Source organism: Suncus etruscus, chromosome 5 (assembly GCF_024139225.1).
Source record: "Suncus etruscus isolate mSunEtr1 chromosome 5, mSunEtr1.pri.cur, whole genome shotgun sequence".
In the NCBI taxonomy this organism is placed as follows: Eukaryota; Metazoa; Chordata; class Mammalia; order Eulipotyphla; family Soricidae; genus Suncus; species Suncus etruscus.
Genome location: NC_064852.1, coordinates 18076425 through 18334213, shown reverse-complemented (window position 1 = coordinate 18334213; position 257789 = coordinate 18076425). Strand labels below are relative to the sequence as shown.

The 257789-nt window shown below is 52.4% G+C and overlaps 5 protein-coding genes and 1 pseudogene across 12 annotated transcripts; 1 reads left to right on the top strand and 5 right to left on the bottom strand.

The window, feature by feature from the left end:
- Window positions 1-22105: 22105 nt before the first annotated feature.
- On the top strand, window positions 22106-46182 carry FIBCD1 (fibrinogen C domain containing 1). Its single transcript, XM_049774051.1, has 7 exons — window positions 22106-22177; window positions 26954-27430; window positions 30274-30433; window positions 30719-30855; window positions 40301-40397; window positions 45282-45461; window positions 45923-46182. The coding sequence occupies exons 1-7, from the start codon at window positions 22106-22108 to the stop codon at window positions 46180-46182; spliced, it is 1383 nt and encodes a 460-aa protein (XP_049630008.1).
- Window positions 46183-53401: 7219 nt separating this feature from the next.
- Window positions 53402-146232, bottom strand: ABL1 (ABL proto-oncogene 1, non-receptor tyrosine kinase). Of its 3 annotated transcripts, none has more exons than XM_049773988.1 (11): window positions 145936-146232; window positions 75033-75206; window positions 74253-74548; window positions 66795-67067; window positions 62073-62157; window positions 61474-61651; window positions 59651-59835; window positions 58150-58302; window positions 56426-56515; window positions 56155-56316; window positions 53402-55413 (listed from the first exon to the last, which is right to left on the bottom strand). In XM_049773988.1, the coding sequence occupies exons 1-11, from the start codon at window positions 146069-146071 to the stop codon at window positions 53726-53728; spliced, it is 3420 nt and encodes a 1139-aa protein (XP_049629945.1). In that variant the 5' UTR covers window positions 146072-146232; the 3' UTR covers window positions 53402-53725. The 3 variants fall into 3 exon arrangements, with proteins under 3 accessions (XP_049629945.1, XP_049629946.1, XP_049629947.1); XM_049773989.1 differs by lacking the exon at window positions 145936-146232 and adding an exon at window positions 90928-91086; XM_049773990.1 differs by lacking the exon at window positions 145936-146232 and adding an exon at window positions 90928-91086 and having other exon boundaries at window positions 75033-75203.
- Window positions 146233-153624: 7392 nt separating this feature from the next.
- On the bottom strand, window positions 153625-163507 carry EXOSC2 (exosome component 2). Its single transcript, XM_049774112.1, is given in 10 exon segments — window positions 153625-153981; window positions 154747-154835; window positions 154838-154873; window positions 155132-155321; window positions 157181-157249; window positions 157762-157827; window positions 158621-158710; window positions 158879-158924; window positions 160107-160208; window positions 163386-163507. Coding segments are annotated over 10 exon segments (891 nt in total). The 3' UTR covers window positions 153625-153900.
- A 7780-nt stretch (window positions 163508-171287) lies between these two features.
- On the bottom strand, window positions 171288-187929 carry PRDM12 (PR/SET domain 12). Its single transcript, XM_049774063.1, has 5 exons — window positions 187707-187929; window positions 185171-185361; window positions 182930-183085; window positions 172854-172965; window positions 171288-171715 (listed from the first exon to the last, which is right to left on the bottom strand). The coding sequence occupies exons 1-5, from the start codon at window positions 187927-187929 to the stop codon at window positions 171288-171290; spliced, it is 1110 nt and encodes a 369-aa protein (XP_049630020.1).
- Window positions 187930-210055: 22126 nt separating this feature from the next.
- Window positions 210056-257434, bottom strand: FUBP3 (far upstream element binding protein 3). 6 transcript variants are annotated; one of them, XM_049774025.1, is made up of 19 exons: window positions 257325-257428; window positions 240756-240861; window positions 232377-232410; window positions 230125-230174; window positions 229584-229655; window positions 227772-227829; window positions 225562-225724; window positions 224867-224965; window positions 223488-223592; window positions 220695-220797; window positions 219420-219520; window positions 217428-217569; window positions 214545-214705; window positions 213852-213922; window positions 213668-213748; window positions 213492-213568; window positions 212490-212561; window positions 212052-212179; window positions 210056-211430 (listed from the first exon to the last, which is right to left on the bottom strand). In XM_049774025.1, the coding sequence occupies exons 1-19, from the start codon at window positions 257406-257408 to the stop codon at window positions 211422-211424; spliced, it is 1716 nt and encodes a 571-aa protein (XP_049629982.1). In that variant the 5' UTR covers window positions 257409-257428; the 3' UTR covers window positions 210056-211421. The 6 variants fall into 6 exon arrangements, with proteins under 6 accessions (XP_049629982.1, XP_049629980.1, XP_049629981.1 ...); XM_049774023.1 differs by lacking the exon at window positions 210056-211430 and adding an exon at window positions 254929-255743 and having other exon boundaries at window positions 211441-212179; window positions 257325-257434; XM_049774024.1 differs by lacking the exon at window positions 210056-211430 and adding an exon at window positions 254929-255511 and having other exon boundaries at window positions 211441-212179; window positions 257325-257419.
- On the bottom strand, window positions 246830-246962 carry LOC126010402 (uncharacterized; annotated as a pseudogene).
- Window positions 257435-257789: the final 355 nt, after the last annotated feature.

Sequence of the window (257789 nt, the reverse complement as noted above, 5' to 3'; positions counted from 1 at the left end):
GAGGAAAGAGAGAGGGGGAGGGAAGAGAAAGAGAGAAAGGAAGAGGAAGAGTGTGCCCTTTTTTTGGGAGGGGGGCCACACCCAGTGATGCTCAGGGGTTATTCCTGGCTACGTGCTCATAAATCGCTCCTGGCTTGGGTTACCATATGGGACTCTGAGGAATTGAATCACGGTCTGTCCTAGGTTAGTGCTTGCAAGGCAGAAGCCTTACCACTAGTGCCACCACTCAGACCCCAAGTGTGTCTTTGCCTTGCCTTGCCTTGCCTTGCCTTGCCTTGCCTTGCCTTGCCTTCCCTTTTCTTCCCTTCCCTTTTCTTCCCTTCCCTTTTCTTCCCTTCTCTTTTCTTCCCTTCCCTTTTCTTCCCTTCTCTTTTCTTCCCTTCCCTTTTCTTCCCTTCTCTTTTCTTCCCTTCCCTTTTCTTCCCTTCTCTTTTCTTCCCTTCCCTTTTCTTCCCTTTTTTTCCCTTCCTTTCCCTTCCCTTCTCTTCCTTTCCCTTCCCTTCCCTTCCCTTCCCTTCCCTTCCCTTCTCTTCCCTCCCTCTTTTGTGCCACACTCAGCAGTGCTCAGGATTTACTCCTGGTTCTACTCTCATAGTCACTCAGGGGACCAGATAGAATGCCAGGATCAGGGGCCCAGAGAGATAGCACAGCGGCGTTTGCCTTGCAAGCAGCCGATCCAGGACCAAAGGTGGTTGGTTCGAATCCCGGTGTCCCATATGGTCCCCGGTTCCTGCCAAGAGCTATTTCTGAGCAGACAGCCAGGAGTAACCCCTGAGCATCGCTGGGTGTGGGCCCCCCCCCAAAAAAAAAAAAGAATGCCAGGATCAGACCCAGGCAAGTGCCCACTGTACTGTTCAATCGCTCTGGACCCACCTACCTGCACATATCCTGCTCCACATGGAGAGAGAGAGAGAGAGAGAGAGAGAGAGAGAGAGAGAGAGAGAGAGAGAGAGAGAGAGAGAGAGAGAGAGAGAGAGAGAGAGAGAGAGAGAGAGAGAGATGAAAAATGTCTGACACAGAAGTAGGCATGGAAATGGGCAGGTGTGGGGTGGGGTGAGGGGAGGAGGGAAACTGGGGACATTAGTGGCCGGGAATACGCACTGGTGAAGTGTGTTGGACATTAAATGTCTGAAACTCAATCATGACCAACTTTGTAACTGTTATCTCAAGGTGATTCAATTAAAATTATTCATTAAAAAATTAACAAAAAAGGAAGTGTAGAAGCACTGGAGCAGCTCCAGGCAAGGAGGGCTCGGGGAGGGGCCAGGATTGGTGACCTTGTCTGTGCTGGGTCCTGAGTCCTGCCCACTCAGCCCTGAACTGAGGGCTCTCCTTGGCCCCCAGAGTGGTCACAATGTCCCCCATTTCTTCCAGTCCTGCCCCCACCTGCCCTCTCCCCAAACAGATACTGGATTCTGACCAGCAATGCTCCTGTTGATCTTGACCACTTGGCTGCTTCCCAGCTGTGCCCCTCCCCACTGGCAAGCAGTCCCTGCAGGGGCCCCAGAATAGAGGTTGGAGGGCGAGCGTGCCTGAGACAGTACCAGAAGTTTCCTCCTTCCCTAAACCCCTCAGGGACCCTCATCAAGTCTGGAGGTCCAGGCGGGCACCCTGGCTGCTGATTTCAAACTCTCCTGACAGCACATCACCATTCAGCCTTTCAAAGGCTGTAAAAAATACAGGGACCAAAAAAAATATTTTTTTGGTTTTGGGATCACACCCAGTAGTGCTCAGGGGTTACTCCTGGATCTATGCTCAGAAATCGCTCCTGGCAGGCATGGGGGGCTATATGGAATGCCGGGATTCGAGCCACCATCCTTCTGCATGCAAGGCAAACGCCCTACCTCCATGCTATCTCTCCAGCCCCCAGGGACCAAATTTTACCCTTGATTTCCATTTGCCCCATTTCTCGCCCTTCGTTGCTGCCGATGTCCCAGACACACACGCACACGCGCGCGCGCACACACACACACACACACACATTCTGAGCTCTGAGGTCACAGGCTCCCATGTTGCCAGGCAAAGTCAGGGGGTCATGCTTGGCATGTGGGCAGCACTTTGAAGCAAACTCAGCTCCTATGCCACCCCAGAGTAGTCCCGATGTCTCTTCTTCACTGTCCTTTTTGTAGTGCCACATATGGTACCCAGGTCTTTCATCACTGAGCCATGTCCCCTGCTGTGTTTTGTTTGTTGGTTTTTTGTTTTTTGGTTTTTTTTTTTTTTGGCCATACCCTCCTGGCTCTGCTCAGAAATCACTCCTGGCAGACACTGGGGACTATATAGGGTGCCGAGATCTGAACCCAGGTCTGTCCTGGGTCTGCCACATACAAGCAAATGCCCTACCACTGTACTATCACTCTGCCCCACCCCCTGCTGTGTTCTAATTCTTTTAGTTTCATTTTTTTAAGAATAATATTGGGAAAGAGCTCAATTTTTCATCCATGGATATCCCATTTTTGCCACTCCATCTGCTGAAAACAAAATCTATCCTTTCCCCCATTCAATACCCTTGACAGGACTTGTGGTGAAAATAATTATTGGCCTATATTTGGGCTAGAGTGATAGCACAGTGAGGAGGGTGTTTGCCTTGCATTCGGCTGACCTGGGTTCGATTCCTGCTCTCCCATATGGTCCTCAGAGCCCTGCAGGAGTAATTTCTGAGCACAGAACCAGGAGTAGGTGCCGGTAGGTGTGGCTCAGAAACAAACAAATCATTGGGACATACTTGCAGGAATTTATTTCTGTGTTCCAGCTTTGTGCCATGCTGTTTGGATTACTGTATTTTTGCAGTATTTTTTTATTTTATTTTATTTTATTTTATTTTTGGTTTTTGAGTCACACCTGATAGCGCTCAGGGGTTACTCCTGGCTCTACACTCAGAAATCGCTCTTGGCAGGCTCGGGGGACCATATGGGATGCCGAGATTTGAACCACCCACCTTCTGCATGCAAGGCAAATGCCTTACCTCCATGCTATCTCTCCAGCCCCTGCAGTAAATTTTAAAATCAGGGAATGTGGGAGAGAGATAGGACAGGGATTAAGTTGCTTTTCTTGCACAGATGACCTGGGTTTGATCTCTGGCACTGCATAGGGTCCCCTGAGCACTGCCAGGAGTGAACCATGAGCAAAGAACTAGGAGGAAGCCCTGAGCACTTCATGGTGAGGCTCAAACCCCTTTATATCCCCACAGAGGGAGGAACTAGGTGGTATTTTCATTTTACTTTCATTCTAAGATTGTCTTAAGCAACAGCCAGCAAACTGCTGGGCCCCACGTGGGTAAGGGGACAGGGGATTGGTCCTGATGTTCTTCAGAATGGTCAGTGGCAACTCCCACCCCACCTCCTGTCCCAGGACCAGATGGGATTATAAAAAGCCCATTATTTTTTATTTTGATGTAGAAATTCTAATTTCTCCCAAAGACACATTTGGGGGGTTGTTTGTTCTGATTTTGGGGGCCACATCTGGCAATACTCAGGGATTACTCCCGGCTCTGGGCTCAAGAATCATTTCTGGGGGCCAGACAGATAGCATGAAGGCAGGGCATTTACCTTCCATGCAGAAGGATGGTGGTTCAAATTCCAGCATCCCATATGGTCCCCTGAGTGTGCCAGGGGCGATTTCTGAGCGTAGAGCCAGGAGGAACCCCTGAGCGCTGCTGGGTGTGACCCAACCCCACCACCGCCAAAGAATCACTTCTGGCAGACTCTGGGGATGATATAGGATGCTGGAGTTCGAACCCAAGTCAGCCACATGCAAGGCAAAGTGAATAGGGACCCACTGTACTATATTGCTTTGGCCCCATCACAGCCACTATTTTTGACATATTTTCTATATTACAGAGCTACATGAAATTGAAGAAAAAAATGTTAACACTTGAGTTTTCTTATCTGTTTAGAGGTTGTGTTTTTGCAGAATTTGGTGTTAATAATTTTTTTAAATACACACACACACACACACACACACACAAATCCTAAAGTAGGGAATGTCTTCCAACCTCGAGATTCTATATAACTCTTACAGTGTAATTTTCTGTTTCTGAAAAACATTGTTGGGAGTGGTGGTGTATAACGGCAGTCTGTACACTATTTGTAGTTGAGTTGTTATTGTATCACGGTCAAGATGCCCCATCTTACCAGTTCAACCTCTCCTCTATCTTCTGAGTCCCAGGCTCTCTTCAGAGCAGAGAAAGTGTGGGAAAAGGCAGGCTAGATAAACCAGGCGATCTGATTGGTCATTTTAAATCTCACCTACAAGCAGAGGGACCAATCAGGGGCAGTAACAGCTGAAGAAGGGGATAAGTACTATATAAACCTGGGACACTGCTCAGGCTGCCTTTGGTCTGACAGATGGAGGACATTCTGCAAGAACCAAAGTCACAGACAAAGGGACCCAGCGAAAACCGAGAAAGGGCTTGGCAAGAGAAGGGCCATGGGGCTGCTGTCACAGAGAGGGAGGTTCTCTGTTTCTGGGCTGTAGAGATCCCCCACATGAGCTGTGAAATAAAAGTCTGTGCAGTGAAAGACTTTTGAGACTTAGAAGTCAACCCGCATTCAGCTTGCTGATCTGACACATCACCGACATGGGTCCAGTTAGTCAATTCTGCAGTGACATCTTCCGGTGATGTGGGGAGCAGCTGAGCTGGGAGGGTACCCAGCGGAGGGGTGCTCCAACTCCCCATGTACCACAGACAGCAGCTCCTGTCCTAGGATGGAACCAGAGGGCACAGCTCGATGTCCATCCAGCCTGCAGCTAAGGATGCTGCCCAAATGCTTCCCTGGTTAGAAGAAAGAAAGCCTCAAGCCTGGCCTCTTCTTCTGAGGGGACCTGAGGGTGTGGGTGGTCCTGGATGGAGAACCAGGCCCTGGTGCCACTTATCAGCTCTCCACAGCCCCACCTACCGTCCCCCATCCCAGGAGGAGGTGACAAATGTGGCACTGCAAAGTGGGACATTAAAGTTTAAAAGGGGTGATGCATATTTCATGGGCTTAACAAAGCATCCTTGAAGGCATCCCAGACAGTCCCCCTGGGTCGGTGGGGGGGCTGCAGAGGAGCTGCCTGCCACCACACTCGCACACCCCGCCCCTGTCCCCCCGCAGCCCGCCTCGTTCCCTCATCTCCCTCATCTGTCTGCTGTGGCATCCCCACCACAACTTGGCATTCCAAGCTCCTGCTGGTGCCAAGTGCGGCCCGCGGCCCCCGGGGGGGACTGTCCCTTCATTATTAATATTATCGGGACTGCTGATGAATGAGCGGCGATGGCATATGCTGGAGCGTGGCCCAGGCTGCAAGGAGCATGAGAGACACTCTGGGAGAGGAGGCGGGGCTACTCCTGCCCCCATCTGCTAAGCTGCCACTCTCGCCAGGGGTCATGGTGGGACGCAGAAGGTCGCAGAGACACTGGGGTTCAGCCCCCCCTTCGCTGCCTCCTTGGGGTCCCTGTTTGTGCCCACTCCCACCCACATAACTTCAGGGCTGCAGACCTCCCCCAGAGGCACTTCGATATTTCTGAGAGTTTTGAGAGGTCTCAGCAGCCCCCCCCAGCTTTCTAGGGGTCAAATCTGTGGTTTCTGAGACTCAGTTTCTCTTTGTGTATATTTGAGGGTGCCCCATCCTGGCTCACGATGCCCATTATGGGACTTCAGGTCTCCATACCTGTGCTGGTACATGTCACCAGACCCTGGGGCAACCCTGGCTAACTTCCACCTACCTACAGTCTGAGGCCCTGTCTTCCCTTAAATCTCACCCACACTGTCCCCAGCCTGGTCCCAGGGATCCTGAGAACATCCTGGTCAGCTCCAGTCCCTAGCCACCAGCCCATTCGTTAACCAGTGCCTTGGATGCCTGTCACCTGTGCCTGTCACCTGTCAAGAATTCTTTTTTTTTGTTGTTTTGTTTTTGGGCCACACCCAGCAGAGCTCAGGGGTTACTCCTGGCTGTCTGCTCAGAAATAGCTCCTGGCAGGCACGGGGGACCATATGGGACACCGGGATTCGAACCAATCACCTTTGGTCCTGGATCGGCTGCTTGCAAGGCAAACGCTGCTGTGCTATCTCTCCGGGCCCTGTCAAGGATTTTTTATAGAGTGCTCAGGGGTACAGAGCCTGTCCTTTTTCCTTCCTTCCCTTTGGTCTGTGTCCACACCTATGATGAGCTCTCTGACTAAACCCCAAGTCCTCCCTGTCCCCCACAATGCTCTTATCTGATCCCACACACTCTCTGCCTCCATGATGCTGACCTGACCCCCCAATCCTCTCTGTCCCCACTATGCTCTGACCAATCCCTCGTATCCACTGTGCTCCCAATCATAGCTGTTCTGGATGGGGGTCCTGGCCCTGCCCAGGCCCTGACTCTCTCCCTTCTGGAGTAGAGTCCCCCTCTCCCAGCCTGCTCCATCCCCCAGGAACTTCCTGCCCAGCAGGGCTCTCCCCTTCAGGATACAAATTACAGGGCCCTTAACAGAGCTTGGCTGCTCCCCACAACCTCTGCCCTTCCCTTCTCCTACACCAGCACTAAAGTGCCCCTGTGTCCCCCTCAGCAGGACCCCTTCCTTGGGCACAGACCCCAACTCTCCAACCTCCCCCTAGCTGGCACCAGCCTTGCTCAGCTGTTGGCAGACACAAAAATGCCCACTGGGCTGGCGGCTTGCCTAACCTGAAGACCCCATCATCTTAGGTTCCAGGGGTCCCCCAAGTGACAGTTTGGTTCCTGGTTCAGAAGCACATCCATGGGGGGCCGGGTTGTCAGGCTTCAAAGCCCTAGGTCAAGGGGAAGTCTGGAGGGATAGAGGCAGGAGGTGCTGAGAGAGGGAATGGGGTGGGGGGAGATCCTCGATTCTCCACTCACCTCTGTTTCCCAACCAAAGCAGTCCCACACGGGGGTCTGTGATGGTCTCTCATGGGACCAATATCCTCATCTGAAGCTGGGGGACGTGTGTGCTCATTCATGCATGTTTGTGTATGGGGTGGGGGGGGCAGTTCAGGGAACCAGGGAACGAAAGCTGAGGGGGGGAGGGGGCGGGACATCTGGAGTCAGTCTGGGCCCCACCCCAGAAGCAGAGGGTCCCCATCCTGCCCCCTCCAGCACCGCCCACCACCCAGGCGGCTCTGAATTCTCAGCCATTTGTTCTCTGTCTTTAGGGGGAAAGTAAAACCCTCCCTGGAGGCCTTGAATTTACCAATTCCGAGAGTCTTTACCTTCAGCTCTGCTTCTGGAAGATTCTAGAAGCCTGATCTGACATTGGTGGCTGAACGAAGCCCTCTCTTTGCTCTCTCTGCTCTGTGGGTCTGGCAGCCAGTTCTGAGAGCTGGTGGAAGGTTCCAGAGCAGCAGCAGCTCCGCCTCCTGGAGGCCAGGGAGTGTTGGACCTTGGGCTTAGGGGAGACCTGGGGGTGCAGCCACTGTCAGAACAGCAGCCCCTCCCGGTCTTTCTCCTGGGCAAGGCCAGGCCCAGATGAGGACAAAGCCATGTTCTCAGGTCTGACTCGGGCTACAACGAGAATAGTTGTTTTGGGGCATGGACCCTGGATAGACATGGGTCAGTCCAGTCTCCTCTTGCCAGCTGTGGTGTGAGCATTGTAGACCCGCCCAGTTCAGGGATGGTCGAATCCTCCACAAGATCTTCTGGGCCAATGTCAGTAACAACCACTGGAACCAACATCTGCTTCTGGAGGGAAAAGCACTGGGGTCTCGGCAGTGTCCACCAGGCCCCACTGCACCCCCTTTCCATATCCCCAGAGGGTCCAGAAGACACCCAAGGGGTGGAACCTTGAGATAACACAGTTGACCTCACTGAGCACTTTTGGGATTCCCTCAGCCCTGATGTGGGCCTCGTGAGCAAAAGGGGCAGAAGAGGTGGCCTTAGGGCTTCCTTAGGAGACTGTGGCTGTGACATCAGAGACCACAGAAGTAGCCAAATCAATAGGTGACCCCCAGCATAGACCCATACACACACACACACATGATGTTGGCTGAGCAGGGCCCGAGTGCAGTCTGGAGAGTGGGAAACAATTGTATATTTTTAGTGGTGATGTTTTGGTGATAGTGGTGGCGGTGCAGGTGATGGGGGGGCACTATGGCAGTGGGAGAACTATTTATGGAGCTGGGGGTGATGTTGACTGTCCTGAGAGAATTGGGGGGCGATGGGGATGGTGGTGGTGAAGATGGCTTTGATGGTGGTAGTGAGGATGGCTTTGATAATTATGGTAGTGGATGTGGTGTTGATGGTGGTAGTGTGTGCTGTGGTGCGATGCTACTGCTGGCTGCAGTGATCAGAGCAGCCTGACCTTTGACCCTGCTCTGAGGCACTAAGCTGACCTCAGTGCACTGTCCCTCCACCATTGAGGCTGGTTTCTGCTCTGTGACTGACTTTATCCTACTCAGGCGGGGACATCATGGCTGAAAGAAAGACAAGACAGAACCACACCTCTGTCCTGCGTCTGTTCGACAAGCTCTGGCTCAGTCCCTCCTTCTAGGTCCTGTAGCTTGAAGCAGCCAATCAGGCACAAGAGGAAGCAGGCCTGTCCCCTCTTGGGGGGGCCCCCACAGATGCAGTTTTGTCAGCAGGAGCCTGTCACACCTCCCATGACCTGTGCTCTCTGGCCCTGGGGTGGCCTGGGAGGTGAGCTGACCAAAAAGGGGAAAAGAGACCAGAGAGGGGGTATGGCTTGGCAGGGGTCACAGAGCAGGACTGGGGATGTGATGTGAAGGCCAAGGGTGCAGGGTGCATGTGACTCAGCTCTGGGTCTCCCCAGCTTCCTCTGAGACCACAGTGGGTCCCCAAATGGGGTGACTGAGAGGGCCCTGCCTGCTGTACTACCTTAGGTGAGTGTCTCTGCCTCTCTAAACTGAAGTCAGAGCTCAGCATAGGCTGTGGACTATGAGGAAGGGGGGACCCTGGGGGTATAGAGAGAGCCCTCATTAGGCGTGAGCAAGCCAGGCTAGAATCTGAGAGTCCATGCAGGAGGGTGCCCCAGGATCAACCCTCTGGGAGACCCAGAGTGCCCATTGGGTTAAGTCTCACCTGAGCTGGGGAGCCCCAGCACCTGGTAGAAACTGGACCCATGAGATCTTGTTGGCTGGAGGGGAAGAGGACCCTCAAGGCTCTGGGCTCCGGCCCCCGCCTTAAAGCCCAAGCTGTTGATAAGGAGAAACTGGGAATAATAATTAAAAAAAAAAAAAAAAAAAAAACCTCCAAAACCCAACAGAACCAGATGCTTCTTGGAACATTTCTGGCTCCAGTTTCATCCCAAACACAGTTAACTTCCTCCCCTGCTGCTTGTCTTCCTCCGCCCCAGCCCCCTGGAACTTGCAGAGAGAGGAGGGGGCTCCTCTGCAGCCCAATTATGTAGCCCCACCCTCTGCTCTTGTAGCCCCTTTTCTCCCCACTCCAGCCCTCCCTGCTCTCACTCCATCTCCATCTTTGTGATTGCCTTCCCACCTCTGTTTCCCCTGGGAATTGGGACTCCCCAGCAAAGGTCCCCTCTCTGCCCTCCTTAACTGAAGAGAGATCATGCCCTTTGCTAGTGTAGGGAGAAATTCCTGCCAGGGAAATAAGTCCCCATGCTGTGTTCTGTACAGGGTTGACTCATGCCCGAGGAGTGGGGGGCTCAGCAGAGAAAGAGCTAGGACAGGGCTCGGCACTTAGGGAGGGGGTTAGGCCCACTGGCAGAGGAGCACAGACCCCTAATGCCTAACACTAGTACTGGGGGCTGGGACAGAACTGGCCAGTGGGTGGGTGGGTTTGGGGTGCTGCTGGCATGTGTGGGTGGGTGGTTTTCTATCTGGACCTCGAGGTGGCTTAAGCTGAACAAGAACCACGCCGGCTGCAGACTCTGACCCCGCAGGCTTCTAGAACAGTCCCCCGGTGCCTCTGTCACGGAGGGAAATAAAAAGGCAAAAATCTACACCCACCTCATCTAATCCTTTCCTGGCTTAGGACACGCAGCTCACTCTCCGGCTGCTCCTCTGGGGGCTGATGGAAATGTGCATTTAAATAGAGTTAGTGGAAAGCATATTACACAGCGCTGTCCCAGCAGGGAGAAGCCTAGCGAGCGAGCCTGAGCGAGCACCGAGGCTGGGCAGGAGCGGACTGAACCTTCGGACAATCAGGCGCCTGATTAGCATCCCTCCCTCCCTCCCTCCTCCTGCCCCTTCTCAGAAGCCTCCTTCCCAGCTCACTGCTTCCTTTCTGGGCGCTGGGGACCAGTGGGGTGTGTGTAATCCCCCAGAGGCGCAGGCTGCCACCTGCAACTAACAGGTCTCCAAACCGAGCAGGATTTTAAACCAAGCAGAGCTGAGCTGTGGTTCCATGATGGAGTTGCAAGTGGATGTAAGCTGGTGCCAAAAGCTGGGGGGCACTCAGGGCTCCTCAGGCTCTCCCCAGAACTGCATATCCCAGAGTTGCCCCACACACAGCCTTCCAGCTCTCCTCTCCCACTATCTGACACTCTTGAGGACCGTCTGCCCCTGCCCAGCTGGGGTGCTGGACTCAGAGAGGTCAGCTGTGAGGGAAGCAGGACATGCTTCAAAGCTGAACACTGAGAATCCCCAAACTCCAGCCTTAGGTTGAGAGGAGCTGGATAAAACCAAGGGGAGATTAGGAGCCCAGGGTTCAGTTGCAGGTTAGTTTTGGGGGTCCTTGTGTAGGTGAGGTCATCTCTGAGCCCTTTCCCCACCAGAGCAGGGTCAATTATATTTTTGCTTTGTTTTGTTTTGGGGCCCCAACCTGAGGTTTTCAGGGGTCGCTCCTGGTTCTGTGCTCAGAAATCACTCCCACCAGGACCCTATAGGATACTCGATGGAACCTGGATAGGCCAAGTGCAAGGCATATGCCCTCCCTGCTGTGCTATTTCTTTGGACCCAGATCCAGAGATTTAAGAAGGGTGGGGCAGCACCCCAAAGCAGAATGAGACCCCCCTCATTCAGATGTCCTGGGTGGGTTCATGGTCTAGAGGCTTGGAAAGGTCTGTTTTGGGGTTACTTCCAGGAGCTGCTTTGTCCCCTGCTGTTGGGAGTTCTTAGGAGGGTTCAAGGGATACATGAAGGGTTCCCTAGCTGGTAGCCCCATCCCGAGCGTAGGTGCCCCAGGGCTTGGCTTTACCCACAAACCCCTGTGCTGCTGTTGGCCACAAACCCACCATAGGGCTCCTGGCTACTGAGTTCTTGACCCTGACCCTCACGATGACTGACTCTGCTCCCCTGCTGTGCCTCAGACACCCCCCAACATCTCCCACCTGCCACAGGAGGCCCAGTGCTGTTCTCCAGAGTTGGTCCAAGCATAGTGTGGACAGTGAGCAGGCTGCTGTGTCTGTCCTGGAGTACCCGGAGCTGCACTTTGGCTGTGCAAGGCACACAGGGCTACACCAGCTGGGGCTGGGTGCTGGATGCTGGGTATCAGTTCTCAGGCAGAGTGCTGGGTGCTGATTGAGTGATTTACTAAGTCAGTGCTGAGTACTAGGTGATTGTATTAAGTCTGTGCTGGATGCCCGGTGCCTGTTCTCAGGCAGATTCAAAGGCAGGGTGCTTTTGGGTTCCAAGAATCCACCAGTCTGGGCTTCAGTGAGACGGCCTGGGGGGACAGGACCAAGTGGAACTCTCCAAGGCCCTGAGACCTGGTGTCCCTCCTGCCCTCAGGTGCCTGGGAGAGCCACTACTCCTTGAGGACCATCAGGCACTCCCAGGAGCTGTGAGGAGAGAAGCATGGGACCCCCAGAGAAGCAATGCCCCCAGACCTGCACCAGGACAAGCACTGGTCAGCACATGAGTGAGGAAGGTGGGGCTCCAGCTAGGTCTAGGAATGATTTGTCTGGAACCCTTTGTGGGCAGGTGCATAGCTGCTGCATCCCCACTGCTGGGCCTTCATTCATTCATTCATTCATTCATTCATTCATTTCTGTTCTCAGGAGCACCACAGCACCTCCCAGAGATGCCCCCACCCCACCCTTCTACCTAGAAACTTGACCTCTCTACCTCAGACCTGCAGTGGGATATGGGAGTCCAAGGTGGTGGGCTGGAGGCCAGGGGCAGACAGGACAGGAGGAGCCGAGCAGAGTGGTCCAAGGCCAGATGCTTCTCTGCTAGGCTCAGTGGGAAAGACTGGGGCGCTGCAGGGAGGAAGGTGAGGAAGGTAAGGGCAGCTGGGCTGTGGAGTCTTACAGACCTTAGACCTCACGAATCCCCACCAGGGAAGCGAACCTCTCATTAGTGAACTCCATGGCAAGGGAGGGCAGGGCTGTGTGCCGCTACCAAAGTGGAAGTCAGTGTCTCCAGCATGGGGGGCACACACACCCCACATTCCTGCACCTCGGTGCCAGAGCCAGTCCTGTGCAAGCTCTGTGCCTCAGTTTCCCTCAGTTTTTTCTTCTGTCTCCAGGTTTGTGTCAGGATTTAGCATTCATCATATGCCAGCCAAGACCTACACCCAGAATAGCTATTACATCATTAAGTGAAATAAACTTTGGGACCAAAACTTTAGCTCAGCAGGAAGGGCACTTGTCTTGCATGCAACTGACCTAGGTTCTATTCCCAGCATCCCAGAGGGTCCCCTAGTTGCCCCTCCCCAGACGAATTCTGAGCACAGTCAGGAGTGAGCCCGGCATAGCTCCAAAACAAAAACAAATTGATGGGGAGGCTAGAGCAATAGCACAGCGGGGAAGGCATTTACCTTGCACACAGCTGACGCTTTTGGGCCACACCCGGCGTTGCTCAGGGGTTACTCCTGGCTGTCTGCTCAGAAATAGCTCCTGGCAGGCACGGGGGACCATATGGGACACCGGGATCCGAACCAGCCACCTTTGGTCCTGGATCAGCTGCTTGCAAGGCAAATGCCGCTGTGCTATCTCTCCGGGCCCAGCTGACCCTTTTTTTGAGGGGTCATACTCAGAGATGTTCTGGGGTTACTCCTGGCTTTGCACTCAGAAACTACTCCTGGCAGGCTCGGGGGTCCCCATGGGATGCCATTTGATGTCCGGCATCTCATAGGCGCCCCCGAGCCTGCCAGGAGTGATTTCTAAGCACAGAGCCAGGAGTAACCCCTGAGCACTGTGGGGTGTGCCCCCCAAAATGATTAAACTAGAGGGTCCAGAAATATTCTCACAGTTGGGGATGGATGGAAGGAACCTCAGCATGGGGTCCCTCAGCCAGACACTCTTGGCTCAGCTCGGCCCAAGCCTCTTTTCTGGGGGGGAGGCCCTGCCCTGCAGACCCTGTCAGGGCCGGTGGGCAGTATGTAGGTGGGCACGGGTCTGAGCAGCAGGGAGTAGCACGTGAAACTGGCAGCCTGGCGCTGGCCCCGTTCAGAACAGCGAGGTAAACACAAGCCGGGAAACGCGTGGGGGGCGGAGGGACAGCAGCCAGCACCCTGGAGAAGCTGTATCAGCTGGCACAGGTGGGCGCCCACTCAGGGCTCCAAGCCCCGGGGAAGTCTGGGCGGTGGTGGTGTAGACGGGCGCTGTCTCCCCGCTGCCTGCCAGCTCCAATCCTTAGGGTAGGGCGCAGCCCCTTTCTGGGCAGTGGGCACCCAGGGCCCATCTGGGCTGGCAGCCAGTGGCGCCCGCGGGCTGTGCTGCACCGGGGAGAGACTTGAAATAGACACCGCTGGTATTTTCGAGCCCCAAACTTGGGGGCTGCTCACAAGGCCCCCCCCCTACCAACCTCCAAATCCCCTCCCTCCCCGTTCCCTGTTGCCAATTGGTACATATGGCCAGACTCTTCACCACAATTCTGCTGCCAAGCTTCCAGAAGTTCCATTTTTTTGGAAAGACCAGAAGGAAGTGCCCCTCAATGAGCCCCGAGATTATGGATGGCTTTTCTCTCTGGGGGAGGAGGAGAGAGGATGGGGCAGAACAGGAGAGGTGCAGAACGTAGAGAGCTGGCTTGGACACGGTTTTGTGAGCCTGTTAGTAACGCCAAGGGCTGTGTGCATTGGAGAGAGGGGAGGGAAGGCTGGTCCTAAGCTCAGCCAGCCCCCACCAGAGCTGGAGCCCCCCTGCCCATTTGTGGGCTGCAGCTGCAACAATCCTATGTTCTGACCCCCCCACACACATATACACAAGTCTATGCACCCAACACTCTTATCTCCCGCAACTGCCTGGAGCTCTGCAGGCCAGTTCTGACCCTGTGTGCAAGCTCAGGCTTAGGGCACTGCTTCTGAAGCCCCATCAGCAGCCAAGAAGAGGTCATTGTGGGTGGGTGGGGGACATCCATCCCCAGAAGGCATGTTGGTGCCGCATTCTCCCAACTAAACAACCAGGGTGGAGAAATTCAGCTGCAGGCAAAGGAAACCAGGAACTGAGGGAATGTTGAGAGGCCAGACCCTCCCACCAACACTGCTCTAGGGAATGTGGGTATGCATGGAAGGTGTCAGGGCCCTTGCTGGGGGTGGGCTCTGGATATGGAAAGGCCTCCACTGGGAAATGGAAAATAATTGAGAAGCCCCCCCCCCCCACCAACTAGATTTCTGAGATTTAACCAAGATGCAGCTTCCTTGGGGACTGGCCACAGCACTCTCTCCAGGATCGCACAAGAGCCACCGGGCTAAGGGGTTGGAAAAGACCAGGGAAACAACCCTACCATGGCACTGCAGAGAGCTCCAAGGCACCCAGCAAGGCTGAGATGAGGGTGGCCTGCAGGTCAGGTTCACTCCAGGTGCATGAAATGTTGGAGAGGAGGTGGGGACAGTGCAGAAAGTGAAGAGTGGTTGTCAGGGCTTCCCATCAGACCCCTTTAGATACAATGAAGAGGGATTTGCTCCTTGTGTCCTAGCAAAGCCTCCTCCCATCCAGGATCCCTGCCATCCCCTCCCAGGCATGCACATGATCACATGGACACGTGTTCATGGGGTCAGCCCTGTCCCAGGTGTCCACAATGTGGCAGCATATATCAAGGCAGAGATGGGGGGTACCCCTGGCCATCATAAGAAACAAGCATCCAAAAAAAATATAAGAAACAAGCATCCACATACATCCTTGTGGACATAGGGGAGCATTTCCTGAGAAATAAAGGCCCCCACATGAGCCCATAAGCAGTTGAGCTCAGCTCTTGTGATTAAAAACTGAGACATCCAGCCCAGAGGGTGCATATATGGAAGGAGAGGGTGTGGGTTGCTGTTGGGGTGACAGGAGTCATGGATGCAGTGTTCAAACTAGAACAGAGACATGATGCTTTCATGATCTGAAAATACACTTGAATTTTTTTTTTTAACCTTAAGAACAATGAGCATGAGAAAAAGGCCTTTTGTGCATCCAATAATATGGCAGACGAGACATGCCATGAAAAAAACCAGAGCTGTAGAAGTTGGCTGTGAAAAGCTAAACAGCCTGAAGAAGGAAGCTGGGAACTCAAAACAGAAGGAAGGAAAGACATGAGCATAGACCAGAAATTAAAAAAAAAAAAAAAAAAAAAAAAAGATGTTGGGAGCTGGCAGGAAAATGGTCCATGTTACAAGGAGGAAAGTCCCAGCCCCTGGGCATCCAAAATCTGTGCCCAGGGGCAGGTGGGGTCTCTGTGGGAAACAGTCCTGGGCAAAGAGACCCTATTTTCTGCAAAAAGTAAAGCATCTCTAGGCAGAGTAATGGTACAAGCAGGGAAGGCATTTGCTTTGCATGCAGCCGCAGCAGACTGGGTTCAATCCCTGGCATCTCATAGGATCCCCTAAACACTTCTAGGAGTGATTCCTGAGCACAGAGCCAGAAGTAAGCCCTGAGCATCACTGAGTGTAGCCCCCCAAATCAGGAAGAAACAAAAACAATTTGTTTTGTTTTGTTTTGTGGCCACACCTGGCAGTGTTCAGGGATCACTCCTGGCATGCTGTGGGACTCTCTAGGGTGCCAGGAATCAAACCCAGGTGAGCCAAGTACAAAGCAAACTCCCTCCCCTCTGTAGTATTACTCAGGTTCCACACGCACACACACACACACACACACACACACACACACACACAAAACTTCTAAAGAGTTTATAGTGCTCCTGAGATGAAGCTTTGGTAAAGGTTGGGCTTAAAGGCCCAAATAACAAACCACCCCCCACTAATGGTGCCTGCTGGATCTAAGAGGAGTCCTTGCTGAGGGATCACTGGCTATAGACACACACAACCGAGTTGTTTTTCTGAACTTTCATTTCTTCTCTCTGACAAAAACCACTTAAGTTTTATTTGATCTCCTTTGACTTAAGGACCACATCAGCAGTGCTCAGGGTTAACTCCTGGGATTCCTCCTGGAGGTGCTTGAGATTGGCATCCTATGAGATGCCAGGGATTAAAGTTCGGTTAGCCCTGTGCAAGACGAGAGCCCTACCCACTGTCCTATCTCTTTGGCCCCCCCAAAGAAATATTGAGAAACCTTGATATGAGTGACTTAGGGGTCCTGATCCTGCAGCGTTGGGTTTGAAGCCCCACAGCAGGGTGGGGAGAATTCCAGGCTGACTGGAGTGAGGGGGCTGATCCAGATGCTGAGTGAACTGAAGTGGGTTCCCTACTGGGAAGGGCATCTCCCAGAATCTTCCCTTTCTCCTCTGGGGGACCCCCACTAGGATGTCTGAGTGGGAGGAGGTTCCTGCCAAATTCTGGATTTCTGATGCACCTCCTTTTTCTCCTGTCGTTAGCCTGGGGTTCACATTGATGGGAGGGGGCTCCTTCATCTCCCTCACACAGCTGAAACACCAGAGACACAGAAACTACCTGGTCTGGCCCGAACAACAGGTGTAGGTCCCTGAATCAGAGCCCTGAACACCCCCTGCATCTCATCACTTACTGCCTCATGATCAGTGTCTCCATGCAGAGAGGTGAGCGATCTCCCCATCTCCCCCCTAGTGCCCCTCTCCCATGCATCCTTTCCTTTCCTTCCTGCACTTGCACCCATCTTTCTTTTGGGGTCTGCCCTCCCTGGCCAGCTTTTTCCACTGAAGCAGCTTTTCCCATCAGGAGGTTGTGCTGAATAAATAAGAGGCTTTGAAAAAGAACAGGATCCCCCCCACCTTCCGTGTTTAAGGAGCCCAGATGTGCATCATAGAGCCCCTGGGACACAGCACAGCAGCGACCACTAGAACCTGGAATTCACTGGACTCCACAAGCCTGCTCTGGCCAGAGCAACCAGCCTTGGGTACTCACTGTCTTGCCTCCATCTGAGAGCCTCAGGTCTGGAGCATCCCAGGACTCCCAGCTGGAGTACCTCCCCCCACATGTACATTTGCCATACAACAGTGTGTATCCCTGACCCCAGATGGACAAACACAGCTTCTGGCCACACCTTCCGTGGGGACCTCTGTCTGTCTTTATTGCTCAGAATTGACAAAGCCAAAAAAGAAAAATGAAAACAAAATCCACCCTGTCTCAGGGGCACCCCCCACCCCGCCTTTGTCTTATGGGTTGATGTCAAGGTATGTTGGATTCTAAATTAAACGTCAGCCTCCTGTACGTTCCTGGCGCTGGCGCTAAGCGGGCGTGGACGTTGGATGCCATCCAGCTGTCAGGCGGCTTATGCCTAACCACGAGAGGTGGCAGACCCATTGAGTCACTGCACATGAACGTTCTGGGCCACGGGAAACCAAGATGCGTTTATTTTTAATGATAAATGCGCTGTCAGAATTAAGTCGAAGAGGCTTCACAGCGGGAGCTGAGACCTCAGGACAGAGGCTGCTTGGCTGAGGGCCTGAGGCTGAGACCCCCCTCTGGCCAGCTCCTCCCAGGTCCCAGGAGAGTTCCCATAACACACCCAAGGGGTGCTCAGGCCCAGCTCTGACAGGCTGAGGGGCTGGAGGTATGTGACCAAGGGAAAGGGGATCCAGGGAAAAAGAGTCCTGGGGTTATAGTCAATTTACATTCATCCACTGCTAGTGGCATTGTTTTTTATTTTTGTTTGTTTTGGGGCCATAGGTAAGGGTATTCAAGCCACACTCTTGGCTCTGCACCCAGAAATTACTCCTGCCAGGCTCTGGGGACCATATGGGATGCCAGGGACTAAACCTGGGTTAGCTGTGTACACGGCAGATGTCCTACCCACTGTGCTATCACTCCGGCCCCTGATGTGCGAGTTTAACCCAGTTAACTTCTCTGGGCTTTTGCTGCCTTGTTTGATGACATGGGGATGTTAGTAGCACCCAGAGGTTTTCGATAAGAATGGCATGAAATGGGCCCGGAGAGATAGCACAGCGGTGTTTGCCTTGCAAGCAGCCGATCCAGGACCTAAGGTTGTTGGTTCGAATCTCGGTGTCCCATATGGTCCCCCGTGCCTGCCAGGAGCTATTTCTGAGCAGACAGCCAGGAGTAACCCCTGAGCACCGCCGGGTGTGGCCCAAAAACCAAAAAAAAAAAAAAAAAAAAAAAAAAAGAATGGCATGAAATATGGGGCAGGAGAGATAGCACAGTGGTAAGGAGTTAGCCTTGCACGCTATGGATCCAGGATGGACGGTGGTTTGAATCCCGGCATCCGATATGGTCCCCTGAGCCTGCCAGAGGTAACCCCTGAGTGCCGTCACCGGGTGTGACCCCAAAACAAAACAAAAAGAATGGCATGAAATAAGTTTCTTGCTAGGGCTGAAGAGATGCTAAGTGTTCAGGAGCAAAGGCTGTGAATGCACAGGGATCCAAGTTCAACCCCTTGGTGCTGTGTGGCCCCTCCAAGAACTGGCAGCAGACATGAAGGTCTGTGAGCACCAGTGGCTGTGGTAACCTCCAAATACGGGGCCCAGCACAGATGGATAGAATTGGGAGTGACCCCCAGGTCTCCTAGACTATGCTAGGGATGGCATCCCATCTCTCACCAAAAAAGATTTATTGCCAATGAATGGGGAAATGCTCAATGAAAGGAACAGCTGTTTACGATCCAATTCTGTCCCTCAGGGGCCGGAGAGATAGCACAGCGGTAGGGCATTTGCCTTGCACGCTGCTGACCCAGGACAGACGCAGGTTCAATCCCATGCATCCCTTATGGTCCCCCAAGCCAGGAGTGATTTCTGAGCGCAGAGCCAGGAGTAACCCTGAGTGCTGCTTGGTGTGACCCCAAAACAAAAACAAAAAACAAACAAAACAAAAAACACCCCAATTCTATCCCTCATTCTGGCCAGTTGCCTGAGGTTAGTTTTCACATCTGTGAAATGGGGTGATGCTCACTCCCACTTATACAGAGGCTGTGGTGTGTCCTGCCCCCCACTGGGACAGGGGTGATGCACAGTGGGTGGGCAGTAGCTGTGACCAGCACCTTAGTGTCCTCATGCCTGTCCTTGGCCCCAGCTTTTCCCCCTCCCAGATCAGCACCCCACAAACCCCCACAAACCAGATGAACGGAGATGGCCACTGTGTGGGGAAGGAGCAGTGGTCCCAGGACCATCTGGGGCTGGACTTCCCAGTTTCATGTGTTAGTCTAGACAGAAAGGGGATGGGGGAGGCTGGAGAGATAGCACAGAGGTAGAGTGTTTGCCTTGCACGTGGCCAACCCAGGACAGACGGTGGTTCGATTCCTGGCATCCCATCCACATCCTTCCCTGAGCTTGCCAGGAGTGATTTCTGAGCTCAGAGCCAGGTGTGACCCCTGAGCGCTGCCGAGTGTGACCCTAACCCCCCCCCAAAATACAAAAATAAAGAGGGGTCCCACTGCTTCCAGGGGGCTGTGGAACTCCACTGGAACAAAGGGAAGTCAGAGGGAAGAGATGTGGTCTGTAGAAGAGATGTGATCTGTAGATTGGGTGTAAATTGCCTTTCTCCAAAGCAGGGTTGGCATTCGCCTGTGGGACCCACAATCCCATCCCACCCCTTCCCCAGTGGTTCCCAAAAAATCAGGCGTGCTTCCGGGGACCCCAGCATTTCAGGTGAATTCCTGAGTCAATGCTCCTGCACAAACTGAAAGTCTGAGCCCTCTTTTTGGTGAGTGTTGTTGGGGATGATGTGCTAAGCAGGACACCCCCCCCCGGATACCCGGCACCCCTTCAGCAGGACGTGGACAGTGCCAGAAGGAACCGCTAGGTGGCAATGTCTCCACTTACCTGTCCAGCCTGGAGGCAGAACCCGGTGCAGGCCTCCCTCCACCCCAATCCTGCGCCCTGAGCTCAGGACTGGACTCTCTTGTCCTAGCTTTGAGGCTATCCTGGCTGTTTCCCAGAACCCAGATTTCTCAGCTTCCTCTGACAGTCCAAAGCACAGACCCTAAAATGTCCCCTGCTGTTAGCACCCCAGCCCCCACCTCCACTATCAGCTCAGGGTCCCCTGGATGAGAGAGGGTGACCTTGAGGCACCCCATTAAGAAGGGGGGTCATTGGGCTGGAGCGATGGCACAAGGGGTAAGGTGTCTGCCTGCCCGAGCTAACCTAGGATGGACTGCGGTTCGATCCCATATGGTCCCCCAAGTCAGGAGTGATTTCTGAGCACATAGCCAGGAGTAACTCCTGAGTGTCACCGGGTGTGTCCCCCCAAAAAGAAGGGGGTCATTGCTGGGGAGATAGGACAGGGGTTAAGGGACTTGCCTGGCACACTACTGAGGACAGGGATGGGCGCTGGGCCCAAGTGATCGTGGGAAAATTCGAATCCTGATGTGGCCACAGGAAAAAAGGGGTGCCCCCTTTTTGGTGCCCCTTAAAAGTCAAAAGCTCAAAGCCAGGCCCAAGAGTCAGAGCCCAAGACTAATGGCCTTTGGGGTCACCATCAACCCCTTTGATGCCCAGGACGTGGGGATATGAGGTGAAGGAGCAGCCAAACACGTGTGGGGGGTCCTATCCACACCTGGTGAGGTAACCCTAGAAGGAAGCACCTGTGAACCCCACTATGAAAGGGAATGCAATCTGACAGACTCAACCCAGGTTGTTGTTCCACCAACAACCCCCTTGCAGCCTGTCACGGTGCAGAAATAATGGGGGGGAGGGAGAGAGACAGACAGACAGACAGACATCTTGGGGCGACAGACTGCCAGCCGGAGAAGAGACAGAGACTGAGCCAAGAAACAGCGTGGCGGGCTAAGGCGCCCCAGGAGCCGGAACACAGCTTTGGGGTGTCGGGTTTGAAGCGGGGAGGGGAGAGCGGGAGCTAAGGGGGAGGCGGGGCGCGCCGGACTCGGGGGCGGCGGGCGGTGTAGACGCCGCGGTCAGAAGCCACCAGAGCAGCTTGTTAGCGGCGCAGATTAAGGACTTTTGTCACAGCCGCCTCCGAAGGCCGCTCGGGGCGGATTAAACGCTCGGGAAAGTGCTGGCGGAGAGAGGGGGCCACTGAGCAGCCAGCCCCCCTACTCGGGGACTCACATTTTCCCTCCCGGGGGCCAAGGAGGAGAAGGCGGCTCGTACCCGAGCTTGGAGACCCAGCGCGCGCGCTGGGCACCCCGGGGCCCCGCGCTGCAGGAAAGCCGTTTTGAGGGGCGCGCTGGACACTCCAGAACCCGAACTTTCACTACCCGGGGCTCCGGCCCACTCCTTGGAACCCTGCAGGGGTCTCGATCCAGCCCCAGCCCCCGCTGTCCAGCGGGATTCCAAGTCCCGAGGGCGCACCAGGGGCGCGCCCCTCTCCTTGGAGACGCCGACGGCGCGCAAAGGGAGCCCTGGAGGGCTGCCTGGAGCCGCACCCCCAGCGCAGGGTGAGTTCTGGACCAGAGCAGGGGGGGAAGTTTGTGCAAGGGGAACTGCTGGGGGGGTCTCCTGGGGGGTGCGGCTGGAAGCCTGCCCAGGTCCGGTTCTACCCCTTTCCTTCCAGGCCTGGTTGGAGATGGAATTTGATTCTCACGGGTTCATGCGCGCGTGCGTGCGTGTGCGTGTGTGTTTTTGTGTGTATGTGTTTGTGCTGTGTGTGTCCGAGGGAGACGTGGGAGCAGCCCCCAAAAGGCAAAAATCCGAGACCCCGAGACGCGGGAGGCGCGGGCGAGGCGCGCGCGGGGAGCGCGGGCGCGGGCGCGGGGAGAAGGGAAGAGAGAGGGAAGGGAAGGAGGTGGTGGTGGCTTTTCGGGGCTCCCGCGCCCGCCCGCTCTGCCCGCACACCCTCACGCACCCGCACCCGCAGTCGCAACCGCTCACGGACCGCTCGGCCTCCGCTACGGCAGAGGCGCGGGGTCTTCCCCGAACCCGCGTCCATCTCCCGCGGCCCCTTTGCGCTCTCCGCAGCCGCGCGCCTCGCCGGGCAGCCCCGCCAGACCTGCGGGAAGATGGTCCAGGAGCGCTGGAAAACCGGGGGTGCCGCTTCCCAACTTGAGGACCGGCCACGCGATAAGCCCCAGGTACGCGCGAGCCCCCGGGGCGCGCGGGGAGCGGGTGGGAAGGACGCGGAGTGGGGGCTGCCGGAGCCAGTCTGGAGTTTGGTGTGGACCCCCCCACCCTCCGATCTCACACACACGCACACCCATCCTGCAGGGAGGGTGGATAGAAGAGCCTCACCCCCAAACCCCAACCCTGTCCGATGATGCTCTCTGCGCCTCCGGGGCAAGCCTTGAACTCTGGGCCGGGCTGGGGCTTTGCCTGCGGTGGTCCCCAGGGAGGGCTGGAGCGGCCGCCTAGCCTCAGGCAAGGACCTCCTTGCATCTCCATAAACCTCAGGATCTAGGGGTTCGGAAGGAGTGAGGGATCCGCAATCACACACCACACACACACACACACACACACACACACACACACACACACACACACACGTGACAGACCCCCCCCCCCCAGCCTTCTGGCCCAAGCCTGCTGCTCCCCTCACTTTATTAGGTCGGTACATGGGTGCTTTATTCTTCCATTGGGAGGGAGAGAGCCGGGATAGTGGGTGCTGGGCTGGGTAGGTGGGGGCGTCCCCCACCTTGATGTTGTGGAGATTCGAACCTGGTCTGCGGGCCCCTGTTGTGCTCACGCTGTTCTTCCCACCAAGGGCAGACTTGGAAGGTGCCCATGGGCGTGTGGGAAAAGGGGCTAAGGGGACAAACAAAGTGCTCAGTGCCAGCCAGAGAGAGAGACAGACCAGGGACTCGGTGGAAGGGCAGACAGACGGGCTGAATGGTTTCAGCCACCCCCGGAGGGAGGGATCCCAGGGCGCCCCGTTTTAAAATTCAAATTTCTCCCAGACAGATGCCATTGGGGAAGGAACAGGCGTGTTTGCAGGACGGGGTTGGCTGGGGCCGGATTCAAGGGGTGCGGTTTGCTGCCTTTTGTCTGAGGGGCGCTGCCCTGGGTGGAGGCGGGGAGCCTTCACCCCCTGATGTTTGCCAAGCTCTTTCTCAGCCCTAGCCCAGCTCAGGTCCAGTGCAGGGGGCAGAGAGGCGGAGGCAGTCCAAACCCAGGCCACAAAGCAAGTGGACGACGAAGAGCAAAGATTCAAAGGCCCTTTGCTAAGCTTCCCACAAGTCCAGCAGCCCTGTTAGGGGATAGTCAGACCTGCCCCAGACAGAGCTGTCCCCCCACTGAGGTTTCAATTCTTCCCTTCCCAGGGACTTTTACCTCCTCGTAAACCAAGGCCAATCCAGATTCTTGCCATTTGCCGACCCTCAACTCTATGCCTCCCACTTCCAAACCTTTGCTGGCTCATCTTGTAGGCTCCACCTAAAGTTCTCCAGCACACAAGTATGTGTAACACACACACACACACACACACACACACACACACACACACACACACACACACACACCACTTTTACTCAGAAAAACCTACAATTACTTCAAAACCTTTACAAATGCCACCTCCTCTAGGAAGCCTTTCCTGAAGGCTATTATGAAGTCTCAGCAGCATTTGTCTGCTCTGTCTTGATCTTGCTGCCTCATCCCTGACCCTTAGGGCCTCCTCCCTTGGGACACCTGCTCTCACCCCTCTCCAGGTCTCACTCTGCACCCTGGAGTGCAGCTCAGGGCTGAGGGCCTGTTCTGTTTGCCGAAGGCACTGCAGGAAGCTTCTGTAAGGGGCAGAGGCACTGTTGGTCAGGCTTCAAGGTGCCCTGCTGGCCTCCTGGGAAGCCAGCCCAACCTTCTGCATCAGCCTTTAGGGCTGGCCCAGTCCTGAGCACTGTCTGCGGTGGGTGAGGACTGCCCCTTGACTCAGCTGCCTTTCTTGGGGTCTCTATCAGAGAGCCTCCCCCTGGGCTTGGCCTTCCCGCCTTCCTGGCTTCTCCTTGCAGCTTGGCCACACCCATTGTTCTGTGATTCTGGGTGCTCGGTCTGCCCTCGTTGAGCCTTGACTTTGCCACCTGTAAAATGGAGCCAATGGTTCTTGTTTTCTCCTCCCAGCACCAGCTTCTGGGGTCCCTGGGAAGTATTGGAATGTTTTGAAGACTAGGGTTTCCATCCTCTCTCTGGCCAGCAGGAAGAGAGATGGGAGCCTCTGGGCCCCATAGGGAGGATCTGGCCCACCTCGATGTGCTTGAAGTCTATTCCTGGCTCTGTGTTTGAGAGTTGCTTCTGGCAGTGATCAGGGGACCATATGAGGTGATGGGAGATTGAACCTGGGTTCGACTATGTGCAGGGCCATCACCCTATCCCCTAGACAGTCTCTCAGGCCTCTAGCTAAGACTGTTCAGGGAGTGATTTATTTCAGGACAGAGGTACCCACCCTCACCAGGGTTGCTGTAAACTTACCAGCACACCTCTTCTTTTTTTGTTTTTTATTTTTTGTTTTTGGACCGCACCTGGCAGCACTCAGAAGTTATTCCTGGCTCTATATTCAGAACTTCCTCCAGGCAGGCTCAGGGACCCTATGAGATCTTGAGGATTGAACCTGGGCCCGCTACATGTGAGGCAAACACCCTCCTCACTATGTTGTCACTTGGCCTCTCCTCTTGTTTCTTAGTACTGACTCAGAGGGTTGCAGGTAGGAAGTGGGGGAGTCAATGAGGGAAGCTTGGCTCACGGGCCCAGCTGGGTTTATACTTCCTGGGGCACAAGCTCCTATAAGCAATTGACTGGTTCTGGGGTCCTCTGAATGAGGACCTCTGAATGAATGAACCAAGTCAAGTCTTGGTTCCTGGGGACCCCTGCAGACTGCCTGCCCTGCAGACTGCCTGCCCTTCAGCCCTGGCCAACTTCAGCCGCCCCTTTGCTGGTGGCCTGGCAAAAGTTGTTGGTTCTATTTGCTTTTCCTTTTCCCCACCTCAAAATTCTCAGATGGGGGCCCCTCTCCCTCAGGCCAGGGGACCATGGTGAACATTTGGCTAAAGTTCTGATGCTCCCACAAAAGGTCTGGAACTGGATGTAATTCTAGGGGTCCTGCATGCGGGCAGGAAGGCTCCTTGGGTCTGTGTCCTCTATTAGGGGGTTAGCTACTGGGAGCCCCTAGGGAGGCCCAGCCCCTGCCAGGAGCCATTTCTGACTGCCTGGGAAACCTGTCTTCACCCGTAACCACTTTTAGATCATTCCAGGACTGGCGACTCATAACGAAAGGCTCCGCTTGCATCCAGGAGCTGCGTGGTTGGGCAACAGCTCAGAGCTGGGCAGCCCCGTGCTCCACAGCCCCCTTGTACCCTCTACAAGCACCACCAGTTAGTTCAGTGGTGGGGCCTTGAAAGCAGAGGAGTCCAGGAACTGGATTTTTCATCAGGAGTCTTCATCTCCTTTGTCCTTGTGACTTCTCTGCCTATTCTGGGGAATCTTTCACCCCCACATTGTCCCCATCAGAGGGAGGAAGATCCCTTTCTCCAGACCAACCTCCTGATACTCTGTGAGAAGAGAAAGAGGAGGTGGCTGGGGGAAGTGACAGGGAAGACGGTGCTCAGGCAGCCTCTCTGTGCCCTGAGGACTGCTGGACTAGTAGGTTGGCACAGTTCTGGAAAGTGGCCCCCTGGAGCAGCCCGCATACCTCAAGCTCTCCTTTTCCTCATCTGCATGATGCATTAGAGCCACTTCAATGTCCGCACTCTGGCCCTGCCTCAGTCAGGCCCTGGCATCCTGCTGGAGGCAAATAGGCAGCAGGTCATTACTACCCTGTTACACAAAAAATTACCAGGAGGCTCAGCCAGACGGGGCTTCTCCCCCAAAGCTCCCACTACTGTCTAGCCACAGGGTCAGTGCCCACTTGGGAGCTAGGGACCAGGATGGGGAGTCTGTGTTGGCAGAGAGCACTAGAGAAGGAGTGCAAAGGTGCTCACTCCTCAACCTCCCTGCCTCCTCACCTATGGCAGCTCTGTCTCCATCAGGGGCCTGTAGTCCATGTATGGTCCCCCACATTTGAAATGGGGGTGCTTGGGCTGTGTTCAAACTCTCCATGGGCAGAGATCCCAACCCAGGACTACCTGAGCAGAGTGGAGACCCACAACTGACCCTGATGCTGTCCCTTCTCTCTCTGATCTGTCCCTGTCCATCCATCTGTCTAACATTCTCTCTATCCATCTGTCTTTCCATCTGTCCGTCTATTTGTCCATCCATCTCTCCCTCCATCTGTCCATCTATGTGTCTATCCATCTGTTCATCCACCTCTCTATTCATCTGTCTATTCATCTCTTCATCTATCTGTCCATCCATTTCTCCATTTATCTGTCCATTGATTTCTCTGTCTGTCCATTTTTCCATTCTTCTGGACCATCTGTCCATCCATCTGTCCATTCATTTTGCTATCATTCACCTTTCTGCCTGTCCATCCTCTCTCCGTTATCTGTCCTTTCATCTTTCCATCCAATTATATCCATCTCTTCCTTCATCTGTCTGTACATCTGTCCATTCATCTGTCTCTTCATCTTTCTGTCCATCTCTCCATCCTTCTCTTTATATCCATCTTTCCATCCATCTGTCTATTGATCTGTCTATTCATCTATTCATCCTTCATCCATCTGTCCATCTCTCCTACCTCTCTGTCTTGCCATCCATCTGTCTGTCTATCATCTCTCCATCTGCCCGTTCATCTGTTTGTCATCTTTTCATTTGTCAATCTATTAACCCATTTATCTGTCGACTTGTTCACCCATCCGTCTGTCCTCCCATCCATCCATCCATCCATCTATTCATCCTTCTGTCATCCATCTTTCCACCCATCCATCCATCCATTTGTTTCTCGGCCCATCCGCCTGTCCATCTGCCCATCGCCATCCATCCATCCTCCCCAGAGGCCTAGCTGCGGCTATGTTCTGTGCACAGTGCTGCTGGCTCTGGCAGTGCTGCTGGCTGTGGCTGTGACGGGTGCTCTGCTCTTCCTCAACCATGCCCACTCAGCTGGCACTGCGCCTCCCCCAGTGGTGAGCACGGGCCCAGCGGGCACCAACAGCGCCCTGGTCACCGTGGAGAGGGCAGACAGCTCGCGCCTCAGTATCCTCATTGACCCGCGGTGCCCGGACCTGGCTGACAGCTTCTCCCGCCTGGAGGGTGCCCAGACATCGATGCTGCGGGTACTCAACGAGAACCAGGCCCGGCCACCCGCAGGACCCCCAGAGCAGCAGCTACTCAGCGCCCTGGCCACGGAGTTGCCCCGGTTGCTGGCACAGGCATCAGAGCTGCAGGCTGAATGCGCGGCACTGCGGAAAGGGCATGGTGCCCTGGGCCAGGGATTGAGTGCCCTGAGGAGTGAGCAAGGTCACCTCATCCAGGTGAGGTGTCAAGGGCCGCACTGGGGGATGGGGGAGATTGTGTCACCTGCTGTTCATGGCCTCGCTGCATCCCCAAGGGACCCAGCCCCGAAGCTCTTGGGGTCCATGTACAAACTCATAAAGGTGGGGCCAGAGCGATGACCCAGTGGGGAGGGCACTTGCCTTGCATGCGGGCCAATCAGGGTTCAAACTCTGTCATCCCATTAGGTCCCCCAAGCCTGCCACAAGTGATTTCTGAGCGCAGAGCCAGGAGTACGTCCTGTGCTTCACTGAGTGTGGCCCCAAAACAAAAACTCTCCAAGACAGTTCAGAGGAATCACAAGGTGGGACGCCCACCCAATTTTTCCTGTGTTGTTCATCTGTATGTCCATTGTGAGAGCCTAAGTCTTTGTACAGAGCCAGTGGAAGTCACCAGGGTGGTCACCGCAGGACTCGAGGGGGCTCCCGGCAATCCCAGAATGTGCATGAAGGTTTCTTGCTTTGACCTACCTTCGATACTCCTGCGAATGCTTCCTACACTCACAGCATCACCCCAGATCCTGTCTACATGGATCCTTGGATTGCCCTTGGCAATAACTGGAAACCTTGCTTTATCCTCTTGTTGGGGATTGAAGCCCGGGTGGGCTTCCCCCTCAGGGAGAGGGTACAGAGCCAGCTTCCTGCTGCCCCCTTGTCTGCAGGGCTGGGAGCTCACTCCGCACAGCTGGTCAGCCCAGCCTTCCATGCAGGTATCAGGTACAGGAGCAGCTTTGGGTCCCAACCCACCGGGTGCAGGAAACTCTTTCACCCCCAGCCCCTGATGTATCCACCCACAACACCATCATACTCAACGCCCCACAGCCCCCAGAGAGCCCCTTGCTCCTTGGTGAGTCAGAGGATCAGCCCAGATTTGAGCTTCTTCGAACGATACTCACTTGCACTCTGGGTAGAGCAACATGGTTTGCTTTTGGGTTTGCTCCTTGCTGGAAACCCGGGGTTCTCTTGGGAGCCTGCGCTGTCCCAGGATGAAGGCCAAGGACCTTACCCATGCATACAGGTGCCCTTGGTAGTCGGGCGCCTGGACAGGAGAGAAGAGCAGGGGTGAGATGCCCTGAATTTAGAACCCAGTACCAGATAAGTTTCCTCAAGCACCATCGGTGGCACTCCTGAGCACTGTAGGGTATGACCCCAACTCTCCCCAATTAGGTTTCTCCTTTTCTTTTTGGATTTGGGGCACATTTGGCAATGCTCAGGGGTTACTACTGGCTCTGTGTTCATTGATGACTCCTGGCTATACTCCTGGGATACCAGAGATGGACTCTGGATCAGCTTCATGCAAGGCAAATGCTCTCCCAACTGTTCTAAAGCCTAGGTTTTTTAGTTCCTCCCTGTCCCCTGCACCTGCCCCCCAATACCCAGACTGATGGTGGAGGTAGATGAGAACTCGGGCCACCACAAGGCCCTTCAGTGATTCAAGGGTAAAGATGGCTGGCTGTTGATGGACATTCCTGGGTCTACGCTCTGCAGGAAGTTGGGCAGGTGCCTGTGCCAGGGAGTAGCAATGGTTCTGAAAAAGCCATCAGAAGCAGCTGCTTTGTTGTCCCTGAATCTGCTGCCCCTCTGGTCTTGGTCCCCCAGGGAAGAACTAAAGGCCCTTTCTGGTGGACTCTCACTGCACATTTTCTGCTCTGTTCCCTTGCTTGCTGTTTCTTTCTCTCTCACTCATTTAAGCAGTGACTGCCCTGCCCAGCAGGGAACTAGCAGTTTTCGTATCAGCAAGGAGCCAAATGGACCTAACCAAGGAACCCCCACTTTCCCAGGAGTCACTTGCAGCCCCCCAAGACTTGTTACTGGCTGCTCCCCATCCCATGCCCCCCCAACCCTCCCTCCAGGCATCCAGTCTGCCCAGTGGAGATGAAATGCCAGTGAGTAAGCCGAGAGAGCTGAGAACGAGTCTGCAAAACCCACAGACCTGATTCTCCCCCACTTGCCAACAGGCTCTTAAGGGACCACGACAATTTAGGGGTGTAAAGGCCAGTGTGGTGCTGCTGCTCCTTGCCAGCACTGCCCCCACCTCCTGCAGCCTTGGGTGAGGTGGGGCATCCGGGCACCCCCAGACACTGCAACCACAGCTGGGAGCCAGGGATTAGGGGCCTCACATGTTAATCTCCAAGTAGGGGCCCACTGGGACAGATCCAGTCCCCCACCCCAGTGCTGGGGAGATGAGGCAGGGGTCATAGGGTGGATCCTTGGTTCAGCATCTTTCTGAGAAAAGCAGCCACTGGGGCTGGAAGCTATGCTGGGCTAGATACACTCCTACCTGGTTACCGGCCCAGTAACTGTCCTGTTACCAGACAGTGGGGGCAATGGAGAATCCCTTCTTTTTTGTTTTGTTTTTCGGTTTTTGGCCTACACATGGCTCTGCACTCATTTATGGGATCATTTCTGACAGGCTCAGGGGACCATAAGGGATGCTGGGAATCAAGCCCAGACCCACCATGTGCAAGACAATCACCCTCCCCACTGTGCTATCACTCTGGCACCCAGAATTTTCTCTTTGGAGGGGAGGGTTTGTGTGGTTTTAGGGAATACTCCTGGCTCAGTGTTGTGCGGTCACTACTGGAGATGCAAGAATGGACTCTAGTCCAAGACCTATAGTCCCATTTTGAGGCTAAGTAACTGGCTCAAGGGGGGATGAGGGGTCAGATCCAGGGACCCCTTCAGCTTGCCCAACTAGGCTCTTGGTCACCATGTGTGTGCCCAGGACTCAGCTGTCAGCTGGGGTCCCCATCTCTTGGCACCCCGGGGAACTGGGACTGACCCTTTGCCTGGTGTGGGGGGCGGGCACTCCGTCTCTCTTGCAGCTTCTCTCTGAGAGCCAAGACCACCTGGCGCACCTGACCAGCTCAGTCAGTGACTTCCTGGACACGCTGCACCGGGACCATGGGCTGGGCCGGCCACGAGCCAAGGCAGATCTGCAGAGAGGTCCAGGCAGGGGCATGCGCCCACGGGGCTGCCCTGGAGGTGAGTCTGGGGACCAGGGGTTTCCCCCATCCTGCAGAGGAGACACTGCCCTGTTCTGGGGGGGACTCACCCTGCCCTCCTTACTGTCCCCACCCATCGAGGTGCTCTGCTGCCTGGCTGGCAAAGGGACAGAGCTTGGAGTAAAAGAGTAGACAGGGCCTGCTGGGGGACCTACATCCATGGTGTGGACAGGCCCTTGGCAGGGTCCCAGGGATGGAGGTGGAGCCTGGGTGAAGACAGGTGCAGGCCCCACCAAGTGGTCAGCTCCCCTGCTTGTCCATCCAGGCTTCAGGCCCCGAGACTGTCTAGATGTGCTTCTGGGTGGCCAACAGGAGGATGGAGTGTATTCTGTGTTCCCAACGCACTATCCCACCGGCTTCCGCGTCTACTGTGATATGCGCACGGATGGCGGCGGCTGGACGGTGAGTGGCCCCGACTTCCTGGCTCTGAGAAGCTTCATTTATTCTTTTTTTTTTTTGAGGGTCACATCCAGGAGTGCTCAGGGACCATATGGGGTACCAGAGATCGAGCCCTGGTTGGCTGAGTGCAAGGCAAGTGCCCTTCCCGCTGTACTTTCTCTCCAGCCTCTATTTTTATTTATTTATACTTATTTATTGGTTTGGGGGCCACAACTGGTGGTGCTTAGGTGTTACTTCTAGCTCTGAACTCAGAACTAGCCCCTGGCAGACTCGGGGGACCATATGGGATGCCAGGGACCAAACCCAGGTCCATATAAGGTCAGCCATGTTCAAGGCAAATGCCTTATCACTGTGCTATCACTCCAGCCTTATTTAATTAATTAATTAATTAATTTTTGGTTTTTGGGCCACACCTGATGGCGCTCGGAGTTACTCCTGGCTTTGCACTCAGAAATGGCTGCTGGCAAGCTTGGGGCCATATGGATGCCAGAATCGAACCTGGATTGGTACAGCATTGGCTGTATGCAAGGCAAATGCCCTGCCACTATGCTATCGCTCTAGCCACCATATTTTATTTTGTTTGGTTAGGCTTGGTTTTAGTTTTGAGCCACACTTGGCAATGCTCAAGGCTTATGGGATCCCATGAATTGAACCCAGGTCGGTCTTGTGCAAAGCCCCATTTTGCATCCTCACCACTGTGCTCTTGCTCTGGCCCCTTAGAGTAACTTATTGTCCAGCCTTGACTCTGGCCTGCCTGGGGGGCCCAGTGTCTCTCAAAATCAAAGATCCCCAACCTCCAGAAAGCTGCAGGTGGCAGGTGGAGAGCAGATACTGACTCTGACGGTCCCGCCTGGAGCAGCCCTCATAGCCTTTTCTGTGAGCGCCTTCTGCTCCCTGAACCCAGACATTCCACTTCGGGCTTAAATCTAAGAAGGGACTAACTGGGTGAGTTTGCCTGGGAGCCTGTGACTGGTGAGAATTCAATGGTGTAAAAGGGGACAATGCCATGGGGCACAGACATCTGCAGGGGTCCTAGCCAGAGGCTGTGACTGTCCTGTCCTACATAGGCCCCTGGTTGTTATGGAAGTTGATAAATGGGAATCTCAGCAAAAGGGAAGGCCTGGGAGGGTATAGAGGGACAAAAAGGGGCAAGCTTCTGGAGGCTTCTTCAGATGAGGTCTGGGGTGACCCTTGCACTAGCCGGGCCACCTGTCATAGTTCTGGGAGAAAACAAGCCATGCACTCCACAACTCCACAGCTATAACCCCAGCCACACCTTGAAAAATGAAATCTGGGCTTCGTAAAGCTTCTGAGCCATCTTTCAGGATTTCCCAGGAATGAGCAAAAATTCTTCCTGTAATTTCTAAAACCAAAATGTGTTGGAAAATGGGACCCACTTGGCCATGTGTGGCCAGACACAGCAGGGAGTGAGTAGGTGGGCCCCGTGGTAGTCCGTAGCCCTGCATGTAGGACTCTGGGTAGCTCTGTCTCATCTTGGGGAACAGAGCCAGAGTGATAGCCTAGTGGTAAGTATAGTGGTAAGACATATGCCTTGCAAACAGGCCTACCCAAAATGGACCTGGGTTTGATTTCCATCATCCCATATGGTCCCCCAAGCCTGCCAGGAGCGACTTCTGAGCACAGAGCCAGGAGTAACCCCTGGATGCCACTGGGTGTGGCCCCAAAACCAACCAACCAAACAAACAAACAAACAAAAAACAACCTGGGAGACAGTGGAACTGTGCTACCTGGGGATGGAGGGCTGCTGCATGGCTGCCCCTGGCCCATGTGCAACTGTGTGAGGATCTCGGCAGGTCTCTCTGCTGTCTTGAGCCTTGAGGGTCTCTTGAGCAGCGAGCAATCTGCCACTGTGCCAAGCTTCCCCAGGGCACTGTCTGGACAAGTTCAGCGGTGTCAATGTTTTATGCGCCCACAGAAGGGAAATGGAAATTTCTAGAAGGCGGGAAGGGAATCTGAGTATAGCCCAGGTCTGTTCTGAAAGAGCTTTGCTTTGCCTGTGTTGGGGAGGGGGGCGTGGAGACAGACAGGGGAGGCCTGAGGGAGAGGCAGGCTGGCTGGAGTGGACAGAGTGAGGACATTCCGAGGGCCTTGTCTGACTTTAAGAGGCTGTTAGGGAGCCGTGGGCCCCCCCCCCCAGATGGAAGTTTCTGGAAAGCACTTTGCAGTCTCCCAATATGCATCTCTACCATGCAGAAGCAGCATCTGGGGGCACAAAGCTCTTAGTCTGCCTGGTTCAGGACAGCTGAGTTATGGGTTTGACTTCAGGAAACCCCCCAAGGCAGGCTCGTGAGCATGAAATCACCAGTCAGAGCCCAGAAATTAGAATTAGGGCCAGGACAGACGCAATGAGAGGGCAAGATGTACACCTCAGCCAGGCATCCTCTGCGGGGGTTTGGGGCAGGCAGGGGATGCTTATAGCAGCCTTGGGGTGGGAATACAATCAAGACTTGGGTCTAGAGCTGAGTAATTCCAGGATGGGGGAGTCAGGGGCAAGGAGAGGGAAGTGGATGGAGGCCCCACAGACTGGCTCTGGGACCCGACAGGAAAGGCTGGTGCAGCCCCAAGCGTTAATTTCCATTTGGGTTTTCACTCCTGATTCCTCTGGACTCAGACACCTGCCGGCTGCCATCAGCATCACACGCCCTGTGCAATCTCTGGGCATCTCTGCCACGGTCAGGTGGAGCAGACCGTCCCCTCTCCGTGCCCTACAACATCCATCCTTGTTAGGTCTGTGCTCAGATGTCCCCCTGGGAGTCTGCCTCCCCCCCCCCCCCCACTGCTGGCATCTGAGCTGAAGCCTGTGTCTCTGCCCTCACATGGTTCTGGCCCTGCCCTGCCAGTCTCTCCTTCGCCCCTTTCACTCTGCCCCTGCCCTGCAAAATTCTGCTCCCTCCAGCTCTGGGTACCAGCAGCACAGGCTCAGAAGAAGGCACACGTGGGCACAGCCTGGGAGCAGGGAGCCCCCATCTCCCGCCAGCCACCGAGGCCCGCTTCTGGCTCACTTGTACATGGAGGGGCCCTCGTATCCCTCAGATGGCCAGGAGTCAGTACAGTAATAGTGACTCAATTCCAAGCCATTGTAGGGGTTATAGCAGCTGCCTTTGGGGACCTGAGGGGACCCTAAGATCACCTGGGTGAGCACAGATGATCTCTGATCAGGTAGGTCCCTGAGGGGACCATATGACTTGTGCCACAGGTAAAGGGACAATTTGGGAGCAGAGGGGTTGGAGTTCTGGAGCTTCCGCTGGGGTGTGAAGCTTCCGGGGTGCGAGTGCAGTCAGAGACTGGTTCCCCCAGAGATGAAGGATCCCCCCAAAGAGGGAAGAGTGTGGGTGTGGGGCTCCTGATCTCAGCCTCAAGAAACCCTGGGCTGCACCTGAGTCACCTTGAGGTCAGGGCCCCTGAGGAACTCCCCAGGGCACAGGGCACAGTGACCCTGTGACCCCAGGCCTAGGTGATGTACTGTCTGGACTCTGGGATGCCTGCAGGCTCTTAGCAGAGGGTGGCTGGGTGCTCCTATAACTGCTCACCCAATGAGCCCCAATATTCAGTGGGGGGTCATGGAGACTTACCTCCTCCTCCTAAGTGCCTTCCAGAGGGGTTAGAAGGGGATGGGACAGTAGAGGGACTGAGGGAAGAGGTGAGAAGGGGAGCAGGGGGCCCCTATTGAGTACTGGGGGTTCTCTATGAGCAGAGGGGTTTGGCCACTCCTCTCTTCCCCATCACTAGCTAAGGTCAGCCACAGCCCCTAAAATTGTCCATTTCTATATTGTGGCCTTGGGAGGGACACTGGCCCCTGCTCATACACACATATATGTGTACATGCATGACGTGCCCAGTGCAAGAAGACACATGCATCCATGCACACATACAATGTGCACCAACACACATCATGCACAGAACACACATGGACTCACATGTGGCCATGCACACACATGCATAAATACACATGCACACACCCTTGTGGGAATCCTACCCAGCTGGCAGTCCCTCCTGCACCTCCCCAACACTCCACCATCATTTTCCAGGGCTCCCTCTGCAGTGGGAGGCACTCCCCTCCCACTGTGGCTCCCATTATTTTCCTCTTTGATGCCCTGGGCAGGGGAAAATCTTTTCTCCACCAGAGAGCTGGAGCACCAGATGAGCCAGAGGTGGGCTCATCACTGCCCCTCAAACAGTAGTTCCCATCTGCACCCCTGAAGTCGGGCAAGAGTACTCTCCCCCTGCCAAGCGTTTGGCAAATGTTACCAGAAGTTCCTGAGCCTGGATCCTAGGCAAGTGCCGGTGCAGGGAGCCATTTCTTGTCAAAATGCAGCCTGGGCCCACAGCAGGGTTGGGAGGATGAGGGATGGGCCACTTGCAGCCCCACCAGCACCCACTGGGTGCCCACCTTGAAGAAAACTGAGGCTCAGGAGGTTCGTGTGGGGCCACACAGCCTAAGACAGTGCAGCTTTACTGGGGGGCCTTTGTGGGTGTATGCCCTCCCACACATGTATGCCCAGAGATGCTCCCCTCCCCTACATACACCAGTTCTTGATTTTGCTTTTTGGGTACTTGAATGGTCACACCCATAGTACTCAGGGTCATGCTGGTGGTGTCTGGGGGACCACATGGAACTACGGATCGAACCCAGGACTCCTGCAAGCAAAACAGCCTTGTAGCTATGTTGAAATGTGTGTGTGTGTGTGTGTGTGTGTGTGTGTGTGTGTGTGTATGTGTATTGGTTTTTGGGTCACATCTGGCAGCGTTGGCAGCGTTCAGGGGTTACTACTGGCTCTACGCTCAGAAATCGCTCCTGGCAAGCTCGGGGAACCATATGGGATGCCGGGATTCAAACCACAGTCTTTTTGCATGCAAGGCAAACGCCTTACCTCCATGCCATCTCTCCGGCCCCTTATGTTGAAATATTTTCATTATTTATCCCTTTTTTTTTTTTTCCTTTTTGTTTTTTTGTCACGTCCGGTGATGCTCAGATTTACTCCCAACTCTATGCTAAGGGCTTACTCCTGGCTCTGCACTCAAGACTCCCGACAGGGCTCAGGGGACTCTGTGGAATCAGAGATCTCACCAGGTCAGCTGCTTGCAAGGCAAGTGCCTTCTCCCATTTACTATTGGTCCAACCTCTGCCCAAGTGCTCTGAAGCAAGAACCCCCAACCCCCTAGCCACAAACCCAGACCCCAGAATTGCCTCTCAGGATGCCTGGGGGGGGCGGGCAAGTGGGCCTGGGCACAGGAACCATCCTGCCTGGGCATCAGCAGTGGAGGAAAAGCACCTTTTCTGGGCACCTGTGGACAGTACTCCCATACTCTGCTTTGCCCCTGCTGGAGGACAGAGTCCTCCTTATCCTGAATATTTTCTGACCAGCTGCCATGACCCCGCTCAAGTTCAGTTCAACAGAGCATCTCCTCCAGGAAGCTTTCAGGACTACTCAAGCACTGCAGTGCCAGCAAATGTCAACACTTGTCCCCATTATCCATTTGAACACTTGCACCAACCCACATGTTTAACCTTCATGGAGGCTGGAGGCTGTGCTAAATCCCCATTTTACACATGAGGGAGGGGGACGGGCTGAGGACTGGTCAGCACTGTCACTCTTGTGTTTACCTCTCTTGGGGCTGGGAGCTTCCCTCTCCTCACTCCCACACACCCCACACTTCAGACTTGGGGCACCACTACCTGACAGCAATCACCCAACTTGGTGATCACAGCCACTCTCTCCTGCACCCCTGACCCCTGTCCCTGCTGCAGTGCTTGGCCAGGGGCTGACCTGAGGCTCGGGCCCCTTTTGGGGGACACAGAGTCCACTTTATACATGCACTGTTTGGCACCTTGGGGGAACCAGGAGCTGGTCAACCTGGGAGTGACCCAAAACTGGCCAGCCAATTGTGCAGCGACAAATTGTGCATGTGCCCTTCCTTTCCCTTCCCTGCCCTACCCTGCACCACCCCCCAGCACCACCCAGGGGACCTTATGGCTGGCTCATCCTGGCCAGAGGCCCCCCCCAAAAAAAAAAAACACTTTACAGTGGCACTTGGAAAACATCAAGCACCTGACCCAGTGGGACTCTGAGAAAGTGCATTATCTATCTCTGTTGGTTTGTTTGTCTATCCAGCCAGCTGGGGTGCTCAGCTCTCTCCAGTAAGGACTTGGTGCATGGACACCCCAGGATTGACCAGAGCTGATCTGAGCCCCGGCATGAAACAAATTGTGGGGTTCCCGCCTCCAGCAGGCCCGCCCACCCCGATAGTGGGGAAGGGGTTGAGACCAGTGTCCTTGGCGCTTGGCTCCGCCTCCCCGTTTCCTGCCTCTGGTGGCTTGCTCACTAATTGAAGGCCTTCCTGCTGGTGGAGACAGCTGTCATCCACCCTTCCTGTGGACAGCTGCTTGTCAGCGGCCTGGAGCCACAGCTGCAGCTTGCGCTGGACTCCGGGTGAGGGTCATAGACCCCAGGAACCCTCTTGTAGGGGAGAAGATATAGACAGTGCTTGCCCTGACACCCACATTTGAGCTAAGGATCCTCCAGTTTGAAACCCAAGAGGGGATAACTTCAATGTAAAGGCTGTGGGGGCTGGAATGACAGCACCACAGGAAGTGTTCTGGCCTTGCAGGCAGCCGAACCAAATTCAATCTCCTGTGCAGCATGAGGCGTAAGCCCTGATCATCACCCGGTGTGGCCCAAAAACTGCTAAAAAAAAAAAAATAGCCTTTTTATTTATAAAATAAAAAATCCTGGGTCCAGAGAGATAGCACAGCGGCATTTGCCTTGCAAGCAGTCGATCCAGGACCAAAGGTGGTTGGTTCGAATCCCGGTGTTCCATATGGTCCCCCCGTGCCTACCAGGAGCTATTTCTGAGCAGACAGCCAGGAGTAACCCCTGAGCATCGCCGGGTGTGGCCCCAAAATAAAAAAAAAAATCCTGGGGGCCACACCCAGCAGCAGTCACGGGTTACTTCTGGTTCTGCGCTCAGAACTTACTCCTAGCAGGCTCAGGGGACCATATGGGATGCCAGGGATAGAACTCAGATTGACCACATGCAAGGCAAAATCTCTCCCTGCTCTGCTATCATTCCAACCTTGACTTGTTGGTTTTATTTGGGTGACACTCTCGACAGTACTGGGTAGGTGGGTGCTGTTTCTGGTGATGGTACTGAAAGACCCTGGGGTGCCAGGCCCAAACCTGCAACTCCCACATACAAAGTCTCCACTCTGCCCCTTTGTGCCTCTTCTGCCCGGTCTGGATGGACCAGGTGCCTTAATCAGATTGTACATGTGATGCTTGCTATTAATCCCAGTTTGATCCCCAGTACCCCATAGGGACCCTGGAGCCCTGCCAGGAGTTACCCCTATGCACAGAGTCAGGAGTCAGCCCTGAGCACACTGGGTATGTCCTCCCAAACAAAACAGCCCAAATGGGGCCGGAGAGATAGCATGGAGGTAAGGCATTTACCTTTCATGCAGAAGGTCATCGGTTCGAATCCCGGCATCCCATATGGTCCCCCGCGCATGCCAGGAGCAATTTCTGAGCCTGGAGCCAGGAAAAACCCCTGAGCACTGCCGGGTGTGACCCAAAAACCACAAAAAAAAAAAAAAAAAAAAAAAAACAGCCCAAATAAACAGAAGTGGCCAAGACTAGACAGGATAGATACAGCATTCCATGGGTTTATTCAGCTGAAAATTGAGGCTTTTATGCTCATCAGCTGGTCCAGTGCATTTCCCGGGGCCTGGCAGGAATTCTGAGTGCCCCTTCAGAAACACCATCTGGACTCTGGATCCCAGGGGGCCAGCCACACTGCCCACCCACTGGTAAAGAGCCTCATCAGGAACTCTCGAGGTGCTGAGCTGGTACCACCCAGACCCTATGAACTTGATCAGCAGCTACCCTATCCTGTACATGCCCACAGCTTCTGGTCTTCCTTCTGGGAGGGCTCCTCAGATCCCATGAACATGAATCCCATTAGGTATCCACACTTGGCTTTCCTTCCTGCACCCCCTTTCACTCTCCTATGCAGTTTCTGGGGCTCATGTCTTGACTTGGGCATGGAGGATTCACTCTGTAAAGAAAAGTCATGGGTGAACCATGGGGGTGATTGTCCTACTCAGTTTCCATGGTTGGCCTGACCCCCCACTTTCCCCCCTCACATCAGCCTCCAGCCAGAGGTGCCTAAGTCTCACAGCCTGACTCGGTTTCCCCAGCTGTATCATGTCTGGGTGGTTCTCAGTAGAGTATTTGGGTCTTTGGAAGAGACACCTCCCCCCCACTCCACTGGACGGGGAAGAAGAGGGGTGCGGGGCCGGGCCCGAGTTTACCCTCCTTGGTGGCTGAGATTTAAGCAGGGTCTAGGATCTCATTACGCAGAGACTCAGAAAGGCAGCTGCAAACCCAGGGCTGCTTTGCCCTGTTCCCAGGAATCCTGCTTCCTGCTCAGATGTGCTGGGCTTCTGCCTGGGTTTCAACCTTGGGTCACAAAACAGCATCCATATCCACCGATGCATCCCCGTTCCTACAGGCAGGCCTGGAATTTTCTTCCCAGAGCCATCAAGAGTGAGGCCAGGACAGTTTTGAGGTGCAGAAGCAGGAGACTGGGCGTGCAGTGGGAAATAACACAGGGGAAAGTGGGAAGGGCACTTGCTTTGTACAGGGCTGACCTGGCTTCCATCTCTGGGCTCTGCAGGAATGATCCTTGAGCACCACTAGGTGTGGCCCCCAAAACCCTACAAGAGAGAGATTGGAGGCACCATTCGCCTCCAGCTTGGCCATCAGGTTTCACACCCCCAACCCCCACTGTGCTAGACACATTCCCCACCCTGCCCAGCAGAGACTCAGCAGCAGCAGTTCTAGGACATAGTTGGGAAGGTGGCAGTTGGAGTTGGGCTGAGCTGATCAGCCAGGGAGGGTGCTGGCTTCGGGAGGGGGTGCTCCTTACAGGGAGTAGGGTTGCTGGCTTGCAGGAGAGAAGGAAGTAGTGCAGGTTTGCAGGGGGGAGGGAAAGACGTGTTACTCAGGAAGGTCCGGAGGGCCCAGGAATGGACCTGTCAGCGGATTGAATCACCAACACCGGGGCAGGCAGAGCCTGACCAGCGCATTGCTGATTTCAAAGCAATTTAACTGTTGGGGTCCCCGACTCCCAAATCGAGAATGTTATTAAAATGAGGCACAGAGGCCAGCCGTGTCCAGCCACACCCCGACTCCTGGGGGAGGCAGCTCCAAGTTCCATTCCTGTGCCTGCTTCTGTGAGGGGTGAGTCTGGAATTCCCCCAGGGTGAGCAGGGGTGTACCTAACCTGGATCCAGGCTCCAGGCAGAACTTGGCTGGATCTGGTTGCACCACAGGGCCTAATGAGGGGTGTGAGGTATGGTATGGGGGGGTTGGGGGTGGAGTGGGGGGCTGAAGCACACAGCCTGACTCACTCCCCATATTCCCCACAGGTGTTCCAGCGCCGGCAGGATGGCTCAGTGAACTTTTTCCGAGGCTGGGAGGCCTATCGGGATGGCTTTGGCAAGCTCACGGGGGAGCACTGGCTCGGTGAGCACCCCAACTTTCCGGGGCAGGGTGGCAGGGTGAGATGGTTGAGTGAGCACAGGGCCAGGGAAGTTGGGGTCCTGGGGGTTCCCAGGGGGGTGGATCTGGGCATGTTGGTGGGCTGCGGGCAGGGGCTGGGCTAAGGTCACCTACACTGCTCTGTTTCTGGAGAATTTGTTTGGGGACCCCTGGGGTACCTTGGGTCTTGCTCAAGAGGGACCAATGGTGCCTCAGGCTCAGGATCCTCCCCTGCCCACATACCTTTGCTTACACTGTATCTTGTCTTTCTCTGGGGTTTGTTTAATTTTTATTTATTTTTTGTTTGTTAAATTTGGGGCCACTCTTAATGATGCTCAAAGGGTCTTCATGGCTCTGCACTCAGGAATTACTCCTGGTAGGTCTCAGGGGACTCTATGAGATGCCAGGGAACAAACCCGGGTTGGCAGAGTGCATGGTTAGAGTCCGACTTGCTGTGCTATCATTTAGCGTCCTGTGTTTTTTGGTTGGTTTTTTTTTTTTTTTGCCCTTTTTGGGGGTGCTGGGGAGACCAAGCCTGAGGTCTCTCTCACACATGAAGGCAAGTATTTGAGTGCTGAGCCACATCCCTATTACCTCTCCTTTTTTTTTTTTTTTTGCCACACCCAGTGATCCTCAGGGGTTACTCTCCTGGCTCTGTGTTCAGAAACTACACCTGTTTTTGTTCAGATGACTATTGGGATGCCAGTGACTAAACCCGGGTTAGCCATATACAAAGCAAACACCTACCCACTACACTATCTCTCCAGTCCCTCTACCCTTTTTTTTGTTTTGTTTTGTTTTGTTTTGTTTTGTTTTTGGGCTACACCCAGCGATGCTCAGGGGTTACTCCTGGCTATCTGCTCAGAAATAGCTCCTGGCAGGCACGGGGGGACCATATGGGACACCGGGATTCGAACCAACCACCTTTGGTCCTGGATCGGCTGCTTGCAAGGCAAACACCGCTGTGCTATCTCTCCGGGCCCTCTACCCCCTATTTTTGAGAGAAAACTCACATACTCTTAAATTTGCCATGTTAGGGCTGGGAACTAAAATGTCTCAGGAGGGCCTGGAGAGATAGCACAGCGGCATTTGCCTTGCAAGCAGCCGATCCAGGACCAAAGGTGGTTGGTTCGAATCCCGGCATCCCATATGGTCCCCTGTGCCTGCCAGGAGCTATTTCTGAGCAGACAGCCAGGAGTAACCCCTGAGCACCGCCGGGTGTGGCCCAAAAACAAAAACAAACAATCAAAAAAAAAGTCTCAGGAATCCTCTGCTTGCCTTGCATGTATAAGGCTCTGGGTTTGATTCCCAGCACTGCTAAAACAGCAGGGCCAGAAAGATAGTACAACAGTTGGGCAGAAGCTCGTCCTGCAGCTGACCCAGGTTCAATCCCCAGCACCTTATATGATCTTCTGAGCCCTGTCAGGAGTGTTGTCCCCAAATCAAACCAAACCAAAGTTTGCATGTGTGTTGGATATGTGCATGTATGAGAAAGTATGTTAGTATGTGTATGTATGTGTAAGCACGTGTGTATACATGTGTGAAAGTGTTGTGTTGCATGTATGTGTGAATGTGTGTGCATATGTGGTTGTGTGTGAGAGTGTGTGTCTGTGTGTGCTCTGCAATATTGGGGATTTTTCAGCCCTGCTGAGCATTGAACTGCATACTGAACTGAATGAATACAAGCCAGTGGCTGGAGGGGGAGATATGGTCTCCCGGGCTCCCCATATGTAAAGAAGGGAGGAGGCAGGGGCTGCTGTCCCACTCCGCCCACCCAGGAGCAGCTGGGTGAGCCCTTTGCATCTTAATTGAAATCTCTCTGCAGCCCATAAGTAGGCGGCCCAGAGCCCTGAGGAGAATGAGAATATTGACTCCTTATTTGGAGCCCACCCAGCCTTCTGCAGGTCCCACGGCCATCTGCAGGCCTCTCACTGAGGCTGTGTCTCTGCTATTGAGTCACAGGAGCTCTTTACATATTAAGGCCACTGCCCTTTTGTCAGAGGGCAGGGCGCATCAATGTCCTGCCTTGTCCCATGCAGACAGTGCTCTGAGGCTCAGATCCAGTCCCTGAAGGTTTTCTAGAGGCAATTGTGCCTTCCCCTGGGTCCTTCTGTGGCTGGGGCCTGGCTTTCCTTCAGTTTGACTTATCAAGTCTACAGAGCCAGGGAGCTGCTTCCCAAGCCTTGTGTGCGGCAACCACAGGTTCTGTTCCCAAACCTGACCCAGTCGGGAGGGGTCCCTGGGGCGTAGCCAGGTATGGCCCAGGGACAGATGAGCCAAGCCTGGGGGTTCTTGGAGTTCTATGCTTTGCACTGGGCAGCCCTTTTATCTGTCTGGGACTTCACTGGAGGGCACTCTGAGGTTTTAGGAGTGTTTGTTCCCAAGCTTGCAACCCCTGGTGTCTACTGCTCTTGGTGGTCTGGACTCGGAGAGGTATGGGACTTGACCAGAGAAATGGGTTTTAGGGGATCTGGTTCACCAGCTCAAAGAGCAGATGAAGTGCAAGCGGGGGCAGAGAGGGGCGCAGACTGGACCCAGAGAGGCTCTGAGGCCACACACCCTCCCTTTGGGTTCCAGGCTGGCACATCCGGGTACTATTACGTAGAAACATAAAGTGATAGCATAGCTGGGAGGGCATTTACCTTTTACATAGCCGACCCAGGTGAGATTCCAGGCATCCTGAGGTCTACTAGGCAGGGCCCAAAAATAAAACACAAAGCCAACCTGTCCAGCTACACCCAGGGAGGCCCCTCCAAAATTGTGACTATTTAGTGGGGAGCAAGAAACACTTCAGCATCCCTTATGGGCTGTCCCTGCTCCCCTTCCCTGATTCCTCCATGAGCTTGTTTGTCCTGGGGGAGCTGGGAAGCGGGGTGAGTGGGGTTCAAGTTCAGGCTCTGTCACCTGAGCTGTGTACCTGACTCAGACCCCAACCTGCATCTCAACTTGGATCCTGGCTTGCCTGCAACCTGTTCTCACCATGCACCCCAACTCAGATGAACAGGTCCAGACTGTTCACACCCCATTCTTTTTTTTTTTCAGTGATATTCAGGGGTTACTCCTGGCACTGCACTCAGAAATTGCTCCTGGTTTGTAGGACCATATGGGATGCCAGGGGATAGGACTACAGTCTGTCCTAGGATAGTACTGGCAATGCAGATACTTTACCGCTCCACGCCATCACTCCTGCTCCTCATACCCCATTCTTGCTATGTACTTTGGCTCGAATCCTGGCCTGCCTGTGTGTACTCTGTCTAGGTGGCACTGTCTTATTGGGCATAGTCCCTGGCCATGGGGTGCTGTAGGTAGATGCTGCTCCGCTAGATGCAAAGGGAAGTACGGGTCTCCAGGTTGTTGTTTTTTTTTTTTTTTTTTTGGTTTTTGGGTCACACCCGGCGGTGCTCAGGGTTACTCCTGGCTGTCTGCTCAGAAATAGCTCCTGGCAGGCACGGGGGACCATATGGGACACCGGGATTCGAACCAACCACCTTTGGTCCTGGATCGGCTGCTTGCAAGGCAAACACTGCTGTGCTATCTCTCCGGGCCCATGGGTCTCCAGGTTTTAGGCTGAATCCCCCAGGTATTCTGGGGCCTGGAGCTAAGAGGCACATATGTGACCCACTTTGTGGGCAGTGGCAGGTATTACCACTGTCTATCCTTTACAGTGTGGTAGGAGCCCCATTGGGCCCAACATGTGTGAAAGTTGGGTCCTACATAGGGAGCAGAACTGCAGACCAGACAGATGCCTGTACTCACTCTCAAGGCCTCGGTCCTCCTGAACACAGACTGGTGGCCCTGAGGCTGGGCTGATTCTCATCCTCAACACCATGTTCCAAGTGCTGGCTCTGCACGGATCCTGGGACTTTCACTGGGAGTGGTTTTGTGCACAGTGCTCAGGGACTCATGGGCATCGCTGATCCAGGCTGGCACCTGGAGGGGAAGCGGGAGAGGCTGCTCTGCTCAGATGGCACTGATGCTAGTGACTTGAGGTTTGATTAAGTGCTCTTGTAATCAGGAGGTGATCAGAATGCTTTATGATGTGTGTGTGTGTGTGTGTGTGTGTGTGTGTGTGAATGTGTGTATGCATGAAAGCATGTCTGTGTGTGAAGGGAAAAGGTCTGGCTGAGCCTATGATAGATCTCAAGAGAACTGAATGGGGGTCTAGGGGAGGAATAAGTGGGTGTGTGTCTGTGTGTAGGCCTGGATGTGCCCGTGTGGATCTGTGCATGCGTATGTATTGGTCTGAGTGTATATATGGGTTTAGTGTTTGTGTGTGTGTGTATGTGTGTGTGTGTGTGTGTGTTGGTGCAAATCCAGATCCTTGGCACAGGCTGTGGGCTTCTCATGCCCACATGAGAAACCAGCATTTATTGAGCACCTACTGTGTACCACGTTCCATCAGTATAACAGGCCAGCCACTACCTTGAAGGGAGACCCTGAGAATGGATGTGCAGGACACCGAAGTTTCACACCGAAGGGTGTGGGGGTCTCCAGGGGATCAAGGGGAACTAGGTGAGGGGCCAAGGACAGAGGGAACAGCCTGGGAGTTTGATGTTAGGGCAGAACCACCAAGCTGGAGTCCAGAGGGGGAGGAGCAAGAGGGCCCTGAGCCCTTTCCCAGCAGTCCTCCCCCACCCCAACAGCTGTCATCCCACCAGCCTCCAACTCACAGCTTCCAGGAAGTATCTCAAGGAAACCAATGGGAGAAGTTGGCAGTCGTCCCACTCCTCCAGAGGCACATAAACACTTGGTGGAGCTGTTGGTGACTGGGTGTTTCAGACTCCCGGGTCGTCTTCCGGGGCCGTTTCTGGGGTCGACAAGCTCCCTAACTTGCCCCCCCAACTTGCCCCCCACCCCCACACTCTGTAGGTCTGCAAAGGATCCACGCGTTGACCACTCAGGCCACCTACGAGCTGCATGTGGACCTGGAGGACTTCGACAACAGCACGGCTTTTGCACATTACGGCAGCTTTGGCGTGGGGCTGTTCTCCGTGGACCCCGAAGAGGACGGGTACCCGCTTACCGTGGCTGACTACTCAGGCACTGCAGGTCAGGCTCTGGGGTGAGGAGAGATCCCCCCTACCCCAGCACCTGGTTCTCCCACCCTAGGCTCATCACGACTTCCATAGTTTCACCTGCCACAATACTAGCCAGGTCTGGGTTATTGTTACTCGCCCATTTTGCAGATGTGAAGAGTGAGCCCAGAGTCAGGAAATTCTGCAGGCCTGCCTGGGAATTCTCAGGGAAAGTAAAGCCAGGCAAGGGAGGGAGAAAGAAAGCTGGGAGGAGCAGTCAGGGCTATGCAGATGGTGGGATCTGGGTGGAATGGAGCAGAGATTTGGAGCAGGGGGTGCTGTGGAGCGCCTGCGCGGCACAGCTGGCCACTGCATGGGGTGCCATGAGGGACCGCACATCTGTGTGTCGTGTGTGTCCCCGTATGTGCACACGTGTGTTTGCATGTGCTTGCATGTGTTTGCACCGTGCGTGTCTGTGTCTGCGTGTCCGCGCAGGGGACTCGCTCCTGAAGCACAGCGGCATGAGGTTCACCACCAAGGACCGCGACAGCGACCACTCGGAGAACAACTGCGCGGCCTTCTACCGCGGAGCCTGGTGGTACCGCAACTGCCACACGTCCAACCTCAACGGGCAGTACCTCCGCGGCGCCCACGCGTCCTACGCTGACGGCATCGAGTGGTCCTCCTGGACCGGCTGGCAGTACTCGCTCAAGTTCTCCGAGATGAAGATAAGGCCGGTGCGGGAGGACCGCTGAGGGCCACGCCCACTAGGGCCACGCCCCTCTAGACCACGCCCCTCTAGACCACGCCCACCCTCCCCGTCCTATCAGCCGCCGGTCCCGCCCACAACCCCTGCCCCACCCTATCGGACACCACGGGCAGGCCCTGCTCTGTTGGACAAGACCCCGCCCATTGCCCCGCCCACTCATCAAGCCCCGCCCCCAGACCACGCCCACCGACCCGGATCCTCTTATTCCCCCCCCAACTCCAAGTCCTGTGCTAATTTCTTTTTTTCTCGAACTTTCCACCCACCACGGTGGGGCCAGTGAGTGGCGAAGAGTGTGTGTGTGTCACCATCGCCTTTGTACATCCCCCAGCTGACCTCTGCTGCAGGGGACAGAGCAAATGGATCACCCCCAAACTCTGTGTCCCCTGTTAACCTTAACTCCGCTGCGGCTGCGTCTAAACTCGGGGTGGGGTGGGTGGGAGGAAGGGGGAAGGAGGGTATCGAGCAGGGAGGAGCAAGCGTCCTCAGAGTCCTCTGAGCAGATGAGGGAGGGAGTGTTCCGAACTTTGGGGGTCAAGGTCAGAGGTTGGCCTCCTGTGTCCCCTGGAGTGTGTCTGGAGTGTGGGGTGCAAGTGGGGAGTTGTGTGAGAATACAGGGGTGAAGGGAAGCTGGGTTGGAGTCAGCAGGGAGGTCACCTGCTGTGAAACCATGCTAAATTGGCCTTCTGGTTGGACCCCTGCGGGCTTGGGGGGGAAGCTGTGGCCATGCCCCCTACATTCCCTTCCAGGGCCCCTTCCCCAATCCAGAACTCTTCCAGGTAGGGACCCCAAGGTCATCTCTCCTCCCAAAGGACACCCGTGGCACCCTGCCCACCCCCTCTGCACTGTAGGCAGGTGCTCATGAATGGTTCCAGGAGAGGCCAGGAGGCGCTGTGAGGGTCTCAGGGGGACACAGATAGCAGCAGGTTGCTACTGGTAGTTTTGTACCAGTGACCCAAGCTGGTGGCTTGGGGTGGGGGGCTCCTATGTCCCCTGGCCAAGTCTCTTCCCTTTACTTGCTCTCCAGTGTGAGTGTAACAAAAGAGGTGGCATTTGGGGGTGTATACTTGCCCTCCAGAGAGACCTGCCTTCAGTGACCCCTAAATTCTGGGTGCATCTCAGAGTTAAACTAAGCAATCCTCCTGTTCGGAACAGAGCATGGCCAGATATGGGGGTTTGTACCCCACTATCTGGGGAGAGAAAGAGCCCTGAGTCTTTCCAGTTCGATACTCACACCCACCTCCAGGTGGAGTGAGAGTACAGGGAGAAAGGCCTTGCCAACTGGGGTTCCATCCCCAACACTCCAAATGATCACTGAGTGTAGAGCCGGGAGTAAACCCTGAGCATCACTGATGTGTTCCAAAAACAAAGGAAAGAAAATAAACAAGCCAAAAGCCTCAAGCCCAAACAGATCGCCAGCACTACCCGCAGGCTTGTGTCCTGGTATCTGCCTCCCCCTGCCCATACTCATGTCCAGCCCCCACCTCGGATTCCAAGGGAGGTGCCCACATTTCGAATGAACACAGCACACACCTCTGGCCCGTGGGGTTCAAATGTCCAGAATTGGGGTGTGATGGGAGGGGACCAGATTGGGCCCTGGCCTGATGCTGCAGGACCAGTGGGCACAAAGTGTGGCTGGGCGCTGGACATCTCTGTCCTGAGCCGGCAGACCAGCAGAGGTCCTGACTTCTCACCTACAGTATCATTGGGTTTTATGGTGACCCCATGGCCCCCCATGACCTTCTGGTGGCCCCAAGTTCCCCCTACAACTATCTCTGTTTAAACCCAGGGAGCTCTGGCTCCAGAAGCAGCATGAGGCCCCATGGGGCTGTGGACTAGACTGGCCCCTGCACTCATCCACACCTGAGGGTCCCCTGCAGGGGACTTTGGGACAGGACACTGGTTCCCTTCTTGAGGACATCTGGTGGCATTTTGTCCCACTTCGGGCCTGTGTGTTCAGCACTGAGGCTGCAGAGTGACCCCTGCAGCAAGCTGGGTTGCAGGATCAGGGCAGCACCAGCAGGGGGCGGGGCTGTACTCCCCACCTGGGCACCCAGCACTGCCCTCCACCCAGCATAGGCGCCTCCTTCCTGGCCCATTTACATCTGATGGCCTCAGTGCTCTGGGTGACCCCCCCCCACGTGTCATCCACAGGAAAGAGGCATCGGGGACCTTTGGGGGGTGTCTGAGCCCCACTGTCACACCCCCGGTCTTTGGGGAGGCCACCCTCAGAATTCAGAAGGTCAGTGACACCTGTTGCAATTCAGCCCCTGGAGAGATTGACTGATGGAGGGATGGAGGATGAGGTCTTTCCCCTCCAGCTCGGAGCGTGCATCTGCCACCCTGTCCAGCCAACGGTTCTGAGGTGAAACGTCGGGTAAACAGCTTGCAGACAGTCAGGCTTGTGGAAATATTAGCTTTATTTGGTGGACAAGACTGAAGTCCAAAGACTCAGCATCAGTTCCAGCAAAAAGCCTCTCGCCTTCCACAGACCCTTGTTTTTATCCCCCAGAATCAGGTACCACCCAATGGTGGGAGCAGAATCAGGTACCACCCTAGGGTGGGGGCAGAATGCCAGGTCATATTCTAGGGTAGGGCACAATCACCGATCAGGGTAGGGTCAGTAACATAATAATCCCCTAAAACATTTACATACACAACACCTCCTCCCAGCGCCCCCAGAACTGGTGCCTGCTGGTCCACGTGAGTGCCATGTCCTTTTGCTTCTGGCCTGGGTGCTCCTCTCGAGCGCCCACTCCGTGTGCGGGTGGGGCCCCCTTTGATCAGCGTGCCCACTTGGTCCCTTCCTTGCCACCGTGGGCGCAATGGAAACCCAGCAGCAGGAATGCGCCGTAGTCAGTGGCCACTATAAAGCTGGGAGCCAAGCCAGCCCTCACCAGCATCGTCGCTCAGTCCTGCAGGGTCCTGCTGCCTCCTGGGGTGTGACCACAGCATGGTGAGTCCAGGTTCCCCTGTCCAAAGCACTGTAGGGGTAGGGATGGGCCTGGAGAGATAGCACAGTGGCGTTTGCTTTGCAAACAGCCGATCAGGACCAAAGGTGGTTGGTTTGCATCCCGGTGTCCCACATGGTCCCCCGTGCCTGCCAGGAGTAATCCCTGAGCACTGCCGGGTGTGACCCAAAAACCAAAAACCAAAAAAAAAAAAAAAGCACTGTAGGGATTGGAAGCCCCTCTCGTTACAATATGTTTTTTTTGTTGTTGTTGTTTGTTTTTTGTCTTGCACATTGAGGAATGGAGCCTCAACTTGGATTAGGACTTTATTTTCAGGGCTGCATCCCTAAGCTCATCTAGAAGGGAAGGAGGACATGTCCTTCTGTGCATTGGTGCCAACAGGAACCTTTGGCTAAAGGACGTGGTGGCTCTGGTTCCGGCCCCGTAGCTGTGGAATGCAGCCTGTAACTTTACCTGTCACAATGCTTTCTCCATCGTTTGCCCAACCAGGAGAGAACTTGGGGGAGTTTCCCAGAGGGTTTTGGATGTGGCAGGAGACTGCCTACGGGCAGTGGACAGACTCCAGAACCACCATTTCTCAACTACGGAGCGGGAACCTTGGTTGAGTCTGTTCAGTTTGGAAATGGAAGATATAGGTGCTCTCAGGTTCTTGTTACGGGAACTCCCAGAGGTGTGTGCCACAGTTGCAGCTCTCTGTGTGGCACAAACAGGCACCTGGCATCTGAAGCCAGGCCATGGTGCTGAAGTGAGAGCTGAGACCCCAGTAAGTAGCTCTGTCCCCCATTCTGGGATAAAGCAACTATCAGTCCCTGATAGGCAAAGCCCAGCACCCGGTTGCATGACATGGCCTTTGGCCAGTCCCACAGCAGCCCTGTGGTCAAGCCCAGGCTGTGGCCAGGAGAGAAGCTCAAAATTCCCCAATACCGTGGGGATTGGGGTCCCCTGGGCTTTGGATGCTTTGTGTGGGGAATCCCTTCAAGCCTGTAACTTCTCTGTCTCTGCACCAGATGATTGGCCTGTGTGCCCTGAGCTTCCTGCTCTTCCTGCCGCTGACCACCTGTTCCCCTTTGCTGGACAGAGAAGAACGTGGGGGCACCCTGGTGGGCCCAATGACCTGGGCTGATGTGGCCAGGGGTCACCGTGTCCCATGGGGCTCTGCCCGGTGGCGGAGAACACCCCCAACGCCAGCCCTGCTGCTCATGGCCAGGGAGCTGTTGAGCCGAGAGCAGGTCAGCTTCAACATCCCTTTGACAAGGCGTGAAGATGGTCAGGGGGCCACCCCCAACATTCTCCCAGCGGATGGTGAGAAGGCGCCTGGCCTGCTGGGGACACTGGCAGAGGAGCTACATGGCTACAGCAGGAAGAAGGGGGGCTTTAGCTTCCGCTTCGGCCGAGGGTGAGGGGCCCTGCTCTGAAGGGCCCCAGCCTCCCTCCCCCTCCGCTGCGCCCCCAGACTCAAGAGACAAAGGGCAGAAGGATTTTACTTGGTCAGGGAGCCGCAGACTTCTAGTTGCGAATTTGGCTGAAGCAAAACAAGGAAGGAGGGTTGGTGGGTTTAGGGAAGAGGGATAGGGGGTAGCGGGGGCTCCCCCAGAATGCATGCATGATGGGCCCCTTCCTGGGTCCTAGTGGATTTGCTGAGTGATTACAGTGGAGCCTGGAGGTCTGAGTCTGCAGACCTTCAGTCTGTGGGGACGGTGCATGGACAGGAAGAAAGAGTGGGGGTCTCCTGCAACTTCACCCTGACTCCTCAGGCAGAAAGGGGTGAGAGGTATATTTGGGGTATGAGGTCTGCCTCCACCGATTGAACCCGCCTTCCCAGAGTGCTGCTGCATCCTGAAATAAATGTTCCAATGATTTTGGACACTCTTGCTGGTCTCTCTCACCACCAGGCCCCAGAAACTCTAGTTGCCCGTATCCCCTAAACAGGCTGTGGGGGGAAATGAGACAGGGTGTGTGTGTGGCCCCTTGAGGCTCTCTTGTTTGAGAATTCTGGAAATGACTTCATCCGAGGGGGGAGCCCGGGGCGCAGGACACAGCCCTTCAAAGGTGCCGGACCCCATCCTGGCTGTGAGCTGCTATTGATGTTGCCATGGAGACGTCTCCCAGCCCCCCTCGGGCCACTGCGGGCCCGGTTCACAACTGAGCAATTTTCCATTGAGCTGTCACCATTAATTGGGGGATTTTTATTAGCCTTTTAGAACCACACTGGGCTGGGCCCAGCTTGGCTTCTTGGAATCTTCCAGTATTTTCCATGTCATTAGGGACAGACGTTCCTGCTTGCAGCTCCCCATCCTCAGCAGCCAGAACCACTTCATCATGGGGTGACAGAACCGAGCCACAAAGTGTTGGCTGGGAGTTAGGGGTACACAGGTGGCCTGGGAGCTGGGGGGCAGCATGGTAGAGGGGTGCTTTTCCCTCATGGATCCTCATGCCACCCCCTAATCTCCACCCAAGGCAGTGACAAGGACCAGATGGGAACAGCAGCCTGGGAGGGTGGGTACGAACAGAGGGGACCCTCATGCTGAGGACTCCAGCGGGGATCACTCGGTTCTCTGGACAGGGGAGCCAGGGAGGTGTGGGGCAGAGCAGACCACCAAGCATATCTTCCTGCTGCTCCTGCCCCCGCTCTACACTCCCCACCATGAAATGGGCCAGGAAGGGGGTGGGGTGCAGGTGTAATCTATGTTTAAAACGGTCCAGAATGCTGCAGTTGTGGCCCCGGGTCGGGGTGGAAGGGTCCTGAACACCCCTGGGCACAAACACAAACCCACAAATCTAGATATGGATGCAGCTGCGAGGACCAAGGGCAACAGCTGATCCTGGCCCAAGCCTAGACCTTGGGGTTCCTTAGCCCTGAACCCCAGAGTGGCCCAGAGGTTCTGTGGTCTCTGAAAAGGCCAGCAGCTGTTGCTGGCTAGGCCTGTGCCTGAGGTTTGGTGGCAGGACTGGGGGAAGGATGAGAGCTATCCCTGGGCAAGTGGCCCTGCTGTGGGTGGCCATGGGGCCCTAAGTGCCCGCCACAGTCCTGTGGCACTGGAACAGCAGCCAACACTGATGTTCTGACCCCAGGCATATGGGCATGTGGTGTTGAAGTGACTCAATCATCTCTGCAGGTCCAGGGAAGCATGGCCTGGGGCTTCTAAGTGTCATTGTAGGGGTGCTCGGAGCTGCCCAGTCCCTCTTTCTGAGCTCTCCATTGGCATACAGTGGGCATGAGCCAGAGACAACTATGCTCACAGGAGCTGGACACCATAGCCTGAAGTCCACTCGAGGGCCACAGCAGGCTGTAGGAAACGTTTTCAAATGAATCGGAAGGGCATCTGGGGCTGGGGAGTACTTCCAAGCAGGAGGGCCCCAGGACGATGCAGGGACTCCAACGGATCAGGGAAGGAAAAGCACTAAAGCATCAGCCCTGGTGAGAATGTTGTAAACATTTATTCAAAAAAAGGCTACGGAGGAGACAAACAAAATGTATTGGACCAAAAGGGAAATAAAAACAACACAAGAAAGGAAAGAGACCCAGAAGTGTCTGGAAGGAATGGAAAATCAGCAAAGGCTGCTGCTGGGAAGAGGTGTGATACCAAGGGACAGACGCGAGCCAGGTGGCCGCCGAGCCTGTGGGCCTGGGCAGGGCAGCAGGCCTGTGTCTGTCTGTCTGCAAGGCCGCTGGTGGTGATGGAACCCCCTTAGTCCAGGTGGGGGCAGGCAGAGGCAGGGTGCTAAGAGCAGAGGCGAGGCGATGGTCTTGGCTGGAGGAGAGGCCAGTTTAGGTCTGTGGTCAGTACAAGGAGGCATCCCTGGGGCTGCAGCAGCCACTCGGGTTTGTGGGGAAGGGGCTGAGTGCAGGCTCACCTGTTTCCTCCATCCCTGACGCCCCCACGACAGTTCATTCAAAGTACAGATATGCTGGTTGTAGAGGGGGGAGGCCAGAGGCCCTCAAAGTCCTGTGCATGTGGACGTGCGTGTGGACGTATGTGTGTGTATTGGCGGTAGCAGCCCAGAGGTCATTCAGAATCCCGAATGCCTATGTGCACGTGTCTATTGGTGGCGTCAGGCTGGGGATCACTTAGAATCCGAACTTTTTGGGGCATGTGCAACGTGGAAGTGAGTTGCTGGCCCAGGCCAGCCTGAATGTCCCTGTGGTTGCCACTTTATCTGTCCAGGGATCTGGACAGAGGCCCTGCCCCCTAAGCAAAGACTCAAGCTTTATTATTCTCCGGGATGGGCAAAGGTGGCACGCAGATGGTGATGAGGGCACCCCACGTCCATGCCAGAGCATGGTTGGGTCTTGGCATCCTGCTGTAGACACCACCCTGTCCTTTACACGAGGGACACTGTTCCCCAGAATGCAACTGTAGGGAGATGGGATGCCCCAGGGCCTGAGGATGCAGTGCCCAGTCAGAGCCCTTGTTTTGGGGGGCTGGGGGTGAGAAAGCGAGAAGGAGGGCTGCTCTCCCACCCAGTGGCCCCTGGTGCTGCAGGAAGCTCCATAGGGGGCTCCACAGACTGAAATAGGGGACGTGGGCAGGGAGGGCGCTGCTGGGGCAGCAGCTCCTGCTACCTCTGCACTATGTCGCTGATCTCGCGCACGGAGCTGAGCAGTTTGCTGAAGTCCTGTGTGGCGGCCGGGCCGCTGGATGCAGTAGCCGGGCAGATCTGCAGCTCCCGGAGGCTGTTCTCCAGCTTGTTGATGGCCTCACGGAAGGCAAACTTGTTCCTCATCTGCTGGATGGAGTCCACATAGCTCACACAGAACGTGTAGAGGTTCTTTCCGGCCTCCAGCACAGCGCTGTGGCTGGCCATCTGCTCAGAGTTCCTGGAAATGGCCAGGCATAGTGCCTCCGTGCCATCCAGGACCACCCCCTTGGTCACGGTGCCGCTGGCCAGGCGCTCCGGGGGTTGCCGCGTCTTCCGGAGGGACACGCGGGTGGATATGAGTGGGATGAAGGCGGTGGAGGACGGTGTGTCTCCAGATAGGCTGCCTGTGACTGGCAGTGGCACGGAGGTGCCCACGGCCCCAGTGGGCCGGGCAGAGGATGATGGTACCTTGGGTGCAGAGGGTGGCATGGCCTTCCTGGGGCCCTCTCCTGGCGGGCCACTCCCAGGGTCCGCTGCTGGAGCTGAGGGGCCCCCTTTCCGGCCTGCGCTTGCCTCTCCTGCAGCTTCCGGGCTGGAAGACAGTTTCACCCCTTTCCCCATGGAGCCACTGGGCGGGGGTGGAGGGGCTGGCTTGAGCTTAGCCTGTTTCCCTTTGTCCTTCCCGGGGGACTCAGTGCGGGGCTTGTGCCGCCTTCCCCGGGACTCCTCGGCTGGGGCCTTGCTGGCTGCTCCGGGTGCTCCTGGACCTGTACGACTAGTGAGGGGTGCGAGTTCGACGGTCCCCAGAGCCCCTGACTTCCCCGTCTCCTCCTTGTGAGAAGGGCCTGAGGCTGAAGCTGCGCCCCCCTGCCGCCGGAGGAGTTTGGGGGTGAGGCTGGGTGGGCTGGAGCCGGGGCTGGACTCGGCTGCGTCCCGGAAGACCTCGTCGGCTGCTTCCTCTGTCTTCTTCAGCAGTCGGGGTGGGGGGGTCACAGTGCCTCGGGGGGCCACTTCGCTTCGGTTTTCACTGGCGCGTTTGCGGGGCAGTGCCGGCTTCTCACTCCGCTGCCCAGAGAAGGTGGCCGCATCCAATTGCCTACCGGTTGATGGCAGATCCCGGGGCAATGTGACTGACCGCCACTCGGTGTCCCTGGCCCCATGTGGCATGCAGGAGGCCGAGCAGGACCGCAAGAAGCGCTTGCTGGCACTGCTGCCCCCCTCATCATCGCCAGCAGCCAGGCGGCTACTGGTCAGGGTGCTGGACTTCTTCCATAGGTGTGGGGAACGGAAGCCAGCGCCCCCGACCTCCCGGAATGCTCCATTGGGGACACCCGCCCCGCAGCCACCAGTAGCCTTTTGGGATTTGGCTGGCTCAGTGGCATTGGCATCTGGGGCTGTAAGGGCCAGTGCCCCATTGCTGAGCTCTCGGCCCAGGGTCTCCTCATCACCTGCCCCGCGGCGCTCAGGCCCGTCCATCTCTCGAAAGGAGCTGCTGCGTTTGGGAGGTGTCGGGGCAGTTTTCTTCTTCTTCTTGATCAGCGCGCTGAACAAGTTGGGCTTCTTATCTTTGGGAAGAAGGCGCTCGTCCTCAGTCACGCCACTGTCCTGGGGGCCACGCTCTTTGCGAGGCAGCAGCGGGGATGCAGCGGGTTCTGGGTCTAGGGCATCTGAAATACATGGAGCAAAGGCTCAGCACTAGGGGGGACTGGTAGGGTATGAATCTCTGGGCCTGCCACCGAGGGACCGAGGGGCACCGGGCTGTGGCAGCTGAGCTCACAGCCCTGCCCAAATTCACCAACGGTGGCACCTCAGTCAATCCTGAGGCCATATCTGCCTGCCTGGAACTCCCTTCTCAACAGGCTACCCTGGAGGTTGGCAGGACTGTGACGGTATAACTTCTCCTGAGGTCTGAGGGTGAGCCCACCCCTTCTTGTACGGGAGGAAGAAGCTGACAAGGCTGAGCTGTGGGGGTGGCCACCCCAGCAGGCAGGAGGGTGCCCTAACAATGGCTATTACATTTGAGAAGCATGACGGGGTGACCTTTTCATCCCTAATGGGCTCCTTGGGCCGGAAGGACACACTGTGTTGTGGCATTTGAGGCCAGAGAATGACAGGGCCAGGCCAGGGTTGGGGTGGGGGTTGGAGGGAAGAGCAGTCTGACTTCACATGGTGTAGAGAGGGTCCTGGCAGCACTGGGCCCTGCATATCCCCTCAAAGTAGGCTGTGGTCCTCAGTGCTCCTAGGGAGCTTATGCTAGGCATTTGAGGTGGGGAGGACTCCCCCCATAGCACAGCTTCCTGAGCAGAAGGGCAAATCAGAGCTTTGGGATGGGCATAATGAGTCATAGCAGCTTTAGAGGCACCTGAGGGACCAGGGTGCTACCTTCTGGGGCCCTGGTGGGTACCTACCAGTTTCCCCCGGGCCCCTGCAGTGGGCTGTCTCAGACCCGTCGGCAGGGTCTCGGGGCTCTGCGGCACGCCTGGAGGTCCTGGTCTTGGTGGGCAGTTCTGGGGCCTGCAGTGTCCCTGCGTTGCCCCGTGTGCCTTTCTTCCCCAGCTCCTTTTCCACCTCTGCAGCCGCCAGCACCGGAAAGAAACCCAGGGTATTAGAAATTGGGGTGCTGGTACTGTGGCCCCAATTCTCCTGTGACCCGAAAAGCACCCCCACGTGACACTTTACCATCTGAAATGCTGGATTCCTGGAACATGGTCTCGAAGGCCTGGTGGATCTCTGCAAAGGACGGCCGGTCAGCAGGGCTCCACTGCCAGCCTGGGGGACAAGACCCAGGTCAGACCTGTGCTGGGGGCTGTGCCGACCAGCTCAGGGCCAGCAAGGACCACAAAGGCCTGGACTAAAGCGGAGTTCACCTTGCTAACAATAACAACATCAACTTCGATGGGAGCAACAACAAATGTTGGGCCTCACAGGAACACAGATGGTGAGAGCCCAGGGCCATGCAGGGCCAGGCCAGCACTGACTGCATTTCCCAGCACCCCTCAGCAAGGCGGAGAATTGTGGAGTCACCCAGCTCGCCTCTGTGGGCGCCCAGGTTAGTGGTTACCATAGCCCCAACTCTACCTTAGGATAGATACATGGGTCCAAACAAGATGAAACAGAGGAGCTGGCTGAGCAGGTGCTAATGGGGCGAACATAAAAGCAGCCCTTCCCTGCCATATGGGGGCTCCTGAGAGGCTGATTCATCCTGCTTTGAGCAGCAAACACCAAACAATGGTATGTGACAGGCAGGAGAGGCTGGGAGGGATGTGGGCATGCTTGGCTCACTCAAGGTCCAGGTTCAGGACCCGGCAATGCTGGTCTGCCAAGTGGGGCCCCCAAACTCAAATAAGATAATAAACCACCTCCAATCACTTTGTAGATACTAGGCAGCTACATGAACCCAGCCTGTGGAGGGGTGAGGGGAGAGAGAGCACTGCTTCCTGGGCAAGGAAGGATATGCGTATGACATGCCAGGGCAGAAAAGGGCTTGGGAGATGCTCATGGAGCCCATGCCTGGCATGCATGGGAGCCTGGGCTCCAGTCCTGGCACTGCATGGTCCTTCCCCAGCTGCTGGGTGTGGCTCTGGTGACCCTCAGGTTTGCAAACCCACCATCAAAATAAGAGATATACATGCTGCTGGGGGACAGAGAGAAATTTCAGCATGAAGGGCACTTGCTTTTGCACATGGCTAATCTAAGTTCAATCCTGTGTCCCATAGGGTCCCCCAAGCATACCAGGAGTGATTCCTGAGTAGGAGTAACCCAAAACAAAACAAACAAAAACACCCACACAGTTAGAATAATGGGGGTATGGGGAGAGACGAACAGAAGGAATGTCTATAGAAAGACACACATCTGTGTGCAATGCAGACCTTCCCAAAGCATTCACCCACTAATTAGAATGTTTGGAAGTGGAACTTGTATTGATGAAAAAGGAACTGAAGCTTCAGATTCCTCAGTCCTACTTTGCATTAAATGAATAGCAATAATAAAAAAGCCAATGTGGAAACAATGGGTACTAAGAAAGTGGCTTAGAGGGAAAGGAGAGACAGTACATTGAGGAGGGCATTTGCCTTATATGCGGCCGACCAAGGTTCGATCCCACTTGTCCCCAGAGCCTGCCATGAGCCAGGAGGAGGCTCTGAGCAATTTTGGTTTAGCCCAGAAAACAAAAAACAAAAACATGGACCAGAATAATAATAAAGCAGGGAGGCATTTGCCTCATCTATGGTTGACCTGAATTTGATCCCCGACATCCATATGGTCCCCTGAACCCGACAGGAGTAATTCCTGAGTGCACAATCAGGAAGAATCCCTGAGCACTGCCAGATGTGGCCCCCAAACCAAAAGAGAACAACTGTCATTTAAGAGAGGACAGGGAAGAGGGCATGGGGCCGGGCACTCACAGGCTCGCATGAGCTCGTAGACCTTCTCGGGGCAGCCTTCGGGCCGCTCCATGCGGTAGTCTTTCTCTAGCAGCTCGTACACCTGGGACAGGTCAATTCCGGGGTAAGGGGACATGCCGTAGGTGGCGATTTCCCAAAGCAAGACGCCGAAGGCTAAAATAAAGCAGAGAGGCCGCTCACTCACTGCTGGCGAAGCCCCCAGCTGCCATGCAGGGGCTCTCATAAGACAAATGCCTGTCACCCCTCCAGCCTCTTAAAACCAGCTGTCTTCTGGGGACTGGAGTCCTTCAGTCCTGTCAGGCACAGGGATGCTGAGACAGAGTGTGACAACAAAATTGTACTATACACCATGTGCAATACCACACACACACATACACACACACACACACACACACACACACACACACACACACACACACACACCCAAGCACAAACTTAGCATGTGCCTTGTCCCGGGCCCCAGACACCCCCATATCACCAGACTCACACTGAGCAGACCCCCGGGTCCCCTGAGCTCACTTGGGAACTCCTCCCACCCGAAAGGCAGGCCTACACCCCAACAAGAGTGCTGTAGTCCTCGTTGCAGAAATAACCACAAAGGGAAGGAAAAGACAAAGAAATGTAATAAAGTGTATCCAATGGTACCTTAAGGCATAGAACCTTATAAATGGATCTCTCAAAAGAAATATTTTTTATAGGTAAAAATAAAATCCAGTCCCCTAAGGATTTTTGAGGGCAGTGTACACATTCAAGCCTCAACCACACTGGGCAGCACCCTGAAGAGGGACACTTGGGGCTTGGGGGCTGGCTAGCTGCCCTCAAGCTCAAGGAGCAAATGGTGAAGACACAGGTGTCCCACTTCAGGGGACAGGAGAAGGCTTAGGTATCATGAGCTGGACACCCCCCGCCATCTCTGGGCATGAGGAGTGCTCAGAGCCAAGCCTGGGCACTGCCTGTGCCCCAGTGCTACCTGGAGGGGGACTAGAGGCCTCCCAGCCTAGGGGCCAGAGAGATAGCACAGGAGTAAGGGCTCGGATCACATGCAGCTGAACCTGGCCTGGTCCCCAGGCACCACAGAGGGCTCCTGGAGCCCCAGGACTAAGCCCTGAGCACAGAGCTAGGAGTATGTCCTGAGCACCAGAGGGTATGACCCCCATATAAGTTAATCTGAATTATTTGGGAGGAAAGAAAATAATAAAAAAGAAAAAAAAGAAAGCACGCCAGAAAGCCAGCCTTGTATGTGAGTGACCTGGGTTTAATCCCTGGCATCCCTATGGTCCTCCGGGTAGCCAGGAACTTTTCCTGAATGCAGAGTGAGGAGTTAACCTCTCAGCATAGTCAGGTGTGGTTCCCAGGGAGGGAGGGAGGGAGAAAGGAAGGGAGAGGGAGAGGGAGAGGGAGAGGGAAAGATGAGCCAGTAAGTAGCAGTAAGAAAAAAGCAAAAGGACAAAGGAGGAGAAGCTCCTTGCCCCTTGTAGATATGACAAGACAGCAGCCTTACCCCAGACATCAGACTTGATGGAGAACTTGTTGTAGGCCAGGCTCTCGGGCGCCGTCCACTTGATGGGGAACTTGGCACCAGCATGCGCGGTGTAGGTGTCCCCGGTCATGAGTCGGCTCAGACCAAAATCTGCCACCTTTACCAGATGGTTCTCCCCGACCAGGCAGTTCCTGGCCGCGAGGTCCCTGTGGCAGGAGAGAAACAGCATAAACAACAATGGTCCTAGCGTACATCTGAGCCATATACTCCTCATAAGAGGCAATGCTGGCAAGCCTGGCAAAGGGGAGCCCTGACCCCATGACCCAGAGTAAATAAATAACCGAGAGCTTCTGATACCATCTGGACACTGCAGGCAGTGTCTGCCTCTGAGGTGGGAGTGATAAGGGAGTGCTGGGACTGACATGCATGGATGGCAAGTACTCTCTAGAAAGTGCTCACTCATCCCACCTCCCACAGAGGAAGCCACAGGTGACCAGGGAGTGAGGGCAAACTGAAGGCCATGTCACGAAAAGCTCAGAGCTTACTCCTAGTTCTGTGCTCGGGGATCTCTTCAGGTGGGGCTACATGGGATGCTTGGTCAGTGTTGTACAAGGTTAGCACCGCCATCCCTGCTATACTATTTCTTTCTTTTTTTGTTTGTTTGTTTTTGGGTCACACCCGGCAGCGCTCAGGGGTTCCTCCTGGCTCTACGCTCAGAAATCGCTCCTGGCAGGCTTGGAGGACCATATGGGATGCCATGATTCGAACCACTGTCCTTCTGTACGCAAGGCAAATGCCTTACCTCCACGCTATCTCTCAGGCCCCCCTGCTATACTATTTTGCTGGCTCAAGGCCACAGCATCCTAATACTGCCCCAGGAAAGGAGATGGTACTTTCTCCAGTTCCTGGGTGGGAACCATAAAATCGTGGTATACTGTGATGAGAGCAGTGGCCGCTCCAGGTGAGGGCCACGCAAGCCTGCTCCATCATTGGCCATCAGTGGCAAAATGAACCAAATGAGAGTGGAGCCTGACAGGTTTTTCTGGGGGGTGAGTGATTTCCATCCGTTTGAGCAGAGCTGTGTACAGTGAATCCAAGTCAAGGATGATTTGCAACCTCAGAGGGTTTGTTGTGGAATGACAGGTGCGTGTGTGGGGCAGTCTGTCAGACAAGCACCTGCCAGCATCTCTCACACACATGTGCATGGCTCTGGGGCTGAGATGTAAAGGCTCATGTTCATGCTCATACTTGAAATTAATTGGGCAGGAAAGGTCGCAGCAGCAGCAGCGGCGTGAAAGCATCTTGTTCAAGAGGCTGGAGCAGAGAAGGCCGTTTCTACCGACCAAGAATGTGGTGTGTGACTAATCTGGGCCCAGCTGAAGGTCAGACCCTTCATAACCCAGCTTGGGCACACCATGAAGTGGGTGCTTTGTCGGGGACAGCCACGCAGTTAACTACCAGGAAACATGCGGCCAGTTAAGTGGAAGAGGAAACGATAATAGGGAGAGAGGGGAGAAAAATGCACAGCACAAAAGCAAAACCAGGTCCAGGGGTTAAGCTTGAACTGAGCGGAGGTAGGAGGAAGGTTCGGGGAAGGTCAACACCTTGTAGTGTCATTGAGGCCCCCACTTCCCACTTTTGGAGGAAACTTGGTACACAGGGGGCACAGGTCAACTATTGCTCGCCCCTGGGGTGAGTAAGTCCTGTGTTTAGTCAGGACGCAAGCCTCAAACAGGCGATGCCAGGAAGGCAGTGTTTATGCTAGTGACCCAGAGCCCCCTGTACGGCCAGCACCGAGGTCAGGGGTGGAGACAGGAGTTGAGGTGACTCAGGTTTCCCCCTACCTATGGATGAAATTCTTCTTCTCCAGGTATTCCATGGCCGAGGATATCTGCGTGGCCATGTAGAGCAGTACCACAGCTGTCACCTCCTGCCGGTTACACTCTCTCAGGTAGTCCAGCAGGTTCCCGTAGGTCATGAACTCGGTGATGATGTAGAAGGGAGGCTCCCGTGTGCACACCCCTGCAATGACAGCAAGGTCTTCCATGGCCTGCTTGGGAAAGAGCTAACCCCCCTGGGCCAGAACCAGCTCCTAGCGGCTCAGAGCAGCTGTGAGTAGAAAGCCGTGGCCTCACTCCTTATCCATTGCCACTCAAGCCAGAGAACTTGAACTTCACCAGGAAAAGGCCACAACTGAGCTCAGGGGAAGTGGTCAGGCTCGAGGGAAGTCAGTGAGAACAGTTTCTCCTCTCTCTCTCTCTCTCTCTCTCTCTCTCTCTCTCTCTCTCTCTCTCTCTCTCTCTCTCTCCCTCCCTCCCTCCCTCCCTCTCTCTCTCTCTCTCTCTCTCTCTCTCTCTCTCTCTCTCCTCTCTCTCTCTCTCTCTCTCTCTCTCTCTCACACACACACACACGCAATCACTCACTCTCACACTTTCTCTCTCACCGAGGAGCTGGACCAGATTTGGATGCTTGATCTCCTTCATCACTGCAGCTTCCTTCAAGAATTCCTCCACTTCCATGGTGTCCTCCTGCCGGGAAAAGGGTGCCGTAAACACTGAGAACAAGAGCAAGTAGAGGGAGCCACACCCTCAGCTTTCTCCACCCACCAGCTTCCCCGCTCCCAATGCCTGCATTGAGGGGCCTGTATATGTGGATACTGGCTTCAGGTGGCAGTGTTTCTGTGTGTCGACAGACAACTCCCCAAACAGGAGATTTTCAAAGGGCTATACAAATCCACAGCATGCTCTGAAGGTTATGGGGTGCCAGCTGAAGGGAAGACCTGAAGTCTGGAAGGGTGTTGGGAGGTTTGGGAACGCAGGGCCACAGGCATCACCCAACCCCATGCAGCATCAATCCATAACATTTTCCAGTGATCAGAGCACCTACACCCCAAAACTCCAGCCAAGCAGAGAAGGTTCTAAAGCTTGGCCTGTCTGAGGTCTTCTAAGAGTGGTACTCAGGGCTTCCTCCTGGCTTTGCACTCAGGCATCGCTTCTGGCAGGCTTGGGAACTAATTCAGTTCCAGGGATTGAAACTGGGTTGGCTATGTACAAGACAAACACCCTCTCCTCTATCTCCTCTCCCTAGTCCCTGCAGGGACACTATGACAGAGTGGTGTGTGCCTCTAAGGTTCCTGTTCCCTGGACTAGTTGCCAAGAGTAGAAGAAAGCCAGGCCATAGTGGGTTCGGCTGAAGTGGCACAGAAAAGAGCTCGTGCCTGGCCCATCCTCCCGCAGTCCTGCAGGGCAGCAGAGAAAGACAGCCTAGGAGGGGAGCCACAGCCTGCGAGCTGTCAGCTTCATGCAGCAGGGGCCGCCCGGCGTCCCTCACTGCAGCACTGGCCCCTTTAGAGGGGAGTGGGGGGTGTTCCTGAGGACAGGCCAACCTCTAGCCAGCACTTTCTGGCTTTGGACAATCAAGTTGGCAAGTGAAGCATGACCGATGAGAAGCAGTGACAGCTATTATCACAGAGCTCAGGGCTGGGGTGCTGATACTCAGGAACAATTGATCTCACCCTGTCAATTAGATGTGGTGGGGGGAAGCTCTGGGTCAGGCTGGGGCAGTTGTGGGGCCACCCGGGGGCTCTCTGAATCTCCCCAGTCCTCTCCACTCCTGATTGCGCTTGTGCAGCAGACTATGAGGCCTCTAGTGGGGAGGTGAGTTTTGAGGTGATGGTGGGGACTCAGGCTGGAGGGCGGTGTGTCCTGCACACAGCATGGAGAGTGCAAGGCTGCCTCCCTGTGAGTGGGACTTTGAGATTTGAACAGCTATAGCACCTGCGCACAGTGGCAGCTATGAATCTAGAGGTTCCCGGTGCTGGCCTGGCAGGTGGCTCATGCTTTCTCTTTTAGACAAAGCAGTGCCTTCCAGAAGCACTTGTGCTTGGATAAGAGAGCTAGGAGGCGTGGGGTGCGCAAGGAGTGTGGCAGCCTCCACCAGCCCCACACTGGGCACACTTAGGGGGCAGGCAGCAAGCCAATGGCAGAACTCACCTCTATAGAGTTCTCTCGCCCGGGAAGCAGTAGCTGTGTGGCCTGGAACTGTGCCCAAGCGCCCTCTGGTGCACACATGTGGTGGGAAAGGCTAGCGCTTTCCCTCCAGTTATTTTTTTGGTTGGATTTTCAATTTGGTTTGTTTTGGGGCCATATCCTGCGATATTTAGGAGTTACTTCTGGCTCAGTGCTGCTCAGAAATCACTCCTGGCAGGCTCAGGGGACCCTATGGGGTGCCGGGGATTTAACCCAGGTCAACCCCATGAAGCCAAATGCCTACTCCGCTATTCTATCGCTCTGGCCCCTTTCCTTCGTTTATGGCTCATTACAGGTATCCACAGTTGCTGCCTCCTAGAGTCTTGAGTGGATCCACAAGTCTTGAGTGGCACTCACATTTATATCTCTGTATATTAAACAAAACACACAGTGGGGGGCTCCCAGTGCTGTTACTGCAACTTGGGCTCCCCCTAGCAAAGCTGCAGAGGTCGCATAGTGCCAGGAGTGGAACTGGGTCCCTGTACAAGCCAGCGTGCATGCAGCCCTCAGGCTACTGTCCCAACCCCAATGACAACACTGCTTTGAATGATCCCAGCAACTGGTGATGCTCTAGGCTTACTCTGGGATCTATGCTCAGGAAACCATTGGCAGCGCTAGGGATAAAACCTGGGTTGGCCCTATGCCAGGCTGGTGTGTTGCTGCTCTATTTCCCTGAGAGCTGACTCTGGTAGTTCCTTGGCACTGACACGCTACTCACTGGATGGCAGGGAAAGGGCTAAAGTCCCCATCCACATCTGAACTGTCCCTCCCTGCTCCAGCAAAGGTAGCAAGACTGCAGGGACCAGCAGCCATCCTGGGTCAAAATTGAGCAAGAAGCACAAGAAAGAAGATACTGAGCCACACAGCACCATCCAGAGGACTGGGACATGATGGATTGGTGACCACGACCCTGGCAGACTTTATCTGCAGCACCCACTAGAATTAGGGCCCTGCAGGGATTGGGTGGGTGGGGTGGGGAAATCACCCGCTTTCCAGGGAGTTACCCACCGGGGCATAGAAAATGGGTGGAGGGTCCCTACTGCTCCAAGCACAGGCCAAAACTGAGAAGAAAAGAGGATCCTTGAGGGTTGGGGCTCCTAGGATAAATCATGAACAAGCATCTAAAGATGCTCGGAGAAGGAATAACCTCAAAACACACAACCCGGACACCAGACAGTGGTGCTATTGCCATGGGGCACAGACACACACAGCATACTGGACCACTTCTGGGAGGACACTGTGGCCATTTTCTGGGGTGGAGGTGGTGGTGAAGGGCAGAGTCTTCTAGTCTCACATTTTCAATGCTTCTAATTGATTTTGTTTAGTTTGGGGGTCACACACAGTGATGCTCAGGAGTTACTCCTGGTTCTGCTCGCAGAATCACTTTTGGCAGTGCTTAAGAGGACCATGTGACCCTGGGATGCCCAGAGATTGAACCTGTCTGTCATGGCATACAAGGCAAGCACCCTCCTCACCAACTCATCTCCCCAGCGTTCTTCTCGTGATTTAAGCAGCAAATTTGTCTCTCTTCACACAACAACACGACCAATAGTACTCTTGTCCAAAGCCCTTTAGGACTTTAGATTCACAGAAAAACACAATGGGGGCTGGAGCGGTGGTGCTAGAGGTAAGGCATTTGCCTTGCAAGCACTAGCCTAGGAGGGACCGTGGTTCGATCCCCAGCATCTCATATGGTCCCCCAAGCTAGGAGCAATTTCTGAGCGCATAGCCAGGAGTAACCCCTGAGGATCAACGGGTGTGGCCCAAAACCCCAACCCCCCCAAAAAAAGGAAAACAAAATGGACTTACAAGTAGCCCCTTAGAATGCAGCACCTACATTCTAGGTGGAGCCAAAGAAGTAGCTCAAAGGGCTGGAGCATGTGCCAAGAATGCCGGAATCTTGGACTCAATTCCTGGAAATACACTGTGTCCCTGTCCGTCCGTCCCCCCCCCCCACACACACACTCCTCCAGGTGTGCCCTGACAGTTGTGAGAAATCTGGTTCTCAGGAGGGGAGGAGGGCCAGCAGCTGGCACAGGCTATGTAGTTGCAACTTAGGGGTCAGCCTAGCTCCAGCCTTTTCTGGTTTGGTGAAGGCCGAGACACATCACTGTCTGGTATTTAGTGGGGAGTTGTAGTTGTAGGGTGGGTGGGGGACACAGCCATAGGCAATCCCTGAGCACCATTGGGTGTGTCCTTAAACCCCAAAATAATTAAATAGTAAAATAATTAAACAGTAAGATTCTATCTGGGGGGCCCGGAGAGATAGCACAGTGGCGTTTGCCTTGCAAGCAGCCGATCCAGGACCAAAGGTGGTTGGTTCGAATCCCGGTGTCCCATATGGTCCCCCGTGCCTGCCAGGAGCTATTTCTGAGCAGACAGCCAGGAGTAACCCCTGAGCAACGCCGGGTGTGGCCCAAAAACCAAAAAAAAAAAAAAAAAAAAAAAAGATTGTATCTGGGAAATATCCTGGAGTCTTCATGGCTTACCCCAAACAGCGGACAGTTTGTCCCTGCCCAAGGATGGATCTGAATATGAGCGGCAGGTAGCCACTGATTTTATGGATCCAAGAACACAGTCTTCTTGGAGCATCAGTCAAAAACTGTCATAATTTCCTGTCTCTACGTGAGGGAGCCCCTCAAAGCAAGTGTTTGAACACCCCTTTTGAAGGACTATGGGGATGGAACACTGGCTCTGTCCCTGGCTGTCCAAGCACCAACCACAGGGCCACAGAACCAACTCCCTTTTCAACAGGGCTTAGAGTGCAGGTCGGTGCTGGGTGGAATCATGGAGAATGTTCTAGAGGAAGCCAAAAACAAACAGGATTCCTCCCTTCCTTCAGTTCTCATGGTGCTGGGAGCCCACACCTCAGAGTAGAGAGAAGTGGACCCAGAGCCCTGGGCCTTGCTACTCTTCCAGCCACCACACAGCCTGTCTGGTCTGGGGGTGTGGCAGAGAGCTCTAAGCCATGAGCCCTTCCAGAACCCAGGAAGAGCTGGTGAAGGGATGTCTGACCTGAGCAGCGCCTACCTTCCCAACAAGAGTACAGAACTCTCACCTGGCCTGCCGTATTTACATGGAGTATGCCCAGTGCAGGCAGCCCAATCCCGCCCACTGCGCCCCTTTCTCATGGACACCTTGAGGGTCTTGACGGCCACAGTGAGGTTGTACTTCTTCCACACGCCCTCGTACACCTCCCCGTACTGGCCGCCACCCAGCTTGTGCTTCATGGTGATGTCCGTGCGCTCCATCTCCCACTTGTCATAGTTAGGGGACACCCCGTAGACTGTGGGCTTGTTGCGCTTGGGTGCTGGGTAGTGTAGCGTGGTGATGAGCCCGTCAGCCACCGTGGAGTGGTGATGTACCAGCTCAGCCAGCGTACTGAAGCGGCTCTCCGAGGACACATAGAGCTGAGGAGAGAGGGACATGGTCAGTCCATGGAAACACTATTCATGGAACAGGGTTAGCTCAGGGCAGAGGTCATCACAGAACAAGGTCAGACTGTGACAGCTCTCATAGTGTGATGGGCACAAACAGGAAGTTATGCTTTCATATATAGGCAAAAGCTGAATTTCTTTTCATCTATATTTCTGAGTCAGACACACAGACAAGCACCTAGAAGGTTCTCAGAGGAGTAGCCTGTTATTTGTGAGAGAACAGCTTTACTCAGAATGACTACCCGGAACCCGGGGCCTATAGAGACATGATGATAAGAACTGTGAGCAGAAACACTAACAGTGGCACACACCTCAGTCTCCTTGGTAAGGTTTCTGGCCTGGGTAGGGACAGCATTTACCAGAGCTCTTGGGAAGGGGAGGAAGAAAGAAAGAATGAAGCAGGAGGGAAGAAAAGGAGGCAGAGAGGGAAAAGGGAGGAAGGGAAAGAGGAAGGGAGGAAAGAAATGAAGGAAGGGAGGGAGGGAAGAGGTAGAGAGGAAGGAAGTAAACTGCTTCAAGTATTTGGTATATTCAACCCCAGCACCAGTGACCTGACTGTGAGGCACACCCCCAAAACACATCAGACCAGGACCAGGGTGTGGACAAAGCAGCCAAACACTGTCTTATCCTGTTCCAGGTCCTGGTTTCAATTCTCAGCACCATGTGATCCTCCTATCCCCCCTTCTTGGCACCGAGGGTGGTCCCCAAACAAAATACAAAGTAAAAACTCAGGGAAGGCAGCACCTCCTCTGTGGCCACAGTTTAGAAATGTTTGTTGGCAAATTCCACCAAAATGGAATTCGGAGTAACACCATCATGGCCCTGAGAAACTTGGCCCTGATTAAGGCTTTTGGGCAAGGCTCTGTCTCCATCTCATTCCTATGGGTCTAGGACCAGAGAGTGGGTAGGATGTTTGTCTTGCACATAGCTGACCTGGGTTATATCCCCAGCATCCCAAATGGTCCTCAGCCTGCCAGGAGTGATTTCTGAGTGCAGAGAAAGGATACCTGAGCACCAAAACAAATTTAAAAAAAGAGGGGAAGGAGCGATAGCATAGCAGGTAGGGTGTTTGCTCTGCATAACGCCAACCTGGGTTTAATCCCCTGGAATCCCATATGGTTCCCTAAGCCTGAGGCAAACCAGGAAAAATCTGAGTGCCGCCAGGTATGGCCCAAAGCCCAATAAATAAATAAATAAATAAATAAATAAATAAATAAATAAATAAAAATTAAAACAAAAAAACAACCTCATACCTGAGAGCACTGGGGTGAACCCTCCTGGGAAACTTGGGAAGGGCCCTACAGGAGCTAAGAATGCAGAATGCTGCTGTTGAACTGCTGCCTGCATGCCCACAGGGACTGTACTCCAGTGGAGTCCAACTATAATGATCACACACACATGATGGCTAAGCTCAAAAGCACAGACCCCTGCTGAGTTGGGCACGGACACTAGCATCTCGGAGTCCATGTGGGCCAGGAGGTGCTGAGCCCAGGCAAGGTGTGGGGCCTTCATACTGGCTACAATTTCTCTCATGCTGCTACACATCAGCCTGCCCAGAGAAGGCGGCCTCCCTGCCACTAGTATGAGCAGGTACTGGCAGCAGAGCTTGCCCCTGTGCCTGCAGCTGACCCAGGCCATCCACGCATGCCTTATCCCCACAACTTGGCTACCTGTCACTTGTGGTCCTGGCCTTTTCTTCTCAGCATGCCCATCACCCCTGCAGGTACTAAAGGTCTGGGAGACTAACTCAGTCACCCAACACCCATAGCATGTCTGAGCATACTGGAAGAAGGAACATTGGTATCTGCGACCAGCTGGGCTAGCAGCTGCTGACGGGGCAGATCTAACCCAGGACTCCTACATCCAGAGTAGGTGCCAAAGCCTCACCTACAGTTCCTGTCTCTTCTTTCTTCCTCTTTGGGGGAAATCTGGTCCATATGAGACATTGCTAAAGGATCACTTCCCATAGAGCTTGGGTGCTAGGCTGTATTCTGGGGTCGGCTGTAGGAAAGCATCAGGCCTCCATGCTCTCTCTGGCTTCAGACCTCACATCTCTGAACCTACCTCTCCTGTGCAGTCCTGTATGCCCAAGGAGGAAAACAAACGGTGCAAAGAGACTGAGCAAGGACTGTGTAGGAAGGACCCCAGGGGACAGAGCATGGGGGGAAGGGCTGAGCGGATGCTCAGTTCTCTGAGCTGACCCTGTGCTGAGATATGGTCGACGTTCCCTGATGACTCGCAACAACAGAGCAGGCTCCTGGGCACCTGGCACAGGTGGGCACTGGGCCCTTCCCTGGCATGCCCACATCTGCTGAGTTGTGCTGGGGTGGGTCGGACTCACAATTTAGTAGGTTTAGAGGCTGGAGCCGTAGCACAACCAGGAGGGTGTTTGCCTTGCATGTGGCTGGCCCTGACATTCTGCATGGTTCCCCCAAGCATAGCCAGGAGTGATTCCTGAGCACAGAGCCAAGAGTAACCCCTGAGAAACACTGGTATGTTCTCCAAACCAAACCAAAACCATATCCAGCAGGTTATATAGGTGACTAGTCCAGTCATCTTGCTAAAACTTAAGCTCCAGAGTGATAGCACAATGGAGGAAAGTGTGCCTTGTAGGCAGCTGACCGAGTTGGACCCCCAACATCTCAGTATCTGTTACTTAGCACAGAGCATGAAAGCTCATGTCCATGAGAGGAAGCCAAGGACAGACTCCAGACAGGGCTCTCGGGGGAAGTGGGACTGGATAGTTGCATCCCAGGCTGCTGCAAGGAAACAGGCCTTTATTTCTGTTGCAGGAACTTGACAATGCCCAATCTGCAGATAGCACCAGGAGGGAGACTATGAAACCTCAGTGCATGAAGATGGCTCAAAGCGCCCGGGCTCCTGCAAGACAGCCAGGGCATCACCAGGGATGGGCTTCTTCTCCAGTTCAGCAGAAAGAAAGAAACCCCCCTACATCCACAGCTCCCGGCCCTGTGCCTGCAGGGTGGGGCAGGAGGCCTTGAGGAGCCACAAAGTGGGAACAGGAAGGGGGAAGCAGCCACAGCCAAGAGGGTGGAGGTGGGAAGAAAGCTGCTGGGGCCTCCAGAAGGGTCTCTTCAATGCAGCTGCTTTTGAGAAAGCAGCTAACGTGAAAACACCAAGTAACGGGCTGGAGTGAGCACAGCTTTGTATGTGGCTGACCCAGATTCGATCCCTAGAACCCCATAGGTTCCCCCAAGCACCACCAGGAGTGACTACCGAGTGCAGATTACCGAGTGCAGGAATGAGCCCTGAGCACCACCAGTGTGGTCCAAAAACAAAAACCAAACCAAAAAAAAAAAAACAAAAAAACAAAAAAACAGAAACAGAAAATACAAAGTAAACTTATTCCCACCAGCTCCTCAAATCTAAGAGTTGCATCAAAATTCTGCTATCAGGGGCTGGTGTGACATTACACCAGGTAGGGTTTTTGCTTTGCATGTGGCCAATCAGGGTTCAATCCCCAACACCCCATATAGTCTCCTAAGCTAGGAGTAATCCCCAAACACAGAGTCAGAAAGCCCTGAACACCGCTGGGTGTGGTCCCAGGACCAACCAACCAACCAACCAAAAGGTCTGTTATGTGAGTGGCTCTGGTAAGAGCCTCCTGGGACTCCAGAAATGGGGTCCCACCCAACCAAGTCCCCATTTGACTTGACATTTGTGAAATGCATTAAAAAGAGATATGAGTTCATTTTTTTCTGTAGTTGATTAGGTTTCTCAACCTGCCTGCGACTGTCTCACGGATGCAGAAGGGTAGTACAGTGGGGAGGGCACTTGCCTTGTACACAGCTGACCTAGGTTCGACCCCTGGCTCACTTGGGGATCCCCCAAACAAGGAGTAACTTCCAAGTGCAGATCCAGGAGTAATTCCTAAGCAGAGCTGGGTGTGCTCTCTCCCTCAATGGCAAAGTGTCAAACCGAGGATGCTGAGGAAACATTTCTCAGAAGTGTGCTCAGAGCTAACCTGAGGAGAGGATCATGTGGAAATGCATTCTGCCTTGGAGAATAGTTCCCAAGGAAACAACCATTGGACACACTGCACAATGGAAGGTCCTTCTTCACATCTGGGGTCAGAGCAGTGAACCGAAAAGCAAGACCTAGACTTCCCTCTCATTCCTCATGGCCCAGTCCTGGTAGCTTGGAGGGCCGGACCACAGAGCAGCACGAGGTAGTGAAAAGAATCCAGTTAGAGGCTATGAGACTGCAACAATGACCTCAGAGAAATGCTCAGCTGTACCAGCTGTACAGTGTGAATTAATGTGTGAAGATGGCCAGTGAAATTCTAAATAGAGCAAGTTCTAGAAAGTGCTAGAATGAGTGGGCACTAATCTGAGCATATAAGAAAACAAAGTGACAAAAAAAGTTTCTGGCATCTGAATGATCAGAAGGGAGGATGGACCATTATCTGGAACACAGTGCAGACCTGGTGTGTGCCAATGGGAAGGGGAAGCTGGGTTAACACTTAGAGATCAGAGATCCAAAAAAAAGAGCCAACACATGGATAACTCACGGGAAGACCCGTACAAAGATGTAATCAGCAATGGGTTGCCACAGGGGGTCATCAGCAGTTATCTACCCACCAGAGACGAGCAATATTTCTCAGGAACGGGAAGATTCGGGGACCAAAGTGACCTCTTATACTCCTATAGTGTCTATAGAGAAAGCTGAGTGATCACATGCTTTTCCCAGGCTCTACTCAAACCCCTTCTCCAGTATGCTCTGGACACCCAAGAAGCAGGGTTTGCAAACTGCACAATTGAGATCTCACAGGTGAATCCAGGAAATAAAAAGTGATAATGCACAGACTGGAGCAGAAAATCTCAGCAAGGGCCCGGAGAGATAGCACAGCGGCGTTTGCCTTGCAAGCAACCGATCCAGGACCAAAGGTGGTTGGTTCGAATCCCGGTGTCCCATAGAGTCCCCCATGCCTGCCAGGAGCTATTTCTGAGCAGACAGCCAGGAGTAACCACTGAACACCGCTGGGTGTGGCCCCAAAACAAAACAAAACAAAACAAAAAAATCTCAGCAAGTGAGAGACATCAACGGATGAATTATTCCAGTTGGCTCAGCCACCATCAGTCCAGATTTCTGAAGCCTTTATAGGATGAGGTAGACAGAAACCTGCCCTGCTAAATGTCCAGGGCTCCATCTAGCCACAAGCATGTCCCACCACTGCCAGAGAAATGGCCCAACTTCACAAGTGATCTCAGGGAAATGATGGTAGTAGATTGCCTCAGCTCCAAAGCTCCTGAAGCACGTAGTCACATATACAATCAAGAAATACTGGGGGCCGGGCGGTGGCGCTGGAGGTAAGGTGCCTGCCTTACCTGCGCTAGCCTAGGAGACGGACCGCGGTTCGATCCCCCGGCGTCCCATATGGTCCCCCAAGCCAGGAGCGACTTCTGAGCGCATAGCCAGGAGTAACCCCTGAGCGTCACTGGGTGTGGCCCAAAAAAAAAAAAAAAAAAAAAAAAAAGAAATACTGGGCCCAGAGAGATAGCACAGCGGCATTTGCCTTGCAAGCAGCCGATCCAGGACCAAAGGTGGTTGGTTCGAATCCCGGTGTTCCATATGGTCCCCTGTGCCTGCCAGGAGCTATTTCTGAGCAGACAGCCAGGAGTAACCTCTGAGCACCTCCGGGTGTGGCCCAAAAACAAAAACAAAACAAAAAAAGAAATACCCCAAACTTCACATGTCCACATCAGACAACATCCCCAAACCTCACACAGAACCACACATACAATCATACAATACCTCCAAAATTCACACAATGACCACATATGCAACCACACAATACAACCTACACTTTAGTGTCATAGCCTAGTAGAAATACCAAGAAGTGGGGAGCACCATACCTGGCATTGCTGGGGCCTTAGTCTTTGCTCTAAACTCAAGAATCACCCCTGGCAGCCTCAGGGGGCCATTTGGGTGCAGGGAATTGGATCTGCGCTGGTCACATACAATGCAAGGAAGTGCCCTTCCTTTTGTACCAGCTCCAGTCCTAAGCACCAAAAATCCGATGGGAAAACGGCACAGACTAAACTCAATGAGTGGAATCAATAGCATAGAAGACTCAGCTAGCACCTAAGAGTTCAGTAAATCCTCCACAATGACTTTCAGAACACCATTAGGAGATAAGTGGCATAACAAAGCAATATAAAGTAAATCATTTTACTTGACTTGGGGTGTGGGTGGGAAACTGGGATACTGGTAGAGGTAAGGACACGTTGGTGGTGGGACTGGTGTTGAAACACTGAATACCTGAGAAAAAACTGCACTTGCATTGTGAACACCTTTGTAAATCAGTGTTTAAAAACAGTTCCATAAAACTAAAAATATGGAGCCAGAAAGATAGCATAGTGGTAGGGCAAACCTGGGATCGATCGTGGTTTGATTCCAGGCATCCCATATGGTCCCCAGAGCCTGCCAGGAGCTATTTCTGAGCGCAGAGCCAGGAGTAATCCCTGAGGGCCACTGCCACCAGGTGTCCCTCCCCGAAAAACAAACAAACAAACAAACCCTAAAACCCAACAACACAGAAAACAAACACACCATACTCGGTGAGCATGCGCCACTATGAGGGAAGGAAGGTGAAAGAAAATGTTAATTTTTTTCTGGAGCTGAATTTTTTAGGGTCACCACTGGGGTGATCCTAAAACTTAAAAATAAAAATCTTTTGAGGGCCAGGAATATAGCTCAGGCACACCCCTACCCCACACACAATCCATTGTTGGAATCTTTCTCACAGAGACAATTCTATGAGACAAGACTATGAGGGAAGGGTCAGGAGGGCACACCAGAGGTGCTCGGGGCTTACTCCTAACTGCTCAGTGCTTTTTCCTGGTGGGGGGACCATGGGCCAGGGGCAGCTGTCGGCAAATGTCTTAACTTCTGTCCTCTCTCTCCAGTCTCAAAAGAGATGTGAGTCTGTGCAAATTCCAACTGGCATTTGCCCTATCGAAGGAAACCACTGATAGTAAAGCTGAAACCGGATAGGAGAACTACAATAGTCCCTAGTCATGAAATCCCACAGGCCTCATGACTCTGAGGGTACTCTTGGAAGGCTTCAAGAAGAGCTTCGGCAAATGGCTTCCCTAGTGACAGATCTGTTTCAAGCCTTGCCCCCGCCCCCCATACCTTGCCATCAGAGGCGGTGTTGATGCGGTAGTGGTACACACGGCCCTCGTAGCGCAGCGAGATGGACCTCTGCCCGGGGCTGCTCTCACTCTCGCGCACCAGGAAGCTGCCATTAATGCCACTACTGAGCAGGTACTCGGCAGCATTGCGGGACACGGGCCCGTGGTACCAAGAGTGCTTCTCCAGGCTGTTGACAGGCGTGATGTAGTTGCTGGGGACCCAGCCTTGGCCATTCTTGGTTTGGGCCTCACACCATTCCCCATTGTGATTGTATCCCAAGACCCGGAGCTTTTCGCCTGCGAAGACACAACGCCGTCAGACTTTTCTTCTGAGATAGTGACGCAAGACACCCCAATTCTGAATGCTGACCTTGAGCCCAATCCCCACAACCCCACTCTCCTGGGATCACAAATCTGTCAGAACAGTACAGGATGTTTGCATTGAATGCTTCCTGCCTTTGCAAGAATACAAAGCTAGAGCTGTATGTACGTTTTTACTGTTGTCCTGTTCACTCAGGGGCTCTGTTCCTGAGTACAGGAAGATCTTTAGGGAAACAGGCTTTTATTTAAGTGTACTTGGCGTTGGTCCGGATGTCCTTTTTGGTCTGAAATAGGGCAGGCTGTGTGTGCTGCGTGTGTACCAACTCCTCTCCTTAGGGAATGGTGTCGTTCTGGTCTCAGCACTCCTTACCTAAGTAAGCTTCCCTCTTTCTATCAGTTGGGGTGGGAGCCAAGTCCACCATGTCCCCTGCTTCCTGCCAGCTGCCCACAGCCCCCTTACCTTTAGTGATGCTCAGAGTATTGTCCCCACTGGCTACAAAGTCATAGAGGGCCACAAAGAGGTTGGGATCATTTTCACTGGGCCCTGCGAGAAGGTTCTCCTTGGAGTTCCATCGAGCAGCTTCACTCAGGCCCTGGGGCTCCAAGTCAGCTGCTACTGGCCTCTGAAGCGCTTCTGGAAGAGAAAGAGGAAAGGAAGGGTGAGGAAGAATTAGTCCCCGGAACAACAAGGCTGTCCTTCTCATGCCTGCTGTCACTTCGGAACATCTGTCCGCCTTATGTTTAACCGACACGGGAGTGTAGAACTTCTACTTTCCCAAATCTGGGGAAAACACAGATTTTCATTCCAGCATGGTAACTGCTTGTCTCAAATGGATTATACATTGTAAACTGAAGCACTAGGGACCAGGCGATACGGCAGTGGGGAATGTGCTTGTCTTGCATGTGGCTGACCTGGGTTCGATCCCCAGCATCCCATTAGGTCTCCCAAGTGTGATCCCTGAATGCAGAGCCAGGAATAAGCCCTAAGCACAGCTAGGTGTGGCTCAAAAACCAAATAAATAAGAAGCAATAAACTAAACATGAATATTACTTAAGCAGAAATAGTCTACCTTCCTATATAGTTGGCATTGCTTGTGTTACTTTATAAAATAAATAAAAAGTCACCATCAAATAGTATGTGTGTGTACATATTATAGTGTATAATTATGTATATTTTGGCTTTTGGGTCACACTCAGCAGTGCTCAGGGCTGCGAGTTTACCAACAGATCCCTGGCTCTGTGCTCAGGGATCACTCTGGCATGGTTCTGTGGGATCCGATGTGGTCTTTGAGGTGTCAGAGGTCTTGCTCCCACCTTTCTCCCACCCATCAAACAGTACAGAGAGCTTAAATGGAAGAACAGCCTTTCAATTTTGTTTTGTTTGATCATTACCCAAACTCTCCTGCATTTCCTGGCTAAGACCAACACAACACAGAAGACAAATGGCATTCCTGTCCTCTTTTCACACACAGGTGAGAGCTCTCTCCTTAACACTGCTTGCCCCCCATCTCTGAATATCCAGCTGTCATTAAGGGCCCCTCTTCTCCTCAGGCCTCTACTGGCATCCTCCGTGTTCTCAGTAACAGATGAACACCTCTATTTCATGTGCTTCTGGCAAGAACATGATCTCCACTATTCCCTTCACAGGGTCAGCAACTGCCTCCCCTTCGCTACCGTAGGGCCTGTACAGCTCCTTTGCCGGCTGGAAATGTATCGGGTTTTCCAACTTGTTTTCCAACTGCACAACTGTTAATGCTTTCTCCACCTGCAATGTCTTGATGCGGGGGTGTATGTATGTGTGTGTTAAGTCACAGGCCTTGATGCATGTGCATGTGTGCGCACGTGTGTGTGTGTGTGTGTGTGTGTGTGTGTGTGTGTGTGTGTGTGTGTGTGTGTGTGTGAAGTCACAGGGCTTACAGGCAAAGGAGCCTGCTTTGTCCCCTGAAAAGAGGGCTGGGAACAGCCTTGAGCACTGGAAGGCGCAGCCCAACCCCCTTCTACATCCCATCCAACAGCAAACAATGGAGCAACATCTTGTAGTAGTGACAAGGTGTTTAGTCCAGGGTTAGATGGCTTCCTTTTCCTCCAAGTTTCTGCCTCACTTTCCTTTACCCATAGACTCTGCTCAAACTCTTAAGACTGTGTTGCTGCCCCCAATGCCCTGAAAGGAGCGGAGTGGGATTGGTAACAGCTTGAAAGAGACACTGGGGATGGTTAAAGAAAGTCATTTCCAAGGGACCCATTCTTTTCTCTGAGACGGGGGTGGTGGAAATCCAAGGAACATGGAAACCCATGCCTATGACACATATGGAGTTTGTGTGAACAGAGCCACAGTGTCTGTTAGGGAGAGACCCAAATCGTCATTTAAGGAAATCACACTTGGGCCACAGCAATGGGGTACAGCATATATCTTGCATTTGGAAGCCCTAGTTTTTTCTCACAATTTGGGTTGCCGGTATAGGAAGATCTTGGGCCTGGAGAGGCAGTTCAGGGGGTTGAATGCACACTCAGGTTTGCATAATTCCCACTGCCAAGTAGGGGCTTAGTCCCTGAGTAAAGGGGATAAGATGTCCGACTTTCCCCAAAATACATGGCTGGAAGGTAGTATAGAGTTTAGGGTATATACAGGGCAGTTTGATTCCTGAACTATACGGCCCCCTGAGCACTACCAAGGGTGGTTGGTCCCTGCCTGGCTCACAAGCACTTCATCCTTCCTAGCATTCAACCAGCAAGCCTGGTGACTGAGAATCCCAAGGAGTAGCCCTAGACCCCATGAATACTGAAAGCACCCCCCCCTTTTTGGTAGGAAAAACAAATTCTGGGGGCTAAAAGAAACAATACAGCAGGTAGTGATTGTCTAGCATCTGGCCAACCTAGGTCCCATTCCAAGTATACCACACAGTCCCCTGAGCCCTTGCTAAGTAGTGATCCCTGAGCAGAGTCAGGAGTAAGTCTTATGCACTATTGGGTATGGCCGACCCTACCCCAAATAAAACAAACTTAAGAGAGGGCAAGAGATTCTAATGTGAAAATAATGGAAGGATTTGCTACATGTTATACTGGGAGGTACACCCGGTTCTGCCCTCAGGAATCATTCCTGGAAGTACTAGGAAGAGCTTAAGAGATGCTGGGAAGCAAACCCAGATCAGCCATGTGCAAGGCACGTGCCCTCCCTGCTTTACTATCCTTCTGGTCCCAGACCTGCCAAACAGATGGTAAAACAACAGTCTTCCCCACTTTGTGAATTCAGAGAATCCCACACATCCTGTCCCAGTGGTGGGCAGGCACCCATTTCAAGGAAGGAACAGGCAGAAGGCTTACCCATAGATGGGTATGTAGCTGACCTGATGTCCTTTAGGGTGTTTAGCACCACCGAAAGAGAGCCTCCAAATGAGAGCACTGATTAGCCCCACAGCACTGCTCCTATGTGCAACCCCCATCACAAACAGAACAACAGTGGAGGGCCCTGAAACAGCTGAGAATTTCTCAGAGTTTCTTGACTTATTTCCTATTGGAGTGCCCTCAGACCTTCTGGGGCCCCTTCATTCAACCAGTTGGCTTCCAGGTGTCAGGCAGAGTCCTCAGCCCATCCCCTTCATGAGGTTTCCATGTGCGGCTTCCCGGAAATACCCTGGGGGTCCACAAGGACCCAGTTGACACATGCTGGTCTTGGCTGACCTTCCAGACATGTGACAGGGAGCTTCGAAATGGATTCTGGGAAGGCAAGTATGTCTCCAAAATAAACCAAGTCAAGCAGCAGGTCTTTCTGTTCTAGCCTTTGCTGTGTTGATGCCCTTGCATCCCATATGGTCTCCTAAACACCACCAGGTGTGATTCCTGAGCTCAGAACCAGGAGTAATCCCTGAGCACGGCCGAGTACGGTCCAAAAACCAACAAAGAAGCACCGGCTTTACTAACCAGTCTCTATGATGCTCTTTTAAGAAGAACTGCACCAAAAATGAGAAGAGCAAAGGCCAATAGGGGTTTGTTTCCCAAGGTACCCCATATGGTCAATCTCCTGAGGCCTGCTAGGAAGGATCCCTGAGTGCAGAGTCAGGAGGGAGCCCTGAGTTCTGCTGAGTGTGGCCTCAAATATAATAACAAGAGGAAAGTGAAAAGCTGTGAAATTTGGGAGAGGACAATGAATGCTTGGGATTTCTGCCTGGTAAGTACAGGGGGGGCTGTGCCCTGTGGCCTGGGACTATTCTGCCTGGTCACTGGGGGTAGAAGGGGGCTGCTTTGCCTGGTCAGCGCAGAGGGAATTGTCCCCCATAGGCTTGGACTGCTTCTCTATACCAGCAAGCTGTGTGCAGACAAGGTTCTGTCCAAAGCTGTGTGTGCGCTCTCCTCTGGGGTCGAGGCCCCAGGGCCAGGAGCCTCCCTCCGCTCATCTCTGGCAGGGGAGGCTGCACCGGAAATTAAATCCAAGGCAGGAATACAGAAATGCTTTTCTTCCCAAGTGCCATCTGACCTCTCTAACAAGCATTCGCAGCATCTGGAGTTGATCATAGTTGCATAAGCAGGGGAAGTGGCCTGGAAAACACCTGGGGTGGCCAGAAGGTGGACACCAGCCGAAAGCCCACTTGGGTCCTCAAGCGTGGGCTATAGGGGAACTGTGTTCCCCCACTTTCCCATTCCCCCTGGGAAGCTCATACATGGGGATAAGACAGCTGTGCTGTGGGGAAGCAAGGGGCCTCATCCCTTCCAATTCAGGACGCAGGAAGCCCATGGCACTCTCGCCCAATCTCCGCCCCATTATTGCTCCATTCCACAAATTAATGGCCAAAGCCCAAAGGAAGTATTGCTCACGCCCGCCTCAAGAGTGAGGCGCTCAAGTGCGGCCACAGGCCAGGCCTGGACCCTCAGCCAAGTCCCCCTCCAGACTGATGTCACAACTGACTCACAGCAACTACATGCCAGATTCTTTGCTTCACTTTGGAGTGAGCTGTCAACCTCAGAACGGTCACAGCTTACAAGGCCTGAGCTGCAGAATGTTCTCCTTGGCGAAGAGACCATCCTCCACAGTCTCCATGCCAGGAAGTCAGGACTCTAAAGATGCCCCAAGATTTCATTCAAGAAAGGAGTTTCAGATCAGCTCTCTTCATCTGCTTGTCCTTCCAACTTACTTTGTCTTGCCACTTAGGCTAAATCTTGTCAAGGAAATGTTAGTTTCTGCCTACAATTTGTCACAGTGGCTTTAGTGAAGACTTTCCTTCCTGAGGCAAACTAGACTGATATTTAAGCCCAGGGACCCAAAAGCAGACTCAAGGACAGGACACTGCTCAGCTTGCAGTGGGACCTGGGTTCCATCCCAGCCTCTGCATGGTCTCAAGAGCACTGCCGGGCATGGCCCCCAAGCAAAGACGCAAGAAAGGTCTTTATGTTTCATTTCTTCAGCCCATTTAAAATCCTTCTGCAACCTCACCTAATTAGTGAAAACCTTTCTCATCTTCTCACCAACAAAACTTGAGTGAAAGTAAATAGACAGATTGCTGGACACTGGAAATAGGGAGAAATAGTTAAAAAGATACAAAAAGACACCTCCAACCACTAAGAAGGCATGGGACCAGCAGGAGAAGCAAGAACAAACTTTGAACATACACTAAGACAGCACAAGCACTGGGGCTGTGTATCATGATAACCAGGGACAACAGAACTGAGGTCACCTAAGGAGGGAAGGAGAGGGGAAGGGCCCTGGCCTGTGGTGGAGGAATTCTGGCATGCTGGTTAGGAACACAATACTCCAAAAGCATATCAATCTGGGGCCAGGGAGATAGTACTGCCGAGAGGATATATGCATTCCCTATGGTTGATCCAGGTTCGATCCTCCATATCCCCGATGGTCCCCCAAACCTACTGGAGTGATTTCCGAGTGCAAAGCTACGAGTAATCCCGGAGCACCCCTGGGTGTGGCCCCAAAACAAAAAGACGACAAGAATGATGATGATGACAACAACACATATCAATTCTCTTGTAAACTGTTTCCCCCAAAATCACATTTCAAAGTATATGGGAGAAGGGAAGAGAAAGGGGAAGAGTGTTGCACCTTGCATGAAGCCAACCCAGTTTGTGCTTTGACACTGCATTTGGTTCCCCACCACCACTGCGAGAGACCCTTGAGCACAGGTCAGTAGTCTCTCGATTCTATCTAGGTGTGAACCCACCAAAACAATCAAACTCCCCAAACCTGAAGCATGCTCTAAGATAGAGCACATGCTTCGCATAGCCTGACACCAAATTGGCAGTAAGCGTGCCCTGACCTGAGCACAGCCTGGCATGGCCCAAGCATCCCCCTTCAAAAATAGTCATCTTTTAATTCAGAGCAAATTAAAAAAAGATAGTTGGGACCTTCAAAATTGTTTTATATCAAGATCATCCTTTCTTAAGGTTATGAATCACCCATAAAAAATGTTCACCAAGGCTTTTCTGCGGGGGGCCTCTATCTGGTCCGGCCTCCTGAGGCCAGTTGCTGAACCCCCCTGGAAAGCAGGAAGAGAAACTCACCCACACAAGGGTGAATCAGGGAGAGGGGCTGCACAGAAGCTTCCATGGCTACAGGTGCACAGTGGCCAACTCTGAACCCTCACAGCAATCAGGGAGGTGAAGTGTACAGGATTTAGGGGGTGCATGTGTTTTGCTGACTCTCAATTATTTGGTCCCTTGTTGCTTTCCTCTTATCTCCTCCTGGGCCCTTCATTATTTGCTGTCATTTACAAATCTATAAAGCAGATCCTGCAGACAGGAGGGATGGCTCTGTTTATTTCCTACTCTGTTCCAGTGGATGAGATCATGCCTAGGCAATTCTCAAGTTCAGAACAACTTCGGACAATGTTTCAGAAAATGAGCTTAAAGGAACCATCTTTGTCCAGTGCCTTGAGCCCAAGAAAAGTCATTCTTTCTGCACCCTACAGGTTCCTCTGTCTCATCATTTAGACCCATTACACAGACCAATTAAAAAGTTCTTTTTTCCTCTTTCCTTTTTGGTGTTTGTTTCACTTAGGAGACCCACAGGGTGCCAGGAATGAAACCCAGGTTGGCCATGTACAAGGCAAGTACTCTCCTTGCTATCACTCTGGCTCAGCAATTCAAAACGTTCTAAAAAAAACAAATTCAGCTAAATGCAACCTGGGTGTGAGCATCACACTTTGAACCAAACTTGGCCAGCATCTCAGGAAGCAAGGGTCAGGTGGGCAGGGAAGAGAAGGCTCTTCTTGCCCTTATGGGACAAAATCAGTGACATACAGGCTAGCAACAGTTTAAGGAGGGCGGAGCTGACATGATGTGGAAGAACAAGAGGGGTAGAGCTGACATGGAGTCTGTGGCCCACTAGACAGACATTAAGGATGAGGTCACAGGGCTGTGGGGGCCTAGAGCAATGGTCCTCAACAGTCTCCTGACCTTGCGTCCTTCCTCTGGTCCCCTAGACTCATTTGTTGTGGACACCACTGCAGACACCCTGGCTGAGCCACTGGAATGGATAGTCAATGGATGAGGCTGACAAGTGAGCTGTGTACACTCCAGAAGGTGCTAGGAATCGATAGTACACAGGTGACTAACTGAAAGGCTTTTGGGCTCTTGCATGGAATCCAGGGGCTCCCTGTCCCTACTTGAAAATAAACGCTAAAGCCTCATTTGATCAGCTTCTGGGGGAACTACCTAGACCATGTGAGGGTGGGGGTAGTGGCAGGAATACAGCAACGTGTGTGTGTGTGTGTGTGTGTGTGTGTGTGTGTGTATCAGCAATAGACAAGTGCCCTACCTATGCTCCAGCCCAATAAAATACCCAAGAAACAAAAAGCTTTAAAAATTAGTTATTTGGGGGGCGGGAGCGTGGCACAAGTGGTAGGGCATTTGCCTTATGCATGCTAACCTAGGATGGACCGCGGTTCAGTCCCATATGGTCCCCAAGCTGGGAGCAATTTCTGAGCTCGTAGCCAGGAGTAACCCCTGAGTGTTACCAGGTGTGGCCCCAAAACAAACAAACAAACAATAGTTATTTTGGACCAGAAAGGTAGCATAGCAAGAAGGGTACTTGCTTTGCTCGCAACCAACCCAGGTTTGATCTCTGCCACCACATACGGTCCCCTGAGCCCCACCAGGAATGATCCCAGAGCACAGAGCTAGGAGTAAGACCTAAGCATTGCCAGGTGTGATCTCCCCTGAGCGAAGTTATTTCAGTTGGTCTGAGGCTCAACCTCTGCAGTTCTTTTGCATTTTAATGTTCTCAGGCAATTTTGCTGAGGTGCTGGGAGGGCTCACAGGGGTTGAAGGCAGGAGGAGTGGGTAGATATTATTCTTTGGGGGCTTGTTTTGAGGGACTATGAATGAAATCAAGGTCTTGGAACATGAAGCCTGAACTCCTTCCCTAGCCTTGGCCATTCAGCTCACCCCCTTACTCCTTCCTGAAAAGATACCAGACCCCTCCCCACCAGCAAATGACGAAATACAGGCACCTGTCAGCATTCCGAGGGGCCTCAAGACCAAACCAAACACGGAGGTCCCACAAAACCTCCTCAGACCACTTTGGGAGCACCATTCCCCGTGCCACGGCCCCTGTTCTGTCCACTACATGGTGGTCTCACTTCCCCAGAATGCTCTCATCGACTCTGCCCTGCTCGGAGCCACACCCCCACCACAGATGTCCCTCCCAGCCCTTTCAGTCCCCCCTTCCTGCTGCCACCAAGGGGTGTTCCCACAGGTCAAAGGGGGTTCTATAAAAAATACTCAGGAGGAAGCGGGGGACGGTGGTGTTGGTGGTAAAGAAGGCAGAAGGGAGCCTGGCAGGGGCCTCACCTGGAACCAGTAGGACCCTTTGGGCTGAGCAAGGCCCAAAGGATCCCCTCAGGACACAGGATACCTGCATTGGTCCACCCGGGGTTATGTGTGTGCTCCAGAAATGTCTCACAGAGACTCCTTCAGGGTTGGCCCTACTTTTCACCTCAGCTGTCCCAAACCCTTGCTCCCCCTTTCTCTTCCACCACTGAGGTGATGGCTGTCATGGCCAGGAGTAGGAGTTGGGGAACACAGAGAACAGCTATGGTGATACAACTGTGACTGGGGGCACACTCTGCTCTGTGACAGTGACAGGACTCGAAGCCAGCAGAGCACCTTGCTTGGGGACCGAATTCCCAGAGTGGGAGTTTTCCCTAGGCAGGCCTGTGTACCCCTGGACTACAGGCTCTTCCAGTAAAGCTTACCTACTATGCCCAGTGTCTGGGGGCTCCACAGCATTATCCCCCCCACCAAGGACCTAAAGCTCAGATCTCAGCTTCCTGGGTTTAGACAGGCTCAGTTTTTGAGTCTCAGATTTGCAGCTACACAATTGAGCCTCGTTGGACAGTGGGAAGGACTCACCTAGTACGAAGAGGGGATGCCCTGGACTCAGGGATTCCTGCACCTGCATAGGGGAGCCAGTCTGCCCATCCCTATGAACAGTTAGCAATACCCTAGCAGGGGAGGAAGAGCAGGAGTGATGGGCAGCAGTGATGAACAGTGAAGGACTGGGGAAACCTTCTGTCAGGAAGAGTGAGGATAAAATGCTGCTTCTCATTTTTACAGATACTCTTGGACATCTATACACTATACATAAGGTATAGTGGGAGAGAAATCTAGCTCTTGTGCTTTGAAAGCAGAAGTCCTTGAAACCACAATTCATCAGTGGGGAGCAGCCCTGTGCTGGCCAGCGAGATAGGCAAGCCTGTCAAACACACACACACACACACACACACACACACACACACACACCCCACACCAGCTTTCCTTAGCTGGCCACACAGGGTTCCTCTACCTGCCAGGTATCTCCCTCTGCCGAATCCATCACCTGGGCTTACGTCTTAGTGCAGCCCCAAATCATGAACAGAGAGGCGGTCCACAGAACCTCTCTGGGGGCCTGAGTGGTTTCTATGGTCCTCCGAGTGACAACCAGACCAAAAGGTACTTCTGTTCCAATACGTGAAGATGGGTTCAAGTTATGACCAGTAAGGCCCATTTTAAGGCTCTCTGAGTAGAGTGCTTGAGTAGGAGCTGGCACAATGGAGGACTAGGCATGGGGGACGGGGACATGGAGTTCTGGCTCAGGCTTAGGTCTCTAACTCCCAACATAAGGGACGAGGCTCATTCTGTACCAGTGGGACCCACAGCGTGACAACTGACCCTTTACTGGAAGCAGCAGCACTTGGCACATCACCCCCATGGCTCAATTCCCTGTGGCTAGGGCACATACCTGTAGCAAGGACAATGTGGAAGTCAGGGAGGCACCTCCTTTCAGTCTATCCACCAGTGTCCCCTCTGTGCTACAAGTGCCAATCTGGTCCTCAGTACCTAGCTCGGTTTCTTCTCCCCCTTGGGACCAACCCTCGCTTTTCCCCACAACCTCTGCTCTCCCTCAGTCTCTGTCTCCCTTTCAGCTCATCCCCCAAGTACTGTCTCCCCATCTGTATGAACAATCTTCCTGGTGAGGATGCAGAAAGCAGGACGAAACACCAGGGAGAACCACCAGGTTCTTTGTGGACTCCAGTGCTCTTCCTCAAGGCGCCAGAACTGGGCCCATAAGGCAAGAAAACAATGTCATCTGCTAAAGCCTCAGTGTTTTCTGCTTTCAAAAAGCACGTTCCGAGGGCCTGGGAGTGAATCCAGGTAGCGCACTTGGCCTGACAGGCCTGAGTTGATTTACACACACACACACACACACACACACACACACACACACACACACACACACACACACACACACCCGCTGACTGTGATCTGCACTGTACACACACACACACACACACACACACACACACACACACACACGCTGACTGTGATCTACACTGCCACTGAGATCACTGTTGCCACCAGTGTGTCTCCAGCCAGGACGACTGCCACAAAGGAAAGGGAAGAAAAACTAGGAGCTAAGACATTATTGTTTGAGTTGTTTTCTGGTGTTTACTCATGACCCACCACTGTCAGGGTAGGTTCAACTCTCTCAGTGTCCTGTTTGCTCTTCAGTTCTTGGGTGCGATGTACGGAATTGAGTTCCAGAGTGATAAATTAATGCTCTGGTTGCTGTTACTTTAGAACAGGCATAGCATCCCCAGGCTAAGTAGGTGCGTCACATAGGACACCATGTAATGGAAGGTACATGTGTAAAGGATCTGAACCGTGTATGGGCAGCAGAACAATTACAAGGGACAAGACTGTTGTCCCTCCTTCAAACAGCTTCACTTGCCCTGGTGCTAAGATGTTCCTAAGATCTCCTCTTACCCATGGTAGAGTAGGCTGCCGAACACTGTCAACTAAGCTCAGGGAGTATGACGTACATTACAGATCTCTAAAGCCTGCTCCTGAGGCTTTGTTCCTGCTTCTACTTGAGAGCAGCCAAATTCCAACTTGATTTTATAACAAGATCATAATCGGCAGGAGATACTCAGTCCTCAAGTGTTTAGAGCCCTAAAACACTGCTTCTGGAGAGAATCCTGGCACAAATTCACTGGGAGCTCTTCCTTTGCTATTCAAATATCCACTGTGGGACTAGGGGTGGCTCAGAGGAAGGGAAGCTACAGTCCATTTTGCTCAAAGCTAAGGATAGGAAGTTCATTATCTGCCTGAAAGCCAACTTGGAAACTAATTGCTTCATTGACAATACGAAAAATGCGGGGTGGGTTCAGCTGGATCCTGCTGCCACTTCAGTCAATAGAGAATGGAGCAAGGTCAACATTTCAGGCGACTACATGTTTGTTGAGGGCAACACTGGTCAACACAGGCTCAAATCTCCCTGTGCAGGCCAGGTGTTACACTACACAAATGAAATTCTCTCACGCAACTCACATAGTCCAAAGAGGAAGGGCTACGGCTTACAAAAGGGAGTACAATGAGGCCCATGGGGCATTCACAAGAACAGACCAAGGCAAAAAGTTATGTGGGCTGAAGGGAAGCTCCAAGGTTCTTGTGGGCATGAACACACACCTCTAGTATGTACCTCCAGGCTTTCAAATTCACACGTGCACTATCCCATAGGTCCTTCTAGCCACCCTTCTAGAGCAGGCTGGACAGAGGAGGCTGAGTCAGTCAGTCAAACAGAAGTGGGTGCTCCTGACCTCACAGTAAAAAGGATTTCCAGGGGTTATAGCGACAGTTCCAGAAACTGGAGTGCAGGTTTTGCATCTGGGATACCACATGGTTCGTCTAGCACCACTAGGAGTAGCCCCCAAAGCAAACAAAATTAAAATTCGCCACAAAATGCAAAGTTCTTTTCATTTTTTTTTTTTTTTTTTTTTTTGGTTTTTGGGCCACACCCATTTGACGCTCAGGGGTTACTCCTGGCTATGAGCTCAGAAATCGCCCCTGGCTTGGGGAGACCATATGGGACGCCGGGGGATCGAACCGAAGTCCGTCCTACGCTAGCGCTTGTAAGGCAGACACCTTACCTCTAGCGCCACCTTCCCGGCCCAAAGTTCTTTTCAACCCAAATGTATTGGGGTTCCTCCTACTCTCTGTCATATTCAGTGCCAAGGCCAGGCCAGTCACACCACATCATAAGGGTTCGACACAGATTGGCTTCTAAGAGCTTCCAAAAAGAACTTCAGCTTTGCCTTGTTACTAAGCAAGGGGGTTATCTGATTACTTCATGGGAGGAGTGTTTAGATGGAAGGCAGAAGTTCTAAAAGGACACTGGGGTGGCAGGTCCCATTAGAAAACATCAGGACAAGGGGTTGGAGGCAGGGCATTTGCGGGTTCGACCCCTGGTATCCCGTACAGTTCCCCGAGCACTGCCAGGAGTAATTCCTGAGTGTAGAGTCAGGAGTAAGCCCTGAGTAATTCCTGGGTGTGGCCCCCAAATTAAAACCAAAAAAATAAAAAGGAAAAAAAAAGCAACAGGCAATAAATGATGTGCTCACAAGCACTTATAAGAAGTTTGCAAGTTCAAGAAAAGTTCACGGACATTCATTTCTGAAGCCATAGAACAAAACAAGTCCAAGCCCAGTGAATGCACACAGGCCAGATAGAGCAAACAGGGACAAAGTCGGCCAAACGGGCCACAGTCCTTCCGCCTTGGGCAGGGAACAAGAAATCCCGCAAGGGAGATGAGCTGAAGGCCACGAGGCGAGATGTCCTGGGACCTGGCCCTGCCATAAACATACATCCGAACATAGCTAGAACACAAGTCCTGCGGAAAGTACTAACCTACCAACTCCTTCTAGAAGGACCCCTGAAGAAAGGGAGGGATAGCTCCAAGCAGACACTCTGCTTGGAGGCAAAATTATCATTCACTGCCCCTATTCTAAATCATAAAAATACTCCATCTAGTTATCTGATGATAGATTGGACATTTTTGTACAGTTTGCTGCCAAAGGCAATCATTTTCACCTACTATGGATTTCTTAAAGAGAATAAAAGAAGAACCATTTCAGATGTTAGTTGAAGTTTTTGGGGAAATATCTGGAGATGGATCCCAGGAAACACAGCCAAAAATCCCCCAGCAGTTCACTGGCAGGCAGCCCTGTTTCACATGCTCCCCCAAACCACAGGCACCTGCTCTGTCACCTAGGCAAGTTCCTTAGCTGTCAGTGCCTCAGTTTCCTCATCTGTCCATGGAAGCAACCCCAGGGGCCAACATGAAAAATAAGCAAGTTTAACTAGAGGTGCTGGCCTCCCCCACCCCACCCCACCAATAAGATTTGGACCACATTCAACTCTTCCCAAGCCCTGGAAGTTGGGGCCCCTTGCACTGTGGTGTCTGTAAACACCCAGAGAACAATTCCAGAGGTTGGTAGAATGGAAAACACTGAGGTCCTGCAGATGCCAGCTTCTCCTGAGCCATCTCGAGCCCTTCCCGTGTTTTTTTTGTTTTTGTTTTTGGGTCACACCTGGCAGCACTCAAGGGCTACTCCTGACTCTACACTCAGAAATTGCCCTCGGCAGGCTGGGAGACTAAATGGGATGCCAGGATTCGAACCACCGTCCTTCTGCATGCAAGGCAAACACCCTACCGCTGTGCTATCTCTCTGGCCCCCTTCCCGTGTTTTAAGGAACTATAAAGAGTTTGTTAAATTCTCTCAGCTGGGCCGGAGAGATAGCATGGAGGTAAGGCGCTTGCCTTTCATGCAGAAGGTCATCAGTTCGAATCCTGGCATCCCATATGGTCCCCTGTGCCTGCCAGGAGCAATTTCTGAGCATAGAGCCAGGAGTTTCCCCTGAACACTGCCAGGTGTGACCCAAAAACCAAAAAAAAAAAAAAAAAAAATCTCAGCTACCCAATAATTCCCTTTTATTTTTTCTAAGTAATGAAAGTAAGGAAAATAATGGCAAGAAAGAATACCGGAAATGATGGAGTCCTACATTTGACCCAGGCAGTATGCTACATCAATCTCTCCTCTCCTTTCCCTTCCCCTCCCCCTCCTTCCCCTCTCCCCCACAGGGCCATGGACTTGAGAGAGGTCAACACTATTTCAAGACTTGGTGGAATGAGGTACTTGTTTTCCCTAGAAACAATACTTAAATCAGACAGGGAAGGCCCATCTGTCAGGAGTAAGCCCTGAGCACTGCCCGTAAACAATACCAGACCAAACTAACTTCCCTCCAGCTTCCAGGCCACAAACGTTCATTCATTGACGGGCTGACCGGGGCTGAAGCATCCAGCTGAAATGGAGCTGACTGTGCCTGCCACCAGCTTGAGATGATGCAAGTGAGAACATGCTCCCAAGGACATCGGGGACATCAGCCCAGGCACAACAGGAGATGGTGTAGGGGGCTCCAGGGCCAACCTTTTGGGGCCAATCACCCATCCCCCCTCTGTTCCAGGAGCCCCACTGCTCTGGCAGGAAGGGCAGGAAGAGACCCTCTAGTCAGAAGCTGTAAGGAAGAGGAAATGAAGGGGGTAGGAAGTTCCTCCATTTATTTCTTCCTCTGTTTTTTTTTTTTTTGGTCACACCCAGCAACGCTCAGGAGTTACTCCTGGCTCTATGCTCAGAAATTACTCCTGGTAGGCTCGGGAGACCATATGGGATGCCCAGATTCGAACCACCGTCCTTCTGTATGCGAGGCAAACGAACTACCTCCATGCTATCTCTCCAGCCCCTATTTCTTCCTCTTTAAAAGAAAAAAAAATCATAGATAATTGCAGCCACTACAAGGTCACAGGGCGGGAATTCAGTTGAGTTTCAAGGCTACACAGCAGGAAAAGGGGAGCACTGGTGCTCCACGGCAGTCACCCTTCTGGAGGCTGAAGGCAAAGGGTGTTCCAGATCCTTCTGGAAGCTACAGTGTAAAAAGCGCTCCTCGATGGAGCAGAAAATTAAAGCCAAGTGGGGAGGAGGGGAGGAATAAGAGAAGAAAACGAGAACAGAGTGGACCAGAGGGAAATAGTAGATTTGGGGAAATGCCTGTGTTCTATGTAGCCTACTCGGGTTCAACCCCTTACTCTTTGGGTGCCCAAAGGTCCTGCCAAGAGTGATCCTAGAGCCAAGTATAGGTCCTGAGCTTTGCACTAGGCATGGCCACAACAAAAAACCCACCAAATACCAAATAGAAAGGAAAGGAAGCAAAAACGAAATGCTTGAAGCTTCTGCCTGCCCCCAGCACTAGGAGGGAAGCGTCCAAAACGTCTTCATTTCCCAGCATCCCATCTGGTCCCCAAGCACCAGGGCTGATTGAGCACAGAGCCAGGAGTAAGTATCGTCGGGTGTGGCCCCCAAACCAACCAAAATACTTCCATTTTAAAATGAGGTGCGACTGTTCTTTTCCTTGAACCCTGCAAAGCAAACAAATTCCTAAGACGGCTCTGGGGCCTGCCCACAGGATGGTGCTTCAGTTGTCTGTGTCTCCCCGTGGCCTGTAGATCAGATGGTGCGTCTGAGTGTATAAGATCACTTGCGATTCTGTAGCCATAAATGGTAGAGCAGGGCCCCCTTTGTACACCAAACTTAATGAGAATCATCTGCTCCCAAACTCAGGGCGACCTTCCCAACACACACAATTCCCCATTCCCGATGGGTCAAATTCCGCGGGGCCTGGAAGGCGCGTGGCTTCCTCAAAACTCTTGGCAAGAGGCCCCCAACTGTGGGGTGGGGGGCTCGGATCCTGTCGCTGCCATCCCCAACGGGACTCCGCGAGCAGTGTTAAGGCCACACCCTCCCAACAAGGCACAGAGAAAGATGAGGAGAGAGAAGAGAAAAAGAGAAAGAGTGGAAAAGAGAGAGAAAGGAGGAGGGAGAAAGGGAGAAGGAAAGAGGGAGAGAAAAGGGGAGGAGGGAGAGAAGGGGCAGAGCATAACGGCGGGCGGGCGCGGGAGGCCCAGGCCTGGGAAGGCCCAGCCGGGGTGTGGGTCTCTCGCCCCACCACCGGTGGCCCCCCGGGGGTGGGGGGCCGCTTACCTTCCAGGTAGCAGCTGGAAGACGAGGAGAGCCCCTTCTTGGACTTGCAGCCCACCAACTTCAAGCAGATCTCCAGCATTTTCCCGGCCCGCGCGTGGGGGGCCTGGCCCCCGGCTGACTCGCTGGCCTGGCTCAGGCCCGACTGGCGCCGCGTGCCCCGCGCCCTGGCCGCCTGGACATGCCGCGCCCGCCTGCCCGCCCGCCCCCGCCGCCCCGACTCGGCCCGGGACGCGCCCGCTAACAAAGGGCCGTCAGCCCCGGCCTCCAGGCCCGCCCCCGCCGCCGTAACCCCCTCGGCGCCGCGCCCCGACGCACGCCGCCCCGCCCCGCCCCGCGTCCCGGCGCCGCACCGGGGTCCCCCAACGCTCTCCTACGGCGGGCTGCAAAAGTGTGGGCTTAGGAGGCCGGAGCACAGCGGGGAGAGCATTTATTTGCCCTTGCACGCGGTGACCCGGGCTCGATCTCCGGCATCCATCCCATTTGGTCCCTGGAGTTGCAGAGAGCCAGGAGGAACTCCTGAGGGCTGCCGGGTGAGGCCCCCAAACAAACAAACAAACAAACAAATGAAAGAACAACAAAAAGGCCAAAGCGAACGCGGATTCCTCTGGACTGGCTCAGAGCTGGGGGACCCACAGTGCCAGTGCGTGGCGACTCACTTCTGGGGCTCCGTGGCAAGGGGATGGTGGACAAGTGGACTTGGGGCTTCTGGGGTCCAGGCGGCAGTGCTGCCCTTTCTTCGGAGAACTCGCCCTGGTTTGCTGGGTTCCCTGAAGCTACAACCATCTGTGGGTACAACTCTGGCTGGGACTGATAATAAACATTAGGAGGCTTTATCATAACAATAACCCTAATAATGTGCTAGTTGGCAAAAGGAGAAAGTCTACTTCTGTGGGAAGAAGCACCAGGGTCGGATAGATTTCGGGCACCCAGGGGAAAGGATTAGTTGGGAACTAGTGTCAGCAGCTGCAGGCTGCGTGAGGGCGCAGGAGGGTCTGCGTGGGGAAGGACATTCTCTCCATTCCCAGGAGCGGCAGGAATGAGTGTCCCGAGTCTGCAGGTACAAACCCTGAGGCCAAGTCAGAGGCCAAGAGCATCTTTCTCAAAGTCAGCTAAGCAGGCATCACCTGATCAAGGCCCAGTGTCCAGGGCTGAGCTAGAGCCCGCTCCAAGGGGACAGAAGCTTTGCCTAGAAGCTTCGTCTACCTGCTCTTTGGTGAAAGGGTGAAGTTTAGTAGAAAGCTGAGGGTAGGTAGGAAACGAAACTGGCTATACACAGGACGCTAAGAATATTATTATACTTTCCAGTCCGGGCCATGAGGACAAAACCTGGGTGTGTTCAATGAGCGAGGACCCCATCATATCCAGTCTTCAAGACTCAGACCTGGAGCCGGAGAGATAGCATGGATGCAAGGCGTTTGCCTTGCATGCAGAAGGACGGTGGTTTGAATCCTGGCATCCCATATGGTCCCCCGAGCCTGCCAGGAGCAATTTCTGAGTGGAGAGCCAGGAGTAACCCCTGAGTGCCGCCGCCGCCGGGTGTGATTCTCCCCCCCCCCCAAAGACGCAGACCTGTTCCAGGTGGGCTGCATGCAAGGCAAATGCCCTACCCTTCACTATCACCCCAACCCCCACACACTGTCCCTTACCAGAGCAAACAAGAAAACCACCTCGTGTTTCCCTGGAAGTCTCCCTCTGCAGAAAGCACCACTCCCATCCTGTCTCTGTGGTGGAGGCAAGTTCACTCCTATCTGTCCAGTGCCTCATAGGGGCAACAGCACCCACCAAGAAAACCCTCTTTCAGACTAAGAGAAGAATCTCAGTAATAGTTATGTGGGGCCCTCCTCTGAACAAGGAGGGATGCCACATTGTAAAGGGCCACATGGTATAGATGTCTTAGGCTTCTCTTTCTTACGCCTACGCCTACATTTCCATTAACGCCACCCCAGCTACATAGCCATACCAGGAAAGGACACAGAGAGCGGTAGAAAGGTACCCTAGACAACAGCCAATCGTCTTAAAGATCATCAAAAGCTTGAATCATCTCCTCATCCCCTCTCTCTATAAACTGGCTTGTGACCTTGATGGAGGTCATCCCATCCTGGAAACAGCCCTGGCTAGCCAGTTTGGGGCTTGTGGCTGATGGAATAGTCTTGCTTTGTTTTATTTCAATTGTGCAGTCTTGTCCTTCAACCCTACCATTAGCTTTTAAAAAGAAACTTTCCATAGTGGGAGGGGAATGGCTCCAGGCTGGATGGAGCACATACTCTGCATGTGGGAGCCTGGGGTTCAGTCCCTGTCACCATATGGTCCCTGCACCCCAGCACTCCCCCTGTATGGCCTCCAAAAGTTCTTCAAGGAAACACAGGGGCCAGGGCTGTTGTTTAGCCATAAAGCAAGCATGTGCCTGGCATATGTAAGGTCCCAGATTCAATCTAGTACCTTCCTCTCCCCAAATTTAATTTTGAAAAAGAAAACTCTCAATATAAATAACAACAGATGCAAAGAAAACTTTTAAAATCTGGGGCCACACATGGAGGTGCTCAGGGCTTACTTCTGGCTCTATACTCTGGGATCACTCTTGATGGGGTTTTGGGGGGACCCTACGGACTGCCAGGGATTGAACTTGGGTTGGTTGTATGCAAGGCAAAAGCCCTTCCCGCTGTGCTACTGCTCCAGCCTACCCCATTTGTAGATTTTATTTTATTTTTTATTTTTTTGGGGGCCATGCCCAGCTGCCCTCAGGTGTTACTCCTGACTCTGAGCTCAGGGGACTGACCATATGGGATGTTGGGATTGAACATAGGTCAGCCATGTGCAAAGCAAATGCCCTACCCACTTTGCTATCTTTCCAGACCCCGTTTGTAAAATTTAAGAACACAGAACTCTAGAACAGTCACTAGAGGAGGTATCCTCTCTAAAGGCTTGAGCATAAGGACTGAAGTCATTGTGGACTGTGAGAGGAAGTGGAAAGATAATGTGAGAGGTTGCTGTTTTTTAAATTAACTGAATCACTGTGAATTACCAAATTACACAGTTATTCATGATTGAGTTTCAGGGGTACAATGACTGAGTACCAATATCTCTAGTCCCTCCCAACCTCTATGGTAAATACTTTTACCTTCTTTTTTCCTTTAAGGCTTTGTGCTTTGCAGTACTTTATGGTGCATATCTCTGTACTTCCTTTCAACACCCAGTTCTTTTTTGTTTGTTTGTTTTGGGCCACACCCATTTGACGCACAGGGGTTACTCCTGGTATGTGCTCAAAAATTGCCCCTGGCTTGGGGGGGACCATACGTACTACGGGACAGGGGGGGGATATAACCGTGGTCCGTTCTAGGCTAGCGCTTGCAAGGCAGACGCCTTACCTCTAGCGCCACCTCTCCGGCCCCAACACCCAGTTCTTATCCAAACTGACCATTTCCTACATCACTGTCAAAATGATCCCTTCCGTTTCCTAAGTCTGTCTGAAACTGCCCACTGCACATTGGCTGTCTGCCCACCAGCACACTGCCCACTGTCCACACCACACATTGACTACCTGTACAATGTTCACACTACCCACCTGCCTCTAGCTCTCTGGGACTGGCAGTGGGGGTAGTGGCGGAGGGTCCTAGTAAGCTGGCAGCACTTATGGGTCAAGTATTACATAAGCCCAGAAGAAGGGAAAGTAACAGTGGCACTGAGTGAGTGCCACCTCACCTTACCAGTCCAAGGCCTCACTCTGAATCTTAGGAGGACAATCTCCACTGCTGTGGGGCCTGGCTGCACTGGTAAGAGTTGGGTTTTCTCCTCTGTAACTCTGAGCTCACAGAGACCAGACAGGAGCCCAAGATGACTCTGGAAAGTATATCCTGCGTAAGTAAGCTGGTCTGGCTGGGACAAAGTCAAGGGCAAAGGAACCAGCATGGGAAGTGAGAAGGAGCCCAGAGGGCACATGTAGGAGCAAAAACAATCTAGTAGAGTGTGCCAAGATTTGAGGAACTGTGATTACTAAAGGCAGGACAGCCAGCTGAGCTCCATGTAGGAACTAACCTGTGAGCAGCCCCAGCACAGCTCCTAAGGCATTGCTCCCCGAGTCCTGTCAACTCCAGGTGTCTCGAGGGCCAATCTAAGTTGCATCTGAGTACATCTACTTTCAAGATCACTTCATAAGGGTAAGTCAAATGTAATAAATCTCTTGGATAAAACTAGATTAATACGATCATCTTATTTTTACTAGAAATCAAAGTGACAAAACACATGGTTAAAAATTAGTATATTGGAGCTGGGTAGGATAGAACAGCAGACGGGGGGGGGGGGGCTAATTTTGTACGAGTCCACCCAAGGTTTGATGCCCAGCATTTCCCATATGGGCCCTCAAGTACCACCAGGAGTGATTCCTGAGTGCAGAGGCAGGAATAACCTCTGAGCGTCACTGGGTATGACCCCAAAATAAAACCGACAAAAAATTAGATAACGTAGATTGGAGATGGCTTACTAGCAAAGCACAGGCCTTACATTACACTTTTCATACTGCATTTCAGTCCTTAGCAATCACCCCAATAAAAACATAAATAGTACTAGGAGTTGGAGAGATAATTCAGTGGGCAGGGCACTTGCCTTGCATGTGACTGATCTGGGTTCAATTCCAGATACCATATATGGTTCCCCAAACACTTCTAGAAGTAGTTTCTGAGCACACACCCAGGAGAGACCCCTAAAAACGGGTAGGTGTGACCCCCAAACCAAAATTAATAAGTAGTTACTAAGAGGTATGGTTACTTTTGAAATTTGACATGATCTTATTTTAAATCTGGTCTTTTTAAAAATGTATTTTTATTTAGATACCATGGTTTAAATCTAATCTTACATATCTGCCTTTATTAAACTGAATAAAGACAAGGCAATCAAAAATAGCAACGCTGCATAAAAACCCTGCAAATAATTATCTTGAGACTAAAAGCTTAAGCACAATTAAGTAGAGGCCCCTGGTCAAAGCCCAATAGTGCTTTAAGTTTCAAACACACGCTCGCTCGCACTGCTTTGGGCTGCCACACTTGAGTTAACTCAGATCTGGGGAACCAAGGGTTAACTCTGTCCTCTGCTCAGACTGAAAGAATCTGGAAAGCAGATTGCAGAGGGCCTGAGAGATCACGTTACTGGGGGGGGGGGGTGGTGAAGGCAGCTGGAGGGGAGTGTAGGGAGAATGGCTGAAGGAAAAGAAAACAAGGCCCCAGGAGGGAGAGGGAGGCGATGAGGGGTGTACAGCTAGTTCTCTGGACAGCAAAGGTGGTGTCCTGGTCTTGAGCAGACTGCCCAGTTCTGTTTTAGGGGCTGGTAAACCTCGAAATGAAACACCCGAGGGAGCCCCATGTCTGCGCCTTCCCAACAGGACGAATCTGTTTTGTTGTCAAGGTTCTGCGCACACACAAAGGATAAATCGGATCCAGAGCCTCCTTCCCACCCTGGCTGGGAATGGCCTGTCCCTGGAGAGGCTGAGGGTCCAGGGAAGAGGCCCCTCGCTCCAGGGCTGTGGTGGGGAGGGCCTGGGGGAAAACCGGGCTCCAGGCCTGGCCCAAGCTCCTCTTCCCGCCCCTTCCCACCAGCTGGGAGAGAAGATGCGGCCTCAGAAAGGAAACTCCAGAATTGATTTAATCGCTCAGCTATTTTTACATTCCCTGAGCAATACTCATCTCTACGGCAATGTAAATATCAATGCTCATGACGGCTTAAAAATCACTGTTTGCTCCACTTCCAGCTATGAGACCTATTACAGCCACAGTGGCGTGATCGAAAATGAGAATACAATTAGTTCCTCAGTCAAATTAGGCCAAGAACTACCCGCTGCCCACATTATTCTTGGAAGGTGCTTCGGAGAGTGCTCAGGAGACAGGGCCACTCCTGAGGAGTGCCTTCCGGGGAGATGTTCAGGGGACTGGGTCACCCCTAAGAGTCCCTCCCAGAGAGATGCTCAGGCTTGGAGGTGGTGCTTCTAGTCTGGGCTCTACATTTACAGGTATCGTGGAGCGGCCACTGGGCCTCATCAGCAGTGTCGGCCAAGAGTCATCTGGTGGAGGATAGGGCACTGAGGAGCACATTAACATTTAATATTGGGGATCCTGAGAGATAGGACAGCAAAGAAGGCACTTGCCTCGCATGCAGAAATGCATGAGCCCCGTCAGAAGATATCTGAGCACTGGCTGGACATATCCCAAAAACAAAAAGGTGTAATAACGGGCACAACAACTAATAACTTCATCAACATTATTAAGATAAAACTATCATTTCAGAGGCCAGAGATAAAGCACAGCGGTGGGGCATTTGCCTTGCATGCAGAAGAATGTGGTTTGAATCCCGGCATCCCATATGGTCCGCTGGGCCTGCCAGGAGAGATTTCTGAGCGTAGAGCTAGGAGTAGCTCCTGAGCGCTGCTGGGTATGACCCAACCCCCCCCCCCAAAAAAAAAAACTATCATTTTGGGGGCCAGAGAGATAGCACAGTGGTAGAGTGTTTGCCTTGTATGTGGCTGACCCAGGACAGACTTGGATTTGATTCCCAGTATCCCATATGATCCTGTGAGCCTGCCAGGAGCGATTCTGAGTGCAGAAGCAGGAGTAACCAATCCCTGAGAACCACCGGATGTGGCAACAAAAACAAAAACTAAGCCTTTTGGGGGGCTGACGAGATAGCACAGAAGCATGCGGCAACCCAGGATGGACTTGGGTTTGACTCCCAGCCTGAAATTGCCTGAAGCAATTTCTAAGTGTAGAGCCAGAAGTAACCTCTGAGTGCTGCTGGGTGTGACCCCCCAAACAAAACAAAACAAAAACACCAAACCAAAACCAAAAACTATCATTTCTCTTGTAAAACCTGACAGAGGACAAAAAGCACTATTTAAAAAGTGTCTTACTAGGGATCAGAGCACAAGTGCAACAAGTAGGAAAGCCCATATGGTCCTCTGATCATGTCAGGAGTGATCCCTGAGCACAAAACCCTGAGCACTGCTGGGTAAAAAAGGAAGGAAGGAAGGATGGAAGGAAGGGAAGAAGAGAGGGAGGGAGACAGGAAGGCAGGAAGGAAGGCAAAGCATCAGCTATGAAACTGAAATCAGAAGCATAATTAGATCCTACTCTCTCCACACCAGGCCAGGAACTATACAATAATTATAACCTCCAAGACAGGTAGGGGGGCTGGTGAGATAATCTAGCAGAGACTGTGATTGCCATGCATAAGTCTGACCTGGCATCCTCTATTGTATCCTATATGGTCCTCGACCTGCCAAGAGTGGTAACCGAGTACAGAACCAGGAGTGAGCCCTGAGCACTACTGGGTGTGGTTCAACCCCTCTGCCAAAGAAACATCAAACCAAGTAGTCAGGAGGGGGAAAAAGAGGAAATTCCCACATTACTTTAATCATTTGGGGACCAGGGAGATGGCGCAAAGGGCAAATGTATATGCTTCACACCCAAAGGCCCAGATTTAATCTCTAATATTTCATGTTGGTGCTCTGGAACACTAAGCTGGGAATAGGCCTTGAGCAATGCCAGGTATGGCCCAAAATCATAAACAAAGATTAAAAACAAAGGGAAAAAATTATTTGGCAATTTTTTTCTTTTGTTTTGTTTTTAGATTTTAGTTTTTGCACCATACCAGTAGTGCTCAGGGATTACTCCTGGCTCTGCAATCAGGGATAACTCTTGGTGGGACTCAGGGGACCAAGCATGTGGGGTTCTGGGGACCAAACCCAGTCAGCCACACACAGTCAAGTGCCCTATCTGGAGCTATAGCTTCAGCCCCAGTTTTGTTTTGTTTCTTTTTTGGGTGTTGGTTATAATTCTTTTTGTTTCTTTTCTGGATGTTGGGCCATATTCAGAGGTATTCAGGACTTAATTCATTTACTCACTTATTCAGGACTTACATTTACTGAGCTTTGTACTCAGAGGACTATATAAATGTCAGAGACTGAAACAAGGCTAGTTATGTGCAAGGCAAACACCTTAACCCCTATATTATTGCTCTAGCCCCACTTGGCAAATATTTACAAAAGTTAAACATAAGTAGAGCCTAGGGATGAGGCCCAGTTGCAGACTGGCAGGCTCCCCTGAAGGAGACATGAGTTGGACCCCTGGCACAGCTGGATATTCAACCTCAAGCCAGCCCCCAAATGCAACAACAAAGCTAAGTACAAGACCGAACAATTCTACTCCTCAAAATCTACCCCAGAGCCGAGCCAATGTACCCACATATCTATGTATATGAATGTTCATAGCAGATGTTCATCTATGTATATGAATGTTCATTGTAAAGTCTAAATACAGTCTAAATAAAGTCTAAATAAATAAATAAAATCTAAATAAAGCAATCCCAGTATCTATCAATTGGTAAATGGAAAAGTAAAACGCAGGTCCAAAGAATGGAATCACTGCCAAGAAAAAAAGGATCAAACTAAAACAAAACAAAACAAAAATACATGCTGAAAATGAAAAATGTTGGTCACAGAAGATGATGGATGGGGGGGCCGGAGAGATAGCATTAGAGGTAAGGAGTTTGCTTTGCATGAAGAAGGACGGTGGTTCAAATCCTGGCATGCCATATGGTCCCCCGAGCCTGCCAGAGGTGGATTTCTGAGCATAGAGCCAGGAGGAACCCCTGAGCGTTGCCGGGTGTGACCCAAAAACAAAAAAAACAAAACAAAACAAAAGATGGTGGATGGGGGCCGGGAAGGTGGCGCTAGAGGTAAGGTGTCTGCCTTACAAGCGCTAGCGCAGGACGGACCTCGGTTTGATCCCCCGGTGTCCCATATGGTCTCCCCAAGCCAGGGGCGATTTCTGAGCTCATAGCCAGGAGTAACCCCTGAGCGTCAAATGGGTGTGGCCCAAAAACCAAAAAAAAAAAAAAAAAAAAAAAAAAAAAAAGATGGTGGATGGTCTGATTTTATTTCGTGAACCATGCAGAAAAGTCAAAGCAACCTGAACAGAAAGAAGATTAATGGTCATAGGGGAGATGGTAGAATGGACAGTAAAAGGGCAAGCATCAGAGATCTTTTACTCCCCCCCACCCCCACCTTTGCTGTATGTGGAATGGCACTAGCAGTGCTCAGGGTCTACTCACAGTGGATATGTGGGAAGAACACATTGCCAGGTAACTCACCAGCCCCAAGCCATCTGTCAGAACTCCTTTGGCTAGTTGTTTGGTTACTGGTGTGGGGGACCACATCCAGCAGTGTTCAAGACCTACCGTATTTTCAGGTGTATAAGATGACCCCCTAATTTTACAGTTAAAACATAGGCTTAGGCCTATATTCGCTGTATAAGACAGAACGTTCCTGTGCTGCAACTGTATGAACCACAGTGAGCCAATCACAACTAGCAAAGGTTCAAAGGTTATACTGTAATAGACTTCCTCTCTGACTCTGGCCAACCTGAGCAGGCTTTTTACAGTGTAGATTTGGGTACAGAACATTGTATAATTTGCATGCATAAAAAGCCTGCATGGATTGTCTGAGTTACAGAGGTGATCCGAGCAGCCTTGCAGTGATTGGTGCAGGTTTGAGTTGGAAAATTCGTTTTGTGGCAATATCCAGATGATTTTCGTTTAGTGGCATATCGAGACATTTTTGGGGATATATTCAACGTATAAGACGACCCCTGATTTTCGGTTGACTTTTTTCATTTCAAAAGTCATTTTATACGCCAGAAAATACGGTATTTCAGGCTTTGTGCTCAGGGGGTCACTCCTGATGGGAGTTCCAGAGATCATCTAGGGTGCTGACAATCAAACCCAGGTCCACCATGTGTACAAAGTGCTCTCCATGCAGTCCTATCTCTCTAGCCTCTGCCCAGGACCTTGACAGGTGATGACAGTCATCAAGGACTTGAACTGTAGCAGTGGCTGCAAACACTACAAATGTACTAGCCCATACTGGTTTCATGGCAGGAGAATCCTCCTAGTCAGACCTGCTAGTAAAAAGGGAGAGGGCCATATGTTACTTGTGTTATTGGCTGTAGACTGTTTCCAACTGAATGTCACACATACTTGAGACTTAGGGCTAGAAATGCAACTGGTCTGGCGGCCATGGGAAGACCAGGCTAGACATTCTGCTGGACACAGGCCACATACATGAGGGGCTTCTGCGATGAGCCATTCCGGGGAGGATGAAAATGAAGCTGCCACAGACAGTCTGATATGGGTTCTGACTCTCAGCTAAAGGAGGTGTGATGGGGAGAAACAGATACACGCTGAGATGATTAAGGCTTGGTGGTACTAGGGTCAGAGTGAGAGCATAGTGGGGAGGGTGTTTGCCTCGAACACAGCCGACCTGGGCTTGATCCCTGGCATCCTACAGGGTCTCCTGAGCTTGCCAGGCATTATCACTTGAGTGCAGAGCCAGGAGTCAGCCTTGAGTTCTGGGGGGGGGCGGGGGAAGACCATCCTCCGACCTAAGAGATTAATGGGCCAGAGTAATAGTACAACAGGTAAGTGCAGGCAGCTGTCCTGGATTCGATTCTCGGCATCCCACAGGATTCCCCAAGCACCACTTACACTGACTCTTAAACTCAGAACCAAGAGTAACCCCTGAGCATTGCTGATGTATGACCAAAGCAAAGACCTGGTGTCAGTGGGGGGCCGTGGCTTGGGCTGCCTGACAGGGACATCTGAGGAAGGCAGAGGCACACACATGTCATCTTCCCGAACAAAGTTGCCTTCTGGGGATCCACGTTACCCAATTTATGCCTCAGCGCCACCAGCATCCTCTCAGCCCAGACAGGTAATTCTCTCCTAGATCAGAGTGTCATGGTGGATTGTGATAATCAATATGCGAAGAAGAATACTTGGGATCGATTACTTGGAGGGGACTGGGGAGACAGCGCAAAGGGCTGGGGCAAGTGTTTGGTGTTCCAGAGCTGAGGGATCGATCCTGTCATTGCATGGTCCCCTGAGCATCGCCAGAAGCCACTCTGAGCTGGGAGCAGGCAATAAATACCACTGGATTTGGCTCCCCCAAACAAAACAGAACCCCCTCAAAAAAACTGCTGTCAGACAATTTCCATGTAGGTTATAACTGCTCCAAAGTGCTGAGAAGATATGGACAGAGCAACATAGCAGGGAGGGCATTTGCCTTGCACACAGCCACCCTGGTTTCAATCCCCAGCATCCCATAGGACCCATGGAACTTGACCAGAGTGATTCCTGAGTGCAGAGTCAGGAGTAAACCCTAAGCATCGCCTGGGTGTGGTCCTCCCACAAAACAAAAACAAGTAAAAAAAAAAAACAAAACAACCCATGCAACCCCACAAACCAAAAAACAAACCCCAAAATGTTGAGAAGAGCCATCACTTAATCACTGAACAAACAAATATTTCAGAATGTCAGGCTTCTGCTAAACAAGGAACTTACAGTAAATCCCCATATTATGAAGGCTTTCCCCTTAGGAATGACTCCCCTGATTTCCCTGGGAATCAGGGGAGACTAAGTCCTATCTGCAAGGAGACTTCAGCAGGAATCCCAGCAAGGAGTCCCCTAAGAGAGCCCTGAGACTTTTGGGCCCACTGGTGACCCAACCCAGAAGTGCCAGGCAATGCAGAAGCAGGAGAACTACTTCTAGATCTAAAACATATTTTTTATTTGGTTTTTGGGTCACACCCAGCAGCACTCAGGGGTCTGCACTCAGAAATCGCTCCTGAGACACTCAGGGAACCATATGGGATGCTGGGGATTGAACCCAGGTTTGTCCCAGGTTGGCCACCTGCAAGGCAAATGCCCTACCACTACGCTAAAACTTTGGCCCCAGAGCTGGAACATTCTTGATTCCTGGAGCTCTGTGGAGCTTGAGTTGTCAAAAATATGACTTGTGGGGCCAGAGAGATAACACAGTGGTAGGGCATTTGACTTACATGCAGCTGATTTGAACAAATGGTGGTTCGAATCCCAGCATCCCATATAGTCCCTGGTGCCTGCCAGGAGTAACCCCTGAGAGCCACCAGGTGTGACCAAAGAGAAACAAACAAACAAAAAAAGTGACTTGTAGAGCCTGGAGTAATATGATAATACAGCGAGGACGGAGCTTGCCTTACATATAGCTAAAGAGAATTCGATCCCCAGCACCCCATAGGATCCCTGAGCCTGCCAGGAGTAAGCCGGTACAGTACTCGATGTGATCCCAGAACAAACAAACAAAAAAATAGTGATGTGTCTGTCATCAGAAATCTTAAGATGGATCATTCATTTAGCAAATAGGACAGAGTCAGCCAAGTCTCCAAGGCCAGGAAAGTGTTGATGCGCTGAGGTGAAGCCAAGAGATGCCATGGAATTCCAGAGGGAGTGCGCATCGGAGCAGAAAAATGGAAAGATTTTTCCTGTGAACCTTCCTCCCTTCAGAACTTGAAGCCAATTAAAAGCAGACAAGTGTCCCTAATGTATGTGCTGATTGATCCACCAAGGCGCAAAGGCAGTTCAAGAGGGAAAGGGGAGTTTTTTTAATAAATGGTGCTAGGACCCTGAACAATTGCCCACAAAAATGCAATACTGGCATCACAAATAGGATTCAAGGCAAACTGATGATAGGCCTGGAATGGTCAATAAAAAAGGTACAAAACTTCTAGAAGAAAATCTTTGTGACTGTAGAGACAAGACTAGAAGAACAGACTATAAAAGAAAGATCTAATAAATTGGATGTCAATCAAATGTGCGAGTGCTGGTCTTGCAAAGACACTGGGAAGAGGAAGAGAGGTCAAGGGGAACCAGAAGGAAGACCAGCACCAGTAAGAACAGGAAGCGATAGTGTGAGAAGGAACTGGGGGAGGGGTGGGAGAAATGGCAGGTTGGGGGAGAGAACAGCTCAATGGAGCAGTGGGTGCCTCACATGCCAGAAAGCCTTTTGGTCCCCTAAGGGTCATAGCCAAGAGTAACCCTTTAGCTTCATTGAGTCCACAACACCCCCAAAATGAGACATTATATTCACTTTATAAAACAGGTGTTTTCTTATGAGTTAAGCAGACACTGAACCTATGACTGAGCAATTCCATTTCCTAATTAACTGCCTAGGCCAGGAAGATAGTATAGGGGTTTAAGTGTTGTCCCCGAATTCCACTAGCCCAGGTCCTAATCCCCAGCACTGCATTGGTCCCCTGAGTCCTGCTAGAGGTTACTTCTGAGCACAGAGCCAGGAATAGCCCCTCAATGTTAAAAAATAACAACAACAAAATCAAGTGTGATCTCTTACTACAGAGAAATAAAAAAAAATTGGGGGGGTCACACCCAGCAGCGCTAAGGGGTTACTCCTGGCTCTAGGCTCAGAAATTGTACCTGACAGGCTCAGAGGTCCATATAGGATGCCGGGATTCGAACCACCGTCCTGCATGCAAGGCAAACGCCATACCTCCATGCTATCTCTCCGGCCCTGAGAAATAAAAATTCATCTTCACACTAGGACCCATATATAGATCCTCACAGTGGCTTTATTCATTTTCTTCTTCTTCATCATCAGAAACAAAAACAGACACATCAGTGATGTATCTGAAGATCTTGACAGGACATGGATGTGGGTCACCTTAGGTGAATCTATTCCGACCCACCCCTCTTAAATTCTCTTTCCTTCATCTCAAGTACTTGCTGTTCCCTTAGTTCTCTCCTCTCCCTTGGCTCATCCCTCAGGCACTCAAAGCCTCATTCCTTCCTACTCTAGTGCCATGGGTATGGGGGAAGGGGACCCCAAACACAGCTAGGGTGTGAAGACAATAGAGACAAGGGTCAGGAGGACTGGCCCGTGGTAGAAAGCTGGTCACAAAAAGCAAGGGAATGCAGTTAGTGAAGAGAAGGGACCACTATGACAGTAAGAGTTGAGAAGGATCATTCTGGACAAGAGCTGGGAGCTGAAAGGTAGAAATTTGAGATGCAGGATACCCCTTCAGTAACAATATTGCAAAGTGCAGAGAGAAATGGAGAGAAAGGGGAGAGAGGGGAGAGAGAAGAGAGCAGAGAGAGAGAGAACAACAAGAGAGAGCAGAGAGAGAGAGAGCAGAGAGAGAGAGAGAGAGAGAGAGAGAGAGAGAGAAGGGAGAATGGGATGGGACTGGAGCAAAAGCACAGCAGTAGGGAATTTGCCTTGCACACAGCCAACCTGGGACAGACCCAGGTTCCATCCCCATCATCCCATATGGTCCCCCAAGTCTTCCCGGAGTGATTTTTTTTTTTGTTTTTGTTTTTTGGGTCATACCCAGCAGTGCTCAGGGGTTACTCCTGGCTCTACGCTCAGAAATCGCTCCTGGCAGACTTGGGAGACCATATTCGAACCAATGACCTTCTGCATGAAAGGCAAACGCCTTACCTCCATGCTATCTCTCCTGCCCCCCAGGAGTGATTTCTAAGTGCAGAGCCAGGAGTAACCTGAGTGCCACCAGGTGTGGCCCAAAAAACCAACAAAATCTACCACAGAGGAAGGCAGAGGAGATGCCCAAGGGAAGGGCAAGGACAAGAGGAAACTGGGAACATTGGTGGCAGGAAATGTGCACTAATGGTGTTGGACATTGTGTAACATAAACTCAAAAACCATATACAACCTTTTAACTGTACCTCACGAATGATTCAAAATAAATTAGGTAGTCGGAGAGGTAGCAGTGGTAGGGCATTTGCCTTGCACGTAGCTGACCCAGGATGAACACAGGTTCGATCCTCAGCATCCCATACGGTCCCCTGAGCCATGAGCGATTTCTGAGTGTAGAGCCAGGAATAACCCTTGAGCACTGCCAGGTATGGCTCCCAAAAAATATCGAAATAAATAAATTTAAAAAATGGACTGGTGGGCCCGGAGAGACAGCACAGCGGCGTTTGCCTTGCAAGCAGCCGATCCAGGACCAAAGGTGGTTGGTTCAAATCCCAGTGTCCCATATGGTCCCCCCTGCCTGCCAGGAGCTATTTCTGAGCAGACAGCCAGGAGTAACCCTGAGCACCGCCAGGTGTGGCCCAAAATCCAAAAAAAAAAAAAAATTGGAGAGAGCACAGCGATAGGGTGTTTGCCTTGCATGCAGCCGATCCAGGATAGACAGCGGTTCAAATCCTGGCATCCCCAAGCCTGCCAGAGAAATTTCTGAGTGCAGAGCCAGGAGAAACTCCTGAACGCCACTGGGTGTGGCCCAAAAACCAAACCAAAGCAAAACCAGAGCTGGAGTCTCAGTCCATAGCTACTATCAGGCAGTGAAGGAGCTGTGGGAGGCGGAGCCCTGAGCTCCAGAGGACCAGGTAGGCTTGTACTGCCACCGCTGCTGCCCAGTCACTATGTCCCTGATTATGCCTGGGAGCTGCCCTCTGACTGGCTCATAAACTCACTTGCCAGCACAGAGCTGGGCCCAGGGCCCAGTGACAGTTCCTGTCTTCCCGCTGGAAGACTAAGAAGGATAGGCAGGACTCACGGCTACCTTCCTATATCAAGACCATGATGTGTGGCCCAACATGGAGAGCAGTGTGGAGCAAAGAGCCTCAATGGCTCCCGGCACACCTACTTGGACTCCACTGTTCTCAGTGAGGAGCCTTGGGTGTCTGTTTCCTTTGTTTGTGTCATTTGTTTCCAGGAATGTTTTGATTTCCTCTCTGATTTCATCTCTGACCCACTGGTTGTTCAGCTGTGTACTATTTAATTTCCAGGTGTTAAAGTTTTTCTTCTGTGACCCTTTGTAGTTCACTTTTAATTTCAGTGACTGTGATCTGAGAAGGTAGTACAATTTCTATCCTCTTGACTTTATGGAGATATGTTTTACGGGCCAGCATGTGGTCTATCCTTGAAAATGACCCATGTACATTGGAGAAGAAAGTGTATCTAGGTTTCTGGGGATTAAGTCACACACACACACACACACACACACACACACACACACACACACGGCCACTTTCTTCCAATTCTTTTTTTTTTTTTTTTTTGGGGGGCCACACCCGGCAGTGCTCAGGGGTTACTCCTGGCTATCTGCTCAGAAATTGCTCCTGGCAGGCACGGGGGACCATATGGGACACCGGGATTTGAACCAACCACCTTTGGTCCTGGATCGGCTGCTTGCAAGGCAAAGGCTGCTGTGCTATCTCTCCGGGCCCTCTTCCAATTCTTTTTTCAGAGCTAGTATGTTCTTGTTGGGTTTCAGCCTGGTTGACCTATCAAGGGGTGACAGGGCAGTGTTGAGGTCTCCCACTATTATTGTGTTGCTACTGATATCTTATTTCAGATTTGTCAACAATTGTATCAAATATTTTGTTGGTCTCTCATTGGGTGCATATATATTTAGGAGTGTTATTTCTTCTTGTTGTACATATTCTTTGATTGGTACGCAATGATCATCTTTGTCCCATATAACTTTTATGAGTCTAAAGTTTCTGTCATCTGATATTAATATGGCCACTCCAGTGGGGTTTTTTTTTTCATTTTTTTTATTTTGGGGGGCCACACCCGGTGATGCTCAGGAGTTACTCCTGGCTCAATGCTCAGAAATCACTCCTGGCTTGGGGGACCATATGGGAGACCAGGGGATCAAATGCGTCCTAGGTCAGCCGCATGCAAGGCAAATGCCCTACCACTGCACACTGCTCCTGCCCCATTCTGTGTCTTTTAACAGGTGCATTTAGTCCATTGATGTTGAGAGAGATAATTGTCATGGGATTTAGTGTCATCAAAGAATCAACTTTTGCTTTCGGTGATCTTTCGAATTCAGTGAGCACTCCTTGCCAGGGCTCAAGGGTCCGTAAGAGATTGGCCATGTGTAAGTACCTTACCTTCTGTACCATCTTTCCAGTCCCAGTCAGTCTTTTCTAAATGCAATTTTAGTCTTGTGATTTTATATGTAAAATAGAAATTTATAACCCTCTTGGTAATACTATACTGGTTTCTGGAGTAGCCCAGGTCTGTCATTTTTGTTGAGAATTCTCAGGGGGAGCTGAAGTGATAGCACAGTGGGCAGGGCACCTCAACTCAGCACCCAGGTTTGATTTCTGGCATTCCATATGGTTTCCCAAGTACCATCAGGCCTGATTCCCCAGTGCACAGCCAGGAGTAATCCCTGAGCACTGCTGTGTGCGCCTCATTAGGGGCCAGTGAGAAAGAACAGATGTAGGGCATTTGCTTTACACATCCATGAATCCTGGTTTAAATCTCAACAACCATATCTGATCATGCAAACATAGTACCTATGCACCTGTTACTCCTAAGCACAGAGTCTCGGGCAACCCTGTACGGCCCAAAGACTTAAAACAAAACAAAACAAAACTTCATGTTTTTAGAGTAAGTGAAAAATATTGTGTTTGGTCAGTTCCAATTTCTGGAACTCAGAATTCCACAGAAGAGGATGTTCTTTTGTTCTTTTTTTTTTTTTTTTTTGTGGCTTTTGGGTCACACCTGGCAGTGCTCAGGGGTTACTCCTGGCTCCAGGCTCAGAAATTGCTCCTGGCAGGCACGGGGGACCAAATGGGACGCTGGGATTCGAACCAATGACCCTCTGCATGAAAGGTAAACGCCTTACCTTCATGCTATCTCTCCGGCCCCGAAGAGGATGTTCTTAAACAAAGAACTAGTGGGGCTGGAGTCATAGTACAGCATGTAATTTGCCTTGCATGTGGCTGACCCAGGTTCATATAGTTCCCAGAGTACTGCTGGGAGTAATTTCTCAGTGCAAAGCCAGAGAATAAATTTGGTCTGCCCTTGTAAAAAATAAGTGCCGAATCCCATTTTAAGCTACTGATGGATCCATCAACAGTCTATCTGAACACAACCCTCTTCTAAAGTGCAACAACTTCAAGGGGAATTTTCTACGCTGTCATGCTTAGGCACTTACGATATTATCGGGAAAAAGTTTTAAAAATAAGAGCAAAGGAACAGCTACAAGGACAGACTCTTCTGAAACCATTTCCAGGAACAGGGTTTGTTTAAACAAAATGTATTAAGTGAAACCAGCTGCAGGAGGGGCTGGTGCCATGTGTGTTGGGACTCTAAAGCCACCTACTTGGCTACAGCAGGGTCATTTTCCCTTCCTGTTGCTCTAAATAAAACACCTGAAACCAGCACTGGGTCAGTCCTAACGGCCATGCATGTGGAGCTACCCAAGAAACCCCCAACCCTGTAGATGCGCCCAGTCTTCCACTCTGGCTGCTCACTGGTTCAGAGCTAAAGCCCGCAAAGGGTGCTACTGCTGGTCCTAGGAGCAGGGCCTGTAATCAGGAACAGTTTCATTTGTTGCCTGAAGCTCAACTCATCTGTAGCCATGCAAGCTGATGATGGGCAAACCACAACAACCTCTACTCACTTCAAACTTGTGCTTGGGAGGGGAGCTCTGAAAAAGACAAACGGTCTCTGGGAAAATGGAGTCTGAACCCTATTTGAGGAGTTACCACTCAAAGTAATTCCCCTTCTAAAAAAACGAGAGATATAGTACAGCGGGGAGGACACTTGCCTTACATGTAATGTGACTGATGTGGGTTCGATCGCCGTCATTCCATATGGTTCCCTGAACCCCACCAAGAATGATCCCTGAGCGTAGAGCCAGGAGTAACCCCTGAGCATCAATTACTGGGTGTGGCCTAAAACCCAAAAATAAAATTAAAACCAAGTGCATACTCACCCCTTTGGAGGGATCCCCACGGCTGGCAGCACAGCTGGGGAAGCCTCATGGTCTGGGACCCAGAGAAGCAGGATTTACCCCAATTTGGAAAGTGTTTCCCAGTGCAAGGCCTGGGGACCGTAATCCAAACAATGCAATGGAGAAATGCAGTCATTAATCATTTTATTTTGGAAACCAATCAGGGGATGATGAAGGAAGAAAAGCAGTGATTCATTTGTTTTGATGAAATCTGGCCTTCAAAAGATAGAACAGCCAGAAAATACATATTTTTATAGTCTAAGGCAGTGATGGCTAACCTTTTTGAGCCCAAGTGCCCAAACTGCCACACAATGCCCGGTCCTCCGAATGGCAAGCCCGGCCCTGTTGTTAGGTGAGCTGCAAAGCAGACACCGGCACACTCGCCTCCCGCCGCACCACATATCTTAATTGCAGACTTTCCTGCGTGCCAGCTGCAAGGCCTTCACGTGCCATAAGTTTGCCATTGAGGGTCTATAGGGATGGCATGTAGGGAATATGTTAAGATCAGTCTCCCCCAAAAACTGACCCTTTGAGATGTCTATGATCTGTGGATCTATGGTGATTAAGATGAGCAGTGTGTTGTGATGGGCTTGGAGCTCTCTCTGAGGGGAGAAAGTAGCAGCACTTAGAATCATTTCTTGTCAAGCTCCGTCTTCAGACAGGTCACACTCTTGGAGCAAAGGCTGGAGCAGCTCATGCCAGTGAGCAGCAGTGAAAATGGCCAATCTCACCCTTCCCATGAGGGCTTCTGACTACTGATCATTTCCTGGGTGGCTTTGGAGACTGGGTTGTGGATTATGTAGGTAACCCAGTCTGTGCTGAGCCCTAGAGGAGGCAATAGTGGGAAGTGTGGAGCAGGGCTTGCTTCATGGTTTGGGGCTGCAGGATGCACATCAGGTGGCTGCAAACCACAGTGGCAAGGCACAGAGGGGAGCAGCCACATAATTGGGCTGTGGCCCCTTCAACACAGCCGTTCATGAAACCCAAGGCCAGGCCAACTGGCAAAGCGTATGGGCTTCCAGACTAGACCCTTAGGGTGCAAAGCAGATGGGCTTCTGCTACAGACACTTGGGCACAAAGCAAGCGGGCTTACGGTCCAGACCCTGAGTTGCAAAGCCAGGCAGCAGTAAGGACAGAGATCAGGTTTGAGAGTCAGAGATGGGCAACTGGCACAGAGAGGATGTAGAGGTGGGCACCTGGGGGGTTAGACAGATGGAAGATCACGAGGCTTCTCTCCTCTGAACTTCCTTTTGCTCCCTCCCCTGGGGTGCTCCCTAAAGAAAGTGAGAGATGCCTGTTGCCCAACCAGGGCAGCCTGAGCAGTGACTGGTTCCCATCTCACAAGTGCAGACAGTGGGGAAGTCTGAGTAAGGACCACCTGCCAGGGATGGGGCAGTTTGAGTAAGGACCACATTGTGGAGGTGGGGATGGGGAGATTTGTCTGAGTCAGGACTGCATTTTGGGGACAGGGGAAGTCTGAGTAAGGACCAGGACCACTTTCTGGGGTTCTTGTGGATCACTCCTGCCCAAGACCAACAAAGTGTGCATGTGGGAGAGGGGTCTTGGTTCTTGCCATCAGGATATGCTAATTTTCTTTCTTTTTTTTTTCTTTTTTCTTTTTTTTGGGGGGGGGGGTCACACCCGGCAGTGCTCAGGGGTTACTCCTGGCTCTATGCTCAGAAATCGCTCCTGGCAGGCTCGGGGGAGCATATGGGACTCTGGGATTTGAACCATCATCCTACTGCATGAAAGGCAAATGCCCTACCTCCATGCTATCTCTCCGGCCCAGGATCTGCTAATTTTCAGGCAGCCTGGAAATAACCAGGGTGTGTGCAGAGCATCGCTGGGGGAGGAGAAGGGCAAAAGCTAATAAACGTCTGCCAGGAACATATTGGCTGCTCTGTGCCCGGGTACTTTTAATGATAGGCTAGAAATACTTGTATAGTGCTAAAAAGAAAATTCAGAAAAGAATAAATGATTTTTACAGGACCCTGAGCCTGACAAGAGTCATCCCTGAGTGCAGAGCCATTAGTAAGCCCCAGTATAAGTGGGTGTTGCCCCCAAATAAAAACAACTAAAAAAAAAAAAAGCACAAACAAAAGGTACAGGTCAAGGAGTGGGAGGGGACATTGATGGAGGAAGTTGACAGTGCTGATAGGCTAAGTGTGGGCAAACTATATACTGGACACTCAATATGAAAAAGTTAGTAAATCATAGTGCCTACATAAAAATATTTATTTTAAATCACTGTTCCACGATTTATGTAAGGATTAACTCGAGACTTTCCATGCATGCAGCAACATGTGTACATTGTACATATATGCACTCACAGAGACAGTAAAACATTCTCCGTCATGCACTCAAACATCGAAGAGCCACTGAGCTAGGCCATGTTGCCACCTCCCCTTCCTTCACTTCCTGCCTGAACGCCTCCCTGTTTAAAAAGCTGAATGGGGGGGGGAGGGAGTGCAAAGCAGTGAAAACTGAGATGGCTGAGGGAAATATTCCACTGGGAATTTTCTAGTCTCAAAATAAGCTCCAACAGTGCGTCTTCGTACCCCCCCTAGATACTAAAGCAACTGGCAAATGTACTCCTAGAAAAGACAGTTTTAAGGAGGAATCTGAATCATCCCCTTGATATCTGTTATAGTAAGACAGTATCTGCAGTTCTATGAAAAGGCATTGTTGCACAATTCCGGCTGAAAAGATAGGATTAATACAATCTGTGGAGTAAAATGCAACACACAGACATCTTCTTCCCCGAAAATTCCAAAGCATGTCAACGTGACCGAGGCTCAAGATTGATTGGGCAGGGCCGGAGAGATAGCACAGCGATAGGGTGTTTGCCTTACTCTCAGGACAGAGGGATTCAGGATGGGCGGTGGTTCAAATCCCGGATCCCATGGTCCCCAGAGCCCGCCACGAGCAGTTTCTGAATGCAGAGCCAGGAGTGAGCCGTGAGCACCGCCGAATGTGACACCCCCCCAAAAAAAAGAGTGATCGGGCAAACTAAAGTGAGGACCCCAGAAGCACCAAAACAGCTGAGGTGTGACATGGAGGGAGGAGGGGCTCTGGGTGGTGAAGATCAGAATGAACAAGTACCCGCCTTCTCCAGCCAATGACGCACCCAACTCTGTATCCTATTTGAGTACATTTGATGATGAATATGCAGGAAAGAAACTCCTCCATATGTCTCCAGACAGCAGCACAAGGCTTCCTGGGAACAAATGCCACATTACCATATGGAGTCACAGCAAGGAGAGACTTTCTTACTTATTTGTTTTGGGCTTGGGGACTACACCTGCCAGTCCTCAGGGGTTACATCTGGCTCTATACTCAGTAATCACTCCTGGAAGTGCTTGGGGACCATTTTGGGTACAGAGATTGAAGCCAGGTCAGCAGCTTGCAGGGCAAGTGCCTTCCCTGCTGTGCTATCACGTCAGCCCCAAATCAGGAGAGACTACATCCAAGGGCAGAGTAGCTCTGTGGCTATGGAGGAGCAGAACACAAACCCCAGGGAGACAGCACAACACCGGATTTGCTAGCAGCACCTGCCATGGTGCTTGTAAACACTAGGCTTCCATCTCATCTTGCAGAGTCTAAGACTGAACACTGTGAGACTGCCTTCCCCTTTCACCAGCACACAGCACCCCATCCACACTGAGCATGAACGCTTCGATCCAGTGCAAGTTCTAACCTGCTTCTTTGCAGACATTCAGGGGAGCCCCCAGCAATCGGGCATAAAGGGCTGAGTAGTACAAGTTTCCTTCTTGATTTGCTCTGGGGTCTGGAAAAGACCTCCAGTGCCTTATAGACTCCATGTCAGAGGTGTGAAGGGATTGTGCTGCCCCAGAAACTGACCAGCTACAGTCTAAAACAAAAATGGAAAAGTCGCAGCAGGTGGAATTTTTCTAGTAAACATCTCCTACAGGGGTCCTCAAAACTTTGTAAACAGAGGGCCAGTTCACTGTCCCTCAGACCATTGGAGGTATAGTAAAATCAAAACCTATGAACGAATTCTTATGCACGCTGCATATCTCTTATTTTGCAATGAAACAAAACAGATACAAATACAATATGTGGCCCGCGGGCCATAGTTTGAGGACCACTGTGTGCAGCAGATTCCCTGCAAGGCAGCGGCTTCTTTTTTTTTTTTTTTTTTTTTGGACCACACCTGGCAGTGCTCAGGGGTTACTCCTGTCTCTGTGCTCAGAAATCTATCCTGGCAGGCTCAGGGGAGCATATGGATATGGGACACTGAGGATTGAACCCGGGTCTGTCCTGGGTCAGCCTTGTATAAGGCAAATGGTTTCCCAAATTTGCCAGGGGTAATTCCCAATACCAAACTTGGAATCTGTGTGTGTATGTGTATGGGAGAGGGGTGGGATGGACAGAAAGGTCACAGCTAAGGCGAGTCCTGAAGGGCATCACAAAAGAACAGGAACCAGGGCCGGGCGGTGGCGCTAGAGGTAAGGTGTCTGCTTTGCCTGCGCTAGCCTTGGACGGACCTCGGTTCGATCCCCTGCGTCCCATATGGTCCCCCAAGCCAGGAGCGACTTCTGAGTGCATAGCCAGGAGGAACCCCTGAGCGTCACCGGGTGTGGCCCAAAAAACAAAAAACAAACAAAAAAAGAACAGGAACCATCTGCCCATTTTCTACTGTAAAGACAGTAGAAGAGAGGACAGGGTGGGACTGAGGGTGAAAATGACCTCATTTAGGTCTCCGAGTAAGGCGCAGCACCCCCTTGCCCTGTGCGGCATGGCCCTGAGAAAGAGGTCCCTGAGAAGGAAGTCCCAGGGCAGTCTGTAGTGCAGTACCAGGTGGGGTCCAGCCCTCTGAACGGGTTTGAATTGTCATCTCATGGTGCAGTGACTTGACCACCAACCTGCAGCAGTGTATCCTTCAGGCACCAGCCATGAAGCTGGGGAGTGTCTGCGAATCACTGCATTACAGGGGATATGTGGGACAAAGCCAGGCCACAGGTGTAGACAGGTGACAACCACTGATGCAGTCTCAATTCTAGTCAACTTCCTCTGCTCCCTGTCTCCTTCTTAAAAAAGATGTGTGGACACACAGGATCGCCAGCCTTTGAGCAAAGTTTAGTTCTCCCCCTCTCACCTCTCTCCTCTCTCTCACTCTTCCCTCTCTCTCTCACTCTTCTCTCTCTCTCTCTCTCTCACACCTCTTTCTCCTCTCTCTCTCACTCCTTTCTCTCTCTCCCTCCCCTCCCAAAATAGCAAAACCATCAACTCTTCTTTAATTCCTATTCTCGGTCTCCTAAAGATCAGAAAAGAAGAATTTGAGGCAATGAAGGAATGTGTGAATAGGAAAGAGTGTTAGTGGCTAAAAATAGCCAAGGAAATCCCCCAAACTTGGTACCAGACAGCCAGGCAGGAGGGGTGCCCCCATGGATACACCAACTGCGACTCTGCCCAGCCCAGCCAGGCCTACTCCTAGGTGCCAGCTGGAGACCCCATGCACAGCCTCCACATCAGAGTTCCTGAACCTCCAGAGCTCAGGCAAGCAGTAAGCACAGCATCCTGACATGGGGTCATAGTGCTCATAGAAGGAACCACACAGGAACCAGGTACCCAGAGCCAAAAAAACTGAGGTGGAGGGCTGTACACTGCAGATATTCCCCCTGGGATCACTATCTTTCATCAGGGGGAAGGCAGGCCTGGGTTCAACTCCCTATGCAACATGGGCCCCACCGCACCGAGGTGCCAGGGATCAAACCCAGGCTGGAGGCAAGACAAGTGTCCTACCCTCTGTACTAGCTCTTTGGGCTCCCAAGGGACCCCCCCCACACACACCCATTTCTCATTCAAAGTGCAGGCCAGAGGCCAGACACATAATACAGCTTGCTTATCTTGCACTCAGCTGACTGAAGTTTAATCCCTGGCATCACATCCCTCATTCCATCAGGAGCAATTCCTGAAAACAGAAGGAGTAACCCCAGAGCACTGCCAGTTATGGACCACCCCCCAAAAAAACATAAAAAACAAAAAACAAAAAAAAAACAAAAAACAAAAAACAAGACTGTGTCTGTGTCTCCAATGTCCCAAATAGCTTTTAAAACTCAAGTGTCCCACATAGAGCCTAGTCAGAGTGTGCTCTGTGGATTTACCCAGGAAATGGAATGGAAGTCCCTACCTATTCACAGGCTGCTTATAATGTCCCTGCAGCTGTCGGTGACAATCCCCCATGGAAATAACTCAGATGCTCAGACAAAAAGACAAATCACTATGGTAGATCCAGACAACGGAAGAGTACTTAACAATGAGAGAATAAACTACGGACACATGCCATAACAGGGACAAATCTCAAAATAACAACCAGGCTCAGAGCAGCAAAGAACATACTACTTCATTTCCTAGATTTGAGATGAAGGGAAACTCATTGATGGAAAAAGAAATCAGCTCAGCGGCCAGAGGAATAGAAGGAAATGAGCAGGAAGTCTGCAAAGGGGCATCTATCCATCAGGCATCATTTCCGGACAGTTCCTAACACCATCATCTTAATTGTGCCTGTTTTAACTGAGCCACTGGCCACGGCAGCTACCTGCAAACCCTTCAGTGTGTCAGGGACACAGGACCCAGTGTTGTGGCCCGGGGAGTCTCTGGTCCGAGAATTGACTGTGCATCCCCCAACTGTCTGTTTGCTAGAACTCTGGTATTCAGCTTGTTTTATTTGGGGATCACCAAAGGCTTTTCCTCTTTCCTTGTGCCAGTCTGGGCCTACACCTGAGTATTCACAGGTGTGTTTGTGGCATAGCTGACCCTCAATCATGCCAGCCACACAGTCTCACAATTCAAAGCAATGCCAAGTCACCCCAAAGTTGCAGCACACTGCCCCCCAACAATAAGAATCCTGAACGACTGCCCCCCAACAATAAGAATCCTGAACGAACAGATGGGTCAGAATGGAATCACCACACCCTTCCTGCCTCTCCTTCGTGGTTGTGTGCAGGGCACACACATCTGCTGTCCAGATTGTCTCCTGTCCAGACCAGCTCTTCTATCAATAATCATACTTGGCCATATTTGAGTACTCAAGTTCCATTTCTCTCTTCTGGTGTCTGGGCGCTTTTCCCTCACCTCTGGAAATCACACCCATGTTTCTGCCCAGAACCAGTATCCCTATCCCTCCACCCAGGTTCTTCTGGCACCATGAATCAGATAGATGGTGCTTGCGGGAATGAGATGCTCAGGTGTTTCAGTGTCAAGACAGTCTTGGAATCTTCCTCAGCCCTAGACACCGTTTCCTAAAGTGGGCGATGCTGGTTCCCAGAGGGTGCAAAACAATGTGAACAGAGTGGTAGCAGCCCCGGGTGCAATGAGGGCGTGGGGAGAACCTTTCTTTTGGCTCATTTAAAGGAGGTGGATTTCCAAGGGGCTGACTGGCCTTTTTCCCCAGAGGAACGGGCAGGAGGTTATGTAACTATGGGAGCCCCTGCCTGGCCTAATACCTACGCGCTCTGATCAGAGGAAGCAAGGAAGGCCAATGGGAGACGAGTCTGGTGCAAGTGACTCAAATGCGGTTCCTCGAAGCAACAGTTGCTTAGAATCATCGAGCTCAGCTTTCCAATGGGCAGAAAATGCTTCAAGGGACATGCGATGGACGTCACGAAACTCTCTCTCTCCAGTGATCATCAGGAGCATTTCAAAATAGACCTTCGTTTTTGGTTCTGGGATCCATCCCACCTAGCAGCCTTGTTCAGGGACTGTTTCTAGCTCAATACTCAGGGTTGCTTCTAGCAGTGCTAGGGATCAAACTTGGGCCTCCTGCATGCGAAGTGCCGCTCCAGCTCTCTGAATCTTTCTGCCCCACTGGGCAACACTTTTAATAACATACAGAGGGCAAAGTTATGATGGCACATGAGGTATTCCCAGTACAGTGCTTGGGGCTACACTCCCAGTGGTACTCAGGGTACTATGTGGTGCTGGGGTCAAGACCCCAGGAATCCTGCTACAAAGCATTTGTTCTAGTCCTTTCAGTCATTTTACAGTCCTAATAACATTTTTTGTTCGGGGGACCACTCCCACTTTTAGGGTTATTACTAGCTCCGCTCTCAGGGAGAACTAGTGCTGTTTAGGGGACATATGGGATGCCAGTATTGAACCCATGTCAACCACATGCAAGCACTATTGCCTATTATCTGACTTCTAATGCTAATTTTTTTGTTTTTGGGGCCATATCCGGTGGCGCTCATGGGTTACTCCTGGCTCTGTGCTCAGAAATCACTCCTGGCAGGCTCAGGAGACGATATGGGATGCAGGAATCAAAGCCATGTCTGTCCCAGATTGGCCACAATCAAGGCAAACACCCTACCGCTGTGCTATAACTCTGACCCCAATGTTTATTTATTAATTTTTTTTTCTGAGAGGGAGCAACAACTAACAGTATTCAGGTTTACTCCTGGCTCTACTCAGAAAGCACTCCTGGTGGTGCTCAAGGGAATATATGGGGTACTAGGGATGGAATTAGAGTCAGCAATATGCAAGGCAAGTGCCCTACCCGCTGTACTATTACTCCACACCCATGTGCCATTTTCGTTTTTGTTTTGGGACTATACCAGAGGTGCCCTGGGCTTACTCCTGGCTCTGTACTCAGAAATTACCCCTGGCAAATTTGGGAAATCATATGGGATTCTGAGACTAGAACCTGGGTTGGCCATGTGCAAAGGAAGCAATGCCTTACCAGCTGTACTATGGTTCTGGCTCCTCAAAGCTAATTCAGCTGTTGTTTTAGTAACACCAAGCAGTGTTTAGGGGTTACTCTAGGCTCTGCACTCAGGAATGACTTCTGGCAGATTCATGGAACTCTGTGAGATACTGAGGATCCCACATAAAGTCTCCTAAGTACTGCCAGAAGTGATCCCTAAGTGCAGAGCCAGAAGAAACCCACTGGGTGTGCGCCTCCCCCCAAAAGGCTATCAGCTTGACTGAAACTGTCTGGGATCAAGTCTAGCATGAACTAGTGCATTATGAGGATGTCACAGTGCTCCAGAAAGAACAAATTCCAGCAGTGTGACCGCTGAATGACACTTGGTCGATAAAATGACTGGACCCTTTCTCGACTTTTCTCCAAAGACTCAAAGTACCGAAGTACAAAACATAATCTTACTTCTCTTCTCAATTCCAGGCATAAAGCCAGTGCTGAGCTTCAGGGAGAGCTCAAAGAACTGGCACACGTGCTGTGCATGCTGGAGGCCAGTTCAATCCCTGACATTACCTGGTTTCTTGAGCAATGCTGGGAGTGAATGCCCGCTGAGTACTGGGCAGGGAGTAGCCCCTGAGCACCACCTGGGGAGGGGGGGATCTTTTAAACACAGTGATGAGTTAGTCTTTAGTTGGCTTCTTTATGAGGCTGCCACCGTGTGGTGAATGTGGTTAGTACACCAATAGGAAGTGTGCTTGAAAGCGGGAAGGAATGTATGAGAAATAATCCAGGCTCGGGCCCAGAGAGATAGCAACAGCGGCGTTTGCTTTGCAAGCAGCCGATCCGGGACCAAAGGTGGTTGGTTCAAATCCCGGTGTCCCATAGAGTCCCCCAAGCCTGCCAGGAGCGATTTCTGAGCAGACAGCCAGGAGTAACCCCTGAGCACCGCCGGGTGTGGCCCAAAAGCCAAAAAAAAAAAAAAAAAAAAAAAGAAATAATCCAGGCTCTGGCTGGAATGATAGTACAGCGGGAAGGGCGCTTGTGTTGAACACAGTCGGCCTGAGTTTGATCTACAATATCCCATCCCATATGGTTACCAGAGCACCACCAGAAGTGATTTCTGAGTGCAGAGACAGGAACCACCAAGCATCACCAGGTGTGGGTCCCTGTGTGCGCACATACACACACACACACATACACCACACACACACACCTTTTGCATGCAGCCAACCTGGGTTTGATATGGGCTTCTCAGCACTGCTACAAGTAATGTCTGAGCAGAGCCAAGGAGGAACCCTGATCACTGCCGGGTGTAAAAACAAAATCGAAGATACTTTTTATTTTTTTTTTGAGGATACTTTAATATTAGTTTTTCAGTGGGCAAACTTTAGGGTTCCAAGATTAAAGATAGTATCTGTTTATTTCAGAAAGATCCCGAGGATCCTCACTCAGACATTAGTGAGACCCAGAGAGAATGAGTGAGCCAGACTTGTCACAGGTGGGCGGGGGGTGGGGGGGGAGTGACAAAACTAGGGCCACAGAGGCTGAACAACAACTCAACAGATATGAGAGCAAGCTTAGGTTCAAACCCCACCAATGCACAGTTCCCCAAGACTGCAGGGCACTATCCCTGAGCACAGAACCAGGAGGAGCTCCTAAGTACAAACCAAAATTAGACCTACAACACTCATGTTTTGCCTCTATGATGAAAAGCAATTATGTGCCCACTTCCAAGTTTTTAGCTATTTAACGAGCATGCTTATTTTACTATGGCACTGTGATTTACCAAGTTGTTTATAATAGAATTTCAGGCATACCAACACCAATCCCTCACCAGTGTCAATTACCTCTAATTCTGCACTCAGAAATTAATCCTGGTGGTGCTCAGGGGACCATATGGGATGCTGGAGATCAAACCCAGGTCAGCTACATGCAGAGCAAATGCCCTCTCTGCTATCCTATCACTCTGGTTTTAATATATCCATATACCTCATTTGTATACATGCATGTCCAAGGCACCGATCCCTGTCCGTTGTCTCCTGTCCATCTCTTTTCAATTTCTCTTGATTTCTTCCCTTCCCTATCCTTCTCATTTCTATAATCTCAGGGCCTGGGTAATCTAGGTTTCATTTGCATACATACCCTTGTCCTATTTAACCACAGATAAGTGAGCTCATCCATGTTTGTCCTTCTGACTGACTTCACTGAATACGATCCTCCAGTAGCATCCATGTTGCAGCAAGCGGCATGATTTCATCCTTCCTTGCAGCTGCATGGCATTCCACTGTCTATATACCATACTTCCATTCATTATTCACTCGCCTTTACAATATCATTGGATAAACATTTGTAAAGCAGTCTTTGGAACAGAGGCAGACAAGCAAGTCAGTAAGTTTAAATGTGAACCCTACTAGTAGTTTATATTTAATAGTTTTTTTCTTGTGAGGATTCTTAAATAATAGTCTAGACTAGACTATAAATTGCATTCATCTTTTAAGGTTTGAAAAAAGAAGGAAAATTGATAGAAATAATAACAACACAAAAAGTCAGAGTCTGGGCTTGAAAAACCAGGGACAGATAAGGTGCCTGAGGTGTACTTGGACCCACCAGCCCTGGGGAGGACCCACAGGATTCTGAAGACCTCTCATGGAAAGAGGCCATCTACAGCCCTCCCACCTCCCCCACACACACCACCAAGGCAAAGAAAATACTTAGCAGGGACAGAAGAGATCGGGGCAGGGAGATAGCACAGCGGTAGGGCATTTGCCTTGCATGTGGCCGACCCAGGACAGACATGGGTTCGATTCCCGGCATCCCATATGGTCCCCCGAGCCTGCCAGGAGTAACTTTCTGAGCACAGAGCCAAAAGTAACCCCTGAGTGCTGCCAGGTGTGCCCCACCCCAAAGAAAGAGATTCCTACAAAAAGAAGGAAGCTAGGGCCCGGAGAAATAACACAGCGGCATTTGCCTTGCAAGCAGCCGATCCAGGACCAAAGGTGGTTGGTTCGAATCTCGGTGTCCCATATGGTCCCCCGTGCCTGCCAGGAGCTATTTCTGAGCAGACAGACATCCAGGAGTAACCCCTGAGCACCACCGGGTGTGACCCAAAAACCAAAAAAAAAAAAAAAAAAAAAAAGGAGGAAGCTAGGATTTGGGAATGATGGGGTAAACAGCTACTGTTTTTATTTGTTTGAGGCCATACCTGGTGATGTTCTGTGGAGGTGCCTCTCTTCCAATGCCCTGGTGAAGGGGCTGCTTAGAGGGGGACAGATCTATCCACATGCATGAAACCCTGGTTCAGTTCCTGCATAGGACCCCCTCATCAGCACAACTGAGGTCTCAAATACTGCAAGGGAGGCTCCAATGAGTCTTTCAGAACAAGCCCCACACTGAGGCCAAATGGCAGTCCCCACCAAGCTTAGTAAAGCATGGACTGGGGCTGGAAATATAGCACAGCGGTAGGGCGTTTACCTTGCACACGGGCAATTCAGGATGGATCTGGAGTTTGATTCCGGCATTCCATATGGTTCCCCCAAGTCTGCCATGAGTGATTTTTTCCCCCTCTCCCTCTCTTGCCATGAGAGATTTCTAAGCGCAGAGCCAGGAGTAACACCCGAGTGCCATCAGAGGTGCCTCCCCCTCCACACAAAACAAAGAAAAAAAACACACATACACAAAAAACAAAGCACAAACTGCCTATACTGCACTGTCACCAACATGGCCCAGTCACGGGCTGGAGACGTGGCCCAGTGTGACAACATTTACCTCCCCCATGTGATGGCCTGGGTTCAATCCCTGGCAGAGGAAAGAAGGAAACGGGCCAGGGATCTGGCTCAAGTGGTTGAGAACATGTGCCTTATTTCCTCCCCAGCACCAAGTGTGGCCCCAGGCAGCCCCCAGCACCATCAGATGTGGACCTAGTGGCTACTCAGTATTCCCAGGTATGACTCTCACCGAAGACAAGCCAATAGAAAAATGAGTCAGTTGCAAGCTCTGAGGCATCAAGCAGGCAGCTGTGCAGAGGAATAGGGTTTAGGGGGTTCCCCCATTTTTGAATGAGCAACATTCAACTGCCAAGGTGACTGTGGAGTTTTAGGAAGATCTGACAGTGCTACCAGGACAATGATGCCCAGTAAAATCAAAGAGGGTCCAGCTCAGTGATGACAGTAGCCAGCAAGAAAAATCCCCAGGGCACTTTGGTTTGTTGTTTTCTGGGCGTCAAACCCAGCAATGCTCAGGAGCTATTCCTAGTACCAATCACTCCAGAAGGTATCCAGGGGACCACGTGGTGCCAGGCAGACCCCATTGCTCACTGCCACTAGGATACATCCCTGGGGCTCCCCACTTCCTATGGCCTTGAGTACAGTGTACCCTTTCTTTGCTCAGGAGATGCCCACTACCCTTATGCTCCTCCCAGCCAGAGCCAGGAATGCCCTGAGATAATTGATAGAATGAGGCCCTGGGGCTAGTCTACCTATCTGCATGGCCAAGAACAGGTCAGCAGGGACCCTGCGGAAGCCAAGTGCACCTGGCAAGTGTGTGGTCATGTACCTCATGAGACACCAGTGCTAGCCTCCTGGAAATCATGCTGTGGGCAGTGGCCCACAACTACCGGGTCTTTTCTCCCAGAGACTCTCTGAAGAATATATCTGGAATTTGCTTTCTCTTTCCCCTCCTTGGAGAATGTTCACAACACAACATCTGTTTCTGTATCCTTGCCCGCTGGTCAGAGGCTCTGCCACAAGCCGCCACCAAGGTTTCCTGGTATACTGGCCAGTGCCAGGTGCCAGGAGGGAAAGGCTGCCAGGTGAAAGCAGATAGACAACACCTGCAAATTTTCAAGATTGTACTTAATTCATCAAATACATGCACCAGAGGCTCTCGAGGCATAAGGGCAGATTGGAAACTGTCTGGTCAAATTAGAGCTCACTTAATGACCGAGATGTCCTCTAGTAGGAGGAGAAACTGGTGCCCACCTAGTGATCGAGATGTCCACTACTAGAGGGAGAAATGGGGTTCTGTCACTGTCTGCTCAGGGGCTGCCGGATCCACACCTATCTTCCAAGACAGCAGTGGTAAACTGCCATCGATGTCCTGATTGGTTTCCCATGATTTCAGTGTCAGGAGAGCACATCCTGCCATACAGGTAATCTGGTTCCATCCTTCCACACTGCATAGGATATCTCCAAGTCCTCCAAGAGTGATCCCTGAGCACCACTGGGTTTGGCCCTTCATCTTCCCAAAATAAAACCCTTTTTTTTCTTGTTTTTGGGGCCACATCTGGTGAAACTCAAGGGTTACTCCTGGCTATGCACTTAGAAATCATCCTAGCAGGCTTGGGGCACCCTATGGGATCCTGGAGATTGAACCTGGATTGACCGTGTGCAAGGCAAATGCCCTACCTACTGTGCTATTGCTCCACACCCTCCCCCCTCCAATCATTTTGATACAGAAATCCCACTTCTAGAAGTTTCTCCCAAGGGAAAAATTAAGAACTTACAAAAGGGATCATTAGGGCCAGAGAAACACAGTTCAGTGGTTTTGCGGAGCACAGATTTTGCGGGCTGGTTTAAAAGCCTGGGTTTGATCCCCAACACCACTCATTCCCCAAACACCAAGGCAGGATTGGCCCTAAGCACCAAGAGGAAGGGCAAGTGCTGGGTAGTCCAAACCAGGGACAGGAAGAGAGTCCAGAGTGGCTGGGAGAGGATGAGGGAGGGGCTACGTCTCCACTCCACCAGGCTTTCAGCCCAAGTGCAGTAAGAAGCTCCTGGAGGGCTTGTGGCAAGCAGTAGTATGACCTCATGTGCATTCCTGAAAGATTATACAGGTTTCTGCATAAGACGGAAGTGGGGAAGCAGGGACTGAAGTCAGGGGCTAGGAGGAAGGCTGGCGCCTGCTCCAGATGAAGCAACAGTGACGAGAAGCTGACTCTCCTGAAAACTCAGCCCAGCCTCTGACATACCACATGCACCTACTGCACCCATCTCGGGGAAGGTGCAGTGTGAAAACGCCTGTGAGGGCAGGACCAACAGCTAGGTTCAGGCACTTGCCTTGCATCCCCCACGACCTTGGTTTACTCCCAAATGCTGCACAGAGTCCCCTGAGCATAGTCAGCAGGCCCATTACACTGCAGGGTGTAGCCCAAATCACACTCCAAAAGAAGAGAAAGCGGCAACAATCACAATCTCCAGCTACTTCAGGAAGCCAAGTGACAAGACACTGAATCTGACCCTCACCACCTCAGGAGACACTGGGGGTACACACTGGATCCTGCCACACCAAAGGCTCCATGCACCACAACCTGCAGGAGGTGCAATTCTGCCCAGTGCGGCCCTTATTAGAAACTAGGATCAGGCTAGAGCAAGAGCACAGTGGCCTTGTATGTGGCCAACCTGGGTTCCATCCCTACTATCCTGTATGGTCCCCAAGACTACCAGGAATAATTTCTGAGTGCAGAGCCAGGAGTAACCCCTGAGTGCATCTGGGTGTTGTACAATAAAAAAACAAATAAGCAAGTAGGGGCCGGAGAGATAGCATGGAGGTAAGGTGTTTGCCTTGCATGCACAAGGTCGGTGGTTCGAATCCTGGCATCCTATATGGTCCCCTGAGCCTGCCAGGAGCAATTTCTGAGCATAAGCCAGGAGTAACCCCTGAGTGCTGCCAGTTGTGACCCAAAAAAACAAAACAAACAAAAACTATAAATAAAAACAAATAAGCAAATTAAAAAATATTTACAAATTAAAAACAGAATCTCGGGGCCGGGCGGTGGCGCTAAAGGTAAGGTGCCCGCCTTGCCTGCGCTAGCCTTGGACGGACCACGGTTCGATCCCCCGGTGTCCCATATGGTCCCCCAAGCCAGGAGCAACTTCTGAGCATATAGCCAGGAGTAACCCCTGAGTGTTACCGGGTGTGGCCCAAAAAACCAAAACCAAAAACAAACAAACAAAAAAAAAACAGAATCTCAGGCTGGAGAAAGAGTGTGGGGATTTAAGACACTTGCCTCTCAAAGACCAACCCCAGTTTAATCCCCAGCATCACCCAGTTCTCTGGGCATAAAGCCGGGAGTCAGTCGCGCCTAAGCACCAACCACCATAGGGCATGGCCCTCTGAAGGGGTGGTCAAATGCTGTAGTGTGTGAAAGGCTATGAGGAAAGCAGCCAATCTGCTCCCAGCTGTGAGCAGAGAAGGTGCTAGAAGCAGATATAAGGCTCCAACCATGGATAGTGGTTGGGCCTCGAGAGTGGGCTTGGGCATTCTAGCCCCTTTCCTATTCCCTTTTCTGTACATCCACTTTTCCTGTTTGCAATGTACAAAGGAAAGAAAATGTGGGAGGAACATTGTTCTCTGGGATGGATAAAGTCTAATACATATCTTTAATTTTTGGAGGGCTTCCCAGTGGTTCTGGGGAGCACCAGAGGTACCTAGGGGGTTACACAGCACTGGGATGAAGCTCAGGCTCTGTGTGTGCTCAGCACAGGCACCCATCTTTTGTTATGGGCCACATCCAGCAGTGTTCAGGGGAGTGCTCAGGATTACTTTTGGTTCTGTACTCAGGAATCACTCCTGGGATTGAATCCTGGTTAGCTGGCTACATACAAAACAAACACTATCACTCCAGCCCCTGGGCTCCTGTCTTTTGATCCATCTCCCCAGTCCCAAATGAAGATTTTAACTCTAAGGGAATTTGATTAGAACAGGATATTTCATCTTCCCTTTCCATTTTGGGGTCATTTAGGGGGAGGGAAATACACCTGATGGGTGTAGGAGCTACCCCTGGTGGAAGGGCCACCCCTGGCAGTGTTTGGGGAACCATGCCTGATGGCAAGGGATGGAACCTAGGCCTCCTGTATGTGAAGTCTGTGCTCGAGCCCTCAGAGGCCTATCCTGGGCCAAGCCTTCTGCTTTGTTCTCTAAGTCCTAATAAAGCTTCAAAGCAGAAGAAAAGAGTTCAGGAAAGGAACTATTCACAGAATAGAGAAGAGAGAGATTCCTCTTTCCAAACAAAATGGAATGATCAGATTCTAAAAAAAATCCAAAGCACCTTGAACAGAAACAAGAGGGGCAACTCATTGGTTCTCCAAATACATCAAAGACATTTTCTTCCTTAAAAAAGTCAAGGGAGGGGCCGGGCGGTGGCGCTGGAGGTAAGGTGCCTGCCTTACCTGCGCTAGCCTAGGAGACGGACCGCGGTTCGATCCCCCGGCGTCCCATATGGTCCCCCAAGCCAGGGGCGATTTCTGAGCACATAGCCAGGAGTAACCCCTGAGAGTTACCGGGTGTGGCCCAAAAACCAAAAAAAAAAAAAAAAAAAAAAAAGTCAAGGGAAGGGCCCGGAGTGATAGCACAGCGGCGTTTGCCTTGCAAGCAGCCGATCCAGGACCAAAGGTGGTTGGTTCAAATCCCGGTGTCCCATATGGTCCCCCGTGCCTGCCAGGAGCTATTTCTGAGCAGATAGCCAGGAGTAACTCCTGAGCACCGCCAGGTGTGGCCCAAAACCCCCCCCCCAAAAAAAAAGTCAAGAAGCAGGGGCTGGAGCAGTGGTGAAGCAGTAGGGCATTTGCCTTGAACGTGGCTAACCTAGGACAGACCACTGACCTAGGACAGACCTGGGTTCAATCCCTGGGGGTCCCATATAGTCCTCAAGTAACTCCTGAGTATCACCGGGTGTGGCCCAAAAAACAAAAACAAAAAGTCAAGAAGCAGGACTGGAGCTATAGTATAGTGAGTAGGGCGCTTGCCTTGCACACAGCCAACAAGATTTAATTCTCAGCATCCCACAGCATCCCAAGAGCATGCCAGGAATGATTCCTGAGTGTACAGCCAGGAGTAACCCCTTAGCATCATTGAGAGCAACCCCCCCCCAAAAAAAAAAAACCCACAAACTTAGAAGTAAAAAGAAAAATCTGTGATGAAAAAGCCTTTACTTGCTGATATCTAAGTATCTCATTTGATTTGGAACATATATTCAAGAGACAGACCCTCCACAAGCATTTAGAATAGACTTGTACTAAAATTACGACAACACATGAACAAGCTAATGCAATAATACCGGTCCTGTAACTCTTCAAGCACATCACAACATCTAAAGCTCAGCTCACCTGTCCCCTACCAGGGAGAGCCCTTCCATTTGACAGACAGGGAGACTGGGGCTCAGTTCCACGCCATCAATGTAGTACCTTTTCCAAGAGGACACAGCTCTGAGTGCATCAGAGCCAGAGCCAATATTTACAGAGAGTAAACCCAGATTAATACAATTAAGCAGACCAGAACTGTAAATAAACCCTTATCTCTGGAAAGAGAACTTGGGTATCTTAGCAAGGAAATGCCAACTAATCTTCCTTTCTGGGCCATGACCCTTTAAATAAGGAGCTTTCCATGCCTAGAAGCAAATTATAGTCCCGATTCACTTCCTGTGCTCATTTTTTATTCAGGGGACACATCTGGCTCTGTGCTCATGTCTTACCATTCACCACCATAAGTCACCATTACTCCTGGGTCTGTGTTCAGGGCTTACTGGGGCCGCTCCTGGCAGTGTTCAGGGAATCATACATGGAACAAGGGATTGAGTTCAGTTTGTTCACATTCAAGGCAAGTGCCTTACATACTATCTCACCAGCATAGTGTGTGTGTGTAGTTGGGGAAGAGTGAAACTTTTTTAGTCGCACCCAGCAATACTTTGAAGCTACTCTCAGTGTATTATTTGGGGGTCATTTCTGGCTATACTTGGGGGGGGGGACAGGGAGTACCAGGAATCAAAACTGGGCCTCCCACATGCTGAGCCTGCACATTAGAATTCTGTGGTACCTCCCAGGCCCCGCCAGGCCTTTCTGACCAAGGTGTTTAATCCCCAGATAACAGTGTCCAGCAATATTTGATTCCCTCTCCGAATATAGGAAAGGTAACTATGGTTGGCTTCAACAGCAGACCAAACAAGAATCCAGCATGATTTATATCATCTGTGACTTGGAGAGAAGATAAGACAGACATCCCTGGAAGTGATCTCCAGCACATAACTGTGCACAACCTGCAGTCTAGCCCATGAAATGAAAGCTTGTCAAGATTCAGCTATTATTTACAGAGCCAGGGCCTCCCTCCCTCCTGCCTGCAAGGCAGCAGCATTCTGCCACTGAGTCACACGACCAAGGTAAGCACTTGACCCGCTCGCTGTACAGTCTCTCTGACCCCTACCAGAGATTTTTTTTTATCCAAAAAGCAAATTTAGGGGTCAGGATGATAGTACAGCAGGTAAGGAAGGCACTTGCTTTACACATGCCAACCCAGGTTCGATCCCCAGCACCCTACATGTCCACTGAGCACCGCCAGGAGTAATTCCTGAGCACAGAGCCAAGAGTAACCCCTTAAAATCATTGGGTATGGCCTCCCAAAAAAAGACAATTCAGTAGAGAATCAGTACCACTTAGAGTTGTTGTAACTCATTACCAAGTGATCACACAAGAGAACTGAACTGTGGTTTACAGGGAAACTTCAATATGATTCTACTAGGAGGCAGTCACACTCTTTCTCAGCTCCCATGCACTCACCCTTCACATGGTCAGTGAAGCAATAACCTCAGAAAAGCCAAATGTTCTCACGTGAATATCTTCACATAAAATGAAGTTTTCACATAAAGGATTTTTACATCAAAAGACGCTCAACATCATGAGCCATCAGGGAAATGCAAAGTAAAGCCATAATTTTAAATGCTGGTAGGGGAGCCGCAGCCCACAGCCACCACCTTGTCAGCTCATCGGCTCAGCTCCACAGACTCATGACTAATCCCAAGAGCAGAGCAAGCCAAGCTGCTAAAATTTACAGGTACACCGTACATGGCTGAACATTCTGGGGCACCCTTGGGAAGCGAGTGAGCCAAGTCCCTGCCTGCTGATGTCCAAGCAGTTGCATCCACACCTCACAGCTGCCCTCATTCACACAGCTTCACTGCTTCAAGACTTATCTCTACAGAGACAGCAAGCCAACAAAAATTCCAGTTACACAAGTTTTGGAGTTAAAAACTTTGAGGTCTTCTCAGGGTAGATAGAAGTAGGCAGTCAGTCTCCCCCATCCGTATTTCCAGAAACCCCAGAAGCCACACCCACTCTCATAGCCACATAGCCTCATAGGACCAGACCTCCAAACTCCGCTATACTGGTACCCCAGTAGATGCACATCAAATGAGATGGGAAAGTAACATAGAAGCCAACTAAACTCAACAAATACAACACAGAAGTCTTAGCTAGCAGTAAGCAACTTAATAACCCTCAAGGACCTAATGACCCTATTGGAAGATATAACAATTCTCACAAATTTTCTTTTATTGAAGTTTCTTTTTTTTAAATTTTTTTGGGTTTTTTTTTGGCACACCCAGCAGCACTCAGGGGTTACTCCTGGCTCTATGTTCAGACATCGCTCCTGGCAGGCTCAGAGGACCATCTGGGATGCTGGGATTCAAACCACCATCCTTCTGCATGCAAGGAAAATACCTTACCTCCATGCTATCTCTCTGGTCCTGAAGTTTTTTTTTTTTTTTTGATAATTACATTAGCCACTTAGTTCTAACAAGCAATTTATTTCTTTTAAACATTTGTTTATTTCTTTAGGTTTTTGGGCCACATCTGGTGGTGCTCAGGGGTTACTCCTGGCTCTGTGCTTAGAAATCATTCCTGGCAGGCTCAGGAGACTATGTGAGATACCGGGAATCGAACCTGGGTCTGTCCCGGGTAGGCCAAGTACAAGGCAAACGCCCTACCACTGTTCTATCGTTCTGGCTCTGTAACATGCAATTTAAACTAAATTATTTTGTGCTTGCCGAGGGGCTTGGGAGTGGATGGGAAACTAAGACAATGGTGGAGGGAATGTCACCACTGATGATGGGTTTGGTGTTAGGACACTGAATACCAGAAATAACTGCATGACGAACCACTTTGTAACTTTATAGACCACCAGGTTTAAATAAAGTAATATAAATAAATTATTTATTTAGGGAGCCAGAGATAATACAGTGAGCAAGGCGCTTGCCTTGCATGCAGCCAATCAAGGTTCCTCAAAGACACAGGAGATTTATTTCAAATTCCTTTATATGAACAGACTCCCTAAGGCAGGAGGAAAGTAGCTGCCACAACCACATAAAGGAAAATCCACAGACTGCAGAATAGACAATTCCGTAGGCATTTATAGACACAGTGAAGCCCTCTAATGAGGAAGAACTGATATTTTCCTTTCCTCTGGAATTCTAATCTCTGTGGGCAAACCCACACCCATAGCAGACTCAGAACTACCTTTATCCTAATCCCCCCCCCTTCTGTTTTGCAGCCACACCCCATGGTTGCCTGGAAACTACTCTCCACTGGGTAATCAGGAACCATGTGGGGCCAGGAACTAAATCTGGGGTTCCACATGTGGACATGCACCCCGCTTAGAACTTCTAATGCCCCAGGCCCTTCCATCCTCTCTCTGGCAGTGGCATGGCTGCTGTTACTACTGTAGTGGGGGGCGGGGTTTGCGCACACTCACTGAGCTCTAGTGCTTGCACATTTAATTGTATGGAGAGGCAGCTGCACTTCAGATTGTGGTGCTCATTTGGGGGTGGCACTTGGTGGCACTGCAGTGAGCCTGGAATTGCCAAAGACCCACCACAGAGCAGAGCTGCCAGCACTGGGGACCGAACTTGCTGCCTTCTGGGGGCCAGGCAGGCCTTCCAGAAGCTGAGCAATTCTTCTGGGCCCCTACAGCTCAGAACTAACCCCCAAATATGTCTGTCTCTCCAGCCCATCTTCCATGCAACAGACTCATAAATAAATCCTAAGGAGACTGAGAAAGGAGCAGGAAAACTACTGTACTCGGAATAACCCCTGCACCCCCACCAGGTATGGCCCCAAAACAAAAATAAAACAAAAATAATAATAAAGAGCTGGAGTAGGTAGGACACTGTACTACAGAACTAGGGTTTGATCCCTGTAACCTCTGAGAGCCTCGCCAGAGGGATATTGAGTGCAGAGACAGGAGTTATCGTTGCACACCACTAGATTTGACCCCAAAATCAGAAAAAAATAATCAAAATTCTTAAAAACTGAGTGTTAGGGGGCCGGAGAGATAGCACAGCTGTAGGGTGTATGCCTTGCAAGCAGCCGATCCAGGATGGACAGTGGTTCGAAATCCGGCATTCTACATGGTCCACCGTGCCTGCCAGGAGTGATTTCTGAGTGCGGAACCGGAGTAACCCTGAGCGATGCTGTTGGGTGTGACCCAAAAACAAACAAGTGTGCTAAACAGGCAACAGGAACCAAGGACTTGTCCTGAATAAATGGGAATAGATAAGAAAAGAAGTTCTTCAACTTTGTCTTGAAGAATATATAAATGGGGATGGGAGTAATAATAATACAGTGGGGAATGTGACACAGATTCGATCCCTAGCTCTTCAAGGTCTCCCAAGCATGCCAGGAGTGATCCCTGATGGCAGAGTCTGGAGTAAATCCTGGGCACAGCCAGGTATGGCCCTGTGGTGTACCCTAAGACCCACCCATTTCTGGGAGGGGTCTAGGGAACCGGATAATAGGTGTGACCCTACCTGCAAGACCTCCCATTCCTGGGAGGGGTTGGGAAAAAGTTAGATAAGCCTGGGACGAAAGGGATTCGGCCCTTTTTGTCTCTTGGCCGGCTTTTGGATCTTTGGGCCGCATGGAGCCCAAAGGGAAGATGGCTAACAGGAGATAAGATGCAGGGCTAGCAAAATAATGCTGTGCTTGAAAGGTTGACATAGGCCACACACCTGTGGTGGCTAGGGCATGAATAAAGATGATTCTTCCTGAAGCCTGCGTGTGAGTGAGTGATTTCACCTGGGCCTGGAACCCGGCCGGCTGGATGGAGTTGCAGAGCCATGTGGCCTGGGGTGGCAGAAAGGAATCCATCGCCATCCAGCCCCATCGTTAATTATTTGATTCTACATGGCCCCACAACAACAACAAAAAAAAAAAAAGAGGTCGAGTGGGGGGAATAAATTATAGAAAGAAGAACAACTGCCCAGGATCAGAGTATGTGGCCCCTCCAGGCAAGAAGCACCAAGCTCATATACGGAGGAAATCAAAGCATATCTGGTGAAGTGCCAGCTGCTGCTAATGGCACGGAACCATCTCTCCAGCACCATCCTCACCACCACCTTCCCATCTATAGGAAGCCTTTCAGTTAGGAGCTTTCTCTACTATGACCCAGAGTTATTGGACAATCAGTGGAAACTCGAGGTTTTAGGATCCTTGCAAGTGAAAGGCCAGAAGTTGAATTCCCAATTCTTTCACACATTCCCCCCATTCATGGTCTCAGCAGCCCTAAGTGCTGCTGCCTGAGATTCCACAATGCCACGGGCATGTGGTCTCCATGCATAGGCAGACGTGTTCAAGCACAGAAGCTCTCGTGAGTGAGCCCAGCCTTGAGCAAGCACTATAGCCAAGAATGTGAACATCACCACCAAGTTTGTGCGACACCCTCTGGGTCACTGGGACAGCAAAGGGGGAAGGGACGGGAAATGAATGAACAAAAAGACCAGGAAGCACTCTGCAGGTGGTTTAAGTGACAACAGGATGGGCAAGGGACAATGTTAAGAAGGGTCCCGGAGAGATAGCACAGCGGTGTTTGCCTTGCGAGCAGCCGATCCAGGACCTAAGGTGGTTGGTTCGAATCCCGGTGTCCCATATGGTCCCCCGTGCCTGCCAGGAGCTATTTCTGAGCAGACAGCCAGGAGTAACCCCTGAGCAACACCGGGTATGGCCCAAAAAAACCCCAAAAAAAAACAAAAGAAAAGAAAGAAATGGAACAAGGCCAAATCAGGAGAGTAGAGAGGAGATAAACTCACAGGAGACAAGCTCTCTCACCTGCTAGTGGGATAAGCTCAGACCAGCACAAAAGGATACAATTTCCCCCAGAGAGAATTTGTCCTTCCACTGTATCCACTAAACAATAGATTCCAGTCCTTGTGACAGCACAGCACTTGCCTTGCACAGCCCACTCGCCCGGGTTCAATTCCACCATCCCATACGCCACCCCCCACTTCAGCTTGCCAAGAGTAATTTCTAAGTGCAGAGCCAGAAGTAACGCCTAAGAGCTGCCAGATGTGGCCCCCAAACCAAAATAAAAAATCAATTGATTCCATTTAGAATGTGAGTGGGATGAGCACAATAACTAGTACCAATGTTCAGAACAGCGGGCCGAAGAGATAGCATGGAGGTAAAGCATTTGCCTTTCATGCAGAAGGACGGTGGTTTGAATCCCAGCATCCCATATGGTCCCCCGAGCCTGCCAGGAGTGATTTCTGAGCGTAGAGCCAGGAGGAACTCCTGAGCACTGCCAGGTGTGACTCCCCCCCAATAAAAAAGCAAGTTTTTTTAATATTTTGGGGTTTAGGTGGGCCTGAAGGTGGTGCTCAGGGCCAAGTCTTAATTTTGAATTCAGTAGTCTGGCCTGGTGTTGCTTAGGAGACTCAACACCGTGCCAGGGATTAAACCAGGGCAGCTAAGTGCAAGGCAGTGTATTAACCCCTGTAGTAGTTTATCTTTTCAACCTTTATAACATTTTTGAACACTTTTTTTTGGGGGGGGTTGGTTTTGGGTCACATCCGGCAGCACTCAGGGATTCCTCCAGGCTCCACGCTTAAAAGTCGCTCCTGGCAGGCTTGGGGGACCATAGGGGATGCCGGGATTCAAACCACTGTCCTTCTGCATGCAAAGCAAATGCTCTACCTCCATGCTATCTCTCCGGCCCTTTGAACACTTTTTTTAAAGGGTATCCATGGGGCCAGAGTGAGAACATAGCAGAAATGGATTTGCTTCATATGTGGCCAATTCAGGTACAGACACAGAAACACACACATTCCCCAGAACACACCCCCATTTAGAGACACATACATACACATATTTCCCGGCATACACACCCAAACACACACACACTCTCTCTGTCTCTATCTCTCTGCCTCTGTCTCTCTGTCTCTGTCTCTGTCTCTCTCTCTCTTTCTCCAGCATAACAAACATGCGGTTTCCAAGACATTCTTCAGCAATACCCCCAGGACACACACGGACACACACATATGCGACTTCCAGGCCATATAAATGATGCCACAGCTACCAATCCAGGAGCATACTAGTTTCCAGCTGCTGGTCAGAACACCCCGACACGGGGCCGGGCGGTGGCGCTCGAGGTAAGGTGCCTGCCTTACCTGCGCTAGCCTAGGAGACGGACCGAGGTTCGATCCCCCGGCGTCCCATATGGTCCCCCAAGCCAGGAGCGACTTCTGAGCGCATAGCCAGGAGTAACCCCTGAGCGTCACCGGGTGTGGCCCAAAAACCAAAAACCAAAAACCAAAAAAAAAAAAAAAAAAGAACACCCCGACACTAACCATACAAGTGGTCCATCACGGCACGCAGTATGTGGAGTGGGTGGACAGTGTGAATGGAGAGTCGGGCTGTGTCAGACACGAGTCTGCCAGATCCGTAAAACTCGGAGAAAGAACAACTGTCAACAATGGTTAACAGTACCTGGCAAGAGGTAAGGCCTGATTTTTCCTAAAACTGAAGTGACCAGGTTGGACCACGTAGCTTTCCGAAGGGAACAGAGACTGATGCCAACAAGGAAAGGTATGGGCACACTGTTCCGAGGCACTGGACTCTGCTACCCCCCTGGAGACCCTGGAACAAAGACCCTTCCTCTGAAGTCCACGAAAGAAAAAGCCTTGCTTCTCCTTACAGTGGGCTTCATACAGAATACCTGTGCCTAAACTCAAGCAAAGAATCAGTGTCCCTCCCTCTGCCTGGTGCAACAGGCCTTTCCCTCTTGCTCTCATCCTTGTAAGTAAAGTCTGTTTAAAGGAAGGGAGGGAGAAAGGGAAGGAGGAAAGGAAGGAGGGAAGGAGGATGGAGAGGAGTAAGGGAAGGAATGAAGGCAGGATAGAAGGAAAGAAGGAAGGAGGGAAGCAAAAAGATAAGGAAGAAAGGAAGGGAAGGAGAGAAAGGAGGAGGAAAAGAAGAAAAGGAAAAAAGGAAGGGAAGGAAAGTAGGAAGGAGAAGAGGAAGAATGGGAAGGAGGAAGGTAAGAAGGAAAAGGGAAAGAAGGGAAAGAAAGGAAAGAAGGAAGGAGGAAGGAAGAAAGGACGGAAAGAGGTGAAAAAAGGAAGGAGAAAGAAGGAAAGAAGACAAGGAGAGAAGGAAGAAGGAAAGGAAGAAGGGAAGAAAGGATGAAGGGAAAAAGAGGAGGGAAGAAAGAAGGTAAGCAAGGAGGAAGGAACAAAAAAGGTAAAAAGGAGGGAAAGAGGGAAGGAAAGAGGAAAAGAATGAGGACTGATGATCTTTTAGGGGCTGACATGACTGGCCTTGCATGCAGCCAACCCTAGCTCAAGTCCTAGCACAGGGGCCAGAGAGATAGCACAGTGACAGGGCGTTTGCCTTGCATGCGGCCGACCCAGGACAGACCCGGGTTTGATCCCCAGCATCCCATATGGTCCCCTGAGCCTGTCAGGAACAATTTCTGAGCGCAGATGGGGTGTAGCCCTAAACCAAAAAAAAAAAAAGTCCCAGCACAATGTCCCTGAGCTATGCTGGAAGCACCCATGAATATCCAGCCAGGAAGAGACCCTGAGCGCCACTGTATCTGGCCCAAACCCCACCCCCAAAATAAAAGGATGAGCACACTGGCACCACCAAAAACTCCCCAGCCTCACTGGCTCCTTCTCATTGACTGGGTGAGATGTAGGCAGTTTCTATAGGCTTCCACTGAAATACCTCTGTATCAGTAGGGTAGAAAACACCTGGGACAGGTTGACCAGGCAGCCCTGCCCAGGCCTCAGTCCAAGCACTGGCAGGGCACTTGCTTAGAGGAGCAGGACTTTGTACCTCCTTCATGAGGAGGAAGTGCTTGGCCTCACTCATACGGCAGCTCCATTCAAACCATGAAAGATGCTCTTTGGCACTTAGCAGCCTGGTGAAAGTCCTGGCTTACCCTATCAGTTAGGCTCCAAGAAAATGCCATGGGAGTATAAACCAGGACACCACGAGTGAAGGGAACTAGGAGTATAACTACCAGCACAGTAGCTACACTAACTTCTGACAGCTGCTTTATAGGGATTTACACTAAGTGACATCTAGTATTTGGTACTAATCAAAGTCACACATGCATTTTGCCCTTTCGCCCAGCACCTCCATTTTCAAAAATATATCCCATGCCAGCTCAAGTCCAAAGATACAAGTGGAGTTTGGAAGGCTTTTTTGTTTTGTTTTGGGGGCACACCCAGCGGCACTCAGGTTACTCCTGGCTCTGCACTCAGAAATCACTCCTGCGGGCGGGAGAGATAGCGTGAAAGTAGGGTGTTTGCCTTGCATGCAGAAGGACGGTGGTTTGAATCCTGGCAGCATCCCATATGGTCCCCCTCAGCCTGCCAGGAGCGATTTCTGAGCGTGGAGCCAAGAGTAACCCCTGAGCGCTGCCAGGTGTGACCCAAAAGCAAAAAAAAGAAAAAAGAAAAAAGAAAAGAAAAGAAAAAGAAAAAGGACCAGAGAGATAGCACAACGGTATGGCTTGCATGCAGAAGGATGGTGGTTCAAATCCTGGCATCCCATATGGTCCCCCAAGCTCGCCGGGGGCGATTTCTTAGAGCCAGGAGTAGCCCCCTGAGCGCTGCTGGGTATGACCCAAAAACAAAAAAAACAAATAAACAAAAAACAAAAAAACAAATAAAATATGAAAGAAAAGAAAAGAAAAAGAAATCACTCCTGGCAGGCTTAGGGGATCCTATGGGATACCGGGGATCAAACCTGAGTCTGTCCCAGGTTGGCCACATGCAAGGCAAATGCTCTTCCCAGCCCCAGAGTTTGTAAGTTTTGTTGGGAAGAGCTAGAGAATGAGAACTGAAGAGAGAGCCCAGGGGCCTTGCATGCAGCTGAATCCAGGTCAACCCCTACCTAGCACAACCTTTGGTCCCCTGATGGCTTCCAGGGTTCACTCCTGAACATAGAGTCCGAGCACCCAACACACACTCGTTCCTTAAAAGGAACTGAAGACAGGAGACAATCCACATGTGTTATTTGGGAGAAGCTGAAAACATACTTCCAAAACAGTAGAACACTGTGAAATAGCAGTAATTTCCATATTTGTATATGGAGAGATTCCAAGGATACATTAAGTGAAGAAAAACGGACGTACAGCAGAATATGGCATATGCTCTCCTCTATTAAAAATAATAAACAATGCTTATTTCCATGTATTTGCAAAACGCAACACTGGGAGGATATAAAAGAAACTAAGGAACATGGTTTTCCAGAGGGAGTAGTGGAATGAAAAGAACAGAGGGGTGCGGCTAGAGCAAACTGTCTCTGGTAATGCAGTCTTGGGATTCAAATCAGAAAACACAGCAGCCAGACAAAAATGATCAAATATATATATGGCTGACGAGCTCGCTTGAGGGGCCAGAGCGCAGGCTGTGATTGCAGGACCCCAGCTCTATCCTCGGCACCATATGGCGCTTCCAACCAGCAGACCCACCAAGAGTCACTCACGAACACCACTGGGTGTGGCCCAAAGAGAAAATGATGAAATTGAATGTAAGGGGCTGGAATGATAGCACAATGGGGAGGGCACCTGCCTTGCACACAGCAGATATGGGTCCAATCTTTTTTTTTTTTTGGTTTTTGAGCCACACCCGGCGGTGCTCAGGGGTTACTCCTGGCTATCTGCTCAGACATAGCTCCTGGCAGGCACGGGGGACCATATGGGACACCGGGATTCGAACCAACCACCTTAGGTCCTGGATCGGCTGCTTGCAAGGCAAACGCCGCTGTGCTATCTCTCTGGCCCCATGAGTCCAATCTTTGGCATTCCATATGATTCCCCAAGCACCACCAGGAGAGGTTTCTGAGCACAGAGCCAGGAGAAACCACTGAGCATCATCAGGTGTGTCCCCCTCCCCCAAAAAACCCCAAGCAAGGGGCCGGGCGGTGGTGCTGGAGGTAAGGTGCCTGCCTTACCTGCGCTAGCCTAGGAGACGGACCGAGGTTCGATCCCCCGGCGTCCCATATGGTCCCCCAAGCCAGGAGCGACTTCTGAGCGCATAGCCAGGAGTAACCCCTGAGCGTCACCGGGTGTGGCCCAAAAACCAAAAAAAAAAAAAAAAAAAACCCAAGCAAACAGTAAAACCAAACAAACTGAATTTTAAAATAAATGTTAAGCGGCCAGAGAGAGAATACAGAAATGAGGCTAACCCAGGTTTGATTTCCAGCACCACAAATGGCCTGGAGTAAAAAATGAGTATATTGTACAAATGAGGACAAATAAGTATGGCTGGCTCAAAAATCAAGCAAATTTTAAGGGGGGGGGGAGAGAGAGAGAGAGAGAAAGTATAGGTTAATCTGATTTGATCACCACTACTACTACCCACTTCTTTAGAAACCCGGCCAAGGGCAAGAGACTGGAACACAGCTTTTGCCCTGAGCACCTGGGTCTGTTCCAGCACTGCACTGTCATCTGGGCACAGCTGGGAGTGGCCCTGAGCAACAAGAGGAGCAGCCTTGGAGCCGGAGAGATAGCATGGAGGTAGGGTGTTTGCCTTGCATGCAGAAGGGCAGTGGTTCAAATCCCGGCATTCCATATAGTCCCCCGAATCTGCCGGGAGCGATTTCTGAGCGTAGAGCCAGGAGTAACCCATGAGCACTGTCGGGTGTGACCCAAAAAAAAAAAAAAAAAAAGAGGAGCCTCCAAGCACAGTCAATGTGGCCCCCAAACCAAAGCAAACAGGAAGAAGATCCTGGCTGAGCGGAATCCTCTGTGGAAAGGTCTCAACCTGACCAAAACCGCTCAGAGGTGGGACCACTGAGCTCGAAGGCCCCATTCTCTTCAACAAGGTTTGGTCTGAAAGCAATGAAGTAGGTCTGAACCAAGAGTAAACAAAATTTTTGACAGGGTTGGGGAGGACCCACACCAGGCAGTGCTCAAGGCTTACTCTCAGCTCTGTGCTCAAGGATGACTCCTGGCAATGATCTGGGGACTGTTTATCATGTCGAGATTGAGCGCAGGTGGGTCATGTTGCAAGGCTGCATTTTCTCTCCAGCTCCAACAATTCCTTGCATTTTTCAGTTAAACTCATAATAAAACAACTGGTATAAGTGACTAAGTGATACTCAGAAGAACACAGATGTACAAACTTAAAAGTCAGGAAATCTACAGACCCAAGAGAAATCTGGGGCTAAAATGAATGCCAGGGTGCAGCTGACCCCCAGTTTGCTCTCTACACCACCTGGTCCACCAAAAACTGCTGGATACTGCTCTGGAGAGTCCCAAACACTGCTGGGGAGTGGCCTGGATAATCCTCAAGAATGCAGAACTGCTCAGATCAGCACTGTTGTCTAAGAACTACTATGAGTGGCCCTCATGGTCCCTGAGCACTGTGTGGGCCCACTCCCCCCAAATTAGGAAATCTAGAGAAACAAGATACTTTTTTTGTTTTGTTTTGTTTAGCCACACCCGGTGATGCTCAAGGGTGACTCCTGACTATGCGCTCAGAAATCGCTCCTGACTTGGGGAACCATATGGAACGCCCGGGATTGAACCGAGTTCCATCCTGAGTCAGCAAGGCAAGTGCCCTACCGCTGCGCTACTGCTCCAGCCAGAGAAACAAAATACTTTTAAGCTTCAGTTTTTAAGCATTACTAAACTTATTTTTCTTTTGGGGCCATACCTAGCAGTACTCAGCGCTCACTCCTGACTCTGTGCTCAGGGAACACTCTTGGTGTGGCTCAAAGGATCATATAGGGTATCAGGGATCAAAACTGTGTCAGCCACTTACAAGGCAAGTGCCTAATGCTCCAGCCCCTAAAACCTACAACTTTTCAACTTAGGGTAAAAACAGAGAAATAGGATTTAAAACTCACAGATGAGGGCCAAAGAGAGAGTTAATGAGTTGAGTGCTTGATTTGCATGTGGCTGAGCATGGTTCGATCCCCCAGTACCATATATGGTCCCCCTGCGCACTGTTAGGAATGATCCCTGAGCACAGAGCCAAGGATAAGCCCTGGTCCCGGAGAGATAGCACAGCGGCGTTTGCCTTGCAAGCAGCTGATCCAGGACCAAAGGTGGTTGGTTCGAATCCCGGTGTCCCATATGGTCCCCTGTGCCTACCAGGAGCTATTTCTGAGCAGACAGCCAGGAGTAACCCCTGAGCACCGTCGGGTATGGCCCCCAAAAAAACAAAACAAAACAAAATAAAAACAAACATAATAAAGTAGCCATTTCCACACAAAAATCTGAATTTCACCTCCTCCAAAAAAATTCGAACCAATCCTATATCAAAATATAACCCCTGGAGCGGAGAGATAGTACAGAGATAAGGCATTTGCCTTGCATGCAAAAGGTCCATTGTTCGAACCCCAGCATCCCATATGGTCCCCGAGCCTGCCAGGAGCAATTTCTAAGCATAGAGCCAGGAGTAACCCCTGAGCACTGCCGGGTATGACCCCCACAAAAAAAGGGAAAAAAAAAAAGTAAATCCTGTCGTTGAGCAATAGAACATTTCTTGGCATGAGGCCCTGGGTTTGATCTCTACACAGACACAGACAGACAGACAGACTGACAGACATGCAGACACCCCTCTCATTTCATAAACCAGTACATTTTCTTGACATGAGGCCCTGGGTTTGATCTCTACACAGACACAACAGACACACAGACACACACACACACACCCTCATTTCATAAACCAGTGAAATGCCATGGTTACCTCTGGGACCTTGATGGTGAACCTATGGCACGCGAGCCAGCGGTGGCACGTGAAGGACTTGCAGCTGGCACGCGGGAGGAGAATGTACTGGTGTCTGCTTTGCAGCTCACCTGGCAACAGGGCTGAACTGGCCATTGGGAGGACCGGACATTGTGTGGCAGTTTGGGCACTCGGGCTCAAAAAGGTTAGCCATCACTGCTCTAGGAGATGGGCTCAGGAACCCTCTCACAGAGGGAACATCCCTAATCGCACAGCTTCCAATGTTCTGTACAATCTGATGCCTGCTGTTCTTCTTCTCTGGATGGACCCCCTGATTTCTGGCCCTTAGACTCCACTGCCCTGGTGGAGGCTTGGCCATCCTGATACAGCGTACACCCAGCAGCCCACTGCTCCCCTACTCTCCATTCCCACAAAGAGCAACATAATTCTTTGCAGGTTTTTTGTTTGTTTGTTTTTTGGGCCACACCCGGTGACGCTTAGGGGTTACTTCTGGCTATGTGCTCAGAAATCACTCCTGGCTTGGGGGACCATATGGGATCCCGGGGATTGAACCATGGTCTGTCCTAGGTTAGCACGTGCAAGGTAAACGCCACCGCTCCGGCCTCAGAGAAACATAATTCTGCCAATCATCTGTCCCCAACCTCAGGAGCACTCTCATCTTTCTTCACTCACCTCCCTCATATCACAGGGAATCCAGAAGCAAACACAGCCCATGGGCGTCCAGAGGCAGAATGGGCAGCCTCACGTCCCTCAGCACCTCCCTGTCACTGAGGGCAGGTCACAATGCTGCTGTCTCCTCGGAATACAGTGATTCTGGGAGCTCATGAAGGCAGGACCCTCCTCTCCCCACAAGCCCAAGACTAAATCGGGGCACCGGTCCTCAAGGTGCAGGATCCTCCCCACAATCCCTCATGCTCTCTGCTCCAGCTCCACTGTACTGTTCTCAGACAGACTCGACCGCTCTCTTCCACAGCTTCCCCAACCATTCCTTCAAGAGCTGGCTCCTTCAGGCCTTCATCCCAATGTCCCCAGGATCCCAGGAATCTCTAGCTATCCCTGATGACATCACAACCCTGGCAATCCCTGTGCCCTCCCAGCACTGGTTGATACCTGCTCCAACCTGTGCCCAGCGTTGGATGGGCCTAAGAGGGTAGGGACAGGCGTTCTGCCCACCAGACAGAAACGCTACTGGGGTATATAGTGTGAGCTCCAGAATTATTTGCCAGGGCCAGTGCAAAAACACAGCAGCAAGGGCATTTGCCTTGCACGTGGCCAACCTGGGTTCGAACCCCAGCATTCCGTAGGGTTTCCCAAGCCTGCCAGAAGTAATTTCTGAGTGCAGAGTCAGGAGTAACCCCTCAGCATCACTGGGTATGGCCAAAATAATAAAATAAAATAAAACAAAGAAATGTTTGTTCAGAAGCAGAAAGAGATACTATGGAACAAAGAACTAAAAAAATGTATTAAATGCTTCAAATCCTGTTTTACTAACTCCTAAAAGAGAACCGCCGCCGCCCCCCCTCCCCCCCCCCCCCCCCCCGTTTTTGGAGATGGGTGGGTTTTGGGAATACCCAGTGATGCTTGATGCTCAGGGGTCACTTCTGGAAGTGCTCAGAGAGTATACAGTGCCAGCATCAGGCACAGGTTTCTGCATGCAAAGCCTGTGGGGGTTCATTCTCCAAACCAATGACCATAAAATTTTAATCTAATCTGCATGGATATAAACTGACTTTAGAAAGATCAGCTGATGCCGATGTGGAAAATAGTTTACTGGGCCAGAGGGTTTGCTTTACTTACATTTGCTCTCCAACACTGCAGAATTCCCCCAAGCATTACCAGCAGTGACCCCAAACACCCTAACCCTCCCCCTGCAAAAAATAAAAAAGGGGGCCCGGAGAGATAGCACAGCGGCATTTGCCTTGCAAGCAGCTGATCCAGGACCAAAGGTGGTTGGTTCGAATCCCAGTGTCCCATATGGTCCCCCGTGCCTGCCAGGAGCTATTTCTGAGCAGACAGCCAGGAGTAACCCCTGAGCACCACTGGGTGTGGCCCTAAAACCAAAAATAAAAAATAAAAATAAATAAAACAGGATTTCTGGGGCTTGGTGTAGAGCAGTACCAGCCTTGCCAGAGTATGAGGACAAGTTCAAATCCCTGGTGCCCATAGCACTGCTGGGGCAGTCTCTGAGCATGGTGCCAAGTAGTCTCTGAGAATCACCAGCTGTGCCCACCACCCCTCCAAATGTGGAGAGTGAGCTCAGAGGGTTAGGAGTGACTGCACTGGCTGCCCTGGACTGAGTTTGATTCCGCACACCTATGTACCCCTGAGCAGCACAGGGAATGATGCCTACACACCACTAAGTGTGGCCCAAACTCTGCCGCCCCCACCCCAAATAAATGAATGTGCTCTGAGTAACTCCTCATTCCATAGTACTGAAACACATATACTCAAGTGTCAAAAGTGAATAAAATTGAGCCAGAGGTCTAATACAGTGGGTAGGGAGCTTGCCTTGCATGTGGGTGTGATCCCATTAGGTGGGGGGAGGGGTGTTAAAAATTAATAAAATCAGAATTGGAGCAATAGCATGGCAGTAGGGCATTTGCCTTGAATATGGCCGATCCAGAAAGGACAGACCTGGGTTTGATTCCTGGCATCCCATATGATCCCCTGAGCCTACCAGGAGCAATTTCTGAGCACAGAGCCAGGAGTAATCCCTGAGTATTGCCAGGTGTGCCACCCCCCAAAAAAAAATTTAATAAAATCAGTTCTTTTACTGCTCCAAACAAGGTATGTTTAAATTATTATTTTTATTTGATTTGGGGGCCACAGCCAATGGAACTTAGGGTTTACTCCTGGCTCTGCACTTAGGAATCACTCCTGGCAAAGTTCAGAAGACCATAAGGGGTACTGGGGATCAAACCCAGGTTGGCCATGTGTAAGAAAAATACCTCCCCACTGTCCTATAGCTAAGGCCCATCCATGACATTAATTTTTTGGTTTTTATTTTTGCTTTTTGTTTTGGAGCCACACCCAGCAACACTCTGGGGTTACTCCTAGCAGACTCAGAGGACCATACAGGATGCCAGATCAGCTATGTGCATATGGGTTGCCAGGATCCAAACCTGAGTCAGCCACATGCAATACAAATGCCCTATTCACTGTGCTATCGTGTGCTATCTTGTGCTATCAAGACGTTCTTTTTTTTGTTTTGTTTTGTTTTGTTTTGGACCACACCTGGACAGTCCTGACTCTACATTCAGAAATCACTCCTGGCAGACTCAGGGACCACATGAGATGCTGGGGATAGAACTCGGGTCGGCTGCACACAAAGCAAACACCCTCCCTGCTGTGCTATGGCTCCAGCTCCATCATTCAGGACATTTTTAAGTGAAATCACACTTTGGCCCTTAGCATGTTGAACCACACACTAAGGGAGCTGTAAGGCCTTTGTGATTTGAGTGCAAAAAAATATTACATTTTACATCTCAGTACTGAGTTACTACTTACAGAACTATGGAAGCTTGGGGCTGGAGCAATAGCACAGTGGTATGACATCTGCCTTGCACGCAGCTGCCCAGGAGGGACCTGGGTTTGATCCCGGGCATCCCCTATGGTCCCCCTAGCCATATATATATATATTTGGTTTTTGGGCCACACCAGTAGCGCTCAGGGGTTACTTCTGGCTCTGGGAACCATATGGATTCCAGGGATCGAACTTGGGTTGTCCACACGCAAAACAAATGCCCTCCCCATTGTGCTATTGTTCTGGTCCCTCCAAAATAAAATTTTAAATAGCAATGTAAGACATAGAATCTAAATTAAAAAAAAAACTGTTAGGAAAAAAGAAAGAAGAAAGAATTGGGGCCGGAGTGACAAATAGCATAACAGGCAGGGCATTTGTCTTGTAAGCGGCCAACCTGGACCAACCCAGGTTCCATCCCTGGCATCTCATAAGGTCCCCCCAAACCTGCCAGGAACAATTTCTAAGTGCAAAGTCAGAAGTAACCCCTAGTGCTGCCAGGTGTGACCCAACCCCCCACCAACAGAATTATTGCACATAAACAGCATCTATACACCAGTACGCAGATCCCAACTACATTTATAACATTGTCCAAGACCCTTTTCTTTTTTTTTTTTGGTTTTGGGCCACACCCGTTTGACGCTCAGGGGTTACTGTTGGCTATGCGCTCAGAAATTGCTCCTGGCTTGGGGGGACCATATGGGACACCGGGGGGATCGAACCATGGTCCGTCCTACACTAGCGCTTGCAAGGCAGACACCTTACCTCTAGCGCCACCTTCCCGGCCCCCAAGACCCTTTTCTTGCCCCAGATGTTTATATGAGCAGGCACGAGGGGTAAGAAAGCACCATACAATGGGCCAGGGGTGAATCCTGGTGTCCAGGAAAGATCAAACCCTACATGGTCCCCTGCACCAGGCAGGCTGAGTCCTTCCTTGCCACTCCCCTCACACAGCTCATGAGAGTATTTCCAAGTCTAGCTGTGGAGCAAGAAGGTCAGGGGCAGCAGCTTCAAGCAGCATCTTTGGTTTTTGAAGAAAAAAACGCTCCTTTCAAGATGAGGTTCCTTCTGGGGTGGGCAGGACCAGGTCCAGGTTTTGAGGTCCACAGAGGTATCCTGAACCCCAGTATAGAAAAGTGTGAACTGGCTTTTCCCAGGGCAAACAGAAGAAAAATAGAAAACCAGGCAAGGAAGGCACCTTGATGTGATTTTCTTTTTCCTTTTTTTGGTTTTGGGGCATCACACCTCGTGGTGCTCAGAGTTTACTCCTGGTTCTGTGCTCAGGAATCACTCCTGGCAGACTTGGGGAACTATGTGGAATGCAGGGGATCGAACATGGATTGGCTGTGTGCAAGGCAAATGCCCTCCCCACTGTGCTATGGCTCTAGCCCATTGATTTTCAACTAAGTCCCAGAAACTCTCCAGGCTCATCTGGCTCCCACACTCTCCATCCTGACACAGAAGGAACCCCAGACCCCCAAAGCGGGCCCACACTCACCATGCTCTACAAAGACGTTGCAAGGGGTCCCTCCGTGGCGTGCTGCCTCTTTCTTCCCGGCTCCTTTGATGAAGTGCAGGGCCGGCAAGCTTGGCCTTCGCTGGTCCCCAAGAACTTTTCCAGGCTGCTGCCCCATAAAGCAAGGATAAGCGCCCCTTTCCAGAGGAGTTACCCAGCTGCTCCAGAAGGCTGCAGGGAGTTGAGCAGGAGGGGAATTCACAGCAGATTGGGGGTGTGTATAGAGGTCACATTCCCCAGGGCACCCCCAGGCTCAGAGACTGTGGTCTATCTATCGTGCCATCCTCGCAAGGGAAGTGGGGGGCACAGTTTCCAGGAGGGCACGTGTCAAGTACAGGGTTGCTTCTTAGCTGCAGTTTATCAAGTTGAAGATACTGTGATGGCTGTGGGGATCCCCAAAGTTTCTTGATTGTTCTTTAAGGGTGGAGGGGGTGTCTTTGGCTGGTTGAGACGGTTCCCGGTTCCCTTCTGTTCAAGCAGCAGCAGCACCAGCAGCCAACTTCACTTTGTCAGTGGGCTGGGAGAGTAGGGGTGTCCACACCAACCAGCTCCTGCATACTGGGGCACTTTTCCCTCTTTCTCTTGTCCAAAACTTCCAGCCCAGTTAACTGCAGCTGTCCAGACTTGGACTAGACCTCGACTTCAGCGTCAGCCCCTCATGCCTGACAACTTGTTTTGGAAGGCCGCTTTTTAAAAGGCCGGTGAAACCTGCCCAGACTTTTCCTTCGCATCCAAGTTGCAAAGGGCTGGGCTGAGACACAGGGGGCCGGGGGTGACATTGGAGAGGGGGGGCGTCAGTCAGGGCATGAGGCTCGTGGGAGCAACTGGGGTGAAGACACAACTGGGGAGGGGGGGTAGAGAGAGAGCCCAGGGCGGGTGGGTGGGTGTGAAGTGGGGTTTGTTGAAAGGGTGGAATGGGATGTCTGGGGTCGAACTTGGGGTCTTGGGTCGGCTGCTAGTGGGGGAGAGTGGGGACAGGGCAGCTTAGTGCCTTGGGAAATGGGGTGTCCCAGGTACAAGGGTGAGGGGAGGTCGAGCAGGGCTGTCAGGGCCCAGGGGCTCTGGCTGGGGGAACCCTGCAGGCGGGCGGGAAGGGGGGGTTCTCGGCCGGGGACCCCCCCAGTCACAGCCCCCCGAGACTGGGTAATGGGCCGAGAAGGGGGACCCTACTTGGGACCCCAAAAACAGGCCCCGGCGCCTCTCAGGGCCAGACACCGACCCCGGCGGCCGCCATGATGGATGACGAGCCTCTCCTCAGCGGGCTCAGGCCCCGCCCCCGGCCCGGCCCTCGCGCCCCCGGGACCCCCGTCGAGCCGCTCTCGGGCAACGCCGCCGAACCCCGCCGGTTCTGCTCGCCCGGCCCGGCCCGGCCCAGCCCACCCGAGCCCGGTCCGATCAGACAGACCCTCTGCGAGCGCGGCTCTTCCGAGTGAGCGCAAGGTGAGTCGCGGGGAAGCGCCCGCCTCCTCTCCACTGCCATTGGCTCCCGGCCGCCCGTCAGGTCGCTCCCCGCCGTGCCATTGGCCAGAGGCTGTGGCGCGCTCAGCCAATCGCCTCCGTGCGGCCCGCGGGGCGTGCCGGGAGTTGTAGTTCCGCCCCGAGCCCGGCCCTCTCCTTGGGAGACGTCTTCTTGGCCCTCTCTCTCTCTCGGGAGCTAGTCTAGGTCCCGCCCTCGGGGTGCTCGCTTGGTGGACTCCGGGCCGGCCTCGCGCTGAGCCGGCCAATGCCTTCCCAGCGCGGGGAGTAAGGGTGGAGAGGAGCCAGGCAAGGAGAAAATCGTGGATTGGATTTTCTAGGACTGGAGTTGAGGACTTCCTTGATCAGAGCTAGCTCTCTTGAAAGGGCAGATTCATTTCTCCAGGTCCTGGAGAAACTTAGCTGTTTGGTGCTGCTCCAGGAGTCCGCCCCAAATGTCCACCTTTATATATATATATATATATATATATATATATATATATATATATATATATATATATATATATATATATATATATATATATATATATATATGTAATTAAGTTAGCCACAAAACAGACCACTGGAAAGTATCTGGTATACTTACTGATAAAATTTATTGTTTTTTGGTAGCAAAAGGAGGCTCACTCATTATAAAGAAATCGCCTTTGTACATCGCATTTAAGTCACACGTGAAAAAAGAGCTTGGGCTAGAAAGACAACAGTACATCTGCTTTGCAGGTTGCCAACGTAGGATCCATCTCCTATATGGATCTTCAAGACCTGCCTGGAGTGATCCCTGAACACGGAACTGGGAGTAAGTCCTGAGCACTGCCAGGTGTGACCAAAAGGAAAAAACAAAGAGCTCACTTCCAATTTCCGTACACACGTACACACACACACACACACACACACACACACACCTCTGTATCAGTAGCATCGTCATCCTCTGATGACCCAATTTCCGTTTTTACACACACACACACACACACACACACACTCACTCACTCACTCCTCTGTATCAGTAGCATCATCGTCATCCTCTGTATGACCCAATTTCCGTTTATACACACACACACACACACATATACTCCTCTGTATCAGTAGCATTGTCATCCTCTGTATGACCCCAGAAAAGCCGAGATTGTGGAGTGAGCAGGCCAGCCAGCATCCAGCACAGCTTACCATCCAGTTTGCTAGTAATTCATTTTCTGCACTAAAAAAGTTCTACAAGGGTCAGAGAGTACCTCATGTAAGGTTCTTGCCTTGCACAAAAGCTAAAGGAATCTCCCCAAGAACCCACATGGTCCCCCTGAACATTGCCAGAACTCAGCCCTGAGCACAGCTGGGTATGGCTCCCCAAAATATAAATACATGGTCAGAGGGCCAGAGCAATAGTATCTTGAGTAGGGAATTTGCCTTGAAATCCGTTCAACCGTTCAATCCCTGATATCTCATATGGTCCCCTAAGCCCCATCAGCAGTGATCCCTGAGTACAGAGCCAGAAGTAAGCCCTGAGCACTGTCGGGTATGACCCAAACAACAACCAGACCAGAGCAATAGCACGGTGGTAAGGCACCTTGCATGCGACCAACACAGGTTCAAATTCCGGCATCCCATATAGTCCCCCACGCCTACCAGGAGTGACTTCTGAGCAGAGCCAGGAGTAACCCGAGTGCCACCGGGTATGACCCAAAAACCAACCAACTGAACAAACAAACAACCTTAAGAATGGTCAGAGACAGCTCAGCAGAATGGGGTCTTGCCTTGTGAGCAACCAACCCAGGGTCATCCCTGGCACCACATATGGTCCCTGAGCACTGCCAGGAGTGAACCCTGAGCACAGCTGGGTGTGGGCCCCAAAAAAGACATTAATAAAATAAATTTTAAAACCATAGGGCCACCTCTTCATTCTCCTTATGTCCCAGCACAGGCACCTGCCTGACCCACGTATGTTCTTTTCTAAAGGGGCCCAGACTGCACTGTGCCATCTGTCAGTCTCTTCCTTGTGTTCTCACTAGACCAATCAAAGCCAAGGACCATCACCCAGGGAGCCCAGACCATAAGCTACTGAGCAGGGCCCAACCACTGCAGCCTCACAGAGATCTTGAAGCTCTCTTATCTCAAGTGGGATAAGAAATGGGATGAGAAATGGCACTAGCTATTCAGATGAAGGCTTCCAGAAGAGTTATGCACTCAGAAGAAATGCACTAGAAACATGAAAAATTGGGCACAGATTCAGAACTGGGGCCAGGGATGTGAGTCAGCAATATAACATATGCTTCGTGCCCTGGGTTTAATCCCCATCATTGTTTTAAAAAAAAAAAAGAGGACAGGAGCTAGAGAGATAGTAGAATGGAGATAGTAAATACTAGATAGTAGATAATGTAAGCTCACTTGCAGTAGTCAACTTGTGCTCAACACCCAGCACTCTGACCACCAGGAAAAATCACTGAACAGAGAACCAGGAGTAAGCCATGAGCACCAATAAGTATGAATACATACCATCACCACCACCCCAAAACAGGGACCCAAAAAACAGTATAGAGTAAGGTATTTTCCTTATATATGGTCAACCCAGGTCCCATCTCCCTTACCCCATAGGCACAGAACTGGAAATCAAGTACAATAATAAATTTTCATCTGGGACTAATAAACTCAAACATTTTTTTCTCTTTTCTATTTGCATGGGATCCAATTTAGGGCCCTTCCCATACAAGTCCTCTAGTATTAAGCTACAGCCTCTATCCTCAACTCTGGGCTTCACTGACTTAGCTGTGCTCTCATAAAATGAGGCTGACAGGCCACCAGGTACTTCAGGTTTTAGAATTTCCACTGCCCTTTACTGGCTTTGCCTTTCTTGGTCCCAATGGTGCAGGGGATGGAGGTGAGGCACTATTCCTGACTCTATGCTCCAGAGTCACCCCACAGCAGTGTTTGGAGGAATCATACTGCTGGGGATTGAGCCTGGGCCCTCTGCATAGAACACATAAAAAACAAGCCTTGGGAGCTCTCTCTCCGGAACCTCTTTCTCTTTCTTTCTAATTCCTGTGTGAATTATTTTCTGTACACAGAAGTGGGAAAAACTCGAACTCAAATACTTTTCTTGAAGTAATAACTCATATGAACAGTTCTTGAAGCCCCGTGGGCCAACCATCGTCAGGTGCTAGGACTCAGGGCCATGTGGAGGCAAAATGCTTCCTTGGGGCTAAAGCAATAGGACAGCGGTGAGGGTGCTTGCCTTGCACATGGTTGACCTGGGTTCAATCCCCAGTATCCTCTAGGGTGCCCTCCCTCAAGCTGACCAGTTGTGATCCCTGAGCACAAAGTCAGGAAGAAGCCCTGAGCACAGCTGGTGATTTAGGACCATACTAGCTGGGTATTCAAGGACCATATGGGGTGCTGAAGATGGGACCCAGAGCACTCCTGTCCTCTGGGTTATCTCCCAGTCCCTAAGGATTTAAAACTAGAAGCCATTGTTCAAGAAATGCCTGACCACTCCAAGATTTAAATGTCAACTGCCAGAAAAGACCCTCTAAATTCATATATATTTTAAGTCTCAATCTAATATAGTTTCATCCTCACTTTCAGAACGCAAAACTGAACCCAGAAGTTGCTGCAGAGATTCATTAAAAATCTCTGAATGAATGAGGGAAGTAGAAAGCCTGTCTCGAGTACAGGTGTAGGGGGCTGGGGAGGAGGGAGATCTGGGAAATTGGTGGTGGGAATGTTGCACTGGTGAAGGGGGGTGTTCTTTACATGACTGTAATCATACAACTATAATCATGTTTGTAATCACGGTGTTTAAATAAAGATAAAAAAATGTCAAAAATAAATAAATAAATAAATAAATAAATAAATAAATAAATAAAAATCTCAGTGGATGGGGCCAGAGCCTTGGTGCAAGCGGTAGGGCATTTGCCTTGAATACGCTAACCTAGGATGGACTACAGTTCGATCCCCGGCATCCTATATGGTCCCCCAAGCCAGGAGCAAATTGTGAACGCATAGCCAGGAGTAACCCCTGAGTGTCACTGGGTGTGGCCCCCCCAAATAAACAAACAAAGAAAAACAACAACAAAAAGAAACTCAGCAGATTGTCTGAGCACCTACTGGGATGGCTGCACACTGGCTCCCCCTAGTGGGCCACAGGAAAGTAGAGGCTTGCTCTCCATTGTGCCCAGGCAATTGGGTGCAGAGTCCAGTCAGTCACCTGGGAGAAACTGAGGGAGGAGTTTCAGGCTCACGTATGGCCCTGACCTATACCCAGGCAAGGGCTCTGTCCTCCATCCATGTATTCTTTCCTTAAAAGGTTTGGATCCTGGGGCCGGAGATAGCACAACGGCGTTTGCCTTGCAAGCAGCGGACCCCAGGACCCCAGCGTCCCATATGGTCCTCTGTGCCTGCCAGGAGCTATTTCTGAGCAGATAGCCAGGAGTAACCCCTGAGCACTGCTGGGTGTGGCCCAAAAACCAAAAAAAAAAAAAAAAAAGGTTTGGATCCTGCAATGTGTTCTAGTAATTCTAACAAGCGAATCTAAAGTAGCCAAATCCTCAAAATAGATGGTCAACTTGGGAGAGAAAAATATCCCATGCAGGGGCCAGAGACAGTACAGCAGGGAGTGGGAGGGCCCTTGCCTTGTACACAGCTGACCCAGGTTCGATCCCCAGCAGCCCGGATGGTCCCTGGAGCTGGCCAGGAGTGGTCCCTGAGTGCAGTTAAGTTCTGAGCACTGCTGAGTGTGTGCCAAAAACAAACAAAAACTGAATAAATTGTGGCCAGAGTGGGGTCACAGGTGGTAGGGCATTTGCCTTGCGCGTGCTAGCCTAGGATGGACCATGGTTTGATCGTCCCATATGGTCCCCCAAGCCAGGGGCAATTCCTGAGCACATAGCCGCCAGGAGGAACCCCTGAGCGTCACCAGATGTGGTCCAAAAACAAACAAAAAGAATAAATTAAAAACTCATCTATCAAGCAACATTATAAGAACAAGAACATAACATCTGGAGCCAGGGAGGAGGCTCAAAGAGCTTTCTAGATACAGAAAACACCAAAACACCAATTTGACCCCTAGCACGCACAATCTCCAGAGCAGTCAGAAATAGTCCTCAAGTTTAGGGGCTGGCGCCAGAGGACTCTCACCCTGAGAACCATCTCCTCAGAGCCCAGAAAGCAACCTTAACATTCCTTCTTGACAACCTTTAGTTAGTACATTTTTAATTTTTGGTTAGTACTGTTTACATTTTTTTTGTTTTGGGTTTTTTTTTGGAGGGGGTCACACCCGTTTGATGCTCAGGGGTTACTTCTGGCTAAGTGCTCAGAAATCACCCCTGGCTTGGGGGGACCAAATGGGACGCCAGGGGATCGAACCTCGGTCCTTCCTTGGCTAGCACTTGCAAGGCAGACACCTTACCTCTAGCACCACCTCGCCAGCCCCAATACTGTTTACATTTTTTCTGGGGGGGTTACACCCAGTTGTGCTGGTGGGTCCTGACCAAATCCAGGCTCATACTACACAAGAGGCAAGTGCCCTCTCTGCCACAGTATTGCTTTGGCCCATCCTGTTAGTACATAATACTGATTTCAAGTTCGTCATTAAAAAAAGGAAACTAGGGCCGGAGAGATAGCATGGAGGTAAGGCGTTTGCCTTTCATGCAGGAGGTCATCGGCTCGAATCCCTGCGTCCCATATGGTCCCCCGTGCCTGCCAGGAGCAATTTCTGAGCCTCGAGCCAGGAATAACCCCTGAGCACTGCCGGGTGTGACTTAAAAACCAAAAAAAAAAAAAAAAAAAAAGGAAACTAGGGGCCAGAAAGATAGCATGGAGGTAGGGCATTTGCCTTGCATGCAGGACAGTAGTTTGAATCCTGGCATCCCATATGGTCCCCCGAGCCTGCCAGGAACGACTGCTGAGCACAGAGCCAGGAGGAACCCTTGAGCCCTGCCGGGTGTGACCCAAAAGAAAAAAAAAAAAAGGAAACTAGCTTCACTTTTTGCATCTTTGCTTTAATACTCGCTTTGACCATATTCCTCCCATCACCCCACCATGCAACCTTCTTTACAGGTGCTAGGTAACTTTATTCCTCAGCAAATGGCTGGGCCAACTTCCCAGTCTTCCTCAGCAATATCCTGGCACTGCGGGCAGCTGGCAGATGGGTGTTGTGGGGGTCTTTTCCAGGGTGCCATGTAGTCACTGAATTGTTACCAAGGCAGTCACTGAATTGTTACCAAGGCAGAACGGAAGACAAGGCTCCCAGAACAGGGATCCAAAAACGAAAGCTGCCAGTCAGAGTGTTCAATGCCAGAAACCATCCCTCAGGCAGGGGCTCCAGGTAATGAGAGTCCCAAGGAGGTGCCCGGGGCCCTGGCCTCGCCTCCGAGCAGGAGGAAGCAGTCTGTGGGTACCATCTCCACTGGGTTCACACAGGGCTCACCCAGAGATCTCCTCCAAGCTGCTCCAGCACTGGCCCCGGCGTGTGTCCACAGCGTGTCCCTAACCCTCCTGCTCCATAAGCCGTTGGCGTGTCTCCATCACAATCTCCTCCATTACTTCTGGCTTTAAGAGGTCTTTGATCTGAGAAGAGAAGCATTTGTTCCAAAAAGCAACCCTCAAGGGGTGCAAACTCAGGGGGTACCCCTCAGGGGGGTAGAGCATGGCCTTGTATCCCTGGACCCCAAGTACTGTCAGAAGTGATTCCTGAGTGCAAAGCCAAGAATAACCTAGGCAGGAACCAGAGCAATAACACAGCGGTAGGGTGTTTGCCTTACATGCGGCTGACCCAGGACGGACCTGGGTTTCAATCCTCGGCGTCCCATATGGTCCCCCAAGCCAGGAGAGATTCCTGAACACGGACCCGAGTGTCATCGGTTGTGTCCAACAAACCAAGAAAAAAAAAAAAGAATAACTCAAGCAGGTGCATCCCTGAAACCAAAACACCACCAAAAAGCAGCCCCCTAGGCCTAGAGGACAAACACAGGATCTGCCCAAGGATGGGGTTTTCAATCCTCCAGCTTGAGGCAAAGGAGGGCCCTGAGCACTGCTGAGTGTGGTCCCCACAAAACCCCCGAGGATGTAGCCCCCACTGCAGGCAGGAACCCAGCTGAGCCCCTTCATATTACAGGGCTCTCGGATGGGGCCCAGACACCCTTTGGCATTAGAGGAGCTTCCAGCTACGGCTACAGGGAACCACATTCTTTCAGGGGACACTCAGGGAAGCGGGAGCGGAAAGCTCCATGAAGTTCAGAAGGCTGCTAGGCCACCCTGTTTGGTACCTCCCAATGAGAGAAGTGCTGTGAGCGTGATCCCAGGAGGGCACAGACTGGCACGGGCTGAAGGTACCTGATGGGGCAGAGAGGCCTCGAAGCAGTACAGGATGCTGGTGTCATATAGCATCATTCTCTGTGTAACCAGTGCCACAACGCAGTTCGGAGCCTCGAGATCACCTCCCGATCAGCCAGGACACGGGCTGGGCAGGACATGCACAAGAACCTGGTCAGAGAGAGACTCCAGGAACACAGTGAGCGGACTTGGAGTCGTAAAGATTCGTTTCCCATCCACCCAGACCTGTGCAGTCCTGGCCCCAGGCAGCAGAGAACCTTCTGTGACCCCTCCCAACATTGCCAGCTCTGGGCCAAGAAGGACCCAGGTGGGTGAGGTTGCCCACTCCAGCTCGCAGACCACGCAGGCTAAGAACCCCAGGGGCAGCAGGCCCCGGTTCCCCCACAGTGCGTCCTCACCTCCAGGTTTGCCACGAAGCCTCCTGCATCCTCTTCTTTGTGCTCGGGGGTCGGGTAGACCCAAATGAAACCGTTGTTGCCCAGGATGATGGACGCCCCACAGGGCAGGTCATGGAAATGCGTCTTCTGCCTCTTCACCAGGGATGGGGGCACCTGCACCAGGACCCCCTGGCCCAGCTAATGGAAACAGAGCAGAGAGAGAACTGCAGGGCACCTGGGAGCCAAGGGAACCTTCCACCCCCCACTCACCAGCCCATTAGTGCAAAGTTCTGCCACATAGGGTCAGTCAGCACCCCAGAACCCAGCTGTTCCCAGATCCCAATGCTGTCTACAAGCCTCTTTCTACCATCTGCTGGGCTGGAATTCTGGATGAACAGAAACTGGTGTGAGAAGGGGTGGACACTAGTTCTTGGGGGGACAGAAGCACCACCCCCAGCCCCACTGCCTCACACCTGCTACCCAGCTGATGCAACTGTGCCAATGGCAAAGGGGGAAGTGAGGACAGAAGGGAGTCAATGCCCAATGTCGGGTGGTGGGGGTGGGTTGGGTGGGGGATTGCAGTGCATGGCATGGGCACTCCCAGCTCCTGGGCCACAAGCATGTCTGTGAAGGGAAAGGGAGAGGTGTTTCATCCGTTCTTGGATAAAAGGGGGGTCATAAGAGAGCGCAATGGGGGACAGTCCTGGCCTTGTACACTGTCAACTCTGTTAATCCCCAACATCCCAAATGGTCCCCTATGCCTTACCCGGAAGCTCTGAGCACAGCCAACTCCCTACTGACATCCCCCACCCCCCAAAAAAGTAAAGGTTCATTGTTCCTTGGGGACCAAAGCAATAGCACAGTAGGTAGTTTGCCTTGCACGTGACCAACCAGGGTTTGATCCCCAGTATTACATATGGTCCTTGTGCTTCAGCAGTAGGACGTTTGCCTTGCACGCAGCTGATCCAGGACAGACAGTGGTTCGATAATCCAACATCCCATATGGTCCCCCAAGCCAGCCAGGGGCAATCTCTGAGCACAAAGCCAGGAATAACCCCTAAGTGCCACCGGGTGTGACCCAAAAACCAAACCAAACCAAACCAAACCAAAAAACTAACAAATAGTCTCCCGTGCTTGCCAGGAATGAGATTTTTCAGCAGAATCAGGAGTAAACCCCTGAGCACTGCCAGCTGTGCCCATCAACACAAAAGTTCAGGCCCCAAGCCCCACCAGCGGTGATACCTGAGCACAGAACAAGAAAGAAGCCCAGAGATCCAAAGAGCTAGCACAGAGGGTAGAGCATTTGCATTGCTCGTGGTCTACCCAAGTTTGATCCCGGATATTCACATGCATCCCGAGCCAGCCAGGAGTAACCTCTGAGCACCGCTGGGTTGTGCCCAAAACAAAACAAAAACAAAACAAGGAAGCCTGAGCATTAGCAGGAATGACCCCAAAACAAAAGCAATTTTCAGGAAAAAGCTAATGTTCCTCCAGATAATGGCCTAGAATAGAAGTTGCAGGCAGGTCACGGAGCCTATGGCTACTGACGGCTAGGCACAAGACAGGGAGGCAGTGAGATTCCTGCCCGAGCCTGTTGCCATCCCACAGGACCACCAGTGTCACCAGGTGTAGCCCTGGAAGGCACTGAGCACTGCCAGGGTGGTACAGGACAAATAGAAGCACAGGAAATAGCACAGAAGCTCCTAAACAAAAACTAGTTGCTATTCCAAGGCCTACTCTCACTCCCATGATGGGGCTGCACCAGGGCCCTCCTGCCAGAGCAGAAGCTGCAGTGAGGTGCAAAGGCCCCTCTTTCCATGGCAGTGGGCCCTCCATGTCTGGCTGTATGGACTTTGATGTGAGATCTCAGCCTGCAGAGACGAAGATAGTGTTGGGGAACCGGGCCAGATGGGAGGCTGAGACCCCAGCAAGCCACTGCGTGCTCAATGTGCCCTGGCGTCTGCACCAGTTGCCCAATCTGCAGGTTCAGCCAGCCCCAGCTCTGGAGGGTGCCAGGGATTAGGGCAGAGGGGGTGGCCCAGCCCACATCCACTTACCTTTCCGTACTTGAGACTCCGAGTGTGGAGAGAGACAGCGCCATCGGAGAACACGGCCTGGACCTCAGCCTGGCCTGTGGTCAAGGAACATGTTTGGGGGTCCCAGACCCTCCCAGCCCAGCTTGAAGTATGGACAGCCTCTGTCAGACCTGCAGGAAGCTCCCATGACAGATCCCCCTCCTCAGGGGTCCTCAGATGCCATGACACTATCATGGCACCTTGTTTTTGTTTTGTTTATCTGGGTCACACTTGGCAGTGCTCAGAATTGACTCCTGGCTCTGTGCATAGGAATCACTACTGGCGATGATCCAGGGACCCTATTGAATGCCAGGGATTAAAACTGGGTTGGCTACCTGCAAAGTCAGCGCCCTCCCCACTGTGCTATTGCTCCAGCCCCTTTCAACTCCAGGAGTGCCAATACTGAAGAACAGGTTTCACTTGCCACAGAAGTATGGGGGCCCTGGAAACAGTAGCACATCCACAGTGGACCTGAAATGTGCTTCTCTGGAGACACTCCCCTCCCTGTGGGCCCCACCCTTGATGCCCTGGACCCCCACAGCTGGAAGGCCAAGCAGATACGCTGAATGAGGTTCCCCTTCCTGCAGGAAACCTCTCATGGCGAGCTCATCTTCCGCAGACCTTCGCCTCTGAAACACGGGCCAGGATACACCATGTAACCAGAAGCCAGCACCCACACAGTGCCCCTTCCCCCTGTCCAATTCATAACAAGGTCAGTGTGGTATCCCTTGGGGAGACGGAGGAACTGCCACTTGCGCAGGTTCAAAGACCTGCCCGAAGGCCACCTCATTTCCTCGCCTCTACTCCCTCTGCTTCACACTACTAGTTCAACTCCTTCTGAAGGTCCCAAACTAGCCCAGCCCTGGAGTGACCATAAAGCTCCCTGTCAGCTCCTGCAAAGCTCATCCAAACAGTGCTTTTGAAGACACAATTCCCAGGCCAGAGCGATAGTCCAGTAGGAAAGGCATTTGGCCTGGGTTTGATCCCATATGGCATCCATGTACCACCATGCATGATTCCTGAGGTGCAGGAGCCAGGAGTAAACCCCAGATATTATTGGATATGAGCCCCCATTTAAAAAAAAAAATCAGAGTAGGGCTGGAGCAATAGCACAGTGGGGACGTATTTACCTTGTATGCAGCCCACCAGGGTTTGATTCCTGCCATCACAGAGGGTCACCTGAGCACCACCAGATGTTGGCCAAAAAAAAGCTGACACCCAGCAAAGGAGTCTGAGCAGGTGGCATCTGAGATAGATGTACAGGGCATCTAATGCCTCCTGCTACCTGGGTCAGGAGCCTGGGCTGAGGGAAGCCTGCATTTGGGCACACCACATGCCAACTTCACACATAGCAGGAAGTCAGGAATGAGGGGGGCTAAGGACCCCACAATTCTGGCAGGCTGCCAAGGAAGAGGCATTTACCAGCTCGCCGCCTGGCAGGTTCATGGACGAAAGGAGCAGGACCGAGTCCAGTCTCGAGTTGGTTTCCACCTTCCACCTCTTCTGCTGGACCTATAAACGGGCCGAGTCTGGGCTGAGTGCTCCCACTGCAAATGAGCCAGACTCTCTGACTAGAATGTAGTGCCACTGGACTGCTGCGAACTCCCAGAGTGCCCCTCTGGCAACCATTCTGTTTTCCCATTCCGGACCCAGCCAAAAGCCCTGTGACAGCTACATTACCTCAGTGATGCGTCCCACGACAATATCTCCCACTTCTCCGTTGTATCTGCAAGGGTAGCAGAAGGTGAGCTGTCAGTGGGGACACTTTGGTGCAGACTGGGCCCAGTGGAGGTCGCCAAGAACAGGAGCCATGGGGTGGGGTCTAATTCACCCCACTACACTCCCCTGCCCCCTTTGTGGAACTGGAGTCTTCTAAGTAGTCCTACATATGGGGCTAGTGCTATAGTACAGGAGGAAGGGTATTGTCTTATAAGAGGCCAACCTACGTTCAATACCCAGCATCCCACATGGTCTACTCTCCCCCACTCCATGCCCTTCCTGAGTACCAACAGGAGTGACCCTTGAACTTACTGAGAGCCAGGAATAAGCTCCAAGAACTGCCAGATGTGGCTACCACCCTACCCCAAAAAAATCTTATATATAAAAAGTCTTAATATGTAGCGAATATTAAAACTACTTCAGCAAGAGTTCCTAAAACCTGCGAATCTCAATTTTTGTTCATTAAAAGCCTATGGATAAGTATGGGGTGGGGGCTCCCACAGAGGGTTTGGATAAAATAAAGAGAGGATACATTCTAACCAGTCCCCCTTAGCTCTCCTGATCCTCTGCTAGGTCCTCATCAATTGCAGATGAAGAATCTGTGTTCCCAGTCCACAATGCTTAACCACAAGGCTGCTCAACCCCCAGCCCTGTGGGACACCCCACCTACAGATCCCCCAGGGAGGACAGTGACAGTTCCTGGATTTGAGACCTCAGCCATTGCTGGTCAGCATTACCCCACCTCCTGCCTGGAAAGCACCAAAGCTGGCCTCAGCCCCCTCCTCCCCAGTCACAAATGGGCCCTCTCCCAGAGCTTACCCCATCTCAGAAAGAGACAGAGGCTGAAGCAACAAGACAGTAGCAACAGACAGAAGGTACTTGTCTGCACACAGCAGATACAGATTCAATCCCTAGGCGACACCATGTGGTTCCCTGAGCCCTTCCAGGAGTGATTCCTGAGTGCAGAGTCAGGGAGTAAGCCCTGAGTACTGTCAGGTGTGACCCCCCACCCCACCCAACAAAACAAAAACAAGGAGTAAACCCAGGTGTGGCCCTCAAACGAACAAAAATATAAAACAAAAATTCATAGGCCAGCTCAGTGTCAGGGCAGCCAAGCCAGAGGGAGTGCAGGACCTTGGGGGCACAGATATTGATCCCGACACCAGAGCCCCACAACCCTCCTTCTCACCTGGTTTTCAGAGCCTTCACACAGATCAACTTGTTCACACGCTCCACGGAGCCAGCCACGGATGCAATGAGCTTCTCCTCTCCCATGTAGGTGCCATGGCCGCTGGGTAAGAGGAAGACAGCAAGGGAACCCAGGTTGACACGTGACCCCAGGGTATCCCCCCAAGAATGTGTTCCAGCTCAGTCCAGGGGTTGAGGTACATTCCTGCACTCCATTTCCCTGCTCTATGCCCCACACAACACAGCCTGACTCCTGAGCACTGAGTCCTCCCACAAAAATATGTTCCTTCAACCCTGTGAGTAACTCTTGCTCTATTTAGAGGCAGGCAGCTTTCTTGGAAAACTTCAATTTTGCACATAAAATTTTGGGGGAGAAAGGGGAACCCATACCCAGTGGTACTCAGGGGTTATTCCTGGTTTATGCTTAAGGAAGACTCCTGGTGATGCTTGGAGAATCATTGGCAGTGACAGGATTCAAAGCAGGGGTGTAGGGCCCAAAGACATATTGGCAAGCACCTTAAGCTTTATAAATGACTACTCTGAGCTAATAATCTTCTTTTTTTTTTTTTTTTTTTGGTTTTTGGGTCACACCTGGCAGTGCTCAGGGTTACTCCTGGCTCCACGCTCAGAAATTGCTCCTGGCAGGCTCAGGGGACCATATGGGACGCCAGGATTCAAACCAATGACCTTCTGCATGAAAGGCCAAACACCTTACCTCCATGCTATCTCTCCTGCCCCGCTAATAATCTTCTTAGCACTTCCAAGATCCACTGGACATCTTCCCTGATAATTCAAATATCTACTCTTCCAGCAAGCTCACTTGGACTGTTCCATTTCAAGCAGTCTGTCCCCAGCTTCCACCCTGTGTAATGCTCTCAAATTCCCTCAGCCTATTCCACTTCCCATTTCTTCCACTATAATTCCCATGTGTACTGCACTTATTGTCTGCTCTCCTCTCCCTCAACCCTGGAATCAGAGAGATGGCTCAAAGGTCTAGATAGAACACCGTGTGGTTTTGATACCTGGCTATAGCAGGGCCCCCCAAAAAAATACAGAGGCATCTAAGCCAGGTGTAGCCAAAAACACCCAGGACAGGGCCCGGAGATAGCACAGCGGCGTTTGCCTTGCAAGTAGCCAATCCAGGACCTAAGGTGGTTGATTCAAATCCCGGTGTCCCATATGGTCCCCCGTGCCTGCCAGAGCTATTTCTGAGCAGACAGCCAGGAGTAAACCCTGAGCACCGCCGCCGGGTGTGGCCCAAAAACCAAAAAACCAACACCAAAAACAAAAACACCCAGGCACCCAGGACAAAGTTTTTCCACTTTTTTCTTGCTTTTGGCCTTTTTTTTTAAAAGGGTTTTTTGTTTTTGCGCCACACCTGCTCATTCCTGGCTTATTCCAGGCTCAGAGATCGCTAATGGCAGGGCTTGAGGGATCATATTGGGGTACCTAGTGATAGAACACAGGTTAACCACATACATGAAAGATAAGCACCTTACACTATCTCCCCAGCCCCACTTTTGTTTCCTATTGAAGCTCAGTTCACACATACTAAAAAACGCACACCCCTTTCCTACATGCTGATCAAACAGAGAGTGCTTGAAAGCTACTCCCAGCTAAGTGCTTATGGTTCATCACTCCTGCTGGGCCCCTACAAACACATTCTAAAGGCATGAATGAATGAAAGAACATATCTTTTTTTTTTTTTTTTTTTTTTGTTTGGTTTTTGGGTCTACACTCCGGAAGCGCTCAGGGGTTACTCTGGCTCTAGATGCTCATGAAAATCAACCCGGCAGGCAAGGGGAACCATATGGGATGCCAGGATTTGAACCACCGTCCTTCTGCATGAAAGGCAAACGCCTTACCTCCATGCTATCTCTCCGGTCCCGAAAGAACATATCTTAAGAATTATTGGAATCCAGGGCTGGAGCGATACCACAGAAGTAGGGCGTTTGCCTTGCACGCAGCCAATCCAAGACGGACAGTGGTTTTAATCCCGCATCCCGATATGGTCCCTGAGCCTTCCAGGAGGACTTCGTAGTGCAGAGCCAGGAGTAACCCCTGAGCGCTGTCAGGTGTGACTCAACCACCCCAAAATAAAGAACACTGGAATCTAGGCTAGAGCAAGACTATATATAGCTAGGCTACTGTTCCTCTCAGTAGTTAGTTGTTCTTCTGTTAGTCTCCAGAAGGGAAATCGACAGCTGATAGGTAGTAAAACCATGATGGCAAAGACCTAAACCCCAACTGTTCCCCTCGGATTCCCAAAGCTGTGCATCAGAAGGCTCACAGGACCAGGAGACCACATACTGTCCCCGCAACGAGATTAAAAACAAACAAACGGGCCGGAGAGATAGCACAGCGGTAAGGCATTTGCCTTCGACGAAGGACAGTGGTTCGAATCCCGACATCCCATATGGTCCCCTGAGCCTGCCAGGAGCAATTTCTGAGCGTAGACCAGGAGGAACCCCTGAGCGCTGCCAGATGTGACCCAAAAACCAAAAACAAACAAACAAAACAAACAAACAAAAAACCTAGTTCTCCAAGGACGGGAGAATCAGTATCTGGACCCTCACAAGGGTCACAGACATGGGTCATAAGCCAGATATATGGGAGTGTCTGGGGGGGGGGGGGGCAGCCAAATACAGAACAGCTGCAAATGACGTGACCATGTGCACCTTCCTAGGGAACTAAGGACACAAGGAGATAGGGGTCCGAGAGTCAGTACAAGGGTTAAACACGGTACCCCGAGCAGTGTCCCTGAGTATTGCCGGCCCAAATCCTGCCCCCTCCAAAAAAAACCTTGTTTGTTTTTTTTTTGGGGGGGTCACATCTGGAGATGCTCTGGGGTGTCACTCCTTGCTCTGCACTCAGGGATCACTCCTGATGGTGCTCGGGTGACCAAGTAAGGTACCAACTAGGGATAAAATCCGAGTCGGCTGTTTGCAAGACAATGTCCTATCCCGCTGTAGGTCACCCCAAAATTTTTAATAAGAAATAAAAACATGGGGGCCAGAGAGATAGCATAGAGGTAAGGTGTTTGCCTTGCATGCAGGAGGACGGGGGTTCGAATCCTGGCATCCCATAGGGTTCCCCGAGCCTGCCAAGAGCAATTTCTAGGTGCGGAGCCAGGAGTAACCCCTAAGCGACCCCAAAACCAAAAATAAGTAAATAAATAAGTAAATAAATAAAAACATGGGGGCTGAGTCCTGGGGTTAGCCACGTGCTGGAGAGCTTCAGCCACATCTTGTAGTCCCAAATTCCTCAAAGCCCCACGTACCGCATGAACCCAGTGTCCGTGGTGATCGTGTCCCCCGGTACCACCAGGTGCTTCTTGCTTTCCCGGCCCAGGGTCTCACTTACGGGCTTCCGAGCCGACGGGAGCCGCATATCCATCGCCATCTTGGCGCCAAAAACAAGTGCGCAGGCGCAACCCCACCAAATCCCGCGAGAACAGGTGCGGCGATTCCTATTGGAAGTTGGGCAGGCGCGGTGGGTGGGGCCTCAGGAAAAAAGCCAATAGAAACTCGCGGTCTGGCAGCCATGTTGACTCTAGGCAAGCACTCAGTTATCTAGCGGGGATGATGCAAGTCCGGTGGCCATGTTTACTCCTGGCAAGGATGCTGGCAGGAGGGAAATGAATCAAATATCAAGTGAAAAGTGAATGACGGGGGGCCGGAGAGATAGCATGGAGGTAAGGTGTTTGCCTTTCATGCAGGAGGTCATCGGTTCGAATCCCAGTGTCCCATATGGTCCCCCCATGCCTGCCAGGAGCTATTTCTGAGCAGACAGCCAGGAGTAACCCCTGAGCACCGCCGGGTGTGGCCCAAAAAACAAAAAAAAAAAAAAAAAAAGAAAAGTGAATGACGTCGAGTGAGTGATATGAAGTGAATGACCACGTCTTACCGAAACTGATCATCCTGTTTATACATTATTAGAAGAAATTGAGAAATGACTCTCTCAGCGTCCTTCTAAAAGTTGCTAAAAATTTTGACATTTTATATGAGATCTCTCCCATGGTTTCGAGGGGGGGGGGGGCTCTGCAGAAAGACATTTGAATAGAAAGTAAAAGTCCTTTTTAGGCTACTCCACAGGGCTCCGATAATTAGTCCTTCTGCTTGTTCATCATCACCTATTCTCCCTAACAGTGCTCCAAGCATTGGTTCTGTACTTCCTAGCTCTCTTCTTTTGAGTGAACTGTTTTACTGATGTTTCTTTTTTAAAAGGAGAGGACAAGAAATTGGAGTCCACTATAGAGAGTACAACTACTGAGGAGCTTGCCTTGAATGTGACTGACCAAGCAGATCCCTGGCATTGCATAGGATCTCCTGAACTACCAGGAGTGATCCTGGAGCACTGAGCTAGGAACAAGCCCTGAACACCACCAGATGTGCCCCCCAAAAAATATTGATGATAAAAAATAGACAGAAACTAAGAAAAATGGAATCCTGGTCAGGCAGGTTTATTTGGCAGTGAAGACAGACAGAAAATTTTACCAAACTTGCTTTCTCCGCTGACTAGCCTAGTGAGTTAGGGGTGATGGCTCTGCAATACATGCAGGATCCTAAGATGCCAGTGGTGGATTGGAGTCCTCAGTGGCCTTGTCTCAGGTCCTCCTGTGGCAGGAGCATACCCCCTCCCTCCTTCTCTCTGCCTCCATATTTGATTTATAGTGCCTACCACAAACTCAGTTTCCTCCTTGTGATTTTTTTTCCTCCTTGTGATTTACCGATGGTAATTCTCCTGCTGGGAGTTTATAGTATGGTAAGTGAAGGGAGGGGCCATCAGTAGTACATCAGGAAGGATGTTTGGCTTTCCACGGGGCTGATCCAGGTTCGATCCTCAGCATTCCATATGGTCCCCCAAGCTTGGAGTAAGCCCTGATTATTGCCAGGTGTGGCTCAAAACCAATAAACAAAACAAAATAAAACAGGGGCTGGTGAAATAGTACAGCAGGCGGAGTGCTTGCCCTGCATGAGGCCAACTGGACTCGATCCTCAGCATTTTATATAATTCCTCTACACACCACCAGGAGCGATTCCTGAGTGCAGAGCCAGAACTTGAGAACAGCCAGGTGTGGACAAAACCCCAAAACAAACAAACAAGCAAATAAATAAATAAAATAACTTGCTTCAATGAATTTGCTTCCCCGAAGCAATCCCACTCATCAATGGTTTGATAAATGTCCAAAAATTTTTCCCTCTAGCAACAATTGTCTCAAAATGGACTGTGCAACTCCTGTCATTAAAAAAAATCTGAACTCTCCATAAAAATTTTTTTTCTCTATATATAGGTTTGTGCAGAAACCAACCCTGTGAGTAAGTGGATGATGGAAAAAGTCCATGATCCCAGCCTGTGTTCCCTGCAGGTCTCAGCTGAGGGCAGGAACTGATGTGGACGAACCTACCTGCAAGGCGCGCCTGTGTCACCAGAGGGCAGTCGTGCCCTGTGAGCCCGGGCAGCACTGTCCTTGGGGACTGGTCCCCTGAGAGAATCCAACCACCCAGAACCTTTCTACGCCGCGCCCTTTTCTCGCCTTCCAGGTGCCAGTCAGGATTCAGGGGTTTGAGCTCAGGCTGGTCTAAATAATGCCACAGACTGTGCTTCCATCCCAGGCATCCCATATGGTCCCCTGAGCCTGCCAGGAGTGATTCCTGAGTGCAGAAGCAGGAGTAACTCCTGAGCACTTCAGGATGTGGCCCCAAAATTCCCCCATAAAGAAACTAAATAAAGAGAAGGTAATACACACAAAGCCAGAGACATAATACAGTGGGTTTGATCCCCCTGAACATCATCAGGAATAACCGACCCCTTAGCAAAGAGCCTTGAACACTACCAGTTGTGGCCCAATCGCTGGACCCCTCAAAAAAAAAAAAAAAAAAAGGCAAAGCAAAGAAAGGACAGACATTTCCTTCTCTAAATTCTGAGGCTGGAGCTTGTGCTCCCACTGCCTCGACCCCCAAACTCTAGGCTGCATTCATGGCTTCCTCCATGGGCCTCTGCACACCTCGGAGTTGGTGGGTGCATGGGGGTGGGGGGGCGCTGGGTGGAAACCCAAATCCTGAGCCACAGTTAGTCATTGCAGTACCACAGTGGAGATGTGGCCAAATAGAACGCCTGGTGGGGGGCAACCCTCATAAGATCTCTCTCAGGAAGTGGTGCCTCTTCCCCTACACCCCACCAGGACAAGGCTGAGTCTGTACCACAGTCCATAGTATGATCTCCTGCACAGCAAGTGGTTCCTCTCCAGCAACACCAGAGGGCACTCCTGAGTGTGACTCAAAAATAGATACATCATCACAAAAATAAATAAATAAATAAGATGCATCAGTAAATATGCACATGTCAGAGTGTTTCTGTGTGTTGCCTGGTCCAATAAACCCTGCGTCTCTCACCAGATCCTTGTGGGATATCAGTTTTATGAGTACCCCAAGGCATGTTTTGGCTTTTGGGTTTTGCTCTTGAATTTGGTTCGGGGGCCACACAGGTAATGCTCAGGGCTTCCTGAGCTATATCCCTTAGGCATAGCTCTCTGAGTGGTCCCCAATCCCTCCCCACACATACCAACAGATACATGGAACTCACATGCATGCCACATATGCCTGAAACTCACACTTATCCACAGCACCCTTCTCATTTGGAATTTCAGGCACATAATTCCAAATCTCAAAAAAAATGTTCTTTTTTCTTTTTTTTTTTTTTTTTTAGTTTTTGGGTCACATTCAGCAGCGCTCAGGGGTTACTCTTGGCTCTATGCTCAGAAATCGCTCTGGTCAGGCTCGGGGGACCCATATGGGATGCCGGGATTCGAACCACCGTCATTCTGCATGCAAGGCAAATGTCCTACCTCCATGCTATCTCTTCAGTCCCAGTTCCCAGTACTTTTCTACTCACTTCAGTTATGTGGCAAGAGAAATTGGACAGAAGTGTCTCTGCACTCAGAAATCACTTCTGGTGGGTTCAGGGGACCCTATGGGATGCTGGGGATCGAACCAGGATCAGCCCCAGTACAAGGCAAGTGCCTCCCAGCTTTATAACTTTGACCCTACTAAGGCAGCCTCTACTCCCATCACCCCTGCTTGTGAGGTGGAAGGAAGGGGAACCCCTGAGATGGCTCTTTCAAGAGACCAGAGCTGGAGACCTAGCACAACAGGAAAGGTGCTTCTCTTGCACACAGCTGACCAGGATTCGATTACCCGCAATCCAGATGGTCTCTCAAGCCCATCAGGAGTGATCCCTGAGTGCAGAGCCAGGCATAAGCCCTCAGTACCGCCAGTTGTAGAGAAAAACAAACCCCCAAAATATTTCATTTTGAGGGGTTGGGGCCACACCCAATGGTGCACAGAACCAGTACCTGACTCTATGGTTGGGGAACTACTTGCAGTTCCAAGGATAGAACCTGCATTAGCTACATGCAAGCCAACTTCCTCCACCACTTCTGTCCTATCTCCCTTGCTGAAGAACTGAATTGAATTAGAACATACTGGAAGTTTTGGGATTATGCACCCAAAATTTCAAATGGGAAGAATGCTGTGGATAAGCGTGAGTTCCAGGGTCTGTTGAAGTGTGTGGAAGGGATAGGGGGACACTCAGAGAGCTATGTTTAAGGGATACAGCGCCCTGTGAGTAAGATGACCCTCCTTATAGTTGGCATGTGTAAAAATACAGCTGTGACCAGCTCCCAGTATGCACAGCTCCCTTGGCATGGAGGGGATGCAGCAGATCCACAGTTGAAACTGATTTTCAGGAGGGTCTGAAAGTGGGCACTCAGAGAGATGAGAATTGTGAGTCTGGGAAGTCACTGGGGAACCTCTTGACCGGTCATCTCCACTGGCTGCTTAATGTCCTTCAATGCTGTAGAATGGAGCCAGAAAGAGCAGGAGAGATCGTAAAGCAGGGAGAGTGCTTGCCATGTAAGGCTTACATGAAGCCGACCTGGCTTCAATCCCTGGCATTTCATATGTTGCCTGAGCCTTAATTCCTGAGTACAGAGCCAGGAAGAGGAAGCCCTGAGCACCATTGGTTGTGCCCCCCCCAAAAAAAAAGAAAAAGAAAAGAAAATGAAGGGAGGGGTCAGAGTGATAGCACAGCAGCAGGGTGTTTGCCTTGCATGTGGCCAACCCAAGACAGGTCTGGGTTACCCCTCCCCAGCCTGACAGCAGCAACCCCTGAGCGCCACCAATATGTCCCCCCCCAAAAAAAATAAAATAAAATAAAATAAATACAGGACCTAGTTGCAGGACTGGAGCTATAGTTCAGCAGGAAGGGTGTTTGCCTTGCACATGGCCTATGCAAGTTTCCTCCCCAGCAACCCTTAGGGTCCCTTGAGCACTGCTAGGAGGATTCCTGAGCATCTCTGGTGTGACCCCCCCCAAATTACATTTAATTTAAAAAATGAAAATGAAAGGGGATCAGAGCAATAGCATAGCAGAGAGCAAGTTTGTCTTGCACGTGGCCAACCCATGCTAGATCTCTGGCATCCTCTAAGGCAGGGGTGGCAAACAAGTTCGACACAAAGAGCCAAAATTTTAAACTGTGAGAGTCAGAGAGCCACACCACGCAGTGACCTGCCAAAACAGACACTCACACAAAAGCATCTAATTTTAACAATAATCTATTAAACACATATTGCATTTTGCCATTTTGAGTGAGGGTCAAAATCCTGCAGTGATGGTGAGGGTGTACTCATCCTCCACACTCAGAACTAACGGCGGCCAGATGTGACCCAGCATGTGACACAGGGGTCCCCCGTTTGCTGGCCCGTGCAGTTGTTTCCGAGGGATGGGAGACAGGATGACGCAGCCTGGGGACGGGACTCCGCTCTCGGAAGTCTCTCCTCAGAGGTCCCTCCATAGAAGCAGCAAAACAAAACCCAAACTTGGCAAAGAGCCACAGTATACAAAATAATGATAAGAGGCAAAGAGCAGCATGCATTTTGGCTGAAAGCTGCCTGTTCGCCACCCCTGCTCTAGGGTCCTCTGAGCTCATCAAGAGTAATTCCTGAGCATGGAGCTGGAGTAATCCCTAAGCATCGCTGCTTGGTTGTGGCCCCCAAACCGAAGAAAAATCGAAGGGAAATGCGTCAAGATTGGCAGAGTGGGCCGGAGAGATAGCATGGAGTGAAGGTGTTTGCCTTGCATGCAGAAGGACAGTGGTTCGAATCCTGGCATCCCATATGGTCCGCTCGAGCCTGCCAGGAGCGATTTCTGAGCTTAGAGCCAAGAGTAACCCCTGAATGCTGCCGGGTGTGAGCCAAAAACAAGAGAGAGAGAGAGAGAGAGAGAGAGAGAGAGAGAGAGAGAGAGAGAGAGAGAGAGAGAGAGAGAGAGACAGAGACAGAGAGACAGAGACAGAGAGACAGAGAGAGAGAGACAGAGAGAGAGACAGAGACAGAGACAGAGAGAGACAGAGAGACAGAGAGAGACAGAGAGAGACAGAGAGAGAGACAGAGAGAGAGAGAATAGCTGAAAGTCATGAGGGCTTGCTCAGCCTCTTTTTCTGGGGTTCAGGGCTTGCTGCCTCCTACCACTGACCCTTGAAGAGAAAGCGTCTGCTCAGGATTGTATGGGGATGAGGGATAACTGACAAAAATCAGAGATGCTCCCTCTGGAGTTTCTAGAACCTTCCTGTTCTAGAACTTCTCTTTCCAAACAGCAGGGTTAGCTCCATGCAGATGAAACATGAGAAAGGTTCCGATCATTTTTTTTTTATTTTAGAATACAAGAGAGGTACAAAGGTATTTACAGTTGTACATATACAATCAAATAATATATATCACCGTTTCGTAAATAGCATTTTAGATAAATATTTACAAGGTTAAAGTGACCATGTTTATGGAAGTAGAACACAATTTCTTGAAAACTCTATACACTTTATATTTTTTCATTAATATTATAGTTTTTTTGTAATTTTTTTTTAATTTGTAATTTTACAAAACGCCCGAAGGGAGTTCGGGTAAATAACGGTAACGTGGAACAGACGCCACCAGGGGGGCGCGCGAGGCCGGAATTAGGGGGGAACCAAACCGGGAAGGGCCTGGGGCAGACGTGAGAGCTCAGTGGGGGGATCCCCACACCTCCTATTCTTCCTCTCTCCCCATCCCTTGCGGCTCAGGAGCATTTTACAGCTAGAGCATCACTTCTGGCCCGCCTCTGACTGGAGGGAGACGTCAGAGCTGGAGGGGAAAGCGCACTGGTCCAGCTTTTGGATTCCATCATTCCAAAAGGGGAAACTGAGGCCCAGGGAGAACTAGGAGAAGCCCAGCCCGGGACCGTTTTTGCTTTCTCTCTCACAGAGGACTCGGGCCTCTTCCATCCCTGGGGTTCCACATATTGGGAGTTGGGGTGCGAGAATTGGAAGAAGACCAGGGACCTCCATGCCTGGGATGCTTTTTGAGCATTTTTGCACCCCGAAACCCCATCCTGGTCAATCCCCTACTTCCAAGGCCTCACCAACACTCTGCACCACCAAAGACGGGGCAGAAGATGCTCTTTATGCATCCTGTCCCTGACCTACCACCCTCCTTCCTCTGGTCCCCTTTTGGGGGTGCAGGTTCCATTCCCCTCCTGAGGATCCTGGAGGACCATCATCCATCTCTTCTCCTGGCTGCACCCACTGAGTGGATGGGGATGGGGGAAAAGGAATGCAATTCTGGTCCTCATCATCTGGCTACCGGGCAAAAAGCATCTGCCTGGGAAAGGAGTCGTTTTGGGGGTGTGGGTTCAACAACCCCCACAGAGCCATGAGGGGACTCGAAAATGCAGGCAAAAGAGAAAGAACACGCTGCGTCTTGCTGGCTGGGGGCTGGAGCGCGCGTGCCCGGGGAGAGCCGGGCAGGCGCGCGCTCCCGGTCGCCGGGCGCCGGCGAGTGGGCGTGGCCTAGCGCACCCGGGGCCGGGACCAACGAGTGGGTGTGTCTTAGCGCGCGTGCCCGGACGCAGGAACGAACCAGTGGGCGTGGCCTAGCGCGCGCGTCCGGGGCACACCCGACGTCGTGGCCTGGGAGTGGGCGTGGCCTGATTCGCGTGCCCGGGGCGCGCCCCCGACGCCGGGACTAACGAGTGGGCGTGGCCTCTCGCTCGTGCCCGAGACGCGCTGGCGACCGTTCAATCGACGAGTGGGCGTGGTCTAGCGCGCGTGCCCGGGGCGCGCCGCGACGTCTGCCTCCCCCCCCCGCGCGCGCTCACAGGACCATGGCGGGCAGGTGATGCGCGGCGGCGGCGGCAGCGGCGGCGGCGGCGGCAGCGGCGAGCGCGGGCGCGTGCGCATGCGCGGGCGCGGGCAGCGCGGGCGAGTGCGCCTGCAGCGCGGCGCTGGGCGGCCGGTGGCGCGCGCTCTTCTGGTGCGCGCGCAGGCCGGCCAGCTGCGAGTAGGCGCTCTGGCACACCTGGCACTTGTAGGGCCGCTCGCCCGTGTGCAGGCGCACGTGGTTGCGCAGCGTGGACGACTGGCTGAAGCGGCGGTTGCAGAAGCGGCACACGAAGGGCTTGTCCAGCGTGTGGATGCGCATGTGCGAGCGCAGGTTGCTGCGGGAGTTGAACCCGCGGTGGCAGATGACGCAGCGCATGCGGCCCGCCGTGCCCGCCGCCGAGTCCGCGGGGTGGAAGTCCTCTGCGGGGCGGGGCGGGGCCGGGGGAAGAGAGGAAGCAAGGGCGAGCCGGTTAGAACCCCCGCCCAGCGCCCTGGATTTTGGGGGTCCATTCGGAGCTGGATCCCAAACCCAGGAGGGGTGGGTGGGTGAGAGTGGGTGAAAGGAAGGAGCCCTAACAAGCAGAGGGGCCGCCCCAGGGCCCTGGATTGGGGGTATCCATTCAGAGTTGGACCCCAAACCCAAGAGGGGTGGGTGGGTGGAAGGGAAGAGCCCTAACAAGCAGAGGGGCCGCCCCAGGGCCCTGGATTCGGGGGGGTCCATTCAGAGTTGAACCCCAAACCCAGGAGGGGTGGGTGGGTGGAAGGGAGGAGCCCTAACAAACAGAGGGACCACCCCAGGGCCCTGGATTTGGGGGGGTCCATTCAGAGTTGGACCCCAAACCCAAGAGGGCTGGATAGGTGGAAGGGAGGAGCCCTAACAAGCAGAGGGGCCTCCCAAAAGCCAGGTTGGGCCTACCGCCCGGTGCATAAGGAATCTTCACCTTTTCAGCTGTGAAAATGGGAACCCGGGCCTGAGCGATAGCAGAGCTGGGAGAGTATTTGCCTTGCTCAAGGCCCTGCGGGGGTTCGATGCCCTGCATCCCATATGGTCTCCCCATATGGACGGATGCTAAGAGAGATTTCTGAGTGCAGAGTCAGAAGTAACCCCTGAGTGCCGCCTGGTGTGACCACAAAAGAACAAGCACAAGAACTGTTGGCAGGCTCGGCTCGGGACCATATGGGATTTCCAGAGCCAGGAGCGATTTATGAGCACATAGCTCAGAGTAACTCCTGAGCATCAACAGGAGTAGTCCAAAAACCAAAAATAAATAAATAAATAAATAAATAAAAAGGAGGAAGGAAGGAAAGTAGTGCTGAGTCCAAGTAAGGCTCAGCCCACCTGGACATCACTCCCTGCACCATCTTGGGTCCCGTGAACCCCACTGCAAGTGACCCCTGGACACGGACCCCTGAGCACCACTCAGTGTGACCCAAACGAAAAAGAAACTCACAGTTGCTCAATGCTAGAGGAATTGAACTCTGGAATAGGTTGTCCCTGCCTGTGCACCCCAACCCAGGGCTCCCAGGGTCCCCCCGCCATTATCCTGAAGCCACCTACCATGCTTGTTCTTCTTCTGCTCTTCCTCCAGCCCGGGGACACCAGGGATTCCCAAGAAGGTGTTATGCGAGTTCCCATACCACACCAGCAGCTCCTGGTCCGGGGGTATCATCTACGGAGAGGTCAAGGGTTAGGGGGGCAGCAGGATAGGGCCTCCCAGCTTCCAGAATTCTGCCATGGAGAGGCCCATACAAAGCTCAGTCATGTGATTTCCATACAGCCAAGAACCCAATACAGCCTCACCCCACCACAGCCCAGCAGCAGGAACACAGGAAGCTCTGGTGTGTAGTCACCTGCCCCCCATCCTCCATGGCACCCAGACTTTCCCCCCATTCTCATCTCGGCTCTGTAGGTGGCACCTGACTGTACCCGCTTACAAGACTTCCGGGTTGACAGTGCTGAGGTGGGGATAGAAGTGGAATGGAGCTTGTTTCCTGAGAGACTTTGGGGCCACAGTCAGATACGCAGCACACCTTGCACAGTCATGTTCCTGATGCACATAAGCATCCTGTGCCCTGTTCCCTATCCCTTATCCCTCTGTCCTCAGCACAGTGACACCGTAGTGATGCCACATTCATGCCAAAAACCAAAAAGCTGATCAAATACAGGGGTGTTGACTTTCTAAAACTAAATGTGTGGGATCTGTGACGGCCCCCATAAATGATGGTCAGGCTCAGAGACTGAGCAGGGAGTGACCCCCACACTCCAGTTGGGGGCCCAACTTGGGCCAAGGAGAGAGAGAACAGTACGAGAGATCCCGTGGGAGTCCCTCAAGAGTTATCTCAGGGTCCCCAAGGGAAGCATGTCTCTGCCACAGGGCCCTGTCCTTCCTTTGGATCTGGCCTGCAGGTCCCTGTCTTCTAGAAGCTTCCAGAATGCACCATTCTCCCTGATCGCCACAGAGCCCCTGAACCCTGAACAGCTCATAGCAGTCCTTGATGGCAAAGAAGATATCTGAGTGCCCAGTAACTGTACCTCCCTATTCCCATAGCCTGGGCAGGCCCTTTCCAAGATTCCAAAATACCTCAGGGTTAGAGAGGGAAATGCCAGGCCAAGGAGACAAGTACTCTACTCAGATGGGAACAGGGATTGAACCTGGAACAGCTGGCAGTGGGGGGGTCTGGTACCAGGCCAAAGGCTTTCATGGGGAGCCAAAACAATACAGCAGAAAGGGTGCTTGCTTTGCATGTGGCTAACTCGGGATCGATCCTCTGGGATCACACTGGATCCCATGAGCACTAGCAGGAGTGATTCCTGAGCATAGAGATTCTAGTAGTCAGCCCTGAACACTGCTGGATGTGGCACCCTCCCCCCCCAAAGAAAAGTCATTCATGGGCAGGAAGTCAGAGCGTCAGAGCTGGGGTGCAGAGAGAGGAATAGTGGGCTCCTTGGTAAAAGGATAGAAAAGAGAGAAACAATATCTGGGTCCTCCTGTATCAATGAGGAGTGTGGATAACACAATCTCACAGGTACCCTCACTTTAGAAACTCAGATTTTAGGGGCCAGAACAATAGTACAGCTAGTAGGGCACTGGCCTTGCATATGGTCAATTTGGATTCAATTCCTGGCATCCCATATGGTCCTAGCCCTGCCAGGAGTGAACGTGAGCACAGAGCCAGGAAGGAGTAATCCCTGCCTGAATACTACCATGTGTGGCCCCCAAACCAAAATAGATCAAGACTTGAATATTAAGACCCCCTTCAACACAAATCCGCCCCTCAGCTTCATTCTCACACAAAACTAGATATGGTTCCTGCAACCACAGCACCCCACTATACTCCAGAACATGTCCCTTTCTCAGGGCAGGACTGTGGGGTATGGATACAGATCCCAGATTATATATTGCAGTGCATCCCCACATTGAGAGGCCCCTCTAGCCTCCCCCAGGTACCCATCAAGGTTCAGAAATCTAGGCTGCACATGTTCATGCCCCTCCCCCTAGGACAGCATAGATAAGGGGATTCAGTAAGCCCCAAAGTCCCTCACTCCCACCCCTCCCAGAATTCTGCACACTCCTCACCAGCTGCCTCTTCATTGCCACTGATGTGATGTTTTCCAGGGCCCAGAAAAATCGTATCCCAGGGGCCGAAGCAATAACACAGCAGAGAGGGCATTTCCCTTGCACAAGACCAACCCAGCGTCTCCTAAGTTCTCCTGAGCCTGCCAGGAATGATGTCTGAGTGCAGAGCCAGAGAAACTCTTGAGCACTACCAGGTAAACCTCCCCACCTTCCCCAAATATAAGAAAAGAAAACAAAAAAGACTCCTAGCTCTATGCTTAGGGATCACCCTGGACAACTCAGGGACTCTATAGGATTTTGGGAATCAAATCTGGTCAGTTGCAGGCAAGGCAAGCTCCTACCCACTGTAGCTTCATGAGTGAATCATTTATGGCTGCCCTGTTTCACACAGACAAGTGAATTTCACTGATTTAAAACAATGTCATGGGGGGGGTGTTCTTTACAATGACTGAAACCCAACTACGATTATATTTGTAATCAAGGTGTTTAAATAAATATTTTAATAAAAAAAATAGAAATAAAAAGTAAAACAATGTCACCATTGAGACAGAGACACAAGCCAAACCCTAGGATAGGGCCTGAGCCTTGCTTGTCATGAAAATGGCCGTAGCCACTCAGCCCCTGTCCTGCCCCCAGAGCTATGTGGCTGAGACCTTCAGGGCTGTTTTTGTTTTGTTTTGTTTTTCCAGACTTTTTTTTGGGGGGGTCACACCCAGCGGCACTCAGGGGTTACTCCTGGCTCTGTGCTCAGAAATCGCTCCTGACAGGCACGGGGGACCATATGGGATGCCGGGATTCAAACCACCGTCAGTCCTGGATCATCTGCTTGCAAGGCAAATGCCCTATCACTGTGCTCTCTCTCTGGCCCCTCAGGCCTATTTTGTTGCTACTTTAAGAACCCACAAATGACCCACAGAGGATGTGGGAGTCCAAATATAGCCAACGAACAAAACAAGTAAATAAATGCTTTTGGTGAAGGAAGAGGTTTGGGTCACAACCTGTGGTGCCCAGGTTACTCCTGGCTCTGTGTTCAGAAATCATTTCTGACAGTCTTAGGGGACCATATGGAATGCCGTGGATAAAACTCGGCTCAGCCTCATGCAAGGGAAAATGTCTTACCCGATGTGCTATCATTCAGACCCAGCATCTGACTTTTTGATTGTTTTTGGAACACACCCAGTGACGCTCATGAGTTACTCCTGGCTATGCGCTTAGAAATCACTCCTGGCTGGGGGGACCATATGGGACACTGGGGATTGAACCCAGATTCATCCTGGGTCAGCTGTGTGCAAGGCAACACCTTACCGTTGCACTGTCACTCCAGCCCCTCCAGCATCTGATCTTTAAAAATAATAAGCTTTGAGACCAGAGGGATAGGACAGCAGGCAACCTGGGCTTGATCCCTGGCACTCATAGGGTCCCCCTAAGTCCTTCTATGAGAGATCCTGATCTTAGAACCAGGAATGAGCCCTGAGCTTAGTCAGTGAGGCCCAAAATCAAATCTATAAATATAATAAGCAAAACCAGAGGTTGGAGTGGTAGCACAGTAGTTTCGGTGCTTGCCTTGCACATGGCAAACGAAGTTCAATCTCAGTATCCTATGGGATCTTCCAAGCCCGCCAGGAGTGATCCCTATGCACAGAGCAAGAGTCATCTCTGAGCATAGAGTCAGGAGTGATCCCTGAACATAGCTGGGTGTGGCCCAAAACAAAATAATACAAATAATAATAAACAGGGCCAAAGATCTAGTAAAAGGGTTTGACTCCTGGCCCCACATATGGTCTCCTGAGCATTGCCGAGAGTAAGATGTAAGCATGAAATTAGGAGTAAGCACTGAGCACTGCTGAGTGTGGTTTCCATATCAAAATAACAACAACAACAATGATGATGATATGGTTTATTAAAATGAGCATATTTACTTTTATACCCATTTTTTAATCTTTTTTATTATATGAGCCATACCCAGCAGTGCTCAGGGCTGACACCCAGCTCTGTGCTCAGGGATCACTCCTGGACAACTCAGGGACCCTATAGGATTCTGGGAATCAAATCTGGTCAATTTGCAGGCAAGGCAAGCTCCTACCCACAGTACTATCGCTCCAGCCCCAAATCAAAAACTTTGTTAAGAAAGTCTATTCAGGGCCCGGAGAGATAGCACAGCGCCGTTTGCCTTGCAAGCAGCCAATCTAGGACCAAAGGTGGTTGGTTCAAATCCCGGTGTCCCATATGGTCCCCCGTGCCTGCCAGGAGCTATTTCTGAGCAGACAGCCAGGAGTAACCCCTGAGCACCGCTGGGTGTGGCCCAAAAAAACAAAAAACAAAAAACAAAAAAAAGAAAGTCTATTCAGGGGCCGGAGAGATAGCATGGAGGTAAGGCGTTTGCCTTTCATGCAGGAGGTCATTGGTTCGAATCCCAGCGCCCCATACGGTCCCCCGTGCCTGCCAGGAGCAATTTCTGAGCCTGGAGCCAGGAATAACCCCTGAGCACTGCCGGGTGTGACCCAAAAACCAAAAAAAAAAAAAGTCTATTCAGGGCCAGAGTGGTAGCACAGTGATACGGCATTTACCTTGCATGCTGCTGACCTGGGGCGGAGCCAGGTTTGATCCAGGATACCATATGGTCCCCTGAGACTGCCAGGAACAATTTCTGAGCACAGAGCCAGGAATAATCCAAGCACCGCCAGTTGTGGCCCAAAAACAAAACAAAACAAAACAAACAAAAAAAAAGAAAAGAAAGAAAATCTATTCATGATTTTTCTATTCATGATTCATGAACCGGAGTAACAGTACAGAAGGTAGGGTATTTGCTTTGCATGTGGCTGACCTGGGTTTGAGGCCCAAAGTGAGGAGGTCTCTCAGGAAGGGAAGAAACTCTTCCAGAGCCCTGGCAAGCCTTATGTCTTTGCCTGCTCTGTTGGGGCATGGGAATGAGGTGGATCCTTTCTGCCACACGCCAGAGGGAATCTCAGAGAATGACAGCCTAACCTAAGATTTTGATCCCAGGGGTCAGAGAGATTGTACAGTGGGTAGGGCACTTGCCTTGCACATAGTCATCCTAGGTTCGGTCCCTGGAACCCCATAGGGTCCCCCAAGCTCACCAGGACTGAACCCTGAGCACAGAGACCAGGAGGAAGTCCTAAGCACCACTTGTTGTGACCCCAAATTAAAAAAAAAAAACATACATTGAAAAAGATTCTGATACTATTGTCCAGTAGTTCCTGGGGTCCTACCGGATGACCTCCTCAAAACCTAAAGAACTGCTGAGGACATGCTAGAAACAAAGCCACTACCAAGAACCCCAAATATAACATCGTGTTTTCCCCAAGACCAGGGAGGAGAAACATGCACCCTGAGTCTTTTCCTAGGTAAACAACTCAAGATCCCAATGGGCTTATCCGAACCCCAAACCAGCCTATAACCTGGAAGCTTTGCTTGTATTCATTTCCTGTTTTTCCTCAACAGAAAGCAGTGGGGTCTGGGATATGTTTTCCCAACAGAAATTCCTGTCACAAGACTGAACATGCTCCCAGGAGACTCTGGAGTGCCCCCCTCCCCACCCGGCGGCTGAGAAACAGAAGCCTGAGTATAAAAGGGGTCCTGAGTCATCTGGAAGGAGTCTCAATTCCCCGCAGCACAGATGTCCTGACATACCAATTAATAGAGTCTCAGCAAATAGATAGAGGCCAGGGAGGCCCCAGGGCAGGGTGAAGAGGCTCTGGCTGCGGGGTCAGAGGACCCGGACAACCTCCCACCAGCTCTTGAATCTTGGCTCTGTCTCTCCAATGAGGATAAAGCATGGGGCAGGACATGCTTGAGTGCTGCCTGGAGGTCCCATATCAAGGTGCCAGCCATTCTAGCTTTATTACCCAGGCAAATCGGTAACCACCAGAGCACATAAAAGCCCTCCCCCTACCTTTGCCACGCCAAGAAAAGCAAAGTTGATAAAGCAATATAGGGCAAAACAAAATCTCAACAGCCCCAGAAGAAAAGGAAAAAAAAAACTAAAGAAAAGAACTCCAGACTTTAAGGTATAGGAATGTGTGAGCACAAAGACTGGAGAAAAACTGGAGGAGGGGGGGTGTAAAAATTCTAGTCTCGGGCCCGGAGAGATAGCACAGCGGCGTTTGCCTTGCAAGCAGCCGATCCAGGACCAAAGGTGGTTGGTTCGAATCCCGGTGTCCCCCGTGCCTGCCAGGAGCTATTTCTGAGCAGACAGCCAGGAGTAACCCCTGAGCACCGCTGGGTGTGGCCCAAAAACCAAAAAAAAAAAAAAATTCTAGTCTCGGGGTCAAAGAGCTAGTCCAGGGGTTAAGGCATTTGCTTCGCACGTGGCTGACCTGGGTTCTTTCACTAGGACCCCATAGAGTCCTCCTAACTTAGAAACCTAAACCCTAAACCCTGAGCACAGCCAGGCTCTAAACGAAAAACAAATCCTAACCTCCCAGCTCTTTCCTGCAGAAAGCCCTGGTGGTGTCCAACTGGTATCTACTCAATCTTAGCTGGGGACTTTGTAGAAATAAACTTTTAACTAATAAACCTGAGCTTAGAGGTCACTTTTCTGGGAGAAGCAGGTAACATGCTATTTGTTTTGGTTTGATTTGGGACACACCGTGTAGTGCTCAGGGGTTACTCCTGTCTCTGCGCTCAGAAATCACTCCTGGCAGGCTCGGGGGACCATACAGGATGCTGGGGATGGAACCCAGGTTTACCACATGCCAGGCAAATGTCTACCTCATTGTGCTATAGCTCTGACCCTCAGGTAACATGTTTTGGTGTTTGTTACCAGACACAGGTTGGCTTCTTTTATGAAATGGAGCCCAGGGCCTTTCTTGCTCACACAAATCTCTCTCTGTCTTTCTCTGTCTCTCTGTCTGTCTCTGTCTCTGTCTCTCTCTTTTTCTCTCCCTCTCTCTCTCTCTTTCCCTCTCTCTCTCTTTCCACCTCCTTGCCACAGTGACCCTCAGCTCCTTGCCCACATCAGTATCGACATCATGTGTACATAGGGTTGGAGGGAATGTAGGTTTGACTGTGGAGAACAAGAACGCCTCCACCTGTGGCTGGAATGGAGACATATTTCCCTGTACTGAGGCACAAGGTAAGCAGCTGTTATAAATAAAGACAAAACCAGGGGCCAGATAGGACAATAGGTGAGACATTTATCTGGACTTGACCCAGGTTCCTTTCTGGAACCACATGTGGTCCTCCAAGTTGCATCAGAAGTGATATCTTTTTATTTATTTATTTATTTTGGGTTTTTGGTCACACCCATCAGTGCTCAGGGGTTACTCTTGGCTCCATGCTCAGCAATCACTCCTGGCAGGCTCATGGGACCATATGCTGGGATTCGAATCAATGACCTTCTGCCTCACCTCCATGCTATCTCTTCAGCCCCCAGAAGTGATATCTAAGGCAGCACGGGGGGTGAGCCCTGGGCACAGCATGATGTGGCCCCAAACCAAACAAAACAGAAGAAAAAGAAGAGGAGAAAGGAGGAAGAAGAGGAAGAAAAGGAGGAAAAGGAGAAGGAATAAGAGAAAGAGAAGAAGGAGAAAGGAGGAGGAAAAAGAGGAGAGGATGAAGGAGGAGGAGGAGGAAGAGGAGAGGAAGAAAAGAAGGAAATGGGCTACAGCAAAGTGCTCTCTCCCTGATGTCCACAAGGACACCAAATAGCAGCTGCGTTCCAGACTTAGCCAAGGGGCTCTGGACCAGTACTCACCCCCCTCAGACCTTCTACCCAGAAAATGGGTCACAGGTGAGAACCATGTATGTAGGCAACATGGAGGGAGAGCAGTGAGAGGGAATTGTGCTGAGCAAGAAGCAGCAGCAACAGCATGAGCCAGGGGCATCCTGAGTCACACAGTGCGGGGTCTGTGCCCAGGCACCCCTTCCTCACCCCCTCTGCAGATCCCACAAAGGATGGTGACCTCCTTAATCTGAAAACCCTAGTTGTCAGATCTGGTCCCTCTAGATCTGCTCTGCAGCTTCCCCAGCCCCACATTTCTGTGTGAACCTGCCCTGATGTTCCCACATCTGCTCACCTGCCCTGGGCGTTGGTGTCAGAGTCAACTGGACCCCAGGCCCCAAGATAGATCAACAGGAAGAAGGGCTCTGTGGGCGCTGATTGGGCCAAGCGTCAGTGCGCCCGTCTGCATATGAGTGCCTGGGTATGCATGTGTGTGCGGTTTGTACATACGTACTTGTGTGTGTGTGTTGGTGTCATAAATTTACGTAGGTCACATAGGCATGTATACACCTATGTGCCTGGTTGTATGCTTGGGTATATTGTGTACATGCGTGCATATGTGTGTCTGTGCATTTATGACTGTATGTCTGCTTGTATAGCTGTTATGTGCGCGAGTATAATCACATGTGGCTGCGTAATGCTATGCACACTACACATGTTGTGTGTCTGTAGAAATGTATGTTAAGTGTCTGTGTTGTCTGTACACTTGTGTGTGCACGTGTGTGATGCACCTACGTGCCTGTGTGGATTGGGAGGGTAGGGGTGACATCTCTGAACTCCGAGGGTAGGGAAGGAGTTATGAATATGAAGCTTGTAACATCGGGCTGGGGAAGGGAGGAAGGACAAGGAGCTGGAGGTTTTAGTTGGGCCACAGGGAAGACTTGTCTGATGGCCAGAAGGCCATTCTTTGTCCCACATGGCACCATCTGGCTGCTCCTGGATGCCCGTGTCTATCTCATCTCTCTGGAATCCCAGAAAATCCCTTGGCATCTGCTCATCCCAGTCCCCCTTGGCTGAGACCCACCCAGCCATCAGCACTGACCAAGAACATGAAGAATCCTGAGGTTTTGGTTATTCAGAAATAGTCTGATCCTAGTTCTAGAATCTTCCAACCTTCAGAGCCCCTCAGGCCTTGGAAAGTCTTGTTGCTCTGAGTCTTAGGGAGAAAAAGACTACAGGGAAGTCATTCTTGAGCCCAGCATGGGGGACTCTGTAAGATTACCCCAAATTTCCATACTTTTTTTTTTTGGTTTTTGGGTCACACCCAGCAGCACTCAGGGGCTACTCCTGGCTCTACGCTCAGAAATCGCCCCCCTGCAGGCTCGGGGGACCATATGGGATGCTGGGATTTGAACCACCATCCTTCTGCATGGAAGGCAAACGCCTTACCTCCATTTTATCTCTCTGGCCCCTCCATACCCATTTTTAGGCCAGAGACTCTATGTTGATAGGGGGAGAGGAGGTCCAGAAAAGTTGGCAGATGATCCCACACTCAACACTTGCCTCTAACCTGCAAGAGGTAGTTGGGGTACCCCATTCCTGGGCCAGGTGCTAGGTCACATCCCTCTGCCAGACATTGCCTGGGTTCCCACCCCTACCACCACCTGGGCCACCTGGCTTTACTCAGCTCCTATCCTACCTTCTGGAAGGCCGTCACCCCTGTTTCTGCAAGTTCTGGGCCTGCTGATCCCCACCAGATTTGGAATTTATCTTTCTGATCTCTAACTTTTTCACTCCTTGCATGTCCTGGTCGGGGACTGTCCTTGTGTAAGTCACCACTGCCTAGTCTTAGATGTGGGTTAAAATCATGTGGCTAGAGTGATAGCACAGTGGGTAGGGTGCTTGCCTTGTATGTGGCTGACCCAGGTTTGATCTACAGCATCCAAAATGGTCCCCCCTGAACCTTCCAGAAGTAATTTCTGAGTGTACAGCAGACTTAAACCCTGAATGCCACCAGGTATGGCCCTAAAACAAAACAAACCGCACAAGGCTCAATATGCACATGCAGGGAACACACAACACCCAGAGCAACCAGTAGCAAGAAGAGGGTGACCCCCTGGGTCTCCCAGGGCCCCCCAGATGTGACAAACAACTGCCTCCTCTCCCCAAGGTGCAATCAGCCTGGTCTCAGTCTCCCTCCCTGGAGAGTAATGGCACCAGTTCCATGGCGCTCTCAGCAGAAACGGGGCTTCACAGTGGAAGTGCTTGCCTGCTTAGCCACATAGCATCAAGTCTTAGGGGCTGCCAGCATGTGTACCCCTCCATCCACCACACTCCTCATTCACCGTGCCTGACCCCAAGCCCCACACCCACCTCAATGGCCTTGTAGAAGATGCTGGTACCAATCTGGACCACCTCGAGGTTCTGCTCCTGTTCGTTGCGGGCACACTTGATGTAGGTCATCCAGCTACGATGGTCCTCCTGGCTGGCATCGATGAAGTAGCGCACTGTGCTGTCTTCGTTGAAAACCTGGGTGCGGGGGACAGGCTGGGTAAGTGGGCTGGCTTGGAGAGGTGCGGGGGGGGGGGGCTTTGGCCCTCCGTGCCTCACAATCATGTCACTCTTCATCCGCCAGGGAGGAGCCCATGGCCAGAGGGAGGATGGTTCCTGTTTTCTGTTTCCAAGGGCCAGAAAGAACTCCTAGCTGACTGAGGGTTGGGGGACCCATCTGAAGTCCCCCATGGGCTCCTAAAACCCCATCCCCAGATGAAAGTGCTCATTGCTGAGTAGATAGGCCAATGCCCGATGCACAGTTCTCTCAGGAGCATGAGAGCTGGCCAGCTGGGTCTTCAGGGGAGGATGTCAGGGGAGGGGAGGCCCCTTGGTTCTCCCCCAAATCTTTTTTTTTTCGGTTCTTGGGCCACACCCGTCATTGCTCAGGGGTTACTCCTGGCTGTCTGCTCAGAAATAGCTCCTGGCAGGCAAGGGGGACCATATGGGACACCGGGATTCGAACCAACCACCTTTGGTCCTGGATCGGCTCCTTGCAAGGCAAACGCCGCTGTACTATCTCTCTGGGCCCTCTCCCCCAAATCTTGGTGGGAGCCATCTTGAGGGCCCAGAGGGACCAGAAAGACAGTACAGCAGGGGAATGTTTGCCTTGCATGTAACTGACCTGGGTTTAATCTCCGGCACCCCTATAGGACTCCAGAACCCCACCAAGAGTTATTTCTTTTCTTTTCTTTTTTTTTTTTTTTTGTTTTTGGGGGGTCACACCCAGCAGTGCTCAGGGGTTGTTACTCCTGGCTCTAAGCTCAGAAATCGCTCCTGTGATCCTGGCAGACTCAGGGGACCATATGGGATGCTGGGATTTGAACCACCGTCCTTCTGCATGCAAGGCAAACACACTACCTCATGCTATCTCTTCAGCCCCCAAGAGTTCTTTCTTTCTTTTTTTTTTTTTTTTGTTTTTGGGCCACACCCAGCGGTGCTCAGGGGTTACTCCTGGCTGTCTGCTCAGAAATAACTCCTGGCAGGCACGGGGGACCATATGGGACACCGGGATTCGAACCAACCACCTTAGGTCCTGGAGCGGCTGCTTGCAAGACAAATGCCGTTGTGCTATCTCTCCAGGCCCCCCAAGAGTTATTTCTGAGCACAGAGTAATTAATCCCTGAGTACCACCAGGTGTGACCCCAAGTCATATCCAAGTCAGAGACAAAAGTGGTCCTCATTTGTAGCCCAGTTCTAGGGGGAAAAGACCGACAGAACCCTGGGACATTTTGGGGTTCATCCTTGAAACTCTGGGAAGAAGGGAAGTCTCATTATCTACTTCAAGCACCAGAGACCAGCTGGTGTGTGTGTTGATGGTGTATGTTAGGTGGGGTAGTGGAGGTGAAGGCAGGGTGAGGGAAAGGAGATTCTGGGAGGGGGTACTCCAGCCTGGCACAGCAGGACAAGTCCCCGGGAGAAGGGTCTGGAAATAAATATGGGGGCTGTTATTCTTGCAGAGGTGATTCTTGCATAGGTTGATTCTCCTGCACTGACAATGTTGGGGGATGGCACGGCTTTCCTGCGTGTAATGCGGGAGAGAGCTGGCCAGCTACTGTCTGCTTCCTACAGCGCCTGTAGGAATGATGACAGAGATGAGCAGCCTATTTTCCTGTTTGTTTGTCTTGCTTTATGGGCCACACCCGGTGGTACTCAGGGGTTCCTCCTGGCTCTGTTCACTCCTGGCAGGCTGGAGGACCCTATGGGATGCGGAGGATCAAACCTAGTTCAGCTGCCTGCAAGGCAAACCCCCTCCCCCCAAGCAGACCATTTAAACTTCATCACCTCCAGCAGCCCTTGCCTCGCCTCTTCCTCAAGGGGCTGGTTCGGGGAGGCTGGGAGACCTCACTGATCTGGGACTGCTGGCATGGGACAGGGCTGCTGTGGGTGTCCTTGATCCCCTATGAAGCAGGAGCCACAGCAGGGCTTGTTACGGGAAAAGGGCTGATTGCGGACAGACAGGAGTCCCTGCAGCAAGGACATCCAGCAAGGAGCCCCCAAGATCTGGTGCCAGAGCCACTGGCAAAGCGCCCCCTTCCCCGTTGCCCCCTCCAGCCCCCATACCTCCCACATGAGGTTGTTATTCTTGCAGACATCCACGTGCTCCGGGGCGATCACTCGGCCGGTGAAGGGTCCCATCTCGGTGCCAGCCTTGATCCACGTCTTGGAGAAGATGCCCAGGCCCTCGCCAGGGATGGAGCTCTGGGCGATGATCACCTCCGTGGGCAACACCAGGCTGGAGAGTTTCTGGACCTCTGGTGAAGAGCATGGGGTTGCGTGAGATTCCTGGAATTCTCCGCACCTCTCAGACTGGCCCCCGGCCTTCCTCCCTCACCAGAAAGGGTTAAGGGCAGCCTAGACCCCAGGACTGGATATGGCTTTAGAAATGGGTAAACTAGATCAATACACAGCGGGCAGAGCATTTGTCTTGCGTGGGATCGGATTTGGTCTCGGAGGATCCCCCAAACACTGCCAGGAGTGGTTTCGAGTGCAGAGCCAGGAATAAGCCCTGAGCACCGCCAGGTGAGGCAGTAAAACAAACAAACAAACAAACAAAAGCAAAGAAAAAGAAAAAAGAAATAGGTAAACTGAGGGGCCAGAGCCATAGTCCAGTGGGTGTGTGTTTGTGTGTGGAGTGAGAACATCAGTCTCCCACACGCCCAACCCGGGTACGATCCCAGAGCTCCTCCAGGAGCGATTCCTGAGCGCAGAACCAGGAATCACATCGCAGGGTGTGGCCCCTCCGTAAAAATAAAGTAAAATAAAATAAAGGGACAAACTGAAGCCAGCTCCATGATAAGGAGTTGACGGCCCACGCGGGACTCCTGAACCGTGGCCACATCCAGGCGCTCAACGCGCATCCCGATCCACGCTCCAAGATCGGCAGTGGCTCCAAATAGTTTATTTCGGGGCCGGAGCGATGCGATGGCGTAGAGGTGGGGCGTTTGCCTTATACACGGACGGATCTGGGTTTGATCCCTGGGGCGTCCCATATGGTTCCCCAAGCCAGGGGTGATTTCTGATCGCAGAGCCAGGAGTAACCCCTGAGCGTCACCCGTGTGGCCCCCAAAACAAAAACGAATAGTTTCTCTCTTGGCAGTTCCCCAGCAACACGCTCGAACCCCTAACTGGGGAGGACCGGCAGCTCTGGAAGAGACTCAGATCGGCGGCGCGGACTGCCTGCAGGTTGCAGCTCAGGGGGGAAAAGCGAGCCGCGAGTGGACCGGGGAAAGGACCGCAGGAACCAGGGCGCGCGCGCTCGGATCCTCCGTGCGCACAGGACGGGGCGCGGGCAAACGCCGCCCCGGACCCCAGAAAACAGCCCTCAAGTCGTCTCTTCGAGTTCCCCCTTCCCACCACCACTCACACAAGCCCCGGGGTCCCCCTGCCCCCCGGCGGGAGCGGTGGGGAGGGGGCACACGGGGCGGCCTCCGTGTCTTACAAGGTTCCCCTGTAAGCTAGCTGGGAAAATCGCGGGCGAAGCGGCGCGCTGAAAGCGAGGGTTAAACGGTGTCCACCGCGCCGGGGCCGGGCAATTTGTCACGCTGTTCAAGTGATGGCTTTCAGCGCGCCCCATTCGAAAGCAATGGGCTAATTCTAAATTCATTAGCCCGGGAAGAATGCTGCCGCAGTGAATTGTCGCTCAATGCGGAGGGGACTTGTTTAAAAGGGGCCGAGGAATCCCCGTCGCCCCAAAAAGGGGGGATCAGATGGTTGACATAGCGTGAATGGAAGTGGAATCAATGTTCACGGTGAATTAGAAGACGAACAGAGAGGGGGGGGGGGGCGGTGATGGAGAGAGAGAGAGTTGGAGAGCGCAACGCCCTGGCCAGCGCCAGAAAAAGAGAGAGAAAGAGAGAGAAAGAAAGAGAGAAAGATTGTTCGCAGGGTGATGGATGAATGAGTGAAGAGCGAGCACTTGAGACACGCAGAGAAAAGAAACTTTCTCCAACCCGCTAGCTCTCCTCGCAGCTCCCTGGCCCGCCGCAGCTTTTTTCTCCACCGCCCGCCCTCCGCTCCCCCCCCCTCTCTCCACAGGCCCCCCGCTGCCTTTGAAAGTTCTCGGTTTAAGTGGGAACTTTCTCGGGTCAAGCCCAAGTTAACCAAATGAATTTAAAACCCGTTCTTTCTCAGTCAACTGCTATTACACGCCTATAAGGCTGCGAACGCCGGGGAGGGAACCTAGGCGCGGCTCGCCGGAGCGACAGGGGCGGGCTAGAGGATGAGGGGATGAGTGAATGGGAGGCTGAGAACCGTGATCTTCCTCCTCCTTCTCCTCCTCTTCTTCTTCCTTGTCTTCTTTTTCCTCCTTCACCTCCTCCTTTTGCAGGGGCGTGGAGCACGGGCCGCGCGGGGCTTGCCAGGACGCGCGCGGGATGCGCAAAGCTATTCCCGGCTGGCCCGGATTGATCGGGTCGCTCCGCCCGGCTCCTCCGACCGATGCGGGGGACACCGAGGCCTTGGGAGCCTCTGCAACGGGCTCGACCAATCGGGACTCCCCGTGTCCCCCCTTTTCCGAAGCCCTGCGGCAAGGCGGCCGCTGGAGAGGCGGAGACGCACTCCGCTCCGACGGCAGCATCGGCGCAACCGCTCGACTCACCGCCCGAGAAGGACTGCGCCAGGACCTCGGCCGTGAAGGCGGTCTTGGGGCTGGCGTGGTGACTCTTGTCCTCAAAAAGCTGCTCCCCCAGGACGTTGCGCCAGCGGCCGTAGAGAAAGCTGTGCAGAATGTCGGACGTGATGACTTCGGCCAGCGCCAGCCCGGGCGCCTTCAGCCCAGTCTTGAGCACCAGGGCCTCAGCCGGGAGCACGGAGCCCATCATGGGCAGCCCGGGTTTGGGTTGGAGGGTGGGCGCTCGGGGAGGGGTAGGGGGTAGGGGAGCTCGCCCCCGCCGCCGCCAACGAGGGGTTCGGGGGGCGCTTGGGCAAGCCGCGCCTTCGCAGGGAGATGCGGGGCGCAGCAGCTGAACCAAGGGCAAGAGCGCAGGGACCTAACCGCTGCGGAGCCAGGTGGGGGAGACCAGGACGAGGACGCAGGAGGAGGGAGAGGGAGAGGGAGGAGAAGAGGGGGTGGCAGGGAGGAAGGTAAAGAGGGGGAGCGAGGACGCAGAGAGAGAGAGAGAGAGAGAGAGAGAGAGAGAGAGAGAGAGAGAGAGAGAGAGAGAGAGAGAGAGAGAGAGAGAGAGAGAGACTCAGCCTCAGTGGCGATGGCAGAGGCGGCGCCGAGGGCTGCAGACAGGGGTGGAGGCGGAGGAGCGGGGGCGGGGCGGGGGATGCGGGCTGCTGGGTGGGAGGCGGGCGGCTGCGGAGACGCGGTGGCGGCGGCGGCGGCGAGTCGCGGGGCGCCCGGACGCGCGCTCGCTTCTTCTCGCACACCCGGCCCGGACGCTCTATCTATCTATCTCCCCCTTGGCAAAAATTCTCTGAGCCTTTATAGGAGCCGCAGCGACCCTCCTAATTGGTTATTAATGACCCCCTTGACGTCCGACAGACTTGGAGGACCCCGCCGGGCTCGACAGGCTCCAAGTGGCGAGCGAGCGAGCGCACAGAGGGCGGAGGCGCGAGGGGGGCCTCTCGGCTCCGTCCTCCCCCCCAGGAGGCTGCACCCGCCCATCCCAGCCCTTCCCTCCACCCCACCCTCCACCTCCATCCACCACCACCCCCCGTCCTCCTCGTCGCCGTCGTCCTCCTTCTCCTCCTCCTCCTCCTTCTCCACTCTCCCAGAGAAGCGCCTGGCAGGGAGGAGGATTCGGGCCCCATTCAAACAGAGGAGGGATCCTGGCAATGGGGATGTGGGATGGATGACAGCGAGGGTCGTTGCGTCTCCCCGAACCCCACCGAATAGTGGAAGGTCTCCAGGGTCTCTGCTTTCCAGGCCTCACCCACTAATTCACCAGCCCAGGTCGGTTTGGGCCTTTGCCTCTGCTCCGCTCCCAGCGCCTTCACTTGGGCCTGGTCCCTTCTTCCCAGACTCGTCCCAGGTCTCTAAGGGGTTCTGTAGCCCCCAGATTGCGCTGGCCTCTCGGAAGCTTTGAAGTATCTGTTGCCTCGCCTCGGGGAGTGCTGCTGTCTTTCCCCCTAGGTGCTGCGGAGCCGGCGCTTCGCTTCAAACGGGCCTGGAGCTTCGGGCTGGATCTCCCCGGCCGGCCGGGCCGCCGGAGCAAAACTCGCACTGGGTACCCAGAGCTTTAGGAGAGTCTCTTTCGTGGGGCTCCGATTCCAGGCTCTCTCTTGGAGGTCTAGCTAGTTCAGGGCAGTCCCCCCCCATGCTGAAACTCTGCCTGATTCCCTAGGTTATCGAATAGAGGACCCTCCACTTTCCTGAGCCCAGAGGCCTCGTTTGGGAGCAAACCCCACTGCTGGCCCGAAGGCAGCCGAGAGCTATGGCCGGGTTGGAAGCTCCGATTTGCTGCTCCGTGGTCTGGAAGCCTCTCCTGCCTGACAGTGTTTCTTTCTCTCCCCTTCTCTCCTTTCTCCCGCACCGCCCCTCCCACTCTCCCGCACCCCCTCCTGGGTACTAAGAACCCTTTTGCTGAGGGCCTTTTGCAGAGAAAGAAGCTGAGTTCCAACAGCCAGCACCCCCAATCAACCCCCCACTTTCAGCAGGCGCTGCAGCCCCCAAGCCACGATCAGTGAAAGGGACTAAAGAAAGACTTCTCACTTCCACCTGCCCCGGAGTTTCCGATTTCCAGCATCCAGCTGCGCTCTCTGCACCCTGGGGCGGCTGGGCTCTGGGTGGGTGGGTGGGTGGGGATCATGGGGGAAAAGTCACTCTGGGCTTTCCTGATCTCACCCCCCCACCATCCCAGAATAGAGGGAACCGCTACTCCATTCTTCTTCTACCCCTCCAAGGATTCTCGTCCTCACGGGAACCCTCTTCATAGCCCAGATCTTGAAGTCCGGTGGTGAGGGTTGGGTCTTGGCTCAGGAGCACCTGAGTCCAGTCCGTGTGTGTGTGTGTGTGTGTGTGTGTGTGTGTGTGTGTGTGTGTGTGTATGGGGGGGCAGCTAAGAAAGGCTTTGAGCGCTGGCACCCAGCCTGCAGCCTGCCCAGAGCCAATGCCCGGTGCCAGGAAGCTGCAGCAGCAAACGGGCCCTGGCGTCGGCGCCAGCAGAGGGCAGCGCTGTGAGACAGGCTCGGAGGGTCGAAACCTCCGCTTCTTTCCAGGGGTCCGAGCGAGCCCCAGAGAGGGAGGCGCCGAGAGCTGGCTGGGTCCGCGCTCAGGCAGGGAAGACCACCCGGTCGGGCCTCTGAAATTAGGAACTCCAAGGAGTGTCCAGTCTAGAAGACTGGGGAGGACATGCGCCTCAGGGGCGCAGCCAAGCCCCGGAGCACCTACGGTCTCCTCCATACCTTTAGGAGAGCACAGGGCCCATTGCTTCTTTGGGGTTCTTTTGTGTCCCCATTTTCCCTACGCGCGTCCTTTGAGTCACTTTCCTCTTCTAGAACCAGGACACGGGGCAGAGGGAGAATGATCCCCTTCATCCCTTACAGAGAAAACTCCTCCTGCCCTTGTGCCATTTGAGGTTGCAGCATTTAGTTCTGGGGGGGCGGGTGGAGGGATCAAGCTTGGGGGGTCAGAAGGTGAAAACACTGCATTGCTTTCCCAGGAAGCCCAAATCTCCTGAAGTTAAAAAATATTGAGTCCAGACACCTAAGCCCGAGAAACGGGGGTCTAAAGGGGCATGAGGACCACCTAGGAAGTCCAAATTCTAGGAAGGAAAAAATAAAGGCTGAGCCCAGAACCGGTACCTGAGCCCAAGAAACGGGGACCAATGGGGACCCAAGAGAGCAGAGTTCTCCCCCAACTCGGGGCTTAACGGAGCCTGCTGGGGCCAGGAGAATGGGCCCGACAGGCGGCCGAGTCTCCTCCTGACGGAGTGTGCGGGCGACCCCTCCCCAGGCCTTCCGAGCCCCCCTCGCGCTGAGGGCCGCGGCTCTACCATCTCTTTAATATTCATGGGCGTTAATAGAGAGGCCCCCAGTATATCGGCTCATTGTAGGCGGCTGGTAGGGCTTGAATAGGCCCGGGTCCCCTTTCTTCGGCCTGGCTTCCCGAGGGGCCGGGCCAGGAGTGAATGGCCCCGCTTCCCGCCCGCGCCCCCTCTCCCGGCGGGGTGAACATCTTTATCCCGGGCCCCATTCACGCAGCCCCGGCTCCGGGCGGAACGAATCAATGAACCGGGGCTCCTCCGAGGTCACCGGCGTTCTATGCCCCGCGCCCATGGGAGAGGCGCTGGGGGCGCACGGAGCTGAGCAGGTGAGACAGGACATGGGGCTGCCACCGCTGCCCGGCATCAGATACTTGTTGCCCCTCTCTGCGCTCTGCATCCCCACCACCACCACCCGCGTTCTCCTTTACCGTCCCCACTGCGCCCTGGCACACCGGGGGAGCCACACTCTGGAACAGACCCGACTCGGTGGGCAGCAGCCAGGACACCCCAGGCCCGGTGGGCCGCCCGCGGGGTGCGTTCGTTCCCAACTCTGGCCGCGCTTGGAGACACCCCTATCTTGAAAGCGAGCGCGCAGGGCACTGGGGCGCTGGCAAGGGAAGAGGGATTCGGGGATCCTCTGGGCCAGGAGGGGATGGGGGACGCAGTTGATCAGGCCCATCCAAAGAGCACGGGTCCCAGCCCCTCCCTCCTCCCGCCCACCCCTCCAAATCCAGGCCCCTGGAGGCAGAGAAAAGGAGCCCTTTGTCCACCAAGAAATACACATTTTGGGGGGCCCGAGTGAAAGCCCGTCTTTCTTATGAACTTTAGAAGAAAGTCTTGTGCCCTTGCCTCTCCTCTCGGAGCGAGAGACTTGTGTGTCCCCCCATCCCTCCTCCTCCTCCCGGGGGCCCGCGCGCCCCCTTTTCTCCCCAAACATCTGCCGGAGAAAAAAATCCGCCCTGGAGCGCAGAGCGCCCCTAAGCCCCGCGAACTCATTAAAAAGATATTAGCGGCGGAGGCACGTCCCGCGCAGGTATCGATCGGCCCCAAAAGAGCCTGGGGAAGAAAAGACGAGGAATGTGGACCCTCCCCGCGCCACGACTCCCCTCCCGACTCACCTGCGCCCCAGCCCTGAAGCGGGCTTGGTTTCCCCCCCCTCCCCAAACCTCCAAGGGTGCGCTCCCGGGCACCCCGCTTCTCGCTCACAAGCAGTTCCCATCTTTTCCCTTCGCTTCTTGCCGCCTCCCCGGCGGTGCTCGGGTCCGAGCCTAGCTCCTCACACCCCATTTTCCTCCCCGCACCCCCACACCCTTGCCTCTCTCCCCTTCGCTCCCATCACCCCTTCCCCATGTCCTCACACTCCCCTTCTGTTTTCTTCTCCCCGTTTTCCTCTCTAGTTTTCTTGGGGGAGCTTGGGGACTTTTCTGCTTTGCTGGGGACAGGATGGGCTCACCACCCCCCTGGTTCTCCCTGCCCGGTTCTGGCCTCTAGGGCTCCCCAATCCGGCCCGCACAATGAGGAGCCTGGCGAGTGCGGGCCGCGGGCCGCAGCCGTGGTTACAATGGACGGGCCTCGGCCGGACTGCAAGGGGTGGCCAGCCGGGTGTGGGGGGGCCACCGGCTCTCTGAATAGGGGACCGCGCCCTCCCGAGGCTAATTATCCCGAGCAGCCCGCGGAGACAAAGGAGCGCCCCTCCCCGGGTGCCCCTGTCCGGCGCCTTGGCGCTGAGCCGGCGGCCCGACGGGCAGGTGACCGGCACGCGCGAGTCCCTGTGCTGCGCGGAGGACCCCCCAGCCCCTCCCCATGTCCACCCACCCCCATCAAGCCGGCAGAAAACAGCGCAGAGTTGGGGCGATCAATGCGGCGGGACGGTCAGGAGACACGCGGGTGTTCAGAGTACCAGGAGGATAGGGTGGTACCAAGCCCGGGAGGGAGAGACTGAAGCAGAGATGAAGGTTAAGGTTCAGGGCAGGGAGATTGGGCGTAGAAGTAGGGCTGGGGAGGAAAGATTCTGGGGACACGGGAAGGAGGAGCAACAGGAGGGGAAGGGAGAGGGAGAAAATAGGACCTTGGGGGGGGTGTGGGGAAGCAGCACAAAGGATGGAAAGGAAAGAGCCCTCGCCTCCCTCCTACCCCCTTTCTCTCTAGACCCCTGGAGACGACAGTCAGAGGGACCCCAATGGGCTCACAACCTGGGCAAGCCCTGCCCACCAGCTCACCCATTCCTCCAGCAGAGGTGGAACAGGTGTGTGCCCTAAATGTTGCACACACACACACACACACACACACACACACACACACACACACACGTAGTCACACACATTGCACGAGTCACACACATACACACTGACATATTTATGCTCAGATATGCATGTACACAGATCCACTTATACATACACTCGTGCATATAAACACATATGCGCATATACTCACACGTACAAAATGCACATTCATAGGCCAGAGCAGCGGCACAGCAGGTAGGGTGTTTGTCTTGTTGCAGCCTCCAGGTGGTTCTACAAGGCCTTGGCCACATCAGGGCAAACAAGTGAAATTGGGGCCGGAGAGATAGCATGGAGGTAAGGCATTTGCCTTTCTGCTTTTTTTTTTTTTTTGGGGGGGGGTTCATATCCAGCAGCGCTCAGGGGTTACTCCTGGCTTCAGGCTCAGAAATGACTCCTGGCAGGCTTGGGGGACCATATGGGATGCCGGGATTTGAACCGATGACCTTCTGCATGAAAGGCAAAAGCCTTACCTCCATGCTATCTCTCTGGCCCCAGCATTTGCCTTTCATGCAGAAGGTCATTGGTTCGAATCCCGGCATCCCATAGGTTCCCAGAGCCTGCCAGCAGTGATTTCTGAGCATGGAGCCAAGAGTAACCCCTGAGTGCTGAGTGCTGCCGAGTGTGAACCAAAAACCAAAAAAAAAAAAAAAAAAAAAAAGCCAAGTGAAATTGTTCTTCCTCTCCTGCCAAACTAACTAGTTTCCTGGGTTCGGGGTACAGGGTTGCAGGGGTGAGGAGATAGTACCCCTCCCAACCAGCCTATGGCTTTACCCCTGTACAGGGCCCTTTCAGGCAGCTGTGACCTTGGGCTAGGATCCAGGCCTTATGGATCTGAAAGGTGGGAGACTGGCAAATGGCTGGCTGGCAGGTGCTCTGCCTGGGGTCCCTTATGATTCTTCCCACCACAACACACACACACACACACACACACACACACACACACACGCACGCACGCACGCACGCGCGCACACACACACACACACACACACACACACACTACACACTGTCATGAGAAAGGTATAAGGGATGAGGCTTTGGTGACAAGCCCAGGGTAGGCAACAGAGCTGAGCTACAGAGTGAGAGTTTGGGGGAGGGCTGTCTGAGGGCTGGGGCAAGGCCCTTGTGCCCCTTCCTGTCCCTGCAGCCCCCTGAGCTCCCTGCAGCAGTCATGGGGAGAAGGGCTCAGCCACTCTGGGTGGAGGCAGGGAGGGAGTTGATCTTCAGCTCCAGGGCAAACTTGGGGGACCTGGCACAAGGGGGCTCCCAGTGGGATCAATGACAGAGGGGGACAGATGTCTAGAGGGACAGACAGTGTCCCAGCAAAGTGGTCCCTGGGGGCTTCCTGTCAATTGACCCCCCATGGACCCAGCTGTGTCCTGTAAGCCTGGCGTTGAGTCAGTGTGTGGGAAAAGCTGGGGGGACTCAGAGACACCTCCTCCTGTGAGTGGAATAAGCAAATGAACAACAGACTCTCATATCCTAGAGCTAGGGCACCTCCACACCCACAATGTTCCTCTACAAAGTGGGGTGCTCAGACTTTCAGCTTCTGCCTCTAGCTGGCCTGAAGTCCCCTACCAAAGACCATGACAGTCCCCCTTCCCACCCTGGGATCTTCCTTAGTGGCCCCCAGTGCAAGTCCAATCTTTTTTGTTTGTCACTTTTTGTTTGCTTGGGGGTCACGCTCAGCATACTCAGGGGGTTACTCCTGGTTCTGCATTCAGGAATCAAACTGGGTTGGCTGCACATAAAGCAAATGCCTCCCTGTTGTACCATCACTCTCTCCCCCAAACATGGTTTTGGACCATGTCCAGAGGTGCTAGGGGCTATTTCTAGCTCAATGCTCAGAGGTGATGCTTGGTGATATTCAGGGGTCCATACAGTACTGGGGATTAACCAGGTCCTCCCCGCCCCCATGCAAAGCAAAGCATGCTCTCCCACTCTCCCATCCATTGGACCATTTCCCTGGTCTATAAGCCCAATATTGCGGACCCTCCAGGGCTCAGAGTAAGCCTGAGCTGCAAGAAAGGGAAACTGTTTTGTTTGTTTTGAGGGGAGGGTAGGAGCTTGGTTTACACCAGTGATGCTCAGGAGATACTCCCATCTCTGTGCTCAATAATCCTCTTGGTGATACTCAGGGGGACCATGGGTTGTGGAACCCAACCAGAATTGGCTACATGGCTACATGCAAAACCAGCATCTACGGGCCCAGAGAGATAGCATAGTGGCATTTGCCTTGCAAGCAGCCAATCCAGGACCAAAGGTGGTTGGTTCGAATCCCGGTGTCCCATATGGTCCCCCTGCCAGGAGCTATTTCTGAGCAGACAGCCAGGAGTAACCGCTGAGCACCGCCGGGTGTGGCCCAAAAAACAAAACAAAAAAAACAAAAACAAAAACAAACCAGCACCTACCTACCCTCTGCTCCCTATCTAGTCTGTGGAATGTTCTTCTTTTTTTTTATTTTGGGGTCACACCCGGCAATGCTCAGGGGTTCCTCCTGGCTCTAGGCTCAGAAATCGCTCTTGGCAGGCTCAGGGGACCATATGGGATGCCCGGATTCGAACCACCGTCCTTCTGCATGCAAGGCAAACACCCTACCTCCACGCTATCTCCTCCGGCCTTTGTTGAATGGTTTTTATATATTTAACTATTTCTTTTTAGGTCACACCTGGAGGTGCTCACAGCTTACTCCCAGCTCTCTACTCATGAATCACTCCTGGTAGGACTCAGGGGAGCCGGAATGCTGGGGATTGAACCTGGTTCGGGTTGGCTTTATACAAGGCAAGCTCCTTACCATCACTCTGGCTCCTTGTGGGATGAAGTTTAACTTGGAAACTACTTCACGTCTCCTAACTCTATTTTTTTTTTAATTTTTGGGACACACCCAGTGGTGCTCAGAGGTTACCCCCACTTCTGTGCTCAAAGTTTATTCTTGGCCAAGCTGTGGGGGGACATGTGGAATGCTGAGGATTGAATCTTGGTCAGCCTCATGCAAAGCAAATGCCCTTCCTCCCTGCTGTGCTATCGCTCTTGCCCCTCCCTTCTTCACTCTCATTGAAGGCATTCGGCACTTTTGTGACCATCTTACCCAATACCACTTGTATTCATTAGTGCGATATCTAGAGTCACAAGTGACGCTTGCCCACATGGAATTTTCTGGATACCCCAAATTCTAAGAGGCTCCTCCTCTTCTTGTTAACTAGTGGGATACTAACTGCACACACATAGGTGGGTCAAGCTGAACCCTTAACCCCAGCAAGGGGGGGCTTCCCTGGGAACCCCTAACTTTGTCTGGCAGCTGCCACTCTTAGAAGAGAAATGTTCCACAGAGGCCAGAGTGGGCCAGCTGCCTCCTGGCTTGGAGGCGGTGAAATTTCCTGAGCTGAGGGTCTGACCAGGCTTGAGGCATTAGCTGGAGTCTTAGAACAACTTTCCTTCAAATTTCAAAGAGAAAAACCATTATTCTGGGTCTAAAGGAACAGGTTTGGCCCTGTCTACCAAGGGCCTGGTCCTAAGACCAAGTCTCTGGGGTCTCACATATGCCGAGAACAATCCTGGCTTTTTTTTCTTTTCTTTTCTTTTTTTTGTTTTTATTTTGTTTTGGATTTTTGGGCCAGGAGTTACTACTGGCTACAGGCTCAGAAATCGCTCCTGGCTTGGGGAACCATATGGGACACCGGGGGATCGAACTATGGTCTGTCCTAGGTCAGGCGCGTGTAAGGCAAATGCCTTACCACTGTGCCACTGCTCTGGTCCCAATCCTGGCATTATTTTACTGTTTGGACATGACAGCTCTGAGATTTGTGAGCCCCAAATGATATTTCCAGATTTTCCATTCACAGGGGAGAATACCCTTGGCAAACTCCACAACCATCACTTGTTTCTCATCTAAAGAGTGAAGCTGGGGCCGGAGAGATAGCATGGAGGTAAGGTGTTTGCCTTGCATGCAGAAGGTCGGTAGTTCAAATCCCAGCATCCCATATGGTCCCCTGAGCCTGCCAGGAGTGATTTCTGAGCAGAGAGCCAGGAGAAACCCCTGAGACCTGCTGGGTATGACCCCAAAACCAAAAAAAATAAAAAATAAAATAATAAAGAGTGAAGCCCTGAGTGAACATTTGTGTGAATACCAACACTAAAGTCAGACAGGTTGTGCAGGTGTGAGTACTACCGGCTGATGTGTGACCCCAGTCCCCCTACTCCCAAAAACAATGAAAAGTTGATGGGAAGGTGAGATTTAAGAAAAAAATAGGGGGGCCCGGAGAGATAGCACAGCGGTGTTTGCCTTGCAAGCAGCCGATTCAGGACCTAAGGTGGTTGTCTCGAATCCCGGTGTCCCATATGGTCCCCCGTGCCTGCCAGGAGCTGTTTCTGAGCAGACAGCCAGGAGTAACTCCTGAGCACTGCTGGGTGTGGCCCAAAAACAAAACAAAAAACAAAAACAAAAAAAGAAAAAGATAGGGCCAGCACAATAGTACAGTGGGGAGAGTGTATGCTTTGCACATAGCTGACCTAGGTTCAATCCCCAGCATCCCATATGATCCCCGAGCCTGCCAGGAGTAATTTTTGAGGACAGAGCCAGGACTAACCCCTGAGCCACTGGGCTTGACCCAAAAGTAAAACCATAAACAAAAAAGAAAACAAAAACAAAAGGGACCAGATTGATAGCATAGCAGAGAGGATTTTTGCCTTGCATGCGACTGACCCAGGCTTGATCTCTGGCTCCCCATAGAATCCTCTGAGCCTGCCAGCAAGAACCTGGAGTTATCCCTGAGCACTGTCAGGTATGGCCCCCAAACCAAACTCAAACAAAAATAAAAATAAAGTTGGGGTTGGAGTGATAGTACAGTAGTAGGGCATTTGCCTTGTACGAGGCAGACCCAGAACGGACCTGGGTTTGATTCCTGGCATCCCATATGGTCCCCTGAGCCTGCCAGGGGTGATTTCTAAGCACAGAGCTGGGAGTAACCTCTGAGTGCTGTTGGTGTAGCCCAAAAACCAAATAAATAAATAAATAAATAAATAAATAAAATAAAATAAAATAAAATAAAGTACAAGGGCCGGAGAGATAGCATGGAGGTAAGGCGTTTGTTTGCCTTTCATGCAGAAGGATAGTGGTTCGAATCCCAGTATCCCATATGGTCCCCCGAGCCTGTCAGGAGTGATTTCTGAGTGTAGAACCAGGAGTAACCCCTGAGCGCTGCCAGGTGTGACCCCCCCAAAAAAAAAAGTACAAAAAGAGAAATGTCTCCTTCTACATGCCAGGTGACTCCTTCAGGTCCCCTGTAGCTCTCAAAGAAAGGTTCCTATAGCCTCCCCCCTTCCACTCTCTTGCACTCTATTCAGAGACCAGCTCCTCACCCAGCCTGAGGCAGGGAGCAACATTATCTTCTCCCTAGATTTGGGGCTGGGAGGACACCTCCCCCAAGATCATGTGAACAGCTCTCTGCAGGAGTTTTCCAAAGGAATCTGGGTTTCAATGCAGCCTGAGACCCTCCCTTCCCACCAGCCAGGTAAAGAAAGAGCTGTGTGTCAGCGTCTGGCCTGGGGAATAATCATTTCCCTGGGATCCCTGAGAGAATTGAGGTTGCAGGGCAGACTGTCCCCTGCAATCTGGAGAGAAGATGGGAGTCTGAGTAATCACCACCCGCCCCGTTCCTCAGGCTGCTGCAGGGTCACTGACAGACAGAAATGCTTCCAACGTGCCTTTTTGCACAGTAGCAGGAGGCTGGGCATAGACTAGTCCTGCAGCAAGAAACACGGACCCCAGACTTAGGGGCTTTGGCACCACTTACTTCTAGGAAATAGGGTTGAGAACCCCAATGTTTCTGGCAGGAGGCTGTGAATTTCAGAATCTTCTAGTCTCCAATGCTACTCTCCAGAGAAATTGTCTTGCCAGACACTAGAGCCAGTTGAGGAGGGATGTTTGCTCACCCAAACCTCCCAGGGTGTCCTAGAAAATGAGTCAATCGCATCACTGGGATCAGGCTCCCCAAAAGCTACTTGGAATCATTATAGCAGGAGACTGGGAAATCCCCAGCACTGGGCCCAGGGCCCAAAGAGAGAGAAGATATTCAATAAACCATCAGTCAGGCAGACATTCTCAGTCTACACCAACAGGCACCCAGTACGCTCAGGGTGCTGTTGGGCTCAGGCCCTAGATGGAGGTGGGGGCAATTGCAACACACACACACACACACACACACACACACACACACACAGTCCCAAACACACACACACACAGTCCCAAACACACACACACACACACACACACACACACACACACACACACACACACACACACACACACAGTCCCAAAAGCCAAGAAGCAACACAGCAATGAGAGAATGAAGGGAGAGGACACTGCTGAGGTATCAATTAATACTTCAGGGTAAAAATAAGTGAGAGAGAAGCGACTGAAGGAAATCAGAGTGAAAACAGCCTTGGTGTGGCCATGAAGGCTCAAATGAGATCTTGGTGGACCTACTAGCTAGCAAAGAATCAAGTGAACTTGTAGACAGATGGTCAGAAAGCCATATCTTTCACTCCCCAAATTTTAGCCAAAAGGAGGAAAGAACAAAAGAGCAGATTTTGGAGGCTACACCCAGTTTTGGGGCCACACCCAGTGGTGCTCTGGGGTTACTCCTGTTTCTGCGCTCAGAAATTACACCTGGGGCCCGGAGAGATAGCACAGTGGCGTTTGCCTTGCAAGCAGCTGATCTAGCACCAAAGGTGGTTGATTCGAATCCCGGTGTCCCATATGGTCCCCCGTGCCTGCCAGGAGCTATTTCTGAGCAGACAGCCAGGAGTAAACCCTGAGCACTGCTGGGTGTGGCCCAAAAACCAAAAAAAAAAAAAAAAAATTACACCTGGCTGGAGATTGAACCTGAGATGGTCACAGACAAGGCAAACACCCTCTCTGCTCTTGCTCCACAAAGCAGAATTTTTATATTTTAAATTTTTAATTAATTAACTTTTGTTTTGTTTTGTTTTGGCACTCAGGGATTGCTCTGCTGGCTCTGCACTCAGAAATTGCTCCTGGCAGGCTCTGGGGACCAGATGGGATGTCAGGGATCAAACCTGGGCCCATTCAGGTCGGCAGCGTGCAAGGCAAATGCCCCACTGCTGTGCCCTCAGTCCTGCCTTCAGAGCAGAATTTTAAAGAGGGAATGTGCAGATTAAGCAGAGTTAGGATGGAGAGGAATGAAATGGAGCAGGAGCAAATGAAGCCAGAGTTGAGGAGAAATGAATGAGAAGTAGGGATTGGGGATTGAATCTAGCGGGGATGGGATTTGCCTTGCTTGAAACTGACCTAGTTCGATACCCTGTACCACATAGGGTCCCCTGAGCACGGCCAGTAGTGACTTCCATAACCAAAGCCAGGAGTAAGCCTTGAGCATTGATTGAGGAATATGACCCAAATCACCCCCTTCCTCTGGAGGCCTCGCTCAAAGGGGTAGAGCAAAGCCTAGCATGCCCAAGATCCTAAATCCCTGCTTCCCACCCCTTATATACCAGATGTGATTCTAATGATCCCTGAGCACTGTTGGATGGATCAGCAGCACATCCTGGGGCCTGAGCTCTCAACCTGAGTTCTCAATCAGGCTCAAGGAGCTAGACTGGGGAGGGCTCTCCAAGTCTCAGAGCACCACTGGAGAGGTTCAAAACAAAACAATGGCCAGAGAGACAGCATGTAGGGGATGCTTGCTTGTGGCCAATCCCAGTTCTATCCCTGGCATCCATATCATCCCTCCAACAGTGCCAGGAATAAACCCTACTCCCAAGTACAGAACCAGGACAGGTGTGGCAACCCCCCACAAATAATCCAAAACAAACACAAAATGAAAGAAAACAAGTACAAACCCAGCCACGACGGAAGCCACACCTTACTCCACATACAGATCTGAGCTGGTGTGAACATGCAGCCCAGGAACACGCCATGGGCTCTCTTGTCTGCAAGATCCCTGGGTTCTGTCAGGGCTGCAGTGAGGCGAGTGATAGATGGCAGCCGGGGGGTGAGAGGGGGACTCGAGGTGACAGCTTCCTAGGAGTTCCACATCCAGGTTATTTCTGAGTTGGTGGCACAGTGTGGGTCCCCGGCTGATGAATATCCAGTGGTGAATGACAAGTTCTGAAAACTGCCTGCCTTGACATCTCAGATATTCTACTAGCATGCGGTCTGCTGGCTCAAAAAGATGGTGTGTGGTGAACTCTACTACTCCTGAGTGGGAAAGTGAAGTGGCCACCTGCCATGCACCCCAAAATACCAAACTGCATCTTGGGGGGGTCTGGCTTGGTCAGGGAATTTGTAGTTCTAACCCACCATCTCTGTGGTGGGTGTTAACAACATGAGGACCCTGGGCCTCTGGCCTGTCACAGAGCACAGACCTCAGGAGAGAATTGAGTACTGAGCTTTGGGAGCAGGGGTGAAGAAGTAGATCTTGGTAGTCCCAAATTAAATGATGAGTCCAAGAGCTGGAGTGGTAGTTGCCTTGCATTCAGCTGACCTGGGTTCCATCCCTAGACACCTTATGTGGCCCCCCAAGTATTCCAATGTGTGATTCCTGAGTGCAGATCCAAAAGTAACCCTTGAGCTCCACTGGGTGTGACTCAAAATCCACCATCACCACCACCACCAACAACAAAAATCAAAGATTAGAACTGGAGCAATAGCACAGAGGGGAGGGTATTTGCTTTACTTACAGCTGACCTGGGTTCAATCTCGGCATCCCATATGGTCTCCTGAGCTTGCTAGGAGTGACTTCTTTCTTTCTTTTTTTTTGTTTTTGTTTTTGGGCCACACCCGTCATTGCTCAGGGGCTACTCCTGGCTGTCTGCTCAGAAATAGCTCCTGGAAGGCATGGGGGATCATATGGGACACCGGGATTCGAACCAGCCACCTTTGGTCCTGGATCGGCTGCTTGCAAGGCAAACGCCGCTGTGCTCTCTCTCCGGGCCCGCTAGGAGTGATTTCTAAGTGCAGATCTTGGTGTGGCCTCAAAACCAAAAAAAAAAAAAAAAAAAAAAAAAAATCAAAATTAAACATGAGTCTAGAGTTAGACCATCCTTCCTCAGCAAATGACCCCCAAGTGATCTATGACCAGCAGTGGGTATTCCCTAAGTCCTAACCCCAAGAAAAGAGTAAATTAGAACATTCTTTAGCAGAGAGGCCAATGGCGATGTAGTTTCAATTCAGCATGCAGAAGGTCTGATGGGGAATGTGGAAGGAATTATTAACGACCCAATGCTCTCATAAATATATGTCCCTGATTTCTTAAATTTTTTTAAATTTTTTTTTTTTTTTTTTTGGTTTTTTGGCCACACCCGGTGGTGCTCAGGGGTTACTCCTGGCTGTCTGCTCAGAAATAGCTCCTGGCAGGCACGGGGGACCATATGGGACACCGGGATTCGAACCAACCACCTTAGGTCCTGGATTGGCTGCTTGCAAGGCAAACATCGCTGTGCCATCTCTCCGGGCCCTATGTCCCTGATTTCTACACCCAAATATGAGCAACAGCAAACCAATGGTTGAGAAAATAGATAGATACAAAATCATCATCAAGTCCATTCTTGGAATGCATGGCTGGTTTGATATTTTAGTGTTAATGGAAGTCATTAATGGTGGGTTTGAAAAGGGACATTTGAAGAGCTTGATACCATTCATGATAAATTTGGCAAGTTAGGAGAAAAAGGAAACTTTCTTTTTTGGGGGAGTGAGGAGGAATTTGGGCAACAGTTGGGATCACACAGGGATCACTTCTGGTGGTGCTCAGGGGTACTAGAGATCAAAATGGGCTTGGCTACAGGCAAGGCAAGCACTCTACTTCCTATATTATCAAAAAGGGTCTTTTGGGGCTGGAGCGGTGGTGCAAGTGGTAGGGTGTTTGCCTTGTACACTCTAATCTAGGACGAACTGCGGTTCGATTCTCAGCATCCCATATGGTTCCCCAAGCCAGGAGTGATCTCTGAGTATATAGCCAGGGTTACCCCTGAGTGTCACTGGGTGTGGGCTCCCCCCAAAAAAAGGGTCATTTTATTCTGATAAGAAGAGTTGTACAAGGCCATAGAGATAGTACAGTGGGTAGGGAGCTTGCCTTGCCCATGGCCAAACTGTTTAATTCCTGCTGGTTTCCTACTCCTACCAGGAGTGATTGATCCCTGGGAATTGATCCAGATAAAAGCTCTGAGCACTGCCAAGGATGAGCCTCTCCACAATAAAGGTAGGGGTATTTAATAGACAGAATAAATGGAGAGTGGTTAAAATATTTCTTCTTGGGAGTGGAGAGATAGCACAATGGTAGGGCATTTGCCTTACATGTGGACAACCCAAGGCAGATGGTGGCTTGAATCCTGGCATCCCATAGGGTCCCCCGTGCCTGCCAGGAACGATTTCTGAGCACAGAGCCCCTAAGTGCCGCTGGGTGTGACCCCCCCAAACAAATTTCCTCTTGTACCCAGCAAGACCAAAGTGTCCTTCATGCTGATGTGGGCCATGTAATACATCCATGAAAGGAACCTATGGCATGAGTACTAAAATCTTGGCTTCCTCATTTGTATTGGACATGATCCTGAACATAGACCAAATCATGACGAGATTTAATGGACTGCAGTAACTGTAGTCAAATTCATGGCCTCTAGGTTAACTTTTAAAAATTTATTCTAAAAAAAAAAATTATTCTAGGGGTTGGGGCTGAAAAGATAGTACAGCGGTCGGGTGTTTGCCTTGCATGCAGCTGATCCAGGAGAGACAGTGGTTCGAATCCCAGCATCCCATATGGTTCCCTGTGCCTGCCAGGAGTGATTTCTGAGCACAAAGCCAGAAAAGTAACCCCTGAGCGCTGTTGGGTGTGACCCCCCCAAAAAAAGTATTCCAGGGGCTGGTGCAAATAACACAGTGGTAAGGCATTTGCCTTGCAAATGGTTAACTCAGGATGGACCTGGGTTCGATCCCTAACATCTCATATGGTCCACCGAGCCTGTCAGGAGCGATTTCTGAGCACAAAGCCAGAAGTAACCCATACATTTTTGGGTGTGGGCCCAAAACAAACAAAAATTATTCTAGAGGGGCCAGAGCAATAGCACAGCTTAGGAGGACATTTGTCTTGCATGCAGTTGACGTGGATTTGATCCCTGGCATCTCATATGGTCCCCTGTACCTGCCAGGAATAATTTGAATGCAAAGTCAGGAGGAACCCTGAGCGTCAATAGGTATGGCCCCAAAACAAAGCAAAATAAAAATAGATTCTAGAGGCTGGAGCTATAGTATAAGTAGGTACAGTGCCTGTCTTGAACATGGGCAGAGTTAGATCCCCAGCACCCCCAAAGGGTCCCTTGAGTCTGGCCAAGAGGGATTCCTGACTACAGAGCCAGGAGTGAGCCCTGAGCACAACTGGGTATGGACCCTCCCCCAATAAATTCACAGAGCTGGGGCAGATGTGAAAGCCATCTTTTTTTTTTTTTGGATTTTGGGCCACACCCGGCGGTGCTCAGGGGTTACTCCTGGCTGTCTGCTCAGAAATAGCTCTGGCAGGCATGGGGGACCATATGGGACACCGGGATTCGAACCAACCACCTTTGGTCCTGGATCGGCTGCTTGCAAGGCAAACGCCACTGTGCTATCTCTCCGGGCCCGAAAGCCATCTTTCTTACTGGGTGTCGCTGTGAGGATTTGGGGTAATACACATGGTGGTGTCCATGACAGTGTTCAGTGTTTGTGGTGGCTGTGACCCCAGAACAGTCTGGCTGCAGAAGAAAGTTCAGCTCAGACAACTGGGGATAGGCTAGCGCTGAAATGGGATCCTAAATAGTCTATGACTGGCAGGTGCTTTTTGGTCACTGAGCTCTCCCGGGGCCCTCTAAAATGCCAGGCTTGGGCCCAAAAGTTCGCACAAAGGCTGGGTGCAGGCATTTGCAGGCAGAAGAGAATTTGCTCCTTGGCGCTGTCTGGATTTTCAGCATTGTTCCCAATTCAGAGCTGAGAAAGCCATAAAGGTGGTCCTAAACACAAATAATCCTTTTCCTTTTTTTTTTTTTTTTTTTTGCTTTTTGGGTCACACCACCAATATTCAGGGGTTATTCCTGGCTCTGCACCCAGAAATCACTCCTGGCAGGCATGGGGGGCCCTATGGGATGCTGGGAATTGAATCTGGATTGGCCATGTATAAGGCAAACTCCCCAAACTCCCTCCCTGCTGTGCTATGGCTCTGGCCCCTTACTTTTATTTCATTTTTTTGAAGGGAGCTAAGCCCCAATCTCCATTGAAAGCCGGTGCAGCAGCTTGCTCACCATCTCCAAGGCCCTGCATTTCTGCTACTGTCGTGTTTGGATCATACCCAGCAACACTTTGGGGCGACGCCCAGTTGGGTGCTTGATGGGGAGAGGTGTCTGGCAGAGATTGAGGAACCATATGGCGCCTGGGCTCAACTCTGAGTCTCCCGAATGCACTGTGCTCAGCCTGTTGAGGGATCCCCAACAGTGATCCTTTTGTTTGGTTGGTTGTAGGCAGTGCTCAGGGCTACTCCTGATGCTTCACTCAGGGATCACTCCTGGTAGGACTCGGAGTATCATGTTTTGTTTTGGTTTTTGGGCCACATCCGGTGACTTTCAGGGGTTACTCCTGGCTAAGCGCTCAAAAATCTCTTGGCTTGGGGGACCCTATGGAACACCAGGGATAGAACCCAGGTCCACCCTGGGTCACCCATATGCAAGGCAAACGCCCTACCACTACACTATCACTCTAGCTCCCTCAGAGTATCATATGTGGCACCAGGAATCAAACCTAGGACAGCTACATGCAAGCATGTAAGGCAAGCTTCCTGGCTACCGTATCAGCTCTCTAGTCCTCTGTTTTGTTTTTTCGTTTTGTGTTGCTTTGGGGCTGCACCTAGTGGTGCTTAGAGTTTATTCCTGTTTCTGCACTCAGGGATTACTCCTGGTGGGCTTGGGGACCATATAGAATGCCAGAGATTGAACCCGAGTCTGCCACGTGCAAAGCAAGCAACATACCCACTGTGTTAATCTTCTGGTCCTGACCTTGGGTATTTTTTGGGGGAGTGGGGATAGGGCCACACCCAGCGGCACTCTGGAGGTACTCCTGGCTCTCCATTCGTAAATTGCTCCTGGCAGGCTCATGGGAACCATATGGGATGCCAGAGATTGAGCTCATATCTGTCCAGATCATCTGCGTGCAAGGCAAATGCCCTACCTACCGCTGTACTATTGCTCCAATCGACCTTGGTTTTTGTTTATTTGTTTGTTTGTTTTGGAGTCACACTCAGCAGTACTCAGGGATTACTTTTGGCTCTGCATTCAGAAATACCTCCTGGCAGGCTAGGTGGACCATATGGGATGCTGGGGATCGAACCTAGGTTGGCCTATTCCAAAGCAAGCACACTGCCTGCTGTGCTATTGCTCTGACCCTTGTGTTGTTGTTGTTGTTTTTTTTTTTTTTGGTCACACCCGGCAGTGCAAAATGCTTACACCTGGCTCTACGCTCAGAAATCGCTCCTGGCAGGCTTGGGGGACCATACGGGATGCCGAGAATCAAACCACCATCTTTCTGCATGTAAGGCAACTGCCCTACCTCCATGCTATTTCTTCGGCTCCTTTAAAAAAAATTGTTTTAAGGCCACCAGGGAAATCTCTAGCTATGTTCTATGGACCACATGAGGTTGACTGTAGGGCCTCACATAGGCTAAGTGTGTGCTCTGGCCCTTGGAGGCACATTCCTGGCTCCTTCACTCTGTATTATTGGCTCCTTCACTTTGAATTCACAGCCAAGAGCACTATAGCTCTGGCCTGAGTGAAGCTTACAGACACATGCATTTTTGTTTATTTGTTGTTGGTGGTGGTTTTTTTTTTTTTTTTTTTTTTTGCTACAACTGTCTGTATTCAGGGTTTACTCCTGGCTCTAGACCCAGGGATGTCTCCTGGCTGGGCTTGGGGATCAACAATTCAGATGTAAGATGAGCACCTACCCTTTCCATCGTACTATCTTTTTGGCCCCTACATGCATTGTTTTGTTTTGTTTTGGGGCCACACCCAGTGACGCTTAGGGATTACTCCTGGCTATGTGCTCAGAAGTCGCTCCTGGCTTGGGGGAACCATATGGGACACCGGGGGATTGAACCGAAGTCCGTCCTAGGTCAGCTGCGTGCAAGGCAAACGCCCTACCGCTGCTCCACTGCTCCAGCCCCTTTTTGTTTTTTTGAGGGCTTCCTCCTGGCTCTGCACTCAGGGATCTCTCCTGGTGGGCCTCTGGGGACCATAGAGGATGCCAGGAATAGAACCCAAGCCAGCTGCTTGCAATGCAGCTCCTGTCCCTGCTGTCCTATGCCTCCAGTGCCAACACAAGCATTTTCTCTTAAGACAGATTCCAGACATGCTTTGTGGAGCAGCGCTGTCTTCGGGTCTTAGGGACCTTTTCAATGCACAAGTTCGCAGAAAAAACCAACTAGCCCCAAATGTGGCACCTCACAGAGCAAAAGCCACTTGTTCTCCATCATGGCCAAATGGACAAAGGAGACTATATGGGGGGAGGGTGTCACTAAAACCCATAAAAGTGTGACGAGTCTTCTCTCCTTTGGGTTTTGGGGTCCTAACTGGTAATACTTGAAGGGTCACTCTCAGCTCGGTGCCATCATCCTTTGTACTGTTACAGACCCCCTGAGCTGGTCTTGACTCAAAATTATAAATGGGAGTGAATGTGCAACTGGGCAAAGGGCGTCTGTTCTCTGATCGGGTCGAATCCCCTCCACTGTCCTGGCAACTTCAGGGCAAACTGGGCTCTACGGGCTGGCTGTGGGGGTCCCCGATTGGGCCAGCCAATGCAGGACAGCTCCAAGCATGGCCCCAAAGTGGCCTGGTACTCTCTGGGAACCAGCCTTGTCCCTGTGTCTCAGCCCAGATCCAGATGCAAAGAGGACACCTGGAACAAACAGACCTGCAGCCCCTGGTCCAACTGAATTGTCTTCTTCCCAAATGAGCCAGATGAGGTCTCGATGGAGCCTGTCCCAACACCAGGTGGACGTGGCCCCTGCGGAATCGGGTGTCAACCCACTTTCTGGCCATTAAAATCTCTGAGTACATCAGCCCATTTGCAAAACCCCAGCTGGGCCCCAAAGGACCAGGAATGGGGCTCGGGAAACGGCTAGAAGCTGGGGTTCCGCGATGCCCACGTGCCCCTGGGGAGCAGGCCCTGCAAAGTGCTTCGTGTCCCTGTCAAATGTGTGTCCCTGTCTGGTGGTGGGGGTGGGGAAAGGAAGGCAGCAGCCAGCCCCCACTTGAGGGGGGAGAATCCCAAACTCTGGGGTTTGGGAAAAACTCAGCTGCGCCCTAGGGCTCACTAGGGTGGTACAAGTGTACTGGGGGAGGAGTCCGAAGAAGCCCCGCCTGCCCACCCGCCTCCCTCCCCAGTGATGACCATGCAGGTTTCTTAATGGCGCACAAAGCGCTGAACTTGGTGCATTTCAAGCACTTTAGCTTCTGGGACACAGACTGCTGAGAAGCGTCCTCGGAGGGCGGGCGCCATGTTAATGAGGCCAAACTTCATACGCTTGCAAACTTTGCCCCCCCAGCCCTGCCTCCCTGCTGCATGCCACCCCTCCCCCAGCCCTCCATAAAAGGTTGCATCAGAGAGATTTCCATAATTTATAGTATGGGCATTTCACTGGGGACAAGTGCTAATCTGTACTTACCGATACATTTAAGAAAATGCATCCGCCCCGCAAGCCGGCACCATTTATGACTCTTGGCACAAACCGCAGAGCTCCGTCTTCAATTAAGGGACACCTTAGGGTTCATTATCACACGATCGTTCCCTGCGAACCATGCCAAATGCTGTTTTGGCACGGAGCTTGGAAGATGAATTAGAAGGGACGGCTCTTGTCTCTCCTCTGCGCCCCATAATGCCTTCTCCTGACTCCCATTACCAGCAGCAGCACTGCTTGCCTCCTCCCACCCTTCCATCTCCCCACGTCCGACTCGATTCTCTAGAGGTGTAGTTCAAGATGCCACATCTCCTGTGTGTCTTCCGGCTCTCAGCAGGCCTGTGCGTGGCCGCAGATGGGCATCTGCTCGCCCTCTTTGGGCCTAAAGGAACCACAGATGTTAGATGTTAGCTTTCTGTTCTTCTAGGCACTTGGGAAAAGGGGACCAAGATGGGATACACATGCCCTCCTCCCTCTACTTCACCTCCCCCAACCTGTCCTGCAGGGTTGTGTTCCCTCCCCGACCAAGGACACCCCTTTTTGATTCCTTCATATAAGCCACCTAGCTTAGCACTTGGGCTGAGGAAGATGCTTCTTTCCAACAGGCGCTGGGGCTGGGCCCTGCCAGCAGGAAGGACAGGAGCAAGAGCAGCAGGAGCTGGGACCTTGTGGAGCAGTGAGAGGTGACAGGGAGAGCCAGCGAGCCCCCTGCAGGGGTGGGGAATGCTTTCCACCTGCCTCAGCCTTTCCAGGAAGCTGCTGGTTCTGCCAAGCTCGCCAGCCACCTCTGCCAGGCTCCAGATCCGAAGCAACCTTTCAGCCCAGCAGCACACCAGCCCCGGGCCAGCTCCAGGCCAGCTCCACCTCTTCGGGGAAACTCAATAGCGTGGTCCCTGCATCTTGCCCCAGTGCAGGAGAGGCTCCAAGACACAGGTAAGGGGCAGACAAAGAACAGCAGGAACCTTTGGGCTGATTTTGGGGGGACTGAGGGGAGGGGGCGCACAACAGACAGATGGAGGAGAGCAGACAAAATAATTTGTCCACAAGACGCCTTGTGGGAATTTTATTATATAGAGTGTAAAATGAATGGTCAGTCAAATAAAGAACATTTTTTTAAAAACAACATGCATAACGTCTTCCGATCGTAGTATTTGTTTTTAATTGTTAGACATTTCAAGCATTATAAAGGAAAACAAAGTGAAAACAAACAAACCAACCCAGAAACCGTAACTTCAGTACATTGCAAACGGAATGTCCCTCGGGTCAATTTAAAAAAAGCAAGAAAAAAATAGCTTCGATTCCGTTTTCTTTCCTTTAAAAATACATGTTATCTGTACAAGATACATAACTATCAGTAAACGTTGCAAATCATATTATCCCTTTTATTAAATCAAAATTATTTAATTCATACTGTGGTTAATACTGGATTTATTATTTCATCTAGTTAATTTGACAAATATTAAGAAAATATTTAAAAGAAAAAAGCAAAAGAAAACACCTTGGAATTAAAAAATAGCTACTACATTTGTATATGTTTTAATGTTCCACAGTGTTTGTTAAAAGTTATACGAATTTCTTCTTTAATATTAAAAATAACAGTATTTATATTTCTGAGAGAATAGAGAAAAGTTTTCTTTTTTAAAACAAGCTTGGAGGTCTTAAGATCACAATCACAACCAGTCATGGAAACATGAAAAAAAAAATCTCCTACACACATCGGACACATTTTTATATTACGCTTTAGAACTCTAGAAATCATACAAACCCTATCAAATGCCCCACCCAGCCCCATAGGACAGTAACACAGTTACCTGCCTCAATTCAGAATTCACATAATTAATTACAATACATAATAGTTCTGTTTTTAAAAAAATGCAATAAAACTTGACAGCCAAGGTATACAAGAAATTAGAATACATTGAATGAATTTACACATTTAAGAATATTTAAATACTGTTTAAAATTTTTAAAAAACAATTTGTTACAGACCATCTAAGACTTCCAAGCCACTCTGTGTTGCAACAGGAGAAAAAAAGAAAAAGAAAAAGAAAAAGAAAAACAAAAAAACGAAACAAAAACTGGAACTAAAAAGATACATAAAGAAAAACCAAAGGAAGGTGCTGGAAGGTCACAGCTCTGGGCCGGGGCAGGCACCAAGGAGGAGATTTAAGAACCATCAGCGATTTATGTGTTGTTCCTTTTAAAGTAACTAATTTCCCCGATTTTTTTCGTTTTTGTTTTTTTAAAAAGTCTGTTAATCTAAATATAGTGTTTCACAGAACAAAAACCAAGGTTCTTCATCAAAAAAAAAAAAAAATCAAGGTTTGCAAATCTAAAACCTCTGTTACAAACGGGGGTTTCGTTCATGGCGGTCCCGGAGCCGGCGCAGCCGCCGCCCCTACTGTTCCTGTGGAGGGGGGAGAGGTCAGGGCGGGGAGGGGACCCGCCTCGGCACCCCTAGCATGGCGCCTCCCGCCCCAGGGATAGACAGTTGGACACTGAGCAGGGGGTGTGCAGGGTGGGGGGACCCCTGCTATCTCACCCCTTGGGGCAGGTGTGGCCAAGGCTGGGTGGCCCCGGGCAACTGGAAGGAAAGAGCCCTGGGGGCATGGGGTGTCTCTGACTGAAAACCATGCCAGGCTGGCCTCCCACCAACAGGACGCACCACTATCCCCCCAGCCCGTCCACCCGCCTCATAGAACAGACACCCTGAGTGGCTAAGCTTGGCATCCTCTTGCACAGTCGGGGAAACTGAGGGCAAAGGGAGCGATCAATTGAGTAGGACTTGGCACGAGGCGGCTGTCGGGGCTGGTCAGGCGCTTGGGGGCAGTGACCGGCCCGGCCCTCTTCCACCGGGCCCTGGCTCCTTCCTGGGGTGAGGAGAGGCCCAGGCTGCCCAGTGGGGTCTGGGCAAAAGCAGGTCTGCTGGGGCAGCGCCTGGCGGCCGGCCTGGGGTCAGGGTGCCCAGGGGGCTGGGAGGGGGCTGGGGCAGGCCCGGGGTCTGTCGAGCGCTGGGGCTGGTACCGACCTGGCTGTGGGCCTGGGCCTGCCCCAACGTCTGCCCGTAGAAGGCGACCTGCTGCCGGTAATACTCGGCCCAGGCCATTGTGTAGTCGGGTGGGGAGCTGGCCGGGGGCGCCGCACTGGCAGGGTGACCTGAGGGGAGATAGAAAGAGCCGGGGTCAGGCTGTGGGGATCACACAGGGAGAGACAGGGTGAGGCTGTGTGTGTGTGGGGTGTCACACAGACATTCCCTCAGGTCCCCTCAGGCCCCAGCTCGTGACAATGCCAGCCCCTGAGAAGTGAGGATGTTTGTGAGCTTGTGCCATTCAGTGTGAGAGCAGCGCCCCCAGCCCCCTTTTCACTTTGTGCAGCACACAGAGTTAAAGACCCTTCTTTCTCCCCTCTTCAGAGCCCCTACCACCCCTCCCATCTGGTGCGCCTGTGGGGGGAGAGAGACACTCACTCTGTTTCTTGTAATACTCCTCCCATGCCTTGCTGTAGTCAGGTTGCCCACCCTGCGGCTGGCTCTGCTGGCCTGTGCGAAGAAGGCAGACACCTCAGTGGCAGTTGGTGTCCGCCAGGGGCAGGGGGTGAGGCCAAGCCCACCCCCCAAGCCCCCACGAAGCGGATCCCATTTCCTGGAACCATCCTGGTCCTGATTGTTCCCAGGCAGCAGAGGACCAGAGTTCGGGACTGTGGGCTGTTAGCTAGGGGGGCAGGGAGCATGTCCGAGGTGGGGTTGGGGGGCTCTAGCTGTCTCCCCTCCCTGATATCTTTGGTTTTGGAGCTGTACCCGGCTCTGCACAGGGCTTCCTCCTGCCTGGGATCATGCCTGGCAGTGCTTGGGGGACCGCATGGAGTTCCAGGGATTCAATCTGGGTGGCCTTGTGCAAGAAAAACGCCCTTCTGGCCTGGACCAAGCCTGTAAGAGGTGGAGGGAGGGTCTCCAGTGATGGATTCCTGGGATCTGGGGAAGGCCTGAGGCCAAGAGAGCCGAGTCCCTACTTGCTCGCTCACTCTCCACTCAGAGGCTAGGAAACTCAGGGCAGTGGGTGGTGCGTCCTGAGTGGAACCAGGACATGTGAGGCCATTTGCTCCCAAAGGGACTGCAGTGGCCAGGCTTTGTAAAGGATAGGCAGGCAATGACCCGACCCCGCCAGGAACCCTCGTCCCAGAGAGGAGAGCAGCCAAGGCAGGGGCCTGTGAGAATAGGGACAGTATCAGTCCCTGAAACCAACAGAGTCTGCACTGTGCTGGGACAAGGGGCTGGGGGACGGGGGCATGTGCCTGAACTGGCCCCTGCAATCTTGGGGTTTGTCTGTGTCTTCCCCACAGACAAACGAGCACCCAGCAAGAAAACCCGGGAGACTCCTGTGGCACCCCACAATTCAGGGTGGCGAGAAAGCCCCGTGGCTGGTCAGGGCAGAGCTGGGGAAAGAAAGCGGGCGCCCCTCCGAGCACTTACTTGGGACCTGCGGTGCGGACTGCTGCCATGGCTGGTAGGTGCTGCCCCAGCCCTGCGTCAGGAAGGCGGGGGGAGCGCTGTGCGGGACAGGAGGGTCACTGGGGGGCCTGGGGGGGCCAGCTCCGCCCCCACCCCACCCCCACCCCCACCCCAGGGGCCCACCCGAGGACACCAACCTCACAGGGCCACTGTGCGGGTTTCCATTCACTTTAGCAGCAAGGCTGGGGAAGCAGCCGGAGCTCCGGGGTGGGAAAGAGCTGGAAGAGAGGTGGGGCCAGGACCATTGAGCACCTGGATCCCTGAGCTCGACCCTAGGCACCTACCCCCACCCCACAGCCCCGTGGCCTCAAGGACACTCACGTGGGGTGTGCGGCGGGTGGTGGGCTGAAGGGGCTCTGTCCGAAGGCACCTGGTACTCCAAGACCCGCACCCTGTCATGAGCATACACATGGGGAGGGTTGGTGGGCTCTCACGGTTGCGGGGGGTGGGGGGGGCTCCATTGCCTGCCCCCCCAGCAGGCCACTGCTTCCAGGAGTTCCTATGCCACTCAACTATGCATCCTCCTCCTGCTGCCACCCCCAGTGGCCCAGGTCACCCCCAGCCGCTCTTGGCAGCGAGCGGCACAGCAGCCGCAGTGTGTCACCTGGTGGGGGGGACCAACCTGCTGGCCTGGCCCAGGGCTCTCTGTGCCATCTACGGCCCCATCTGAGGTGAGCAGTGGCCAATCTGTCCTCCAACAACTGTCCCTTTCTTTATCTGCCTGGAGGCGCCTGAAACCGAAGCCAGAGTTGGGGAGCTGGTGAGCGCCACCGTCCGGCCCGGCTGCTCATCTAAGCCTGTGGGGCCCCAAGAAGATGGCTGGCTGGCAGGGGGCTACTGGCCAGCCCAGCCCCAGACTTCCAGGCTCTTCCTTCCTTCCTTCCTCCCCTGTGGGCCTGGCCCTGGCCCTGGGCCTCCGTCTCCAGTGGGAATTTGGGGTCCTGGTAGTGGTGTTGCAGGGAGGGGGGAGGTAATGGTCTTAGCCCCAGGGAAAGGGGGTCATCCCATACGTACGCCCACTTTCTCGTCGATGAGGTGCCGGGCCACTTCGATCTGCTGGGGTGCCCCCCTGATGGTGAAGATGCGCAGGCCAGGGTCAGTGCTGGGCGGTGGGTTCCGCTGCAGCTCCACGTGGGCGCCCGACTGCTGGTTTATGCTCTTGATGTTCTCGCCCCCTGCGGGGCAGGCATCTGTGAGCCAGCGGCCAGAAATGGGGGCCCTTGCCCTCCCCTGTGAGTCCAGACACTGGGGTACGAAGCCCTACTCAGTGGACAGTCCGGAAGTGACCGGGGCCAGCTGGGGGATATGGTCACAGACCCCCACAGTGCCTGTGTCCACAAGTCTTTAGGCCCCTGGGGGGGGGGCTGCCTCCTCCTGTGGGGGTATAGGCCCAGACTGGCAGCCTGAGCTGGGGTCACAGAGGCTTGCAGCTCAGGGAACTGGCCCTGGGCTCTGAAAAATCTGCCCCAGTCTCTTAATGAAATTTGCGTAACAAAAGCCCCACCGGGTAACAAAAGTTCGATTCTTCTTTTGAAATCTCTCCAAGAACTTACAGACTAGCTCTGCTGAGTGTATGTGTGCGTGTGTGCGAGGGGTTTGCCAAGATCCCAGACAAATGGGGCCTGGGGGCCACTCTACCTTGACCTGCATCCCATCCTGTCCCTGCAAAGGCTGTGGACAGAGCAGTTGACTCAGAGAGGTTTTCAGGGAGAACTCACTGGGTTCCAAGAATCAACCAAGTTGAGGTTTGCTTGGAATTAGCCCCAGCGGAAGCCAGGTGTTCCCTGTCTCAATTCGGTCACTGCTGCTCAGGAGGAGACTTTGCAGCCAGCACAGTTGTCCCAGGCAGCCTTCCCAGAAGGCCTGCGCTGACCACCCAGATCCAGACTCACACACATCTGCTAACTCGGAGTCCAGAAAACAGCCTGGCTCCCAGGCAGCTGTGTTTTAGGAGAGCAACCCCCCTCCATAACGACAAAACCAAAAACCCGAGGCTGGGGCAGGGAGGACATTTGCCTCTCCTGACCTGAACCCATGCTGACCTGGGTTCGATCCCCAGCAACCCATCGGGTACCCTTGAGCCAGGAGTAACCCCCTCAGCACTCTCAGTTTATGGCCCCCCGAACAAAACAAACCCCACCTCCTAAAACCCAAGAGGGGACGCCCTTCCCTGCACACCCTGGCCCCCACCCAGGGCCACTTCTTTGGAGTCAGGGGCGCAGAGGGCACGTGTGCCCGAGGCGGTGGACCCCATATGCCCTTTCCCAGGCTTTATAGCAGGCTGAAAAAGCTGGTGGGGGCAGGAGGGGGGCGCCCACAGGCTTTGCATGGCCGGAAGGAGAGAATTCCAGTTCATCTTCTTTTGAAATGGGGCCACCAGCCTGGCACACGGGTTCTGTCTGACACTCGGTCAGGGGCCGCCCTATTCCACCACCTGATGGGGGGCTGTGGCGACCTACCAGTGGCCCCCGGCTGGACGTGAAATCGTAAAGCAATTAATCAAGGCCACTAAAAGGCCTGGTTGACAGGCCCCGGCTGCCAATGTGCAGCGTTTATCATGGAAATCCAGAGGGCTGGCTGCCGGGGGGGGGGGGGGGGGCGGGCGAGGGGGCGGGGGCTGGCCGCGTCTGTCCAGGGGCCAGTGGGCTCCACTGCCTGTGGCTCCCTCTCCCAGCCTCGCTTCGCTTCACCCTCAGGCAGGCCTCCAAAGAGGAGGAGGAGCTCAGGCCTGGCCCCTGGGGGTACAGAAAGTCCTCTCTCCAAAACATGTCCTGGGCTTTTTAAGGTACTTCTGGGGCTCTGCAATGGCCCAGCAGGTTTGGCTCAGCTGTTGCTGTTCTGGAATCCCTGAAGGGGGGGCACAGACGCGAAGGGCTGTCCCTGCCGAGGGCGGGCGACGTGACCCTGAGAGTCTGGGGAAGGCCAACATGAAACAAACCACGCAGACAAGTTGTCTAGTTCAGGCCAGAGACACTCTGGGGTAGGGTGTCTGCCTTGCATGGAGTCAACTTGGGTTTAATAACTCCTCTAGGGTCCTTTGAGCATCACCAGGATTGAGTCCTGAGCACCACTGCTGTGGCCTGAAATCCCCTCCACAGAAAAGGGGGTTCCCATTTTCCCCCTAATGACTGGAAGTGCTGGGGGCTCCTTCCTGCCAGAGGAAAGACCAAAGAGTTGGGCAGACGTGAGATTCAGACCCAGTGTCCAGCTCCAGGTGGGGAGACACAATGCATAAGCCAACTGAGCTGGGGTCTGAGCAGGGCCAGGTACCCCAGGACATCAGGCAGCTCAAACTCCCCAAAACCCCTAGAGACAGGAAGATGCCCGCTGCCAGCAGCAGTGACCCCTTGAGTGACCTCAAACTGCTCTGAAGGCCTTGGTGGGGAGCCATGAACTGGAGAAGACACTTGAGGAGCATGAGTGATGCGTCATGCCCTGAGCTCCCCACATGCGAGGCTGCTGCAGAATTAGAGGTGCCTGCAGGGCACTGACCGGAAGGAACCAGTCCTGCCACCCATCAGCCTGGGCGGTATAAAGACAGGACAGTGGCAGGCAGCCCAGGTCAAGAGGACCCACTTAGGGAAGGCTCCAGGGGACCAGGCTGGACACCAGGTGTGGCAGCCCCACATGCCCACCTAGATGATGCCCCACCACACCATGCTACCATGCCACTGCAGCCCATAGCCATGACCCAGGCATCTGGCTCAAAACTCTAGAGGGACAGAGCCCCTATTCTACCCCCCAATAGGGCACCAGCTCCACCACATGAACACCCAAACCCGAGTCAAGGAGCGGGTGGCAGAAGCATCTGATCTCCTGGCTGGGGGCAAATGCCTGATCCAGCAGAGGAGCTTGAAGGAGTCAGGTCAGTTCTCAGGTACTGCAGCCCATGCTCACCTTTGCCGATAACCAGGCCACACTTGTCTGCGGGTACTGAGTACGTGATTTCCTGCACGCCCCCAGGTGCTCCCACACTCCAGTCCCCGCGGCCTCGGCCTCGGCCACGGGCCACTGCCAGGCCCCCGAAGCCGTCTCTCTCCTGGAAGAAAGGGAGACGAATGGCAGTGGAGTGACTTGGTGTAAGGCCTGAGCCTCACTTTAGGCTCCTGAGTGCTCCTGAAAGCCAGAGTTGAGTGGTGTGAGTGTGGGGGTGGAGGCGAGAGAACACGGGCAGGGATCTGGGGGACCACAGCATACTTCCACCTCTACTACTGCACAGCACCCAGATATCATCATGCTAGGTGCAGCCCCCACAGGACCCACCAGGGCTCCATGCCCATAGGCAAGGGCTGAGGGTGGCCACGTGGGGTGACTCCCAGTCACCTCTGGGCTGATCAGACCTGAATCAGGGCTGTGTCCTAATCTCACAATTCAGCCAGCAAAAGGGATAGGGGTGCTTTATAGACGCCCAACTCTGGAGCAGCTCCCACCAGGGGCCAAGCAATACCCAGCAGAGGGAAGAAAAGTGTTCTGCACTGGGGACTCTACGCCCTGAGTCCACACTAATGCATGCACAACAACAGGGTGGGTGCCAACAGGGAAAGAAGATGTGGAAGGATGCTTGGCCCACGGGGCAGAAGGTTTGGTAGAAGCTGTGCCTGAGGCGTGGAGAGAGTGAGGTGACAGAGTATCTCCTGCATGCTGCCTTTGGGACATAAGGGGTCTGGGAATTTCTCACACTATATCCCCACACATCACACACTACACGTCCCACACATATACTCAGACACATGACATAAACACCATCTACACACCCACTTCCAAATACACTCAGAGGGGACCGGAGAGAGAGCACAGTGGTAGGGTATTTGCCTTGCACACGGCCAACCAGGGATGAACCCAGGTTCGATCCCCAGCATCTCATACGGGCCCGAGCCTGCCAGGAGTGACTTCTGAACATAAAACCAGGAGTAGCCCCTGGGTGTGACCCGAAAACCAAAAAACAACACAAAATATACTCAGACACATGAACATCACGGTGCGCGGGCGCACGCACACCCACACCCACACACTATCTACACCAGACACACCACACATTCACATCACATACCAAGTCCCACCCCCTTGGGGCTAAGCCACATACAGACGCTGGAAGACAGGCCTGTTCTGAAACCTCACAGGCCACTGGCAGTCCGGTTCTGTAGCTCACTAGGGAAAGGCCATTAGCTGGGAAGAGAGCACTTGACATAGAGCAGGGTGGGGGGCCAGGCCCGGTGTCAGAGCACAGATGGCCCAACCAGCCAAAGGTGGGAAGAACAGCCAGGCTCTCCCGCTTGGCCATTCTCCTCAGAAAGGGGTGTGTTGGGGGTCGGGGCGAGGTCCAGCATGAAGCCCTAGACATCTGGGGGACCCATGGCAGAGCTGGAGGCTCAATGCCCTAAGGCAGGGGTCTCAAACTCTGGTCCTCGGGCCATTTGCGGCCCTCCGTACAACATTTTGTGGCCCTGCCCTAGAGGAACCTTTTTTTGTTTTGTTTTGGTTGTTTGGGTCACACCCCCCCAATGTTCAAGGCTTACTACTGATTTTGCACTCAAGGATCACCCCGACTTTGCCTCCTGTGGTCCCCAGGTAAATTGAGTTTGAGACCCCTGCTTAAGGTCTGGCTTCTACTTCCGGCTCCCGATTCTCAGACCTGCACCCTCCACCTGCCTCCTCCCCATTAGACGGGGTCCCCAGCAGTTTACTGGGGCAATAAATGGCCCCACAGCCAGCTCACACGCTACTAAGGCCCCCAAGGATAGGCTCTTAGGGCCAAGTCCGGGGGTTTCCACTTTCTGCACATTTGATACCCAAGACTCAGTGATCTGCAGAAACCAAAAATTGGACCAAGTGCTAGGCTCCTATCCTGGCCCCCACTGGGGGCTCCTCGTTCCCTGGGCCGTGACCCACCTGGGCTGTAAGAATGAGCTCGCTGATGACGTGGGCTGCGTGCTGACACCGGTCTGGGGTGCCCATGACCTGCGCAGCTCTCTCGGGACTGATGCCATCATCTGCGGAAAAGGGAGGTAGGAGGGGACAAAAGGGAAAAGGTTCCCTGTTAGGAAGGCTTGACAAAGAAGCAGAGGGCCATCTGGTTCCCACCAACACTCCTGTGGGTGGCAAACTGCCAGGTTCAGGGAGCTTTTGGACACAAAACTGAAGTGAATGCATCTAGCTGCAGGGGCCAGGTCGGCACTCAGTAATCTCGCAGTAAGGGCCATTGTCAAAGAGAGAGTGGAAGGGTTGGAATGACAGCACAGTGGGGAGGGCACTTGCCTTGCATGCAGCTGACCCAGGTTCAATGCCCTGCACTCCATATGGTTCCAAGCCCTGTCAGGAGTGATTCCTGAGAGCAGAGCCAGAATTAACCCCTGAGCACTGCTGGGTTTGGCCCCCCCAAAATAACCCCAAAAACAAAATAAACAAAAACCCAAGAATGGCTCAGGGGGCCAGGCCATTTTAGTCCACCAAGGAACCTCTGGAGGTGCGTATGCAGCTGGCTTGGTGGTAACTAGAGCCCACAAGGGCCAGACTCAGCAAAGGGAGGGCATGTGGTGCTGGGGTCTGGTCAGTCCTGGGTGCTTGCTTTATCCACATAACCATCCCACTGGCACCAGAGAACTTTTATTTTCTCTCCAATTAAAAATATTAGGGGCTGGAATGATGGCGCAGTGGTAGGACATTTACCTTGCACTTGGCTGACCCAGGGCGGACCATGGTTTGATCCCCAGGCGTCCCATATGGTCCCCCAAGCCAGGAGCAATTTCTGAGCACATAGCCAGAAATAACTCCTCAGCGTCACAGGGTGTGGCCCCAAAACAAAAAAAATAATTAAAGCAAATATATGTTATATTGATTTTCCTGACTCCTTTGGCTGAAGTGGTGAAAAGTCTAGAGTCCGGCCCGGAGAGATAGCACAGCGGCGTTTGCCTTGCAAGCAGCCAATCCAGGACCTAAAGTGGTTGGTTCAAATCCCGGTTCCCATATGGTCCCCCATGCCTGCCAGGAGTAACCCCTGAGCACCGCCGGGTGTGGCCCCCCCAAAAAAGAAAAGAAAAGACTGGAGTCCCAGCCTCCAGGACTGGAAGGTTTGTGGGAAGGAGAAAGACGATAAAGATCGTGGGAAGAAGCAAAGGTAGGAGCAACAACTGTGACAGGATGCTAAGTCCTGCGGGCCCCACCAACCTGGCTTGAACTGGATCCTCACTCCGGCATCATTCTGGATCTTCTTGATCATTTCCCCATTTCTTCCAATGACGATCCCCACAGCAAACCGGGGCACAGACACCTGAGCAGAGGCATGAATTCCCTCAGTGCTGGGTGCAAGCCCACCTGTCCTCAAAGGACAGATTACGCACACTCTACATGTGGATCCCACATATACACACTCTCATGAATGTTCTTTATATGCTATTGATTTATTATTTAGGTTTTTGGGCCACACCCGAAAGTGCTCAGGTGTCGGTAGAGGCCTTTGGATTGGTCCTCATATTGCCTTCTAATTAGATGTCTCTCAATTGGTTCTTTTTGGTTTTCCTGTTAAAAAGATGTTCCCTGTGGGGCCGAAAAGGTGGCGTGGAGAGATTAAGGTGTCTGCCTTGCAATTGCTAGCCTAGTATGGACCTCGGTTCGATCCTCTGGTGTGGTCCCCCTAAGCCAGATTTCTAAATGCGTAGCCAGGAGTAACCCCTGAGCGTCAACAGGTGTGACCCCCCCCCAAAAAAAAGTTTCCCCATTGCCTTCTCATTTGGCTTTTTCCCCCTCCCCTTGGGAATGGTTATTTTTTTTTTTTTCCTCAATAAAGGCTGTTTTGGAGGCCTGGAGGGACAGCTGCCATCTTGGCTCATGGCTCCATGTGGTGGAGCGACTGGTTTGTGGGTGAACAGCCTGCGGTGTGAGTTTCTGGCCTGCTATTCCTTCCCAACTGTGTGTGAATTAGTCCCTGCGCTGGAATTGCTGTTGGACTTGCGTCCTTGTCCTACCCATATTGGGGGCATTGGAATCCCTCTCCCTCGGGAAATGCACGTCCCACCATTTCACTCAGGGGTCATTCCTACTAGTGCTGGGATGCTGGAGATTGAATCTGGGTCCGCTACATGCAAAGCAAATGCCTTATTTGGTGTGCTATCTCTCCGACCCCCAAGAGGTGAGTTTTTATTTTTAATTGCTTTATACACTGTCAGATAGGATAAGACACAGTTTTTTCTCAGGAAAAAAAATTATGTCAATGGTTAATCAATCATGATTATGACTATGATTCAAGATTTTGATTCTTTTAAGTGCACTCAAAATAAGCCTGAGGTTTGACAAAACAGCACTGGAAGTGATTATAAGGTATTATGTTCCAGGGCTGGACAGATCGCAGAAGTGGGGCATTTGCCTGTGTGCAGCCAACCTGGGAGGGACCCAGTTTGATTTCTGGCATCCCATATGGTCCCCCAGCCTGCCAGGGGTGATTTCTGAGTGCAGAGCCAGGAGTGACCCCTTGAGCGCCACCAGGTGTAATCCAAAAACCAATCAATCAATCAATCAATCAATAAAAGTTAAAAAATTTTTTTTAAGATATTACATTCTGTGGGGCCGGAGAGAAGGAAGCATGGAGGTAAGGTGTTTGCCTTGCATGCAGAAGGACACTGGTTTGAATCCCAGCATCCCATATGGTCCCAGAGCCTGCCAGGAGCGATTTCTGAGCGTAGAATCAGGAGTAACCCCTGAGCGCTGCCAGGTGTGACCCAAAGACCAAAAACAAACAAACAAAAGATGTTCCTTACTGAGACTATCTTTAAAATTGCCCCATGGGGGGGGGGGGGCAGGGATAGCACAGGGGTCACATCTGATAGTGCTCTGTGCACCAAAGGAGGTGCTGATGGAAACTGAGCCCCAGCTGCCTGCAAAGCAAGTGCTTTAACCTGTCTTATCTCTCTGGCCCAGAAACATCATCTGAATTCTTGGTCAATTCAGGGGGCCAGAGAGCCATAGCACAGCAGGAAGGGTTTTGTCTGTTTTGCCCGCAGACCTTGGTTTGATCTCTGGCATTTCATATGGTCCCCTTCCCTAGAGCCTACCAGGAGTAACTTCTGAGAACAGAGCTAGTGGTAACCACTGAGTGCCGCCGGTGTGACCCCCCCACCCCCCACCCCCAAATTCAGGCCAGAGAGAAGTACAGTAGAGAGGGAAGCTTGCCTGTATCTTGTATGTGGCCAACCCTGTTTTGACCAGCCCTCACCAGGAGTAATACCAAGTGCAGAGCCAGGAGTAAGCCCTAAACATTATTGGGAGTGGTCCCAAACAACCTCAACACAACATACATATAATTCAATGGCATTAAGCAGACTTCCAATGTTGGCAAGCCAAATCCCAAACCTCCCCATTCTCACTAAGAACCCCTTTGCACCCCTTCAGGAAATCCACTGTCTGGTATCTCTCCTGTCTTCATGGGGGTGCAAGGTTCCAGCACCTCATTTCAGAAGAAGCTTACTGTTCCTTCCAAACCGCTCATTTCCCAATTAACACCTTGCTGCGAGGCCCATCCAGGCTGTGGCCTTGTAGACAACACTTCACTTCCTGGGTCATTTAATGCTGGTCTTGGGGTCACATCCAGCAATACCCAGGCTGTCATACTTCCTCTCCAGCTTAGTTCTTAGTTTCTGACCACATTCTATCACATTTGATTGGCCTCCAAGCTAGATCCCAACAACTCCTTCCTGCCCAGATCACCTTGAGAACCAAGCCTCTGACCTTCCTGGGCACTGGGATCATCTTTGTGATCTGGGAAGCAGGCAGCCATCCCCCCCAACCCTCTGCTCCCCCAGCTTATCCGACCCTGTCCCAAGTGATTCCCAGGCAGGCACCCCTGGGAACCAGGGCTTTGGAGAGAAGATAGCTCGATGTTACTCATCCCCAAAGCTCAATAGAACAGTCACAGTCAGAGAACTTGGCCCAGGTTCTAAAGGGAGTGGAAGCAGGTGCTGAGCCCACCTCAATGCTGCCACCACCCAGCCGGGAGCCAAAATCGCCACGCACGCCACGAAAGTCGGCTTGGTCTTTCTCCCGGATGATCTCCAATACCATCTCCCGGGCTTGCTGTGAACACAAACACAGGGCAGGGGCGTGAGGGAGGTGAGCATGCCTGCAGGTTCTGAGAGCCGCGGGGGACCTGTCGCTGTCTGGCCTTCGAAGCCACACCCCAGGGTCACGTGGGAAGGACCCATATGCTGAGGGGTATGGAGGGACACACACAACAGATTCAACATGGTGGACAACTGGGTCTGCTGAACCACTGCCCTCCACTTCCGTCTTCAAACGGTTCTTTCTCTCGGGGGGGCCCAGCCAGGAGAGCAAACAATTCTGCCAATAAGAAGGCACTCAAGGGCAGTGTAGAAACTTGGGGGGGGGGGGCAGTATTTTGGCAGAGATGGGAAGTTCCTTCCCCCTCCACAATGTGGCAGCTGGCCTGGCTCCCAAGCATTTCTAATGCTGGCTCAGGCAAGGTCGCTTGGTGGGCAGAGACAAGAATGTTTGTGACCCAGAGCAGGGCAGCCATGGGACTGGTTGGTGCTGAGGACTGCAAACCGGACACGCAGCCCCACCCCTGTGGCTCTCAGCTGTGCTCGCTGCCCACACAGGCCCTGGCGGCTTGCCAAGGACAGACCAGGAGCGAGTGAGATCTGGCAAATGAAAGCAAATGAGTCTGCCTGGGAGTGGGTCACCAGCCTGGGAGAGCCACTGGTCCTCATACACTAAGGCCTCATACACTAAGTCAACATGTGGTCCCCAGGAAGGGCCCGGCAATCCGTAGTAGTTACCAGCAAGCATGAGCTGGCTTGATCACAGAGATCACAGGACTCCTCCAGGAGAGCAATGTCTAACTGAGTCACTTACCTTCTGTTCTTTTCTCCCCTCTGGGGTCTTAGGGATTGAGTGAACCCAGAGGGCCTTGTACCAGCCTAGGAAGTATTCTGAGCCCTGAGCCCCATTCCTTTCCTTCTTTTTCTTGATTTTCGGGCCACACCTGGTGGTACTCTGAGATTACTCTTGGCTCTGAGCTCAGAACTCATTCTTGGCAGGCTCGGGGGACCATATGGGATGCTGGGACTCAAACCTGGGTATGTCCCCAGTTGGCCGCATGCAAGGCAAACGCCCTACCTCTGAGCTATCTTATCTTTCCGGCCCCCCCTTTCCATCTTTTTCAATCTAAATTTTATTCAGAGGGAGCCAATGCTTGGGGGAACCTTAAGCCGTGCCCAAAAGTGCCCTCCTCACTGCCTAGCACCTGGTCCTTCTGGTACTTGATGGACTCCACAGTTCTGTAGGCGCTGACTGGGCAGGACACCTGCCTGTAGCCCTGGCTTCCCTACCTGGACCTTGAACGGGTCTCCGGTGATTCGAAGAGGTTTGTCCGCTCCCGTAGGCAGCGGGCCATCCTGGATCATGACCATTTTCACCCCCGTCCGCTCCTGTGGGCACAGGCAGGCAGACGAGCCTCATAGAGCTGCATGGGACTCAACAGGGGCCCCAGAAAAAAGCACTTCCTCGCTCCTTCCCTGCCAAAACTGCCTCAGGACATCTCTCTGCTGAATGGGGCACAGTGAGGAGACAGATGCACCCCGAGTGAGGCACCCAGACTTTGGAGGTACTTCCAGATATTCACAGCAAAACCCCCTCCCACTGCCCTGCCCCCCCCCCCCCAGAGGACACCTGGCCTTGCAACTTTGAAGCCACTCTGTTCCCAAGTGATTGGGCAGGGAGACGAGGTTGAGTTCCCTTCCACCTGGGAGACTGACATTGACTGGCACTAAGACTCCCGGAGCCATATTTGAGTGCACTGTGTCCCTGACTGTGGCCCTAATGCCACTGACTGGCTAGTTTGTCTTTCAGGAGCAGGACTGAGCTGATCTCATGCACCCACACATGAAGGCACACAGGGGCCCCCACCATTAAATAGGGCACTGCCAGCTTATAAACCAAGCTCTAAATTCTCTACAGTGGGCATCTGGCCTGGACTCAGAGCAACACAAGGCGAGTTATATTTTTTGGGGGGGGCCTCCCATACCTGCAGCTGCTTTATCGTCTCCCCGCCTTTGCCGATGACCAGGCCCACTTTGGATGCGGGAATGAGCAGTTCCTGGATGGTGCTGCTGCCGTCCACGTCGTTGTGGAAGCCGGGCCCATTCCGACAGCGGTCCACGATCTGGCCCAGGAGCCGCTTGGCTTGTCTGCAAGAGGCAGGGACAGGGCAGAGACGCAGCGTTCACGGGGCAGCTCCAGCCCGCTCCAGCACCTGCCCCGGCAATGCTGGGCCTCTGACACCCACCAACCAGGCCAGGCTGGAAGGAGAAAACCATGTGTGTGTTGCAGGACCGAGGCCCAACCAGGACAGGGGTTGGAGCTGGGGCCTCCAACACACAGTCACCGGTCACGCCCACCTGTGACTAGCATAGAGGGCATGTCCCCAATCTCCTGACAGTGTTCAAACAGGAGCTGGGGGTGGGGTGAAGGGCTGGGCTAGGTGATGCAGCCGGGACCGCCACTGACTGCAGGCAAAGAGTTGGTCTCCCTGCCTGAGCAGCCTTTCTGGGGATCACAGCCATCAGGCTTAGTGCCGGGTGGACAGGGAGAGCAAGCAAGGAGAGAGTGAGAGAAGAGAAGAGAACAAGTAAGGTTAGTGCAGTCACCTTTATGGCCCCCTGGCTAGACTTCTGCATCTCCGCCACCAAACACCAGCTCACCTGCGGGACACGGTGGCAGTGGGTACACAGCCAAATGTGTCTGCTTTGTCCGTAGCATGGCAAGCTTCAGGTGTTTTGGGGCAGGGGTGTGTGTGTGTGTGTGTGTGTGTGTGTGTGTGTGTGTGTGTGTGTCTTTGCTGGTGTGGGGTAGTGGTGAGGGGGCAGTGGCTGCCCTGCCCAGTGGGGTCACCTACGAAAGGGCCCATTTCCTTTTTCTGCACCAGAATCTCTCCCGCCGTGCTCTCAGGGTGATGCCACAGGCTGGGAGCCCCTCAAGTTCTAATGGGACATGGGAAGGGTTAGGTAGGAGGAAGAAAGAAGAGAAAGGCAGGAAAGAGACACTGCCTTAGGCCACCAAAGTCTGCATCCAGAAACACTTCAGTGTCACCTAAAGAACAGCCACAGGTGAATCTGGCCTGGGAGAGAGACGCCAGGCTGAGCTGAACTATGCTGCTTGCCTGGGGCAGACAATCTGCCGAGATGTTCATTCCACGTTGGTGGCCCCAATGCCACAGCAGAACAAAAGAATGGAAACTCCACCAGACTCCTGAGAAATAGTTCGACTGACCAGCCCGGGCATGCTGGGCATCCTCCGTGCTTACCAGGTCTACATAGCAGCCTCTTCTCTGCCTGGGGGTCCAGGCCCAGAGGAAACACTGGCAGCTACTACTGCTGCCAGGCCCTCCCAAAAAGCTGAGACACACCTTCTGTTCCATGCATGTGGCTGTGAGTGGAGCTATGGTTGGGAAGGGACAATGCTCGAGTCCCACCCCTCAGAAGGACAATGTTGGCATGTCAGCTCTCGGCCCAGGACAGCTCCTGGAACCCTGCTGGCCGGTACAGGCCTGGTTAGTACCAGAGTGTTAATAGGAAGAGGAGGAGACAGTTAGATATGCCAGTGGGCAAGTACACACTTTCTTTTCTTTCTTCCTTTTTTGGGGGGGGGGTTTTGGGCCACACTTGGTGACGCTCATACTCCTGGCTCTGCACTCAGAAATCGCTCCTGGCTTGGGGGACCATATGGGACACCAGGGAATCGAACTGCAGTCCATCCTAGGTTAGCATGTACAAGACAAATGCCCTACCACCTGCGCCACTGCTCCGGCCCCAAATACCCACTTTCTTTAATCCTGGCTTCTCAAGATGCTGTAGGGTGCTAGAGGGGCTGGAGAGATAGCACGGAGGTAGGGCATTTGCCTTGCATGCAGAAGGACGATGGTTTGAATCCCGGCATTCCATATGGTTCCCTGAGCCTGCCAGGAGTGATTTCTGAGCATAGAGCCAGGAATAACCGAAGTGCAGCCAGGTGTGATCCCGCAAAAAACACCCCCCCCCAAAAAGTGCTAGATTGTGTGCAATTGAGGAAAGAAAGCCCCAGGCCCCTGAGTTTCTCTGGTGGGTCTTGGCCTATTTAGGTTTGTCCCCCCACCTCACCCCCCTGCAATGCTCGGTCACCGCCTGCCCTTTGGACACTCCCTGTCAGGGGAAAGGAGGAGGAAGAGAGAAAAGGGAAAAGGAAATCAAAGCAACTTACTCAATACTTTCTGGGGTTCCGGTAAGTACACAGGGCCTCTCTGGTATCCCAGAACTCTCTAGAAGAAGAACCAAGAAGGTGACGGGGTTGGTAGGCTGGTGCCTCCGCTGGCCCCGCACTGGCCTGGGTACTCACAGAAAAATGCCACTTCTGCTTGGGGAAAACTCAGAGGGCGGCAGCTTCACCCAATTACCCCCCCCCCCCTTCAGCAGGGGTAGGTGGGTGGTAAGGGATGCTCAAATAGCCACTCAAGTTTACAGTGAACCCTACGTGTGGGATTGTCTAACTGGTGACTCCTCTCCTCCATGTAGGCCGTAGAGACATGTGCGGGAGGAAAGTGTGGCTGGCCTGTGCCAAGCCAAAGGTGCGGATTGCCCAGAGGCCCGTCGGGACTCAGCTATTCTGGGAGGTCAGTGGCTGTCTACAAGCATCTGGTCTGGGTCAGAGACCCAGAAAATCTTCCTTTCTAACAGATGTAATGCTAAATGATACTCCTTAAAAAACTGCCTCTTATGCAGAAAGGATAAAAGCAAAGAGAAATAGGTGCCAGTAGTTACTACTTTCAACACAAGGAATTATCTCTTTTAATTGGGGGGGGGGGTTTGGGGGCCACACCCAGCGGCACTCAGGCATTACTCCTGAGTCTGCGCTCAAAAACTGCTCCTGGACCGAAGAGATAGCTTGAAGGTAAGGTGTATGCCTTGCATGCAGAAGGACGGTGGTTTGAATCTCGGCATCCCATATGGTCCCCTGAGGCTGCCAAGAGTGATTTCTGAGTGTAGAGTGCAGACGGATGTGACCCAAAAACCAAAAACCAAAAAAAAAAAAAAAAAAAAAAAAAAGAAAAAGAAAAAAAAGGAACTGCTCCTGGCGGGCTCAGGAGACTGGTCATATGGGATGCCGGGAATAGAACCCAGGTCTGTCCAGGCCAGCCTCGTGTAAGGCAAATGCCCTACCGCTGTGCTATCGTTTGGCCTCTTTGTTTTTTTTTTTTTTGGGGGGGGGGGTAGGGAGAATACAAAGATTACTCATACATACAGGGATCACTCCTGGTAATGCTGACAAAATCCTACAGAATGCCAGGGATCTAACCCAGATCGGCTGTATACAAGACAAATGTACTATATCACTCCAGCTCTGGAACGAAGTATTTTATAAAAAGAACCATTTTTCTCTGCCAAAGGCCCTCTCCTTCACAACAGAAAGGGGCAGACTCTGACCAGATGGTAAAAATAAAAGCACCGACCAAACAGACTGCTCTTCGATCCCTCTTCTCACCTCACATGGCTGAACATACTCAGCCAGGAAAGTACCCCGGAGGAGGCTGTGAGCAGACCTTGGGGCAATGAGGGGGTGGGTGGGTGATGTCCCAGGGCCTCAGGCCTCCTCCAAGTGCCACACGTCCGCTGGGACATTCTGGTGCAGAAAACAAAGGGGCCCCAAGTAGCAGGTGCGGGGCAGCTGGGTCCCCACAGGGAAAGGGGGACAGATTGATCCAGGGCACTCACTCCGGCTCTCATCTGTGAGTCCAGGCCCACAAGTGCAAGTACCTGTGGCTCCCTCAAGAGGCCCCAACTTTCTTTTGAGGTTTGTTTCATGGGGCCACACCCAGCACCCAGCAGTGCTGGGGGAGACCAAATGGGATGCTGGAGACTGAACTGGAATAGCAGCTTGCAAGGCAAATGCCCTCCCTGCTGTGCTATGGCTCCAGTCCCAAGGCCCAACTCCTGAGCGTCAAAGGACCCACTCTTGGGCCGCACAGCCCTCTAACCACTGAAGTTAAGAGTGTTCGGGGATGTGAGGGATGCTTACCTGAAGCAATCTGAATTTTGCAACCAGATTCTGCTTGAATCCGTGAGATCTGCTCACCTCCCCTGCCAATAACTGAAACACAGTGAAGAGAATCAGAGGGCCTCCCCAGGAAGAAAGGCCTGGCGGGCGCAGGAGAGCCAACAAGCGGGGTACCCTCTGGGTTTGAAGCGCCACACTGTAGACTGGCCCCAGTGAGCCCACACAGGGCACACATAACACAGCAGGCAGGGTATGCATGAGGGAGGTGGACTGGTGTGCACAGGGGAATGAATAGAATGGGGAAGAAGGGAACGCCCACCCCTGACCCCTGTGCTCAGGGCCCCCTTCTACTAGAAACAAGACCTGTCATGGTGTGTGTGAGAGTGAGTGAGTGAGAGAGTATGTGTGTGTGTGTGTGAGAGAGAGAGAGAGAGAGAGAGAGAGAGAGAGAGAGAGAGAGAGTGTGTTTGTGTGTATATGTACATATATACACATGAGAGAAAGAGGATGCAAATGGCAGGCCGGGACTGGGGCAGAAGAGGGGAAGGAAGGGAACACTTACTAAAGCCAACCATTTTGTCAGGCACTTTGAATTCTTCTGTGATTACTGCCCTACAATCAAAGAACACCGTTGTGTGTGTGTGAGAAACACAAACTAAAGAATTCTGCCACCAACCCATGCCCCTCCGAGCCCCTTACTGAAAGATAAACTTGAAAGGACACTTGGCCCAACTCGAAGATGCCACTTCAGGGCAGGCGCAACCCCGCCCCCAGCCGCCAGCACAGAACCCACCCTGGCCTGTGACTCAAGTGATTTGGCGATCAGCACCCCTTCTCCCCAGGTCAGAGGAACCCCTTCCGGGCTCCCACAAGGTCTTGTCCACCCACCCACTACTCCAGGTGGCTGCATCCACACTTCTTGGCACCCCCTGTGACAAACGGGCCTCTAATTTCAAGACGTGCACGCTTGGTGGGTGGGCATAGGAAGCCCTGAGAATTTGACTAGAGCAGCCCCACCAGAGGACACCCATGGTCCCTGCACCCTGCCTGCCTGTCACCTACCTTCCTCCCACCTATTCTGCTAGTCTCTGAGGCCCGGACTCTCCCGTAATCTTGATCTGGCTGCCCAGAACCCAGCGGAGCCACACACGTGGTTTGTCTTTAGGGCCCTTCCAGCAAATGTGGCTCTGCCTACTGGACTGCTCTGCCACTGGGCTGCATCTGGTGGCTCTCACTGGCCATTATTCCTGGTGTGGGGCTGAGGAGACCAGGTGGGACAGGGTGGGGCCTCTTCAAGCACGTAAACCGTGTGCTTGAGCCCTGTGAGAGATCCTCCTGGCTCCATCTCTAAGCTTTTTCTTACTTTTTTTTGGGGTGGTGGTGGGGGGAGTGGGACACACCTGATAGCACTTAAGGGTTGTTCCTGGCTCTGTGTTCAGAAAGTACTTCTGGCAGGCTCAGGGGACCATATGGGATGCTGGGAATTGAACCCAGGTCTGTGCTAGGTCAGCCCTATAAAGGCAAGGCAAATGCCCTATCACTGTGCTATAGCTCCGGCCTCTAAGCTTTTTCTTTTTCTGAACAATTATGGCCCTTGGTCTCTTGGACAAGCCTGTGTTGTGCTAGTTAGTGCCTTGTGTGTCTTAAAATCCTCTACTATGTATATTTTTTTTAATAATTTTTTGGATTTGGGGTCACACCCAGTGGTGCTTACGGATTACTCCTGGCTCTGTGCTCAGAAATTGCTCCTGGCAGGCTCGAGGGACTATATGGGATGCTGGGATTCGAACCACAGTTCGTCCTGGATTGGCTGTGCGCAAGGCAAACACCCTACCGCTGTGCTATCTCTCCAGCCTCAAATCCCCTCCTTTATGTCACCCTAGGAAGCAATTAAGCCATTAAGCCGAAACATTATTTATCTAGAAGAATGCTACAAGTAAATCAGTCTTTCCCCAACTTAAGACAGTTTTCTGGTGTGGTTTCAGCAGTGTTCAGGGGACTAAGTGGTACAGGGGATTCAAACCAGGGATGCATGCCTCCTCTCTATTCCCCCAAAAGGGAGCATTGGAGATCCTGTCCTGGAGGTAAGCTGTGCTGGAGAGAGGCAGGGCCAGCAGAGTGCAGCCCTGTCGTGGGGCTGTGTGGGGGAAGGGGGATATGGGGACACCAGCAACCTTTGAGGGCTGTTTGCAGATGCTCCTAACCTTGGTGATTGCTCCAGGTCATTGAGAACAATTCCAGGCTCAACCTGAGGAGCACCGAGAGGCTGGCAGGACAAGGCCCTAGCTGTGGGCATGGCCATACCTCACAGCGCAGGAGGGGCAGCGGAGTGCCCCAGTTTCTGCCTGGGACAGACCCTGACTCAAGGACTCACAAGGAACGTTGCACCTAGTAGATTCACAGAAGTAGTTGGATCCATTATCCAAGAGTCTAGATTAGGCCTGGTGACCCTGCAAACCCCCAACACTGATCCAGCTACTAGAATTTTTGTCTCAGGGTGGTGGGGAAAGAGTGCTGGGGCCCAGATGTAGGGATGCAACTCTCACTACTTCAGCCAAGTGGGCAAAGGAGGCCAATGGGAAGAGAGAGGAGGGCAAGTGTTCAAGACCAGGTCGATGCCGTCGGGGCTCCCCCATTCACCCTCACTCCCCAGCCAGTTTACGTCTTGGCAAAGGGGCGGCAGACACAGAGATCTCCAGGCCCGGCTTTTGCACTCTCTCCCACCTGACTTGCCGGTGCTCTAAGTATACAGATGGCGGATCAATAAACAATTAGAAGTGATCAATAAATAATAAAACGTAACCCACTGCTTACCTTTGATGTACCAAGGCCCCTAACTGGTTACCTACTGTGGCAGAGAGAAAGAGAAGAGAAAAATCAAAGCATTAGCACGGATAAACTAACTTCATCCTCGCCCGAATTCTTCCCGGGGCCGGTGAAAGAAAAGGCCGGCGGAGAGCAGGCAAACAGTAATTTAGGCTCAGTGGAGGGGATGAATGCGGGAGATGATCCGAAACAGGGGGGGGCTGTGGCGATCGGGGGCCGCGGGGCGAACCCCACATCCAACCGAAGGCAGGATAAGACATTGATCCGCGTGTCTGCCTGCTGGGCGGCCGGGGTGAAAATCTCGCTCGTCGGCCTCCCTCCCTACCGGGGACACCCCCTCTGGCCTCCCCCCATTCAATGCCAAGACAGTGAGTCTCCTTCGCTTCTTCTCAAAGACATAGGCAGGGCTAAGCCCCCCTCGCTGGGGGCTTTGTGAAAGGCTGGAAGCAGCTGCAGCTCCCCCCAAACCCCACCCCCGCCCCAGCACATATGTTTCTGCCTGTGGTCCTCTCCCTGTCCCTAAGATTCCAGCCACTGGCCCCATCCAGGCCTCAAACCTGCAGTCTCCAGGCCCTTCCGGTGTCCCTGCCTTCCTCCTCAGTCTAGCTCCGGCGCCCAGAGCGTAAGTGGGCAGTGGCCGCAGGGAACGGGCATTTCAAGTCCAGTTCCTAGAGTCATCAAACGTGCCAGCAGCCTCTAGCTCTCAGCGGTTTTTTGCTCCAAGTGTCCAGTTCCCCTCTCCCAGCTGCGGGGTCATCGGGGCCCTCCTTGCTGTTGGCAGAAACAGGGCCGTGGCTCAGCCCTTCTGGAAACCATCCCTGGCAGGCAGGAATGAAAGGCTGAGGAGGGCGCGAGGAGCCGAGAGCCTCTTGCATGAGCCCACAAGAGGCCCCAAAACAGAAAATGGGTCTTTGTGTGGGGGAGGGAAATCAAGAAAAGGCCAGCTAAGAAGGCAGCGGGGGAGAATCGAGGTGGCAGCTTCAGGACAGAACATCCCTCTGGTCCTCTCACTGCTGGATACGAACCCACTACACCTGGGCTCGATAGCACCGGTCATGGAAAGCCAGATGGTGCCCCGAGAGAAGAGCAGGCAGGCAGCAGAGAGGAGGAGGAAGAGAAGGAGGAATGTGCAGTGACAGTGTCAATGACTATTTTCCTCTGGATCGATGGCAGGATGACAGCCTGCAGTCCAAATACACACGTGGAAGGACCCGATCATGCCCCCCACCCCAGGGGGTTTAGTTTTTGGGCTACCCTGGTGATGCTCAGGGGTTACCCCTGGCTATGCGCTCAGAAATCGCTCCTGGCTTGGGAGACCATATGGGAGGCTGGGGGATCAAACTGTGGTCCATCCTGGGTCGGCAGCGTGCAAGGCAAACACCCTACTGCTATGCTTTCGCTCTGGCCCCAAGACACTCGCTCAGACTACCTCCCAAAACTTTCCCTTTCTATCTGAGCAGCCTGGGAGAGGGAACAACTGGGGCAAGCGCCCAGGCATGTGAGCACTGGAGTGAGAGTCCAGGCATGGAAGCTGAAAGTGCAAACACAGTGTGTCCAGGCACGAATAATAAGATATGTGCAGTCTGCATAGAAATTTGTCCAAGTTTATCTTTAAACTATAGTCGGGCCCTCCAACCATCGGAGGGACAGTGAACTGGCTCTGTTTAAAAACTCTGAGCGGGGCCAGAGTGACAGCACAGTGACAGGGTGTTTGCCTTGCACGCACCAACTCCGGAATAACTCTGGTTCGATTCCTGGCATCCTATATGGTCCCCCAAGCCTGTCAGGAGTGATTTCTGAGCACAGAGTCAGGAGTAATCCCTCAGCAACTGCAGGGAGTGATCCAAAAACCAAAATTAAAAAAAAAAAAAATCCATAAAAACATTGAGGACCCCTGTTTTCAAGCATATATGTCTGATACCCGAGGAATCTGAGTCTGAGCCCCAGAGAGCCACCAGACCACCAAATAGTGCCCCAGATTTTGGGTACGTGCCCGAAGGTTCCCATTCCAGTTTTGTACATTAAAGGTTGGGGTATACACTAACTAGTTCCAGTAGAAACAGAAAGCACCCCCACGCTGAGCGGTCTAGGGTTCGAAGATGCCTGTTATCATCCCACAGTAACTCCATGACTCAGAGCTCCAATCCCCATGGCCAGCGAGATGGGCCAGGTTCGAGCTGCTCAGCTCCCAGGCATCTGTCCCCGGCCAAGCCACACACTAGCACCCGAGTCTGTCTGATGGGGAGGTTCAGGCATTCAGGGACCCTTCTAAAAGCTGTGGTTTCTTTTCTTTTTTTTTGTTTTGTTTTGGGGCCACACCCAGCACCGCTCAGGGGTTCCTCCTGGCTCTGTGCATAGAAATCGCTCCTGGCAGGCTCCGGGGACCAGGTGGGCGCCAGTTGTTGAATTAAATAATTAAGGATGGAGCTGGATGGTAGATGGATGGAGGTGGATGGTGATGGGACGAATGGAGGGACCTTTCTCTGCCATCCCAGGCCACGTGATTCTATCCCCCATTAACCGGCGGGTCTGGGTCCAGAAAAGCGACGAGTATTGAACTCACTCACAGGCAGGCTTCCTGTGATAAAGAGATAACATCTTTATTCAGCCCTAGCCAACAGATGTGGCTGCTAACAATTTACACATGCCATTCTTAGCTTGCCCTGAGTCTTAACTCCTTTCAGCCATCTTCCTTCTGACCTCCATGCTGGCAAAGACCCAAAAGCCCTTAATCTTCTCTGGTCAAAGCCTTACCACCCCTTTTCAAGACCCCTCCCTGAAATGGGCGGGGTCTTGCAGGTGAGATCAGGTTACACAGGAAGAATGGGAGGATGGGGCCACATCAGACCAGGTGGGACGTCCTGGTCTGCCACATGCAAAGCAAATGCCTTCTGCTGTTTATTTGTTTTAATCTTCTTAGTTGTTTTTTGTTTTGGAGTCACACCTAGTGGTGCTCAGGGTTACTCCTGTCCGTGCTCAGACAGGCTTCGGGGATCATATGGGATGCCAGGATTCAAACCACCATCTGTCCTGGATGCAAGGCAAATGTCCTACCTCTGTGCTGTCTCTCCTGCCCCTGAGCTATGGTTTCTTATAGCCACTATAAGGGGCCCAGCTGCTGCCTCTGCAGCAGAAGGATCCAGTGGATCAGGGCGGCCTTCGGGGATGGGCCTGGACCAAGAGGTCAGAGGATCTGTGTATGGAGTTCCCTGTTGCTACAACATAGTCACTGGGAACGCCCCTTGTGGCTGTTTCAGCCTGCAGCTGCTGCCGTTCTCGAGTAGGCATCACCCTGACGTACAGTTCCATCCATGTCCTGGAAAAGCCTTTCAGAGCTCTTCAGGGGAACACAAAGCCACATGTCCTACAGATCAGTAACACCCCCCCCCACACACGCAGGGGACTATGATGAGCATGCATGTCCTACAGAATCAGTACACACACACACACACACACACACACACACACACACGAGCGCGCGCTCTTGCAAGACCAGGACCAGACATTCAGCCAGTGTCCAGGAGACGGCAGGGGACCATGACGAGCATGCCCAGGTGAAACCAGGTTGGTGCCACCCTGCTACCATGTCCCTCTGCTCTGCACGATGAACCGCCCAACAGAGCCCTTTCTGTCCATCCTTGGTAGGATGGGTTGTGCCAGCAGATGAGAGCAGGCTGGCAGGAGGGGGACTCGGAAGAGCCCATGCAGGAGGCACTCTTCCCATAGTGAGGAAGAGGGTGTTCGAGGGGGAGGGGCAGACTGGAAAAACTCTGAATTTGCCTGTGCTGCCGAGGCCCCCCCCCTACTTATCCTCGACCAAGCCTCGTCTCCACCCCTGCCCAGGAAAGGCTCCCCTTCTTCAGAGGTTCAGCCCTGGGTGCCTGGACCTTGCCACTCCCGTCCCGGGCACCTCTCATGCCCCCTTGGCTATGGGGTGCAGAGCTGAAGCAGGAAAGGACCAGAAGTCTGGGTGACCCCCATCCCCACTCCAGAAAGAGCTACAGGTTTCTCACTCTCAAGAATAAGTATTGCCATTTCTGAGCCATACCCAGCAGTTCTAAGGGGACCACCTTCGGGCCAGAGAGTGACAAGATTGGCAGAGGGGACAGCTCACCCCTGGGGCAAGTTTCAAAGCTATTTGTGTACCCGGGGTGGGCACAGAGCTGAGCTTTTTCTTCACCCTGTTCTGACTAGAGGTGCGGGGAGGGCAGGTGGGGCAGCTCAGCTCAAGGATGGATGGGATGAGAGGCTTGGCAGTGGTACCCAGTGGCCAGTTGGGGTTCGAGAGCAGAAGCCACCTGCTTCCTGTGAAGCCCAAAGGTGGTTCCTGAGAATTCTAGAGGAGGCTGAAGAGGCCTAGGGGTGTCCTGTGTACAATGTCTGAGGAGGTTGTGTACAGGCACAGAGCTGGTGAGTTCATGTGAAGGAGTCCTAGAGGGGAGGGAGGGAGAGAGGGAAGGAAGGAAATGGGTGAAGAAAAGAAAGAAGGAAGAGAGGAGAGGGAAGAAAAAAAGGGGGATAGGAAGGAAAGGGGAGGGGCAGGGAGGGAAAGCGCAGGGAGAGGGGGAGGGAGAAAGACAAAGACAGAGACAGAGAGGGAGAGCGTTGAACTGCACCTTACTAGGTGTTCCAGGTAGCTGAGAAGAGCTCCTGGAGCAGAACATTGGGTGCACAAGGGGAGAAACAAAGAAGGGGACAGGGAGCAGGACAGGGAGAAAAGGGGCGAAAGAGAAAGCCAAGAGGCAGCTATGCTGGTCTGAACCCTCCAAGGTTCGGGAAGTTTGAACCCTACCCTGAGGCCTGTGGAGGGCTTGTTTGGGGAGGGGGGGAGGAGGAAAAGTACGGCCCTGTGGCCACACAGAGCCAGGGAGGCAGCGGCAGGGAAGGCGGTGAGAGGGGAAGTGGCCCCAGGCCCCAGGGCAAGGGGCAGGAAGGACAGATGGACAGGCACAAGTCCAAGGTGAGAGTTGTGGGGGGCTCCCGCAGAAACCCACCAGAGACCAGGGCGGGATCCAAAGGCTGAGCGCTGGACGGACAGACAGACCCCCTCCACCCCAGGGGCAAACCCCCAACCTCTTTGAACTTTTCCAAATCCATCTCTTCAGTTCAGGTCTGCGAATCTCTGAAGCCCTTTCGGGAAGGCTTTCTGGGCTGGAGTTAGCACCTCCCCAAAGCTCCCGGGGACTCAAGCTGAACCGCATCCAGAAGAAAGAACCATCACGTTCCTTCCTGCGATTGCTACAGTCACAGCCAGTGAACCCAGTTGAACAAAACCATCTCTCAGGCCAAAGCAAACAAATAGCCGCTCAAAGCATGGGGGTGACGCTCGGGGAGTCTGCAACTACCAGTGTGCCAGAGCTACAGAGCCCCCCCCCCCCCCGCCCCGGTTGGGTGCACCCCTGTATGCTGGATGCTATCACGGGTCTGTTCCCAGATAGGCTCTGGTGACGTGCCTCAGTGTGCTGTGTGGCCAATCTCAGCTTCCACATGGGGAACATACCCGTGGGTTCAGGGCCCCAGCATAGGTGCGCCAACCCCACCTCCTTTTGTGCACAGGAGGACAAAAAAAAGGCAAAACCACAGTCACCTTCTGATAATCAGATGAAGTCCCACCAAATTGACAAGGCAAAATAATCCTGCTTCTGGGACTGGAATGATAGCACAATGAGTAGGGTGTTTGTCCAGGTTCAATCCCTAATATCTCATAGGGGTCCCCTGAGCCTGCCAAGAGTGATTTCTAAGTGCGGAACCAGGAGTAGCCTCTGAGCGCTGACAGGCCTCGCCCTAAGTCCTTAAAAAAATTCTGTTTCTCCACGAAGGAAGCCAAGATGTCCATGGAGTGACCTGGAGATGCTCAGTGGACTTGGTGGCCATAAGAGCCCACCACCCCGTGCCCACTACCATGCAGCACCCAAACAGGGGCTCATACAGAGACAGGAAGGAGAGTGATGCAGAGGGCCAGCGGCTTGGCTCGCACAGGCTCGGGGACTGTCGAGGCAAAGGACAGGCTGGGGCTGGGCTGGGGTAGCTGGTTCACGCCTCAGGCCAGGTACCAGAGACCCGGCTGGAAGTTGTGCAACGGAGCAATCCTGTGTCTGGACTTGGTGCAGGGCAGGCCCGGGCTTGGCAGGGTCTGGACTGGGAGGCCAAGCACGCGTGCATCTGGCCTGGCACTGACTGACAGGTGTGTGTGTGTGTTTAAAAGTGAGAGAGAAAGAGAGAGAGAGAGAGAGAGAGAGAATGAGAAAGAGAGGGTTGGGGGTGCTAAGGGTGTGTGTGTTTGTGTGAAAAGTGGGGGAAGAGAGAGAGAGAGAGAGAGAGAGAGAGAGAGAGAGAGAGAGAGAGAGAGAGAGAGAGAGAGAGAGAGAGCGCGCACTCCTGCCCCTAGAACTGGATGGACAGAAGAACAGGGAAAGTTACGACTATGACCCCAAACTAGATTTTCTGTGTCTGATCCTAAACCAGGGGCCTCAAACTCAATTTACCTGGGGACCAGGTAAAGTCGGGGTGATCCTTGAGTGCAAAGTCAGTAGAAAGCCTTGAACATTGGGGGGTGTGACCCAAACAACTAAAACAAAACAAAACAATATTCCTCTAGGGCAGGGCCACAAAATGTTGTATGGAGGGCCATTTGTGGCCTGCGGGCTTTGAGTTTGAGACCCCTGTCCTAAACCATCTTTTTTTGTTTTTTGTTTGTTTTTGGGTCACACCCAGCAGTGCTCTATGCTCAGAAATAGCTCCTGGCAGGCTCGGGGAACCATATGGGATGCCGGGATTCGAACCACCGTCCTTCTGCATACGAGGCAAATGCCCTACCTCCATGCTATCTCTCTGTTCATCTAAGCCATCATTTTTTTAAAACACACAAGAACAGAGCCAGGAGGTGGATCAAAGGCATCTGAGGGACCTGGACACTAAGCACAGAGGGGAGGGCGTTTGCCTTCCAGGCATCTGACTCGGGTTTGATTTCCAGCATCCCACGGATCCCCCAATCCTGCCAGGAGTAATTTCTGAGTGCAGAGTCAGAAGTAACCCCTGAAAGCTGCCAATGTGGCTCAGAAAAAAAACAAACAAAAAATTTAAATGACAAAAAAAAAAAAAGACAAAAGCAGCGACTCCCAAATACAGGCTGTGCTGGTAAAAAAAAAAAAAAATCTTCATAATGACCCTAGCCAATTACTTCATAAAGTTCCACACTTAAAAACACCACCTTCCCTAATTCTGAATCCCTGGAGATGGAGAAATCAATCATGCCAAATCGATTTTCCTTCTCTAGGTACATAAAAACAAGTTTGGTTTTCTTGGGGGGAGGAGCGGAGAGAGCCTCCACCCCTACATTGCCCAGCCCACGATTTCCTTCCCAACACCCTGGAAGCCTGTGCAGCCAGGGAATGAGGGCGGCGGGGATGGGATGGATGCTCCAGGGGCACCCATGTCCCCCCCCCACCCCCCCCCCACAAGAGCTGCCCAAGACCAAAGGACAGGAAGGAAGGCTGAGCGTTCTGGAGAATCATTTCTTTTTTTTTGATTTTTGGGTCACACCCGGCGGCGCTCAGGGGTTACTCCTGGCTCTGTGCTCAGAAATCGGCCCTGGCAGGCTCAGGGGACCATATGGGATGCTGGGATTCGAACCACCGTCTGTCCTAGGTCGGATGCGCGCAAGGCAAACAACCTACCGCTGTGCCATCTCTCTGGTCCCTGGAGAATCACTTCTGACTCTGCCAAGGGGCTTTGGAAATGGAGGGGTAGATACGACTAGTACAAACACATAAAGGAACAAGCCAACATGCTGAAGGCCCAAGTGAGTGACTAACGGAAGCGGCAGCACACGGAAAGTACAGAGGATACCCGGGAATGGGGTGAGAAACCCAGTGGACCACAGGAGGCGCAAGGGAAGCCAAGAGCCACACCAGGTGGTGCTGGGGGAGGGGAGGAAGAGGCAGCAATGGGGTGGTAGCCAGGAACACAACCCCCCCCACACACACACCCCCTACACTCTGTCCCTTCTGGAAAGAAGGTCAAGACGCGGAGCCAGCTTTCTGAGCGAGCGCCATACTCCAAGCCCTCCAGCCCTCGCCTTCCTTCCTCCGAAGCGAAACAGGCCTAATTCCCACACGGGTGACGACTTGCACAAACGCAGCAGCAAATCGCACAAAACTCCCCCGAATTGGGCAAATTACACCCGAAATTCAGCTCCAAAGCCAGTTGAAAAGAGCCCTGTATTACTGAGGCAAATGAGAACTCAAAAATGCTAGAGAATTGCGGGAAAATACGCTCTGGAGCCTTTCCCCAGCGCTCCCACCCTCCTCCTCCTCAGCCAGGGCTGCCACGGGATTCGAGGGTTCCAAGCACTGGGGAGTGACTCACCTGCATCGTCCAGGGGCCGTTTCTGTGCTCCGTATCCATAGACTGAGGGGTCCACGAGGGGAGTGGAGTTATTCAAGTGAGGAATTGAATCAATCTTAGCAGCAATCTAGAGAGAATCAGACGTAAATGCTCTGTAACACATCACAGCTCGCTTGGGGGGTGGGAGGGAAGGAGGGAGGGCAAAAGACAAGGGTTCCCCCCCCCCTTTCCAGGCTGGTACCTGGCTCTCTTGGGGCCTATACCAGCGAGGGGCATTGCCCCCATTCCCACCCCAGACAGACCAGCATGTTTCATCACCAGTTTGGTTTTTATTAATTTATTATTTTATTTATTGATTGGTTTTGATGCCACACCTGGTGCTGCTCAGGGGTTACTCCTGGCTCTGCTCAGGAATCACCACTGGCAGGCTCAGGAGACCTATGGGATGCCAGGGACTGAACCTGGGTTGGCCATGGTGCAAGGCAAATGCCCTCCCTGCTGGGCTATCACTGCCACCCCTTGTTTTTTTTTTTTTCTTTTTTGGGCCACACCCAGCGGTGCTCAGGGGTTCCTCCTGGGTCTATGCTCAGAAATCGCCCCCCGACAGACTCGGGGACCCTATAGGATGCTGGGATCCGAGCCACCTTTCTTCTGCATGCAAGGCAAACGCCCTACCTCTATGCTATCTCTCCGGCCCAAGTCCTTGGTTTCTACAACAACAACAACAACAACGTCTTCAGAAAGAATACTTCTCCCATTTTGTCGACTACAAGCAACTCAGTATTTACTGTGGAGTGGAGAATTGCACACCCAGAGGTCACTCCTGGCTCCTGGCTCTACCCTCAAGGGCCACGTCTAGCGGGGCTCCGGGGACCATCTGGGTTGCTGGGGATCGAACCCGGGTCAGAGGTATGCAGGTAAGCGCCCTCCCTGCCTGCAAATCAATGTTTTAAGACCCATTATTTTGGATACAGGGTAAATTATTTGGGGCAGGCAGGGAGGGAAGGAAGCAGGTGGGTGAGCAGCAGAAACACTAGAGGTTCAGGGGGTTAAGCCACCCTTGAGCAGGCCTACCAGGCCGTGTTTAAGGCTGGTCCCCAAGGATGAGGGTCCAGCCCAAAACTGATATGAGACTCCAAGGGAGTGTGGCACAGAGATGGGCCTGCACTGCTCTCACTCAAATATTCTCAGGTGATGGGGAGGAGCCAAACAACGCACAGGTCACCCAGACAGCCTGCGAGCCCCCCCACCCCACCCTGGGCTGGGGTGGCACCAGACCTGGCTCTGCACTCAGGAATCACTCCTGGAGGTGCTCCCCGGACCATATGGGGATGCCAGGGATCGAAACCGGGCCAGCTGTGCATAAGGAAAATAAATGCTCTCTCCACTGTGCTCTGGTCCTGTGTGGAAGTCTGTCTTAGCAATGTTTGGCACGGTTTCAACTATAAAGCGTAACAACTAAGTCTGACGATGACAACCCCCATCCTGCCTCGGCTTCCCCTCCAAGAAATGCTCCTGTCTCGCAGGTACATGGCCTTCCCCTCACCAAAGGGCGAGCAACAGTGTCCGCCTGCGGATCCGGGGGCAAGTTCCTCGGTGCCCCAATTCTGATCTCTGGGACCATAAAGAAACCACTTCCCAAGATTGGCTGATAAAGTCAGGGGCCCCGGAACTGTGCGTGTCTCCCTGTCCTCAATCAGGAAAGGCGATGTGCTTGTGTACCGCAGAGTACGCACAGGCCAGCCCCATCCCAGCGGAGGACCCACTTCACTCTGGGCTGCCAGCCAGGCCCTGGACTTTCTGCAACAGACAAGAAGCATGGGGCCCCATTCTAGAGCTTGTGGCCAGTGGCGGGGAGGTGGGGGTGGGGGGAATCACAGACCCCCAAGCTGAGCAGAGGAGGAGCTGACTGGAAGTGCTGGACCCAACACACTGGGCCCGTGGAGGGACAGTCCAGGGACTAAGGCGCTCGCCTGGCACGTGGCTTACCCGCTCCACTACCAGGAATGATCCCGGGCCAAAAAAAAGTCAGAAGCAACTCTGCACTGCCAGATGTAACCCCAACACCCCAGAAAGAACTGAACAGGTGACACATTCTGAGGTTTAACTGCAGGGGGGGCGAGGCCAGGCCGCACACAATACACAGGGGTCCGGCAGGCTGGGCTGTGGGCAGTACAGAAGATTCTAGATAGCTGGCTAATTTCTAGCTTCCAAGGGCTGCCTGACATGGAAAACAAACAGATTCTTTTTTGTTTGTTTGTGCTACACCCTGTGACACTCAGGGGCTACTCCTGGCTCTGTCCTCAGAAATCGCTCCTTCCTTGGGGGATGAGATCGAACCACGGTCCGTCCTGAATCCACCAAGGCAAAAGCCCTACCGCTGCGTCACTGCTCCAGCCTGGGAAAGATTCTAATGGGACCAAAGAAGGGCCTCACTCTAGGCCACATGTCACATGTCTCCATTCAGGTGGGGACAGAGAGGAGGAAAGCCAAGCCACACACACATACATACACACACGCACACACCAAGGCTGCACAGTGGAGCCCTCAAGGTCTTGGCCATTGAGGAGGGGGTGCAGGGGACCAGCAGGTGGGCAGCTTGGGCAGGTCCCCTGCTGAGCCTTTGGGAGACCAAAGGGATTTGTTCAGTCAGAGGGAAATTATTGGTGGTGCTGGGGGAGCAGACGTAGCACCAGGGTTCGAATGTGGGTGAGCTGCATGAAAGCAAATGTCATTTCCCTGTACTGTCAGGAACTTGGGTTTATTGTTCGTTTTTGGGGGGGAAGAGTCAGAGTGCTCAGAGATTACTCCTTGCTTTGTATTCAGGAATCACTTCTGGGGGACAGAGAGAGAGAGTACAGTGGTAGGGCGTTTGCCTTGCACTCGGCAAACCCAGGACGAACTGGGTTCAATATCAGGCATCCCATATGGTCCCCCGAGCCTGCCAGGAGCGATTTCTGAGTGCAGAGTCAGGAGTAACCCCTGTGCGTCACTGGGTGTGCCCCCCCCCAAAAAAAAGAAATCACTTCTGATGTGCTTAGGGGGACGCGATGGGATGCCAGGGATTGAACTCAGGTCAGCTGCATGCATGCAAGGCAAATGCCCTCCCTGATGTACTATCAATGCTCCAGTCCCCAAGAGCTTTTTTTTTTTTTTTTAATAACTTTGTTTATTGATTATTTCTGGGTCACATCCGGTGGCACTCAGGGGCTAGTCCAGGCTCTGCACTCAGAAATTGCCCCTGGCAGGATGGGGGACCATATGGGATGCCGGGAATCGAACCAGGTCCATCCCAGGTCAGCCGCACGCAAGGCAAATGCCCTACTGCTGTGCTATCTGTCTGCCCCCCAAGAGCTTGTTTAAATCCTGCCATTAAGTCTACGACAAGGCAAAGCCGGGCAGCACCTGTTTGAGGTATGCCTGCTCCACAAACCTCAGGCCTTCGGGGCTGGACACTGACTTAAGGGGCTTGTCTTCGGGCCGGCAAGGTGGCGCTAGAGGTAAGGTGTCTGCCTTGCAAACGCTAGCCAAGGAAGAACCACGGTTCGATCCCCTGGCGTCCCATATAGTCCCCCCCAGGCCAGGGGCGATTTCTGAGCGCTTAGCCAGGAGTAACCTGAGTATCAAATGGGTGTGGCCCCAAAAACCAAAACAAAAAACAAAAAAAAAAAAAAAAAAAATCACTCCTGGCAGGCTCCAGGGACCCTACAGGAGGCCAGGGATCGAACCTAGGCTGGCTGCATGCAGAGCAAGCACCCTCCTAGCTGTGCTATCACTCTGCCCCGTCCAGTGATTTAAACTTTGTTTATTGATTCATTGACTGATTTGATTGGTTTCTGGGCCACACCCAGTGGTGCTCAGGGGTTACTCCTGGCTCTGCATTCAGAAATTGCCCCTGGCAGAGTGGGGGACCATATGGGGTGCCGGGAATTGAACCGGGTTCCTCCTGGGTCGGCCGCAGGCAAGGCAAACACCCTACCGATGTGCTATCTCTCTGGCCACCCCATCCAGCGATTTTTAAAAAGGACCACCCGTATGGCTCTCAGCAGATAATGAAGATGTTCCCCAAACACCAAAGGTTCTTAAGGGTTCCCATTCATCAGTCAAGGTTCCTTACCACTCAGCCTGCCCTCTCCTCTCCAGGATGCCATTGGGGGCTGATGGTAACCCTGTGGCTTGCTCACCTGTGATCTTGGCTTCCCCCAGACCAGCCACACTTGGTGGGACGCCACTTTCCCGCTCCTGACCCAGGAGACCTGGTTGGCAGCTTTCGGGGCCCTTCGGGTCCTCTACAAACGGATGGTGCCTGGCAGTCACAGTCCCGAGCGTGACTCTGATAGGCAGGACCCAGTGTCTGAATCCTGGGCCCCTAGGACGCCAAGCCCACTCCAGCACCTCTGGGGCTGAACCCTTACTCCAACCCACTGCCCGAGTCTCCCCGAGGACCGCCCCCCCCCCCCCCCGAGTCTCCTTGGGAAGACTCCACTCCGGCACAAAGAGGGGCCCAAGGCCAATAAATAGCTTGCTTGCATCTGAACTAAGGAAAGTTTGAGTCCGGTCCAACATTCAAACATGATCAGAGACAATCAGATAATGGGGTGTGGGGTGGGGGGCCTCACAAAGAAGGCTCCACTGCAATGACCCCGTTCTGCACACACTCCAGGATGCTCCGACCGTCCGTGATACTTTGTCCCACTTTATAGAGACATAAAGCAACAATGTGCCCCTTGAGCCGTGCAAATGCCATTGTTTCAAGCAGCAAGGCCTGAACTGCTGCAGGATGCGCTGGTTGGAGCAGATCCCCAGGCTCCCCCATTGGTTCCCCAAGCACCACTAGGAATCACCCATCCCTCCATGTACCGTGCCCAAAGCAGCCCGAGTACCGCAGGCTGTGATGCCCAGAGAGGGCCCCATGTGCTCGGCATGCAGCAGAGATTTTGAAGACACAGATATCTGTCTGTCTGTCTCTCCACCAGCCCCAGGAGCACAGAGTCTTTCATCTTGCCCCTGCCTGGGGCAAAACCAGTTGGGCTTGGGCCTCCCCCCCCCCCCCCCCAGGACCAGGAACACCAGGATGGTCAGTGTGCCACGAGTTCAATTAGCCCCTTATACCCTATCTGATTATCCCGGCTGCCCATCCTCAACGTGTGCAAGGAAAGGGAGGAGAAGGCCAGAGGCACAGGCGAGTGGGCAGGGCACTTCCCACCAGGCAGCCGACCTGGGTTTGAGCAACAGCACCACAGACGATCCCCGAGCACCCCTGGGAGTGAGCCCGTGCTCCAGCACAGAGCCAGGAGTCGGCCAGCCCTGCGCACTGCCAGGTGAAGCCCAAACAACCAGTACCCAGTGTGTAGGTTAGGGGTGAACAGAGCCAGGCTGTGGCAGTGGGCACCAACCAGGCTGTGCCAAGCCATCACCAAGCATCCCCTGGACAGGTGCTGCCGCCCATCTGCTCCCCACATTTCTTTTTCCTCGGCTGGGGGACGAGAGGGGGATGCCTCCTACCTGGGCTGCTGAAAACAACAGACACGCATGGCTGCCACCATGAGAGGGGACAAGGGGAGATGGGGACACGGGGCCTAGAGCAGGACCTTGGGGAAGCTCACGTGGCAGCTTGGAGCACTGAGGGATCATGAACACACACACACACACACACACACACACACACACACACACTCTAATCACAGCCAGGAGCACTGAGGGATCATGAAAACACACACACACACACACACTCTAATCACAGCCAGGAGCACTGAGGGATCATGAACACACACACACACACACACACACACACACACACACACACACACACACACACACACACACACCCTAATCACAGCCACATTCTGTGCAAGCGAATTTCATTCAGGGCAGTGACTTCATTTTCTTTTTTTTTTTTAAGCAGTCTCCGTAGACTGTCAAAAATTGACACACACACACACACACACACACACACACACACACACACACCCTAATCACAGCCACACACACACACACACACACACACACACACACACACCCTAATCACAGCCACATTCTGTGCAAGTGAATTTCATTCAGGGCAGTGACTTCATTTTCTTTTTTTTTAAAAGCAGTCTCCGTAGAGACTGTCAAAAATTGCCAATGCCGACTATATTTCAAATCGGGGTATTGGGAAAAGTTTTCAATTAGCAATAATCGCGCTTCGAATAAACCTCATTGGCTACGATATTGCTACTGCGTAATGCTAGTGACTTCATTTTCTTCCCTTTTTATTCCTTTTTTTTTTTTGGGGGGGGGGTTTGGCTCACACACAGCAGCACTCAGGGGTTACTCCTGGCTCTAGGCTCAGAAATCACTTCTGGCAGGCACAGGGGACCATATGGGATGCCGGGATTCAAACCACTGACCTTCTGCATGCAAGGCAAACGCCCTATCTCCAAACTATATCTCCGGCCTCTCTTCCCTTTTCTCATATTCTGGAGGGGGCAGATTTGGGGAGGCACTGGGGTCACACCCAGCAGTGCTCAGGGCTGACACCTGGCTCTGGGCTCAGGGATCAATCCCATCATCATCATCAGTGCTCAGGGGACCACGTGTGGTGCCAGGGATTGAACTGGGATTAGTTCAGAATAAGGCAACTATCTCGGGCCCAGAGAGATAGCACAGCGGCATTTGCCTTGCACAGCAGCCGATCCAGGACCAAAGGTAGTTGGTTCGAATCCCGGTGTCCCATATGGTCCCCCGTGATTGCCAGGAGCTATTTCTGAGCAGACAGCCAGGAGTAACCCCTGAGCACCGCTGGGTGTGGCCCAAAAACAAAAAACAAACAAACAAAAAAAAGGGCAACTATCTCTCCAAGCCCCCACCGACAATTTAAAACACATCTAAGGGGCCATATTGATAACACATCATGGAGGGCATTTGCTTTGCACAAACCAACCCAGCTTCGATCCCTGGTATCCCATACAGTCCCCCAAACCAGCCAGGAGTGATCCCTGAATGCAGAGACAGGAGTCAGCCCTAGTATTTCTGGGTGTTGCCCCCAAAAAGAAAACACACAAAACAAAACAAATCCAAAGGGACTGGAGAAACAGCACAGCAGGTAGGGAGTTTGTCTTGCATGTGGCCAACCAAGGTTCGAACCCCAGCATCCCATTGTTCCCCGAGCCCACTAAGAGTGATTCCTAAACACAGAGCCAGGAATAACCCAACTATGACTGTGTGCCCTCCCCAAAAAAGAAAAAATTAATTTTAAAATGAACTTAAAATAGAACATTAAGGGGCCAGACAACAGCACAGAATATAGGGCGTTTGTCTTGCATGTGGCAAACCCAGGTTCAAACCCTGGCATCCCATATGGCTCCCTAAAAAAATAAAAAGTAAAAATAGAACATTTAGAGTTCACTGACACTGGAGTGATAGCACCTCATAGGGCACTTGTCTTATATGTGGCTGACCTGGGTTCGATCCCCAGCATCCCATATGGTCTTCTGAGTCTGAATACAGAGCCAGGAGTAACCAGAGTACTGCCAGATGTGGCCCCAAAACAAAAAGAAAAGAAAAAAAAGAGTATTTACAAGCCAAACATCACAAAGGTGGTCTACAAACCACTACAGGACAGAAACCAGGCAAGACCCTATTCCCCAGCTAACTAACATCAGTGAGCTCCTGAGAGGAACCGTTGGGAAGTCAAGACCCCTCCTTGCAGGGTGGGAGACTGGTAGGAGAGAAGGGGTCCCGGACAGCGGTGCAGGACCCATTTAACTCCACTACCTTAAAATGCAACTAGAAAAAAAAAAAAAGAAGAAAAAAAAAAGAGAGAAAATAAAACGCAACTAGAAATAGACAGAGCTTCCCCCCTGCCTATCCACACCCCCCCCACCACCACCACCACAGGCCATGGCAACAGCAAGAACTTGAGGTCAGGACACTGGACAGGGCCCAGATGCAACAGTGAGCACCAAGCCCACCTCAGAGCCCATGTCCTGTGCTCCCTGAGCCCCAAGAGAACCCATCTCCCCCACCACCACCAGGAGTCCGCAGGTGAGGCCACAGCTGGCTGGGTAGTGTTTCCTCCTTTCACACCTGCATGGGGCAGGCTCCGAATGCTTGGAGAACTGTGACAGTGGGAACTGGGACAGAAAATGTGGCCCAGCCCCATCTTTACGAGATCAGCTTGGAAAGACATGATGAAAGTGTGTGGTCTCCATGGCCCGGGAGGGCCATGTTACTGAAGTCACATGGAGCAGCACACATGAGCGTGCGAAGTCCCCAGTGTCACACGGTGAAAGTACAGGCAGCCCCCAAGCCCTACCATTACCCCAGAGGTCACCTGCACTGGGCGTCCTGTTAGTAACTCACTGCCTCCTTCCAGGGGACCATCCACAGCCATCATCGGTCACAGATCTGATCAGTGACAAAGCGGAACTGTCCTCGTTTGAAATCCAAGGACTATTGGGGGGGGGTGTCACTTAGAAAGTGCCCGGGAGGTCTGGGGACCCCTCCTGGCAATTCTAGGCCAACTGGGTTGGTGGTTTGATACCAGTGATACTGCATTCAGGGACATTTGGGGACCAAAGTCTATTTTCTGGGTCTTTTTATTGGGGGATGGAGGACATACTCAACAGTGGGTCAGCACTCAGAGATCACTTTTAGTATGCTGGGGGACCCACTGGGGTGCCGAGATTGAACCCAGGTCTGTGACAGGCAAGGCCAGTGACCTCCCTGCTGTACTTCCACTTCAGCCCCAAAAGTCTTCGATAAACACATCAGTGAGATGCCCCTGGGAAATTCATTCCACCGAATCAGAGACCCACGAGGAAATCCCCGCCTGGGACCCAAGATGACCCGGGTCCCTCCGGATAACCCAATACAATCAATCCAGTCTAACCCAAGCTCTCGAAGCGAGATAGGTGGCCTTCAGACATGAGCCTGGGCAAGACAGACAACCCCAAGCTATTTGTGGCCTTTGACCAAACCAAGAACTCATGTGTGCTGGTCCAGAGATGCCAGCTCTTCAAGGCAGCTCCTCCTGACAACTCCATGCATCCGTTTTAGGGGAGGACGCAATGCCCTTGAATGCTCCAGTGTTCTCTCACCCAGGAAGCTGAGGGTTGCACCTCCCAGGAGTTCACCAAAGACTTCACCAAAGATTTCACTTCTCTAGAAATGACATAAACAGACACTGGGAATATTCTTTTTTTTTTTTTTTTAAATGTTTTGGGGCCACACCCGGTGACGCTCAGGGGTGACTCCTGGCTATATATGCTCGGAAATCACTCCTAGCTTGGGGGACCATATGGGACACCAAAGATTGAACCAGGTCCGTCCTGGGTTGGCCAAGTGCGAGGCAAACACCCTACCACTGTGCTATCGTTCTGACCCCCAACACTGAGAATATTCTTGACAAGAGGCTGGACTTCGTTCTTTTTCTTTTTTTGCTTTCTGAGCCATGCCTGGCAGTGCTCAAGGGTTATTCCTGGCTCCGCAAATGCCCCCCCCCCCCCAAGTGTACGATCACTCCAGGACTTGTCTTTTTTTTTTTTTTTTTTAACTCCAGGACTTCTCATGTCTTTCTTTTTCTGGGTTTTGGGCCACATCTAGTGGTGCTCAGGGATTACGCCTAACTCTGCACTCAGGAATCACTCCTAGTGATCCTTGGGGAAACCATACAAGATGCCACGAGTCTTCCGAGCCAGCTATGTGCAAACATGCTCTCACAAAACTATAGCTTCAGCCCTCTCACATATTTCTTGTGGGAAACCCAGGCTTGGTCCTCAGTACTGCATGGTATACTCCGAGCACTGAGCTATGCCAGATCCATGTTCCATACAGGTGCAATCACTGCTTCCCTGATACACAGCAAAGCATAGGGTGGCTGGCACCCACGTCTCTAAAGGTAAAAGGCCCTGGGAAAGCCCAGGTGCTGGCAACCAGTTGCAGCTGAGCAGGCACTGCTCCTTCCCTCCCCCCCCCCTTCTTCCTTCCAGGTTTTTGTTGTTTTTTGAGCTATACCTGGTGTTACTTAGGGGTTACTCCTGGCAGGCTCAGGGGACCTGGGTTGGCCTCGTGCAAGACAAATGCCCTCTTTACTGTGCTATTAATCCAGCCCCTTCTTTCAAGGGCCTCTAGACTTTCTTGCTACACCCTGCAGTGCTCAGAAGGGCACCTGTGGAGCCAGGGATTTGAGCCTGAGCCACTGATGCCATCTGTGACACAGTGTCCCATCTCCCTCCTGGACCATCTCTCCCAGCCCTCTGCAGCGCTTTCAGCCATACCTGGAGGTGCTGGGGACGGAACTAGTGGCCCCTATACATGGAGCACGTGCTACCTTGCAGCTTCCCAATGCTCTTTTTTAGGGGCTGGGGTGGGGTCTACAACTGGTGGTGCTCAGGGGTTGCACCTGTCTTGAGCTCCTGACGGGACACAAAGGATCATATGGGATGCCGGAGTCGAACCCCAGGCAGCTATGTGCGAAGCCAGCCCCCTCCAATGCTCTTTTCTGTGTCCTCCAGTGAATCCTACTGAGAATGGAAACCTACCCAGTCAGTTCCTCCTGTCCTGAGGAAACTCAGTTCCCAGGAGTGTCTAGCATATGATGCCCCTCGGCCCCCAATCTGTTTCTTGCCTCTGAAAAAGCAGCTCCAGCTCTCCGTGGATCTTATTTTCCAAGATAAAACGAGAATTCGCCTTTGCCCTCACTTTTCCGCCTCTTTACCTCATTCCGTGAGGTCACACCAGCTCCAAGTCTCACTTATCCCTGCACTGGCCCAGCACATCCTCAGCAATGGCACCAGCCCTGCATCCATCGATGGCACAGGGTTCCCGCCTGGCAGAACAGCAGCAGTGACTGTGGTTCGAGCTTTCCAGAAGCACCAGCCACTCTTCCCCAAGTCGGAACAACACTCAAAATGCCAAACCTTTTCTTGTGGGAGATCAAGAACCAGCAGTGCCCGAGGTCCCCCATGCACAGATCACTTCTGGCCATACTTGGCACTGTAACGCTTGGGCCTGATGATTTTGTTTTTGTGTGGAGTTCGTTTGGGACCATATCTAACAGGTGTCTCAGTGTCTGGGGGGGGAGAAGACGGGACATAGGTGATGCCCCAGGAAAGGGCAGAGGTGGCACTGGGATTAAACCCAAGTCAGCCATGTGCCAGGCAAGGCCTTCCCTACTCCCTGTAATATCTTTCCTGCCCTGCCTGAGGGTTGGAGCTTAGGGGCTACCAGGACCATAGCCAGAAGTGCCCAGGGACCAACAAATGAAGGGCCATGCCCAGGGTAGTGCTGGCAGGGGCAGGCACTACGGCCAGAGTTCTCTCCCCAGCCAGCTCCATTTAGCAGAGTAAAAGAACTGCTGGTATAACAGACCCAATAGAAGATCTCAGAAGGCTAGACTAGCAAGCGTGCACAAACTCTTCTTTCTTTCTCTCCCTCCCTCCCTCCCTCTCTCCCTCTCTCTCTCTCTAATTTCCCTTGAGGTTCAGCTACAAAAGTGAAGTTTGGACGATGCCCACCTGGAAAGAAGCGCTGAGCTGGTCACAGAAAAGCGACCAAACAGATGCCAATACCTTGCAGGAAGGTGTTAAGATACCTGAGCACATGCAGGCCGAATGAAGCCCTAGCACGTCACCAGGTGCTCCTCTAAAATGTGCCTGTGACCCCGTGGCAGGAAGGCCCATGAATAGAGGCCGAGAAAGGAGTGCCAGGCTCCAATGCCCACAGTGAGGTGTTAGCAGTGGGCCAACAGAGCTGGGAGAGTTTATAGAACTGGGGTCAGTCCCAGGTCAGCCGCATGCATGGCAAATGCCCTACCTCTGTGCTATTGCTCCAGGTGGGCCCCTGGGAAAGGGTCAGAGAGATCACAAATGCCACAGCCAAGGGGAGCAGGTCGGATGGCCTGCAGGCCGGTCTCTGGGCTCCATTGGACACTGCCCTGTAGATGACAGGGGACGAGAGCCGACCCAGAGAAAGCAGGAAATGGCATGTTTCATTGAACCATGCAGGTGTCTGAGGCCTGGTGCAGCAAGAGTGAAGTCTGGGAGCCAAAGCAATAGCACAGCAAAGAGTGCTTTGTAGCCGACCCAGGTTAGATCCCTGGCATCCCTTATGGTCCCCCAAGCCAGCCAGGAGTGATTCCTGAATGCAGAGCCAGAAGTAACCCCTGAGCACCACTACATGTGGCCAAAAACTGGAAGAAGAAAAAAAAAAAAGGCAGCAAAATCAGCTTGCAGTCCCCCTACCCCACACTCCCGTGAGCCAGCCTGGCCTCCCCATGTGAAGTCTGGTCTTACTACATTACGAATTAGCAGACTTCAGGGCCCTCAGCACAACAGCATGAGGGGCCACAGAGGCCAGTACAGGCAAAAGCCTCTTCCCTGGCTAGAACCTCAGCCGGAAATGCAAAAACCTCTCTGTTCTTGGCTCAGAGCAGAGATGCAAGGGTGGCCCTGACTTTCCATGCAGACCCTGGCTTTTTCCAATTGTCCGAAAGGCTGAAAGGTGGGGTGGGGTTTCCCTATGTCCTTCAAATGACTGAGACACAGTGAGGACTGGGGGCAGGGTTGGCCATACGAGTTGGGGCTCAACTGCAAGTGGCTGGGGCGAGAAACCCCTCTATCCTGAAGACATTTCCTGGATATATAGTCACTGGGCAGTGCCTTCTTACGGGGGGGGGGGGGGCGGGGGGGGACTTGTAAATAGCCACTGTTCCCCCAAATGCATGCTGAGAAAAACACAAAACAAAAACCAGGTTCCAGACAGGAGCGACAGAAGAGCGGGCAGGGCAATTGCCTTGCAAGTGGCTGACCTGGATTTGATCCCTGGCATCTCCTATGGTCCCCTGAGCCCTGCCAGGTGTGTGATTTCTAAGTGCAGAGCCAGGAGTTACCCCTGAGACCCATCAGTTATGGCCCCAAAACCTAAAACAAACAGGAAAAAAAAACAGGTTCCAGAAGAATCTGCAAAGTTCTTTCTTTTGACTCCCCAAGATTCCGTGGCAGAATCCCCAAGACCCTGTCTTTACAAAGGAACAGACTAGAGACTGGCCACTGAGAGGGGTCAGCAGGCACATGCAAGCAGGCCCAACCTGTGGACACACCACGGCAGCCAGGGAACCAATGAGCACAGAGATCAGGTGTCCCTGCAGAGTCCACCCAACTGCACCCAGGAAAAACAAGGAGAGCTCAGTCACTCCTGGTAGTGCTCAGGGACTACTTCTGGCTCTGTGTTCAGGTGGTCCCTCCTGCTAGAGCTCAGGGAACTGAACATGGTACAGGGAGATGGAACAGGGGCCCATCACATGCCAGGTATGTCCCTTACTCCAAACCACCAGGCTAGCTTCCTGGCCCTGTTTTTGCCCTTTTTTTTAAATAAACAAAAATCCACTTGCACTAACACATCCACCATCCTAAGCCCAGTTCTACCCTTGCGAGTTTCTTTCCATCGTTACTGCTGATTGCTGATTTGCAGAAACACGATTAATCCATTTTACACTGGATTTTGCGCCCCAGCAGGAAACCTCCCATTTTACACACTTTCTTCAGACTTCCTCTGGACCTACCCGCATCCCGACAAGTCACCCCAAAGTGAGATGGGGGCTTTCCATTTTCAAAAGCATCCAAAAAGATTTCTGGATTACCAGGAAGGGCACTTAATGGACTGAAGGCCAGGGCCCCTCTGCCACACCCCACGCAGCTTCCGAGCCTCACAGTCAGAGTCCCACCCCCCTTCCCTGAGATCACTCCTCCCCAGCAAACTGACAGGGGTCCTGCAGAACAGTTGCTGATGATTAGGGGGGCCATGGAAGGAGGGTTAGGTTGGCAATCCCTTCTGTGAAGAAATGCACTTTCAGCTCCACGCACCAAGGCAAGCAGCCAGAGGCGCAGTGGGGACCAGGCAGAGGATGAGAGCAATGGAGAAGAGAACCGCTGACATCCCCTTGGCCATGATACAATCCTGACACCAGGTTTACCATAAGCAGAGCAGAGTTCAGATTTCTAACATTCCACTCTGTCCTGAGGCAAGCTCTAAGGGACCTAAAATAACCCACAAACCTGTTTGGGTTTTTGTTTGTTTGATTGGTTGGTTGGTTTCCTCCTTTTTTTTTTTTTTTGTCCTTTGGCTTTTTTTAAAGACCACCAAATCCTCGGACACAGATTAAGTTAGAGACCCCCAACAGTTAATATTTTCAAAAGTGAACAAACGCACTTACAGCATTGGCTCCATTGGGGCTCATGACTGCTCCAGTCAAGGGCGCATTTCAGAGCTGGGACCATTTCCAATGAAGTTTGTCTCTGCTAGTAGTGAGTGAGTGCCCAGACACTGCATCAACAGTCCACCACTGGGCCAGCATTTTAACAAGAGGGTCGCCCGCCCGCTTGTTGTCCAAGAACATGGATTCTCAACCACCGGCTCAAGAGAAGCAGAGTCTTGCCAAAAAAGGTTCAACACTTCACTTTAGGTTCAACTACAGGCCTTCTGCCAACAGAGGGGCTGTGCTCTTTGGGGGTAGGGGTGGGGAGGGCAGTGGCTAGAATTCTTCCTGGATACAGAAGAGGCCAGCAAGGTGCTTGTCACACAGCGCGGCACAGAGTGGAAAAGCCAGCGAGAGAAAAAACAACCAGTTCAGAACCCTGTCCTGGAGAGAAGAGCAGTGTGGCCCGCCGGCAGACAGGCAGAGTGACGGGAAGAGAGGAAGTTGGATGTACAGGTTCATCCAGACGACAGCCGGGCGGGCTCACAAGTCTAAGAGAGATGGAGGAGGAGATTCGCTAGGAACTGTTCTGGCTGGCGGCCTAGGCAGTAAAGGAAGGAGTCAGCGGCTAAGAGGTTAGGTGGAACCACAGGTTTGGATCCAACACCAGGTCTACAGGAGGAGGAGGAGCAGCAGTATTACAACGGAAAAGAGTCAGTATCGGGGCAACAGGTACAGGGGGGTTCCCTCCCCCGGCATAGCGGACAGAGATGGAAAACCACATCTTCCAGCGAGCGCAGGCCTTCTTCTAACACAATGAGTCCTGAGGCTATCTGTTAGGAATCAAGCAATCATTAGTTAACAGCCCGACTTGCAAAGGATAAGTGAGTTAGTATGTGTGCCATTAGACCAGAAGCCAAGGATAGCCACCCCACCACCACCCCAAAAGCCTGGCCAGCCATGGGGAAAGCAAGGGGAGCTGGAGTCACACCAAAACGCATCTTCCACAGGTCCCATTCTCCTTCTAGAGGAACCCCCCCCCCCAACCCCCATTACTGAACATTGACCAAATGCACCGTGTGTTTCGGCTGGCCAGATTTCACAGGTTCAGCAAGAGCTCCCCTCTCCCTTTCTGCCCTGGGGGAGGCAAAGCAACTTTTCTATCCTCCCAAAGGGTTCTGAGACCCAGTGAATCACCCCACAAGTGCTCTATGTCTCTAACTCTTTTCCTTCTCCCCCCACACACACTCAAGGCGGCATCTTCAAAAGGAAAGTGCCCCCCAGTTCTTCCTCCCACCCTGGGACTCAGGGAGCACAAACAGGTGTCTTCCAAATTTGCAGCCGCTCCAGAACCTGGGCCGGCAAGGCAGCCTTCGGACTGTCCGTCTGGGGTGTATGTGTGTCTCTCCCCTGCACTTCTCTTGTGGATCTCAGTACCACCATGCTTTGCTGCCCTTGCAGAACCAACCTGGGGCTGGGAGGACACGAAGGGTCCAGGTGTGCCGGGTTAAATGCTTGGTGAGGGGGTGGTCAGCACCTGGGGGACATCTGGCTGGGCCAGAGCCTCGCAGCAAGGGCGCCTCACCCCACGACTGCTCCAGGCTGCAGGAGCACCCCAGAGCCGAGGTGTCCGACCAGGGCTGCCTGTGGCCTCTAGGACCGACCCTCCGCCTCCTCCTCCTAGTCCACCTCCTCCTCCTAGTCCACCTCCTCCTCTTCTTCCTCCTCCTAGTCCTCCTCCTCTTCTTCCACCTCCTAGTCCTCCTCCTCCTGCACCTCCTCATCCTCCTCTTCCTCCTAGTCCTCCTGCACCTCCTCTTCTTCTTCCTTCTCCTCCTCCTGCACCTCCTCATCCTCCTAATCCTCCTGCACCTCCTCATCCTCCTGCACCTCCTCTTCTTCCTCCTTCTCCTCCTCCTCCTGCACCTCCTAGTCCTCTTCTTCCTCCCCCTGCTCCTAATCCACCTGCACCTCTTCTTCTTCTTCTTCCTCCTCCTCATCCTCCTGCACCTCCTCTTCTTCCTCCTTCTCCTCCTCCTCCTCCTGCACCTCCTAGTCCTCTTCTTCCTCCCCCTGCTCCTAATCCACCTGCACCTCCTAGTCCTCCTGCACCTCTTCTTCCTCTTCTTCTTCTTCTTCTTCCTCCTCCTCCTCATCCTCCTGCACCTCCTCTTCTTCCTCCTTCTCCTCCTCCTCCTCCTGCACCTCCTAGTCCTCTTCTTCCTCCCCCTGCTCCTAATCCACCTGCACCTCCTAGTCCTCCTGCACCTCTTCTTCTTCTTCTTCCTCCTCCTCCTCCTCCTCCTGGCCCTCCACCTCCTCCTCCTCCTCTCCCCCCTTAGCAGCAGGCCTGACCCCGCCTGGCCTCGCCCGGCCCGGGGCTCCCGTCTCCCGCCAGCCGGCCGTGCCCGTACCTGCCGAACCCGGTGCAGCGCGTCCACGAAGCCCTCGGGCTTCATCCCCACCGGCGCGCTCGGGCCTTGCACCAGCTCCGCCATGACGCCGCCCCCGCCGCCGCCGCCGCCGCCCGGCTCCCCCGTCCGTCCGTCCGTCCGTGCGTGCGGCCTCCCTCCCGCTCCGCCGCGCTCCGCTCTGCCGGGGGACCCGTCGCCGGAAAGGGAAAGTCGCCCCACTTCCGGCGGAAGTGCCCGGGGCCGGAGCGCTCGCCGCCCGAGGAGCCGCGTCGGAGGGGGCGTGGCCGGGTCACGTGGTTGGTCCGTCCGCCGGAAGTGGGCGTGGCCGTCGCGCCCGCGGCCGGAAGCTCCGTGCTGTCACTCGGGCCTGTCTGGGCCTTGTCGTGAGTGTGGACCGTGGAAAGGGGATGTCCCGAGGTGTCTACAAACCGGGGGAAAGAACTACACTCACCACTAGCATGACAG

What these genes read in the sequence shown, in the direction of transcription:
- FIBCD1 (XM_049774051.1), top strand. Translation starts at nt 22,106, where the DNA reads ATGGTCCAGGAGCGCTGGAAAACCGGGGGTGCCGCTTCCCAACTTGAG. An exon ending in AGCAAGGTCACCTCATCCAG is followed by an intron (nt 27,431 to 30,273) that starts GTGAGGTGTCAA and finishes TCTCTCTTGCAG; the next exon opens with CTTCTCTCTGAGAGCCAAGA. An exon ending in CACGGGGGAGCACTGGCTCG is followed by an intron (nt 40,398 to 45,281) that starts GTGAGCACCCCA and finishes CACACTCTGTAG; the next exon opens with GTCTGCAAAGGATCCACGCG.
- ABL1 (XM_049773988.1), bottom strand. Translation starts at nt 146,071, where the DNA reads ATGGGGCAGCAGCCTGGAAAAGTTCTTGGGGACCAGCGAAGGCCAAGC. An exon ending in CAACGTCTTTGTAGAGCATG is followed by an intron (nt 75,207 to 145,935) that starts GTGAGTGTGGGC and finishes TTTCTCTTCCAG; the next exon opens with AAGCGCTTCAGAGGCCAGTA. An exon ending in TGGCCGTCAAGACCCTCAAG is followed by an intron (nt 62,158 to 66,794) that starts GTGTCCATGAGA and finishes TTTTCCCGGCAG; the next exon opens with GAGGACACCATGGAAGTGGA.
- PRDM12 (XM_049774063.1), bottom strand. Translation starts at nt 187,929, where the DNA reads ATGATGGGCTCCGTGCTCCCGGCTGAGGCCCTGGTGCTCAAGACTGGG. An exon ending in GGCGCAGTCCTTCTCGGGCG is followed by an intron (nt 185,362 to 187,706) that starts GTGAGTCGAGCG and finishes GCTCTTCACCAG; the next exon opens with AGGTCCAGAAACTCTCCAGC. An exon ending in GCAGAAGAAGAACAAGCATG is followed by an intron (nt 171,716 to 172,853) that starts GTAGGTGGCTTC and finishes CCCGCCCCGCAG; the next exon opens with AGGACTTCCACCCCGCGGAC.
- FUBP3 (XM_049774021.1), bottom strand. Translation starts at nt 257,408, where the DNA reads ATGGCGGAGCTGGTGCAAGGCCCGAGCGCGCCGGTGGGGATGAAGCCC. An exon ending in TGACAAAATGGTTGGCTTTA is followed by an intron (nt 229,656 to 230,124) that starts GTAAGTGTTCCC and finishes ACTGTGTTTCAG; the next exon opens with TTATTGGCAGGGGAGGTGAG. An exon ending in TGGGTGGTGGCAGCATTGAG is followed by an intron (nt 220,798 to 223,487) that starts GTGGGCTCAGCA and finishes GCCTCTGCTCAG; the next exon opens with GTGTCTGTGCCCCGGTTTGC.